This window comes from Desmodus rotundus, chromosome 3, assembly GCF_022682495.2.
Source record: "Desmodus rotundus isolate HL8 chromosome 3, HLdesRot8A.1, whole genome shotgun sequence".
In the NCBI taxonomy this organism is placed as follows: Eukaryota; Metazoa; Chordata; class Mammalia; order Chiroptera; family Phyllostomidae; genus Desmodus; species Desmodus rotundus.
This window is the reverse complement of record NC_071389.1, coordinates 96137702-96426059: the sequence shown is the minus strand read 5'-3', so window position 1 is coordinate 96426059 and position 288358 is coordinate 96137702. Positions and strand designations below refer to the sequence as shown.

The window sequence follows — 288358 nt, the reverse complement described above, 5'->3', positions numbered from 1 at the left end:
GAATATACAATGGAGTAAAGGCTGTCTCTTTAATAAATGGTGTTGGGAAAATTGGATAGGTACATGCAAAAAAAAAATGAAACTAGACCTACTTATACTGTACACAGGAATAAACTCAAAATAGGAAAAAAGAGTTAAACATAAGTTGAAAAACCATTAAAATTCTAGAATAAAACCTAGGCAGAAAAATCCCAGACATCTTTTGTAGTAATATTTTGCCAATATATTTCCTTGGGAAAGGGAAATAAAGGGAAAAATAAACAAATAGGACTACATCAAACTAAAAGTTTCTCCATAGCAAAAGAAACCATCAACAAAATGAAAAGGAAATCCACTGAATGGAAGAACAAATTTGCCAATGATACAACTGATAAAGGGCTAATTTCCAAAAAAATATTTTAAAAAAATATACAATTCAACACCAGGAAGACAAACAATCTAATTAAATAATGGGCAAAGACCTGAATAGACAAGTCTCCAAAGAGTATATACAGATGACCGATAAACATATCAAAAAATGCTCAATGTCACTAATCGTGAGAGAGAGATACAAATTAAAACCACAGTAGGATATCACCTCACACCTGACAGAATGGCCATCATAAATAAATCAAGAAATAAAAAGTGCTGGTGAGGATGTAGAGAAAGGGGAACCTTTTTGCACTGTGTATAGGAATGCAGACTGGTGCAGCCACTGTAGAAAACAGTATGGAGTTTCCTCAAAAAATTAAAAATGGGACTGCCTTTGACCCAGTGATCCCACTTCTGGGAATGTATTTTAAGAATTCCAAAACAGCAACTCGAGAAAGTATATGCACCCCTATGTTTATAGCAGCATTATTTACAAAAGCCAAGATCTGGAAATAGCCCAAGTGCCCATCAGTAGATGAATGGATAAAAAAGACATGGTACATTTACACAATGGAGTACTACATGGCCATAAAAAGAAGGAAATCCTACCTTTTGCAACAGCATGGATATACCTGGAGATTGTTATGCTAAGTGAAATGCCAGTCAGTGAAAGACAAATCCATATAATCTCACTTATATGTGGAATCTAATGAGCCAAATAAACTGATGAACAAAATAAAAACAGAGGCATGAACACGAGGAACACACTGACAGCTGTCAGGGATGTGGGGGGCTGGATAAAGGAAGGTGAAGGGATTAGCCAAAGAACATATATGCATAACTCATAGACACAGACAACAATGTGGTGATGGCCAGTGGGCAGAAGTGGGGGGTGGGGGCTGGGTAGAAGCAGTCAAAGGGGGAGAAAATTGGGACATCTCTAATAGTATCACAATAAAAATAAGTTAAAAAATGTTGTGAGACATCTACACAATGGACTATTATTCAATACTTGGTCATATAAAAAGAATGAAATATTACCATTTTCAACAATATAAATGGAACTAGAGGGTATTATGCTCAGTGAAATAAGTCTGGTGGAGAAGACAAATACCATATTATTTCACTTATTTGTGGATTCTAAAAAAAAATAAATGAACAAACAAAATGGAAGCAAGTCCATAGATACAGAGAACTAATTAATGGTTGCCAGAAGGGAGGGGGTGAGTGGCTAGGTGAAAAAGGCAAAGGGATTAAGAAGTACAGGTTAGCAGTTACAAAATAGTTATGGGGATGTAAAGTACAGAACAGAGGGTATTATAGTCAACAATACTGTAATATTATGTATGGTATCAGCTGGGTACTAGAATTATCAGTGGGATCACTTTGTTGTACAAATGTCTAACCACTATGCTATACAACGGAAACTAATATAATATTGAATGTCCACTGTAATTAAAAGAAATTTTTAAGGATATTTGCTGAACCATTACTTGTAATAATGATAAATGAAAAGGATCTTAAATGCCCAACATCGGGAAATTATTTATCTCATCTCTGGTATGTGAGACAGACTATTAGGCAGCTGCCAAACACTGTGTCTGTGGGGCTAGGTTTAAGATCTAATACTAAGTGAACAGCAGGTAAACTCTGATATGCTGGTAGGAAAAAACCATGCTTAGAGAATAAATGGAAGACATATGTCAAAATTTTCGCTCTGGACTTGGGGAGTGCTTGTGGTTTTCATCTTCTTGATTGTTTTTACTTATTTTCTATAAAGATTTCTTCCCTGAATTTGAAACCCTTCCTAATTATAAAAGTAAGAGGTATCTTTACCAAGTGTGGTAGTGATACATGTGGCCGACAGAAGTGCCTATTCATAACACCAGCCTCCTTGCCCCTACTGGTAGCATAGGAGTCAAGTACAGTGGCAAGAGGGACCATATTTCTTGTTATCATCAGGGACTGAGTTGCTGATCTGTAGATAGTGAGGGAACTTTCACTTAGATAATCTCAGGTAACCACAAACAATGCAACAATGTTATTTGATTTCTTGCTGTAAGGCAGTGTGGAGTAGGAGTGTGGTCTATCATGACAGTAACAGGCAGTCCCAGGACATATACTGTGTGGTCCCCTCCCATCCCAGTTTGTGGCTTTCCCATGAGGACATCAGCAAAGGTCATGCAAGCAGAGGCTGAAGTGTTTGCACCTTACTGTTTGCCTACTATTGCTGTTGGCACCTAGTCTGCTGCTGGATGAATACGTGTGTTGGGGGCACTCAGCTTCCTGACAACTATGTGACTGTACCTGCATGAAGGACTTTAAGAGCCAGCAGCAGAACTGCCAACTGAGCCCAAAGTGCAGACTCATGAGCAGATAAATGGTGGATGCTTTTAAACATTGAATTTAGAGTGGTTTGTTATGGAGTAGTAGACAACTGAGTAGGAAATCTTAGCTTGAGCCCAAGTGCTGCCATTTATTAGTATGTGTGAGGTTTCACTTGCTGAACCTATGCATAATGAGAGATCCAGATCCCAGAGGCTCAGGAAGCCTGGCCAAACATGCATGGAACAGCCCAACGCTGTCTCACTTGAAAGGCAGGAGCCAGCCTCAGACTCTGGAGGGTGAGGACAGGCAGTGCCCCTCCTCCCACCAGTATGCAGTAGTGATGGAAGAGTACCACCAGTGAAAGGCTGGGAACTGCAGCTATTTACAGATGCTGGCTCAGTAGAAACCGCTGCAATTAAGGCCACGAGGTGCAAATAGAACATCTGAAAAGGGGGTCAATCTCAGCTGAATGGGAGCTCATGTCCCAGTCCCCAGGGCATTAGCCATGTGCGAGTGACATCTATGCTTGCCTTTTATAACTTTTGAATAAATAGTTCCTTACTTTTTTACCAAACTCTGGCATAGAAAGCCACAATTCTGAAGGGCAGAAGGCAAAGAACCAAGTACAGAAAGACCCAAGGGGAGGGGGTTTGTTTTGGTGACGGTAGCTTGCCCCCCCACCCCCCCGCAAAGGTCCATTCTGTAACACCCTGAGTTTCTTTCTCTACCTCTCTACTACTTATCTCACCCAGTCTTGCCCTCCTTCTCCCACCCCAGCCCCATGCTTCTAAAAGTAACAATCCTTAACACTCAGTTCTCTTATGGAAACAGGGCATTTGGGCCAGGTATTGAGTGACAAGTATATGTTGGTGGAAAAGTTCCTGAACTGATGATGTGGTCCCACTGACGTGCAAGGTTCCTAAAGAAGCACTGCATTTGTGGCATTTGGGGCACATTGTCTTCAGTGGTGGGAAGGAAGGAGCGTCCCTCGAGTAACTCCTTGGCCACCTGTCAGGGTAGCCCAGGAGTCATAAAATGTCAAGGAGAAAGGTCACATGACTTACTGGCTACTGTTCTTATCTTAGTATGAAAAATGGATTGCACTTCTAAAACTTAAATGCTTTTCCTCCTCATCTGTCTTGCCCACTTGATGTACTTCTTAAGTGCTCAGGACTAGTCACATGTCCCTGTTGTGTTGCTGGGTCTACTTTCCCCTTATGGTTCAGTCATCTGGGATCTTGCTGGTTCTCCCTCTGATGAAGCAGAGGGAGGGGGCTATATTCCTTGCTGTTACTGCTAATTCTATCAACTTACTCAGAAGCTTTAGCATTAACAATCTCTGCACCACACTGGAAAAAGAAGAGTTGTCTCGGGCCACACATTAAATACACAAACACTAACAAAAACAAAAAAACTCATTATATTTTAAGTAAATTTATGATTTTGTGTTGGGTTGCATTCATAATCATCCTGGGCTGTATGTAGGCCACAGGTTGGACACCCCTGAAAAGTCTCTGCGCAGTATGGCTGAGAGTGCAGAGAGGAGGCTGTGCCAGGTCCATGCCTCTCCCTGTATTAACACACTGCTCACAGGTTACAGGGCCATAAGTGTCCATCAGAAAAGAACTGCCTCCAACTCTAGGATTTGAGCCCCCTGCTAATTATGACCTGAGCCTCTGGTGGAAGTAAGTATAAAATTAAACTTGTTATGTCTCTTTACAGATTATATGTCCCTTCTTTCACTTCTCATGAAGGCTTCATCTGTAATCCTCTGAGACCTCAAATTCAAGCCACAGGTTTCCTTGTCTTGAGATTAGACCTCAAGGCTGCCTCCTGTGAGATTGTGGCCTTGAACCAGTCACCAGCCTTGGAGCTACTTTCAGCTCATCTTTAAAGAACAATAATGCCTACTTTCTGGGGCATAAAGGCTGGAAGGAATGTTCAATGTGTCTGGCATGGGACCTGGCACAGAGGGATATGATCCTTCTCCGAATGCACCCTCTCTCTTACATTTGCCTGGGATTCACACCTCAGTCTCTGTCACTCCTGGTGAATTCCCATTCAACCCTCCAGTCTCAACTAAAATGTCATCTCTTCTAGGAAGCCTTCCCTGACGGCCTCCATGCTCCCAGAGCTATGGTGTCTGTTCCAGCCAGCAGGTGTTTGCTCTATTAGAGACTGAGCCACCAGGACAGGGATAATACCTTACTGGTTCATTAGCCACTTCTCTAGTTCTTCCTTTAGTTTCATATCAGTACAGCACTTGCCACCAAATTCATACTCAACAAATTTCAGTTGAAAAGTTAAATGACTTAATTTGGCTTAAAGAAATAACAGATTTTTGCAACAGCTATATGTAGAGGACCCACCCCTCTGCACACACACACATTCCTACAACTGCTTGTATACATGTGCAGTACCTCACACAATCTCAACACATTCTGGGTTCACTTAAGTACCTGAATCCAGCTCAGGCAACCTTATCGATCAATGGCCATGTGCAGACACTGCACTGGTCCTAGAGATAAAAAGATGAAGAAGGCATGAAAGAGTAGGATGCCAGATGTCTACATCTATGGAAAACCAAGTGCACAGGGAGGCTGAAACTAAAATAACTTGGTACATTGGGCTAGGGTGGTGTTTACCATGGAGGAAAACATTTGGTAAGATAAAGAGACATATACGCATCTCCTCTTATTCAAGACAAGGTCCTAAGCAACAGATAAAAACTGAGAAGATGTCACAGGTTGGAGAAAATTACGAGGCATAATAAATGTAAAGTGAGGTTCTGGGCAAGAAAACAGACACTAGTGGGACAATGGGAAAAATTCAAATAAGTTTGATTAGGATCATATCAATGTTAATTTTCTGATTTAGACAATTGTACTCTTGTGAGATGTACAACATTAAGGGAGTGGATGAAAGTTATATGAAAATTCTGTATTATTTTGCAACTTTTTTGTTAAGTTTAAAATTATCTCAATCTAAAAGATTTTTGAAGGAAAAAAAAGACATGGCTGACAGGCTGTCCACCTTGTAGTAAGTTTGCTTTGCAATTGATATCGTTAGAAAGATATCATTAGAAAGACCTCAGGACCTCATCAGAAACATGTAGGAGGAAGGGCTGCACTGGGCCAGGGATGGTTTCTTGTTTTTTGTTGAATAGCTTCTGAGCTGTCTGCTGAGAGCAAGGAAGGGGAAAAGAGAGTTCCTAAAGTAGCATCCTCAAGACAGGGGTGGTCAGAAATGGCTTCTTGGGAAACATAATAGAAACTCTGGAAGAGGGAAAAGAAGTTCTGGGCCTCTGAGGCCAGGCACCTCCGAGTTCTTCCCACACCTCCTCACCATGCCACACCTGGGCCTTGTATGACCTCTTAGCCAGACAGGGAGTATGTGGACAGAGGAAGAGAGCAGGGGGAAGAGCCACCCTTCCATCTGGGATCTTTGTGAGTTTGGCGGAACTACCTCAATGCTGTTAGGGTCTTGGTCTCTCTCCTGCTCTTGCTCTCTTTCTCTCTCTCTCTGTCTTTCTCTCTCTCTCTTGCAGTCAAAGCTGCAATCATTACACTTGGTTTCTGATGTGGAGACATCACTCTGCACTCTGCAGACTGGCTTCATATCTAATGTCAGCCCTTTCCAGTGTTCAGGACATGCTCTTTGCAGTTGCAGACTCTGCAAGGTTCAGTCTTGGCTGCTTGATTCTTCTCACTTTTCAGCCAGTGAAGTGCTGAGCACTTATAAAAGAAGGCGGGCAGACCCTGCAACACTGAGTTATTAAAATCATGGCAAATCCAATACATTACCCTGAACTCAGTTCCTCTTAAATATGCATCGTAGCCCTAATAAATGTAAATCAGTCTGGAAATGACTTTTCAGCTGTTGGTGATTGATTTATACTTTTTTCAATGACTCATCAAAGGAACTAGAGTATAATAAAAGGATTTAGAATCTTCTATGGGGCCAAGTCAAATCACTGTCAATCTGAAGTTTTTGGTTATAGCGGCATACCGCAGGAACTTGCCTAGTAGAGAATTCTATGATTTAGATGAACCCATCAAGGCATAAATATCACATCTGTCAATGCCCTAAAGCTTAGTAGGACAGGTAGATAAAACTGATGCCAGAATAAAGGTCACAGTTACCTCAAAAGAAGAGATTAATGAACCCACTCAAATATTATAAAAAACTTAGAGAAACCAGCAACTTATTGCACTTAACCAAAGATCTTTTGCAGAGTGAGTGGGGTTCCTTCAAAAGGATGACATGACATTAATGAATGCAAAACTTCCTACATGGGAATATGCAGAGGGTCCCACTGTACTTTACACTGGTCACATGCCCCATGGACAGTCCTGCTGAGGTGGCTGGCATGGTGCAGGGGTGTGTGGGAAACCACCAAAGGACATGCAGCTGTGGAGCTTGGAGTATGGTTAGTGATAACACAGCATGTCCTTGGGGCTCAGGAGTTGGAACTGCCTCTGGACCTTGGAAGGGACCCACAGGATAAAGGGACAGAGTGCACAAAGGAGGTGGGTGTCCCTGTAGGTTATTTTATAAGCTTTGGAGTTATCTGTTATTATAAACATTCAAGTTACATCAACCAAGTAAATTGTAAAAGAGCTGCTTTATACTTTTTATTTTTAAAACCCTAGAACCTTTTGTTCAAATGAAATCTTAGCTGGAAGCTTAACATATAAATTACATGAAAGAATCCTCCTTTAAACAGGGGTAAGGGCCCAGAAACCCATTTGCATGGGCATCTCCCATAACCTGTGATAAAGTCTTTGGTCAGGACAGTTCACAATCCCTATGATAAAAGAGGCCCTGGACCATGTGGACTTGGCTCTTTTTATATTGCCTAGGCAAATATAATATTTCTGTTTTCTAACATTTTTTGTAACAACTTATAAGCTGCCAGTTATATTTGGGTATAATGTTAAAATAAATTTCTGGAGGATCTTGTAAGGATGTTTAGACTGAAAATTATGATCCAGAATTGATATTACAACATTAAGTTCAATAGTTCAACTATTACACTCAGTGCCTGCATTTTATATTCACCATAGATTATGTTTTCATAATGTCTTTTTTTATTTTTTAAATTTTTATTGTTATTCAATTACAGTTGTAGGCCTTTTCTCCCCATCCCTTCACCCCACCCCAGCTGAACCCACCTCCCTCACCCACCTCCACCATCCCCCTTGATTTTGTCCATGTGTCCTTTATACAAGTTACTGTAATCCCCTCTTCCCACTGTCCCCACCCCACTCCCCCCTGGCTATGGTTAAATTGTTCTTAACTTCAATGTCTCTGGTTATATTTTGTTTGCTTTTTGCTTCTATTAATTATGTTCCAGTTAAAGGTGAGATCATATGGTATTTGTCCCTCACCGCCTGGCTTATTTCACTTAGCATAATGCTCTCCAGTTCCATCCATGCTGTTGCAAAGGGTATAAGCTCCTTCTTTCTCTCTGCTGCATAGAATTCCATTGTGTATACCATAGTTTTTGGATCCACTAGTTTGCTGATGGGCACTTCGGTTGCTTCCAGTACTTGGCTATTGTAAATTGTGCTGCTATGAACACTGGGGTGCACAGTTTCTTTTGGATTGGTGTTTCAGGGGTCTTAGGGTATAATCCCAGCAGCGGAATTGCTGGGTCAAAGGGTAGTTCCATTTTTAGTTTTCTGAGGAAATTCCATATTGTTTTCCACAGTGGCCTCACCAGTCTGCATTCCGACCAACAGTGCACTAGGGTTCCCTTTTTTCCGCATCCTCTCCAACATTTGTTTGTGGATTTGTTTATGTTGGCCACTCTGACTGGTGTGAGATGGTACCTCATTGTGGTTTTAATTTGCATCTCTCTGATGGCTAGTGATGTTGAGCATCTTTTCATATGTCTCTGGGCCCTCTGTATGTCTTCCTTGGAGAAGTGTCTGTTCAAGTCCTTTGCCCATTTTTTAATTGGGTTGTTTGTCTTCCTGGAGTGGAGTCATGTGAGTTCTTGATATATTTTGGAGATCAGGCCCTTGTCTGAGGTATCATTAGCGAATATGTTTTCCCATACTGTTGGTTCTGTCTGTAATTTGGTGTAGTTTTCTTTAGCCATGCAGAAAATTTTATTTTGATGAGGTCCCATTTGTTTATTCTTTCCTTTATGTCCCTTGCTTTAGGGGACATGTCTGTGAGGATGTTGCTGCGTAGAATGTCTGAGATTTTCCTGCCAATGTTTCCTCAAGGACTTTTATGGTGTTACAGCTTATATTTAAGTCTTTTATCCACCTTGAGTTTATTTTAGTGTATGGGGTAAGTCGGTAATCGGGTTTCATTTTCTTGCATGTAGCTGTCCAGATCTCCTAACACCATCTGTTGAAGAGGCTGTTTTTGCTCCATTTTATGCTCCTGCCTCCTTTGTCAAATATTAATTGACCATAAAGACTTGAGTTTATTTCTGGGCTCTCTGCTCTGTTCCATTGGTCTATGTGCCTATTTTTATGCCAGTACCAGGCTGTTTTGATTACAGTGGCCTTGTAATACAGTGTGATATCAGGTATTGTGATCCCTCCTGCTTTGTTCTTCTTTCTCAAAATTGCTGCAGCTATTCGGGGTCGTTTATGGTTCCATATGAATTTCTGAAATGTTCGTTCTATATCTGTGAAATATGTCATGGGTGCTCTAATAGGGATTGCATTGAATCTATAAGTTGCTTTGGGTAGTATGGCCATTTTGATGATGTTAATTCTTTCAATCCATGAGCATGGTACATGCTTCCATTTGTTTGTGTCTTCCTGAATTTCTTTCTTCAGTGTTGTGTAGTTTTCTGAGTACAGGTCTTTTACCTCCTTGCTTAGGTTGATTCCTAGGTACTTGATTTTTCTTGTTGCTATGTCGAATGGGATTTTTTTCCTGATTTCTGTTTCTGCAGTTTCGTTGTTTGGGTACAGGCATGCCTTTCATTTCTGAGTATTGACTTTGTATCCAGCTGTTTTGCCAAATTCATTTATTAGGTTGAATAGTTTTTTGGTGGTGTCTATAGGATTTTCCATGTACACTATCATGTCATCTGCAAACAGTGACAGTTTCATTTCTTCCTTTCCAATTTGGATGCCTTTTCTTTCTTTTTCTTGTCTGATTTCTGTGGCTAGGACTTCCAATACTATGTTGAATAGGAGTGGTGAGAGAGGGCATCCTTGTCTTGTTCCTGATCTTAGTGGGAAAGTTCTAAGTTTTTGTCCATTGAGTATGATGTTGGCTGTAGGCCTGTCATATATGGCCTTTATTATGTTGAGGAATGCTCCCTCTCTTCCCACTTTGCTGAGTGTTTTTATCAGAAATGTGTGCTGTATCTTATCAAACTTTTTCCGCGTCTATTGATATGATTATGTGATTTTTGTTTTTGCAGTTATTGATGTGGTGCATTATGTTTATTGATTTACGAATATTGTACCATCCTTGCATCCCTGGGATGAATACCACTTGGTCATGGTGTATGATCGTTTTAATGAATTGCTGGATGCGGTTTGCCAATATTTTGTTCAGGATTTTAGCATCTATGTTCATCAGTGATATTGGCCTGAAGTTTTCTTTCTTTGTTGTGTCTTCATCTGGTTTTGGGATTAGGATGATGCTGGCTTCATAAAAAGAGTGTGGGAGTCTTCCATCAGTTTGGATTTTTTTGAATAGTCTGTGAAGGATAGGGGTTAGTTCTTCCTTAAATGCTTTGTAGAATTCTCCTGTGAAACCATCTGGTCCAGGGCTTTTGTGTGTTGGGAGTTTTTTGATGACTGCTTCAATTTCGTCTGCTGTTATTGGTTTTTCACATTTTCTGCTTCTTCTTCATTCAGTTTTGGGAGATTATATTTTTCTAGAAATGTGTCCACTTCAACTAGGTTTTCAAATTTCTTAGCATACAGTTCTTCGTAGTAATTTCTTACAATCCTTTGTATTTCTGTGGTATCAGTTGTAATCTCTCCTCTTTCATTTTTAATTGTGTTTATTTGGATCCTCTATCTTTTTTTCTCGATGAGCCTACATAAAGGCTTGTCAGTTTTGTTTAAGGATCATTTGATTCTAAGGACCATTGATCCTTAGAATTGTATGGACTTCCCTCTCAGGACTGCCTTTCCTGTGTCCCATAGGTTTTAGGTTGTTTTGAGTTCATTTTCATTTGTTTCCAGAAAGTTTTTGATTTCTTCCCTAATCTCGTTCTTGACCCATTCATTGTTTAATAGCATGCTATTCAGTCTCCACGATTTTGAGTGTTTTGGGGTTTTTCCTTTGGGGTTGGTTTCTAGTTTCAGTCCCTTGTCGTCAGAGAAAATGCTTGATATGATTTCAATTTTCTTGAATTTGTTGAGGCTTGCTTTGTGTCCTATCATGTGGTCTATCTTTGAAAAAGTTCCATGTACACTTGAAAAGAATGTGTATTTTGCTTCTTTGGGATGAAAAGCTCTATATAGATCAGTTAAGTCCATTTCCTCTAGGGTATTGTTAAGTGACACAATATCCTTGTTGATATTTTGTTTGGAAGACCTGTCCATCTTTGACAGTGGTGTGTAAATTCCCCTACTATAATTGTGTTACTGTCAATATCTTTCTTGAAATCCTCCAAGATTTTCTTTATGTATTTGGGTGCTCCTATGTTGGGTGCATATATATTTACAATGTTTATGTCTTCTTGGTGGATCCTTCCTTTGAGTATTATGAAGTGACCTTCTGGGATTCTCTTAATGGCCCTTCTTTGGAAGTCTATTTTGTCTGATATGAGTATTGCTACCCCTGCTTTTTTTTCCTGTCCGTTTGCTTGGAAAATTTGTTTCCAGCCCTTCACTTTCAGTCTGTGTAAGTCTTTTGTCCTGAGATGGGTCTCTTGTAGGCAGCATATGTGTGGGTCATGTTTTCTTATCCATTCAGCTATTCTATGTCTTTTGATTGGAGCATTTAATCCATTTACATTTAAGGTTATTATTGAAAGGTAGTTATTCATTGCCTTTTTTTTTCCTACCTGTGTTCCTCTCTCTTTCTCTTTTCCTTCCTTTCCTTAAAGCAGTCCCTTTAGCATCTCTTGCAGAGCTCGTTTGGTGGAAGTGTATTCTTTTAGACGTCTTTTGTCTGGGAAACTCTTTATTTGGTCTTCTATCTTGATTGAGAGCCTTGCTGGGTAAAGTAGTCTTGGTTGCAGGCACCTGGTTCTCATTACTTGGAATATTTTTTGCCATTCTCTTCTGGCTTGGAGCGTTTCCATTGAGAAGTCAGTTGCTAACCTTATTGGGACTCCCATGTATGTCACTTCCTGTTTCTCCCTTGCTGCCTTTAAGATCCTCTCTTTGTCTTGGAATTTTGCCATTTTAATTATGATGTGTCTTGCAGTGGGCCTCTTTGGGTTCCTCTTGCTTGGGACTCTCTGTGTTTCCTGGATTTGGGTGACTTTTTCTCTCCTCAGATTAGGGAAATTTTCCATCATTACTTTTTCAAACAGGTTTTCTATCCCTTGCTCTTCTTCTTCTCCTCTGGTATTCCTATTATACGGGTATTGTTACGTTTCATGTTGTCCTGCATTTCCCTTATTACCTCTTCATTCTTTCTGAGCCTCTTTTCCTTTTCTTGCTCTTTCTGGGTGTTTTTTTCTACTTTGTCCTCCAGCTCGCTGATCCAATCCTCTGCTTCATCAAGTCTGCTTTTCATTCCTTCTACTGTGTTCTTCAATTCAGAAATTGTATTCTTCATTTCCTCTTGGCCCTTGTTGATAGTGTCTATTTCCTTTTTCATGTTGATATAGTTTGCAGTGAGTTCATTGTAGCTTCCCTGTAGTTTCTGGTAGTTCTCTGTGAGCTCAGAGAGCTCAGTTAGCTTCCTAATGACCATTGCTTTGAACTCAGTATCTGATAGTTGACTTGCTTTGTTTTCAGTTAGCATTCTTTCTGAGGCTTCCTCCTTTCCTTTCATTTGGGAATTGTTTCTTTGTCTTCCCATTGTTTGTGAGACTCTTCTTGTTAGCCTCTGCTTCTTGACTTGATCTATTCTGTCTCCCTGGGTTTATGGTATGAACTTCTATGGTAGAATGCCAAGGGGATTGAGTGGTGCCGTCTCCTTAATCTCCTGTGCTCACTGGTCTTGAGCTGATGTTTATGGGTGTAACACGGTCTAACTCTGGTCTTTTCAGCACTCCAGGTTTTCTTGTCTCACCTGTGGGAAAAAGAGGAATAGGGGCAAAAAAAAAAAGAAGAAGAAGAAGGGAAGGAGGGAAAAAGGGAATAGAAAAGGAAGGAAGGAAGGAAGAAGGAATAAAGATAGATTGGAGGCAAGATAAGAAGGAATTTTAACAAAAATTGAAACAACAGAATAAATCAAAGAAGGCAGGAAGAAGAAATGAAAAAGGTAAAGGATGGAAGGAAGAAGGAATAAAAATAAGAAAGAAGGACAGAAAGGAAGAAGGAATTCAGGGGGAAATGAGGAAAGAAAAAAAAAGTCTTCTGATGGCTTTAAACCAGTCAGGTTAGTTCTGCTGGTCTTCCTGTCTGTTAAATGGGAGGGGGTGGTTGGAAGGATTGGTTTCACTTTTCTCCCTTCCTGAGCCACACTCTTCGCTATTGTTCAGCCTTCAGTCTAGTTCCTCTAGGTCCTTCTGCTCCTCACTAGGCCTTTAGTTCACCAGCTGTGCTGTCCTTGAGTTGCACCAATTAGGGGCAACTCACATTCCACCTTCTTGCTCTTTGCTGTCTTATATGCTAGGGTCTCTCGGTGCTGCTGTGGGGTAGTTCAGCCCCCTATTGGGTCGAGTCTTTCCGGGGAATGCAGTCTCCCCTAACCCTGCAGCTTCCCTCTGCTGAGCGTTCTGCCTTCCTCCTAGAGAGCCAGTAGGCCCTGCAGAGTTCTGTGCACAGGGGCTAGGCAGGAGTTTTTCAGAACTGGTGCTTTTGGGTGTGGTTGCCTGCAGGGAGCCAGGCCTTTGATTGGGTTGTGTGGCGGATCTCCGCTTGGGACTTGGGTTGGCTGCCGATCCCCAGCTTTGGGTCTGTGCGCCAGGACAGCCAGCCACTGATCCAGTTGCACGCCCTCCCAGGAGCTTTTTGTCTGTGCGCCCAGGCAGCCCGGCGGCTTATCAGGGTGCGCACTCACCTGGGGTTTCAGGTGTGGGCCCCTAGTCCGCTAATTTGAGTGCATGCCAGCCGGGCTCACGGGAGCGCCGGGGCTGCTTTTCTGCGTTCACAGTCCAGGGGCGGAGGCGGGAGGGGCGCCAGAGGCTGCGGCTGCTGCAGAGAGTTCTCTAATTAGCCGCTGAGTGCCTCTATTTTCTTTTTCTTTTTGAGAAATTCTTCCTATTCAAGCCCCCCTGGTCCAAACAAGCACCTGGCTGCTCACACAGCCCAGCCTGGCTCTCTCCCAATAATCCTGTAGCAGACCCTGCACCCCGGCCAGGGCTTCAGCCCGCCCTGTTCCCCGCGCAGGTACTGGGAACCTTATTGTCCTTAAGCACTCTTTTTACTGTCAGATCTTTCAATGTCCTCTATCTTTGGTCTCCGATCTTCATATATGCTGGAATACTGTTGGCTGTTCGCTCTGGTCCTCAGATCAGCTAGGTATTTCACTGGCGTTGAGGGGAAGTGGACTCCGCTCCCACCTATCTCGGATTGGGCATGAGACCATCATTGAGGGATATCTCTGTATAGCCATTTCTCAGCCATGAGACAAGTAGAAATGCACCATGCCAAAACATCTGTCACTGTCTGCATCCTGGAAAACTCAGCTACTGTTGATACTGTCTGGTGAACAGGATTTTGTGCAGGTAAGTTCACTCTTGCATCCCAAGTAAAAAGTGTCTTTTCTCTCACCAGATAGAAAAGTCTTGTATGTGTACCATGGACTGCTATCATTGTCCCCTTCTTCCATGGAAATAGAAATTTTATTTGAGTAAATATGGTCCCCTAAATGCATTTCCAAGACTGCGTGGTGCAGACCTGGCCATAGCAGAAACTCTGAGTCGAAAGCTGCATGCACTTTCTCTCTTCCTCAAGCTGGAATATGCACATGGAGAAAGCCACCTCTGGCTATGAACACAGGAGTCAATTCTTCAGATAGCAGAAAGGTAAGAAGGAGGAACCTCTGACCCATTCAAGCTGCCATGAATGGGCTGCCCATAGTATTACATGAGAGAGAAATAAACTTTTATATTCAAATCACTTTAACTTTGAGTCTTCTCTTATAGTGGTCTGTGTTTTTACAACTTCTACTAGACGTTCTTCTAATCTGACATTCTGTGAATAGCCATCTCCTCTTGAATCATCGATAGAGACTGAGCAGATATTTCTGAGTGATTAAAGGTCAGTTCTGACTTCTGCCTAAGGGGATAATGGAAAAACAGAAATTGGATTTACCCTTCTACCTTACATAACTAGATAGCCATATAAAATCTAACACATTAGAACACAGACATCAGAACAGTGATTCCAGAGAGAAGGAAATCAAATGAGGTGTATTAGTTTGCTAGGGCTTCCATAACAAAGTACCATGGACTAGATGGCTTAAGCAACAGGCATTTATTGTCTCATAGTTCTGAAAGCTAGAAGTCCAAGAACAAGACATTGACAGGGTTAGTTTCTTCTGAGGCCTCTCCTCCTGGCTTGCAGATGGCTGCCCTCGCTTAGTGCCTTCACATGGCTCCCCTTTGTGTCTGCATCCCAAACTCCTCATCTTATGAAGACACCAGTCATATTAGATTAGAGCCCACCTTAGTTACTTCATTTAATCTTAATTACATTTTTAAAGGCCCTACATCAAATACAGTCGCATTCTGAGGTACTGGGTTTTCAGAATTCAACATGTGAAAGGGGGAAATAACATAAGTGAACTCAGCAAGTGCCTAGGTCACTGCCTAGAGAGTTTCCAGTCTTCACTACAAGCAAGAGGAACCCAAACAGAAGCTTAGGACCTACTGAGTTATGGAGACAGAGGACAAGACAAGCAGAATTTGTGAGACAGAAAACCAGAAAGGAAGGAGATGCAGGGAGTAAGAAAGCCCTGAAGATCTTCAGAGAGGCCCCTTAAACTCCAATGCCAACTGCACAAGAATGTGAAGAAATGACAGAAACTGGGGAAAGAGCCATCATCAGGAAGCAGACAAAACAATCCCCAGAATGGGCACAGAACCAGGAGTTGTTTGTGCTCCCACAAGCAAGCAAGAGTGATCTCATAATAGAAGTGGCTGTTAGATCCTGCAGAAGGATGTGGTCTCACTAAGGGGACCAAATTAACTCCAGAACAAATCTGTCTGACAAAGTGCAAACACAAGTTTCAAAAAGATTAAACTGATTCCGAGGATTTTAACTGCATCTAGAAAAAAGGCAAAGATATTTGAAGAGATGCAACAAACTCTAGTACTCCATTTATAACAATGTAAATTTCTGGAATCCAATAAACAGTCACCAATCATACAAAAAGAAGTAGAAATATAGTATTGAATCAATAGAAGCAGACCAGCAAAGATATAGTTGATAGAATTAGTAGACAAAACATTAAAACTACTCTTATAAATAATCTATAACTTTAAAAAGGTAGAGAAGAGCATGTACATAATGGAAAAAATCACTGAAAGATTTGTAAAAGACACAAATTATAAAGATGAAAAATACAGTATATGAAATGAAAAATATCCTCATGTTCCTAACAGCAGATCAGATGATTTGTGAGAAAGAAATCAATGAACTTGAAGATAGAGAAGTAGAAACTATCCAAAATGAAACAGAGGGAAAAAAACTGAGAATATTAAGAGAACAGCAGTGAGCTATGGGATAATATCAAAGGACATGTAATTGAAATAAGAAAAGTGGACAGAAAAAGATTTTGAAGAAATAATGACCAAAATTTTTCAAGTTTGATGAAAGCTATAAATGCAGATACAAGAGGTTCAATGAGCCCCAAGAAGAACAAAAAATTATACACATACATCATACATACATACTATGTATGATGTATATATATGTGTATATATGTATACACACATATATACATATATATGTGGTATATGTGTGTATATGTGTATATATACACACAAAAATTATACTCAAACTCCTGAAAATCAATGTGAAAACAAAGTTAAAAGCAGTCAGTGAAAAAAATCACATTACATAGAGAGGAACTAAATTAAGAATGAGAGAAAATATCTCATCGAGAACAATGCAAGCCATAAGATAATAACACCTTTTAAAGTACTGAATGAAAAAAATAAATGTCAACCTAGACTTTCAAGGCAGTGAATATATCTTTTAAAACCAAAGGCCAAATAAAGACATTGAGACAAATGAAAGCTGAAAAAAAAATATTGCTAATACAATTTAACAAAAATGTTAAAGGAAGTTCTTCAGGCTTAAGGAAAAACATACCTAAAGGACATTCAAATCTACACAATGTAATAAAAAGCACTGAAAATTAAAAATATACAAATAACATAAAAGTTTGTTTTTCTCTACTTTAAAAATCACCATGAGATAGTAAATCATTTAAGGCAAGATCAAATATATTGTAGACTTGTGAGTAGGTGATTACTGGGCTCACCTCCTCCCATGACCATATTAAAATTATAACTAAATTATAGAATAACCACACTTGAGAATCACCTGAAGATTGAAATCCTATAACTAAGTTACAAAGAAGAAACCAAGTCAAGACTGGTAGGAGGGACAGAGATGCAGAATGGGCTGGTCCCACACCCATGTGTGGCAGTTAAGAATAGGGAGGGATAGCTCAGCTGCAGAGGTCCCCCTGAGAAGCAAGGGGTCCCAACCCCACACAGGGATCCCCAGCCCAGAGCACCAGGGCCAGGAAGAGGAGTCCCCAAAACAGCAGGTTCTAAAAATCAAACAGGGACTCAGTTTGGGAGAGATGGAGGGCTGCTATTGAAACAGGCATCCTCTTAACGGGCCTAAACATAGACTCTTCTGCTCACAAACACTTGCTCTAAGCTCCAGAGAAGAGATAGCAGCTCAGAAAGTGCTAGGGACATATGGTGGGGGAACTGAATTATCTAGCTTAAGGGCAAAGGCTAGAGGGGCAGCTTTCTCTGGACTAAAGTGCTGCCAGGTCCCATTATTTCTTTGTTGAGCCCTCCCTCAACCAGCCTACAATAGCAGGCCAGCACTGTATCTGATTCTCCATCAACATGGATAACACTGCTATAGCCCAACACTGGTAATTTTTCTGAAACTCAGTCCCACCTGACTTGTGTACCACCTTAACCTCTTTCAGGGGCTGTTTCTCACAAGTATCCAGCCTTGGTCTGCACTGTGAAATTTCCTGAAATCTCCTGGAGGTCCACAAACCCCAAACAAGGAGTGGCTGCCTAGGTGTGCCCTATATCTCTTAAGTGGCCCTAAGCCCAGCACTAGAGGCAGCCAGCCTCAGTTCACAGCATAACCACTCCCGGGCACATCCAAACCCAGGATAGGGAGTATAGGGAGCAGATCACTCGGTAGGTAGCTAACCAGGTGGCCCTGAGCCAGACACAGTCAACAGCTGACTTTGGCCTGTACTGGAGCCTCTCCTGAGGCACAAGAACAAATGTACCTGGTGGGTGGCTTCAGATCACACCAGAGCATGTCTTAGCACCACACATGACAAAGAGTGGACTTGGCAGATACCAGATGCCCACTAGAGTAAAACCACTCCATGGCGTCAGCCCCAACATAACATCTCTTCCACTGTGGTCACAGCCAGTCTTCACAATCAGTCAGCATGAGGGTTAATTCCACTCCCTGACATGACAGCAACAATCAAGGTTCAAATACAACAGGTATTTGAGCACGAACACAAAGGGATACCCCTGAAGCGCCCAGCACAGGTAATCAGGGAGACTGCACCTTTGGGACCCACAGGACACCTACTACATAAGGCTACTTTGCCAAGATTAGAATTAACAGTAGATCTACCTAACACATAGAAACAAACAGGGAGGCAGACAAAATAAGGAGACAAAAACAAAACAAAAACAAAAACATTTCCCTAATGAAAGAATAGGACAAAACTCTAGAAAAAGTACTAAACCAAAAGAAGACAAGCAATCTACTGGATATAGACTTCAAAACACTGGTTATAAGGGTGCTCAATGAATTTAGGAAAAGAATAGATGAACTCAGTGAGAACTTTAATAAAGAGATAGGAATGCATTTAAAAAAGAATAGAAATCATAAAGAACCAGCAAGAAATTTAAAAAATAGAATATCTGAAGTTAATAATTCATTAGGTGGGATCAACAAGAGATTAGAAGAAGCAGAGAATCGAATCAGTAACTTAGAAGACAAGGAAGTGAAAAACACCCAATCAGAACAGCAAAAAGAAAAAAGAATCCTAAAATAATTAGGATAGTTTATGGGGCCTCTGGGACAACATCAAGCATAACAACATTCCAATTACAGGGGTACCAGAAGGAAAAGAGAGAAAGTTGTTGAGAACCTATTTGAAAAAATGACTGAAAACTTCCTTAATCTAGTGAAGGAAATAGACATCACATTTCAGCAAGTGCAGAGAGTCCCAAACAAGATGGACACAAATAATCCCACACAAAGACATATCATAATTAAAATGGCAAAGGTTAAAGACAAAGAGAGAACTTTAAAAGTAGCAACAGAAAGGCAGTTAGTTACCTATAAGAGAGCTCCCATATGACTGTCAGCTGATTTCTCAACAGAAACATTTCAGTCCAGAGGGACTGGCAGAAAATACTCTAAGTGATGAAAAGCAAGGACCTACAACCAAGACTACTTAACCCAGCAAGGCTATTATATAAAATTGAAGGAGAGATAGAGAGCTTTCCAGACCAAAAAGAAAACCAGTAAAGGAGTTCATCACCACCAAGTCAGTATTATAAGAAATGTTAAAGGAATTTCTTTAAGAAGAAGAACAAAATTTGATTAAGAAAATATCACAGAGGAAAGATGGCGGCGAGATAGGTGGGAGCGGAGTCCAATTCCCCTCGGCACCAGTGGAACACCTAGCTGATCTGAGGAGCAGAGCAAACAGCCAACGGTATTCCAGCATATATGAAGATCGGAGACCAAAGATAGAGGACATTGAAAGATCAGATGGTAAGAAGAATGCTTAAGGACAATAAGGTCCCTGGGACCAGCGTGGGGACCAGGGTGGCTGAAGCCCCAAGCCCGGGCACAGGGTCTGCTGCAGGATTCTTGGGAGAGAGCTAGGCTGGGCTATGGGAGAGGCCAGGTGCTTGTTTGGACCAGGGGGGCTTGAATAGGAAGAATTTCTCGAAAAGAAAGAGAGAAAATAGAGGCATTCAGCAGCTAGTTAGAGAACTCTCTGCAGCAGCTGTGGCCTCTTGCGCCCCTACCCCCTCAGCCCCTGGACTGTGAACGAGGTATAAGCAGCCCCAGCACACATCTGAAGCCCAGCTGGCACGCACACAGATCAGAGGACTGGGCGCCCGCAACTGAAACCCCAGGTGGGCATGCACTCTCATTAGTGGCCCGGCTGCCTGGGTGCACAGACACAAAGCGCCCTAGTGGGCGCGCACCCCAATCAGTGGCCTGGCGCCCACACCTGAAACCCCGGGTGGGCGCACAAACTGATCACCTGCTGGCTGCCCGGGGCACACAGGCCCAAAGCCAGGGATCAGTATGCATCCAGATCAGCAGCTCAGCTGCTGGGGCACACAGGCCCAAAGCGCCTGGGTGGGCACGCACCTCGATCAGCGGTCTGGGCGCCCACACCTGAAACCTCAGGTGGGTGCGCACCTGGATCAGCAGCTGGCTGCCCCAGAGCACAGGCCCAAAGCCGGGGATCAGCCACGCAAATGGATCAACGGCCTGGCTGCCCACCCGCGACCACACCTAAAAGCCCCGGTTCTGAACAACTCCCACCTAGCCCCTGCTCACAGAGCCCTGCAGGGCCTACTGGCTCTCTACAAGGACGGCAGAATGCCCAGCAGAGGGGAGCTGCAGGGCTAAAGGAGGACTGCATTCCCCAGAAAGACTTGACCTAGTAGGGGGCTGAACTACTCTGAAGGAGCATCAAGAGCCCCTAGCATCTAAGACAGCAAAGAGCAAGAAGGGGGAGTGTGAGTCGCCCCTAATTGGTACAACTCAAGGACAGCATAACTGGTGAACTAAAGGCTTAGGGGGGAGCAGAAGGACCCTAAGAAACTGGACTGGAGGCTGAACAACAGTGAAGAGTGTGACTCAGGAAGGGAGAAAAGTGAAACCAATCCCTCCAACCAACCCCTCCCATTTAACAGACAGGAAGACCAGCAGAACTAACCTGACCAGTTTAAACCCAGCAGAAGACTTTTTTTTTCTTTTCTCTTCTTTTCCCCTTCACCCCAAATTCCGTCTTCCTTACTGTCTTTCTTTCTTTTTTTATTCCTTCATCCTTCCATCCTTTACTTTTTTATTCCTTCTTCCTGCCTTATATTTTTATTTTAATTTTTGTTAAAATTCCTTCTTATCTTTCTTCCAATCTTCTTTTATCCTTCCTTCCTTCATTCCTTCCTTCCTTATATTCCTTTTCTATTCCCTTTTTCCTTCCTTCCTTTCTCCCTTTTTTTTCTTCTTTCTCCTGTTCCCAAAGGTGAGACAATAAAACCTGGAGCGCTGAAAACACCAGAGTTAGACCGTGTTAGACCCATAAAAGTCAGCTCAAGACCAGTGAATGAGGAGATTAAGGAGATGGCACCACTGGATCTCACGGCATTCTACCATAGAAGTTCATACCATAAACCCAGGGAGTCAGAACAGATCAATTTAAGAAGCAGAGGCTAACAAGAAGAGTCTCACAAACAATGGGAAGACAAAGAAACAATTCCCAAATGAAAGGAAAGGAGGAAGCCTCAGAAAGACTGCTAACTGAAAAAGAGGCAAGTCAACAATCACATACTGAGTTCAAAGCAATGGTTATCAGGAAGGTCACTGAGCTCTCTGAGCTCACAGAGGACTACCAGAAACTACAGCGAAACTACAATGAACTCACTGCAAACTATATCAACATGAAAAAGGAAATAGACACTATCAACAAGGGCCAAGAGAAAATGAAGAATACAATTTCTGAATTGAAGAACACAGTAGAAGGAATGAAAAGCAGACTTGATGAAGCAGAGGATTGGATCAGCGAGCTGGAGGACAAAGTAGAAAAAAACACCCAGAAAGAGCAAGAAAAGGAAAAGAGGCTCAGAAAGAATGAAGAGGGACTAAGGAAAATGCAGGACCACATGAAACGTAATAATATCCTTATAATAGGGATACCAGAAGGAGAAGAAGAAGAGCAAGGGATAGAAAACCTGTTTGAAAAAGTAATGATGGAAAATTTCCCTAATCTGAGGAGAGAAAAAGTCACTCAAATCCAGGAAACACAGAGAGTCCCAAGCAAGAGGAACCCAAAGAGGCTGCAAGACACATCATAATTAAAATGGCAAAATTCCAAGACAAAGAGAGGATCTTAAAGGCAGCAAGGGAGAAAAAGGAAGTAACATACAAGGGAGCCCCAATAAGTTTAGCAACTGACTTCTCAATGGAAACGCTCCAAGCCAGAAGAGAATGGCAGAAAATATTCCAAGTAATGAGAACCAGAGGCCTGCAACCAAGGCTACTTTACCCAGCAAGGCTCTCAATCAAGATAAAAGGCCAAATAAAGAGTTTCCCAGACAAGAAGTCTAAAAGAATACACTTCCACCAAACCAGTTCTGCAAGAGATGCTAAAGGGACCGCTTTAAGGAAAGGAAGGAAAAGAGAAAGAGAGAGGAACACAGGTAGGGAAAAAAAAAAGGCAATGAAAAACTACCTTTCAATAATAACCTTAAATGTAAATGTTTAAACGCTCCAATAAAAAGATATAGAGTAGCTGAATGGATGAGAAAACATGACCTACACACATGCTGCCTACAAGAGACCCATCTCAGGACAAAAGACTTACACAGACTGAAAGTGAAGGGCTGGAAACAAATTTTCCAAGCAAACGGACAGGAAAAAAAAGCAGGGGTAGCAATACTCATATCAGACAAAATAGACTTCCAAAGAAGGGCCATTAAGAGAGACCCAGAAGGTCACTTCATAATACTCAAAGGAAGGATCCACCAAGAAGACATAAACATTGTAAATATATATGCACCCAACATAGGAGCACCCAAATACATAAAGAAAATCTTGGAGGACTTCAAGAAAGATATTGACAACAACACAATTATAGTAGGGAACTTTAACACCCCACTGTCAAAAATGGACAGGTCTTCCAAACAAAATATCAACAAGGATAATGCATCACTTAACAATACCCTAGATGAAATCGACTTAACTGGTATATATAGAGCTTTTCATCCCAAAGAAGAAAATACACATGGAACTTTTTCAAAGATAGACCACATGATAGGACACAAAGCAACCCTCAACAAATTCAAGAAAATTGAAATCATATCAAGCATTTTCTCTGACGACAAGGGACTGAAACTAGAAACTAACCCCAATGGAAAAAAAACCCCAAACACTCAAAATCGTGGAGACCGAATAGCATGCTATTAAACAGCGAATGGGTCAAGAATGAGATTAGGGAAGAAATCAAAAACTTTCTGGAAACAAATGAAAATGAACTCAAAACAACCCAAAACCTATGGGACACAGCAAAGGCAGTCCTGAGAGGGAAGTTCATAGCTATACTGGCCTACCTTAAAAAGATAGAAACATTTCAAACAAACAACCTAACCCTACACCTACAAGAACTCCAGGAACAGCAACAAAGATAGCCCAGAGCAAGTAGAAGGAAGGAAATAACCAAGATCAGAGCAGAGTTAAATGACATAGAGACTAAAAGCACAATTCTAAGGATCAATGAATCCAGGAGCTGGTTCTTTGAAAAGATAAACAAAATCGACAAGCCTTTAAGTAGGCTCATCAAGAAAAAAAGAGAGAGGATACAAATAAACACAATTAGAAATGAAAGAGGAGAGATTACAACTGATACCACAGAAATACAAAGGACTGTAAGAAATTAGTATAAAGAACTGTATGCCAAGAAATTTGAAAACCTAGGTGAAATGGACACATTTCTACAAAAATATAATCTTCCAAAACTGCATGAAGAAGCAGAAAATGTGAAAAACCAATAACAGCAGACAAAATTGAAGCAGTCATCAAAAAACTCCCAACACACAAAAGCCCTGGACCAGATGGTTTCATAGGAGAATTCTACAAAGCATTTAAGGAAGAGCTAACCCCTATCCTTCACAGACTATTCAAAAAAATCCAAACTGATGGAAGACTCCCAAACTCTTTTTATGAAGCCAGCATCATCCTAATCGCAAAACCAGGTAAAGACACAATGAAGAAAGAAAACTATAGCGTCTATGTTCATCATGGGCAATGTCGCTGATGAACATAGACGCTAAAATTCTCAACAAAAATAGCAAACCACATCTAGCAATGCATCAAAAAGATCGTACACCATGACCAAGTGGGATTCATCCCAGGGATGCAAGGATGTTATAATATTTGCAAGTCAATAAACATAATACATCACATCAACAACAGCAAAGACAAAAATCACATGATCATATGAATAGATGCGGGAAAAGCATTTGATAAGGTACAGCACCCATTTATGATAAAAACACTCAGCAAAGTTAGAATAGAAGGAGCATTCCTCAACATAATAAAGGCCATATATGAGACACCTACAGCTAATATCATACTCAATGGACAAAAACTTAGAACTTTCCCACTAAGATCAGGAAGAAGACAAGGATCCTCTCTCTTACCACTCCTATTCAACATAGTATTGGAAGTCCTAGCCACAGAAATCAGACAAGAAAAAGAAAGAAAAGGCATCCAAATTGGAAAGGAGGAAACAAAACGACCATTGTTTGCAGATGACATGATAGTGTACATGGAAAATCCTATAGACTCTACTAAAAAACTACTTGACCTACTAAATGAATTTGGAAAAACACGGGATACAAAGTCAATACTCAGAAATCAAAGGCATTCTTGTATACCAACAATGAAACATCAGAAACAGAAATCAGGAAAAAATCCCATTTGATATAGCAACAAGAAAAATAAAGTACCTAGGAATAAACCTAACCAAGGAGGTAAAAGACCTGTACTCGGAAAACAATACAACACTGAAGAAAGAAATTCAGGAAGACACAAACAAATGGAAGCATGTACCATGCTCATGGATTGAAAGAATTAACATCATCAAAATGGCCATACTACCCAAAGCAATTTATAGATTCAATGCAATCCCTATTATAGTACCCATGACATATTTCACAGATATAGAACAAACATTTCAGAAATTCATATGGAACCATCAATGACCCTGAAGAGCTGCAGCAATTTTGAGAAAGAAGAACAAAGCAGGAGGGATCATAATACCTGATATCAAACTGTATTACAAGGCCACTGTAATCAAAACAGCCTGGTACTGGCATAAAAACAGGCACATAGACCAATGGAACAGAAGAGAGAGCCAGAAATAAACTCAAGTCTTTATGGTCAATTAATATTTAACAAAGGAGGCAGGAGCATAAAATGGAGCAAAAACAGCCTCTTCAACAGATGGTGTTGGGAGATCTGGACAGCTACGTGCAAAAAAATGAAACTCGATCACCAACTTATGCAATACAGAAAAACAAATTCAAGATGCATAAAAGACTTAAATATAAGCTGTAACACCATAAAAGTCCTAGAGGAAAACATTGGCAGGAAAATCTCAGACATTCCACGCAGCAACATCTTCACAGACACATCCCCTAAAGCAAGGGACATAAAGGAAAGAATAAACAAATGGGACCTCATAAAAATAAAAAGCTTCTGCATGGCTAAAGAAAATAGCATTAAAATGAAAAGAGAATCAACAGTGTGGGAAAACATATTTGCCAATGATACCTCAGACAAGGGCCTGATCTCCAAAATATATAAAGAACTCATACGACTGCACTCCAGGAAGACAAACAACCCAATTAAAAAATGGGCAAAGGACTTGAACAGACACTTCTCCAAGGATGACATACAGAGGGCCCAGAGACATGAAAAGATGGTCAGCATCACTAGCCGTCAGAGAGATGCAAATTAAAACCACAATGAGGTACCATCTCACACCAGTCAGAGTGGCCAACATACACAAATCAATAAACAAATGTTGGAGAGGATGTGGAGAAAAGGGAACCCTAGTACATTGTTGGTGGGAATGCAGACTGGTGAGGCCACTGTGGAAAACAGCATGGAATTTCCTCAGAAAACTAAAAATGGAACTGCCCTTTGACCCAGCAATTCCGCTGCTGGGATTATACCCTAAGACCCCTGACACACCAATCCAAAAGAACCTATGCACTCCAATATTCATAACAGCACAATTTATAATAGCCAAGTACTGGAAGCAACCTAAGTGCCCATCAGCAAACGAGTGGATCCAAAAACTATGGTATATTTACACAATGGAATTCTACGCAGCAGAGAGAAAGAAGGAGCTTATACCCTTTGCAACAGCATGGATGGAACTGGAGTGTATGATGGTAAGTGAAATAAGCCACGTGGGGAGGGACAAATACCATATGATCTCACCTTCAACTGGAACATAATCAACAGAAGAAAAAAGCAAACAAAATATAATCATAGATATTGAAGTTAAGAACAACCTAACAATAGCCGGGGGGTAATGGGGAGCGGACAGTGAGGAGAGGGGATTATAGGAAATACTATAAAAGACACATGGACAAAATTAAGGGGGAGGGTGGATGGGGGGGAGGAAAGGGGTTTCGGCTGGGGTGGGGTGGAGGGATGGGGAGAAAAGCCATACAACTGTAATTGCATAACAATAAAAATTAAAAAAAAAACTTAAAAGCTAAAAATAAAAAGAAAAAAGAAACAAAAAAGAAAATATCACTTTGAGGAGGACTTCCAGCTAAGATGGAAGCATAGGTAGATACACTTTGCCTCCTTGCACAATGAAAAGGAGTACAACAAATTTAAAAAACAAAAAATAACCAGAACTTCTAGAAAATTGAACTGTATGGAAGTCTGACAACCTAGGAGTTAAAGAAGAAACATTCATCCAGACTGGTAGGAGGGGCAGAGACAGGCAGCTGGGGTCAAAAGGACTCATGGCAATGCGGTCGCTGGCAGATTGGGCTTTCCCACATCGGTGTGTGGATAAACTGGGAGGAACAACAGGAGAGTGAGACAGCTCATGTAACCCAGGGTTCCAGCGTGGGGAAATAAAGCCTCAAAACCTCAGACTGAAAAAACCCGTGTGGGTTGAGGCAGCAGGAAAAATTCCCAGGAGAGAGTTCATAGGAGAGACCCACAGGGTCCTAGAATGTACACAAAACTACTCACCCGGGAATTAGAACCAGAAGGGGCCAATTTGCTTGTGGGTAGCAGAGGAAGTGATTGAAAGCTGACAGAGAGCTGAAAAAGCATTATTGTTTCCTCTTGGACCCCTCCCCCGCATACAGTGCCACAACAGAGCAACATGGGTTGCCCCACTCTGGTGGATACTTAAGGCTCTGCCCTTTACTATGTAACAGGTGCACCAAGAAAAAAAATGGCCAAATGAAAGAACAGATCAAAGCTCCAGAAAAAATACAACTAAGCAATGAAGAGATAGCCAAACTATCAGATACAGAGTTCAAAACATTGGTAATAAGGATGCTCACAGAATTGTTTGAGTATGGTCACAAAATAGAGGAAAAAGTGAAGGCTATGAAAAGTGAAATAAAGGAAAATGTACAGGGAACCAACAGTGATGGGAAGGAAACCGGGACTCAGATAAGAGATTTGCACCACAAGGAAGAAATAAACATTTGATCAGAACACAAGGAAGAAACAAGAATTCAAAAAGTGGGGAGAATCTGAGGAACCCCCAGGACAACTTTAAACGTTCCAACATCTGAATCATAGGGGTGCCAGGAAAAGAAGGGGAAGAGCAAGAAATTGAAAACTTATTTGGAAACATAATTAAGGAGAACTTCCCAAATCTGGCAAAGGAAATAGACTTCCAGGAAGTCCAGGAAGCTCAGAGAGTCTCAAAGAAGTTGGACCCAACGAAGCACACACCAAGGCACATCATAATTACATTACCCAAGGTTAAAGATAAGGAGAGAATCTTAAAAGCAGCAAGAGAAAAGGAGACAGTTACCTACAAAGGAGTTCCCATAAGACTATCAGCTGATTTCTCAAAAGAAACCTTACAGGCAAGAAGGGCCTGGAAAGAAGTATTCCAAGTCATGAAAGGCAAGTACCTACATCCAAGATTACTCTATCCAGCAAAGCTATCATTTAGAATGGAAAGGCAAATAAAGTGCTTCCCAGATAAGGTCAAGTTAAAGGAGTTCATCATCACCAAGCCCTTACTGTATGAAATGTTAAAGGGACTTATCTAAGAAAAAGAAGAAGATCAAAAATATGAACAGTAAAATGATGACAACTCACAATTATCAACAACTGAACCTAATAAAACAAAAAGAAAAATAGAAACAAACTAAGCAAACAACTAGGACAGGAACAGAATCACAGAAATGGAGATCACATGGAGAGTTATCAACGGGGAAGGGGAGAGGTGAATGGGGGAAAAGGTACAGGGAATAAGTAGCATAAATGGTAGGTAGAAAACAGATGGGGGGAGGTTAAGAATAGTATAGGAAATAGAGAAGCCAAAGACCTTATATTTCCTACCCATGGACGTGAACTAAGGCGGGGGATGCAGTTAGGAGAGGGTGTGCAGGGTGGAGGGGAATAAATTGGGGGAAATGGGACAAATGTATTAGCATAATCAAAAAATATATTTTAACCCCACCCCAAAATGCACAGCAACATACAGAATGGGGGGAAATATTTGTACACCATATATTAGATAAGAAGTTAATACTCAGAACATGTAAATAACACATACAACTCAATAACAAAAAAAATCTAATTACAATATAGGAAGCATAACTAAATAGACATTTTTAAATAAGTCATACAAATGGCCAACAAGTACATGGAAAGATGCTCAACATTACTAATCAAGGAAATGCAAATTAAAGCCATGAAAACAATGAGCTATTACCTCATATCTGTTAGAATGGCTATTATGAAGATGACAAGACATAAGTTTTTGTGCACTGTGAGTATGTAAATTGGCTTATTCACTGTGGAACACAGTATAGAGTTTCCTCAAATAATTAAAAGTAGAAATACCATATGATCCAGCAATTCTACTTCTGGGTATATAGTCAAAGGAAATGAAGAGGATATTGAAGAGATATCTGCATGCCAATGTTTATTGCAGCATTGTTCACAATAGCCAAAGCATGGAAACAACCTAAGTGTGTCAATGAATGAATGAATAAAGAGAATGTGATACACATACACACAAGGGAATATTATCCAGTCATAAGAAAGAAGGAAATTCTGCTATTGCAACAACATGACTAGACCTTTCGGGCATTAAGCTAACTGAGATAAGCCAGACATAGAAAGACAAATAGTGCATGATGCCATTTATAAGTGGAATCTAAAAAAGCTGAACTCATATAAACAGAAAGTAGAGTGGTGGTTATCAGGGGCTGGGGTTGGAGGAATTGGAAATATATTATTTTAGGGTACAAACTTGCAACTAATAGGCAAATAAATCCTGAAGCTCTGATGCACAACATAGAGATTATAGAGAATAATACTCTGTTTTAAACTTCACAGTTGCTAAGAGACCATGTCATAATTTTCCCACCACAAAGAAGAAATGATAATTGTGATGTGATAGAGGTTTTAGGTAACCTAAAATGATCATCGTATTGCAGTATCAAATCAACATGCTGTACACCTTAATCATATACAATGTTATATGTTAATTATACCTCAATAAAAATAAATTAAGAAATAAAGGGAAAAATACGACCATTTCAATAGATACAGAGAAAGCATTTGACAAAATTCAGCACCGATTCCTAGCTAAAAACAAAACTCAAAAACTAGGAATAGAAGGGAACTTCCTTAACCTGGGGGCATCTATGAAAATCCACAGCTGATAGACTTACTAATGAATTCTATTGCACACTCTTGTGGGGGTCCTAATAGGCCTTAAAGAGAAGTGAAAGGCAGGCAATAGAGGAAAACGTGCTCATGACACGCTGGTGACCTTGCACCTGCCCCGTGTGGGCAAGGCCCGCTGAAGCTGGTCTTCTCTCTCAGCACCTCCATGCATTCTCACCCCTTCTGCCCCAAATAATCCTGGTCTCTTGTTTCTTTTCTGCTGGTCCAGTGTCTGTTTATTCACTCTGCAAATGCTTGCTGACCAGGTATGTAACCATCTTGGGATACAGAGGTGAATGTGGCCAACAAAGCCCCTGCCATTATAGGGCTGTCTCTAGAAAGACAGTCACTGAAGAAATGTGTGGACACATGGGAAAGCCCCCTCTCAAGAGGGCCTGTGGAGAGGCCTCAGGAAGGAGAGCTGACCTCTCTGGAAGATTAGAATAGCCCAATACATCCCTGGGGGATCCCACAGCATATGGAAACAGATCCTACAGGCCGCTGAACTACATGAAGCCCCAACCAGGATGAAGAGGTTTGGAGCCTGGGAATGTTGCAGTCATAGCTGTGATTGGGCCAGCAGAGGGCAAAAGGGGAACAGAGAGGCTGTGTATCACCTATGGTGAACTGAGGACAAAGTAACCTCGATGCCACACTTGCCCTTGCCTCCATCTGCCTCCTCCTACTGCAGCTCTGCAGCTGCTTCCATTGAAGGTGGGATCTACCTCCTACTTCTTGGGTCAAGGCTGGCCACACAATGAGAGTGATGGTTTGCCATTGGATGCCTGGGCCTTCAGAAGCCTTACACGTTTCTATCTGCAACCTGTACCCCTGCCCACACCATAAGAACAAGCTTGGACTCTCCTGATGGGTGTGGGGAGAAAGGGAGTGAGCAACTGACTGCAGACCCAGGATGTATCCCAGCACAGCTCAGGGGATCCTGGTCTGGATCAGCAGAACTATCTAGCCAATTTGAAATCTTGTGAGAAATGACAAATGGTTGTTGTTGTACACATTTTGGGGGTGACTTATTACTTCATAAAGCTAGCTGATAACCACTGCCTCCCCATCTCTTCCCTGTCATAGCCAACCTTCTTAGTAAAGTCCACTGCCTATGTGTACCTCTCAATCCATCTTCCATCCACCATCTCAATCCAACTCTGCCCATTCCAGCCTCTGATGAAACTGCTGTCCCATTGCTAGCTCTGATGATGAGTGACATCACTGAGGAGAAATACCAGTTCTACATGTGTTTCTTGCACTCTTCGCATTGTGCATATGATGGCTTCATTCTCTTTTTCTTTTGATATATTTATTGATTATGCTATTACAGTTGTTCCATTTCCTCCCCCCTCACTCCACTCCATCCTGCCCCCCCGTCCCTCCCACATTCCCCCCCCTATAGCTCATGTCCATGGGTCATACTTGTAAGTTCTTTGGCTTCTACATTTCCTACACTATTCTTACCCTCCCCCTGTCTATTTTCCACCTATCATTTATGCTATTTATACTCTGTACCTATCTCCCCTCTCTCACCCTCCCGATCCCCTATTGATAACCCTCCATGTGATCTCCATTTCTGTGGTTCTGTTTCTGCTCTAGTTGTTTGCTTAGTTTTCTTTTGTTTTGGTTTTAGGTGTGGTTGTTAATAACTGTGAGTTTGCTGTCATTTTTACTGTTCATACTTTTTATCTTCTTTTTCTTAGGTAACTCCCTTTAACATTTCCTATAATAAGGGCTTGGTGATGATGAACTTCTTTAATTTGACCTTATCTGAGAAGCACTTTATCTTCCCTTCCATTCTAAATGACAGCTTTGCTGGATAGAGCAATCTTGGATGTAGGTCCTTGCCCTTCATGACTTGGAATACTCCTTTCCAGCCCCTTCTTGCCTGTAAGGTCTCTTTGGAGAAATCAGCTGACAGTCTTATGGGAACTCCTTTATAGGTAACTGTGTTCTTTTCTCTTGCTGCTTCTAAGATTCTCACGTTCTGTTTCATCTTGGGTAATGTAATGATGATGTGCCTTGGTGTGTTCCTCCTTGGGTCCAGCTTCTTTGGGACTCTCTGAGCTTCCTGGACTTCCTGGAAGTCTATTTCCTTTGCCAGACTGGGGAAGTTCTCCTTCATTATTTGTTCAAATAAGTTTTCAATTTTTTGTTCTTCCTCTTCTCCTTCTGGCACCCCTATAATTTGGATGTTGGAACGTTTCAAGATGTCCTGGAGGTTCCTAAGCCTCTCCTCATTTTTCTGAATTCTTGTTTCTTCATTCTTTTCTGGTTGGATGTTTCTTTCTTCCTTCTGGGCCACACTATTGATTTGAGTCCCAGTTTCCTTCGCATCACTATTGGTTCCCTGTACATTTTCCTTTGTTTCTCTTGGCATAGCCTTCATTTTTTCATCTACTTTTCAAACAAATTCAACCAATTCTCTGAGCGTCTTAATAACCAGTGTCTTGAACTGTGCATCCGATAGGTTGGCTATCTCTTCCTCGCTTAGTTGTATTTTTTCTGGAGCTTTGAAGTGTTCTGTCATTTGGGCCTTTTTTTTTTTTTTTTTTAATTTGTCTTGGAGCGTCTGTTACTTAAAGGGGCGGAGCCTTAGGTGTTCCTGGGGCAGGGTAATGCTGGTTGCTGCGCTGTGATGCTGTACATGGGGGAGGGGCCGAGACGGAGCAATGGCACCCACTCCACTCTGCTGGATCTCAGACACTCCCTCCGCTACCCACAATCAAATTGGGCCCCTCCGGTGCTGGTTCCTGAGTGGGTGAGCTTGTGCACACTCTAGGCCCCTGTGAGTCTCTCCAACGACCTCTCCTGTGAGGCTGGGAATCTCTCCTGCTGCCGCCCCAACCCCCGTGGGCATTTTCAATTAGAGGTTTGAGGCTTTATCCCCCCCCCCCCCCCCCCCCCCCCGCACTGGAGCCCTGGGTTACGCAGTCTGCTTTGCTCCCCATCGTTCCTCCTGGTTTATCTATGCGCGAGTGTGGGGCCACTGGGTGCTACCCGCTGCTCTGCCTGCCCCATTCTCTGCCACTCTGAGTCCGGCCCTCTCAGTTTATCTGTGCGCGAATGTGGGTCCGCAGGGTCTGCCAGTGGTCAGACTGCCTGCCCCTTTCGTCGCCAGACTGGGTCCCGCCACGGCCACGCGAGTCCTCTCCACCCTGGTGCCTGTCTCCGCCCCTCCTACCCGTCTGGATGAATGTTTATTTTTTTATCTACTTGGTGTTGGACTTCCCTTCCGTTCGATTTTCTGTCAGTTCTGGTTGTGCGAGGAGGCGCAGTGTGTCTACCTACGCTGCCATCTTGGTTCTGATGGCTTCATTCTTAAAAGCAGTTCATCTTCTTGTCTGCTCTTCCTTTTCTCTCCAGGATCCACATCTCCTGGCTTTCCTTCTCCCACCCTGGCTGTTCTCTCTGTCTCTGCTGCAGATTCCTTTTCCTGGTCTGTCCCTAAATGTTATTCCTCTGAATTTGGTGGGGGAATTTTCCTCTCTCCACATGTGCTTCCTGGGTGATCTCACATTCTCCTTAGTCTCCAGTCTCATCTGCACATGGTATCTATCTCTTCAGGACCTCCTGCTTTGCTCTCCAGTCATGTCCACTTCATTCCACAATCTGCTCCAGTCCCTGGCTTCCCTGCCCTGGGTTGTAACACAACCACATGCTCAAGTGAATAAGCCAGAGATCCAGGCAGTTGTCTTTGGTGCCCTTCCACCCTATGTCCTGCCACGACCATCCCACCATCCTATCTCCACAGGAGCCCTCTAATATCACCCCTGTCCTCTGGCCCAGCCCATGTCATTTCCACCACCTTGAGCCCTCCAGTAGCCCAGTTGCTTCCCCAACCTTCCCCACCCCTGCCAACTCCCACCTGTAGTTCAATCCAGTTTTACACAGTACCATGGGGACTTTTTACAAAAACACAGATATGATGGAGCCATACCCATTATTAAAACTCTTTAATGGCTTCCCATTACCCTTAGTGTAAAGTCCAGAATCTTTCACACCAGGTAGAAGATCTTTGCTGCCCTAACCCTTGCTTATTCCCCAACCTCTCGCAGGCCAGGGAATGGGGCCTGTGCTCCTTGGTGACTGTGTTCTGCCTGAAGTACAGCCCCTACTCCCTTCTGGCTGACCCAGCATCCTACAGGCCTTCACACAGATGCCAATTCCCTTGGAAGGACTGCTTGAGGCCCCACCAAGTCCAGGTTGGGTGCACCATCCTAAGTTTCCCCCACCCGAGCCCTTGACCAGAGGATTCTGGATTGTCCAGCTGCGCCACCATCATGCTCACCGAAGGGCCTGTACAGGCCACAACAGATATGAAGAAACTGGATGAATGGATAAATGGAGCAATAGGCTAAGCTTTAAAAAAACAAAATAAATAAATTCCTCTAAGCAGACATGGAAAAAAAAAAACAGAATTAGAAGACATATATTTCCTATGTGTGCTTGTTTAGAATGCCTGCTTTGCCAAATTCAAAGCCAAAAAGAGGCTCTGGCTGGTGTGGCTCAGTGGATTGAGTTCCAGCCTTTCAACTGTAGGGTTGCCGGTTTGATTCCCAGTCAGTGCACAAGCCTGGGTTGCAGGCCAGGTCCCCAGTACAGGGCACGTGAGAGGCAACTACACATTGATGTTTCTTTCCCTCTTTTTCTTCCTCCCTTCTCCTCTCTAAAATAAATAAATACAATCTTTAAAAATAGGTGGTAAGCTTTATATTAAAAATACATGCACATATGAACAGGGCAATTTATTTTTTAAGCTATCAGAAACCTTACAGAGGAGGCAGGGAGGTAAATGTACTATGAATTAAAGATGAGCTAACTACTGGTATTAGGCACTAAATTGAACTCTGAACTTCTTATAAGCCGAAACAAAAAAGGGAAAGTGTGGGAGGGGGCTGTAGAGTTCTTTGATGACAAAGGAAGGCAGAATCTGATTATAAGCACAAACTGTATTGAGATGAAAAAATGAAATGTTTACTCAAGAAAGAATATGATTGCCATGTAAACAATTAGGAACTTTTTAGAGAGTAATATTACCCATAAATCTGTTTGCTAAAATGGCCTATGTTTGCTATGTCTGTGAATTCGACTGGCTGCCCAGCAAGTAGGACAAGACGGTGTGGATCTTCAGAGCCACAGACACTCAGGACCTTGGGGTCATGGAGCTGATGCACTGTAATCAGAAGCACTCGATGTGGAAGCTTGTGGAAGAAGAGCCACAAACCACCTATGTCTGAATGAGTGGCTCCACAGTTCCACTCTGTATTTCTGGATAAAAAAAGTAAAAGATTTAACAGAGAAAATATCCTTTTTCATTAGGATACAGGCTGTGGCTAATCCATTTTAAAATGGGGTCTGGTGGATCCCTGGGAGAGAAGTGATGTGTGTCTCCTTACCAAAGTTACTTTGTCTATTCAGTCTCTGTTCGTGGTGGTGGATCCAGTGGCAAGGCAAGTGGGGCAGGGTCTGAGGTGTTGCCACCTTCCTTTCTGAAATGGCAGTTAGGGAGCCAGAGTGCAAGGGACCCATCTCATAGAGCAAGAAGGTCAAAGACTAGGTCAGTTCTTCTGAAGGTAAGTTAATAAGTAAAATAATTGAAACAAACTGCCTTGCCTAGTTGTCAGATCTTGTGCACTTATCACTTAAATACAGATATACTGTGCCTGCTGCCTATATATTGTCTCTCAGCTTCGAATTCCTCTTCCATCACCTGCTCTGTGAAAGTGAAGATGGGCCCTTTAAAGGTGTTTTCTCTGCATGCTGGCACATGTTAAGTTTGTCATTAGAGGGCAGAGGGAAGAGGTGTTTTTCTCCCCAGTTCCAGGATGCTCTTTCAGCAGGTTCTGAGAGCGAGGGCCTCACTTCGATGGTACTGGAGTAGACTGCTTTTGCTGAGGTCTCTCTTGTGAAAAGCTTTTCTGAATTTAGTTTGTTAATATTTTGTTTAGGATTTCTGCAACTCTCTTCATGCATAATTATCCTTTTTCAAAATGTTTTTATTAGGCTTAGAAATGAAAGTCATACTGACTTTATAAATGATTTTAGGGATGTTTCTTTTCCTATTCTTGGGGAATGTATTTTCTTTCTATTATTGCTATAACAATTTACCACAGACCTAGTAGTAAGAACAATACAAATTTATTTACCTTATATATTCTGTGGTCAGAAGTCTCACTTTGGTCTCATCAGGCTAAAATCCAGCAGAGAATCCATGTGCTCACCTTCCCCAGCTTCTGGAGGCTGCCTGCATAGCCTGCAAGGTGACATCTCTCTGGTGCTGCTCAGCCATTACATTTCCCTCTGACCACAGCTGCGAAAGGCTCTCAGCTTTTAAGGACCTACATCATTAGACTGGGCCTCCCTAGACAATCAGGTCATTTCCCCAACACAAGGCTGTAACTTGAACCACATCTATAAAGTCTCTTTTGCCAGGTAAGTTTCCAGGAACTGGGGCATGGCCATCTTTGGGATGGGGGCATTGATCTACCTACCACAGGGAAAGTCTATGAGAGAATGGCTTTCTTCTTTATACATCTGGTAGGATTCTTGGATCAGGTTATCGCAGCCTAAACTTTATATAGATTTCTATTGTGGCTTGTCCTTTTTATGAAAATTTCCATTAATTCTTGTATCAGTAAGTTAATTTTAAAAATGAATTGATCATTTCTTCTATATTTTCAAATGTTTGACATTTTAATGTCTACAGGACCTGTAGTGATAATTTCTTATTCCCATTGTTTTTGCCTTTTAACTTTTCCTTTTTAAGAAAAAAAGCCAGACTTTTTGAAGTACAATTTATATTTAATACAAAATCTTCTAGGTATGTAGTTGAATGAGATTTTACAAATATATGCAGCCATGTAACCACCACCACAGTAAAGATATGGAATATTTCTACCACTCCAAAAGTATTCCTTGTGTCCCTCCTCCTCCCACTTCCCCACAGGCCTGGCCACAATAGATGATTTCTGTCTCTATAGTTTTGCTTTGACAAAAATGTCACATAAATAGGAGTCATATAGTATATAGCCTTTTGTGTCTGGCTTGACTTAGCATACTACCTTTGGATTTATTCATGTTTCTGCATGTATCAGTAGCTTGTCCCTTTTCATTGTATGATGAACTACTATGTGTTCATAAGATAATGGACATTTGGTTGTTTCAAGTTTGGCAGGTTATGAAAAAAACTGTTATAAATATTTAAGTACTTCTATGAACAAGTAGTTTCATTTATCTTCAATGCACTTTTTAGGACCATATGGCATGATAGGCAGAACAACGTCTCCTTGAAGATTTTAAATTAAATTTATTGGGGTGATACTGGTTAACAGGATCATACAGATTTCAAGCGTACATTTCTATGATACTAGATCTGTGTATTGCACTGTGTGACCATGACCTACAGTCAAATCATCTTCCATCACCATATTAGGTCCCCTCCACCTTCCCCATCATCTTTCCTCTGGCAACCACCACATTGCTGTATCCATGAGTTTCAGTTTTATATCCCACATATGAGGGAAATATGGTTCTTAGTTTCTTCTGACTTATTCCACTTAGCATAATATTCACAAGATCTACCTATGTTGTCACAGATGGCAGTATTTAGTCTTTTCTTGTGGCTGGGTAGTATTCCATTGTATATATATATATATACACCGCATCTTCTTTATCTGATCTTTTATTGCAGAACACTTTGGTTGTCTCCATGTCCTGGTCACTGAATAATGCTACAATGAACATAGAGGTGCATATATATTTGAAAGTACGTGTTTTTAAGTTTTCAAGTAGATACCTGTTGGGAATCCTCCTGCTTGGTTTCAGAAGCTGTAACCCCCATGGCTGAGGTTGAGTAAAGAGACCTGGGGATCATAAGCCAATAAGGAGACAAAGCTTATCTTCCTGGTAGGGGAGCCACCTCTGCCCCCTTTACTTCACCCTGCTTGGCCCTGAGCAGATGACTGGTTAGCCAATGAAGGGTAAGATTCCTCAAGGGATGGATGACCTAAGACAGGCAGGGTCACGAGGGGCCCTCAGGGAAGGCCTTGGAGGACTATAGAAAAAGGGGGTGATGGACCCTCACCCCTCATCTTTGACATAGCCTGAGTCCTCATTCTGTCTGCAAAAAGTCTCCTAATCTCTTGGCTGCCTTGCTTCCCCTGCTTGACTTGAGCCTGAAACAAATGCCAGAGGGCAGTGCAGCCCTGGCCAGGAATGGGCAGTTCTCAGGGGCCATCAGGTCTAAGACAGAATGCATAAAATCCTGTGAAACCTACTTTGCTAAGAATGTCCTCAATTTTCTGATAAGGATCCAAGCATGAAATGAGTTAATTTCCCAAAGTTTTATGGCCCTTTAGCTAACTGACCCTGACTCAGAATAAGCCCTCATAGTTCTTTGAATGTTATCTACTGTTTGATCATCACTGCCTGACAATGAGGAATAAGGACCCTCCTTGAGGTAATGCTCCCAGAAAAGCAATAAAAGCCTGTCCAGGCAAGTGTTGGGGCGCTGTCTCACTCAGAGTGTGGCCGTGCCATCCCTTTTTCTCCGCAGAACTTCTGCAGTCTGTGTGAATTTGTTCATTGCATCCACAACACACGGACCTCTCTGGTCGGAGTCCATATCAGATACCCAGGGGAGGGGTGGCTGGGTCATATTGTAATTCTATTCTTAATTTTTTTAGGAACTGTCAGACTATTTTCCATAGTGGCTGTACCAGTCTACATTCCCACCAGCAGTGAATGAGGGTTCCCTTTTCACATCCTCTCCAACACTTGCCATTACTTGTCCTTTTGATAACAGCTATTCTAACAGGTATAAGGTGATATCTCATTATAGTTTTGATCTGTATCTCCCTAATAGCTAGTGAGGTTGAACATCTTATATATCTGTTTGCCATTTATACGTCTTCTTGGGAAAGGTGTCTGGTCAGGTTCTCTGCCCATTTTTTCAATTGGATTGTTTGGTGTGAAGTTTTATGAGTTCTTTATATATTTTGGATATTAAACATTTGTTGGAGCTGTTGTTTGTAAACATCATCTCCCCCCTTTTTTTGGGGGGGGTGGTGCTGTGCAGAAGAAGCCTTTTAGTTTGAGATAGTCCCATTCATTTATTTTTGCCTTTACTCCCCTTGCCTTTGGGGTCAAATTCATAAAATGTTCTCCACAACCAAGGTCTATAACTTTAGTATCTATGTTTCCTTCTATGTAATTTACTGTTTAAGATCTTACATTTAGGCCGTTGGTCCACTTTGAATTAATTTTTGTACACAAGGACAAACTGTAATCTAGTTTCATTCTTTTGTATATGGTTTTCCAATTTCCCTAGCACCATTTATTGAAGAGGCGTTTTTTTCCCCATTGTCTGTTTTTGGATTCTTTGTCATAAATTATTTGCTTGTATCATATACATGTGGTTTTATATCTGGGCTCTCAATTCTGTTCTATTGATCTATGTTCCTGTTTTCCTGTCAGAACCAAGCTGTTTTGATTATTGTAGCTCTATAGTATAATTTGAAGTCAGGTAGTGTGACACCTCCAGTTTTGTTATTTTTTTTTCCTGACAATTGCTTTGTCTATTTGGGGTCTTTTGTGGCTCCATATAAATCTAAGGGTATTTTGTTCTATTCTTTAAAAAATAACATTGGGATTTTGATGGGGATTGCATTAAATCTGTATATTGCTTTGGGTAACATGGCCATTTTAATTATGTTGATTTTTCCAATCCATGAACGCGGCCTGTCTTTCCATCTCATTGTATCTTTTTCACTCTCTTTTAATAATGCTTTGTAGTTTTCAGTATAAAGGTCTTTCACATCCTTTGTTAAGCTTATTCCTAGGTATTTTATTCTTGTGGTTGCAGTCACAAAAGGAATTTTTAAAATTTCTTTTTCAGAAATTTCATTGTTAGTATATAGGAAAGCAGTGGATTTTTGTACATTGATTTTGAATCCTGCAACTTTACTACATTTGTTTATTGTTTCTAAGTTTTCATTGGAGTGTTTAAGGTTTTCTTTTCTCTTTTGCTTTTTAAAAATTATTTTATTTACTTATTGTTCTAGTATAGTTGTCCCACTTTTCCCCCATTGCTCTCCCCTGACCTGCCCAACCCCCACTCCCACAGTCAATACCTACCCTGTTGTCCATGTCCATAGGTCATTTATACCTGTTTCTTGCCTAGACCTTTCTCCTTCTTTCCCCACTTATCCCCCTTCCCTCTAGTCATTTTCTATGTACAGAATCATGTCCTCCGCAAAAGTGACACTTTTTCTTCCTTCAAAACTGATATGCCTTTTATTTCGTTCTCTTGCCTTATTGCTCTGATTAGCAATAAGGCAACTATGCTGAACAAGAGTGGAGAGAATGGGCATCCTTGTCTGGTTCTGATTTTAAAAGAAAATGTTTTTTTTTTTGCCATGGAGAATGATATTGGCTGAGGTTTGTCATATATGGCCTTCATTATGTTGAGGTACTTTTCTTCTATTACTATTTCATTGTATTTTGATCATAAATGGAGATTGTTTCTCATTAAATGCTTTCTGCATCCGATACAATTTTATGACTTTTATCATTTGTTTTGTTAATGTGGTGCATTACATTGATTGGCTTGCATATGTTGAACTATCCTTGTGTCCCACTTGATGGTGATATATTATTTTTTAAATATATTGTTGTATTCAATTTGCTAGTATTTTGTTTAGGATTTCTGCATCTGTATTCACCAGATTGGTCTTTAATACTCTTTTTTTGAGTGTTATCTTTGCCAGGTTTTGGTATCAGGGTTATGTTGGCTTCAAAAATGTGATAAGAAGTATTGCCTCTTTTTCAATTCTTTGGAAGAGTTAGAATAGGTTTCAAATCTTTAAATGTTTAGTAGAATTCACTGGTAAAGCAGTCTGGTCCTGGACTTTTATTTTTGTGGAGGTTTTTAATGGTTGCTCCAATTTCCTCATTGCTGATCTATTTAGATTTTCCAGTTCTTCATGATTTAGGCTAGGAAGGTTATATACTTCTAGGAACTTTTCCATTTCTTCTAGGTTATTGAATTTGGGTCTTCCACAATATGATCCTTTGTGTCTCTGTGATGTCTGTGGTAGCTTCTCTTTCGTTTCCGATTTTGTTTATATGGGTCTTTTCTCTTTTTTTCCTTAGTGAGTCTAGCCAGGGAGTTGTTAATTTTTTTCAAAGAACCAGCTCTTTTTTGTATGTTTTTATAGTCTTTTTGTTCCCCATTTCATTCAATTCTAATTTTTATTTCCTTTCTCCTGCTGACTTCGGGTTGCATCTGTTCACTTTTTAGGTATTTAAGATGTAATGTTAGGTTGTTTACTTGTGATTTCTCATTTTTTTAAATAGGCCCGTAATGATATATAAACTTCCCTTTTATTACTGCTTTCACTGCATCCCAGAAGGTTTGGTATGTCATTCTCATTTGTCTCTATGTATGTTTTGATCTCACCTTTTATTTCTTCCTTGACCCAGACATTTTTTAGTACTAAGTTGTTTAACTACCACATATTTATGGGATTCTTTACTTACTTTTTGCAGTTGACTTCTAATTTCAAGGCATTGTGATCAGAGAATGTGCTTGGTAAAATGTCAATGTTGTTGAGGCTAGTTTTGACCCAACATATGGTCTATCCTTGAGAATGTTTCATGTGCACTGGAGAATGTATAATCTGATATTCTGAGATGAAAGGCTTTGTATTTGTCAATTATGTCCATTTGATCTAATGGGCCATTTAAGGCCCATATTTCTTTATTTTCTGTTTTAATGATCTATCTAGAGCTGTCAATTGAGTATAAAGATCCCCAAATATGATTTTTTTGTTTCCCCCTTTACTTCTGTTAGTAGTTGCTTTACATATTTCAGTACTCCATGATTGGGTGCATATATATTAAGAAGTATTAGGTCTTCTTGATGTAGTGTCCCCTTTATCATAAAATTTCCACCATCTTTGTCTCCTGTTACCCTTGCTATCTTTAAATATGTTCGGCAGATATAAGAATGGCTAGACCTGTTTTTCTGTGGATGTTATGTGTTTGAAGAATTACTTTCCATACTTTCACTTTAAATCTACCTTTTTATGAAGGAGCTTATACGCTTTGCAACAGCATGGATGGAACTGGAGAGCATTATGCTAAGTGAAATAAGCCAGGCGGTGAGGGACAAATACCATATGATCTTACCTTTAACTGGAACATAATCAACAAAAGAAAAAAGCAAACAAAATATAACCAGAGACATTGAAGTTAAGAACAATCTAACGTAGCCAGAGGGGAGTGAGAGGGGAGAGTGGGGAGAGGGGTTTTCAGGAACTACTATAAAGGACACATGGACAAAACGAAGGGGGAGGGTGGAGGCAGGGGAGGGACTGCAGACAACTGTAATTGAACAACAATAAAAAAAAAGTTAAAATAAATCATTTAAATTAAAAAAAATCTACCTTTTTGTCTTTTCAGCTTTGATGTCTCCTAAAGGCAGCATATTGTTGGGTTTGTTTTTGGACCCAATCTGTGCTCTGTGCCTCTTTATTGGTGAATTCAGTCCATTTACATTTAGGGTTATTATTGATGTATGAGGATTTCCTATAGCCATTTTATCCTTTGTTTTCTGGTATCTCCATGCCAGAAAATTGGTTATTTTCCTTTGTGTTTCTGTCTGTTGATTTTGTTTGGCAGTACTCCACACTTCTATCCTGTTTACTCTTGTTTTTTAAGTTATGTGTCTCAGATTTGGAGTTTTTGTGTGTGGTTACCTTTAGGTTTATGAAAAAGAAAGTTGAATATACACCATACTTTGTTAATTTTTTTAAACTAATTTATTTTTATTCAGTTACAATTGTCTGCATTTTCTCCCCATCCCTCCACCCCACCCCAGCCAGCATACTTTGTTAATTTTGAGTGCATCTATTTCCATCCTCCTTTGCCAGTTCAAGACTGTTCCACTCCCTTCTTATGTTTTTGTTGTCACAAATTGTGTTTATGCTGTTTCTTTGATCTCACTCATAATGTTGTGACCTTTTGCTGTTTGTTTCAAGTAGAATATCCTCCTTGAATATTTCCTGCAATGGAAGTTTTGCGGTGATAAATTCCCTCAGTTTTTATATGTCTGGAAAGGTCTTTATTCCTCCTTTATATTTAAAGCATAACTTGGCTGGGCATATTATTCTTGGCTGGCAATTTCTCTTTCAGTATTTTGAATATTTTGCCCCCCTCTCTTCTGGCTTGTAGACTTTCTACTGAGAAGTCCAATGATAACCGGATGGAATTTTCTTTGTAGGTCACTATCTTTTTTAATTTTTCCTGGCTGCTTTGAGAATTTGTCATTATTTTTGACAGTTTTAACAAAATGCGCCTTGAAAAGAGAGGGCCTCTTTTGATTAAGGTAACTAGGTATTGTTTTCTTCTTGGATTTGAGGATCTAGTTCTTACCCATAGGTTTGGGGAGTTCTCATCTACTATTTGTTTGAATAGGCTCTCTGTTTCCTTTTCCCTCTTCTTTTCCTGGTATGCCTATTCTTATATTGCTCTTTCTGATGGAGTCAGATAGTTCTTGTAGAGCTCTTTCATTTTTTTTTTCTGATGTTCACGTATCTCTCTTCTTCCCCCTGCATCATTTCTAGATTCCTCTCTTCAATATCACTAATTCTTTCCTTTATCTGGCTGGTTGTTTGCTATACTCAGTAGTCCATTCCTGATCTCCTTTATCGAATACTTCATTTCCAGAATTTCTGTTTAGTTCTACTTTAAAGTTTGAATCTATTTGGTATTTTGTTCATTAATTTTTCTCAGTGTGTCAAATTGCCTGTTTGCATTTTCTCATATCTCATTAAGTATTCTCGGAACTGAAAACTTGAATGCTCTGTCATATGCATCACTGATTTCCATGTGTTCCAGTTCACTTTCTGGAGATTTTTCATTTTCTTTCTGAGCTGCCTTGCTACCTTGGTTATTCATGGTATATGATGGGCTCCTTCTCTGTCTAGGTATCTATGTATTAATTGTACTTCACTACATTTCTATGGAGAGGTCTTTTTACTATTTTCCAGTAGGTGGTACTGAATCAAGAGTTTTTAAGTTCCGTGAAATCCCAAAGCTGACCTCTGTGGCTGTCATTAATATAGCTGTGATGCTTAGGGGTGGGATTTGTTTTACCCTCTAAGTAATGGCAACTTCAGGCCTCCACTGGTTCCACTGTCATGAACCCTAACAAGGGATCAGTCATAGAGGAATATAGCAATTCTGATATATTAGTTCTTGGGTTTGGAGATAATGTGCTCTGGAACCCGATACCAAGGACCACAGGAGGTGAGTTTTGGTAGTCTAAAAGGTGTCAAGGCTCTGTGGCTCCATTTCTTTGTTTGGAACAATGACCACCTGACAGACAACAGTCATTGCAGAACCCCTGCACTGTGTCCTTGCTCAGACCTCTCAGCTGCAGTTCATACAGCTCACTCCTGCAGAAAGGTCCACCAAGACTCTCTGCTCCTCCCCAGTGGCCCAAGGAGGCACTGGCTACAGTCCGTTTCCTCCCTTCTTCAAGCTGAGTCCACTGCAAACTCTGGGCTGTGGGGCTGTGTCAGTAACTCATCTAGACTCTCCTCCTTTCTTACCTCTAGTTTGTTCCCCTTAGCCTACCTTTAGATGCTTCAATGCATGGATCTCTTTGGCAAGCTTGTATGTTGAGCAGGAACTCCTTTGTTGAGCTATAGCTGGTATACTTGTTGAAGTTTCAGGGGGAGAGGCCAAGGGGATCTCTCACGCCACCATTCCTCTCATGTCACTCCCCTAAAGATCTTAATCTCTGGACCCTCTGAATGTTAGGTTACATGGCAAAGGGGAATTAAAGTTGCTATTCAGCAGATAAGGATATTATGAAGGTGGGCCCAGTTAAGTGGAAGAACAAGGAAGAGGAAAAGGTCAGACTGATCCAGTGTGAGAACTCAACTCACCGCTGGTGGTGGCCTTTTAAAAAAGGTTGGATCATGAGCCAAGGAGTATAGGTGGTTTCCAGAAGCTAGAAAAGGCCAAGAAAGGGATTCTTGCCCAGAACATAGCCCTAACCACATCTTGATTTTAGGCCTGAGACTCATGTCAACTTTCTGACCCCTAAAACTTAAGAATACTGTTACTTTACTAAGTTTGTGGTAACATGTTAGAGCAGCCATAGAAAACTAACACATATGGTAAAGGTATAAGAAACTGCCATAGTGCTTGAATCATGTTGCATTCCCTCTAGCAATGTAGAATGTTCTAGTCATTCCATGTCCCTTTCTTTTCTAGTGTCAGTTTTGTTGTTGTTTATTTGTTTTTTAATTGTTATTTAATTACAGTTGTATGCCTTTTCTCCCCATCCCTTCACCCCACCCCAGGTGAACCCACTTCCCTCCCCTCTCTCCACCCTCCCCCTTGGATTTGTTCATGTGTCCTTTATAGTAGTTCCTGTAATCCCCTCTACCCACTGTCCCCGCCCCCACCCCCCACCCCCGCCCTTGCTATTGTTACATTGTTCTTAACTTCAATGTCTCTGGTTATATTTTGTTTGCTTTTTCCTTCTATTGCTTATGTTCCAGTTAAAGGTGAGATCATATGGTATTTGTCCCTCACTTCCTGGCTTATTTCACTTAGCATAATGCTCTCCAGTTTCATCCATGCTGTTGCTCCTTCTTTCTCTCTGCTGCGTAGAATTCCATTGTGTAAATATACCATAGTTTTTGGATCCACTCGTTTGCTGATGGGCACTTAGGTTGCTTCCAATACTTGGCTATTGTAAATTGTGCTGCTATGAACATTGGGGTGCATAGGTTCTTTTGGATTGGTGTGTCAGGGTTCTTAGGGTATAATCCCAGCAGCGGAATTGCTGGATCAAAGGGCAGTTCCATTTTTAGTTTTCTGAGGAAATTCCATATTGTTTTCCACAGTGGCCTCACCAGTCTGCATTCCCACCAACAGTGCACGAGGGTTCCCTTTTCTCCGCATCCTCTCCAACATTTGTTTGTGGATTTGTTTATGTTGGCCATTCTGACTGGTGTGAGATGATACCTCATTGTGGTTTTAATTTGCATCTCTCTGATGGCTAGTGATGCTGAGCATCTTTTCATATGTCTCTGGGCCTTCTGTATGTCTTCCTTGGAGAAGTGTCTGTTCAAGTCCTTTGCCCATTTTTTAATTGGGTTGTTTGTCTTCCTGGAGTGGAGTCATGTGAGTTCTTGATATATTTTGGAGATCAGGCCCTTGTCTGAGGTATCATTGGCAAATATGTTTTCCCATATTGTTGGTTCTCTTTGTAATTTGGTGCTGTTTTCTTTAGCCATGCAGAAGCTTTTTATTTTGATGAGGTCCCATTTGTTTATTCTTTCCTTTATGTCCCTTGCTTTAGGGGATGTGTCTGTGAGGATGTTGCTGCGTGGAATGTCTGAGATTTTCCTGCCAATGTTTTCCTCAAGGACTTTTATGGTGTTACGGCTTATATTTAAGTCTTTTATCCATCTTGAGTTTATTTTCGTGTATGGCGTAAGTTGGTGATCGAGTTTCATTTTTTTGCATGTAGCTGTCCAGATCTCCCAACACCATCTGTTGAAGAGACTGTTTTTGCTCCATTTTATGCTCCTGCCTCCTTTGTCAAATATTAATTGATCGTATAGATTTGACTTTATTTCTGGGCTCTCTATTCTGTTCCATTGGTCTATGTGCCTGTTTTTATGCCAGTACCAGGCTGTTTTGATTACAGTGGCCTTGTAATACAGTTTGATATCAGGTATTGTGATACCTCCTGCTTTGTCCTTCTTTCTCAAAATTGCTGCTGCTATTCAAGGTCGTTTATGGTTCCATATGAATTTCTGCAATGTTTGTTCTATATCTGTGAAATATGTCATGGGTACTCTAATAGGGATTGCATTGAATCTATAAATTGCTTTGGGTAGTATGGCCATTTTGATGATGTTAATTCTTCCAATACATGAACATGGTACATGCTTCCATTTGTTTGTATCTTCCTTAATTTCTTTCTTCAGTGTTGTGTAGTTTTCTGAGTACAGGTCTTTTACCTCCTTGGTTAGGTTTATTCCTAGGTACTTTATTTTTCTTGTTGCTATATCGAATGGGATTTTTTTCCTGATTTGTGTTTCTGCAGTTTCGTTGTTGGTGTACAGGAATGCCTTTGATTTCTGGATATTGACTCTGTATCCAGCTATTTTGCCAAATTCATTTATTAGGTCGAGTAGTTTTTGAGTGGAGTCTATAGGGTTTTCCATGTACACTATCATGTCGTCTGCAAACAGTGACAGTTTCATTTCCTCCTTTCCAATTGGATGCCTTTTATTGCTTTTTCTTGTCTGATTGCTGTGGCTAGGACTTCCAATACTATGTTGAATAGGAGTGGTGAGAGAGGGCATCCTTGTCTTGTTCCTGATCTTAGTGGGAAAGCTGTAAGTTTTTGTCCATTGAATGTGATGTTGGCTGTAGGTCTCTCATATATGGCCTTAATTATGTTGAGGACTGCTCCCTTTATTCCCACTTTGCTGAGTGTTTTTATCAGAAATGGGTGCTGTATCTTATCGAACGCTTTTTCCGCATCTATTGATATGATCATGTGATTTTTGTCTTTGCTGTTGTTGATGTGATGTATTATGTTTATTGATTTGCGAATATTGTACCATCCTTGCATCCCTGGGATGAATCCCACTTGGTCATGGTGGATGATCTTTTTAATATACTGCTGGATGCGGTTTGCTAATATTTTGTTGAGAATTTTAGCGTCTATGTTCATCAGCGATATTGGCCTGAAGTTTTCTTTCTTCGTTGTGTCTTTATCTGGTTTTGGGATTAGGATGATGTTGGCTTCATAAAAAGAGTTTGGGAGTCTTCCATCAGTTTGGATTTTTTCGAATAGTCTGTGAAGGATAGGGGTTAGTTCTTCCTTAAATGCTTTGTAGAAATCTCCTGTGAAACCATCTGGTCCAGGGCTTTTGTGTGATGGGAGTTTCTTGATGACTGCTTCAATTTCCTTTGCTGATATTGGTCTGTTCAGGTTTTCTGCTTCTTCTTCAGTCAGTTTTGGAAGATTATATTTTTCTAGAAATGTGTCCATTTCATCTAGGTTTTCAAATTTCTTAGCATATAGGTCTTCATAGTAATTTCTTACGATCCTTTGTATTTCTGTGGTATCAGTTGTAATCTCTCCACTTTCATTTCTAATTCTGTTTATTTGGATCCTCTCTCTTTTCTTCTTGATAAGCCTACTTAAAGGCTTGTCGATTTTGTTTATCTTTTCAAAGAACCAGCTTCTGGATTCATTGATCCTTACAATTGTGCTTTTAGTCTCTATGTCATTTAGTTCTGCTCTGATCTTGGTTATTTCCTTCCTTCTGCTTGCTCTGGGCTGTCTTTGTTGTTGTTCCTCCAGTTCTTGTAGGCGTAGGGTTAGGTTGTTTGTGTGAACTGTTTCTAACTTCTTAAGTTAGGCCTGTATTGCTATGAACTTCCCTCTCAGGACTGCCTTTGCTGTGTCCCATAAGTTTTGGGTTGTTGTGAGTTCGTTTTCATTTGTTTCCAGAAAGTTTTTGATTTCTTCCCTAATCTCGTTCTTGACCCATTCATTGTTTAATAGCATGCTATTCAGTCTCCATGATTTTGAGTGTTTTGGGTTTTTACCCTTGGGGTTGGTTTCTAGTTTCAGACCCTTGTGGTCAGAGAAGATGCTTGATATGATTTTAATTTTCTTGAATTTGTTGAGGCTTGCTTTGTGTCCTATCATGTGGTCTATCTTTGAAAAAGTTCCATGGACACTTGAAAAGAATGTGTATTTTGCTTCTTTGGGATGAAAAGCTCTGTATATATCAGTTAAGTCCATTTCCTCTAGGGTATTGTTAAGTGACACAATATCTTTGTTAATCTTTTGTTTGGAAGATCTGTCCATTTTTGATAGTGGGGTGTTAAAATCCCCTACTATAATTGTGTTGCTGTCAATATCTTTCTTGAAATCCTCCAAGATTTTCTTTATGTATTTGGGTGCTCCTATGTTGGGTGCATATATATTTACAATGTTTATGTCTTCTTGGTGGATTCTTCCTTTGAGTATTATGAAGTGACCTTCTGGGTCTCTCTTTATGGCCCTTCTTTGGAAGTCTATTTTGTCTGATATGAGTATTGCTACCCCTGCTTTTTTTTCCTGTCCATTTGCTTGGAAAATTTGTTTCCAGCCCTTCACTTTCAGTCTGTGTAAGTCTTTTGTCCTGAGATGGGTTTCTTGTAGGCAGCATATGTGTGGGTCATGTTTTCTTATCCATTCAGCTGTTCTATGTCTTTTGATTGGAGCATTTAATCCATTTACATTTAAGGTTATTATCGATAGGTAGTTATTCATTGCCATTATTTCCTACCTGTGTTCCTCACTCTTTCTCTTTTCCTTCCTTTCCTTAAAGCAGTCCCTTTAGCATCTCTTGCAGAGCTGGTTTGGTGGAGCTGTATTCTTTTAGACTTCTTTTGTCTGGGAAGCTCTTTATTTGGTCTTCTATCTTGATTGAGAGCCTTGCTGTGTAAAGTAGTCTTGGTTGCAGGCACCTGGTTCTCATTACTTCGAATATTTTTTGCCATTCTCTTCTGGCTTGGAGTGTTTCCATTGAGAAGTCAGTTGCTAACCTTATTGGGGCTCCCTTGTATGTTACTTCCTTTTTCTCCCTTGCTGCCTTTAAGATCCTCTCTTTGTCTTGGAAATTTGCCATTTTAATTATGATGTGTCTTGCAGTGGTCTCTTTGGGTTCCTCTTGTTTGGGACTCTCTGTGATTCCTGGATTTGGGTGACTTTTTCTCTCCTCAGATTAGGGAAATTTTCCATCATTACTTTTTCAAACAGGTTTTCTATCCCTTGCTCTTCTTCTTCTCCTTCTGGTATTCCTATTATACGGATATTGTTACGTTTCATGTTGTCCTGCATTTCCCTTATTGCCTCTTCCTTCTTTCTGAGCCTCTTTTCCTTTTCTTGCTCCTTCTGGGTGTTTTTTTCTACTTTATCCTCCAGCTCGCTGATCCGATCCTCTGCTTCATCAAGTCTGCTTTTCATTCCTTCTACTGTGTTCTTCAATTCAGAAATTGTATTCTTCATTTCCGCTTGGCTCTTGTTGATATTTTCTATTTCCTTTTTCATGTTGATATAGTTTGCAGTGAGTTCATTGTAGTTTCCTTGTAGTTTCTGGTAGTTCTCTTTGAGCTCACAGAGCTCAGTGAGCTTCCTGATGACCATTGCTTTGAACTCAGTATCTGATAGTTGACTTGCCTCTTTTTCGGTTAGTATTCTTTCTGAGACTTCCTCCTTTCATTTGGGAATTGTTTCTTTGTCTTCCCATTGTTTGTGAGGCTCTTCTTGTTGGCCTCTGCTTCTTAAATTGCTTTGTTCTGAATCCCTGGGTTTATGATATGAACTTCTATGGTAGAATGCCAATGGGATTTGGTGGTGCTGTCTCCTTACTCTCCTGTGCTCACTGGTCTTGAGCTGACGTTTATGTGTTTAACACGGTCTAACTCTAGTCTTTTCAGCACTCCAGGTTTTGTTGTCGCACCTGTGGGAAAAATAGAAAGGGGGGGAGAAAGAAAAGGAAAAAAATAACAACAAAAAAACAACAACAAAAATAAAAACCAAAGATGGTAAGGAGGGAAAAAGGAAATAGGAAAGGAGGACAGGAAGGAAGGAGGGAAGAAGGATTAAAGAAAGATTGGAGGCAAGATAAGAAGGAATTTTAACAAAAATTAAAACATAGAAATAGATAAAAGAAGGCAGGAAGACGACATAAAAATGGTAAAGGATGGGAGGAAGAAGGAATGAAAGAGAAAAAAGAGAGAGAGAGGAAGAAGGAGTTCAGGGGGAAAGGAAAAGGAAAAAAAAAAAAAAGGGGAAAAAAAAATCTTCTCTTGGCTTTAAACCGTTCAGGTTATTTCTGCTGTTGTCCTGTCTGTGTAATGGGAGGGGGTGGTTGGAAGGATTTGTTTCACTTTTCTTCCTTCCTGGGTCACACTCTTCACTGTTTTGTAGGTGTGGTCCCTGGCAGGCAATCAGGCCGTTGATCAGCCAATCCAGCAGCTTTGTTCTTGGGACACGCGAGCGGCCGCTCCAGCCGCTTTGGCTCCGGACGTGCGTGCGCAGCAGGGGAATCCAGCCGCTTAGGGTTTGTGACTTTATTTGGGCTCTGAGTGCGCAGCCGGCCTACCGATCGAGCTGCCCAGGCTAGGGAGGCTGGCGGGCCGCAAGCTGCTGGTTCAGCCGCCTTGGTGTTACGACTCTCACCAGCCTCTTTGTGCTTGGGAAACGCGCATCCAGCCGGCCCTACGCTTGGTGAGCGCGCAGCCCGCCGCCGAGCCAGAGGCTCTAAGCTTGGGGGCCCGATCCAGCCGCCCGGGGCTTGAGACTCTCGGGTGGGCGGGGCCGCCCTGGGACCGAATCACGCGGTACTCGGTTCCTCCGAGGTTTTGGGTCTGTGGGTGGAGCAGCTAGCCTCAGCTCCAAATGATCTCGGAGGTTTCAGGTGTGGGCGCCCCTCCGGGGTTTCATGTATGGGCCCCGTTCGCTAATCTGCGCACGCGCAACCAGACCTCAGGTGAGCGCCGGTACTGCTTATCCCGCGTTCTGCGTTCGCAGTCCCGGGGCGGAGGGGGGAGGGGCGCCAGGGGCCTCGGCCACCACCGAGAGTTCTCTAACTAGCCCCTGAGTGTCTCTATTTTCTTTTTCTTTTTGAGAAATTCCTCCTTTTCAAGCCCCCCTGGTCCAATCAAGCACCTGGCTGCTCACAGCGCAGCCTGGCCCTCTCCCAAGACTCCTGCAGCAGCCCCTGCGCCAGGGCTGGTGCCTCTGCCGCCCTTGTACCGCGAGGTCCCGGGTCCCGGGGACCTTATTGTCCTTGAGCACTCTTCTTACCGTCAGATCTTTCAATGTCCTCTATCTTTGGTCTCTGATCTTCGTTTATGCTGGAATACTGTTGGCTGTTCCCTCTGCTCCTCAGATCAGCTAGGTATTTCCCTGGCGTTGCGGGGAAGTGGATTCCGCTCCCACCTATGTTGCCGCCATCTTCCCAAGAGCCCTGTTGTTTATTTTTAATTTTAGTCATACTATGTCTCTTCTCATTCTCCCAGGTCATCCTTGTCATGATTTATCATTCTTAATATTTTAAAATGTAAGAACTTCCAATATTTCCCTATTTCATTAATTCCTCCTCTCACTTATGTTATTTTTCTTTGGGTTTAGTTATTACTCTTTAATAACTTTTTGAGATGAATGTATACAGTATTGGTTTTTAGCCTTTTTTCCCTGCTAATACTAGCTCTAGGGACTATAAATTTTGGCTCTAAGTATGACTTTAGCTGCTTTGCATGAGTTATGGTATATCATATTTACATTGTTATTCGGTTCAAAATATTTTCTAATTTTCTTTTTTATTTCTTCTTTGACCCATGAGTTGCTGAAGCTACTATTATCACATACAAATTCGGACTTGTTATCTATTCTCTTACTTGAAGTATACATCTTCATCCCTAACAATGCTTTTTGTCTTAAAATTTTTAATATACAGAAAATACAGCTACTGATTATCTTTTGGTTAAAAGGAACATCAATTTGTATGATGTTCCTTTTCCTTTCCCTTTCTTCTGTCTATAAAGTTTTAGACATCTCTCTGGTGAGGTGCATATAGCTGTTTTTAAAAACTTTTATCTAAAAAAAAATTAGATCATGTAGTACATGTAATTACTTATTTATTTGGATCTAAGTCTACCATATTACTCAATGCTTTCTGGTGTTATGCCTATTTTATTCCCCTTATTTTCTTGTTTTATTTTGGATTATCATTTATTAGACTAGTTTTATTTCTACTGCTTGAAAATACTTACTTTACCATATTTACACACTTTACCATACTTACATGCACTCTTAAGTCTCATGTTCCCTGGAGAACTGGGACTTTTATCCTCATCCTAGTGAACACAAGAACCTTAGGCTATTTGATCTGCCCTACTCTCCCAACAGGCCATTGTTGTGTTGTATTAAAATAAATGTTCTTTATATATTTCTAACCATGAGAGACATAGTGTTTTACAGTCATTTGTCACTTAGATTTATCCTTTTAATGATAACTTCCATTACTATATATTCCTTTATGCATCAATATTTTTTTAGCCTCATCTGAGGACATGCTTATTGATTTTAGAGAACAGGGAAGTGGGGAAGGAGGGAGAGAAACATCAATCAGTTGCCTCTTGCACATGTCCTGACTGGAGACCAAACCTGCAACCCATGCATGTGCCCTGACCAAGAATCATACCCATCATCTTTCAGTTTGCAGGTCAATGCTCCAACCAACTGAGCCATACTGGCCAGAGCTGCATTAGTATTTTTTTAAAAACTCAACTTACATTATTTTATTGTATACTCAGGGTTAAGAACTATTAGCCTAGACTATAGCCTAATGAGTTGGACTGCCCCTGTCATAGTTCCTCCTCTAGTTTATCTTTCCCATGAACTCTGCAGAAATATTTGATCATGTGAGGTCAAATCTTTCCATGGCTCCTACTCCCTGCTGGATTGGGCTTACAAACTCTTTCTTGACCTGTTCCTGACCTGCCTCTAAAACCTCATTCCAACTCATGACCCACATCTCCCCTATACTCTCTATTCATATTTAGCTACTTTCCAGAGTATACAGATTTTATCAAAAACATGTTATTCCTTATACCTGGATTGCCTTTCTCCATTCCTGCATTTGAAAAATTACTTCTAATGTTTTAAGACCCAGTCACTTCCCTGGATGCTCTGTTGTGCTCTTGTGAATAGAGGCAGGAGCACCTTTGAGAGCACTCTATGAATAGATCTGCTCTGTCTTGTTACTATTGTGGTTGCTCCAAAAGGACATGGATAGCCTTCTAGCCCAAGAGGAACACAGAACCTAAATTAAGTTCATCTTCAAGATGGGGATAATAATAATACCTATAATGCTTTTTCCTTTGTGTTGTTTTGAAACTGAAATAATAGTCTATGTGAAAGAGCTTTAAAATTCAGGATAGTATGTATAAAGATTAATGGTTGGTAGCGAGAGGCAATTCTGTTTCACATGCCTTATCGGAAAAAATATAAAGAAAACATGTCTAGCTTTATTTTGTTCCCAGGAAGTTTATTAATTTAAGCATTAGTGTATAATAACTCACTTGTAAGGAGAATTTGAATATTACCAGGCAATTGTCTTTAAAATTGTTTTCTTTGCAGCACAACTCTTTTAAAATAAAATCATACCTGGAATTCCAAATAGATAAAATAAATGAAAGGTTCACATTGTGGATAAAGCACACATGGTGAGTCTTTCTTGTAGCAGAGTCATTAATAAAGTGATTACCCTTCTGTTAAGTGCAGAGTTTTAGGCAGCTTTCCAAAATCTTTTCAATTAGAAACTTGAATAACTTCATTTGAATATGCCAACAACCAATCTAACATTAAAAGTAACTCCATTAAAGTTTAGGACAGCTGTTTTGTACAGAGTTTGATGCCTACGAATAACCCCCACTGCCATCACGCCACTGAGCTTCCTGGATGACTCTCCTTGCTAATGTTCAATGCTGTGGCATTGGCTGGGCTCTGTACAAGCCCTCAGGGGCTCACTAGCTCTCTTGCCCCCACTTTCTAGAACCTGGACATTACTGATCCTGAGAAGAAAGTGCATAGCTTTCTCTGTGATGTAATTTATTTTATTACCGTTTAAAAAGGCTAAGAGGCATTTGTGTATTTCAAATGTAAAAATGGAAAGTAAAGTATTTGTCCAGATAAATTGTACCAGAAAATGAAGGGTTTTATTTGCAACTTACACAGCTTCATAAAAAACAAGACAAAATGCTGTTCAGAATCTAAAATAGGCTAAGTTAAACACTGAAAAATACTGGTAATGTACCTGTTCTGATGAACTAATTTTGATAAAATGTTCCCTAAGATGATAGTTTGTAAATAGAAAAGTTAATGTAATTTAACATTTTAGTAAACATGTAGGTATATTTTGTTTGTCAAGAGTAAATGTCAGCTTTACTTAGAATATTTAAGTACAAAAACAAAAAATTGTATACCTATGACTGTTAAAAATAAGTTAATTGTTCTGAGAATATTACTAAGGCACTGAATTCAATTATCCTTTTTGATACGAATTATCTAAATTTTTATATCTTTGGTATTCATATATTCATAGCTATTTTCTTAAGCAATATTTTTAGTCAGATAATTCAATCTTATTATTTTCCCCCTGGAAGACAGAGTTCTAAGCAACAATATGTAACACATCCCAAAGAAAACAATGTTATAAACCCAGGTTCAAAAGTACTTATCACTAGAAAAAGGGTTTATATACTTGGATGCTTTTACTTTTAAACATATTTTTTTCACCACAAAAATACATCAACCACAAGAAGGCATACTGAAGCACAGAAGACTATCATGGTATATGAAATTTGATACAAAATCTTAGGGTCATGTTACCAACTAGAAAATTATATCAAAAATTAAAAAAAGTTTTATAAAACTATTAAGAGGTTAGACTTTCAGGTACATAATATATTTTAAAACACATTCCCCAAATTTTACCTTTAGTATGTATAAGAAAAAGGTTCATCTTAGGACATGAATGCAATCAGACAGCCACAATAACATGGATGAGTTCAGTATTTTCAATGGTACTGACACTGGTAGTATGCTCTGCAAAGTGACCACAAATCAGTAGCAGGGGCCTAGATTCATCACAAACCAGCAATTTAAAAACTTCTAACAGTGAATATGTAAGTTCTATCATCCACTCTGGCTTATATATTGACCTTATGCTTAAAAGTATTTTTCCATAAATGGCAGTAACTCTGGTCACTTGCCAGATAGAGCAAATAAAATAAGCAAGAAAAGTCACAGCATACTTCTAACATTTTAATAACTTTGCTTGTGATGACCTTCTGTGATCTGGAACACTTACATAAAATTGGAGCTGGAAAGAGAAAAAAACATTTGATTGGCATAATATAAAACCATATAAGAAATAAAAATTACTAGAACCATTAGTTTTACAAAGCTTTTCCAAAAAGAACAAATATACATCTAATATTCTGTAGGATATCTAACTATAGAACTTTGGAAAGAGAGGGACCCCCCCCCCAAACTCTATTTTATTAAGGATGAATTCTGGGCTCTCAAAAAGCTATGGGCTTGGCCCTGATTTTGTCAGCAACAGCTCATACTAGTGGTTCTCAAGTGGAACAGGATGATAATTTCCACAAGGTAAGTGTAAATTGTCTTTCATATATAAAATAAATATGGGGGAATCCAATTTTATTAGCACTGGAGTAAGATAAAAAGAAGGTAATAGGTCCCATAGTTTTATAATTCAAAGCATAATAAAATGCAATAATAAATTACATTTATTGTTTTATCTTTGGAAATTCAATATTTGAATAAATGTCATTATTATTCTCTTGACAAACAATGGATGCCCACTATGTACCAGTCACTGTTCTAGGCTCTGGGGATGGATACATCCATGAACACAATTCAGAATCCATGCCCTTGTAGAACTTATATTAAAAGCTAATTCATGAGAATTCCTCTTTCTTCCACCAAAAGCTATAAAATCCACAGGTCAATGAAATACACCAAAACCCTGTGGATTTACTTCTCCATAGTTCAAAATGGTGAGCTATATACCAAATGTATGTTTTCCTAACTATTTTGAAACTGAGTTACAATATTCTGAAAATGCTGGGTTTGAAGTACCATACTTTGTCATGTATAATGTGTTCTCTCGTGTATAATGCACACCCATGTTTTTGGCCAAAACTTTCAGGAAAAAAAAAATCTTTCATTTAAATTTTTAAATTCAATTATTTATTTATTTAAGAAGGAGCTTTTACCCTTTGCAACAGCATGGATGGAACTGGAGAGCATTATGCTAAGTGAAATAAGCCAGGCGGTGAGGGACAAATACCATATGATCTCACTTTTAACTCGAACATAATCAACAGAAGAAAAAAGCAAACAAAATATAACCAGAGACATTGAAGTTAAGAACAATCTAACAATAGCCAGAGGGGAGGGGGAGGGGACAGTGGGGAGAGAGGTTTACAGGAACTACTATAAAGGACACATGGACAAAATCAAGGGAGAGGGTGGAGGTGGGGGAGGGAGGCGGGACTGGCTGGGGTGGGGTGGAGGGATGGGGAGAAAAGGCATACAACTGTAATTGAATAAAAATAAAATTTTAAAAAATTATTTATTTATTTATATTTAGAGACTGTTTTTTGTATTATAAAGGAATTTTAGCATTTACTTTTAAATATTGTATGGCACCAGAAATTCTATGTAACAAGTAATTACAAAGCTAGTTATATTTTTAAGGCATAAGCATAAATAAAATCATTAAAAACATTTATTTAGATATGGAATTAATACTACCCATGTAAAATGTACATCCTTATTTTTCCCTCAAAAATTTTGGCAAAAATGTGTGCATTATACATGGCAAAATATTGTAAGCTGGGTGATAAAATTAAACCAGAAGTGTTGCTCTGTGAGGAACATAAGGAGGACTTGATACTGCTAGAGTGAGGCAAAGTGAGGCAAAAACCCACAAAGAAGCATTCCCAACATAACAAGTCAATAATGAATTATGAGAATACTCAGATAGGCAAACTGATAAGGACATTTTAAGTGGGAGACATAAAATAGACACAAAGTACAAAAGAGGAAAAAAAACTTATTTTCTAAAACTTTGGTTAAGTTCGATTGTAACACATACCCCAAACCTATAAGCCTTGAGAATACCATCCAAATGCTACTCATGGCCGCCCCATTGTACTGGTACCCTCTCTACCTTCCTCTGCATCTTTACGTCCACCATTGGTTTCACAAGCTCTGACATCAAAGCACAGGAGTTCGAATCGATAGCCTGGTTCCCTTATTAAAATAAAAATTCTCACAGAATCATTATCAGTAGTATTTGTTAATTAAAAAAAAGTGAACCTAAGAATTAGCTTTTCTTAAATCAAGTATTATTACACCTATGATTCCACAAGAAAGTATACAGCTTCCAATTAGACATAAAATTCAATGTAACTAATGGTAGGTCAGTAGTTATTAGATGTGTATTAGAGCTATAGGCTTGGCTATGAAACAAGAGCAGCCGACTTTTTTCCAAGGTAACTGACCCTTTTTACATTGTGATGTATTTTTATATAGTTCATTAATTTATTCATTTTGCCAAATATTTAATGAGCACCTAATGTGTGCCAGGTGCTGTTCTACATGCTAGGGAAGCAGCAGTGAACAAGAAGGACAAGGTCTCAGCTGACATTTAGCCACAGAAGGCAGACAAGAAATAGGAAATAGACAGTGAGAAGCACTATAAAGATCAAACAGGGCAATGAGACAGCAAGTGATGGGGATAAGGCTACCAGATATGGGTGGTTGGAGATGACTTACTTCTTACGGTCTTTGTCCTTCTTCAAGTTGCTGCCCATTGCCATAAAGGACTGGTTCTGGTATATCTCAGAGGTAGCTTTCTTTTTAGAGAAAGAGATTATTTCTTCTTCCAAAAGTCTTCTCTTTTCTTCCAGCTTCATTCTCTCTTCTTGGTGGACTCTTGTGAGGTGATCAAATTTGGCCTGTAACTGTGAAGCAAAGGTGCAGTTCTCACTACTGACAGAGAATGGCAGCAGAAGCACAGGAATGCTCTCCCACTCTCCATATGAAGTGTGGAGTCCACACTTCAGTGGACTCCATATGAATTAGCTGTGTGCCATAAATAAGCTCAAGTGACACAGACAACAACCTATGGCACCTTCCTAAAGCTTCAGGGGAAAATTTAAATATGAGACAGACTTAGTAACTTTAAATTAGTTCCCATGCAAAAAATGCATGAACAAAATATAACAACAATAACAAAAGAACCACCCACAGCCTCATGAATACCTCAGTTTTTAAAACACTTGATCTTTTATTGAAGGTTTCATTTTCTTGTTCTACAGTTTCTCCACAAAGCCTCTTCAAATAAAGTTTCTAAAATCCACACTCAATAAAAGTGAGGGACCCAAATTATCAAAAAAAGAAACTCTTATTTTCCAAATAAAGTTATCATTTGTAGTAAAAGTTATTGAAAATTATACTGAAAAATATGTTTGGAAAGCAAAACTGTCCATTAAAATCAATAACGTTAAAAATCTATTCTATTTTTTTCAGTTATTGACCTTCTTGAAATTTAAGTTAAATCGAGAAACCCTAAATTCAGAGTAGAACTACTCACTGTAGAATTTTTACCCCATAATGGAAAAAATAGCCTGTGTCTAATAGAAATAAAGTTAAAAAACAATAAATTGATGGTGAATACACTTAATGCAGCCATTACAATGAGTTTTACAAAAGTTTATAACATTATAACACAAGATTTCCATGGTTTATTTGCTGCTCTGAAAAAATATATAGGGAATTCAGTGGACTCCATATGAATTAGCTGTGTGCCATAAATAAGCATTCTAAATAAAAATCAAAGAAGATATCTTTTTTTCTCTGATCTTCTAGCCTGGTTAAAGAAACTTTAAATTAGTATTTTTAGTTCTAGGCAGCAACCTAACATTCATACAAAAAGTAAAACTTGGTTTCTAGAAAAGATGGCATATAACAATTTAGGAAATACTTCACTAAAAATCAGAGGCTGACAGTAGGAACTGGAGAGGGCTGAACTTCATCTTAATAAAAACTAAATGTTGCAACTATAGAACATGTGTCTAGCAAGCCAGTAAACCCCCTGATAGAAGTATTTAAATAGAGACTGAATAAGGTTGAAGCAGATTAAGTGAGGCCCTTCTACCGCAAGACCCTTTTCATCCTGAGGATGTCTGAAGTATCAGTGCCTCAGTACTTGCTTATTTATGGTTCCTGCTTGGCCCTGGCTGGGTGACTCAGTTGGTTAGAGTGTCATCCTGATATGCCAGGGCACATACAAGAATCAACCCATGAGTGGAACCCATAAGTGGAACAATAAATTGATGTTGCTCTCCCTTTCACTCCTCTCTCACTAAAAATCAATTTTAAAAAATTAAAGAAAAAAAGGATTTAAATGGTCCCTGCCTCTATAAAAAAGATAGGTAAGTGTGTGTGTTATGTATATTTACAGAATGGAACTCATCTAGTTGTCGTTCAAATCAGTAGAATAAAGTCTACGACTCTCTGAGTGTATGTGCAGCCTCTATAAATTTGGGAGAGGAGCGGCGTGGAGAGTGAAACAGAAACTGAGAACACAGCGGCACATTTATACTTATGTAAACAGATATATATACCCCTGATGACTTAAGTGCATACTTTATATGCATACACAGATATTGTGAAAGGTTAGAGAGTACTTCGTATTTCATTCATCAGGTTGATAAAAATTCCAGAAAAACTGTAACAAGAAAAATGTTTTAAAAAGGGGGAGCAGCAAAGGTGTGAATGTGACTATTACTGATATTATGTGGAACTCAAAGCTTTTGATATCATATACATGAAGCACTCACTCATGGTTCCATTATTCACTGCAACAGGCATTTAATTCAAACATATTTTCGAATACTAACCAAAAAAGTTTTTAAAAAGTAGACGTTTTGTGTTATTGCACTCTTAAGACTATCATCAGTATGGTACATTGCTGTATCTTGTATAAATACTACTTGTAAGGATGTTACACATTCTGTTACTCAATGATCCTTTTAAATGCATCCATTAAAAAAAAAAAATGCTAGGGACAACGTTCCTCTCTTATTGAACTAGATTATCTTTAATCTGAGCTTTGTACCTCACTGTGGTCCCTTTTCACCTTGAATGCCTAGGAGGTTGTCTGTGTTCACTGAGAAGTTACCTTGTTCCTCGGCTCTCAGCTGTATGTATGGGCAAACCTCTCCTTCCTGTCCTGCAATATAAGGCTCCTGTACTCTCATGTTCCAGATGATAAGGCACTGTATTTTATACTGAAAATCATCTAGAATACTTTTGGAAATAGGAGAGACATCAATTAAATGAAAAATTAATGACTAAGTAAACTTATAAAATGGGAGAGTAGTAACAATTTAATGATGGTTACACGCTTTATTTGAGGAATAAATTGTTACTTTTTCTTGTAGTGGGGGAAGGGGAATGCCTCAGTACTTTTAGAATAATGTAACGAATGTAAAAAAGAATATTCAAACAGTATTTTGAGATAACATTTGTTCTATGTATCTCTCTACTCTATCTAATGTTCACATTTTTAACTATATAATAAAATCCAGTTTTATACAAAAGATAAATTTAAGAGTATTTGTTATATAACAATATTGGCAAGGATATTTTAAATATCAAGGTTCCCTAATACAGAAGTAAATAATGTTTGGGGTTACCAAAATTATCTTTTTATTAATGACTGAAAGTATCTTACTGACATAACTAGCTTTAAAATGTTAGCAGCCAAATATTGGGAGACCAAATGTCCTGGTTTACCCTAAAGAGACCTGGTTTACAACTACCTATTGTTCCAGTGTAATTATTAAGAAGCCCTCTTTCCCTTTAAAATCATCCTAATTAAGGCAATACATTATACTGTCTTCCTTAGTCCTTTAGTAGATGACTCTGGTCTCATGGAGTGATGATTATTGACTAGGTGCCCTTCTTTAGCTGACTGACCCTGACTGTAAAGTATCAACAATATTGGCTTTATAGTATGAACACTGGTCATTAGGTACTTTGTAACATTAATGAAACAAGCCAGTAATTTACCCCCTCTAAAGCTATATAATTAAAAGTTTAGAACTCCTTTGACAATGTTGGTTGTTGGTAACTTAGTTTTAAATTAACTTGTTAGTTTAATATATACTCAACGCAAAATAGCACTTGAATCACAAAAATAAAACTCTACAAAGGACCTACTAACAAACAATATTTCTCTTTTTTTTCAATCATTTGGTCACCCTGACTTTTTAACTTCCTTTTAAATAATACACATTTAAGCAAAGTATTCTTATGTGGGATTTTAAAATTAAAACTTATCTATGAATCACTTCTCTAACATTCTCTTTCATTAGAGAAACTAAGAATCATGATATATGAGAAACTCCTGAAAGAATTTTACTCTACTAACATTTTAAAGACAGAATATCAGCATCCTTATCCTACTCATCACAACTCCTTCCTTAATATTTGTATTTAAAAACAACTACAAACTAGGGACTAGTTTAAAAGAGACTAAAAAAACAGAATACCCAAATGCAATAAGAGACATGTGATTTAATTCTGGTTCAAAAACAAAAATAAAAAATTATCATACAAAAAGAAACAATAATAGACAATCTTGAGACAATTGGGGAAATTTTAATATGGACTGGAAATTAGGTGAGATTTTGGCATTCCTACTAATTTTCTAAGCATGATATTGTTACTATGGTCATGAAGAAAAATATACCTAAGCTTCAGAGATGCACAGTGATATGCCCAGAGATAAAGTGCCATGATGTCGGCAACCAGCTTTGGATGACCAAGGAAAATTACACATGTACATACCCACACAGATACACACATACACATTAAAATAAAGACAACAAAATGTTCACTGCTAAATCTAGGTGTGGGGAGGGACACAGGGTTACTCTGTACTTTCGCGTTCCTATTACTTCAACTTTTTCAAAAGGAAAAATCAAAATTCAAATTACAAATAGGATATATTAGTAGGGTATTAATTTTACAAAACCATTTACTATTTAAATATCAAGTAGCATAAGTGTACTTGAAATAATAAGTTTGTAAAGTTAAATTACAAATAACTCTTCAGGAACTCCTGCATTATAAAGCTATATTAACATTTCTGTCTTCTAGAAATCCTTTTTTTCAGCTCATCCTTTTTGAGCCTCATCTGAATGGCTTAAAAGTAGCCATTGCAGTTGGGTCGATGGATCTATAGAAAATAGCTTAACATAAATAAAACTAAAACTGTTGCTTGAAGAATGAGAAGCAAACAAAACTACAGGAATTCACTGCTGATGTTTACTTGTGCCAAGGCTATCCAAAGGTCTTCTACAGCATGAGACTTACCCAGAAAGCCTGAGTTCAAACTCAAAAAGCTTCTTAAACAGCTTTTATAGTTATCTATTTCACAGCAAAACACAATCCAAACAACTCTCAAAAACTCTTAAAAAAAAAAAAAAAGCTTTATCAAGCCAGAGCTAAAACATTTCTGGCTCATGGTTAAGATATTTAAAACACTTATCAGTAAACTGGTCTATTACAAGTCCTTGGTAACCCACTTGTAAAGGATGACCATTTGCTCATAAAGTCCAAAATTTTTATTTGATTTCAGTCTGTGATTTTTTAAAAGACTGTATGTTAAAATACCTAGTGTTTAAAGACAAACAACTAGTCTACAAATGCATCTCAACTAAGTTATTGAGATAAATCCCCCAAATTAATAGGATACCTAAAAATGCAAATCCCATCAAACTAGTGCACTTGCCTCTCTTTCAGCTTCTTTTAGTATGGCTTCTTTCTCCTTCACTCGCTGCACAAACATCTGCTTCATCTCTTCTTCCTTCCTCTGGAGTTCCCCATAAAACTCGTGTCTTTTGGCTTGGTAGGTCTCTTGAAGACTAAACAGTTTTTGTAGTATTCTCACGTTAAAAAGATGGTGTAACAAATTTGCAAAAATTAAAATCTCAGGTTAACCCTCATAACTCTACCATGTATCAACATCTTCTTACATAGAGCAACTGAAACATGAGATTTCCTATAGCAGGAGTCATACAAAGCCACCAGTGCTACAGCTATCAGAGCACTAGAATTTTGGAAATTCTGCTTTGTCAAGTCCTTCACTATAAGTACTCTCATTTTAGTCAAAGGAAGTGACTCTTTCAATCTTTGTTAATTTGGCATCATTGTGTCTGGAAACTAAGCTCAAAGTTACTAAGTTATCTGTGACACTTCCCTTATCCTTACCTCCGTACATGATCACCAACGTGTGTGAGTTCGGCCTGTGACCCTGACACATCATTCAAATCGAGCCTTAGGATGGCTACAGCAATCCTGTTACAGCCCAACCTGATGTTTGTGATTTTCTATCTTCACTATTGCAATAATCTCATAATTGATCTCTGGGCTTTTAGTTCTTTCTTTCACTTTGTTCCTCCTCTCACTCCTAAAATTTTTCACCAAGACCACAGAGCTCACTATCTTTTTTCTCTGCATTAGAATGATGTTATCTACAGAACAAGGCTCCACATCTTTTAAAGAGCACTTAAGAAACTTAGCAATAAGGCCTAATTCCACCTTTCCACATTCATTTCTTACCAAAAAAATCCAATCCAGCTCAGATTCCAGTCATACCAATCTACTTATTGTTCCTAAAATGCCACTCACTTCATGCTTTATTTTGTTGCATCTCCTCTGCTGCCAATGTCATTGCCTTCTTCTGAGCCCACCCCTCACTCTACCCAGCTCTTCCTAAGGCCAAATTCAAATGCAACTTCCACGACAGAGTCTTTTCCAGCCTCCCCATCCAGAGCTAACTGTTCTTCCAAGCACTTCCATGGCACTTTGTTTACAACTCTCTCCTGACACTTATATCCCACCTGCCTCTCTTCTAATAGATCATCATGTTTGTAACCCAATTCTGCAGCAGAGCTCTCTAGATGTCAGTTTCTTCATAAATATTCATTTAATGACAGAAATTGTCAGGATGTAGACCCAAATTTATTTAACCAAGCAGAATAAAGATGTCCAATTTGAAATATGATAAATTAAGAAATTTTACTAGTTTTAAATATTATAACAGGAGAAATAAATCTTTTAAGTATAGAATTCTATAAGTTCAAGGAAAAATAGAGTAAGAAATGTTGTACAATAGTCATCAAGGCTGCTAGTGAGTATGGTATACATAGCAGGTATTCAGAGGAGGAACAGATACTAAACACTGTCTTTAAGAGCATGGATGGACCTGGATAGAACATTATGCTAAGTGAAATAAGCCAATCAGAGAAAGACAAGTACCATATGATTGTACTCATATGTGGAATCTAATGAACAAAATGGATTAGCAAACAAAATAGAAACAGTCATAGATCCAGAGAACAGACTGACAGCTATCAGAGGGGGGAGGGCAGTTGGGAGGCTGGGTGAAAAAGGTGAATGGATTAAGCAAATGAAAATAAAACTCACAGACAATAATATAGTGATTACCAGAGGGAAAGGGAAGTCGGGGGAGGTAGAAGAGGGCAACGGGGATAAATGGTGATAGAAGGAGACTTGACTTGGGATGGTGAACACAAAACACAATATACAGATGATGTGTTATAGACTTGTACCCCTGAAACCTACATAATTTTATTAGCCAATGTCACCCCAATAAATTCAGTGAGAAGTTAAAAAAGTGTAAAGCTTATAAATATATAAAATGCTCTAGATAACCACATAAATGCTTTGAATCTCAAGGGGGCATTTTAGTTTCTACCAGGTTTCTTGTTTTTCTGTATTTGTTTTGGTCTTATTTTAAAGACATCTCTAAAGTCTAAATCTATCTGGCTACTTTTATCATTTTCAGAAACTTAACCACATTTTGCTGGTCCTACACAGGGCTACCAGTTTAATGACAAACTTGGTTTAAATAACGTCTTAAATTCATATCAAATGTAAGTTAAAAAAAGTTCTCATTAATGTATTAATATTAGCACTTGAGTTGCTTAGGAGCAAAATAAATCTACTCAGCAAAAAGACCTAACATTTACTGCATAGTTGCTATGAGCGTGGCACTTTTCTGGACTCCTGTCACTACCCAATTCATGGCAAGTAATGGCAACCACGAAGAACAAGTGTCACTAAACAAGTGTCTTTACAGTTAAGAAAACTAAAGCTCAGAGAGGTAATCTGTCCAAGTAACACTGCTGGCAAGTTAAAAGGTGAGGTGCGAACCAGATCAGACCAGCCCCAAAGCCATCTATCTTCCTAACTACCATAAACAGACTACAATGAAGGGAAGCCTCAGCAAAAGATCAAAAGAATGACTGCTCTGCACATTTCTCATCTCACCACAGTGCGTTCCAACTCGGACAATGTAAATTATAAACCTAACTGCAAGTACAGAAACTTATACTATATTTCAAAAAATGGTAAAGAAACCCTTAGATCTGAAAGGAAATGGTTTATATAGTGTTGTAAAACTAATGCAACTGTTGTTTACTATAATGGGTTTATTTATCAAACAAAATGAAAAATAGTTTTTTTGCTATACTACTTCCTTTTCTAGTATAAAAGTAGCTTGTTGTCACGAAAGTTTAATGTATATAACATAGTCATATAGTTGCAAATATCACCAATTAAAAGCAAAGTTTAAAACCAAAAAGGAAGAAAAATAATTCTCAGATGCTCATGTTGACCAAGAAAATCACTCCAGTCCTTTCACTTTGTTTCATGTTAGTTTTAATAAGCCTGATGGACTTTTGTCATTTCTACTGCAGACTAAATGCTTAGAAATTAACTAGGTATTTATTGAGAGTTCCAAAGACAAACTTTTATGACACAAAAAATTATGTTTCGGACCACAAGGGCTTGAAACTAGAAACCAACCTCAAAGAAAAAACTCAAAAACATTCAAACTCATGGAGACTGAATAGCATGCCATTAAACAATGCATGGGTTAATAATGAGATCAAGGAAGAAATCAAAAAGTTTCTGGAAACAAATGAAAATGAACTCACAACAACCCAAAACCTATGGGACACAGCAAAGGCTGTCTTGAGAGGGAAGCTCATAGTGATACAGGCCTACCTAAAAACACAGAAACATTTCAAATAAACAACCTACCCCTATGCCTACAAGAACTCAAGGAACAATAACAAAGACAGCCCAGAGCAAGTAGAGGGAAGGAAATAACCAAGATCAGAGCAAAATTAAATGACATAGAGACTAAAAGCACAATTCTAAGGATCAACAAATCCAGGAGCTGATCCTTTGAAAAGATAAACAAAATCGACAAGCCTTTAAGCAGATTCATCAAGAAAAAAAGAGAGGGGACCCAAATAAACACAATCAGAAATGAAAAAGGAGAGATTACAACTGATACTACAGAAATAAAAAGGACTGTAAGAAATTACTAGGAACAACTATATTCTAAAAAATTTGAAAACCTGGGTGAAATGGAAAAATTTCTAGAAAAATATAATCTTCCAAAACTGAATCAAGAAGCAGCAGAAAGCCTGAACAGACCAATAACAGCTGGTGACATCAAAGCAGTATTAAAAAAAACTCCCAGCACACAAAAGCCCTGGACTGGACTGTTTCACAGGAGAATTCTACAAAACATTTCAGGAAGAGGAGATGGAGAAGATGGCAGAGGAGTGAATGGAACTCACAGTAATGTCCTCCCAGGGCCAATCTGGAATTACAACTCAATTGTGGAAAAAACATCCAGAACAAACAACTGAGCCAGAGCAAGACAGAAGCCGTATAACATCAGACAGAAGAATCAGCTTTGGCACAACCTGTCTGTTAAGGAGTATGGCGGAGACTTGAGAGGGCTGGCTGGGCACTCACAGGTGGCAGCACTGGAGGGATAACTGAGAGGCCTATTGGATCCCCCTAAGAAGAATGGAGTCTAAACTCTATGCTAGGATTCCCAGCCTAGAGCACCAGAGCTCAAAAAGTATACCAATAACAAACCATAGCGAAAAGCAGCAGGGTTGATCTCTGTGAGAGACAGGCGACTAGATATCCAAAAGCCATTTAAAGGGCGAACAGACAAATTTTCATTTGTAGCCACTTATCCTGGGTTCTGGCAAAGGTGGGGGTGGAATGAACTGGTGATGCCTGAGGAGAGACTAAGGACTGAAGCTTTGGGGAGAGAACTGAGATCCCGATGCTGAGTCATGCCACAAATGGCAGCAGCTCTTGTCCTCAGGCAAACCACTACCCTCTTGAGCAGCATCAGCCTGAGGGGAAACAATAGCCTGGACCCCAGGAGGGTGTTTGCCCTGGCCCTGTGGTGCTTAAGCCTGACTGCTGAGTGCAGACTGACCAGATTGACAACTGAAGGAGACTCACAGGGACAGCAAATCCCTTTAAGTATCGAACAGGCTGACTATGGTCAGACTGGGACATCATCTGACATCACCAGAGGCAGATCCAGAAAGAAAAAAACGTGGTAAATACAAGAGGCTACCGAGACAAAAGCCACTATGGTCTTCTTCAAGATTTGCAGTATTTTCTTTCCTGCATAGCTTTTTAACATTCATTTCTTGTCCAGAAAGTTTGTACACATTAAATCACTAGATTTTATACTAGGGTATATTTCAATTCACATATTTTGCCTCAACCTCTTCTTAGCCCATTTAACCTTCCCCTTTCCTCACATTACATTTCAAATTTTGTTTTCTCTCTTGCTACAACTTGCTTCCATTCTGCACTGTTATTGTTTCTCCCCCCATCTAGACACACAAACCCAATTTTCTTGACAAGGGTCATTTCACATCCTTTTACCCTGCTCTTAAAATACCCACATTCTCTCTTCACCTTTAACAATCCTTGCTAGTCAGTTGTGGGCAGGTACTTGTTATGGCATTGTTTTTTCAATTTTATCTCCATACCTTTACTAATTTGTTATTTCAAATATCAAATTTTCTGGTCCCCTCTCCTACTCTTTTTTAGTCTCAAATTTTTGCTGCCTTAGCCTGTTTTTTCTTTTTGTCTTTCTTCTAGTTCTCTTTCAACCTGACCTTTTATTTTTCTTTATTCTCCTTTTTTTTCTTTTCCTTTACATCCCAATATTTAATTTTTCCCTCACTTAGTCTAGTTTTTGTTGCACATTCTTAGTTCCCTCTCCCCCATCACTAGAAAATTTGTCCTAATCCTCTAAACATCTCTTAGACTTTTCTTGGTTTCCTTTTTCCCTCTTATTCCCATACCACCTATATTAATTTCAGCTCATTTGTTGTTGATAGTACTCTGGTGGATCTTTCTCTCCAATTTGGTTCCTATTATTTTCATTAATTATTTAATATTTTCCTTCCTTTTTCTTTCTCTCTCCCACTTTATATCATTTTAATTTCTGTTTAAACCTAATACTATATGCTTCCCTTCTCATACTCCATTCCAGAATCTTCATTCCCTTTTTCATTCATGATGTCAATTTAACCTTCTCTCCTTCCATTGCTCCAACTCCCAACTCTTATTAGTGTTCCTCCCTCTACACTCTCAAAATCATTTTTCTTTCAGTAGGTCATCTCATATCCACTCTCCTTTCTTAAAATAGTGTTAATTTCTTTACACACTTGTTAATATCGGTTCATTTACTGTTGATAGTGGGATTGTTGGGGGGAGTAATTTTTGTGTGTGTGGGTTTGTTTGCTGGGCTTTGTAGTTTTCTTCTGGTAACACACAGCATACCTGACTACAGCATACAAGACTTGGTGGGTGGAGTGACCCTCAGTCAACCAGCTGGAGGGAAGGATCCACCAAAGAAAGACCCAACAACAAACAAAACCCAATTACATCCACAGAACCAGCACAAAAGGCATAAAGGGCATCCTAAGAGCATCAAGTTCAGGAGATCAAAGAGACTGCACCACTGAATCTCACGGGTCTCCTACCATAGAAGTTCACATCACAAAGTCAGAAAGTCAAAACAGAACAATTTAAGAAGCAGAGACAAACAAGAAGAGTCTCATAAATAATGGGAAGACAAAAAAGCAACCCCTAACAAAAAGGAAAGGAGGGATCCTCAGAAAGGATGCTAAATAAAATAGAGGCAAGTCAACTATCAGATACTGAGTTCAAAACAATGGTAACAAGGAAGCTCAAAGAGCTCAGTGCAAATTACCAGAAACTACAGGGAAACTATGAGGAACTCACTGCAAATGATATCAGTATAAAAAAGGATACAGAAACAATCAACAAGGGTCAAGAGGAAATGAAGAATACAATTCTGAATTGCAGAACACAGTAAAAGGAATCAAAAGCAGGCTGGATGAAGCAGAGGATTGAATCAGTGAGCTGAAGGACAGGTAGAAAAAAACTCCCAAAAAGAGCAAAAAAAGGAAAAAGACTGAAAAAGAACAAAGAGGGGTTATGGGAAATGCAGGATAACATGAAATGGAATAATAACCATATAATAGGGTTACCAGAAGGAGAAGAGGAGCAAAGGATAGAAAACCTGTTAGAAAAAGTAATCATGGACAACGTCCCTGATTTGATGAGAGAAAAAGCCAGGGTGATGAGAGGAAAGTCCAGGAAGTGGAGGGGGTCCCAATCAAGAGGAACCCCAAAAGGCCCATTTCAAGACACATCCTAAATAAAATGGCAAAATTCCAAGACAAAGAGAAAATCTTAAAGGTGGCAAGAGAGAAACAGGCAGTAACATACAAGGGAGCCCTGATAAGGCTAACAGCTGACTTCTCAACAGAAACATTATAAGCCTGAAGGCACTGGCAAGAAATATTCCAAGTAATGAGAAGCAAAGGCCTGAAACCAAGACTACTCTATCCAGCAAGGCTCTCAATTAAAATGGAAGGTGAAATAATGAGCTTCCCAGGCCAACGAAGGCTAAAAGAACACACCTCCACCAAACCAGCATTGCAACATATGCTAAAGGGACTGCTTTAAGAAGAGGAAGAAAAACAGTGAGAGAAGGAGGAACAAAGGTACAAAAGGAGAACAATGGCAATGAATAAGAACCTATCGATAATAACCTTAAATGTAAATGGATTAAATGCTCCAATCTAAAGACATAGTGTAGCTGAATGATTAAGAACACGACCCACACATATGCTGCCTACAAGAGACCCACCTCAGAACAAAAGACCCATATAGACTGAAAGTGAAGGTTTGGAAAAAAATATTCCAAGCTAATGGACACGAAAAAAAAGAGCTGGGGTAGCAATGCTTATACCTGACAAAATAGACTTCAAAACAAAGGCCATAAGAAGAGACCCAGAATGATACTTCAAAATACTCAAGTAAGGAATCCACCAAGAAGACATAAAAATTATAAACATATATGCACCCAACAAAGGAGTACCCAAATATATAAGGAAATTCTTGGAGGACTTCAAGAAAGATATAACAAGACAATTATAGTAGGGGATTTTGTTACCCTACTGTCAACAATGGACAGATCTTCCAAACAATATATCAACCAGGAGATTGTTGAACTGATTACACCAGAGACTCATTACATCAAATGGACTTAACTGATATATGTAGAGCCTTCCATCCTAAAGAAGCAAAATACACATTCTTTTCAAATGCACATTCTTTTCAAAGACACACTATATGATAGTACACGAAAAAATCCTCAACAAATTCAAGAAAATTGAAAACATATCAAGCATTTTCTCAGAACCAGGGCTAGAAACACAAGGGCTAGAAACTAGAAACCAACCTCAAGGAAAAAAAATTCAAAAACATTCAAACTCATGGACACTGAATAGCATGCTCTTAAACAATGAATGGGTTAATAATAAGATCAAGAAAGAAATAAAAAAGTTTCCGGAAACAAATGAAAAAGAACACACAACAGTACAAAACCTAGGGAACACAGTAAAAGCTGTCTTGAGACGGAAGTTCATAGCAAGATAGGCCTACCTAAAAAAAGATATAAACATTTGAAATAAACAACCTAACCCTACATCTAGAAGAACTGGAGGAACAACAACAAAGATAGCCCAATAAGGAAATAATCAAGATAACAGCAAAATTAAATGAAAAAGAAAGTAAAAGAACAATTCAAAGTACCAATAAATCCAGGAGCTGGTTCTTTGAAAAGATAAACAAAATCGACAAGCCTTTAAGCAGATTCATCAAGAAAAAATGAGAGGCCCCAACAAAATAAAATCAGAAATGAAAGAGTAGAAATTACAACTAATACCAGAGAAATAGAAAGGATTGTAAGAAACTATGAACAACTCTATGCCCCAAAATTTGAAAACCTGGGTGAAATGGAAAAATTTCAAGAAAAATACAATATTCCAAACTGAACCAAGAAGAAGCAGAAAGCCTAAACAGACTGATAGCAGCTGGTGAAATTGAAGCAGTAATGAAAAAACTCCCGACACACAAAAGCCCTAGACCAGATGGTTTCACAGGAAAATTTAAGAAAACATTTAAGTAAGAGCTAACACCTATACCTCTCAGATTATTCAAAAAAAATTCAAGAAGAGGGAAGACTACCAAACTCTTTTTATGAAGCCAGCATCATCCTAATCCCAAAACCAGATAAAGATACAACAAAGAAAGAAAACTACAGGTCAGTATCGCTGATGAACACAGATGCTAAAATCCTCAACAAAGTACTGGAAAACAGCATCCAGAAATACATCAAAAAGATCATATACCATAATCAAGTGGGATTCATTCCAGGGATGCAAGGATGGTATAATATTCACAAATCAATAAACATTATACATAAACAACAGCAAAGACAAAAATCACATGAGCATATCAATAGATGTGGAAAAAGCATTTGATAAGGTACAGCACCCATTTCTGATAAAAACACTCAGCAAAGTGGGAGTAGAGGGAACATACCTCAACGTAATAAAAGTCATATATGAAAAACCTACAGCTAACATCATACTCAACAGACAAAAACTAAAAGATTTCCCACTAAGGTCAGGAACAAGACAAGGATGTTCGCTTTGTCCACTTCTATTCAACATAGTATTGAAGTCTTAGCCACAGCAAGCAGACAGGAAGAAATAAAAGGCATCTAAACTGGAAAGGAGGAAGTAAAACTGTAATTGTTTGCAGATGACATGATAGTGTACATAGAAAACCTTATAGTCTCCACCAAAAAGCTACTCAACCTAATACGCGAATTTGGCAAAACAACGGGATACAAAGTAAATATGCAGAAATTGAAGGCATTTTTGTACACCAATAACGAAATGTCGGAAACAGAAATCAGTGAAAAAAAATCCCATTTGCTAGCAACAAGAAAAATAAAGTACCTAGGAATAAACCCAATCAAGAAGGTAAAAGACCTATACTCAGAAAAGTATACAACACTGCAGAAAGAAATTGAGGAAGACACAAATAAATGGAAGCATATACTATGTCCATGGATTGGAAGAATTATCATCAACATGTCCACACTACCCAAAGCAATTTATAGATTAAAAGCAATCTCTCTTAAAGTATAAACCACATATTTCACAGATGTAGAACAAACATTTCAAAAATTTATATGGAACCATACATGACTCCAAATAGCCACAGCAATTATGAGAAAGAAGAACAAAGTCAGAGGGATCACCATACCTCACATAAAACTATAGTACAAGGCCATGGTAAACAAAACAGACTGGTAATGGCATAAGAAGAGACACATAGGTCAGTGGAACAGAATAGAAAGCCCAGAAATAAACCCAAGTCTCTACGGTCAATTAATATTTGATAAAGGGGTAGAAGCATAAAATGAAGTAAAAATAGCCTCTTCAATAAATGTTGGGAGATCTGGACAGCTACATGTAAAAAAAAGAAACATGACTACCAACTTACACCACACACAAAAATAAATTGAAGATGGATAAAACACTTAAACATAAGTTGTGATACCGTAACAGTCCTACAGCAAAGCACAGGCAGGAAAATCTCAGACATTCCACAGCAATATTCCACAGCAATATTTTCAGTGATATGTCCCTGAGTGCATTGGACATAAAGGAAAGAATAAACAAATGGGACCTCATCAAAATTAAAAGCTTCTGCACGGCTAACAAAAATATTAACAAAATGAAAAAGGAACCAAATGTATGGGAAAATATATCTGTCAATGTATCTCGGACAGTAGTTTGATCTCCAAAATATATAAAGAACTCACACATCACCACTCCAAGAAGACAAACAACCCAATTAAAAAATGGGCAAAGGACTTGAAGAGGCACTTCTCCAAGGAGGACATACAGAGGGCTCAGAGACATATGAAAAGATGCTCAGCATCACTAGTCATCAGAGAGGTGCAAATTAAAACCACAATGAGATACCACTTCACACCAGTCAGAATGGCCATCATAAACAAATCAACAAAGAACAAGTGCTGGTGAGATTGCGGAGAAAAGGCAACTCTTGTACACTGTTGGTGGGAATGCAGACTGGTGTAGCTACTGTGGAAAGCAGTATGGAATTTCCTCAGAGAACTAAAAATGGAACTGCCTTCTGACCTGGCAATTCCAGTGCTGGGATTATACCCTAAGAATCCTGAAACACCAAACAACCTATGCACCCCAATGTGCATAGCATCGCAATTTACAACAGCCAAGTGTTGGAGGCAACCTAAGTGCCCATCAGTAAATAAGTGGATCAAAAAAGTGGCACATTTACACAACGGAATACTATGCAGCAAAAAGAAAAAAGGAGCTCCTACCCTTTGCAACGGCATGGATGGATCTGAAGAGCATTATGCTAAGTGAAATAAGTCAGGTGGTGAAAGAAAAATACCAAATGATCCCACCTATAAGTGGAACCTAATCAACATAACAAATAAGGAAGCAAAATATAACCAGAGACATCGAAATAAGGAACAATTTGACAGTGTCCAGAGGGGATGGAGGAAGGGGATAACAGGGGATAGAAGGGGAAGAGTTGTCAAGGAACATGTATGAAGGACCCATGGAGAAAGCCAAAGGGGGGTAGGATTGAGGGTGGGAGGTGGGGATGAGTTGGTCAGGTGAATGTTTAGGCTGGAAAATGTAGACAACTGTACTTGAAGAATAATAAAAAATAAATTTTAAAAAGAAAAATTCTTACAACTCTAAAAAAGAAAAAGTTATTAAACACTTAAGCTAACTTTAAAATACTACAAAACCCTTCCTTTTAAAACCAGGTCTCAGAACACTTCAAAGACAGTGATTTTGTACTCAAATGTTAAAGGTGATTGGGAACAAGACAGGTTAGGTTAATCTAAATTAACTTGGGGATTTAAGTAGTCTATAAAACTATGTTTTCTATAGCTTAAATAATTGAAGATCAGTTAGTTAAAATGATAAAAACATAAGGCCAATTACTTGGACTTCATAATAAGCCAATGATCAGTGCTGATAGATTAGGACACTAACCGTGACTCGGCAGAACCATTCAATAAAATGTAAATGGTCAAATAAGCTGAAGGACTGGGAATGAAGAGGGTTGGGTAGTAAAGAGAAATGAAAGCCATCCTAACAGGTTCATGTAACTACTTTTTTATTCATATATAGACTCATATTGAGAGACAGACTTTACATGCCAACCAAATTATAGTGAGTATTTTTATATACACCCCAAATTATGGGAAAGATTCCCCAGGAAATAGAATGTAACTTCTGGAAAATACGAAAGTAAAACCTTCCTAAGACATCAAGCTATAATGAATTATAAAAGCTTTATTAAATAATTTATCCGCAAATGAGAAAGTACCAAGAGAAGAAACATTTTGCTGCACCTGACCCAAGAATTGCAGTATGAAATGTCTTCTGTCTCAAGGAGAGTAGGCCTGAAAAGGGCACAGGACTTGGGACTCCTAGGTATACAGATGGGCTGCTTCACACGGCATCTATTTACCTCCCCATTGTTCTTGCTTGTCCTCTGCAAGCAACCTATAGTCACTGCTCCATACGCAACCCGTGTAACCTGGCCTAAACTGGTTACCCCTTTTCCAATTTTCCATTTTTTATCTGATCAGTAAGCAGATGCTTCCCAAAGTGATGAAATGCTCAATAAACGGATGATCTCAGCAGTCAATGACTCTGACTTGGTATCATTACTCTGATTACCTTTTAGAGCACTACCTCTCCACCACCGATACAGTCTGGTGGGACAATTAATCAGGTTCATCCCACCCCTTGCCAAAACATGGGTACATGTCCTAAGCTGGGCCTATTGAACACCTTGTAGCCCATTCCTGGGCTATGAATTGTTGAGCAGAGAACAAAAAGGCTGGAAATGGTTTCAGTTCATTCCTTCCACTCTCAGCACTGGAATAAAACTCACTTCTACTTGTTCTAAACATTCCCTTTGAATCTGTAAGTCTTGGCCGATGCAGTCTTCTAACTACTGCTCTTTTTGTTTTAGATGGAGTGATCTTCATTATTTTCTAAGAACTATAAAGAAAGAAACTGGACTGTATTGTACTGCTGCACTTCTACAGCGAAAACCTGATCCTCAACTTCACAGCTGACCTCTTCTTTTTTTCTTGAAACCTTCTTCACTTGGCTTCCAAGACATGACACTGTTAGTCTCCCTCCTTCCTCTACCCAAAGCTTCTCAATCTCTTCTATCTGCTTCTCCAGCTGACAAATATTAAAGAGACTCAAGGCTGTTTTAAAGGCACCTTTCTTTACAGATGTGCTTCTCTCTCCAAGCAATCTCATCCATACTCATATATTCAATGAACCATCTAAATGTGAAATAAGATGGTTGGTGAAAGACAAATGCCACATGACCTCCCTTATAACTAGAATCTAATGAACAAAATAAACTAGAAAAATAGAACCAGAAACATGGAAACATGGAACAGACTGATAGCTGAAGGAGGGGAGAATAGAAGGGAGAGTGGTGGAAGGAAGGGGGAGGAACTAGTCAAAGAATATGTAGGAATGACTCATGGACATGGACAACAGAGAGGGACTGACTGTGGGCTAGAGGGGTGGGCTGGGTGGAGGAGGGCAAAAGGAAAAAATGGGACAAATGTAATAGAATAAACAAAAAATAAATAAATTGTTTTGCCCTAGCCCTCTACTCTAGGTTCCATTTAAATATCCAAAGTGCCATTTTACATTGCTACTTGGATGTTTCAGAGGAAAACTCAGTCAGCAGGTCCCAAACTGAGCTTATGATCTCCATCATGCCAATCACTGCTGCCCCCATCCTGCTCAAAGAAGCTACTTCCTCCAGAGACACCCATCTTGATGAATGGCACAACCTAGTCAAAAACCATAAATCCAGGACATTGAGCTGAGTTCCAGCCAAGATGGAGGCGTAGGCAGAAACCCTTCACTTCCCTGCACAACCAAAAAGAGGATAACAACCAATCTAAAATCAATAAACAAACGGAAGTGACAGAAAATCAAACTGCATAGAACTCTGACAGCCAAGGAATTAAAGAAATAGTCAACCAGACCAGTAAGACGGGTGGACAGAGAACAGGTGGCAAGGTGGCAGACCATGTGGGCGGGGCTGGCTGAATGGGAAACTGAGCCTCAGAGTTCACTGTGGACTACCACTGCGGGGGTGGCCTCGGTGGGAGAAACTCCCAGTCTCATATGAGAGTTCATTGAAAAGTGGGGCTAGAGCCAAGCAGGCGAGCTACCTTGTTCCCTCTCTGGCCCCTCCCGCACAGGCAGTGCAGCAAGGAGGGCTGCCCAGGCCTGGTGAATACCTAAAGCCATGCCCCCTGACAACATAAGAAGTACACCCCAAATGAAAGAACAGAGCAAAACTCCAGAAAAAGAGCTAAGTGATGAGGAGATAGCCAAACTATCTGATGCAGAGTTCAAAATCATGGTAATCAAAATGCTCACGGAACTAATTGAGCTCGGTTGCAAAATGAAAGAGCAAATGAAGGATACCCAAAGTAAAATAAAGAAAAATATTCAGGGAACCAACAGTGACAGGAAGGAAAGCAGGATTCAAATGAACGATTTGGAACAAAAGGAAGAAATAAACATCCAACAAGAAAAGAATGAAGAAATAGAAATTCAAAAAAATGAAGAGAGGTTTAGGAACCTCCAGGACAACTTTAAACATTCCAATATCCGAATTATGGGAGTGCCAGAAGGAGAACAACAACAAGAAGTTGAAAACTTATTTGAACAAATAATGAAGGAAATCTTCCCTAATCTGGCGAAGGAAATAAGACTTCTAGGAAATCCAGGAAGCTCAGAGAGTACCAAAGAAGCTGGACACAAGGAGGAACACACCAAGGCACATCATCATTAAGTTACCCAAGATTAAAGATAAAGAGAAAACCTTAAAAGCAGCAAGAGAAAAGGAGACAGTTACCTACGAAGGAGTTCCCATAAGACTGTCAGCTGATTTCTCAAAAGAAAACTTGCAGGCAAGAAGGGGCTGGAAGGAAGTATTCAAAGTCATGAAAGGCAAGGACCTACATCCAAGATTACTCTCTCCAGCAAAGCTATCATTTAGAATGAAAGGGCAGATAAAGTGCTTCCCAGATAAGGTCAAGTTAAAGGAGTTCATTATAACAAGCCTTTATTATATGTAATGTTAAAGGGACATATCTAAGAAACTGAAGAAGATCAAAAACTATGAACAGTAAAATGACAACAAACTCACAACTATCAACAAATGAACCTAAAAAAAGAAGAAAAACAACTAAAACAAAAACTAAGCAAATAACTAGAACAGGAACAGAATTAGAGAAATGGACATCACATGGAGGGTTTTCAGTGGGAAGTGGGAGGAGAGGAATAGGGGGGAAAAGGTACAGGGAATAAGAAACATAATTGGTAGGTATAAAATAGGCAGGGAGAGGTCAAAAATGGTATGGGAAACAGAGGACTCAAAGAACTTATATGTACAACCCATGGACATGAACTAAGGGGCTAGAATGCTGGAGGGTTGGGGGATGCAGGGCAGAGGGGGGACAAAGGGGCAAAAATTGGGAACACTGTAATAGCATAATCAATAAAACATACTAACCTCCCCCTCCATAAATTCAGGAGACTGTAAGTCTTCCTCTAGTATCTTCTGGAATATCCTACTTCTTCATCTTATCATATTTACAGAATCACTAAGTTTTTTTCAGTTTCATCTTCTAGAAGACTCTCAAACACGACCAATTCTATTTTCACTGCTATTACTTTAGTCCCAGCAACACTCTCCCAACTGGTTTCTCTTAAGCATCTTTGTACACTCCTTTAATACCTTCTTTACATTATAGCTAAGATGCCATTATGATATCATTCCTTCAATGACTCTGCCTTTCCCTTAGGACAAAGACCAAATCCTCACCAGGGCCTCCATAGTTTGACTCCTGCCTAATTGTTCTCTCAACCTCATGCCATTTCCACTGTCTCCTCTCCAGGTGCACTGAATTTCTTCCAGAGTCTTAAAGATGCTATTTGCTCTCTGCCTTCACATCTTTGCACATATCTTGCTCTGTTTTCCCCATGTTATTATAGCTCAAAACTGCTTAAAACTGTAACTGCCTCAAGGGAGTCTTCCCCAATTATCTGGATTAAACCAGGAAACCTCCCCCCATTATATACTATCTCTCGTTAGTGCACATTTCACAAATATAATTTATTGTGCGATTAGCTGTTTGATTTTGCCCTTCCCTACAAGAATTTAAGCTACATGACAGCCAAAACTGTAAAACTGTAGGGTAAGTGGAGGCAGTCTGGCTTGTCACCCAGGTGTCTGGGTTACTAAGGGAAGCAGTGTTCCCATAACCTTGAATGGGCCTGATTAGTGGTGTTCTCATAGCCTTGAGACTTGGTCCAATAAACTGTTCCCATAACATGAAGTGGGCTCACATGCGCAGAATTATGCTATAGTATAAAATTTTCTGTTTTTTTGCCGGCTTTGTTTGTTCTAGTATTTAAAAGGGGCTAGGGGGCTCTGGCAGGTGTGGTTCAGTGGATTGGGTGCTGGCCTGTGAATCAGAGGGGCGCCGGTTCAATTCCCAGTCAGGGCACATGACTAGGTTGCAGGCCAGGTCCCCAGTAGGGGGGCGCACAAGAGGCAACCACACATTAATGTTTCTCTTCCTCTCTTTCTCCTTCCCTTCCCCCCTCTCTAAAAACAAATAAAATCTTTAAAAAAAAAAGAAAAAGGGGCTAGGGGCTCCCCGCTGGGTACCACGACATGTGCCACACCACAGAGCAAGAGCTACAACATGTGCTATGTAGAGACATGCAGGGGGACATGCAGCTTGCAGCATGAATGGCTTGCCCACCCATGAATAAAGGCATATCAGACATCCCAACGGCTCCATGAATATTCTGCCCGAATACCGTGAACCTGTCAGGCCTTGAACGGTCACAACACAATGACCATATTCAGTATTATAGCTCCAGCACTTAGTCTAGAGCCTTGTAAATAGTAGACACTTTAAAAATACTAATAATTTTACTCAGTATTATTGACTGTTGAGTCTCAAATTAACTTCTTCTCCCCAAGCTCCTGATTTACTTATAAAATAACCTACTCAAATTCTTCATCCAAATATTTAATAAGCAATTTAAATTTAACATATCTCAAACCTCTCTACCAACCACAACACCCCAGACTTACCCTTTCCCAAACTTGTTCACATCAGTAAACATCACCACCATTCATCCAACTTTCTCAGATCAAAAATGGTGAATGGAGTCACCCTCAATTCATCTCTTTCCTTTATGTTGTTCGTCCAAACCATCAATGAGCCCTATTAACTTTACCTTCAAATTACACATCCTAAGTATGCTTCTGACAACTGCTACCACTACTACCCTAATCAAAGCCTCTATCTTCTCTTGCTTAGACTACTATAGTGGCCTCCCAATTTGGTCCCCTAACTTCCACTTCTGACCATATCCCCATACTCTATTCTCCACACAGGGCCAGAGTGTCTTCTTCCTGCTCCCACCTCAGAAGCTCGACCAGGGCAGGGTCTCTGTTTAATCCTACAGTGCATATATACCTAGTGACTAGCATCATGCTGGGCAGACAGACAGCAGACAAACAGTAAATATCTGCTAAATGACTGAACTGGGAATACTCCTTTAAATGAAGATTCTTAGGCTCCATCCCTAGAAATTCTGAACCTGCATTTCTTAATCATCCACATGTGACTGATGAGTGATCTGCCAGACAACCTGAATCCCCACTCTCGGAGTACGGCAAGGCTGTCCCACTTGCTCTCACATTAATGCACACAGAGACTTCTGAATTGACCCAGAGACTCGAGAGAAAGAGAAGTGAAGCCTCCTCTGGGAAACATTACAGAAGTTAACTCTAGATGACTTATAGTCAATACAGAACATAATCATTTTACTAGAATTGGCCCATAACTAGACACATAACATTCCTGAACAGGTAAGGAGGGATTAAGTACATATAATTCTTAATTTATTATGCTTCCGGAGCTAAAATATTAATTAAATTCATAGATTGAAAAAAAAATAAAAATTAAACCTCATTTATTAAATCAGGTCATATGCAATAGCAGCATCAATTTAATGTTCTCCTCCTCCTTCTGTTTGTGTTTACTATGGTGCAAACACCAAGAGACAGGAAAATTACTAAATTACAAATAATCAAATGTAAAAAATAATCCTTAGTTTCATAACAGAGTCTAAAATAGTTTAGAGATCTCATGCTTTCCTCCATGCAAAAACTGTTCTGTAATGCTATGTCAAATATGACTTAGTGTATTAGAATTTCATGTTTATATGTCTTAATTAAAAAAAAAAAAAGGAATGTAGCAGCATCAAAATTACCAGGCAAGTTTATAGCATTTAATGCTCATAAAAAGGTCATCAGGTCCCAAAATTCTTGTAACTATATTGTAATATTTAAGAAACAGTCTAATTTCTGACTCCCTATAAGTACTTTCATTTTTTCTTTATATTTTTCTAAATTTAAGTCATTCTAAAATATTCATCAGGATAAAAAACAACAGTTTTTAATTTACTTAATGTGATTCACATTCCAACTTTCTTTTATGTTAATAGATAAATATGCTTCTACCTTTTTCAGATAAATTAAAAAAAAAAAGTTAAAAGAGTTTACCTTTGGTTACCAGTATTCATTTTAGCATTTACTGAAATAGTAGCCTTTTGTCATATGGTCTTTCTTCATTCTACGTAACTCCTTGAGTCACATGAGGACTTAGAGACCCTTAAAAGCAAGAAGCCTTCAAGTGATCTGAGAAGCACAATAATCATAATCAAATGGTTCTATGTCATATTGGGAGATTTCTGAAAAACACATATTCCATCATTCTGGACATATAAAAAGGTACAATACCCTCTAACTTCCTCTTCAGTTTATTTGTCAGAGAAATCCCTTACCTGAGCGGCTTACTCTCTGGGCCCACATCAGTGAAGCCCATCTCCTCCAGTTTGCAACGCCTATACAGTTCGTAGTGCCTAGAGTGGGTCTGTTCTCGCAGGTCCTCCATGTTTGTGCAAATGAGCATTTCCCGGAGCTTTACAAAGTCACAGTGGTTTTCATTCTCCACTAGCCAAAAAAATAAGAAATAGTAACACAAGTTTTTAATTACTGACACACAATTAGTATTTGTTGAATGAATGAGTAAATGAAAATATTTGAAATAACAGTGAAATGATAAGTCTGCTTAAGAGCTATGATTATTCTATACACATAACCAAGGAAGAAACTCTTGTATAATACACACTGAATTAGAGGCAACATTAATTATCAGGCTGGGAGATTTGCTTTAAATTTAGTAGCAAATGGAAAAACAAAAAATGTGAAAGAAATACACTGTAAAATGTTACTATGTTCTCCAGTTATTTCACTAATACGGTGTTAGAAGTTTACAAAGCATATTCAGGATACTTAACATCATAGTGTTGAAAATATCTCCTACATTGTGTCACTTCAAAGTAGTAAATTCTGCATACTCAAGAACCCCATCTGTGTATACTGTAACTATCAAATTCCTTTTACACAATGCCACATTTACAATCCTGAGTTAGACAGTTAGTGAATAAACTTACATGGTCCTCTGACGTTTATGGTGACCAGACAATTACAAATAAATATGTTACTGTTTAAGCACACTTATTTTTTAAATATTTTTATACATTAAAATGTTAAACATTTTAATATTTGTCATGAATTATAAAATTTGTCAATTTAAAAAGCAGCATTGGGAAAACAGTACTACCAAGGGCAATCCATTCCCCATTAATTACCACCAGAAGTAAACAAACCAGAGAGTACTAATTACTTATTCACTATAATGCTAAATAAATCCTAACATTTTTTTAGTTGTTTGACTGGTTTATTTTGCAAATAGTTTGCAATATTTTATACTAAAAATATATAAATTTATAAGATGGTTTACTGTACCCTAGAATTACCTAGTAATTAGTTTATGTATCATGTTTAAACACTACTATTCACACTCAGATTTTATTCAAAGTGCCTGATCAGTTTGTCCCCCCTTCTGAATGACTTGGTACACTTGAGCAGGTAATGGGGAGGCTCTGCCTGGTCTCTACAGTTGATTAAATTGAACATGGCCAACTTTTCTGATAACGAATCATAATAAAAAATAAGCATCACCTCAAAGAATGCATTGACTGCAACTTTCAGACTATTGGGTGAAAAAAGTAGTTCTAGTCATTGTTTATCTCATTTACCTTGTATAAAACCCCACGGGTACTGGCGAGCTTTGACCATCTTATTTCCAACTTTTACCTCATCCATACTTCCTACAACAGCAAATGGCAAGTGTCCCTAGAAAGAAACCACAACATAACAGAGGAAATTAATTAAATAGCAAATTAATTAAAATCAAATGATCTGCTCTGCCTCAGATTTTCAAACTTGACAGTGAATATGTGCCAATTCTACTACGAGTCATTTTCAGACCCTATAAAGAAAATAACTTATTGAATATCCCCCACATGAAAAGTATTATGCTATAGAAATATAACAAAGAAAAAAAATTCCAGACTTCCAGCCAAGATGGAGGTGTAGGTAGATATGCTGTGCCTCCTTGCAAAACCGAAAGAAGGACAACAGATTTAAAAACAAAAAGCAACCAGAACTGCCAGAAAATCGAACTGTATGGAAGTCTGACAACCAAGGAGTTAAAGAAGAAACATTCATCTAGACTGGTAGGAAGGGCGGAGATGGGCAGCTGGGGCAGAGAGGACTCACGGCAAGGCAATGGCTATAGGACCTGGGTGGGCGAGTCGGCAGCTGATGGAGAGGGCAGTGCCACATTTGTGCGCAGATAAACTGGGAGGAAAAACTGGGGTACAAGACAGACCACCAAACCCAACCAACAGTTCCAGAGCAGGGAAAGAAAACCTCAAAATCTCTGACTGAAAAAACCTGTGTAGGTTGCAGTGGCAACAGAAACTCCCATCCTCACAAGAATTTGTTTGACAGACCCATAGGGTCCTAGATGTACACAAACCCACTCACCCAGGAATCAGCACCACAAGGGCCCAATTTGCTTGTGTGTAGTAGAGGAAGTGACTGAAAGCAGAACAGGAGCCCAGCAAGTGCATTGTTCCCTCTCAAACCCCTCCCCAACATACAGTGTCACAACTCACTGATGTGGGTTGCTTCACCCTGGTGAACACCTAAGGCTCCACCCCTTACTACATAAAAAGCATGCTGAGACAAAAAAATATGGCCCAAATGAAAGAACAGGTTAAAAGGTCCAGAAAAAATACAACTAGGTGATAAAGAGACAGCCAATCTATCAGATGCAGAGTTCAAAACACTGGTAATCAGGATGCTCACAGAATTGTTTGTGTATGGTCGCAAAATACAGGACAAAGTGAAGGCTACAAAAAGTGAAATAAAGGAAAATGTACAGGGAATCAACAGTGACAGGAAGGAAACTAGGACTCAAATCAACAGTTTGGACTAGAAGGAAAAAATAAACAGTCAACTGGAACAGAATGAAGAAATAAGAATTAAAAAAATTGAGGACAGCCTTAGGAACCTCTAGGACAACTTTAAATGTTCAAACATCCAAATCATAGAGGTGCCAGAAGGAGAAGAACAAGAACAAGGAATTGAAAACTTATTTGAAAACATAATGAAGGAGAACTTCCCCAATCTGGCAAAAGAAATAGATTTCCAGGAAGCCCAGGAAGCTCAGAGAGTCCCAAAGAAGTTGGACCCAAGGAAGCACACACCAAGGCACATCATAATTATTTTACCCAAGATTAAAGATAAGGAGAGAATCTTAAAAGCAGCAAGAGAAAAGGAGACAGTTACCTACAAAGGAGTTCCCATAAGACTGTCAGCTGATTTCTCAAAAGAGACCTTATAGGCAAGAAGGGGCTGGAAAGAAGTATTTGAAGTCATGAAAAGCAAGGACCTACATCCAAGATTACTGTATCCAGCAAAGCTATCATTTAGAGAATGGAAGGGCAAATAAAGTGCTTTCCAGATAAGGTCAAGTTAAAGGAGATCATCATCACCAAGCCATTATTATATGAAATGTTAAAGGGACTTATCTAAGGAAAAGAAAAGCAAATATATGAACAGTAAAATGGCAACAAACACACAACTATCAATAACAGAACCTAAAAAAAACCAAAAACAAACTAAGCAAACAACCAGAACAGGAACAGAATCAGAGATATGGAGATCACATGGAGGGATATCAGCAGACATGGGGTGGGGGGGATGGGAAAAAAGTTACAGGGGATAAGGAGCATAAATGGTAGGTAGAAAATAGACAGGGGGAGGTTAACAATAGTATAGGAAATGTAGAAGCCAAAGAACTTATATGTACGACCCATAGACATGAACTAAGGGGGGGTGCAATTTGTGTGGTAGGGGGTGTGCAGGGCAGAAGGCAACAAAGGGGGTAAATGGGACAACTGTAATAGCATAGTCAATAAAATATATTTTAAAAAATTCCAGTATAGGTAGTATAGGTATTATTTCCCTCAATATTATCTTTGCCATAAAAGACAAAGATAATGGTGAGGAAATACTGCCCCCCCCCCCCACACAGAGTCCAGAAAGTATGCAGTCACCTGATATGAAAAATGGAGATATTTATTGAAGACGACACAAGATACAAAAACATTGTACATAAGACAATGACACCTCAGTCCCCTTCAGAATAGGCACCTTGGGACCTCACACAGTTTTCCCAATTGCCATCAGCTGCCCCGTTGTATTTTCTGAATCGCACTGATGGTCTCAAATTTCTTCCCTTTTAAGGGTGACTTTAGTTTTGGGAAAAGGTAGAAGTCAGGCCACTAAATCTGGGCTGTGGGGGTGCTGAGTCACCTGGGTGATTTGATGTTTTACTAAAACTACACAAGATGTAATGAATGAGCGGGTGCATTGTTGTGATGAAGCTGCCAATCACCAGTTGCCAATAGCTGCAGCATTCTGAATCATCTGAATAGTTTTCGTGGAGGAATGTTCAAGTTTAACACAAAAGCTGATGTAGATTCGTTGCTCTACTGGCTCAGTCATTTTGAATGCAATAGCCACACAGTACATATGCTCACTCAACGAGTGTCTACTTCCCCCACTGACTAGTACAGTGAAATTGTCAGTGTTCATGCATGTGCATTCCAGTCCACTCTCCTGGGCTGCCAGGTTACACTAATGTCACAGAAACTGTTCTCATTATATTAACAATGGTTGGACTTTTTCCAAACAAACTCATATATATGTAATGCCTGCTCGAGTGTGGTTGCTACAGTAATAATACGGGTGTAATTAATTTATATTTTTAATTTAAACATTTTACCTAAAATGTCATAATGGTGTGCTTTAGTGTGATATTGTTATGTTACAGAATTACATGCTAAAGATTTTGTAATTAAAAAAGGGTCATAGCCCAGGTTGGTATGACTCAGTGAATTGAGTGCCAGCCTGTGAACCAATGTGTCACAGGCTCGATTCCCAGTCGAGGCACATGCATGAGTTGTGGGCCAGGTCCCCAGTAGTGCCCACACAAGAGGCAGATGTTTCCCTCCTTCTCTCCCTTCCCTCCTTCTCTCCCTTCCTTCTCCTCTCTTTATAAATAAAATCTTTAAAAGAACAAAAGGGAGGCGGGGTGTTACTTGTGCCTGACCACAGTATGTATGTGTGTGTGTATATATATCTATACATGTACACACATATATGAAACACATATATGTAACTAGACTACATATATATCTATATTTAGTTTGTACACAGACATGATACTAATATAAAATAACATTTAAGTCCCAAACTAATGCTAAATATAATAAATGTTACAGAAATTTAGAGAAGTGAAAGATCACTGTTAGCAGGAAGATACAACCCAGACTAAAGATGAATCAAGCAGAGAGGAAGAACTAGCTTAGGTAGGGAGAAAATTCTGAAAGAACACACAAAAGGTAGATTCAGAGTCAATGAGAAAACTGTCTGAAGTCGAGATTAATATAAGGGAAAAGTCTAATGGAAAAAATATTAAGTATTGTGTTTAGTATTTAACAATTGACATTATTAGTTTCTTAAATGTGCCTTTCTGAAACATATTCCAGATGGACACAGAAACAAAATTAGATGTAAAAACAATCTGACACATAAGAATTAAGATCACGTACATTTATAATTACATTAATCAGCTTTTTATATATCCAGTCTAAGTATACTAAAATAAACGGGAGTATGAAAAGTCAAAAAAGGAGAAATGGAATGAATAGTTACTAAATGTCACCATGTTAAGCAGTGTCAGGGCACAAGCCTGGGTTGCAGGGCTGGTCCCTGGTTGGGGACATGAGAAAGGGAACATATTGATGTTTCTCTCACACTTCTCTCCTTCTCCCTCCCTTCTCCCTCTCTTTAAAAACTGAATAAAATTTTACAAATATTTATAAAATTTATATCGTCCCAACAACCGTTAAGATAAGTATTAGTAACCCAATTTTGTGGATAACTTAACAGGCTTAGGGGATGGTAATAACTTTCACAAGAACATGGTTAAATCTGTTTCTAAAACCCATGATCCTTCAAAATATAACAAGATATTTAACAAATTTGGTAGCCTGAAGAAATTAACACAAAGAACTTAGTCATCTTCAGTAGCAGTAAACTAAAAGTTTTACGAAAGTTTAGTATGTACATGTGACACTGCAAGGGAGAATGAATTTAAATAACAGATTAGAAAGATCTCCTTAAAGATTTTAAGATTCTACAGCATCCAAAGAAGGCCATAAAGTCTTCTCCTGTTTATAAAGAATAGAAAGGTATCTTTAAGGCAATGAAGTATGATTCCACAAAAGGAGTACCACAGTATAACAATGTACCACTATGTATTTATTTATTTATTCATTCATTTATTTATTTAATTTATTTAGAGAGGGAAGGAAGGGAGAAAGAGACAGAGAGAAACACTAATGTGAGAGAGAAACATCAATTGGTTGCCTTCTGTACATGCCCCGACCAGGAAGGAACCACAACCTAGACAACTGCCCTGACTAGGAATTGAACCAGTGACCTTTCAGTTTGCTGGACAATGCCCAACCAACTGAGCCACACCTACATGAAAGTAGGTAGGGAAGGAAATATATTCTCATCTTACTTTTTTTAGCTCAAGAAAACAGAACATAGGCTCTTTCTAATAGATCAAATAGTTTACCTTTAATAAAAAGAAGAGGACAAGCATGATAAAAATAGCACTAAATATACAAAGAAATTCATTGAAAAGCTATTATATGATAGAAAAAAAGTCCCTATCAGTCCATTTGTCCATTAAGAATAGCATGCTTTCACTAACATTAGCAAAAATGTTTGTAGAGTTTGAAGCTTTAATTTAAAAACCCAACTGTTGCAATTTCCAGATCCTTCTCTCTTAGGGTCTCTAATCATTCTATGCAGTTGGCGATGAAATATGTTTGGGTGATACTGGTCATTAACAGGTGTTCTCAGCAGTTGCGGAAGTAAAATAATACATCAAGGCTTTGTGGAGAGGTGCACGCTCACACATGTCCTCTCTCATCATGACTCAGGCAAATGGAGCAGATGCACTCAAATCTGACAGAGTTTATTTGGACCCAGGTCTGCTATTACTGCCAGAATGCCTGCCCTTTCCCCATCCATTCCCATATCACTGCTTCCCCAGCCCCATCCTGGCAGATCTGACACTATCTCACAGACGCCCCAGGGTGGCACATGCAAGCACACACTCATGCACAAAACAGGTCTAAGCACTAAATTTAAAACTTACTGGGTTCATATTCCAAAATTCTATTTAGTATTCTAATTGTAAACAAGGAAGTATGTATGTATAGGCAGGGGTAGGCAAAAGTAGGTTTACAGCTGTAATACAAATAAATAATACCATATAATAATACAAGATTAAACAATGTTTCACATACTCACCACCGTAAATCTTTTTTGAAGATATGTAATATGTACACATGTACATCTATCTGTCTATCTCGTCAGTGATATTTAACCTCTCAGATAAAGATCACTTAGTTTTGGGGGGTGGGGGAGGTAGAAGAGGATGTAGGGAGAATAAATGGTGATGGAAGGAGGCTTGACTTGGGGTGGTGAACACACAGTACAGTACACAGATGATGTATTACAGAATTGCACATCTGAAGCTATATAATTTTATTCACCAATGTCACCCCAATAAATTCAATAAAAATGTAAAAAAAAAAGAGAAAAAAAAAAAGAAAACAGAACATTTTCCTATACTGGAATTTTTGAAAGTTCACCTTATTTAGTTTTTTTGGAAGGCCTAAGTGAAAATATATTAGGAGCAATGTTATCTACAAATTACTTATTTTCTATATGTAAAACAATTAATATTCAGTTAGGAGCTCACATTCATTGAAGCATTGATTTTAGCAACAGTTTCATCATCTGTTGGGAACTGGTATATCTGGACACCATTGCTGACCAGTTCACTCATGAGCTTGATCTTAAACTTCTGTAATTCAGTTTTAGAAACTGCATCTGCTTTGGCAATCACTGGTATAATGTTCACCTATTAAGAATAAAGAAAAACAAAATCACATAATTGAAGATGGATTTTTTCCATCCTATAGTTTCTGCATTAAAAACCACTAAATCTGACAAATTTCCTTAACCTGTATCAGGGGATGGGCAAACTACAGTCTAGCTGATGAAAGTAAATATTTATATAAATAAAGATTAATATAAATAAATAAAGATTTATTTATACAAATAGAGATTATTTGGAACACAGCTAGGCCCATTCATCTACATGTTGTCTGTGGACACTTTCACGATACAATAGCAGAGATGAGCAGTTACATCAGAGATCATGTGGCCTGAGAAGCCTAAAGTTGTTTACTATTTGGCTCTTTGAAGAAAAACCTTGCCAACTCTTGCCCCAGATAATCATTAGCTGTCATTCTTACCATATACCCTACACAATCACTCCTATAGACGCTGGCCCTGCACAATCATTCCTACAGATGCCAGCCTCACAATTGTTCCTACATATGCTGGCCTTACAAATAACTGCTTTTAAAAAGTACAGCTTTTTAAATTCTGGCCAAGATGGAGGTATAGATAGATATGCTTCACCTTCTCAAACAACCGAAAGAAGGAAAAGCCAATTTAAAAACAAAAAACAACCAGAACTGACAAAAAAATCAAACTGTATGGAAGTCCAACAACCAAACAGTTAAAGAAGAAACATTCATTCAGACTGGTAGGAGGGGCAGAGATGGGAAGTCCGGGTAGAGAGGACATGTGGCAAGGCAGTGACTGGCAGATTGGGTGCTCCCACATTTGCGTGTGGATAATGGAGGAACAACAGGGGCACAAGACAGATAGTGCAACCCAGGGTTCCAGTGCAGGGAAAATAAAGCCACAGAACCTCTGGCTGTAAAAAGCTGTGGAGGTTGTTGTAGTAGAAGAAACTCAGTCTCTTGAAAGCAGTGTGAGAGCTGAGCAAGAGGCATTGTTCCCTCTCGGATTCCTCCCCCAAATACAGCACCACAATGCAGCACAGTGGACTGCCCTGTCCTGATGAATTCTTAAGGCTCCACCCCTTAACACTTAACCAGTGCACTGAGACAAAAAAAAAAAAAAAAAGGCCCAAATGAAAGAACAGATCAGAGCTCCAGAAAAAGAACTAAGCAATGAGATAGCCAACCTATCAGATGCAGAGTTCAAAACACTGGTAATCAGGATGCTCACAGAAATGGTTGGGTATGGCAGCAAAATAAAGGAAGAAGTGAAGGCTATGTAAAGTAAAATAAAGAAAAAAATATAGGGAACCAACAGTAAAGGGAAGGAAACCCAGACTCAAATCAATGATTTGGAGCAGAAGGAAGGAATAAACATTCAACCAAAACAGAATGAAGAAACACCAATTCAAAAAAATGAGGAGAAGCTTAGGAACCTCTGGGACTAACTTTAAATGTTACAGCATCCGAATCATAGGGGTCCCAGAAGGAGAAGAGGAAGCACAACAAAATGAAAACTTATCTGGAAAAACAATGAAAGAAAACTTCCCTAATTTGGCGAAGGAAATAGACATATAAGTCCAAGAAGCTCAGAGTCCCAAAGAAGTGGGACCCAAGGAAGCACACACCAAGACGCATCATAATTAAACTGCCCAAGATTAAAGATAAGGAGAGAATCTTAAAAGCAGCAAGAGAAAAGAGTTACCTACAAAGGAGTTCCCATAAGACTATCAGCTGATTTCACAAAAAAGCCTTGTAGGCAATAAGGGACTAGAAAGAAACATTCAAAGTCATGAAAGGCAAGGACCTACATCCAAGATGACTCTATCCAGTAAAGCTATCATTTAGAATGGAAGGGAAGATAAAGTGCTTTCCAGATAAGGTCAAGTTAAAGGAGTTCATCATCACCAAGCCCTTATTCTATGAAATGTTAAAGGGATTTATCTAAGAAATAGAAGATTGAAACTATGAACAATAAAATGACAATAAACTCAACTATCAACAATGGAACCTAAAAAAAAAAAAAATCAAAAACTAAGCAAACAACTAGAACAGGAACAGAATCACAGAAATGGAGATCATATGGAGGGTTATCAGTAGGGTGTGGGTAGGGAGCAGAATGGGGGTAAAGGTACAGGGAATAAGAAGCACAAATGGCAGGTACAAAATAGACAGAGGGAGGTTAAGAACAGTATAGAAAACATAGAAGCCAAAGAACTTACATGTATGACCTATGGACATGAAGTAAGGTGGGGGGAATGCTGAAGGGAATGGGGTAACAGGTGGAGGTGGATAAAGGAGAGAAAAAAGAATGGGACAACTGTAATAGCATAATCAATAAAACATACTTAAAAATAAGTAAAAAGTACACCTTTTAAATATTAATCTTTCATCTGAATTTTGGTTTAGAAATCTCACATTTTCTTCTTTCAAGGTCTTGTAAAATCCTGTCATAGACAAATAAGTAAAATGTAGTTGAAACTGCTTGCTTAATTCACTAACTTAATTTCTTAATAATTTAAGCACTAAGTAATTAAGATGATTGATCCCTCACAAAACTATGAAACAGGTTAAGTTTCTCCTTCTGCTTCATTTTAGCAGGTCCCCTTTCACCAAAGAATCTACACAATCTGTGCCCCACTGTCAGTGATTCCTACTTAGGTGTCAAAGGAAGGAAATTTTACAACCAACTGAAAATGTTGTAACTCAAAGGAATAACATTCTCAATATTATTTAAAATCCCATCACCAGCCAGAGAGAAGAATTGAGGTCATGAAAGCCAACTAACTTGAAAAGCTAATTCTCTAAGATTAATGTCCCTATGAAAGATTGATGCCTACACAAATTTAGGGGTTTGTAGGTTTTTGTTTTTGGTTACTTATTTATTTATTTTGTTTTTAGTGAATATATCAGGCTAACTAGTTATATGTGTCAACAGAGTAAGATATTAATGTAATTTTCAGGGTGAAAGTGAGAAGTAAAAATCGTAATTCCTATTCTCAAATTTCTCTTCTCCAACTTCACACTGATTCACTGGTATATTTGGATTTATTAGTCTTAATATGCTCCAGAGAAAGTAAAGATTTTTCTAACTACCCATGAAAAAATGACAGAAAACTTTCCAAAAATTATGGGTATACAGCTTTCATGTTAAATGTGTCAGAGTACGGTACATAAAAAGCTGATGTGAAGTTCAATATCATGCACTCGAATATTCAGTAAATCATGCCAAGTTAATAACTTATAATTTTGTCCACAATAAACAGCAGAAAGCAGGCTGTAGTGTAAACGCCTAACATTAAGCTTTTTGATTGTAATAAAAGTGCCTGACATTAAGCTTTTGATTGCTAAGATATCCATTTTAAATACATCAAGCTTGAACAAATATATTGCCAGGTATATGACACCGTTACTAGCAAAACAACCAGATAAGGAACCAGGCTGCCCGACCCATGAAGTTCCCCTTTTAGAAAGCCTGAGCAATCTAAAAAAAATACATCTCCCTTCCTGTGTTCTAATTCCCACTCTTCTGCTTTAAATTTGCCAACAAAGAGTAAATTAAGAACAAACTGACAGTAACCAGAGGGAAGGAGGGAAGGATTAATAGGGGGAGTGGGGGGGGAAGGGTTTTTAGGAACATGTATAAAGGACACATGGACAAAGCCAAAGAGTGGTAGGGGGAAATGGAGACAACTGTACTTCAACAATTAAAAAAAAAATAAGATTGGAAAAAAAAAAGAGTCAATCCATAAAATCCTAGGCACCCCATCCTTGATTACTAATGAACACAGAACCCCAGATTCATACTCCCTCCCTTTCTCCTCCTGTCCTCCCTGTATGTCCTTGGGCGTGCTATGTACCCTCCAGGATCTGCGAGTAACAAATCTTGTTTTTCAAAGTTTTCTGATGGTTTCTTGTTGAAGTGTATCCTCAGATCATAATTAAGAACCACAAGGGTTGGTCCAGCCATGACATCGACCCTGGTGGTGGTAGCAGCAGTGGGGAGCGATGTCTGTGGGTTCACAATATGAGTAAATACATTCAGAGGAGTACCTCAGGTGTTCCTGGCCAAGAGGATCACTACCTATAGGCTGGAGAACACAACATAACTCCCTAGTTTTATTTTGGAGATGAGGAAACTGAGGCTCAGAGGGCTAAAGAACTTGTTCAAGAATATATAGCTATTAAGTGACACAGTTAATATTTAAAACTAGCCTTTACTGACACCAAATGCTATGATATTTATACAAACTACATCATGTTGCTTCTGTCTTGCTAAGACAAAGTTACACATTCTTACTTTTATTATCCATTAATAAATATAAACTTCCATATAACCAGACCAAACAACGAAAGTAAGTGGCTAAATGGTTAGAAAATCTATCAAATGAACAGGCTATCATATAAGCTTCATCAAGTTACTGCTAAAGCCAGGGACTGCAACTAGTAAAAAGCAAATAAATATATTTACCAAGACTTCACTAGCAGGCCTTCATGCTTTCCACAGTGATGTCTATATAGAAAGTAGTAATGGTCAGAATGCCCTTGCTTTTTGAATACTATCTCATAAAATTATTAGCCACGATAATGAAAGCTGAATTTCTCATACTCTCAGAGGTTACAGAAAACCTCTGTATTTTTTTATTATAAGACAGTAGCCTTTAACCACCTTTTAGACAAAAATCCAAAGAGAGTTCATTTGTGGATAATATTTTTATAGCTCCCTAAATTTATATATATCTCTTTGGCTTAGAAATTTAAAAATAAGTTTTCTTGGTATGGTTCACATTAAAATATAATTTGCAATAATGTGATAAAAACATTAGATATTAATCTTTGTCAATGAACTTCTCACTTAAGAGTGTCATAAAGTAAAATTAGTGTCAAATAAATTCCACATTCAAAAATGTAAATGGCCCTTTCACCATGTGAGGACACAGTGAGAAGTCTGCAACCGGGAACATGGCCCTCACACAACCACGCTGGCCCCCTGATCTTGAACTTCCAGTCTCCAAAACTAAATTCCACCAGGACTCTGGACCCTAGCAGTTTTACCATACAGAGAGGAACAGACAGTCCTAGTTGTACCCTGTCCATCTACATGCTGGCTATTATAAAAGATTATAATAGGTATGAAGATTCTAAAAGGAAGTTTTCAAATGTTATTAACCAAATGTGAAGAAAGGGATTTTCTGTCCTGCATGTGTACACACCTGTTTTTCCGCTCTCCCAATTTTTTTAACATGATAAGGGCCTAGAAGTCATGTAATCAACAGTAAACAATTTTAGCAAGAGCAGAATTAGTGTTTGTGGATGCATTTGCAAACCAAGGAGAGGGGCCTCAGAAGAAACCAAACCTACTGACACCTTGATTTTAGACTTCTAGCTTCCAGAATTAATTTGTTATTTAAGCCTCTCAGTGTGTGGTATTTTCTTATAGCAGCTCTAGCAAACAAACTAATACACTATGTGCCCCAGCCATTTTGCTCCTAGGTATATAACCAAGAGAACGGAAAACATGTGACCATGAAGCATTATTTATGATAGCCAAAACCCCAAATGCCCATCAACTCTTGAATAGATAAAAGATGAAATATCCACAAAATGGAGTATTATTCAGTAATTAATTAAAAGGAATGGAGTACTGATAGATTTTTTTTTAAAGAATATATAAATGAATTCCCATATTCTGACATGCAATGTAATCATTAAAAAAGAACTAAAATTTTTTGTTGTTTTTTCTTTGTATCTCATCTTCCAAACTGAATTTCTCGGAAAATAACCTAAGACTGAAACTTATCAAATGTTTTAAAAATGCACAAAATAAAAGTTATACATATATTATCATAAAGATATTTTAATAATTCAAAGTAAATATTAAAGCAGGATAAGTTGATTCCTTTTCCAAACCCACCTTGCTGTCAAGGCTCTTCATGGTTAAGAGATCAAGTGTCTTTAGAGAGTGGCCTGTTGGTGAGATGAAGTAGAGGCACACATGGATACGAGAATCGTGGTAGTTAAAGAGAGAACGCTTAATCTTCAGTTCTTCTTGGAGATAGGCCTCAAACTGAGCATCTATGTAGTCAACTATTGGTTGGTAGCTAAAAAGAATAATTATTTAAATACTGAATACAACATATTCATGCTATCTTAGTAAGATATTTATGTGACTCTGAAGTTTGAGATCTGTATTTTCATCAATTAATAAACACAGTATCTATGCTGAACAGATAACTTTAGTAATAAAACAAATTGTGCAAAATATGCACATACAGAGGTAGTACTTTAAAACTATCAGGACAACCCATGTTTTAAACTGTTTTATAGAAATGATATTGAATTTACACTGCTTCATTCTCACATTCATTCACACAACAGATCCCTTTGTAGCAAGGCTCCCACACTTAACTACATTTCTGATTTGATACTTTCATTTGATGTGTGCCTTTCCTCCTTGATATGTTAATGCTTTTTATGCCATACAAATCTAATGCAAGAAGCAAGAAGTCATGGAATTTGACTTAAATATCTTTTAAGTTATTGATACTCATGCCTTTTCTCAGTTAAATAGTATGCCATGTCCATAGTAATTTGCCCTAGGTTTCAGTTTCCAGGGCATAGCATCAAAGAGAGAATAGATCCTTGCCAGTTCTGTGAGTTGAGGAGATATATATAGCAGTTCAGGGAGGCCAAAGCAACTAGAATTTATAGACAAGAACACTGGAAAAAAAGGAGCTGCACCAACAGAAAGCACTGGAGATCTAGAAAGAGGTTCCCTTCTGGCTTTGGGGAAATCCAGATATGCACATGCACATGCATGTGAGGAGAGTACCCAAGACTCTGGACTTTTCCTATATTGTAACCATGGTGTTAGTTACAAAGCTATACATTTGTCAAAGTTAATTGAATTATACACTTTAAGAAATTGGTGCATTTTTATGTAAATTAGACATCAATAAAACATTTAAAAAGAAAAGCAAAAGAATTGGGAAGGAAGACATAAATGTCATTATTTATAGATTATACTAGTATATACATAGAAAATCTAAACAATATTAAAGATGAATTGTTGGGATTAATCAGAGAATTTACAGAAGTTGCTATATGTTAAATCAATATTTCTAAAGAAAAATGAAATACTTTTAAAAGATCCCATGTATGACAGCATCAAAAGTGCCAGATATCAAAGTATAAATTTATAAAGCCATATAAGGTTGCCATATAGAAAATTATTTAAAAAATTAATATGACTTAAAGCAACATGTCACAGGCCTTTGCCTCTGCTGCTAATCTGCTTCTTCAAAATGCGCACACAAATCATTTCTTGAAATTTAAAGCAGAACACACAAATACGCTGAAAAGGCTGACATAAGTTACATACTCTTTATGTAAAAACTCTTTATCTATTATGCAAAATATTTCCTCTCTGAAACAAACTTTAGAAAAGCAGGAAATTACCTCTAATAATGAAAATACATACTTTCTAAAAAAGGAATAACAACAAAAGTTATTGCTTTATCCCAATCTGTTTCTCCTTTTCTTAGTTTAAATTTCACAGAATAATGACATGATATAAAAAAGAAACTTCACTATTAAAACTTTCCTGTAATGCATTATAATGTACCTGGCTAATTTGGTTAGAATTTCAAAAAAAATTCATGGATTTGGCCATTAGATATTTGCCATTGTGTGTCTTGTTTGTTTTTTCCCTCACTGAATTTAGTCTTGCCTGAAAATTGGTACAAATCACTTAAAATACAATGAATTGGCGTATCAGGAAATAACTAAAACTATTTTTGCTGAAATAGACATTTTAATGACGCATTTCAAATTACTCTAGAGAAATTAGGTAACTGAATATAAAAATGTCAATTTGTTAGAACAAAATATTGCTTAATGAGTAAAAAAATTAAAAGTCTGGGAGGAAAGGTATGGATTTCCATAGTAGAAAATCAAATCATAGCACATGGCGAGAGAATACAAATGTCCTGAAATAAAAAAAATTGTCTTACTACAAGAAGAAAACATGTACCTTTCTTTTTTGTTTATTTGGTCACCAAATCCCACTGTATTCACAATGGTCAATTTCAATCGAACATTACTTTCTTGGAGTTCATATGTCTGAGCTTTAAGTCTAACATGCGGGTAAAAATGTGAGGATTCATGGTCTTCAAAATTAGTATTAAACAATGTATCAATCAGCGTTGATTTTCCAATTCCAGTCTCCCCTGAAAGAAACAAAGGTACATCTTCACAGGTGCACGGGATGGATGAGAAAAAATAGAACTGTAAACTCTTAGAGTGGTTTCAAGGATTCCAAATATTTCTAATATTTTAAAGGCTGAGTTGTCCATGGAAGAAATACACGCTAAGGTCAGTCCACTAAGTCATTAACAGAACATAAAAATGAGTAAGTATGCTAAGTTACTCAGAACTCTGAAGTATTGAAATGCTTAAAAAACAAACAAAAAGTTAAAGCAGTACAGCTGACAAAACAAAACTTATAAAATTTAAGTAACTGAACAAAATCTGTGATCATGATCTCAAATTGATAACATGAGCACCACAGAGTTTACAAGAATGAAGTGAGTACAAGGAACATGAAGGAACAACTTAAAGGAAGAGTCTGGCACTGACCGACACAGAGAATATTGAAGCAGAAGCCTTGCTGAATGGATCTGTTGACAAGCTGATCAGGCAAATTCTCAAAACCAACATGGCCACACATAGTCAAAGAACGAATATTTTCTCTTTTCTGCTGAAGAAAAACAAAACAGCAACAACAGAAACAAAACCTTTACTAAGATAGGATATAAGGAAGTTTGAAAGAATAAATATATCAAAGAAACTTAAAACTTTATGTTATGATCATTTTACCTCCCAAGATACAACTAAGTAAATTTGTGAGAAAGGTGTCCAGACCCTCAAAACATGTATTTCTTCTCTTCATATAATGAGAGTTCAGCACTACTTATAATCAAAAAATATTTGATTTTCAAAATAGGGAAATACCCAAGTAAACTGTGGCATTCATTTGTAAAACAAAATGTTTAAAGTCATTTTGTGATACATTTTTAATAACATTTTAATTGGGGTTTTTTGCCTTTGGTAATTTTTATTCAAAACTAGCTGCCCCCAGTGATTTGACCTTTATGGAATAAACAAATTTAAGTTTATGCTGCAGGTTTGTTTTCTTCTGTGGTAGTGCCACACAGATCATCTAACTTGCAGAAAGTACTTTTAATCCAAATGCAGTAACAGCCCACAAGCCCAGCAGGAGCAAGTTTCAAAGTGTTCAGTTTGTTTACATTATGCAGAGAAATTCCAAGGAGGTTTCTGAAGGCTTTGATGATACTGTTGCCCTCATTATATGAGGGGAGACCCCCCAAAACCCCAAAACTATCCTCTGGTGGGTGAGCCCCTTGCAGCACAGGCTTCCCGTTAGGTGAGTATTCTAGTACCCATCTGGATCAGTGTACCAGCCGGCATTGTTGTGAGAGGCTACATGAGACTCCGGTGAATTTTTTTTGAAGACTCTCTCAACACATTTGCCTATTTCATAATGGGTGATTTATGAGTGTACCTGTCCACACTGCAAGCCGAGTGTTCAGAAGCTTTTGACCAAAAACAGTACGACCCTCATGCCCTACCCTCCCTATTTACTCTATCTGCACCCTGAGAGGTTTTTTTGTGTTTCCCCAGATGAAAAGAGTTCCCAAAGGGAAATGGTTTGCCGATGTGGAACACGGGAAACAAAAATGGCAGAAACACTAAAAGGCATCAAAATCGACTAATTCAAAAACTGTTTTGAGTAGTGGAAAAAAACATCTCAATAGGTTTATTGCATCAAATGGAGAGTACTTTGAAGGTGACTGAAGTTTAAATAGGTAAGAATAAATATACAATTTTGTATTTAAAAATTCTGTTTTGGATAATGCAAGGTCCTTTGTGCTAGATACTACAATGGTTTCTCATTTTGCTCTTACCATCTCTCATTCACTGAGAAGCATGGACTTTTTAAATAACATTCCGGGCCTTAAGTTTCTTAAGAAGCAAATCAGCTCCCTTGATCTTCTTGTAGCCTTCAACTTTATCTTCAACCACAAAAGGAAGTTCAGGAACTTCCTCAATATGATGACCTTCAGACATGACCAGTGCTGGTAAGGCCAAGGCAGCCAAGGCAGAGCTTGATGGCACATCATGTTCACTCTGTGGTGCCAATGGCGCCAGGTTTTGGTTGGTGAAAACAGGTGGATGACACATATTTCCAAAAGCACCCTGATCAGACTGATGAGTTCCATTACCTCAAACTCTGGGAATTTTACTCATAGCTCTGCTAGTGCCCCAAGACTGGTTTGATGGCCTGCCAATTCACTGACAGCGTAGGGCTATTTTTGCACAAGTTGGTATGAACTATCTTCACAATATCTGGTTGAATGGGAACCTTAAACACGGCAGACAAAATGACATTTTTGCCAGATGATTCCATCTTTTTTGGAATACTCTCATGTGACAACGGATGAGCACTGATATTATGTGAAAAAAGTACAATACAAAATTATAGGTACAGTCCTAGCACCCAGTAATAGCAGAATAACTATGTCACACTAACCTCCCTGTTAATAATAACTATAGTCATTTTTTTCAAGGTACTGCAGTATAACCAAAGGCTGGTGGACATTGAAGGGGTGACTCTTGAGAAAAGAAAAATATATAAGGTGAGATATTTTCTAGCTTTTCCCCTGAGGGCACTCCCCAGTCATTGTTTAACAAGGAATTTAGAGCTCAAAATGCAAGTGGCAGTCTTACTGGGTTGGTCAGTCAGTTGCAGAAAAGGCCATGTAAATCAGCTGAAAATTGAAGGAGAAAATTACAGGAAGGAGGGAGTCCAAAACCTGTAAATACACTGCCCTCAAATCCTTGGCTGACTGCTGAATTGCACATGTATAGGAGGCAGACAAAGACCCTAGCAGGGGAAAAATAGGAACAAGAAGAAGTTACACAGAGTGTTCAAGAGAGCCATCCTGGGAAGCTTGAATTTTAAGTCTGTAAATTAAAGGGATTTGGCAAACACTTTAAGGCTTCCCGCTGAAAACCTATATGGGCTGTATGTTAGGAATAAGAATCACATCCCAGGAGTCAGAAAAGCTCCCTAATATAGAAGGCACAACTGAAGTAGACATGCTCTAACAATGACTATAACAAAGGCTCAACACAATCAATGTGACCAGCTAATAACTTGCCTGTTAGAACAAAGGGCAACACTCTTCAAAAGAAGAAAACAGAATCCAGCACCTCCTCGATATATATTATTCACAATATCTCCTATACAATCAAAATCTACCATATAGGAAGAAGCAGAAAAAGTAGATTCATACTCAAGGAAAAAAAAAGTCAACAGAAGGAGATCCACAAATGAACCAAAAGTTGAATGATCTCCGAAGAACTTTAAAATACCTATAATAATCATACTAAGGAAGAAAAATATATACTTTTCCACAGGAAAGAGAGATGGATATAATAAGTGACATCAGAGGGAATCATGAGATATGAAAGAAAGCTCTCAACAACGAGAGGCAACAAACAGAATGGAATATCAAACCATGGAACAGAGATTTGTTCTAACAGTTATTATCCAAGCTAAAATTCTCTCACAGAAAAAAATAAAACTATAACAGAGACTCAAAAAACTATGGGACAATATCAAATAATCTAACATACCTATAATTGAAATACCAGGCGAAGAAGGAGGCAGGCAAGGGGAGGGAAGAAGAAAATACCTGACTAAGAGTGACCGAAAATTTTCTAATTTTCTAAGCATGAACTCAGAGATCAAAGAATTTCAGCAACTACAGAAGAAAAATCCAAAGGTACCCACAAGTAGGCATGTCAGAGCAAACTGTTTATGAGTAAGGATAAAGGAAAACTTTATGAGCAACCAGGTATGGGAGACAGATTATATACAAGTGAAACATAAAATGACCGCAGGCTTCTCGTAAGAAACAATGCTGACCAAGAAACAATAGAACAACATCAAAATGCCAAAAGGAAAAAATGGCAACCAAGAATTCTATTATCAAGTGAAAGTATTCTTTACAAGTGTAGGCAAAATGAAGACATGTTTACACAAAACCTGAGAAAAGTCATTGTAAGTACACCTACACTATATGAGATGTTAAAAGTTCTTTAAGAGAAAGGAAACAACAATAGATGGAAACTCAGATTGGCTGTAGACCCAGCAATACCACTGCTGGGATTATACCCTAAGAACCCTGAAACACGAATTCGAAAGAACCTATGCACCCCAATGTTCACAGCAGCACAATTTACAATAGCCAAGTATTGGAAGCAACCTAAGTGCCCATCAGTAAAGGAGTAGATCAAAAAACTGTGGTACATTTACACAATGGAATGCTACGCAGCAGAAAGAAAAGAGCTCCTACCCTTCTCAACAGCATGGATGGAACTGGAGAGCATTATGCTAAGTGAAATAAGCCAGATGGTGAGGGACAAATACCATATGATCTCACCTCTAAGTGCAACTTAATGAACAAAACAAACAAGCTAGCAAAATACAACCAGAGACACTGAAATAAAGAACAAACTGACAGAAACAAGAGAGGAGGGGGGAGGGAGATAATAGGCAGAGGGCCATTAAGGAACATGTATAAAGGACATATGGACAAAGCCAAATGGGGTAGGTTCGAGGGTAGCAAGCAAGGATGGGTGAGGTGGGGGGGCATGGTGTGGTGGAAATGGAGATAACTCTACTTGAACAACCAATTAAAAAAAAAAGAAACCTATAATATTATTAGCCAATGTCACCCCCCAAAAACTTAGTAAAATTTTAGAAATAATAAAATGAGAATATGTGAGACAGCTCTTTCCTTGTTTAAATTTCTTGAAAATATAATTGAATGTTTAAAGCAACAACAACTATTACAGGATTTATAATACACAGAGAAGTAGAATGTATGATAATAGCACAAAGGATAGCAAGGGGAATGGAGATATACTATTGTAATGTTTCTGTATTATTCATGAACTACTATAATATTGTTTGAAGATGGTGTGACAGTTGTAGCCTCCATCAATTACTATTTAAACAAATTTTTAAAAAACCCCAGAAATATAGCTCATAAGCCAATAGGGAAGATAAAATGCAATCATAAAAACTATTAATCTAAAAGAAGGTAGAAAAGGAAAGAAAAGAAAAAACAACAGGACAAAGAGCAAATTAGACTTAAATTCAACAATATCTATAATTAAATTAAAGATAAATGATGTAAACCAGTGCTGTCCAATAGGACTTTGTACAACGATGGAAATTTTCTGTATCTGCGCTATGCAGCAGATACTCACTAGTCACATGCAGATATTAAGCACTTGAAATGTAACCAATGTAACTGAAGAATTTAATTTAATAAAATTGTACTTAATTTTAACTAATTTAAATTTAAATGGCCACATGTGGCTAATGGCTGCAGGTCAAAACATTTCAGTTGAAAGAAGGAAACTGTCAAATTGGATAAAAGAACAAAATCCAACTATATACTGTCAAAATAGTATCTGACGAGCTGATCCTAAAATTTATATGGAAATGTAGATTTAGAATAGTAAAACAATTCTGTAAAAGAACAAAATTGAAAGACTTACAGTTTCAGCTACAAAGCTACAACCATGAAGTTTGGTATAGAAAGAGCTGAGAACTTCCATGTAATTGGGTTAGAGGCAAGAAGCGGATTCAAGTTCTCCCTTGCTGTATGGATAAAAGGGAGCCACATGACAAGGACCTAAGAATGATGAGGATCTGCTAGTAACTGGCCAGGAAGGAACTGAATTCTGCCAATAACCTGAATATGGAAGGGGAGCCACCAGGTAAGAATCCAGCCACCCAACATCCTGAGTATGAAGCCTTGAGCAAAGAAGCCAGCTGTGCTGTGCCTGGCTTCCTGATCTACAGAAGTGTGAGCTAATAAACAGGTGCTGTTTTAAGCAGCTAAATTTGTGGCAATTTGTTAGGGAGCAACAGAAAACCAGTACACTGTATTTCTATTGTGGACTTTAAATACTTTTTTAGTCACATAAGTATATTATTTTATAATTTAAAAAAAAGAGTGAGGAAACATTATTTTCCCCAGTCATGAAAGTATTCAAGAAGATTAAAATAATACTTGTTGTCTAATAAGCAAGTGCAAAAGTTGAACTAAATGGCTATAGAAATCCTTCTGGTTATAAAGCTATATAATTTTTTTAAAGTATATTTTATTGATTTTGCTATTATAGTTTTCCTAATTTTCCCCCCTTTATCCTCCCTCCTATACCCCCCCAACCATCCAGCACCCCCCCCAACCCACATTAGTTCATGTCCATGGGTTGTAAATATAATTTCTTTGGCTTCTCTGTTTCCTATACTATTCTTAATCCCCCTCGCATCAATTTTATGCCCACCAATTATGCTTCTTATTCCCTATACCTTCCCCCTGCATTCTTCCCCTCCCTTCACTCACTGAAAAACTTCCATGTAATGTCCATTTCTCTGATTCTGTTCCTGTTCTGGTTGTCCGCTTAGATTTTGTTTTCATTTTTTTAGGTTCAGTTGTTGATAGTTGTGAGTTTGTTGTCATTTCACTGTTCATAGTTTTTGATCTTCTTCTATTCCTTAGATAAGTCCCTTTAACATTTCACATAATAAGGGCTTGGGGATGATGAACTCCTTTAACTTGACCTTGTCTAGGAAACACTTTATCTGCCCTTGCATTCTAAATGACAGCTTTGCTGGAGAGAGTAATCTTGGATGTAGGTCCTTGCCTTTCATGACTTCAAGTATTTCTTTCCAGCCCCTTGTTGCCTGCAAGTTTTCTTTCGAGAAATCAGCTGACAGTCTTATGGGATCTCCTTTGTAGATAACTGTGTCCTTTCGTCTTGCTGCTTTTAAGTTTCTCTCTTTATCTTTAATCTTGGGTACCTTAATGATGATGTGCCTTGGTGTGTTCCTCTTTGGGTCCAATTTCTTTGGGACTCTCTGGGCTTCCTGGACTTCCTGGAAGTCTGTTTCCTTCGCCAGATTGGGGAAGTTCTACTTCATTATTTGTTCAAATAAGTTTTCAACTTCTTGCTCTTGTTCTTCTCCTTCTGGCACCCCTATGATTCGCATGTTGGAACGTTTAAAGATGTCCCAGAGGTTCCTAAGCCTCTCCTCATTTTCTTGAATTCTTGTTTCTTCATTCTGCTCTGGTTGAATGTTTTATTTCTTCCTTCCTTCTGGTCCAAACCATTGATTTGAATCCCAGTCTTCTTCCCTTTACTGTTGGTTCCCTGTGCATTTTCCTTTATTTCACTTTGGGTAGCCTTCATTTGTTCCTTCATTTTGTGACTGAGCTCAATCAGTTCTGTGAGCATGCTGAATACCAGCGTTTTGAACTCTGAATCAGATAGGTTGGCTAGCTCCTTGTCACTTAGCTCATTTCCTGGAACTGTGATCTGTTCTTTCATTTGGGCCATATTTCTTTTTCTCGGTGTACCTGTTATGTTGTAAGGGGGCAGGACCTTAGGTATTGGCCAGGGTGCAGCAACCCTCTTTGCTACATTGTAGCAGTCTGCGGGGGAGGGGTCAGAGAGGGAACAATACAGCTCGCTTGCTCTGATCTAGCCCGCTCTGCTCTAGCCCGACTTTTCAAAGAATTGTGTCATGTGAGACTGGGAGTTTCTCTTGCTGTGGCAACCCCCACAGTAGTTTACAGCTAGTTTTGAGTCTTTAGTTTCCTGTTCAGCCAGCCCTGCCTTACCCACACAGTCTGAAGCCTTGCTGTGTGACCTTTCTGCCTGGCTCTGCCCCTCCTACCAGTCTGGGCAAATGTTTCTTTAACTGCTTGGTTGTTGCAGTACCATGCAGTATGATTTTCTGACACTTCTGGTTTTTTATTGTTTTTAGATTGGTTGTTATCCTTCTTTCGGCTGTGCGAGGAAAAGAAGCGTTTCTTCCTCCGCCTCCATCTTGGCTGGAACTCTAAAGCTATATAATTTTAATGTCATGAAAACAAAAGAAGCTTTTCAAAAATATGAGATTGGTCACCATAATTTATTTGAAGAGGAACCAGAAAAAATAAGGAGTAAGCACTAAAAGATTACTAATAATTGTGATAGTAGTTTCACAAAAGTAACATGTTAGAAGCCAGATTAAGAGTAATTAAGAAAGGCCCTGGCTGGTGAGGCACCATGGACTGAGTGCCAGCCTGAGAACCAAAGGGTCGCTGGTTCAATTCCCAGTCAGGGCACATGCCTGGGTTGTGGGTCAACTCCCCAGTAGGGGGCGCACGAGAGGCAACCACACACTGATGTTTTTCTCTCTCTCTATCCCCCTCCTTCTCCTCTCTAAAAATAAATAAATAAAATGTTTTTAAAAAGAGTAATTCAAAAAGTCTTCAAGGGGATAAAATAAAGATGAAGCATACCATTATTACCAAAGAGAGAAAATGAAAAGGATGGCAGTTTGGTGGTCTAATTATGATTTATCAAAAGCGTGGGAACCTAAGCATGTGTGAAGGAAGAGAGAAAAATAAAGAGAGACTTAACTGAAGGACAGACCATAAGGAAATTTTCAATCTTATTGAATTACCCACGGTTACATTTATAATTTTCCTTTTTAAAAGAAACTGACAGCTCTCTTTCACCAAGTTAAATTTACTCTCTCTATTTAAATATAAATTTTAATACAAATTACTAAAACACATCCTTCCTATCCAGGCGCATTTAGGACCCTGGAAACATTGGGGTCTCATCTTATACTCAGGAAGGCATCTAATAGGGCCCTTTGAGCAACTTCCTACACTCTAGAGAATTAAAGGAGTTATCTACATCAAGCAAGTTCTGCGCATATGCCCCTCAAAGCAGTGCTAGTCTTCAGTTTGAATTTTAATCTCCTTAATGTCAAGTGGGATAAGAACATTGGACACATGAAAATTATTCAATCTATCATTAATTTTTAAATTGAATCAACATATGAGTTAATTCACATTCAAGGTAAGTATAAACAAAAGTCTTTCCTGTCTCTGAATAGTTATCTTGAAATCATAGGGGCATTTGGAGTACAACATACATCTATTTAAAAGATATACTCACTCTCTTTTCATCATCAGATACCTGGGAGGACATACAAGATTTTGTTGCCATTTGAGACTGAAAGAGCTGAAAAATTAAAAGAAAATACAGATATTGCTAAAAAAAAAAAAACTGTATCTAATTAGTATATTTACATTGAAAAGGAATTCTAATATTGTCATTATTACCAAATTTTGACTTGTAATCTACACAAGTGACTCATGTTTAAAACTTTTCTTACTAGACAGATATCTGCATAAGTAATCCTCATATATAATATTCAACATATAATATACATTAATACATTTAACCATATATACAAAAATTATTTAAAAGATAGTAAATGCCCATTTACATACAGGAAGACAAAGAACTTTACTTTTATTTGAAAGACTTTTATAAGGTTAAAAAAAGAAAATAAGCTATTTCACTTAAAAAATACTCTAGGAGCTAAGAGGCACTCAAAATTCAGGGTATTGCACTGTAGCATACCAGGGGAAATATTCAGCAGAGTTGAAAAAGTTAAGGATTTTAAAATGTGAATACGTTCCTTAGTTATCCAATTAAAATAGAAATAATTTTCATTTATAAAACTCCTATTATATTCCCATCACTATGCTAGCTCATTCCATTTTCTTATGTAAACCTTACAACAAATCCACCTACACATTTCCATAGCATGCATGAGAAAACTATGATTCAGAAAGGTTAAATAACTTATCCCAATAAGTTGTCCGATCTGACTGCAAAGCTCTTCCTTCTGCTGTCCCAAGTTGTAAACGAAATACATATTCACAGTGTTTGCAACAATCAGGAATGGGGGAAGAGAGGTGTGAGAGAAACTGTGTGAATCTCTAATGTGCCTCAGAAGGCACTACTACTTCTGACTCCAGCACAAGACACTGAGGAAATGTGTACACTTTTAAAAAGTAGTATTAATGTGGATGTGGTCAGGAAACATGCAAACAGGGCCAATGAGAATATAGTGCAAAATAAGTTCCCTTCGACCTTTGATTCCCTATTACCTCAGCAGTTCTGCTCCTGAGAGGCCACCAGACTCATGTCCCCTTATAGGGACAGACCATACATGCAGAAACAAACAGATATGCAGGTCTCCTTTGTTTATGGGAATAGCCTATTAATCTGTATAGTTTTTTTGTTTGTTTGCTGTTGGGTTTTGTTTTGCTTTGTTTTTTCTTAATCTATCTTGGAGACTGTTTCACCAGTACCCAGATATACTTCACTGTGTCTATAGTATAGCATTCTGTTCCATATACTAAAGTATATATGGCTGTTCCATCTTTATTTAAGCAGTTCCCGGGTCTTTGATTACAATGACCTATGTTACAATGATAAAAGGAAGTACCTTACCACCTCAGTAAGGGAGTGGTGTTTCTGCACCTCACTCCCCCAGATTCCATCCCCTGCCCCTGCAGTATGAATGCAATCCCAAGCAGACACACAGGTACCTCATGACTGGATTTTACAGAATGCTAACAACAACCTTCCTCTGGTACATCTGGGTAATCTAGCCTTGTTAAGTAACCACTACACATACAGTGTTTCCAAATCCTGAGTAGCTGACTGAACACACTGTTGCAACATGAGATGCTTATCATTTGGAAGATGCCCCTATATAAAAGTACACAATTAAAAAGTAAGAAGTACATAACGATAGAAAGCACACCAGATTGGCCTAAGGTTTTGTTTTTCACTATACATATGCTTCACCTTACTCCCTCTAGCCAGTGCCCTGACTTTGTAATAGGCCCCTTCACTCTAGTCACTGTGTGGTGCATAAGCAGATCATATCCCTCTCCTGTGCCAGAACAGAAAGGTGAGAGTGACTAGAACAGAGCAGTGGTTGTTATGGAGATTAGGAGAAAAAGGAGATAATTAAAGGCCAGAGCAGTTTCTAAGAAGAGAATGATACTGAATGAGTGAGAAAGGTGATAAAGCATCAGATGAGGTCGTTCCTAAGGTAGAAAACACCCATGAGCACCAGAAGGGAGGCAGAAGTTCATTTGTAGAGAAAGTAAATACTGGTTATAAGAATTTGGTAAGAAAAAGAAGTGTTCATTGGTCTCCTGCTGCCAAGTTAAGAAGGAAGTTGAGAAACAGATCAGGGACACCACAGATCAGGAGCTTACTGAGGAACTTTGAAATGTCTACCTGAAGAGTCTGGCTTGTGGTTAAAGCAAAGTGCCCTGGAAAGTATCTGTGTAGGGGCCCTGTGCAGAGCCTTACCATTAGAAAAGGTTCCATGCTCAGTTTTACTTTCTCATGTAACATGTTATTTACTCACATCAGTGGTGGAAGTAGGTGCCACACATCTAATTCACTGAAGGCTGTATTATTTCCATGTATGAACTGTAGAACTTCAACTAAACTTAAACTTTTAAAAATTATAGTAAGAAAGTAGTTGGCAGTTTTTAATATAGTAGATAGCATAAGTTGTTAATATAGTAGATAGCATATGACTAGATTTTTGTGAAATGCTGCTCAGTAAAGAGCAGCAATATAAGTAAAATTTACTCAGAAAAAATAAAGATAGGTTTTGTAATCATTTGTCATTAAACTTGGACTAATAAAACCTGGGTTACATTTCTGTCATTATGTAAGTTCTTAGCAAATATCTGCTTTTGTTTATTAATTTCCTGTGTTTTTAAATACATGCCAAAAAGCCTACTTAAAATCTCTGTGGATAAATGTTTTGATCAGGAAGTAAGAATCAGTCACATAGAAGTATTATAAATAGTTGTTTTTAATATTTTCCACTGGTACTAACTGACTAATTAAATTTCCAAAACAAGTTTTAGAATGAAAACAATTTTTAATAAATTAACAGGACATTATTTAACATGAAGTAGTAAGAGACAAGAGGTGACCTAGTCCCTCTAGTGGTGAACCCTGAATTAAAAAAAAAACAAACTTGGAAGTGGAATTGCAGTCTGATCTACCACTGACCACCTACTCACTGTGTGCAAATCACTATGCTGGATACTAGGGTCTCAGGAGGAGTAAGATATGACACTTGACCTTAAAAACTTATCTCATAGAAACACAAGCTCCTAACAAGCAATCATAATCTAATTCCAAGGCACAAAGAACACTAACAAAAATCACTACCTACACTTGACTACACAGTCACATAGCTTGCCTTTTCTGTATTTTTATCTTAAATACATATGTATACCATACATATAGAAACATACATATATTTAAATCTATATATACTTACTACCTAAAAGGAAAAAAATATTAAACAGTGCTTTAACTCCTGGCAAAGTCTAATACAAATGTATTTATTTCCTAAAGTTGTAGTATTATTGTATCATAGAAAAAAGTGCCATAACATTCCAGGGTAGCTGGAGAAAAATCAGGTTTTCTACCTTCTTCAAAATTTCAGTTTGGAGAGTATGGTAATACAACAGAGGTGGCACAGAATTTGTCCTGAGGTCCTTTGGGAGACATGTATTAGACGACCTTTTTCCTACCAGCCAATTAATAGGAAAACAGTTGGTGATCCTTTCACAACAGAACCTTAGATAACTTTCCTTACGCTACTTGGAAACCTTCCCCAGAAACTGCCTTATAGGCTCAAGGTACGACAATGAACCTTAGAGGAACATAATTCTAAGAATTCTAACTTGACTTTAAAAATATCTTCATTTTAACTTCACTTTCACACAATTTTTATTTTTATGAAGTTAATCCAAGAAATAGAAGCAAATATGGGCCTATTTAATGGTTTTTGAGAGGGCAGGGTTTTTTTGGCTTAAAACAATAATTTGAAAGATTCCACAGGCTCATTCTTTAAAAACCATTTGATTAAATCTTCAGGTTAAGGAAACTTTAAAATTAAGTTAACAGTGCTGATCTAAAATTTTCCTAAAAATAAGTAGTAATATTACCTTCTTTAAATTATGCTGAGGATGATTCTAGAAGTGGACGCTAATTGCAACCCAGGAAAAAAGAATCAATTAAAATCAGAAGACTTGGAAATACAAGGCAAAGTGACACAGTGGCCTCTTGTGTGCATGCCCTGACTGGATTTTCCACAGGGCAGTCTCAGCCTAGGGCAATGTAGGGTAGTCCAAGTCCCATTAATACATCAATTTTACCATCATCTCCAATAAATACAAAAGCTGAATGATAAATAAAAAGTCCAATATTCAGCCTCAAAATATCAAGACAAGAAAATTCTTGATGGTTGTTCACATAAAAGAGTTTGTAGTTTCAAGCTTAACAAAAGCTTACAGTGTTACACTGCTGCTTAAAATACAAATGCAATCTTATTTTGAAATTACACTCCCCCCAGAATTAGGAGTATTTCATGTTTATTATAGGAAAAAAATGTTTCTAATTGTGTTGTTTTAATAACACCACACTAAATGTCCCTGTTGTCACAAAGAGGTCCTCCACTCAGATCTACCTTCTAGCAAGACCCTTGACCTTTGGCTAGGAGGAATGCAGTTAGCTGACAGCCTTCAGCTGCAGAGCCTTCTGGGTCTGCACAGTACTCACACAAGACCACCTTCTTCCCAGGCAGCTCCTATCCAAGGACCCAGCACAATAAGGGTGTCAGGGCCTGGCCCCTTCTGCCCTTAGGAGGCAAAACTAACAGGCAGTCAAAGCTCTCCACCGTGTTGGCTCAGGCTTTAGGTAAGCAAGAACTCAGGAGGCTTTCTCTGTCCAATTCTGCTTCCTAACATTTCCTTTCACAGCAGGTCAAAATCTGCATGAAGCCTGGAGGCTTTTCCTCTTCAGTTCTGCTTCCTCCCCCTTTCTCTTTCAGAAGCATCACCTCTCCTCCCATCTTCCAACCTGAATCAATCTCTATCTTACACTTCCAACTATTTAGCATCTACTTCTCAGAGGATCCAAAGGAACACACCTGTATAAAGCATCAGTTATTTTGTGCATGTTAATTTCCTCATGATAAATTCTGAGAATGTGATACTGATGAAAGATATAAACATATTGCCAAACCGCCCCTCACAAAGGGTGTATGTACCTGCTTACTTTTCCAAAATTAGTATATAAAAAAAGTGTCCATTTCATTATATAGTCATTAATACAGGGTATTAACAATTTTTAAGTGTTTGTCAATTCAATAGGTAAAAACTGACAAGTTAATTTGCCTTCTGGTATTTTGAAAATTTTATTCAGGTTACTGGCCTAAAAAGTATCTAGTATGTTTTCATAAATAACCAGTTCATGTTTTCCCCCACTTGCCTATCAGGGTATTTTTAGTTTCTCTAAGAACTGTTGGATATACCTCTAAGTTTGTCATGGGTATTGCAAATCTTTTCTGTTTTGTCACTGATCTTTTCAATTTTCAGAGTCCAATCCATCAATCTTTTCCTTTATGGTTTCTTTCTTAATGTACAGAAAATCTTTCCACACACAGAGGTTTAAAAATGCATCTACATCAGGGGTGTCAAACTCATTTTCACCGGGGGCCACATCAGCCTCGTGGTTGCCTTCAAAGGGCTGAATGTAATTTCAACTCCTTAACAGTTAACTAGTTCCGGCCTTTAAACAGTCCTAAAAATATTTTGGCCCTTTGAAGGCAACTGCAAGGCTGATGTGGCCCCCTGGTGAAAGTGCGTTTGACACCCCTGATCTAAATGTTTTCCATGTTGTTTTATGATTTTACATCTTACACGTTAAATTTTGAAGCCTTCTAAAAATTACATTCTATTAATGTATGAGTTAAGGGATTCTACCTTCCCGACATTGCTAGTCTATTGCACCATCAAGGGACAGCAAAGTGTACTCAAACATCCAGAGTCAGTCTTATGGAAATGAATCTCTCAAGGGAAAAACTAGGACCCCCAAATAGCCCAGATTTGACACAATGAAGAGAAATTAAAGGCTAGAACTAACAAGAGCGGAATAGGTTGCCCTCTGAATGATTCAGCTGCTGGTCAGGGGTAAGGGGTGTTCAAACAGTTGACACAGTAATTGTCAACTGGGCACACTGTAGAGTTGATTCCTGCACTGAGTGGGAAACAAAAAATCATGTTTCTAAGGTGTCTTTCAACACAGATTTTATGACTGTACACCAATGAGGAAAAAGCAGTGAGGAAAAAGCATGTGATAGGATAGAGAATGAAGAATGAGTCATGAAAACTACATGTACAGACAAGGCAGATTAAGGAAGACAACAAAATTGCACCTGCCTGATGTGGAAAGACTTCTTGGAACTAAATCTCAAGGCTTATTTAAATGAAAAGTAGATGGCTAGAATTCCCGGGAGAAAGAGCATGTTCCATGCAGACTAGGTGATAAGAAAACGCCAATCGTGCCCTGGCTGGTGTGGCTCAGCGGTTGGAGCGTCCACCCAGAACTAAAAGGTAACGGGTTTGATTCCCAGTCAGGGCACATACCTAGATTACAGGTTCATCCCCAGCTTGGATGTCGGTGTGTACGGCCCCCTCAGTCCAGATGCCTATGATTCCAGTCCCAGTGTGGATCCCCAGTCTGGGTGCATGTAGAGGCAACAGACTGATGCTTCTCTCCCATCGATGTTTCTCTCTCCCCACTCTTTCTCTCTCTCTCAATCTAAAACAGCAAATGAAAATGTCCTTGCATGAGGATTTTTTTTTAAAAGCCAATCATATTTGAGAAGTGATTTATTTAACCCAGGAAAAGCAAATGGGACAGGAGCTGAAAAAGGAGAAGGCAGAAGAAACTCATTAAAAGGTCCTAACATTGACAAGGAACAGTTGAGAAAAAAATACTGAGAAATTAGTGTGAAGTCTATCAATACACACTGCTATTCATTTATTCTACAAATATACGCAATATTTACTAAAAGGCCTTATATTTTTAGGACAGAATGACAGATGCCAGCCATTGAGGATCAAAGGTAAATAAGTTAAAATTCTTGCAATTGAAATTTTAGTACAGAAGTAAATACATAAATACATAAAACATAAATACAACTTATGGGCAGGATGCAGCAGTAGCTTGGGGTGTAATGAAACCTTCATGGTCAGAGAAAGCACTACCAACAAAAGACTTGAGCTGAGACTTAAAGGAGAAATAAAAGTTTTTCTAGCAAATGAGAAAAGAAAGTAGGGAAATCAATGTATGCAAAAAAAGTATACTTGGTATGGTTGGAAAACTGCAGTGAGCTCATTATCCCTTAAGCCTAAGAAGACTTTAGGGATCAAGCACAAGGAGAACAGCACATGACATGAAGCCAAAGTAGGCAACAGGGGGCTGGGCATGCACTCTACCTTATAGTGAGGCCATAGGTGCCTTTGAGTGTCTTAAAGTAACTTGAAAGATGTTACTATGCAGCAGAAAAAAAAGAGAGAGAGAGATAAATCAGCACAGGTTTGATGCAATTTTGGAAATACTGAGTTTAAGGTTTCTATGAGGACCTTAGATCCCTCAAGGATTTTCTACCTAATCACCTGAACCTTTAGTCAAGTGTATAATTAATCTGGGTAATTTTTACATGATTATTAAACACAAATACAGTGGTAATTCCCATTACTGTTGGAGTTTCCACCGATTCCATAGACTTGAATTCTTCCACAGTGATAAGAGCACTAAAAACTTTTTTTAGAAACTTTTTAAAAAACTTAAAAAAAAATTTTTTTAGACAGAATATAGTTAATATTATAATACCGGCAACATGCTATAGTATAAAAGGTATCATTCTACTTTCAAAAGTGAGAATATACAACATGTCAGATAAATTTCCATTTTCATTTTATGTGAGGTAAGTTTTCAAAGGAAGAAAAAAGTTGCATATACTAAGAGTCTATATGAAATAATGACTATGGAGAATATGACTACTAAAACTGTAAGTAATAATTATGAAAATAAAGAGAACTGATGGGCTGTGATATTAAGTGGCAAAAGAAGCATATAAGACTTTTGACACCATGGTTATAGTAAAAATGATTTATGTATATGAGGGAGCATATACAAAGTCTGATACTGGGGGGAGTAGAATAAATGTTTCCTTTTCTTCTTGACATACATTAATATTATCACTTAAGTGAATTTAACAAAGACTAAATTAGAAAAATATATCTCTTTCAAATATCTATACAAATGCATTTATTCAAAAGATATGTATTGAATACTTACTATGTTCCAGGAAACTTTTCTGGGCACTGGGAACAAATAACAAAATAGAAAAGCATCATGCCATTATGGAGCTTCCCCTCCAGTTAGGGAAAGAGAGGCAAAAAATCAAAGAGAAGCATATGCTATGATATGATAATAGAGAATAATAAGTGCAATTAAAAAAAGAAGGAAGGAAAGGATAGAAAATATGGAGACGGCATGAGTGAGGGGTGCCATTTTGAACAGGGTGATTAGGGAAGTCTAACTGAAAAGACCCGAGGGGTTAAAGGTACAAAGCTGGTGAAAAGGATGTCTGGAGGAAAAGCATTCCAGGCAGAGAGAAGTAAGAATGGCACAGATCCTGAAGCAGGTGAGTGCTGTTGTATGTGAGGAATAGCAAGAAGACCTAGCAGATGGAGAAGAGAGAGGGAGAGGCAGAGTGGCCAAAGAGAAATGCAATGCCAGAGAAATTTATCAGGGGTTTCGGCCAAGATGGAGATGTGCGTAAAACTCTTCGCTTTCTCGCACAACCAAAAGGTTTAACAACCAATGTAAAAACAATAAACAACCAGAAGTGGCAGAAAATCAAACTGCACGGAACTCCGATAACCAAGGAGTTAAAGAAACATCCATCCAGACTGGTAAGAGGGACAGAGACTGGAGACAGGCAGCCGAACGAAGACGATGCAGGCAATACGGAGGAACATGCCGGCAAGGCCAGGCTGGCTGAATGAGAAACTAAACACTCAAAACCTCTAGCTGTAAAATACTGCAGGGGTTGCCACAGCTGGAGTAACTCCCAGTCTCACAGGAGAGTTCCTTGGAAAGTGGTGCTAGAGCACAGCAAGCCAGAGGCATTGTTCCCTGTCTGACCCCTCCCCTACAGACAGCACCACAACACAGCAATGTGGGCTGCCCTGCCCTCCTGAATACCTAAGGCTCCACCCCTTACTACATCAGAGGCCCACTGAGACAAAAAAAAAATATGGTCCAAATGAAAGAACAGATCACAGCTCCAGGAAAAATACAACTAAGCAATGAAGAGTAAGCCAACGTGTCAGATGCACAGTTCAAAACAATGGTAATCAGAATGCTCACAGAATTGGTTGAATATGGTCGCAAAATAGAGGAAAAAATGAAGGCTATAAAAAGTGAAATAAAGGAAAACATGCAGGGAACCAACAGTGAAGGGAAGAAGACTGGGACTCAAGTCAGTGGTTTGGACCAGAAGGAAGGAAGAAATAAAACATTCAACCAGAACAGAATGAAGAAACAAGAATTCAAGAAAATGAGGAGAGGCTTAGGAACCTCTGGGACATCTTTAAACGTTCCAACATGCGAATCATAGGGGTGCCAGAAGGAGAAGAACAAGAGCAAGAAGTTGAAAACTTATTTGAACAAATAATGAAGTAGAACTTCCCCAATCTGGCGAAGGAAACAGACTTCCAGGAAGTCCAGGAAGCCCAGAGAGTCCCAAAGAAATTGGACCCAAAGAGGAACACACCAAGGCACATCATCATTAAGGTACCCAAGATTAAAGATAAAGAGAGAAACTTAAAAGCAGCAAGACGAAAGGACACAGTTATCTACAAAGGAGATCCCATAAGACTGTCAGCTGATTTCTCGAAAGAAAACTTGCAGGCAACAAGGGGCTGGAAAGAAATACTTGAAGTCATGAAAGGCAAGGACCTACATCCAAGATTACTCTCTCCAGCAAAGCTGTCATTTAGAATGCAAGGGCAGATAAAGTGTTTCCTAGACAAGGTCAAGTTAAAGGAGTTCATCATCCCCAAGCCCTTATTATGTGAAATGTTAAAGGGACTTATCTAAGGAATAGAAGACGATCAAAAACTATGAACTGTGAAATGACAACAAACTCACAACTATCAACAACCGAACCTAAATAAAATAAAACAAAACACAAAATAAGCAAACGACTGGAACAGAACAGAATCACAGAAATGGAGATCACATAGGGGGTATCAGCAACATGGGGGAGGGGGTGAGTGTGGGGGAAAGGTATAGAGAATAAGAAGCATAAATGGTAAGTACAAAATAGACAGGGGGAGGTTAAGAATAGTATAAGAAATGTAGAAACCAAAGAACTGGTATGTATGACCCATATGCATGAACTAAGGGGGACGCAGGGTAGAGAGGGAGAAAGGGAAAAAAAATGGGACAACTGTAATAGCATAATCAATGAAATACATTTAAAATTAAGTAAATAAGAGAATGTCCTTTTCTGTTAAATTGCATTTGCACCATGTTGAACCGCACCCCACCCTCCACCACCACCACCACTTAACTGCTCTGGATCACATTACTTTTTTTCCTGGAGGCACAGTAGTTGATGACTTTACTTCTTATTGCTACTTCCAGGTCATTCTTCTCTCCCATATTCCCAATTTTGACTCTCACGTAGCTATTACACTATACACTTACCACCTTTCTTTGTTCCGAGTCATCTCTGAAACCCTACCTCCCCCTATGCTTGATGCTGTTGCCACCCGCCATCTGTGATTATTTAACATTAGACCTGTTGTAATTCTGGGTAATTTTTAGTATCTCCATAGATTATCCTTTCAGTACCCTGCCTTTCAGTTGGTTTTTTTTTTTTTTCTAAAAATATCTTTAAGACCTTTTATTCAAAAATATCTTGTGTTCTCTATTGTACTTTAGCCTCTCCTTGTAATGCGTACCTTGACCTTGTCTTTACCCAACAAGTACAATGCCTCCTAATCTTAGTTTCAGGCATTTCACTCTGACCACACCTCCTTACCTGCCTGTTTACTCCCTCAGGTACTCCAAGTCTCACAATTCTTTGACCTAATCTGTAGATCCTATTAGCTTTTCCATTCCCTCTTATAAATCATGCCCTCTTTTCCTGTATTGCACATATTTAAATCCATATTGTAACATATATAATTATTTTCTTACATGTCTCAGTTTTTTCTCTTGCTCCATTATTCCGCCCTGGCACAACCCCACACCCTTAAACTGTCCCTGGACTCTATTTGTAGACCCTCACTAAATATGAGGGAGGAAAATGATGCTGAGTGGTTTCACTTTAACGTCACAATCACTAAAGTCAAGAGGCTGCCTAAAAATTGTACTGCATTTTCCTCATGCATTCACCCTCTCATTCTTCTAGATCAATGGCTAGCAAACATTTAAAGGGTCAGATAGTAAATATTTTCAGCTTTGTGAGCAGTAAGGTCTTGTCACAACTACATAATGCTGTTGTGTTCTGATAGCAGCCACACATGATATTTAAAGGTATGGAACTGGCATATTCTTTCCTCCCTAAAAGACTTTTTTTTAAACCTTTCTTCCAGAACTCCACAATTTCCTGGATTTCCTTCACCCTCCTTTTCAGTCATTAGGACTGATTGCTCCTCAGTTCTCCAACCTTTAAATGTTAGAGTCCCCTAGGGCTCAGTTCTGTGATCCCTTCTCTTTTCTGAATACCATCAGCCCCAGGTTGGTTTCATCTCATCCCACAGTATTAAGTACTAGCCATATATCTATGGCTTCAGAATTACTTTCTTCAATCCAGATATCTCTGCACTCTCAACTTGTTTGTCTAACTGTCCAGTGCATTCACTTAAGTATCTAATAGGTATCTGCAGTTTAACTAATGTGTTCCAAAGAGAGTATCTGATCTTCCCCAATCCTATTCCTTCTACAGTCTTCCCAGGTCCAGTAAATGGAAGCTCCCTCCTCCTTATAGCTCAAACCAAAAACTTTGAAACAACTCTCCATTTCTCCTCACATCCCACATTGAGCCTTCAGCAAATTCTACTGGTTCTACCTTCAAGGTAGATCCAGAATTTGACCACATTTTACCTCTTCTACCACTAACATTCTGCCATGATCTTTTTCCTGAATTAATGTAGTAGTTTCTTAACTAGTCTTGTTTCTGCCTTGCCAATCTTTAGTCTGCTTTTAATATTTAGCAAATCTTTTAGTACAAAGAGAAATCATGTCCCTCTTATACAAAAACCCTTCAAAGAATGTCCTTACAGTAAGCCACAAGAACCCTAAATTATCTGGCACCACATTTCTCTTTTTTTCTTTAAGTATATTTTTTGACTATGCTATTACAGTTTTCCCAATTGTTTCTCCCCTTTCTCCCTCCTCTGCCCTACACCCTTCCCCACTCCTGCATTCTCCCACCCCCTTAGTTCACGTCCATGGGTTGTAAATATAATTTCTTTGGCTTCTCTGTTTCCTATACTATTATTAACCCCCCCCATCTATTTTATGCCCACCAATTATGCTTCTTATCCTTGTACCTGACCCCGCATTCTTCTCCTCTACCTTCCCACTGAAAAACCTCCATGTAATGTCCATTTCTGTGCTTCTGTTCATGTTCTAGTTGTTTGCTTAGTTTTCGTTTCTGTTTTTTAGGTTTGGTTGTTGATAGTTGTGTTTGTTGTCATTTCACAGTTCATAGTTTTTGATCGTCTTCTATTCCTTAGATAAGTCCCTTTAACATTTCACATAATAAGGGCTTGGGGATGATGAACTCCTTTAACTTGACCTTGTCTAGGAAACACTTTATCTGCCCTTGCATTCTAAATGACAGCTTTGCTGGAGAGAGTAATCTTGGATGTAGGTCCTTGCCTTTCATGACTTCAAGTATTTCTTTCCAGCCCCTTGTTGCCTGCAAGTTTTCTTTCGAGAAATCAGCTGACAGTCTTATGGGATCTCCTTTGTAGATAACTGTGTCCTTTCGTCTTGCTGCTTTTAAGTTTCTCTCTTTATCTTTAATCTTGGGTACCTTAATGATGATGTGCCTTGGTGTGTTCCTCTTTGGGTCCAATTTCTTTGGGACTCTCTGGGCTTCCTGGACTTCCTGGAAGTCTGTTTCCTTCGCCAGATTGGGGAAGTTCTACTTCATTATTTGTTCAAATAAGTTTTCAACTTCTTGCTCTTGTTCTTCTCCTTCTGGCACCCCTATGATTCGCATGTTGGAACGTTTAAAGATGTCCCAGAGGTTCCTAAGCCTCTCCTCATTTTCTTGAATTCTTGTTTCTTCATTCTGTTCTGGTTGAATGTTTTATTTCTTCCTTCCTTCTGGTCCAAACCACTGACTTGAGTCCCAGTCTTCTTCCCTTCACTGTTGGTTCCCTGCATGTTTTCCTTTATTTCACTTTTTGTAGCCTTCATTTTTTTCCTTTATTTTGCGACCATATTCAACCAATTCTGTGAGCATTCTGATTACCATTGTTTTGAACTGTGCATCTGACACGTTGGCTTACTCTTCATTGCTTAGTTGTATTTTTCCTGGAGCTGTGATCTGTTCTTTCATTTGGACCATATTTTTTTTTTTGTCTCAGTGGGCCTCTGATGTAGTAAGGGGCGGAGCCTTAGGTATTCAGGAGGGCAGGGCAGCCCACATTGCTGTGTTGTGGTGCTGTCTGTAGGGGAGGGGTCAGACAGGGAACAATGCCGCTTGTTCGGCTCTTGGCTGGCTTTCAGTCACTTCCTCTGCTACTCACAAGTAAATTGGGCCCTTCTGGTGCTGATTCCCAGGTGTACATTCTGGGACCCTGTGGGTCTCTCCAATGACTTCTCCTGTAGGGCTGGGAGTTTTTCCCACCACTGTAACCCTCAGAGATTTTTACAGTCAGTGGTTCTGAGGCTTTATTTCCCTGAGCTAGAATCTTGGGTTGCACAGTCTATATTGCTGGCCAGTTGTTCCTCTTGGTTCACCCGCATGCAAATGTGGGATTGCCCGTAGCGCCAGTCCCCACTTTGACCACCTGTTCCTCCAGCCTGCACCATGCCCCACTTCTTCTCCGACCCAGCTGCTGATGTCTTCCCCTCTTACCAGTTTGAAAGAATGTTTCTTAACTCCTTGGTTGTTGGACTTCCATACAGTTTGGTTTTCTGCTAGTTCTAGTTATTTTTTGTTTTTAAATTTATTGTTGTCCTTCTTTTGGTATGTGAGGAGGCAAAGTATATCTACCTACACCTCCATCTTTGCTGGAAGCTAAGACATTCTCTTTTTTAAAAAATGGTGCCAGAACAACTGGACTCCCATGTGCAAAAAAAAAAAAAAAAAACCCAACCTGGGTTTATACCTTCATACCTTGCACCATATACAAAAATTAGCTAAAATGAATAATAGCCCTAAAAGTTCTAGAAGAAAAGTTGTAAAAAAATCTTTGTGGCCTTACATTAGGCAAAGATTTCTTAGCTGTAATACCAAAAGCATGATTCATAAAGAAAAAATGATAAATGGAACTAACAAACTAAAAAAACTTCTACCCTTCAAAGTACACTGTTAAGAGAAAAAAAAACCATGACACATTCTTGGACAAAACACGTGTAAATCATTTACCTAATAAAGGACTTAAACGAGTATGATATATATATTTTTAAATATTTGTATAACTCAATAGTAATTAGACAATAACTCAATTTTAAGAATGGGAGATAATTTGAACTGAAACTTCACAAGGAAACAAGGAGGGCAAATAGGCACATGAAAATATGCTCAATAATATTAATCATTAGAGAAATGAAAATTAAATTATGATATATCACTAAACATATATCAGAATTACTTTTTTAAAAAACTGACAATAGTGGCAAGTATGCAGACAATAGGAAGTCTCAGTCATTATTGCTGGGAATGCAAATTGGTACAAACATGCACAAAAGAGTTTGGCATTTTCTTAAGTTAAACATATTAAGCAATTCTACTCCTAGATATCAAATCAAGTGAAATGAAAACTTATATTCACATAAAAACCTGTATGTGAATCTATATAGTAACTTCACCCAAAACTCTTAAAAACTGCAGACAGCCCAAATGTTGTTCAACTGGAAAAAGAAAGTACAAAATAAATTGTGTCACATTCACACAATGGAATATTAGTCAACAACAAAAAGAAACATGCAGCAACATGGATGAATCTCAAAAGCATCACACTTAGCTAAGGAAGCCAGCTCAAAAGCTGTAATAATTCCATACACATGAAATTCTTATAAAGGCAAAACAATAGGAACACAGAACTGATCAGTAATTGTCATAGATTAGGAGGAGGACTACAAAGAAGTTTGGGGAGGAGGGGTGATGGAACTGTTCTATATGTTTGCAGTTGTGGCCATACAACCATATACACTCACCAAACTCATGAAACTTTATACCAAAAAAGAGTACATTTCACCCTGGCTGACGTGGCTCAGTGGATTGAGTACCAGCCTGTGAACTAAAAGGTCGCTGGTTCGATTTCCAGTCTGGGCACATGCTTGGGTTGTGGGCCAGGTCCCCAGTTGGGAGCACAAGGGAGGCATCAGATGGATGTACCTTTTGCACATCGATGTTTCTCTCCCTCTCTTTCACCCTCCCTTCCCGTCTCCCTAAAAATAAATAAAATCTTTTTTAAAAAAGAGTAAATTTCACTGTATATAAATTATATCTCAATGAAAAACTTAATTCATAAAGACATAACAAAATTTTCAAACTAAAATAATTAATACATAATAAACTAGTAGCTAACAAAAAACTTGGACTGAGCATAAACAAAATGATTAAGACATTTTTTATAAACAATAAAAAAGGAAATATACAGCAAAATATGCAATGAAAAATAAGATTAAAATATTTTCTCCAACTGTTCAAATTACAATTCAGCATTAGGTTCTTTTGGCCTTCAGTGTTATATGGAAACTGTAAATTATTCTTTTCTACACAACAGATTCCCTGTTACTATATGACAAGCAGCCTATCATCTCGTAAAAGGGCCCCTACAATTATGTCAATGATCAATGTCACAATAGAAAAGAGAACATGACACTTACTGGTAGACAGTCTGTCCATGGTGCCAGGACATTTCCCCAAGGAGTCTCCCTTATAGGCTGGATAGCAGCAAGGGGAGGTTCTTGGACTGAGCATGCAAAAGCAAGATAACTGGGGAGAGGAAAAAGGCCTCCCTGCCATTCCTATGCCAGACTAGGGGTGGAACCAGGGGAAGGCAGGCACAGGCTCCTTAAAAGTAAAAACGGTACAGGAGGCGCTATATTAAAGAAGCCTGCCAGACTAGGTTGGAGAAAGAAGTTACTAGTTGAGAGGAAGACCACCCAAAGCATGTGAAAAAGTTTGGGAAGTTGATTGGTCATTTTGAGAAACCTCTGGGTCCGTCCCACATTCAAGTTAATATAATCCCAAGGGAACAAAGAACTGTGCTCTTGCTCTATCTTGCCCGTGGGCTCGCCACCTCAAGACCTGCACTCTCAGGGTAAACTTACCTGTTCTCTCCATGGGCCACATGGCCCACCACCTCCAGGAGGGAGCCCCTCTCTGTCTTTCTCTCTTTCTCTACCCAACCTGGTGACGCATTTGCTGGTGAGCTCGCTCATTCTCTTGCTTGGGAGCATGAGACCTTGCAGCCCTAGCAGCTGCATGGCCCATGGCTTTGTGGGCTCCACTGCAAGCTCCAGGAGGGAGTCTGAAACTGACAGCAGTGGGAACAAGTTACACTACCTGGATGGAGACTGTGACCACTTGGCAACTGCCTGTAGGCTTCAAAGAACTGTGCTTTGGAATGGAGCAGGAACTCTGGACACTGGCTTTTGTCTTGGTCTTGCTAAGGAGATGATCTTTGAAATGAGTTCCACCATTCTCCCAGGTTGGGCAGCACCTGAATAAACCTCTTTCCCTTTGCACCAGCACCTGCTTCACAAGTTTGGCTTTTGAGGTGGTAGGTAGCCAAACCTCTATTTTCACCAATATAAATGTAGAGCTTAAGAAGGCTGTTAGAATTAACTGTTTATGGGTGGCAATAGATGAAAACTGTTGATGCACTAAGTAACTGCCAAAGCCATGGATGAGGGTCCGGGGGAAAGAGGTATAATGGTAACATAAACAAAAGACAGTTTTTTCAACAAAGTTTGGAAAAGATAATCCTCATTCCCCCCAAAATGGAAATAGTATTCAGCTCATGGGTTTGGGAGGATATATGTAGTAATGCAACCATTACAATCCTTGCCATAGTAAATACACTTTTACATTTGGTAGTATTCAATTACAAATCCACGTAAAACATATCTTCAATACTTAAGTATTTGCAAAGATCTTTAGAGATTACTAGACCACTAAAAAAGTAAAAATATGTCCAAAAAAGATAAAAATGCCTGAAGTTCTCTTTAGTTTTAAAAATATATACATTAAAGAAAATTTTAAAGCTCTTTTTTTCACGATTGGTAAATACAATTGAAAGGCATTCCATGTTATTTTAAGGTTGAGTGTGTAGACAGAGTTTACAATTGCTAAAAAGAAATGAAATAGGTGTACAGTAGTAGTCCCTCCTTGTTCATGGTTTTGCTCCATAGTTTCAGGTCTCATGATCAACCGGTTTGAAGGTATTAAATGGAAAATTCCAGAAAAAATTCTTAAGTTTTATATTGCATACTGTTTTGAGTAACATTATGAAATCTCACACCTGTTCAGAATGCAAATCATCCCCCTTGTCCAGTGTATCCACACTATGTATAAACTACCCATCTGTTACTCACTTAGTAATGTCTCAATTGTAAGATCAACAGTACTGCAGTGCTTGTGTTCAGTAACCCTTATTTTACACTGTAATAGTCTCAAAACTTGAGTAGTGATGCTGGAAATTCGGATATGCCAAAGAGAAGCCGTTAAATGCTTCCTTTTTAAGTGGAAACGGTGTGAGTATAAGAAAAACACATAACACATATAGGGTTTGGTAACTATCCATAGTTTCAGAAATCTAATTGGTATCTTGGAATGTATGTACTGGCAAAATGGGGGAACTATTGTGAATGTAACAAAACATATGTAGGACTTGCATGGTGAATAATGCTGATAAAAGAAATCAAAGAAAACATGAAGATATTGAGAAATAATGTGCCCATAAGTTGGAAGACATCAATTCTCCTTAAATTGACATACAGATTTAAAATAAATCCTATAAAAGTCCCAGCAAAATTCTTTGTGATATAGGTAAGACTAATCTAAAATTTATAACTAAAGGCGAAGGAACTAGAATAGCAAAAACAAATTTTGAAAATAAAAAGAGAGGAATAAGTCTACTGTATTTCAAGACTTGTTATTTAGTGACAGGAATAAAGGCTGTGCTAATAGAAAACCCAGAAACAGAGCCACAAAAATATGCTCGACTGATTTTTGACAAAAGTACAAAAGCAATTCACAAGAGGACAGATAGCCCTTCTGACAAATGGTGCTGGAGCATCGCTAGGCAAAAAAAAAAAAAAAAAAAAAAAAAGACCCTTGACCTAATTTCATAGCTTATATAAAAATTAACTCAAAATGGATCAAAACATAGACTGGAGCCCTGGCTGGTGTGTCTCAATGGATTGAGTGCTGGCCTGTGAACCAAAATGTCACCGGTTGGATTCCCAGTAGGGCACATGCCTGGGTTGCGGGCCAGGTCTTTAGTTGGGGATTGTGCAAGAGGCAACTGGTTAGAGATGTATCTCTCACACACTGATGTTCCTCTCACTCTCTTTCCCCGCCTTTCCCCTGTTTCTAAAAGTAAATAAATAAATAAAATCTTAAAAAAAAAAAACATAGACTGGAAAACTTTTAGAAGAAAAACATAAAAGAATACTTCTGGGATCTATGGTTAGAAAAAGAATTCTTACACTTAATAACAAAAGCACAATCTATAGGAGGCAAAATTGAAAAAAAAAGATTTTATAAAATTACAAACTTTTGCTCTGCAAAAGGTTCTATTAAGAAGATGAAAAAACCACAAAGAAACATTTGCAAATCGCCTATCAAAGAAGGACTAGTATTTAGACTATATCTTTAAAAATAAAACCAACAATTTAAAAAAATCCATTTGGAAAATGGGCAAAGACATTTCACTGAAGAGCATATGCAGATGACAAATAAACTCATGAAAAGATGTTTAACATCATTAGCTATTACGGAAACACAACCTAAACCACAATAAATCACTACATACCTATCAAAATGTCTAAATAAAAAATAGGAACTCCAAATGCTGGTGAGGATGTAGAGAACCTGATCTCTCAAACATTGCTGGTGGGAATGGAAAATGTGCAAAAACACTGGGAAACAGTTTAGCAGTTTCTTAAAAATCTTTATCCAGCTACTATGTGACTGAGTAACTGTACTGGCTGGGAATTTATCCCAGAGAACTAAAGACTCATATTTTCATTATGTTATTGATTATGTTACATTATGTTATAGACACTGTGCATGTATCTATACCAGTTTCATTCATAATAGCCCAACAATGGAAACAACCTACATGCCTTTCAAACAAAGTGTGGTATATCCATACCGTGGACTACTACTCAGCAATTAAAAGGAACAAACTAATGATTTCATGTAACAACCTGGATGAAGCTCCAGAAAATATTGCTGAGAGAAAAAAATCCAATCCCAAAATGTTAAGTACTGTGTGATTCTGTTATGTAACAGTCATGAAATGACAAAAGTACACAAGTGAAGAACAAGTTAGTGGTTGTTGGAGGTTAAGGAGGAGGTGGGATGGAAATGAAGTGGGAATGGGTATAAAAGGGATCCTTATGGTGATGGAAAGTTCTCTATCTTCACAATATCAATGTCAATGTACTAGTTGTGGTACTATATTGTACTATGGTTTTGCAAATGTTATTATTGAAGAAAATTGAATAAAGGGTGCAGGGATCTCTACTGCATGTGAATCTACCATGATCTCAACATGAAAAGTTTAATCAAAAAATAGGTAAATTAAAAATTAAAGGTAGCCTTATTACTGTATTGCAAAATAAGTGCAACAATTGACAAGAAATTCGACACCAATTAAATGAAGTGCTCTCTTCAGCCCAAGTTTAATTCTGAAGATTACTATTGTTATAGTAGGTAGTTAGCTAGTTATTAATAAAGGAAGGAAGCAAAGACATTAATAATCATAATCAACCAGGGAGTATAAGCCTGTTTGCTTCACCAGGAAGCTGTAGCATTTACAGACTCATTCACATACTCCAGAAAACTACCACCAAGATAGAGCTGACAGGAAATCTCCCCAGGAGGAGCACTGCTATAACTGATTGGGGGTGGGAGTGCATCAGGGGGAGGTAAGCACATTGACAATAGGGAAGGTACTTGACCTTAGAGGCCTGCCAATCTAACCTGGGAAAGGGATCAATTAGCTAGAGGATGGGACCATCAGAAGCCCAGGAAAGCTTAGGGAGTTGATCAGTTAGTTTTAAAAAGTGCCTGGTCAGTCCTAAGCCTGAGATAATATAACCCAGGTTAATAAGGACACATTTTGTCTCTCTCTCACCTGGGAACATGCACCAACCCCAAGAGTTTGCACGTGTGAGTCTAGCAGCTGCTCGGGCCAGCAGCCTTGAGAACTCCAAATGCAAACTCCATGAAAGAGCCTAGGTACAGCAGTGCAGCCCCAAATAGAACTAAAGTACCCAGATGGGGACTGAGATCGCTTAGCAGCTGCCTGTGGTCTCCAAAGGACTAAGCTGTAATATGAAACAAACTCTGGGCACTGGCCTTTGTTTTGGTCTGGTGAAGACAGTTGGACTTTTTCCATGGCAGGACTGATGGAGATGGCACATAGGGGACATATTTTATTTTATTCTTTAAATTCTCACCAGAGGTTTCACTGCTTTTTACAGAAAGAGGAAGGAAGGGAGAGAGGGAAACATCCATGCGAGAGAGAAACATCAATCGGTTGCCTTCCAAACGCACTCGGATGGGGATTGTACGAGCCCAGACCAGGGATTAACTCACAACCGCGACACGGGCCCCGAATGGAAAGGAATCTTCAATCTTTTGGTTATGGGGAGATGCTCCAATCAACTGAGCCAAAAGGGTCAGGGCCAGGGGCAGTCTTCTATTTCCATCCAAATAAATATTGCCACACCACAATCTCCAATGTGTGGGTCCATGAAATGCTTTCCTCCCAGCCCTGTCAAGCTACAATCTGAAATCTGTTCCTACAGTAGAAACTCAAGAAATTGCTTAGACCAGTTCTCAAACTTTTTGGTCTCAGGTCCCCAAAGAGGTTTTGTTTGCACGGATTACAATCACTGATATTTATAAGAAATTAAAACAAAAAAATTAAAAGACAAGTATTCACAGAGACACATTCCATCGGCCCCACATCCTGTAAACTCTGAAAAATTCAACGTATACTCAAAAGAAAATGAATGTGAAAAAGGCAAATAACAGAACTGTGACCACATTTTCAGAAATGCTGGTTTACTACCAAACGATATATAAAACTGACTTGAAAGGTATAAACCACCAAACAAATCAGTCACACATGTTATTTTAAGGCACGAGGGTGCCAAGACAAAAAAGGGGGGGTGGACCTAGGAGAAAAGGAGGAGGCTCAAATCTTAACTGAAATACGTCTTGGTCTAGCGAACAGTTGGGTTAAACCAAAGAGTGAACCGGCAGGACCTCAGCGAGTAGAGTCAGGGAAAGGTATACAACTGTAAAAGATCACTACAGTTGTATTAATGGCCTCTGTGCGTCCAAAGCCGTTATAAAAACGATGGATCCACGATCACGGCTTCAGATTTAACTTTCGGCTAAGATGGGAAGCCGCGCAAGCCGCTCCCGCCTGGCGCTAAGAGCTGCCGGGCACCTTGCGCGCCAGGTGCGGGCCGCCCGCCAATGCCCCGCGGACAGCAGGAGGGAGTCCCTGCATCCCTTTGTCTGACCCGCCGGCCGCGAAGCCCGAGAAGACCGTGGAAGGCACGTCCCCACTAACGCCGCCACCTGGCTGGACGCAGCTGGGACCAGCTGCCTGCCGGAGCTCCAGACGGAGGAAGTTACGTTGGGACCCCGAGGACCGCAAGGCGGAGATCCTGGGAGTCAGACCCTGGGACAGGGTCTCCCGAACTCACCAAGTGCCGCGCCTCCTCAGATGTCATGATTCCGCGCGGTAGCCGAGGGAAGCAAGCTGAGGGCCAGCAGAACAGCAGGCTCCGACCAGCCAAGCCCCGACCAGCGCGTCCTAACCCAAGGAGCTAGGGGGTTAGGGAGGGCCTAACACGCCTGGCGCTCAGGGCGCGGGCCCTGGGCGGTGCAAAGAGAAGGGCCGGCCTCCACCGTCCGGTGAAGGGGCGTGGCCAAGCTGGCGGCCTCAGCGACGCAGTCGCGAGAAAGGCTCTTTAGAGGAGCATCCTTTTTGTTTCATGGGACCTTCAGGGGAAAGGGGACTGGAGGACAGCGGGAACTTGAGGTAGACGACGTGTGGAAATACAGCCGAAACCCTTCAACCAGCTTACGGAGACGGAGAAAGTAGCTAGTTCGGCGGGCTAGAGGGCCGGAAGTGGGCGGTGCCTGGGGGCAAGTCTTGGCGGGAGGCTGGCTGGAGCAGAGATTGCTGTCTGAGCGGGGACCGGAAAGGAGCGGGGCGGGGCCGGGCCGGCGGAGGCGTGTTTGCGCTGGGCGCGGCGGAGTGAGTAGCTGGCGGCGTCCCCCACCGCGGACTAGAGATTTGGAGACTGCGGAACCCGCACCTGGGAACCGGCAGCGATGGGGCCGGGTTGAACCGCCCGCGTGCCAGCCTCGAGCCGCGAGACCAGGGATGGAGGGCCCGGCAGAGCTCCGCCCCGATGCAGTGTTGCACTTCCTCGCGGAGCGCGGGGGTCGGGTCCGGCGCTCCGAGCTGGTGCAGCACTTCTCGGGCGCCCTGGGCAACGAGCCGGAGCAGCGCGCCCGCTTCAAGGAGCTGGTCAACGCGGTGGCCACGGTGCGCACCGACCCCGCCGACGGCTCTAAGTACGTGCACCTCAAGCGGAGGTTCTACGAAGGCCCACCGTCGCCCAAGGCCGCGCCCCCCCGGGACCTGCCCCGCATCTCGGTGACCGCAGAGGCCGAGCCCCCCGGCGGCGCCCCAGAGAGGCCCGACGGCCGGGCAAAGGGCCAGGAGAGTGGCCTGTGCCCCGAGGTGGCGACGCCGGTGGCGCCTCCGAGTCCGGTCTGCCAGCCCGGCGAAAGGGAGCCTTCCGCTGCCACTCTTGGGCCGACCAGCTTGGCGGACGACAGCCTACTTGTGCCGCCCCTGAGCGGTGGGACCGGTTGGAGGAACTCACGGCGCGAAGCGCAGCTTCTGGCCGGGGGACCGGCCCCCGCGACCAGCGAGGACCTGGAGCCGCAGTCCCACGGCTGCGAGGAGGCGGAAGGGGAAAGCTCTCCCGGAGGGACCACCACCCAGAGGTCTACTCGCCAAAACCTCCGGGATCTTGTGATGGGCAGCTCCCCGCAGCTGAAAAGGAGCGTTTGTACTGGAGGCAGCAGCCCCGGGGGCTTCTCTGGCGGAGGACGCGGCAAAGGCGGGGCTGACTCGGACAGCGCATCTGTTGCTTCGTCGTCGGTGGAGGAGGAGAGCAGCAGCGGAGGCTCGGTGACGCTGGACCCTTTGGAACACGCCTGGATGCTCTCAGCCTCGGACAGCAAGTGGGACAGCCTAGAAACGTTGCTCACCTGCGAGCCCGGCCTGCTGGCCAAGCGGGACTTCATCACCGGTTTCACCTGCTTGCACTGGGCCGCCAAGCACGGCCGGCAGGAGCTCCTGGCCATGCTGGTCAACTTCGCCAACAAACACCAGCTGCCAGTAAACATCAACGCCAGGACAAGTGGAGGCTACACTCCCCTTCATTTGGCAGCCATGCATGGGCACGTGGAGGTGGTGAAGTTGCTGGTGGGGGCCTATGACGCAGATGTGGACGTCAGGGACTACAGTGGGAAAAAGGCCTCGCAGTACCTGAGTCAGAGCATCGCCGAAGAAATAAAGAACCTGGTAGGAGCCCTGGACGGGGATGACGGGGAGAGCGCAGCGGGCAGCGGGGGAGGGCGCTGGAGGTTTTCAAAGGTACTCCCTTCGCACCTGATCACCTACAAATTCTCGCATGTCCTGGAGGATGGAGGGGATCACCACCACCACCACCACCATCACCTGGCTGAGGGATGGACTGGAGGCAAAGCAAAGGACCCAGCAGGTCGCAAAGCTTCAGGCAGCTCTAGTGGGCGAATAAAACCCAGACTCAACAAAATCCACTTCCGAACCCAGATCATACACACCACACCCTCTTTCAGAGACCCGGAGCAGCCCCTGGAGGAAGGGGGGCAGGAAGAAGAGGATCGGTCTCTTAAAGTCCACTTATCCTCATTCAAATTGAGACCGAAGTCCAATGTATTCGGGTAAAAATATTATTTTTAGAAAATTCTAAGTTTTATTTGTCTTGCGAAATAGAATACTGGGTATAAGCAAGTAAGTGACACTAGAGAAGACCTAGGTCAAATTATGCAATCTTACTTGGTGGGTTGGAATGGGTCAGGGACGTTTCCCCCTAGTGTTCTGAGTGAAGTGATTTTCCCAAGTGATTCATCAAACCTTGACCTACACGTCTTTTTTCTTGTGCCAGCCCTCTAACCTGGAGTCCCTGTTCGTGAGGACTAGAAATGTATCTAAAATTGGGGGTACAGAATTGATGACGGACGCTTTCTTTGATTTAACGATTATCGGATGCCATGCAAAGAAAGGAATATTGCATTTCAATGTATATGTTTTTTAAAGTCGTTACTGTTCCAAAAACAACAAGAAATGCAAATTGTAGTGAAACTTAGTATTTGTTAAGTGTGAACAAAACTACATACTGCCTGTAGTTTTTACTAATTGCATTTGGTTTTTAAGATACTAGGGAGGGTCAGGTAAGAGTTGAAATGCAAAAATGCTAATTAGAGAATGTGAATAAAAATGGGAACTCTGTTGGTATCCTATTTGTATTATAAGCAGTGTCCAACTATTTTTTAAAAAGCAATTTCAAGTTTAATCACTGAACTGAAAAAATAGACAACATTCACTTTCGAGTTAAGCTATAGTATGCTTTCCTCTTAAATATCTAATACCACTGCACTCAGTATTAAGGTACATTATTAATAACTATACAAATTTTCATTTAAAGAAAACATCTTTAATAATCTATGGTACTTTGAAGTAAAATACTGCCTTTGGTTCTGATTCTTACTATCTTGTTTTGGTATTCTAAAAATCGAAATTTGCTGAAGTTTTTATTTCTGGAATTATGTAACCATTGGTTCTGTTTGACATGATCCTACTTGTTGGTGCTTAGAGTTGAATTGCATACAGAAACTGTTCCGGTTTAGATGATTAACAAAAATTGGCATAAATGTTAGTGAACCTGTGCTTCTGTGAAGTAACCATTAAATCAATGTAATGACTCACTTGAGGTACACTTTGTTTTACTAATAAAACATGCTCATAGTCTCTATGCTTTGTAGCAATATTTTGCAAATACTTAAAATACTAAATTCTTTCAATTTTTCATTGTTTCCTGGAATCTTACAGATTGGGGGTGAGAAACTCATTTTCATTGGGGGCCACATCAGCCTCGTGGTTGCCTTCGAAGGGCCTAATGTAATTTCAACTCCTTAACAGTTAAGGAGTAGTTACATTAATACAGTCCTAAAATGAATTCTGCCTTTTGAAGGCAACCGTGAGACTGATGTGACCCCCAGTGAAAATGAGTTTGACATCCCGGTTATAGATGTACAGTGAAGTTATTGAAAAGCTGGATAGTAAATCTAACCAGTTAAAAATAGCACTTTATAAAAGAGAAAAGAGATGGTACTATTTCTGTATTTAAATGCTGCTGTTGAATTAAATGACAAATACTGTTCATTAAAATTAAAGATTTGCCTGTGGTTCTTAATTACATTCCATTCAAATATATTAGTGTGAATGTTTTATAATTATTGTAAAATTTAACTCACCAGCATATTAAATCTATTTGTAACAACAAGATTCAAAACAACTTTTGTGGGAGACTAATTTCAACAAGTCCTTCTCCCTTAGTCTTTTGGGTTTTAAATTAATGAAACAAGTACCTGCAGCCTGTAGAAATTAAGGGGTAAGTTAGTTTCAGGAGTGAATGAACTAATATATGACTTGCACACAACTGCAGTCTTTATAGAGGTCTTAGATTTTTAATTTCCTAAGTTGCAGAAATTTGTAACCAGTTTGTCACACCTCTCTAGATTGAATTTGTTTAAAAATTAATGAAAAAATTTTACATAAAATATATAAACTATTAGCCATTTATGTGCCTTTATTTTTGTTTTAGGATTATGGAAATGGGCCATGTACATTTGAGAAGCACGTTTTCCATGCATGTGGGTGAAAAGCAATCTAATTTTGCGTGAATTAAAAATAGGTTCCTCAAAGGTGAAAGCAAACTTTTGTTCTGAATTGTACCTGATATTACCTGTATCTTTTGTTCTGATATTACCTGTATCTAGTGCAGAATAAGCTATAACTTTGCACTGAGGAATCTTACCTTTCACTGACACGTAAAGCTAAAGTGAACTATAAAGAGTAGACACTTCTCGAACCATCTAAACATTCTATTAAACAGTCAGTATTAATCTCTTAAATGTGTATTTACTACTTAATTGTACAAAACCTCTGATTTGCTAGATCTTTAGAGATTCAGCCAATATTTCATTTAACTTGCTGCTCACACTAAAGACTTTAATTTCTCTGATAAAATTTAAATTTTCAAAAATCATTCTTAAGGGAAACTACTTGTAGCATTCCTTGCCATGATGCTCTTATGTAGCATTTTCAGCTACTTATCTCTATTCCTCTTATTTTTCAATTTCCAAATTGAGATTATAAAGAGCAAATGATTTGTGTAATTTGATATTTGTAGAGTTGTATTTACCATTAATGGAAATTGTGTCAGTTACTTAGATGCTTATTGATATGAAACTGTGGTTAGAAACTCAAAGAATGTCCACGTGTTTCTATAGGTACATTTGAAACTGACGAATGTGTGTCACAATTTTCTTCATGTTTATGGTATATAAAAATGCAGCTGTCTTATATAACTTGAAAATACAGTACTATTTTATTCATGCCTGAAATCTTGGGAGTCCAGGATGCCTTGTCTCTTATTTTTTAAATAAGTAAAAGTTTGAGAGTTTACAATGTAAGCTTTGTAGTTTGTTTTGTCAGAATAAATTGTTCACAGGAGATTTTTTTTTCTCTGAATTGTCTAAATCTCTCTAGTCCTTTATCATGTTTTATGGGTCACATAATACTTCTTGAAGTTTCAGTTTATTTGATCTCTCTTCTATCCCTTAAAGTTATTTGCTATATATTCCTAATTTACAGATAAGGGAATGAAGGTTGTTGGTTGTTCAGGGTCATGAAGTAAATAGCAGTTAGTAATATCTTAAGATTGAGTGTATTTTCACATTATCTTTTCTATACTTCCAATGGCCAAATTTTGACAGAACTACTGTAGTTTGGCACTAGTGATGGACGAATCAACTTATCAAGAAGTTAGTGCCTCTACCGCTACCTTAAAAAAAATATATGTGGCTCCTCCATACCATCTACCTACCATGAATCCTCCCTACCCAGGCTGAATCTTCAGAAGGGTTTGGGGAATGCCTTTTTCTATCTTATTTAGTATCCATCAAGTAGTGGACATTAATGAATTCATTTCCTCATCACAGCTGCCTTTAATCTTTATTTATCAAAATTGTACCTCTATCAAATGGCTTGAGAGAGGTGGGATTTGATGTAATTTTCCTCCATTGTTTTCTCTTGGGAAAATCCTATTGTCACTGCTGGGTTATTTTGTTATCCCTATTGATTTATGGCAATTTATAAAACATTGTTCACTATAAGAAATACTAGATAAGTCTAGTTTCTGTTTCTAAAATGGCTTTTTCCTTAGAAGTGCATATCTTGAAAGGATTCATTGAGCAGTGCATTTGAAGATATCTTTGTAATTTTTCCTAGTAAAAAAGTATTTTTTATTTTGCTAAATAAATGGCATTATTTAGAGCTTCTTATAAGTTAATCTTAAAGTGAATACTTTGCAAACCATTGTTCCTTCAATGGTGAGTCAAATTTTTATGAAATACTTAGTATTAGAGAACTGGAACATGACACTTGTGAACTTATTTTTTAAGAGAGCAGTAGAGTTGTTTCTGTCACTATCCACTATTTTTCTTTTGAAGAATATCACTTTCATGTTAACATACTCTTTTCCCCTTAATCTTCTCTTTTATATGACAGTTTTATCTCAGGAAGTGGTTTCCTCCTTCAGCTAATAAATTGTCTTATCTTTCCACATTTATGGATGAATATGTGACAAGTGCTGCTACTCTTGCATAATGCCTGGCTTGTTGAAGGTATTCAATAAGTGTTTTTTTTTCTTCAAATGGAAAACAGTAAAGAAACATTCTGTAATGTTTTGCATCATATGGATAATTTCAACAATGCATTCATGCTAAGTGAATACAGTTACTCTTCATTGTGGTTCCTAACTGCCAAATAACCACTTTATTTTTTATTTTTTCCCATGGTCTAAATGTCCTTATGGGAAAGGGACAAGGAATTTTACAGATAGGTTTCAAATTCATCAGTTTCACATTGAAATTGGCTAGTGTCATGGTGATAGAAAATACACCCTAAGTGAATGCATTGTATCTATGTATTCTTTTTTTAGAAAATTATTTTATTGTTGTTCAATTACAGTTGTCTGCATTTTCCCCCCACCAGACTCCCCCACCCCAGCCAAACGTATCAATGTATTCTGATGGTCACAAATTCACAATATTTTGATAAGTAAAAATGACAGTTTACAAAAAATACGTAAATAATGTAACAATCATCTATATCTACTTTTCTTACCAAATGTTAAACAGAATGGTGAGATGAGATCTTTTTCCATTCGTTGACATTTTTGTAATTTAGATTTTGACTTCATTTAAATATTTATTTTGAGATAATTTTAGATTTACAAAAGGGTTACAAAAAATACTGAGAATCCCTATATACCACTCACCTGTATTACCCTAATATTAACATCTTACATTAACAATACCATTAAGTTTTCTAATATTTTTAAATTTTTAAAATTTTTATTGTTGTTCAAGTATAGTTGTCTCCATTTTCCCACCACCACCCAGCCCTACCTCCTACTCTCAATCCTACCCCCCTTTGGCTTTGTCCATTGGTCCTTTATACATGTTCCTTGACAACCCTTCACCTTCTTTCCCCCATTATCCCCCTTCACCCTTCCCTCTGGTTATTGTCAGTTTGTTCTTTATTACAATGCCTCCAGTTATATTTTGCTTGCTTACTTGTTTTGTTCATTAGGTTCCACTTATAGGTGAGATCATGGGATACTTGTCTTTCACTGCCTGGCTTATTTCACTTAGCATAATGCTCTCCAGATCCATTTACGCTGTCATGAAGAGTAGGAGCTCTTTTCTTTTCTGCTGCATAGTATTCCATTGTATAAATGTACCACAGTTTCTTTTTTATCCACTCATTTGCTGATGGGTACATAGATTGTTTCCAACACTTGGCTATTGTAAATTGTGCTGCTATGAACATTGGGGTGCTTAGATTCCTTTGAATTGGTGTTTCAGGATTCTTAGGGTATAATCCCAGAGGTAGAATTGCCGGGTCAAAAGGCAGTTTCATTTTTAGTTTTCTAAGGAAATTGCATACTGTTTCCCACAGTGGCTGCACCAGTCTGCATTCCCACCAACAGTGCACTAGGGTTCCCTTTTCTCTGCATCCTTGCCAGCACTTGTTTATTGATTTGTTTATGATGGCCATTCTGATTGGTGTGAGGTGGTATCTCATTATGGTTTTAATTTGCATCTCTATGATAGTGATGCTGAGCGTCCTTTCATATGTCTCTGGATCCTCTGTATGTCCTCCTTGTTCAGGTCCTTTGCCCATTTTTTAACTGGATTGTTTGTCTTCGTGGAGTGCAGTTGTGTGAAAGTTCTTTATATATTTTGGAGATCAAACTTTTGCAGTCCAGCCAAAAGAACAATCTATTGAATCCTGGAGGTAAAATCAGCTGTATTGGTGTTTACTTTGTGAGCAATTTAAGAGATTTTCAAGAGTAAACTTCACATAAAGAACTTTTACCTTACCAGTTGACTCAAGTACATAAACCCTGGGAGAATCTTTTAACTCTACATTCTTAGTTTTCAATTTCCAAATTAAGAGCAAATAACTTCAGTTATTTGTGGAGTTGTATTTATCATTAATTGAAATTATGTGAGTTATTTAGCTGACTGTTGATTTGAAACTCTTGTTAGAAAACTGAAGTTTTCTGGCTTTAAATATTCTAATACAATATCATCAGTATACAAATGACTACTTAATTTTTGTGAAACTCCAAAAGGCAAAGGGAGATGAAGTTTAGTTTAGAGAAGTTTCTAATTGTCGTTTTAAACATGCTATGGATTGTCTCATGAGGTGGAACACTCAATCTTTGGAAATAATTGGTTAGAGATAACCATAACGTAACCATGAGTACTTGAAAAGTTAAACTAGATCATTGAGAAGAGGCAAAAATGTCTTGGTAAGGTGTCATCATCTGTTACCTGGCCAACACCCCAAAAAGGGTCCAGTTCACCAAATGTTCAGTGGTATTGCTTAGACAGAGGACTTTCAAAATTTACTTTCACTTGACTGCAGCCTTCTTTCTTAAAGACTCAAACTTATTTCTTTGAGGACTTCCTTGATAACTGGCTTAGCTATTCCTACCATAGATCAGTCTGAACAATAAATTAATTTAAACAAATATTTCTGTTTGAAATCTTTCCCTGGTGAACAAATGTCATTTCTAATGTCATCAAACAGGGAACTGGTATGCAATACAGAATTTTGTTTAACTAAATCAATTTTGACATTAGTATGGAGAAAGCTAATGTTTGGCACACTAACTCCTAAAGCAGGGGTGCGTCCACATGCAGCTAGGATGGCTGTGAATGTGGCCCAACACAAAGTTGTAAACTTACTTAAAACATGAGTTTCCTTTTTTTCCTGATTATATGTCGCAATGTAGTTAATGTGTGGCCCAAGACAACTCTCCTTCCAGTGTGGCCCAGAGACACTGAAAGTTTGGATACCCCTGTAAGGACTTGCTAAAGCCAGTCCCTTTGAAAATTCCATACCATATGATTTTCCCCCCCATAATTTCATTTAAATACATGTTTCCTATGATACAAGAACTGGAGATGATTTTTTTTAATGTGAACTAACAACCAAGAGAAGAACAAGAAGAAAAAAGCTGAGCACAAAATTATATTCTTGTTGGTATCCGAACAGATGTGTGATTAAAAATGCCAAGCAACGGAATAAGAACTTCATCTCCTGTATCTTTTTATGTGCCTACCATATTGCTGGGAAGAAGTAAAAACCCGCTAACAATTACCCATACTTCCCAGACATTCTTTACATTTGACAGTATTTACAAAAAGCATTTTGTATTCCTGATAATACAAATGTTACTAAACCTAGCTGTTCAGCACTATGTATTTTCTCTCTTAGAATAAGCTTAAGTGATCAAATGAGCTTCCAGGGAAGCTCCAAATGAAGCAAAATCCAGGGAAGAAGTACTCTAGGAAGCCACATTTAATGGAGAAAGTCTAATCAAAACCCCCAGTGGTTTTTCTGTTAAAATAAAAACAGAAATTGACATGCAGGTTAAGACTGAGATGCCACTGTACAGCCAATGATGATAATACCAAGTTTTGCAAATGGTATAGATCCACAAAAATCTCTTAACTAATCACAGGTGGAAGTATAATAGGTACAAGTACTTTGGAAAACAGTTTGACAAATGTAAGACGAACATTCGTATTGTCTACACCCTAGCAGTTTCACCCAAGAGAAATTCCTTCACGTGTCGAAGAAATTTCAAGTCACTCACCAAGAGGAAGATGCATTTAAAAAAAGTGGTACACTCACCTTCTGAACTGTTATAAAGCAATCAGAATAAACCTCCAGAAATCATATGCTGTAAAATACCCTTCTTAATGAGTTAAAGATGGTTGAAATGAAAAATATGTTAATTTTTAAATTGCCTGTAAGAGGAGATAAAAATAAAAAGGAAAGGAGATGGTGACTAGGATTAAGGATGGTGGTTATCCTGGAGGGGGTGGGGCAGGTTGGAGGATGGGAGGAGAGAGGGAGTACAAGAAATATATGCCCACATTTTCTCCAAACACCAGGCCTCACTTAGTTAAAAAAATGAAATTAGAGAGTGGTCTTTCCAAAAGGGAAGCCTGTAAGAGAAATGGCTGATTCCCTCTCTACCAGCCACATCACCCTAGAAGATAAACCTTACTCTACCTGGCCCCTAAGGAAAGATCATAAATAAAAATTTTTTCACTCTGTTTCAGCTCACAAGCACTGAATCTTGCCTCCATTCCAGCCACACACACTTGATCTATTGCAAGCTGGAGGTCTGGGGAGGGTGGGACGAGATAACATACATGGATGGTGCCCGGCAAAGATAGAGCCCTGGATAACCCACCCTGCTGCTGTCAATTATGAGTACAGGCCTGGAGGGCACTCAGTCCTTAACCCCAGCAAGCAAGATGGCCATCCCTCATCTAGAAGCCAGGATTCAGACCAGAAGCAGGGACAAAATGGTGTCAAAGTGCTGAGAGGTATGAGGAGGGGTAGACCAGTATTTTCCAGAAGGCAGAACTGGATCCATTGTTAACAAATGTTTAGCCAAAATTGTCCTGACTTAAAATGAAGTTAACCAGAGAAGTAGGATCGTTTTAAGTTTTTTTTTTATACACAACTTCATGGATCGGAGAACCAAGAAATGCCCTCTTGGATACTCTTCTGGGTATCTAAGAAACTTTGAGTTTAATAGTCTACAGTTATATAATTGAGCACTGTGGGGAACTGTTCCAAGCGTGGGAAATGTAGCTCAGCCCCCACTCGGAAAAGCCAGTGGGGAGCGAGGTTGGCAGGCAGGACCCACGTCCATGGATAGGTTCTCCAGTGGGAAATCAGGCCTGCATTGTACCTTGACTGCTATGAGACTTGCTCTTGCTAAAACTCCCTCACCCTGAGGCAAGCAAATGTTTACTGAGTATCTTTATCTTCCTAAAATCTGGGCTAGACCTTCCAGGTATGGAGCATAGCCCTTTGGACCACTTGTCCCTTTACCTTGCAAATATCCTCCTTTGATGTATTCAGGGACACCCTCTCCTTTGTCTGCAAAAGATAATCACCCAAAACAAACCTTCGCATAGTAAAGGAGGACCATCTTTGATGTAAGGGGCCTAGAAAAACAATAAAAGCCTGTCAAGGCAAGGGTCGGGGCACTCTCCTCTTGAGGGAGTGGCCGCGCTGTCCCTTTTCCTCCACAGGATTTCTGTAGTCCGTGTGTATGTGTATGTTGTGGCCACAACAGCAGATCCTGCTGGCCAGGATCTGTGTCATCTGGCACATCCATTTTTAAAGCTGATTAAAGGGAAAGTCTTTGCTCTTTCTCCCAAGCCTAGACCTAGTTGGGGGCTGTTCCACGGGGGATGGACTTGTGAGTATTTTTACAGCGTGCCTATCATTGCGTGGACTTTTGCTTGCGGCTAGCAGGGAAACCTAGTATTCTGTCCCGGTCCACGTCCAGCTTATCCTCTCATGGGTGTCTTCTAGTGGCAAGAGCCCTTGTGGCTTTTAACTGCTCGACCTGTGCTCGCGAGATTGCCGCAGATGCTTGGGAGAGAGAGCAAGGCTCCTGCTTACTAAACAAAGTACAGTTGCAAAGCGGTCGCGAAAGAGGGCATCCTAGGAAGGAAACTCTTTTCCTCTGAAATCCAACACACCCTACGACCTTCCCGAAAAGCACTTGGTGTCGTTGGCCCTTACCTGGGCTAATGCGCGTACTCTGACCAAGTTGGTATGTTGACCACAACTGTGGCTCGTAGCCCTGGGTCCCTGTTCCTGGGTGCCAGATGACACAGATCCTGGCCAGCAGGATCTGTTGTGGTTGCAATATTCAAGTACTAGCAAACTACAGAAATCCTGTGGAGGAAAAGGGACAGCGCGGCCACTCCCTCAAGAGGAGAGTGCCCCGACCCTTGCCTTGACAGGCTTTTATTGTTTTTCTAGGCCCCTTACATCAAAGATGGTCCTCCTTTACTATGCGAAGGTTTGTTTTGGGTGATTATCTTTTGCAGACAAAGGAGAGGATGTCGCTGAATACATCAAAGGAGGATATTTGCAAGGTAAAGGGACAAGTGGTCCAAAGGGCTATGCTCCATACCTGGAAGGTCTAGCCCAGATTTTAGGAAGATAAAGATACTCAGTAAACATTTGCTTGCCTCAGGGTGAGGGAGTTTTAGCAAGAGCAAGTCTCATAGCAGTCAAGGTACAATGCAGGCCTGATTTCCCACTGGAGAACCTATCCATGGATGTGGGTCCTGCCCGCCAACCTTGCTCCCCACTGGCTTTTCCGAGTGGGGGCTGAGCTACATTTCCCACGCTTGGAACAGTTCCCCACAAAGCACCCTTGAAATTTGTCCAGAATTTTCTGATATGATAAATGTGATCAAGTTTTATTTAGCCTGTTTGGGCGGTGACCAGTTTGACTCAGTTGGTTGGGCATTGTCCCACAAAGCAAAAGGCTACTGTTTCAATTCCTGGTCAGGGCACGTGCCTGGGTACTGAGTTTGGTCCCTGGTCGGGGAGTGTGTGAGAGGCAACCAATCCATGTTTCTCTCTCACATCATTGTTTCTCTCCTTCTCTCCTTCCCTTCTCCTCTCTCTAAAAATAGATAAAATCCTTTAAAAATTTACAGTCCATTTGGGCTGCTATAACAGAATGCCATAAACTAGGTGACTTATACAGTTAATAGAGGCTGGGAAGTCCAAGATCAAAAACCTGGCAGAATCGATGTAAAAATGATGAAAGCCTGCTTCCTGGTTCATAGACATTTGTCCATTTGCTGTGTCCTCACCTGGCAGAAGGAGCAAGGGAGCTCTCTGGGGTCTCTTTTATTAGTATAAAAATATTAATCCCATTCCTGAGGGCTCCTCCACCCTTATAACCTACACATCCAAAGGCCCTACCTCCTAACACCATCACATTAGGGATTAGGTTTCAACATATGAATTTGGGGGTGACATATTCAGTCTATAACAAGTTTGCATTCAAGAGGCAATTATTTGGTTGTCAGCAGTTCAGTGCTAAGGCCGCATGATGAGTCTGCTCTAAGGAGATTCTAAACCTGGCTGATGGTTTTCTTTGGCTGTTTGAAAACAGTTATTACTTCCAAGAAGCTTACTATGTATACCAGTCAAGGTTTAAAGCACTTTGTAAAAGGTAAACTGTTTAATTCTCCCTACTCCCCTCCCTGTTCAATTCTGGTATCTCCATTTTATTGGTGGGGAAATGAAATGTAGAAACTGGTTATTTGACCAAATTCACAAAGCTCATTGACAGGGCCTGACCTTGAACAATGGCAGCTTGGCTCTAAGGTCTGTGGTAAACACTAGCCTATACCACTTCTCCGGGACCATTAGGTAGGGTCAATTGACAGTAATCTTACAAGGCTACCACCTAGTTTTGTAGAAATGATGTAGAAAATTCATAATCTCTGTATAAGAAACCAAACAAATATGGCAAACAAGCACTAATGGTTGAGACAGATGTGTAAGAGGGTGCAGCTAGGGGGCCCCCCAGAGATGGATTTGTAATGAGGTCCTGAACTCAGGGTGTCCAGGAAATATTAAAAGTAATGGGATGTTCTCATGCCCACAAGTCTGAACTGGGGGATGGGACACAAGGAGCAGGGCCATTGAGAGTTGTTCTGCATAGCAACAATTTTGCAGATAACCTCTAGAACAGTCATTTAACATATCTAACTTTTGACTGGTTTCATGGATATGCTAAATAGCTATGGCCATGCTTTGAGCGAGGGAGATGGGAGTGAATTCCATCCAGGATGTAACTGGGAGGCAACTCCCCCTGGTTACAGAGCCTGCCTAAGAGCTTGGAGATGATTAGCTCCATGCCACAGGGCCACACCTGCCTGGACTTACTACGGCAGCCCAGAAAAGCTGGAAGAAAATGGAAATGCTGGCAGGTGTAACTGATTGTGGGAGGAGTCGGAAATGGGACAGCAGAGGAAGACTGGCGCTGGGATTTAAACTCAGGTGCGGCAGCCATGACAAGAAGAACCACGCAGCTTTGGGTCTCCCTTTGCCATGCAGCTTAGGAAGCCGACAACAAGATGTAGCAACAATGCAGAGCTCTGTCTTAGCAGTTTGGAAGAATGCAGAAGACGCTGCAGGAAGGAAAGGGGTGGAAGGACCCTTGCTGGTGGGCCATGAGAAGGTGCCATGTGGTTTTGGATTAAGAACTGGGGATCCTGACAACACAGCCGATGGTGCTGGGAACCAAGGGAGGCCTGCCAGCTGAGCATGGATTACTGGGAGGAATGGGGGGCTACCTGAGCCTCGGACCTCTATTTCTTGTCCTGAGATATTGTACCCCGGACTGGGCAAAGAGGGGAAGGAAGGACTGTGTGTGTTTGTGGGTGTTTTAAGGTACTTTAGGATTTTAATGAAGACATTAAGTCATTACTCTAAGTCTGTATAACCTTTGAATAAATAATTCCTTTCCTTTTCACCAATCTCTGACATTGAGAACTATAATTCCCTGGTGGCAGCAAGGTGAACCTAGTCCAGGGGGACCCCAGGAGAAGGTGGGGTCCATTCAGTAACATTGTGCAACCTCTTCTGCAGTGGCCAATCAAGGGAAATCATGGGAGACCACATGCGCAGTAGCTTTAAAGTAATACAACTACTTGTACATGCACAATAAAAGCCCACCAAAACTAGCCAGAAGGGATCTGCCCTATAAGAATAGAATCCCTGCAGCCCATGAGGTCAATCTCTGCTTGGAGTTGGCCTGCTCCCATGTTCTCTGCTATAAACTCTGTGTGCTCGGTTCAATTCTTTGTCCCAATCACCAAGAACCTGGTTACCTGTGCCCACCTGTGACAGTTGCATAGTCAAAATATGTTCAAAGGAGGCCATGGGAACATGGATGGTGGTCTGAAAATAAGACAAAAATAAATGCCACAGACCAGCCCATCATACAAAACTGTTTTGAGGTAACCTCCACTCTGGGGATGCTCCAGAGACAGTTAGTGGTAGACAAGCCTATGAGAGCACGTAGGGACCATCTCGTAGAATGTTTTGAATGCCAGGCTATGAAGTTTATCCATACTCTGGTGGGTTTTTGGAGCAGGATGGCAACATGATGCATATTATATTTTAAGAAAAATTGATCTCTCACAATCAATTGCTTTTATTATTCTGAGCAACTTTGTGGAACATGGTATATACTTTCAAACAGTCTTGCTCATTTCATAAACATTATTTCAGCCTCAGACTGCCTCTTAAGGTTTCCATTTGAAGTAATCTGTGAGCTGTGTGGGGAGTTTCTGGAGGTCTGCTCTTCTTTTCCTTCCTTGTGGGGAGGTAATAAGTATTGACTAGATGTGTGTGATTATTATAATGATTGCTGCAGATTCTCCCTGTGTCCTCCACATCTCTCACTGCCCCTTGGTTACACAAAGAAAATCTACTTACTCAGATTTGGGTTACATTAATATTAAGCTCTTAACTAATTATGAAGAGAGATTTGGGTAAGCAAATGAACAAAATAAAGGAGTATTTAAGGGAAACATTGCTAGGTGAGGACTTTAAACCACCATGACCTGCCTTTCATTCCAGGCTAGTACTACCATTATTGTGGAATAGTGAAGAGAGAATTTCTGAACGGAGTGTAAAGTTGGACAGGATAAACTTGGAGGTCATTTTAAATAAACTATTCTGTGGTATAGATGCTTATTCTCATGTTCCAGAAACCTAGCTGCAGGTCAGTCAGCATTCATTAACTGTGGAACCTATAATGAAGCAAAAATTTGTCAACCTAGTTTGTATTTACTAAACAAAAATTAATTACACTTGTACCGTCTTATAATTCAGATGTTTCATCAATTCATGTTGATCTGACCCCCAATGTACTGATTATAGTATTAAAAAGAGTTATTTAGATATAACTGACTCTTCTTTTCTCCTTGAAAGTGACCACTTTCTGTTGATCACTGGAAAATTCATCTGACATTTACATGACATTTAAACTTAGGCACACTGTTTTTTTGAGTTTCAATAGTTCATGTATAAAATAAAGATAATAGGTATATCTGCACAGCCCATCACACATAGTTGTTTTGACATTCAAAAGTTATATCACGTGGATGTTTTAAAATACTATAAACATGTAACATGTTTAATTAAAGAAGTCCAGTGTTGACCTGACCAGTGTGGCTCAGTTGCTTGGGTGTAGTCCTGTGAAGCAACAGGTTGCCAGTTCGATTCCCTGTCAGGGTACATGCCTGGGTTGCAGGTTCAGACCTCAGTTGGGGGTGTGTTTGAGAGGCAACTGATCAATTTTTCTCTCTCAAATGAATGTTTCTCTCTCACATGGATGTTTCTTTCCCTTTATTTCTCCCTCCCTACCCCTTTCTCCAAAAATAAATAAAATCTTTAAAAATTTTTTTTTGCAAAAAAAAAGAAATAGAAGTCCAGTGTAGGGGACTGGTCCACATGGCAATGGCGAATGTAGCTCAGCCCTGGTTTGGAAAACCAATAGGCGTGAGGCAGCACACAGGAGCCAGGCCCACAGATCGGCTTTCCCATGAGGAACCAGGCCTGCATTGTACCTAGGCTGCTTTGAGGTTTGCTTTTGCTAAAACTCCCTTGCCCTGGGTTAAAGCAGCAAATGTTTAATGCATATCCTTGAAGTAACTTCCTAAAGTCTGTGCTAAACCTCCCCAGGACAGAGTGTAACCAGTTCAACCACTTTTTCCCTTGCATTTGCAACATCCTTTTCTTTGTTATCCGTAAAATGTAATCACCTAAAGCAAACCTGAGCATAATGAATGAGAACCTTCTTTGATGTAATGCTCCCAGAAAGCAATAAAAGCCTGTCCAGGCAGGGGTCGGGGTGTCCTCTCATTCAGAGAGTGGCCATGCCGTCCTTTTTCTCTCCTTTTTCTCCACAGGACTTCTGCAATCCGTGTGAATTTGTTCATCGCATCCACAGCACCATGGACACTGCTGGTTGGAGTCTGCATCAGTCCAGTGTCAAAATTTTGTCTTCTTTTTCTCTCAGCATATCAGGCTGTTTCTCTTCTGAAATCAGTAGTATCCACACAGAGCTTCCATGGGGTAAAATTAAATGCTTTCAGATTTTAATAAAAAATTAATAAATAAGAACAGAATATTATAACACCTTTCAGAAACTGGTAGATCATGCATTCCAAACACTGGAAAAGATGCAGACTATCTGGATAACTGAGTAAGCTATTTAATCAATATATTTATAAATGAACCTTGTACCTAACAAACTGTGAATGTGTATCTTTTCCAGTATACACAGAAAATTTTATAAACATTAACTATTTATATGTTACAGTGGAAGTGTCAACCAACTTTTAAAAATCAAGATTATACAAATGAATTCACTTACCTCAGGTAATTAAATTAGATCAATGATAATTGCATTTTCTAAAATACACTCTTTATGGAACTCTAAAATTGTGTTTCTAAAATGCTAATGAGTTTTTTAATCATGTTTTCTTAATTTTTAATTTTATTTTTTTCCCATTACCATTTAGTCCCCTTATACACCCTCCTCCACTCAATCACCTCACTGCTGTCCATGTCCGAGTCCTCCTTCTTTTTGCTCAGTCATTCCCCCTAACCAACCCCTTAGCTGTCATCCTGTTCTCCATCTATGAGTCTGTCTCTATTTTGCTTGTTAGTTCAGATTGTTCTTAGATTTCACATTGAGTGAAATCATATGGTATTTGTCTTTCCTGACTGGCTTATTTCACTTAGCATAATGTTCTCCAGGTCCATCCATGCTGTCACAAAGGGTAAACTTTCTTCTTTTTTACTGTGAGTAGTATTCCCTTGTGTAAATGTCCCAAAGATGTCTTATCTACTCATCTACTGATTGACACCTAGGCTGTGGAAGAGAAAACATGCTGGATGTAGAAGTGAATTATATTGAAAGTAATATCTACACTGTATCAAGTTGTGTGATGCATCCAATATGATATTTGAGCCAAATTAATCACCTTAAATTCATTTTTAAAAGATTGAAAATAAGTAGGTTGGTCACTCAAATCAAGCCAAAAATAAAAAATACAGTAGACTTAAAAATTGAGGTAAAAAATACAAAAGCAATACAGCAACTTATGCTAATAATTTAAAACTAATATTAAATAGATAATGGTTTAGGAAAAAAGACTTGAAATAGAAAAATCTTTAAAAACCAAATAACCATTAAAGAAATTCCATTCTTAATTAATAGTCATCTATTCTCAACACTACACTCTTTCAAACAAAACACACCACAGATACTTCTTGTCATATACTACTTCAGAGAATATAAGATGGAATTTTCACTTTATAAGTTGAATGTAACCTTGACACCAAAATCAGACTGGTAAAGTGCAAGAAAAGAAAATTATAGACAGATCTCATTTATTAACCTCAATAATGCATATCAAAATCAGCAAATTCAAGTAAGGTTCTTTTCCCATCAATGGAAGGGTGATTCAAAATCAGAAACTGTTTAACTTAATATAGTACATTCAAGTGTGGAAAAAACTGTATAATCATCTAAAAAACTTTAATAACACCAAATTCGGTGAAAATGGAAACAAAGGGAACTCTCATATGCAAAAGAGGTGTAAGTTGGAATAATTTAAAAAATGTAATGAAGTTGAAAGTATCCTTTTACCCAACTTAACTTCATGATACACACCCTACTCAGAAGGTGGCCTTTGGACCAACATCTGCATCACTTTGGAGCTTTTTTTTTTTCAACCACAGTTTACATTCAATGCCATTCTGCCCCAGTTTCAGAAGCAAAGTGATCAGAAAACCATGTACTCTACAAAATAGTCCCCTTTGCTGCCCCAGCCACCACCTGGCCCCATCCCTGTAATCTTGGCATTACTGACTGCAACCTGCACCTCTGTGTCTATTCTGAAACTACCAACCAATATATACTGCTTAATCCCTTCATCTTTTTCACTCAGCACCCCAAAACCCTTCTCCCCTAACAACTGTCAATCTCTTCTCTGCATCTATGAGTCTGTTTCTATTTTGTTAGTTTATTTTGTTCATTAGATTTCACATATAAGTAAAGTCACATGCTATTAGTCTTTTTCGCTAACTGGCTTATAAATCTTAGCATAATACCCTCTGAAAGGGTCAGGCTATCCCCAATCCACCAGACTATTAATGACCCAATCAGACCAGTTTCCAACCCTCTGGACTGCCTATGATTCAGTTGTCCCAACTCACTTGACAGCACATGGTTTAATTGAAACTCTCTCCTACCATGCACAATGGATACCTCTGCCAGCCACAATAGCTGGTGGCCAGACTGACCCTCCTGTACCTGGGAACAGCCCAGCCCTTTACCTAACCTATTGTCCCCACTCACATCCTGGAACCCTGAGGCACCGCCTGGGAGAACAAGAGGCTAGCCTCTCCCCTATCCCCTCACAAACCCTGAGCTTTTTATTTTAAAAACCCCACTCCTGCCTTCCCCCAGGGCTGAAGTCAGCCCGACTCAGCCTGCCTCTCTGAGCAACATCAAATAAAGGCATGTGGATCAGATCACTCGGGTCTTCCTGCCTCTATTTCTCACACAATTCTAATCCCCCTAGGTCCATCCATGCTGTTACAAAAGGTAAGATTTCCTGTTTTTATGACTGAGTAGTATTCCATTGTGTAAATGTACCACAGCTTTTTTATCCACTCATCTGCTTATAGGCATTTGAGTTGCTTCCAAATCTTGGCCATTGTAAATAACACTACCATATGCATAGGAGTACATATATTCTTTCATATTAGGGTTTTGGGTTTCTTCAGATATATTCCCAGAAGTGGAATTACTAGGCTTATGACAATTCCATTTTTAATTTTTAAAAATATTCACACCGTTTTCCACAGTGGCTGCACCAATCTACATTCCCACAAACAGTGCATGAGGGTTCCCTTTTCTCCATATCCTCACCAATACTTGTTTGTTGATTTATTGATGATAGCAATTCTGACAGGTTTGAGGTAATATGTCATTATGGTTTTTATTTGCATTTTTCTGATAATTAGTGATGTAGAGCTTCTTTTCATATGTCTATTGGCTACTTGTATGTCTTCCTTGAACAAGTGTCTATTTAGGTATTCTTCCCACCCTTTTTGTTTGTTTAATCCATGTCTGAGGATATGTTTACTGATTTTAGTGAGAGGCAGAGAGAGAGAGAGAGAGAGAGAGAGAGAGAGAGAGGAAATGCCAATCAGTTGCCTCCCATATGAGCCCCAGCCAGGGATCAAACTTGCAACCTAGGTATGTGCCCTGACCAGAAATTGAACCTGAAAACTTTTGGTGTACAGGACAATACTCTAACAAACTGAACCACCTGGCTAGGGCCTTCTGTCCACTTTTTAATTGGGTTGTTTGTTTTTCTGATGTTGAGTTGTCTCAGTTCTTATAAATCTTGGATATTAACCCCTTATCAGATGTATCATTTGTGAATATGTTCTCCCATTCAGTGGGTTATCTTTTCATTTTGTTGATGGTTTCTTTTGCTGTACAAAAACTTTTTAGTTTGACTTAGTCCCATTTGTTTATTTTTTCTTTTGTTTCCTTTGCCCAAGAAGAACCTATAGAAATCTCTTCTGTTCTTGTAATTCCTTTTCCTTTCTTTCCTTTTCTCATAAATACTCTTTATCTTCTCCCTCCTAATCATAACACTATTTGGATTTCTGCCTGAATCAGTGCTTCTAGAATAGCTTTTTTTTCTTCTTCTTTCTCCTCCTCCTCCTCCTTCTTCTTCTTCTTCATTTCACATAAACAGTGTTGACTCTCACGTTTTGGCTATTTATTTTTAGGTTAACAGGATCCTCTCAGATGTTACCTGTGTGTATCCTTAACAATAAAACCATATGCATAAGTATAGCCATTTCCTTCTGAGGTCAGTGTATAGAGCACTCTGCCCTCAACCTTTGGGCCTGTGCTAACTCCAGGTGGATTGAATTACAGTGCACTCAGCTGGAGTCAGACCAGTTTGGGTGGAAACAGAATATATTATCTGTTCAATACTTGATATCCAGGATAAAATACACAATTATTATTTTAGATTTATTTCTCTTCAAATTCCTTTTGGCTCCAAAATGTTATACACTACCATAAATGTTATTTTTATTTACTCACTTTTTATTTTGCACATGCTCTATGGAAAATGGTTTTGCAGAACTGTGTTAGGCAGGGGCTTGACTGGAAATAGAAGGCACATTTGGCTCTCATTTTTTAAAAAAGAATTTTGGATAAAGAAACAATTATAGAAAGACTAGATAGGACTAAGGGAACCATCAGGGTAGACTGAGGCCTCCAGGAAACTGTTACTGCCCTGAAGTCTAAGGTGTTCCCTGGACATATCGATAGAAAGCTCTGCAGTAGCATCTGTGATAAGACATGGCATCCCAGAATGATACATCCACTGTAGAACCACAGCCAAATGTGAAGACCAATGCCACACTCTCTCTCCTCCATAACCTCTCAACAGTCAGATGGAACTGAAAGCAAGATTAAAAAGGAAACCCAGATGATTTGTCTCCCAGGTAAAGAATGAATCTTGCAGCAAATGTATGATAATACCAATGTAAGAAACTTCCAAACATGTAAGAATTTTTATGAGTCTATATGAGCCGGACTAATTACAGTTTCTGGGAAGTAAAAACTCAATAAGTTGAGACAAGGCTATGGAGAATGGCAGTTTTGCACCTTATTTAATACATTACAATCAAAAGAGGAGGCATAAGTGGGTTACATGAAATCCATTGGTGATAGATTAGGGAGGCAGGAGAAAGAAAAACTGGGTGGGAGGACTGCTGGTATTGGATAAAAAGTAAAATGATAGACACTTTTACACAGGTAGGTACAGGTGATGCGAACACTGACCCACAGTGTCCGTGGCGTTATGGATGAGATGATACAAATTAACACAGACTACAGAAATCCTGTGGCGGAAAAGGGATGACATGGATGCTCTCTCAGTGAAAGAGAGGGCTGGCCCTGTCCCTTGCCTGGACAGGCTTTTATTGCTTTTCTGGGCACATTACATTGAGGATGGTCCTCATTTACTATGCACAGGTTCACTTTAGATGGTTACCTTTAACAGAAAACAAAGGAGAGGATGTTGCTAATTACATCAAAAAAGAAGGATATGGGCAAATGCAAGGGGAAAAGTGGTTGAACTGGTTACACTCATCCTTGGGAGGTTTAGCATAGATTTTAGGAAATTACTTTAAAGATATGCAGTAAACATTTGCTGCCTCAATTCAGGGTGAGGGAGTTTTCGCAAAAGCAAGCCTCATAGCTGCCCAGGTACAATGCAGGCCTGATTCCCCACGGGAAAACCTATCCGTGAGCATGGGTCCTGTGTGCCAGACCTTGCTCCCCACTGGCCTTTCTGAGTGGGAACTGGGCTACATTTCCCATACCATGTGGATAGGTTCCCTATATACAGGACAGACAACAATCGACAATTAACATGATGACAATAACAGTGAGGGGATTTGTGGTCTCCCCTTGGTCCAGTGCCTGTGCTTTGAGGGGTGCATGGAAAAGGAAATTTGACATTCCAAAGGTGTGCTATCAGAGATGCAAAAAGTCAACAGACAGGTTTAGTTAAGGTAAAGATTGACCTTTATTAGGGAAAAATACCAGCTTAGGACATGACTACCCAGCATGAACTGCTTTTAGTTAGAAAGTTTTAATTTCAGAACATCTTATGTGGTTACTTTAGGTCTCTGAGTTTGTAAGGCTGCCACATTGGCCTCCCTTGAGCTTGTCAGGTTTCGCATGTGGCCCCTTTTCTTCCACAATATCTAGCACAGAAAATGAATGAAGGACTCAAAATAAGGATTGCTAGATTCAAAGATTGTCACAGACTGGTTGATTTTCAAAAAGTCAATGGATATTAGTTTTATCATGTAGCATATTTCTCTTAAAAATCTATTTTGTGCAAAATGCTATTGTACAAGAGAAATATGGATTAACTGGTGATTTCACTTGCAATAAATAGCTAGTCATTTTCTCTAGGAAGCCTTTGCTGAGTTGGCTACATTTCTTGTTGTGTGTTCTCCATTGCATCTCCCCTATGCTATTGTACTTTAATTTTCTCCCTGCCTATTTTCTGTGTCACCTGGTTAACTTTTCTAGGGCATAGATTTTGTCATATTTCCTTCTGAACACTCAGCACGAAAATGTGAACAAGTAACAAGATACTATAAGTTGAATAAGCTGATTTGAAAAAAAAAAAACAAGACTCTCATAAACAAATGCATAATAATTAAAATTTAAAACAACAATCAAACAAACTTAATGGTCAGCCTTATGCCAGATTAGACATCTCAGATGAGGAGAAAACACTGACTGTAAGATTCATTTGAATAAATTATCTAGAATATAGCTCAGATAGAAAGATTTTTTTTAATGTAAAAAGGCAGTTAAGACACATAGAAGATAGGATGGGATTCTATCTTCCCATGTGTAGAAACACACATGGGATTCTAGTAGGAGAATATAGGAAGAAGGAGGAAGAAACAATATTTGAAGAAATAATGGCCAGAAATTTTCCCCAAATGATGAAAAATGCCAATCATTGATCAGGAAGTCCAACAAATCACAGAATAATTGAATAGAAACAGACACCTAGATATATCATACTTGAACTGAAGAACATCAGATACAAATAGAAGATGTTAAAATAAGCCAAAGAGAAAAGACAGATTACGTCCAGAATATGAATGCTTAGGCTGAGAGCTAATCTCTTAATAGCAGCAATAACAGCTAAGGGTGGGGGAGACATCAAGGATGTTTTGTGGACAAAAAGGGGCCACATACCAAACCTGCAAGCTCAGGTGTGGCCTGCATGGAAGCTTTACAAACTCAGAGACCTCAAGTAACCACATGGAATGGTCTGAAGTTAAAACTTCCTAACTAAAAGCAAGACATGCTGGGTAGTCAGGCCCTAGGACAGTATCTTCCTTGACAAAGGTCAATCTTTACCTTAACTGAGCTTGTTTATTGTCTTTTTCCATGTACGATAACATACCTTTGGAATGTCAGAGTAGTCCCCTTTTGCCAGACTCCTCATGGCATAATCTCCCACTGGAACACGAGACCACAGCACCCCTCATTGTTATCTTGTTTCCTGCATACCATCTCTATGTGCTGTAAACATTAATTGCTAACTATCCTATTCCCATTTCTCACTAATGTAAGAGAAGTGTCTATCCATTTTAGTTTTTAGCTAATCTCAGAAATTTCCCTGCTTTGCTTTCTCCTGTCTCCCTAAACTACCACAAATGGATTTCATGTAATCCTCCCTCTTTGATTGAAAAGTATAAAATAAACTACAAAACTGCCCTTCTCCAGAGCATTTTCTCAATCTGTTGAGATTTTGTTCCATGGCAACTGTCATCAGTTTGGCTCAAAAAAAGTCACAAAACTTCTCTACAGGTTAGGATGTTTCTTATGTGGACATTAAGTTTTAGTCTCTTAGCAGATTATTATAAACAATATTGTTGCCTTTTAGATTTTTTAAATGGCTCATTCATGAAAGCTTGATCTTAGCTGCTAGGACTAGTTCTCCTAAAAAACCACTAAACTGCTCAAAACTGTTAAAAACCATTAAAACTAGGGATTTACAGCCAAGGTGGAGGTGTAGATAGATACACTTTGCCTCCTCACATGAGTAGAAGAAGGACAACAACAAATTTAAAAACAAAAAATAACCGGAACTGCCAGAATAGTGAACTGTATGGAAGTCCAACAACCAAGGAGTTCAAGAAGAAGGATTCATCCAGACCAGTAGGAGAGGCAGAGATGGGCAGCTAGGGTGGAGAGGATGGGCAAGGCAGGAGTTGGAGGACCAGAACTGGCAAGGCAGTGGCCCCACGTTTGCCTGCGAATAACTTGGAATAACAATTGGGGAGCAAGACAGACCATGGAACTCAGGGATCCACAGCTGGGAAATAAAGCCTTAAAACCTTTGGTGGTAAAAACCTGTGGGGGTTGCCTTGGCAGGAAAAACTCCCAGCCTCACAGTAGAGTTCCTTGAAGAGACCCACAGGGTCCTAGAACATATACAAAACCATTCACCCGGGAATCACCACCAGAAGGGCCCAATTTGCTTATGGGTAGCAGGGAAAGTGACTGAAAGCCAGCAGAGACCTTGGCAAGGGGCGTTGTTCCCTCTCTGACACCTCCCCCACATACAGCACCACAATGCAGCAATGTGGGTGCCCTCCTTGGTGAATACCTAAGGCTCTGACTCTTACTACATAACAGGCCCATTGAGACAAAAAAAATATGTTCCAAATGAAAGAACAGATCAAAGCTCCAGAAAAAATACAACTAAGTGATGAAGAGATATCCAACTTATCACATGCAGAGTTCAAAATACTGGTAATAAGGATGCTCACAGAAATGGTTGAGAATGGTTGCAAAATGAAGGAAAAAGTGAAGGCTATGCAAAGTGAGATAAAGGAAAATGCACGGGGAACCAACAGTGACGGGAAGGAAACCGGGACTCAAATCAACAATTTGGACCAGAAGGAAAAAAATAAACATTCAACCAGAACAGAATGAAGAAACAAGAATTAAAAAAATGAGGAGAGGCTCAGGAACCTTCGGGACAACTTTAAATGTTCCAACATCCGAATCATAGGGGTGCCAGAAGGAGAAGAGGAAGAGCAAGAAATGGAAAACTTATTTGAATAATGAAGGAGAACTTCCCTAATCTGGCAAAGGAAATAGACTTCCAGGAAATCCAGGAAGCTCAGATAGTCTCAAAGAAGTTGACTCAAGGAAGCACACACCAAGGCACATCATAATTACATTACCCAAGATTAAAGATTAGGAGAGAATCTTAAAAGCAGCAAGAGAAGAGGAAAGAGTTACCTACAAAGGAGTTCCCATAATACTATCAACTGATTTCTCAAAAGAGACCTTACAGGCAAGAAGGGGCTGGCAAGTAGTATTCAAAGCCAGGAAAGGCAAGGACCTGCATCCAAGATTACTGTATTCAGTAAATCTATCATTTAGAATGGAAGGGCAGATAAAGTGCTTCCCAGATAAGGTCAAGTTAAAGGAGTTCCTCATCACCAAGCCCTTACTGTATGAAATGCTAAAGGGACTTATCTAAGAAAAAGAAGAAGATCAAAAATATGAACAGTAAAATGACAACAACTCACAATTATCAACAACTGAACCTAAAAAAGCAAAACCAAAACCAAACTAAGCTAACAACTAGAACATGAGCAGAATCACAGAAATGACAATCATATGGAGGGTTATCAGTAAGGGGGAGAATGGAGGAAAGGTACAGGGAATAAGAAGCATAAATGATAGGTACAAAATAGACAGGGGGGAGGTTAAGAACAGTATAGGAAATGGAGAACCCAAAGAACTCATATGTACGACCCATGGACAGGAGCTAATAGTGGGTAATGTGGGTGGGAGGGGTGGTGCGGGGCAGAGGAGAATAAAGGGGGGGGGAATGGGACAACTGTAATAGCATAATCAATGAAATATAGTAAAAAAAATTAAAACTGTTTTAAAAATTTCAAATTCCCAGAGAACTGCATTGTTGAAACAATACTCTTGTAAGCTCCCTAGTTCTTCTTCCAATCCCACATGATGATGTTTCTTGAAAAATAAAGGTTGGAGACTTTCTCCTATCTCCAGTAGAGTTCTGACCATGCTCCAAAACAAAGCCTGTATTAGCAGATGTTCCACTGTCCAGGCTCCTTTTATGGCAGACTTGGGAGCAATCTAAGATGTTACCTGGTTTCTCTATTCAGTATTCTTCAAAGAAGGAGCTAGTTGCCTGATGCTTGGAATGCATTTTGTTGCCATGTAGACCTTTCATGCATGAAAGTAGTTTCACCTGCAGCACTCTCAGAGTTGCAGAGATTCACTCAGTTTCTTTCAAGTGCTTTCTTTCTCCCCCTTCTGAACTGAGAACTTTACAGTAGTCAGTGATAGATTTAAGCATTAGGTCAAAGCTATGTAAGCAAACAAGATATTTCTCCGTCATATTTTCTACCACTGCTAGATTAACACTAAAGAGAACCCAAGGAACTTCCTGCTCAGTATAGACTGGTAATTTTATTTTATTTTTTATTGTTGTTCAAGTACAATTGTTCCCATTTCCCCCCACCACTCTCCACTGCTCCACTGATACCCACCACCCACCCTGAATCCTAACCCCTTTGGTTTGTCCATAGTTCCTTTATACATGTTCCTTGATGACCCTTCCCCTTTTTTTCCTCCGTATACCCCATCCCCCTTCCCTCTGGTTACTGTCAGTTTGTTCTTTATTTCAATGTCTCTGATTATATTTTGCCTACTTATTTGTTTTGTTGATTAGGTTCCATTTATAGGTGACATCATATGGTATTCATCTTTCAACAACTGGCTTATTTCATTTAGCATAATGCTCTCCAGTTCCATACATGCTTTTGCAAAGGATAGGAGCTCTTTCTTTCTTTATGCTACATAGAACTCCATTGTGTAAATGTACCATAGTTTTTGACCTACTCATTTCTACATGGGCACTTAGGTTGCTTCCAACACTTGGATATTGTAAATTGTGCTGCTATGAACATTGGGGTGCATAGGTTCTTTTGAATTGATGTTTCAGGGTTCTTAGAGTATAATCCCAGAGGTGGAATTGCAGGGTCAAAGACAGTTCTATTTTTAGTTTTCTGAGGAAATTCCATACTGTTTTTCACAGTGGCTGCACCAGACTGCACTCCCACCAACAGGGCACTAGGGTTCCCTTTCTCCACAGTCTCGCCAGCACTTGTTGTTTGATGATGACCATGCTGAGAAGTGTGAAGTGGTACCTCATTGTGGTTTTAACCTGTATCTCTCTGATAAGTAGTGATAATAGGCATCCTTTCATATGTCTCTGGGCCCTCTCTATGTCCTCCTTGGAGAAGCGTCTGTTCAAGTCCTTTGCCCATTTTTTAAATTGTTTGTGTTCCTGGAATGGAGTTGTGTGAGTTCTTTCTATATTTTTGAGATCAGACCGTTGTCTGAGGTATCATTGGCAAATATGTTTTCCCATAATGTTGGGTCTCTTTTTATTTTAATGATGTTTTCTTTAGCCATGCAGAAGCTTTTTATTTTGATGAACTCCCATTGTTTATTCTTTCCTTTATTTCCCTTGCGGTGGGGGACATATCAGTGACAATATCGCTGTGTGGAATATCTGAGATTTTCCTTCCTCTGTACTCCTCTAGGACTTTTATGGTGTCATGACTTATATTTAAGTCTTTTATCCACCTTGAGTTTATTTTTGCATATGGTGTAATTTAGCGTCTGAGTTTCATTTTTTTTTGCATGTAGCTGTCCAGATCTCCTAACATCATTTTTTTGAAGAGGCTCAGTTTGCTCCATTTTATGCTTCTTCCCACTTTGTTAAATATTCATTGACCATAGAGGCATGGGTTGATTTCTGGGCTCTCTGTTCTGTTCCATTGATCTATGTATCTGTTCTCATGCAAGTATCAGACTGTTTTGATTACTGTGGCCTTGTAATATAGTTTAATATCAGGTATTGTGATCCCTCCTAATATGTTCTTCTTTCTCAAAGTTGCTGCAGCTATTTGGGGTCTTTATGGTTCCATATAAATTTTTCAAATGTTTCTTCTATATCTGTGAAATGTCTTTCGTATTTTAACAGGGATTGCATTGAATCTATGAAATACTTTCAGTGGAATAGACATTTTGATGATGTGAATTCTTCCAATCCATGAACATGGTATATTTTTCCATTTGTTTGCGTCTTCCTTAATTTCTTTCTTCAATGTTGTGTCGTTTTCTGAGTACAGGTTTTTGTCTCCAAGGATAGGTTTATTCCTAAGTATTTTATTTTTCTTGTTGTTATACCAAATGGGATTTTTTTTTCCTGATTTCTGTTTCTGATATTTCATTGTTGGTGTACAAAAATGCCTTTGATTTCTGAATATTGACTTTGTATCCTGTTGTTTTGCCAAATTCACTTATTAGGTCAAGTAGTTTTTTGGTGGAGTCTACAGGGTTTTCTATGTATACTATCACGGCATCTGCAAATAATGACAGTTTGTCTTCCAGTCTGGATGCCTTTTCTTTCTTTTTCTTGTCTGATTGCTGTGGCTAGGACTTCCAATACTATGTTGAATTGGAGTGGAGGGAGAGAGCATCCTTGTCTTGTTCCTAATCTCAGTAAAAAGCTCTAAATTTTTTTACCACTGAGTATGATGTTGACTGCAGGTCTCTTGTATATGACCTTTATTATGTTGAGGAATGTTCCTTCTATTCCCATTTTGCTGAAGGTTTTTTATAAATGGGAGCTACACCTTATCAAATGCTTTTTCCACATCTATTGATATGATCATGTGGTTTTTGTCTTTGCTTTTGTTTATGTGGTTTATTATGTTTATTGATTTATGAGTATTGTACCATCCTTACATCCCTGCGATAAATCCCACTTAATCATGGTGTATGATCTGTTTAAATAATTGCTAGATGAGGTTTGCCAATATTTTGTTGAGGATTTTAGCATCTGTGTTCATCAGCCATGTTAGCCTGAAGTTTTCTTTCTTTGTTATGTCTTGATATGATTTTGGGATTAGGATGATATTTGCTTCATAAAAAGAGTTTAGGAGTCTTCCATCTTTCTGATTTTTTTTGAAATAATCTATGGAGTATGGTGTCGGGGGGCTTTAACACAGCCCCCCGGGTCCACCACGGATGAAGCCATGGCGATTGTGGCTCGAAGCCTCTGGTCTATGCAGGTCCTGAAAATCCTCAGGTCCCTGTTCCGGGCGCCAGATGTCGGGGGGCTTTAACGCAGCCCCCCCGGTCTGCCACAGATGAAGAAAAAGACTACCAAGACATGATCTGCTTGGGGAGGAGAGGTGGCTGCTTCTCTCAAAGGGGAAGGGCCCAGAGCCATTCTCTCCAGGGGTTTTTATTAGGTTCATTCGCATAGGAATACAGATAAAGCTCATCAATCATTGTCAGGCAGTAAGGGTCAAACAGTACAAGATTTACAGAGAACTCTGAGGGCTTATTCTGAGTTACAGCCAATTAGTTAGAGGGACATAAAACTTTAGGCGCCAGACTCATCTCAGGTCTGGACCCTTATTTCTTAAACTGAGGGTACAAATTAAGTAGGTTTCACAGGAATGTATGTATTTTTGTTAGGCCAGGGAATCCGCCCCTCCCAGCACAGGACTGCACTGCCCTCTGTTATTGCTTCAGGCTTAAGTCAGGCAAGGGAAGTAAGGCAGCCAAGAGATTAGGAGACTTCTTGCAGACAGAATGAGGACTCAGGCTATTTCAAAGACGAGGGGCGGGGGTCCATCACCCCTTTTTTCCACAGCCCCCCGACTCCTTCCCTGCGGGCCTCTTTAGTGACCATGCCTGTCTTAGGTTGATCCTCCCTTGAGGATTCTTACCCCTCATTGGCTAACTGGCCAAGCTCAGGGCCAAGCAGGGTGAAGTGGGCAGAGGTGGCACACCTGCCAGGGAGATAAGCTTTGTCTCCTTAGTGGCTTATTGTCCCAACTCTGACTCAGCCTTAACCATGAGGGGTTACAGCCTCTGAAACCAGGCAGGGCCGTTCCCAACCGTATGGGGGTTAGCTCTCCCTTAAATGCTCTGTGGAATTCGCCTGTGAAACTGTCTGGTCCAGGGCTTTTGTGTGTTGGAGGCTTTTTGATTACTGTTTCAGTTTCATCAGGTGTTATTGGTCTGTTCAGGCTTTCTGCTTCTTCATTCACTTTTCTAGAAATTGGTCCATTTCATCTAGGTTTTCAAATTTCTTGGCATACAGTTCTTCGTACTAATTTCTTACAATCCTTTGTATTTCTGTGGTATCAGTTGTAGTCTCTCTTCTTTCATTTCTGATTGTGTTTATTTGGATCCTCTCCCTTTTTTTCTTGATGAGCCTGCTTAAAGGCTTGTCGATTTTGTTTACCTTTTCAAAGAAACAGCTCCTGGCTTCATTGATCCTTACAATTGTGCTTTTAGTCTCTATGTCATTTAATTCTGCTCTGATCTTGGTTATTTCCTTCCTTGTACTTGCTCTGGGTTGCCTTTGTTGTTGTTCCTCGAGTTCTTGTAGGTGTAGGGGTAGGTTGTTTATTTGAAAATGTTTCTATTCTTTTTAGGTAGGCCTGTATTGCTATGAACTTCCCTCTCAGGACGGCCTTTGCTGTGTCCCATAGGTTTTGGATTGCTGTGAGTTCATTTTCATTTCTTTCCAGAAACTTTTTGATTTCTTCTCTAATCTCATTCTTGACCCATTCATTGTTTAATAGCATGCTACTCACTCTGCATGTTTTTCAGTGTTTTTTTTTTTTTTGGCGGGGGGGGGAGTTCCTTGGGGTTTGTTTCTAGTTTCAGTCCCTTGTGGTCAGAGAAAATTCTTGATATGATTTCAATTTTCTTGAACTTGTTGAGGCCTGTTTGGTGTCTTATCATGTGGTCTACCTTTGAAAATGTTCCATGTGCATTTGAAAAGAATGTGTATTTTGCTTCTTTGGGATGAAAGGATCTATATCTATCAGGTAAGTCCATTTCATCTAGGGCATTGTTCAATGCCACAATATCTTTGTTGATATTTTGTTTGGAAGACTTGTCCATCCTTGACAGTGTGCTGTTAAAATCCCCTACTATAATTATGTTGCTGTCAATATCTTTCTTGAAATCCTCCAAGATTTTCTTTATGTATTTGGGTGCTCCTATGTTGGGTGCATATATATTTACAATGTTTATGTCTTCTTGGTGCATTATTCCTTTGAGTATTATGAAGTGACCTTCTGGGTCTGTCTTTATGGCCCGTTTTTAAAGTCTATTTTGTCTGACATGAGTATTGCTACCCCTGCTTTTTTTCCTGTCTATTTGCTTGGAAAATTTTTTTCCAGCCCTTCACTTTCAGTCTGTGTAGGTCTTTTGTCCTGGGGTGGGTCTCTTGTAGGCAGCATGTGTATGGGTCATACTTTCTTATCCATTCAGCTATTCTATTCTATGTCTTTTGATTGGAGCATTTAGTCCATTTACATTAAAGGTTATTATTGATAGGTACTTATTCACTGCCATTTTTTCGTACCTGTGTTCCTCTCTCTCTCTCTCTCTTTTCCTTCTTTTCCTTAAACAGTCCATTTGGCATCTCTTGGAGAGCTGGTTTGGTGGAAGAGTATTCTTTTAGACTTCTTTTGTCTGGGAACCTCCTTATTTGGCCTTCTATCTTGTTTGAGAGCCTTGCTGGGTGAAGTAGCCTTGGTTGCAGGCCTCTGGTTCCCATTACTTGGAATATTTTTTGCCATTCTCTTCTGGCTTGGAACGTTTCCATTGAGAAGTCAGCTGCTAACCTTATTGGGGCTTCCTTGTATGTTACTTCCTGTTTCTCCCTTGCTGCCTTTAAGATTCTCTCTTTTCCTTCGAATTTTGCCGTTTTAATTATGCTGTGTCTTGCAGCGGGCCTCATTGGGTTCCTCTTGCTTGGGACTCTCTGTGTTTCCTGGATTTGTGTGACTTTTTCTCTCCTCAGATTTGGGAAGTTTTCCATCATTACTTTTTCAAGCAGGCTTTCTGTCCCTTGCTCTTCTTCTTCTCCTTCTGGTATCCCTATTATACGGATATTATTATGTTTCATGTTGTCCTGCATTTCCCTTAACCCGTCTTCATTCTTTCAGAGCCTATTTTCCTTTTCTTGCTCATTCTGGGTGTTTTTTGCTACCTCGTCCTCCAGTTCACTGATCCGATCCTCTGCTTCATCAAGCCTGCTTTTGATTCCTTCTACTGTGTTCTTCAGTTCAGAAATTGTATTCTTCATTTCCTCTTGGCCCTTGTTGATAGTTTCTATATCCTTTTTCATGTTGATATAGTTTGCAGTGAGTTCATTGTATTTTCCCTGTAGTTTCTGACAATTCTCTGTGAGCTCATTAAGCTTCCTTATAACCAATGCTTTGAACTCAATATCTGATAGTTGACTTGCCTCTTTTTCATTTAGCATTCTTTCTGAGACTTCCTCCTTTCCTTTCATTTGGAGATTGTTTCTTTGTCTTCCCATTGTTGGTGAGACTCTTCCTGTTAGCCTCTGCTTCTTAAGTTTCTCTGTCTGGCCCCCTGCATTGACGGTGTAAACTTCTGTGGTAGAATACCTGTGCGATTCAGTGGTATAGTCTCCGTGATCTCCCCAGCTTGCTGATCTTGGGCTGTGATTTATGCTGGCTCTGTGTATGTCTTTAGTTTTTGGTTGTTGTTGGGTCTCTCTTTGGTGTGTCCTTCCCACCAGCTGGTTATGTGAGGGTCAGTCCATCCCCACATCTTGTTTTCTGTTGTGCAGGTGTGGGAAGGTTGTGTTGAAGCTGGTTCTTCTGTGTTTCCAAGGTTTTGAGACTTTTGGTCTTGCTCTTGTTCAGTTGTTTGTTCTGAGTAATTTCTCCACTATTTAGTTGTATTTCCAGATAGGTCCTGGGTTGAGTTAGTGTGGCTTCCACTCCCTCCTTCACTTTCTTCTGTTCTTAGCTGTTGGTGGTTCCTTTGTTGATGGGTTCCCTCTTCCAGGAGGTATCCTAGTGTTCACAGTTTCTACCTACTCTTTTCTGTGATAGGTTGGAGGGGTAAAGCTAAATGGTTTAAGACAGCAGGAGTGTGTTCTATGATTTTTAAATTACCAGCCCTTAGAGAAGAGACGGGAGATCCTTTGGATATGTATACTGTTAACCATGATAATTCACCCACCTAGCCACTTTTTAGAAAGGGTGGAAAGAAGATAAGACTCTTGTTGTGGGGGGGAAGACTTCTGAGTTGGATCTAGAAAGCTGTGAGCTTGTGGGAGGTCAGATTATGTGGTAAAGTGAGAGTAAGGGTAGAAGATAGGTGTAATGTGTGAGAGAATAGAGTTAACCACACCAGTAATAAAATTCAGGAAACAGTGAAGTGGGCTGAGATCTGGGAGGGGTTCTGTGTAGTATTTACAAATGTATGGAACAGCTATTATTTACAATAGTAATGGAGCAACAATCATATGACAGAATCTATGTGATCTGGATAACTAGAATAGGGAGTAAAGTTCCTAGAGTAGTGTGCTAATGGAACCCAAGTGAAGTGAAAGACAGTTAATTAACAACACACTATGAAAGAGAGAACAAGGGGAAACAGTCAAACAATGCAAATTAACCAGTCAAGCGAAGAGGACTGAACAGAAAGAAGAGAAATAAAAGAATACTAATAAAAAGAGTGATGTAAGAACAATGAAAAGAATAATAATACAAATATACAATAACTTGGAAGTTCTCTGGCATAGCAAAGTGAAATTTGTTTCACTGTCTCAGCTGTTGGAATGTCCCCTCTTTGGGTCCAACTCTGGTGTTTTCAGAGTTTCAGGTTTTATTGTGGGAATTAAAAAAAAAAAGAAGGAAGGAAGAAGAGATATAAAGGGAGAGAAAGAAGGAGTAGATCAAGAAAGAAGGAAAGAGAGGAAGAAGGTGTTAAATGAAAAAAATAATATTAATAAAGAATTAGTTAAAAAAAAAAAAAAAAAAGAACAAAAAATAAAAACCAGCCTGCTGGCTTCAAACTGGCCAAGCCAGTTTTGCTGGTCTTTTTGGCTACAGCAACTCAGGTAGCCTAGCCCAGTTCCCAGCCAGCACTGGGCACCTCAGGCTGAGCTGTCAAGCAGCCCCCTGAGGAGGGTGAGTGTCTGAATCCACAGGTTCCCACAGGTTCAGGCACTCACCCTCCTCCGGGCTATGGGTGCATGCAGGTGTTGGACCTTCTGTGGTGCGCACTCACCGGTGCTTCAAATTTGGGCTTGATGCCCCCCACACCCCCGCGGGAGCGCCTGGTGGCTGGGTGGAAAGGAGACTGGAGCTGCTGCTGCAGGAGAATTCCCCAAACTGTCCCCAAGTGTCTCTTTTTCTTCACTTTTTCTTTTTGAGAGAATCCTCCTGCTCAATCCTGCTGCTCCATACAAGGAAGGGCGTGTCCTCTCACAATGCCCACCTCTCCAGCTAGATTGGGGGACTGTCTGGGTCAGCGCCCAACATGGCCCGCCTCTCAACTCTCCTCAGATGGAGCCCACAGTCTCTGTGGGTTTACCACTTCGTTCTTATTCCCCTCCCTGGGACTTCAAGCAACCAGGTCTCTCTTGGTGCTGCTCAAACCTTGTTTGGCAGGGCAGGCAACTGTTAACCCAGCTCTCTCCCAGGAGTTTTGCGGCAGGCCTGGTGGGCATGGGCCTGGGGCTATAGTCACCCTGGTCCCTGTGCTGGTCCCAGGGATCTTATTGTCCTGAAGCAATCACCTTAACGTCTGTTTTTTCAGTGTCCTCTATACTTTTTGATCTCCTATCTTCATAAACGCTGGGGTACTGTTGGCTGTTTGCTTTGTTCCTCAGTAGATCGGCCAGGTGTTTCACCCATTGCCGGGGGAAGTGGACTCCACTCCCACCTATCTCGCTGCCATCTTGGGAATCTCTGACGTGTGAATATTGTACCATCCTTTCATCCCTGGGATGAATCCTACTTGGTCATGTTGTATGATCTTTTTAACATATTGCTGGCTGCAGTTTGCCAATATTTTGTTGAGGATTTTAGCATCTATGTTCATTAGCGATATTGGCCTGTAGTTTTCTTTCTTTCTTGTACCTTTTTCTGGTTTTTGGATTAGGATGATGCTGGCGTCATCCATCAAACTCGTCTTAAGTATTTGGGAGTCTTCCCTCTTCTTGGATTTTTCGGAATAGTCTGAGGAGGATAGCCCTTCCTGAAATGTTTTGTGAAATTCTCCTGTGAAATTGTCTTGTTCAGAGCTTTTGTGTGTTCAGAGATTTTTGATTACTGCTTTGATTTCACCAGCTGTTATTGGTCTGTTCAGGCTTTCTGCTTCCTCTTGATTCATTTTGGAAGATATATTTTTCTAGAAACTTTTCCATTTCATCCAGGTTTTCACATTTTTTGGCATATAGTTGTTCCTAGTAATTCCTTACAATCCTTTGTATATCTGTGGTATCAGTTGTAATCTCTCCTCCTTCATTTCTGATTTTATTTATTTGGTTCCTCTCTCTATTTTTCTTGATGAGTCACACTTAAAGGCTTGTCAATTTTGTTTATCTTTTCAAAGAAACAGCTCCTGGGTTTATTGATTCTTTGAATTGATCTTTTAGTCTCTATGTCATTTTATTATGTTCTTATTTTGGTTATTTCCTTCTTTCTTCTTGTTCTGGGCTTTGTTTGTTGTTGTTCATCCAGTTCTTGTAGATGTAGGGTTAGGTTGTTTATTTTAGAGTGGGAATTTTCATTCTTCTGCCTTCTATTTTTTTTCCAAGTGAGTGTATTAAGTGTCATGGAGGATTCACACAAATGCTTATGAATTATATGATTCCTTTTGTTTTCAAGGCCTGAATTTCCTTTAATATTTAATCATTCCTGATGATAGCTCTGAACAGTAAACATGTATTACAGGTTCTCTTTTCTTTTAAGAAAAAAACATAAGCCAGTGCAGAGGTGATTATTCACTGATGGCCACAGCAATTCTTCATCACCAGAGTATGTCACCACAGCTTTCAACTCCAGGCTGCTGTCTTCCTGGTGCTGTTATGAATCATAGTCACATTCAGCTCTTTTGGATGGGAGCTCAGATTTCTGAGTTCTGCTTTCATTGTGTCTGACTTCTGTTTACTAAACACTCATTCCAAATACTCATACCTGTAGAATGAAGCATCTGTTAATCTACACCAGGCCCAGGTGTAGCAGGAATGACTGGGTCAAATGGCTTACTGCCTACCCACACCCACTGGGCTCCTACTTCCAAATCAACTCTGACAATCTTCTGACACTTAGAGGCTATTACTTTTATTTTGGGATTACCAAAGTCTAGAAATTGAGGGAAATCTTCTAGAATTACTTGGAAAGATAAGTCAGGGGAGAGGGGGAATATCCAGGATACCTAAGAAGTATACCTGCAAATAATGGCTTCCAATAATGGGTTGCCTGGGTATATACCCAAGAGAATTGAAAGTAGGAACTTGAACAGATATTTGTACACCAATGTTTATAGCAGTATTCTTCACAATCATTAAAAGGTTGTAAGAACCCAAATGACACTGATGGTTGAATGGATAAAGAAGATGAGATATATTCGTGCAATGGAATATTATTCATCCTAAAAAGGAATGAAATTCTGATTTATACCACAACATGGCTTAATCTTCAAGACATTATGCTAAGTGAAATAAGCCAGACACAAAAGGATAAATACTATATGGTTCTACTAATATGAGATATTTAGAGCAGTCAAATTCAGAGACAGAAAGTAGATGATAGATATCAGGGGGTTGTTGGGTAGAGAATAGGGAGTTAGTTTTTAATGAATATTAAAAGAGTTTCAGTTTTGCAAGATGAAAACATTCTGGAGATGGATGGTAGTGATGGTCACCTGATAATGGACTATAGTTAATGTCACTGAACTCTTCACCTAAAAATGATTAAAACAGTAAATTTTATGTTATGTGTATTGACCACATTTTTTAAAAAGCATATTGATTGGGGGAAAAGAAGGACAATAACCTAGCCAATCATGTAAGGCAGAGATAGGCTTTCCATTTCTCAAATAATCTTTATTTTCCTTTGACTATTTAACATGTATTTAAAAGAGGAATTAGAATTTCTAAAGGAACAGAGTAATGGCTACTTTAGTGAGTGGTTCTGGGTATTTCAGCCAGAGGGTGTGTTCTGGAAGCTGAACATTTGAGGCAGACAGACATGTTAATGCTGTAAGCACAAAGCCAAAGTCCTTTAGATGTACACAAAATGACAGTTTACTTAGAATCCAGGGAGAAATTTATTAATAGCTACTAAGGTCATGATACAAAAATCTTTCCACACTAAGTACAAAGTATTCAGAAGATTGTCACCCAGAAACTTTTCTCTCTTCTAGGCAAATTACCTCAGTGCAGGTTTTCTTTTTCTTAACTTTGCTTTCAGATCATCATCTTTTTCCTTTCAAAGCTCTACTTCTAATATCTAAGTGATTACTGCCACTTAACTAAATTACATTTATTAACCACTTACTGTGGACCATAGTGGTAAGTCTTCTGTGTGTACCAAAAAGTACAAGGCAAGGTTTTTGGTTAGGGATTTATAACTTAGATAGGGAGGAAAGTCACATGCACACTGAAAGGTAACTAACAATGTCAGTATGGAAGGTAGGATACACATACTAATATGTCATTGATGTTCAGAGAAGAGAGGGAGTGGTATCATAGAAAGGGAAGCATTAAAGGAGCCAAATTTAGGAATCATACCTTGGCAGTGATAACAGAAGGATTGCTTATAGCAACAGAACAATGTAATGCATGTACTCAAAGTCTGGAATTTGCATCTCATATTGGGAGACAAAGAATAATCCACTTGGGCTAGAACAAATAGTGTTTACTGCTTAGAAGTAAGTAGAAGGTAAGGTAGGAAATAGGAATTTTTTTCAAAGGACAAAATAAATTCTCCTGTAGGAAATGGTTAGTTTTTAGCTGTTTTTGATGTTGTTAACTTTTCATTTTGGAAAATGTCAAAACTATGGAAAAATGTATATGAACACCCATGTGCTTACAAAGCAGGTTTCACAGTTATCAACATTTATCGAATCTTTCACAGTTATCAAATCTTTAATCTATTTTCTTACCCACTTTCCTCTATGTCATGTTATTTTGAAGCAAATCCCAGACATTATGAAAAGTGGAGTTCACAAGTATTGTTGAAATGCTTAAAACTGATGCTAGTGATTTTGTAATGCAAATTTTGAAATCTAAATGCCAGCTTTCTACAAGTAGTAAAAATAAAGAGCACTCACTGTGTGCTGCCAAGTTCCATGTCATCAAGGTGTGTGTGCAATGAGATATATGGTCATATTTAAGTTGGAAATGCAGGAAGAGGTCATTACTAGGTAGGGTTTCTAGTCCTCTATAAAACATATAAATTTTTTAATTCTTAATGAAACTCAAGATTAAAAGATTTTTGTGTCTCTAAAAAGTGTGTGCACATGTGCACACACATATGAACAAACAATCACAATATCATGATCACACCAAAAATATTGGCAATAAATCCTTATTATTATCAATTATTCAGAGCATTCAAATTTCCTCAATTTTCTCATATTTCTTAATAGTTTGTTTTTCAAAATTAGAATTCATATTAGGTTTATGTATTTCAATTGGTTAATATGTCTCTTAAATCGCTTTTAAGAGTAATAGGTGCCCTCTACCACCACTGCTTACACCATGTAATAAAAAACTGAGTTCAGTCTCTTTTTGTATAGGCAAGGCTTCCAGTTATAAAATAAGTAAATCATAGGGATGTAATGTACAGCATGGTGATTAAATAAAACAATATTATATCATATATTTGAAAATTACTAAGAGAGTAAATCTTAAAAGTCCTTATCATAAGAATAAAATTTTTGTTACTATCTGTGGTGATGGATGCACATGCTAACTAGACTAATTGTGGTGAAAATTTCACAATGTATACAAACATTGAATTATTATGTTATATGCCTGAAAGTAAATGTTATGTGTCAGTTATACCTTAATAAAACATTATTAAACTTTAATAAATTTTATTAAATCCTAGTCTAATTTAACAATATCTTTGTATACATCATCGTACAGTGAACATGTTTAGTGTTTATTTAAGATTTTATTTATTTATTTTTAGATAGAAGGAAGGGGAAGGAGGAAGAGAGGTAGAGAAACATTGATGTGTACCAGAAATATGGATTTGTTGCTTCTCGCATGCCCCCAAATGGGGACCTGGCCCACAACTCAGGCATGTGCCCTGATGGGAATTGAACCAGTGACCTTTGCCTTGCAAGATGGCACCCAACCCACTGTGCCACACCAGCCAGGGCTATGGTGAACGTGTTTAAAAAAAGTGAAAGCAAATCAGACATCTAAGTCATTATTCTCTGCAGACTAAGCAATAACTACTACACAGAACACTGCAGGTAATGAACTTACTTGTTCAGAGTTTTCATGTAAGCAATGCTTATCAAACTATATCTTCTAATATTTGATATAGTAGAATTAGTTATATTTTTCATGTAATATTTTATACAAGTACCTTACTGAGATAACTAACATTGTGACAGTTTCACTGACTTTCCAGATTATCATAATATATTCAAGAAAAAAACCAAAAAGTGAACTAAAAAAGAATGACAATTTATTATAAGAAAATTAAGTAAAGATAAAAAGGGTTAAGTGAAATATCACTGGGATGGAAAATTAAAGTCTAGACATTGTTTACAAGAAATCGATCAACTATGAATTTCACAAATCAAAAGTTTATAGATTCAGTACAAAACAAATCCTTTTGAATGTAAAAGCCGATTTGAAATGAAAAAGTCTATAAACTGTTAACTTTTGGTTGTAAAAAGTACCAACTTTTCTGATTAAAGAAGGTCATAACAGTTAAGATAGTATTACTTGATTTTATTTTACAGTAGGTGGTGGGCACAAAGTAATCCTTCTTAAAAAGTTGAGAATCAGCTTCACTCAGAAATTTTTAATAATGCATACTAAAAATGTATTCTTACAAATTGTCCTGCAATCCAAATATACAATAGCTTGGAAAACAACATTTAGAAAACAAAAGCCAATAAAAAAAACATTAAAATAGCTAGAGTAGTACAAGTTTTATATGGCTCTGATTTTACAGTTTTCTTACTGCTTCATCAAAGTCAGAAATCTGTTCCTTCAGCTGGCTCCATTGCTCGAGATTTAATGAAATACCTTTTCTCCTGGTTTCATTTCACCCTCCAGATTCATCCAATATTCCCTGATACCAATGAGGAATTTTCCTTTAGAGAACTGAACGCTGACGTACCTCATTTTCCCAGTCTGAAACACGTTATCATCTGTGCTGCTGCTGCTCTGCTTAGAAGGTAATAGGGCTCTTGAAGTTTCCAAGTATTTTGCTTCTCTACAGGTTTTTCTGGAGTAACTTCCTTTTTCCTGCTCTCCCCCTGCTCTCTGACAGCTCTGTGCTTGCTTGCTCACTGCTGCCCAATGAAACATTTATTTTAAATAGTTTTCTAAAAAAAATCAAACTAGTCCCTGGCTGGTGTGGCTCAGTTGGTTGGGGCGTTGTCTGGTAGGTGGAGAGGCCACGGGGTTCTATTCCCTTTCAGGGCGCATACCCAGGTCGTGGGTTTGATCCCCAATTGGAGGGTAAGTGTGAACGAGAAGGTAAGAGATAGATGTCTCTCTCTCACATCAATGTTTCTTTCTCTCTCTCTGCCCCTTCCTCTGTCTCTGAAAAGTAAAGGAAAAAAATGTATTTGGGTGATGATAAAAACAAAAAAATCAAACTAGAGCCTACAAATGCATTCCAACCTATTGTGTTGGATTCCTATAACAAGCCTATGAGACGTTAGGTATTGTATCTTTTGACCCCTTTACTTATTTTCCCAAATCCCACCCCTCAAATCTAGCAACCACCATTCTATGTTCTGTATGTATGAGCTTGATTTTTCTTTGTTTTTTAAAAAATATTTATATTTAACTGAATTTATGGGGGTGACATTGGTTAATAAAATTATACAGGTTTCAAGTATACAGTTCTATTACACGTCATCTGTATATTGTTTTGTGTGTTCACCACCCAAACTATCTTTCTGTAACCATTTATACCCTTTTACTCTCTTCCTCCCCTCCATACCCCCTTTTCCCTCTTGTAGTCACCATGCTGTTGTCTGTGACAATGGTTTTTTATTCTCCCCCACGCCTTAATTCCTTTACTGTTTTTACCAAGTCCCCAAACCCATCCCATCTTTGTAGGAGCATCCTGGACTTCCTGGAAATGTCAGTCTGTTTCTATTTGTTTCTTAGTTTATTTTGTTTATTAGATTCCACATGTAGGTAAAATAATATGGTACTGGTCTTTCTCTAACTGGCTTATTTCACTTAGCATAACGCTCTCCAGGTCTATCCTTGCTATGGCACAAGGTAACATTTCCTTCTTTCTTATGCCTAGGTAGTATTCCATTGTGTAAATGTACCACAGTGTTTTTATCCACTCTTCATTTACTGATGGACACTGGGGCTGCTTCCAAATCTTGTCTATTGTAAATAAGGCTGCAGTGAACATAGAGGTGCATACATTCTTTCAAATTAGGGTTTTGTGTTTCTTCAGTTATATTCCCAGAAGTGGAATCAAAGGGTCATAAGGCAGTTTCATTTTTAATCCTTAAAAAATATTTCTTTCTTTATTTTTAGACAGAGGGGAGGGGAGGGGAAGAAAAGAAAAGAAACATTGATGTGAGAAACTCTCCTATGTGTCCTGACTGTGGCCCAAAACTACAGCCCAGGTATGTGCCCTGACTGGGAATCAAGCTTATGACCTTTTGCTTCATGAGGACAATGCACAACCCAGTGAGCCACACCAATCAGAGCTCATTTTTAATTTTTTGAGGAAACTCAGTGCTGTTTTCCACAGAGACTGCACCAATCTGCACTCCCATCAACAGAGCACGAGACTCCCCTTTTCTTCACATCCTTGTAAACACTTGTTTGTTAATTTATTGATGATAGACATTCCGAAAGCTGTGAGGTGATATCTCACTGCACTTTTAATTTGCATCTCTCTGATGATTAGTGATGTTCAGCATTTTTTCTTATGTCCACTGACAATCCTTATGTCATCTTTGGAGAGGTGATTATTTAAGTCCTTTACCCATTTTTTAAATTTGGATTGTTTGTTTGTTTGGTGTTGAGTTATTTATAAATTTTGGATGTTAACCTCATATCAGATGTATCATTGACAAATATGGTCTTCTATTCACTGGGTTGTCTTTTCATTTCGTTGAAAATTTCCTTTTGCTGTGGAAAAACTTTATTTTGGTGTTGTCCCATTTGTTTATTTTTGTTATTGTTTTTGTTGTTCCCTTGCCTTAGGAGATGTATCAGAAAAAAATATGGCTATGAGAAATGTTTGCAATTATACTGCCTATGTTTTCTTCTGGATATTTTATTGTCTTTGACTGTTACTTTTAAGTTTTTAATTCATTTTTAACTTATTCTTGTGTATGGTGTAAAAAGGTAGTCTAGTTTCTTTTTCTTTTTTTTTTGCATCTATCTATCCAATTTTCTCAGCACCTTTTATTGAATAGACTATTTTTACCTTATTGTATGTTCTTGCTTCCTTTGTCAAATATTATATGACCATAAAGTGTGGGTTTGATCATGGTCTATTACCTTTTTAATGTATTGCTGAATCTAGTTTGCTAATATTTTGTTGAAAATTTTAGCATCTCTGTTGATCAGGGATATTGGCCTATAATTTTCTTTCTTTGTCATGTTTTTTATCTGGTTTTAGAATTAGGAAAATGTAGACCATGTAAAATAAGATTAGGAGTCTTCCCTTCTTTTGAGTTTTTTAGAATAATTTGAGAAGGATATGTGTTACCTTTTCTTTAAATGTTTGATAAAATCCATCTGTGATTGTCCAGTGTAGGAATTTTGTATGTTGGGAGTTTTTCTTTTTAAGATTTTATTTATTTCTTTTTTAAAAATTAAATATATTTTATTGATTATGCTATTACAGTTGTCCCATTTCCTCCCCTTTACTCCCCTCCACCCTGCACATTCCCTCCCACCTTCATTGTCCCCCTTTAGTTCATGTCCATGGGTCATACATATAAGTTCTTTGTTCTACATTTCCTATACTATTCTTACCCTCCCCCTGCCTATTTTCTACCTACCACTTATGCCACTTATGCTCTGTACCTTTTCCCACTCACTCCTCCTCCCACTCCCCCACTGATAACCCTCCATGTGATCTCCATTTCTGTTATTCTGTTCCTGTTCTAGTTGTTTGCTTAGTTTGTTTTTCTTTTTGTTTTATGTTCAGTTGTTAATAACTGTGAGTTTGTTGTCATTTTACTGTTCGTATTTTTGATCTTCTTTTTCTTAGATAAGTCCTTTTAACATTTCCTATAATAAGGGCTTGGTGATGATGAACTCCTTTAACTTGACCTTATCTGAGAAGCACTTTATCTTCCCTTCCATTCTAATGATAGTTTTGCTGGATAGAGTAAACTTCGATGTAGGTCCTTGACTTTCATGACTTCAAGTATTTCTTTCCAGCCCCTTCTTGCCTGCAAGGTTTCTGTTGAGAAATCAGCTGCTAATCTAATGGGAGCTCCTTTGTAGGTAACTGTCTCCTTTTCTCTTGCTTCTTTTAAGATTCTCTTCTTATCTTTGATCTTGGCTAATGTAATTATGATGTGCCTTGGTATGTTCCTACTTGGGTCCAACTTCTTTGGGACTCTTATGAGCATCCTGGACTTCCTGGAAATCTATTTCCTTTACCAGATTGGGGAAGTTCTCCTTCATTATTTTTTCAAATAAGTGTTCAATTTCCTACTCTTCTTCTCTTTCTGGCATCCCTATAATTAGAATGTTGGAACATTTAAAGTTGTCTCAGAGGTTCCTAAGCCTCTCCTCATGTTTTTGCATTCTTGTTTCTTCATTCTGTTCTGGTTGAATGTTTATTTCTTCCTTCTGGTCCAAATTGTTGATTTGCGTCCCAGTTTCCTTCCTGTCACTGTTGGTTCCCTGTACATTTTCCTTTATTTCACGTACAGTAGTCTTCATTTTTTCCTCTATTTTGTGACCATATGCAACCAATTCTGTTAGCATCCTGATTTCCAGTGGTTTGAACTGTGCATCTGATAGGTTGGCCATCTCTTTGTTCCTTAGTTGTTTTTTTCTGGAGCTTTGATCTGTTCTTTTATTTGGGCTGCTTTTTTTTTTTTTTTTTTGTCTTGGAATGCCGATTAGTAGTAAGGGGTGGAGCCTTAGGTGTTCACCAGAGTGAGGCAACCCACGTGACTGCCTTGTAGCTGCTGTATGTTGGGTAGGGGTCTGAGAGGGAACAATGCTTCCCGCTCCGCTCTCTGCCAGTTTTCAGTCACTTTCCCACTACCCACAAGCAAATTGGGCCCTTCTGGTACTGTGTTCTGGGTGGGTGGGTTTGTGTACGTTCTAGGACCCTGTGGGTCTCTCCCAGGAACTTTACTGTGAGAGTGGGAGTTCTCCCGCTGCTGCCTTAATCCCCACAGGTATTTTCAGTCAGAGACTTTGAAGCTTTATTTCTCCAAGCTGGAGCCCTGGGTTGTGCAGTCTATCTCGCTCCACAGTTGTTCCTCCCGGTTTATCTGCACTCAAGTGTGGGACCGCCCGGTCCGCCATCCATTGCCTTGCCGGCCCGGTCCTTCAGCTGCCGCCTTGCCACAACTCCTCTAGGTCTGGCTGCCCATCTCTACCCCTCCTACTGGTCTGAATGAATGTTTCTTTTTAACTCCTTGGTTGTCGGACTTCCATACAGTTCGATTTTCTGTCAGTTCTGGTTGTTTTTTGTTATTAAATTTGTTGTTGTCCTTCTTTTGGTTGTGCAAAGAGGCACAGTATGTCTACCTATTCCTCCATCTTGGCCAGAAGTCTGTATGTTGGGAGTTTTTTGATTACTGCTTTAATTTTATTAGTTGTAATCAGTCTATTTAGATTTTCTGATTCCTCCCTATTCAGTTTTGGAAGATCATACACCATGATCAAGTGGGATTTATTCTGGGGATGCAAGGTTGATATGATGATTGCAAATCAATAAACATGATGCACCACATAAACAAAATGAAAGGTAAAAACCACATGATCATATCAATAGTTGCAGAAAAAGCATTTGATAAAACCCTGCACCCATTTATAAAAAGAAAAAAACAGAAAACCTCTCAGCAAAGTGGGAATAGAGAGAACATACCTCAATGAAATAAAGGGCATATATGAAAAAACCACATCCAACATAATACTCAACAGAAAAAACTAAGTGTTTCTCTTAACATCAGGAATAAGACAGGGATGTCCATTTTCACTACTTTTATTTAATATAGTACTGGAAGTCCTAGCCATAGTGGTTAGAAAAGAAGAAATAAAATGTAAGTCACAAAACCATAAAAATCCTTGAAGAAAACATAGGCAGTAAAATCTCAGACATGTCTCATAACAATATTTTTTTCTGATATTTCTCCTAGGGCAAGGGAAACAAATGGACTAAAGGAACACAAAGGAAAAAATAAACAAATTGGATTATATCAAACAAAATAGCTCTTGCACAGCAAAGAAAATTATCAATTAAATGGAAAGACAACCCACTGAATGGAATGACGTATTTGCCATGATACATCTGATATGAAGTCAATATCCAAAATTTATAAAGAACTCAGACAACTCAACACCAAACAAACAAACATGGGCAAAGTCCTTGAATAGACACTTATCTGAAGGTGATATACAGATAGATGACCAATAGACATATGAAAAGATGCTTAACATCACTAATCAGAGAAATGCAAATTAAAAACATAATGTATATCAACTCACACCTGTCAGAATGGCTATCATCAATAAATGAACAAGCAAGTGTTTGCAAGAACACAAGGGAACCCTCATGCAGTGTAGGTGGGAATACAGATTGGTGTAGTCACTGTAGAAAACATTTTGGAGTTTCCTCAAAAAATTAAAAATGGAACTGCACTATGACCTAACCATTCCACTCTGATAACATATCTAAAGAATCAAAAAACCCTAATTTCAAATAATATATGCACTCCTATGTTCATTGTGGTGTTATTTACTATAACCAAAATTTGGAAGCAGCCCAAGTGCCCATCAGTAGATGATGAGTGGAAAAAAAAGCTGTGGTACATTTGCACAATGGAATACTACTCAGCTGTAATAAAAAAGGGCATCTTACCTTTTATGACAGCATGGATGGACCTAGAGGGTATTTTGCTATGTGAAATAAAAACCAGTCAGAGAAAGACAAATATCATAAGATTGCACATGTATGTGGAATCTATTGAACACAATGAACTAAGAAACAAAATAGAAACAGATTAATAGATACAGAGACTCATAACCATCAGAGGGGAAGGGGTTTAGGAGGCTTGTTGTAAAAGGTGAGGAGGTTAAGAAAAAATGAAGACACAGACAACAGTATGGTGTTTGCCAGAGGAAAAGGGAGATGTGGGAGGTGGAAGAGAGTGAAGGGGGGAGAAATTGTGGCAGAAAGAGACCTGTCGCAGGAGGTCAACCCACGATGCAGTATGCAGATGATATGTTATGGAGCTGTGTACTCAAAACCTGTATGGTTTATTAACCAATGTCACCTCAATTAAAAACAAAAAAAGAGGAAGGCTTATAAACACTGTTTGGAGATGTGATTGTATCATCCCTGGAGCCATGGATCTGTTTCTGGGGAAGTCTAAGTAGTTATGTTTTCTTCTCCTCCTCTTTTTCTTTATTTCATTAACTAGTTCTGAGTGTTGTAGGCCTCACTTTTAAAGTTTTTCTCTTTAAAATCTTGGAGCTTAAACAAGAAGAATGGGAGGCAAATTATAGTGTAATCTCATTTATATCTGAGCATGATGGCTAAGAACAAGGTCTCCGAAGGCACAATGTTGGGTCTGAGGGTTGGCTCTTACCATCACAGAGATGAAACCCTTGGAAAGATGAGCTAAGCCTTATAGTACCACAGGGTTCTTATCTTCAACAAACATGGTAATATTCAACATATATCAGGGTCCTTATATAACCTAAATAATTAATAATGCACAGTAAAGCACTGATAACCATGCTAGTCACATAATAAAGCTCTAAGAATGCTGAAAATAAAGATTTGCTATATATACATGTATTTAGGTGGTTCTATGTAAGGTGCATAAATGTTCACAAAGCTTAGAGCCTTTTGTTAGATTGATCCCTTTTTCCCCATTATTTAGGGTCCTTATTTACCTTGTATTATATAGCCTTTGTTTTAGTCTATTTCATGAGGATCCAAGGTGGTGGAAGAGTATGTAGAAACTACACTAATCCCTTCAGAGGACCAATCTGGAATAACAATTAAACTGTAGAGAATTCATCCTGAATAAGCAACTGAACACTAGCTGGAGAGAAGCCTTATAACCAATAACTGACAGAAGAAACCACCACACCACAATGAGACTTGTAGGGAGTGCACAGGAGGTGCAAAAAGGCTGGCTGGGCTCCCATGGTGGCAGCTAAAATTCCAGAGGGATATTTGTGGCCAGGGAGTGCTACCTGAGAACTGTGGTGTCTAAACCCAAAGCTGGGATCCCCAGCCTGCAGCACTGGAGCCAGAAATGAACCCAGATAACATCCAACTGTGAAAAGCAGCAGGGTTTCTGCCCGCCAGGGACAGATGGCTAGACTCAGAGAGCCTCTTAAAGGGCCAAGACACAAAATTTCATTTGGAGCCACTTACCCTGAGCTCCAGCAGAGGGAGGGCAGAGTGGGCTAGAGATGCTTGAGGTGAGTCTGGGGTTGGTGGCTCTGGGAAAAGAACTGAAGGAACAGCTGCCAGGATCCCTGTGCTGAGTCATTCCCCACATGGCAGAAGCCATTTTTCTCAGGCAGAGCACTTATCTCTAAGTGGCATCAGCCTGAGGAGAACCAATAGCACTGCCCACAGGAAGTACTCTGTCCCACACTGTGGTGCTTAATCCAGGATACTGATTACAGTAGAGGCTGCCTCACCGATTAGTTTAACAATTAAGGCTGAAAATACAAAGAATCTGCTAAAATGGGAAGACAAAGTCAACAGCATGAAAAAAGAACTAGTCCAGAAATAGGACTAATCCAGAATAAAGAATGCAATATATAAAATAAATAATACACTGGAAAGATTAATCAGTAGATTAGATGAAGCAGAGGACTGAACCACTGACTTGGAAGACAAGGTAGAAAAAACACCCAAGCAGAAGAGCAAAAAGAAAAAAGAATTTAAAAAAACAAGAATTGCTTAAGAAACATCTTGGACAACATGAAGTGTAACAACATCCTGATCATGGAAATATCTAACGAGAAGAGAGCAAGCAAGGGATTGAGAACGTATGTGAAGAAATAATGACCAAAACCATCCTTAATCTGATGAAAGGAAAAGACACAGAAGTCCAGAAAGCCCAGAGAGTCTCATATAAGTTAGACCTAAAGAGCTCCACACTGGGATGCATAATTAAAATGATGAGTCTTAAAGACAAAGAAAGAATCCTAAAAGCTGCAAGAGAAAGGCAGGTAGTTACATACAAGGGAGTACCAATTAGACTATTATCTGATTTCCCAACAGAAACTAGTCAGACAAGAAGGGAGTGGCATGAAATACTCAAGGTGATGAAAAGCAAGGGCCTACAACCAAGGCTACTTTACCTACCAAGGCTATCATTTAAAATCAACAGAGAAATAGGAACTTTCCCAACAAGAAAAAGCTAAAGGAGTTTGTTAACACCAAACCATTACTACAACAAATGTTAAAGGGCTTGGAAGAAGAAGAAGAGGGAGGAGAAGAAGAAGGAGAAGAAGAAGGAGAAGGAAAAGGAGGAGGAGAAGGAGGAGGAGGAGGAGAAAAGGAGGAAAATTTGGGCTGGCTTTAGCTCAGCAGGTACTTCAATTCAAGCTTCGCTTAATAATCACTCTTGCTTGTGAGGGTGGTTCGAGACCCATGGGCACTCACCAGCCCTTTAAAAAAAAAGAGGAAAATAGTCTAACAATAAAATGGCACTAAATACATATCTATCAATAATCACTTTAAATGTAAATGGCTTAAACACTCCAACCAAATGACATAAGGTAGCTGAATGGATAAGAAAACAAGACCCATATATATAGTGCCTCTGAGAGACCCATCTAATATTGAAATATACACATAGACTAAAAGTAAAAGGATGGAAAAATATATTTCATGTGAATGAAAAGAAAAAAAAAGCTGGGGTAGCAGTACTTACATCCAAACAAAATAGACTTTAAAACCAAGGCTATAGTAAGAGAAAGACGACCCTTACATAATGATAAAAGGGACAAACCAACAAGAGGATATAACCCTGGTAAATATTTATGCACCCAACATAGGAACACCTAAATATGTGCCAATCTTGATGGACATAAAGGGAGAGATTGACATAAATACAGTCTTAGTTGTGGACTTTAACACTCCATTGACATCAATGGACAGATCTTCCAGGCAGAAAATCAAGAAGGAGAGAGTGGCTTTAAATGACACACTAGATCAAACAGATTTAATTGATATTTTCAGAGCATTTCACCTCAAAGCAACAGAATATACATACTTTTCAAGTGTACATGGGACATTTTCTAGGACAGACCACATATTAGGACACAAAACAAGTCTCGAAAATTTTAAGAAGATTGAAATATCAACCATCTTCTCTGACCACAATGCTATGAAACTAGAAATCAATCACAAGAAGAACACTGAAAAACACACAAAGACATTGAAGCTAAATAACATATTATTCAACAATGAATGGGTCAAAAATGAGATCAAAGATGAAAAAGAAAGATAGCTTGAAACAAATGAAACGGAGGACAACAACCCAAAATCCGTGTGACACTGGAAAAGCAGTGGGAATTCAGAGGGATATTCATAGATTATAGGCCTACCTCAAAAAACAAGAAAATGCACAAATAAACAATATAACTTCGCACTTAAATGAACTTGAAAAAGAACAGAAAAAAACAAAGACCAAAGTAAGTAGAAGAAAGGAAATAATAAAGATCAGATCAGAAATAAACAAAATAGAGTCTAAAAAATGATACAACAGGTCAATGGATCCAAGAACTGGTTCTTTGAAAAGATAAGACTGAGAAATCTTTAAGCAGACTCATCAAGAAAAAAAAGAGAGACGATGCAAATAATCGGAAATTAAAGAGGAGAAATAACAACTGACACCAAAGAAATACAAAGGATTGTAAAAATATTATGAACAATAATTTGCCAATAAACTGGACAACCTGGATGAAATGGATAAATTCCTAGACACATACAATCTTCCAAAACTAAAGCAGAAAGAATCAGAGAATCTGAATAGAGAGATTACACCTAGTGAAATTGAGGCAGTAGTAAAAAAAAAAAACTCCCAAAAACAAAAGCCCTGGACCAGGTGGCTTCTCAGGTGAATTTTACCAGACATTCTGAGAAGAACTAACACCTCTTCTACTCTAACTATTTCATAAAATTCAAGAGGAAAGACCACTCCCAAACTCATTTTATGAGGAGAACATTTTCCTAACTCCAAAACCAGATAAATAAGCTACAAAGAAAGAAGTTATAGGACAATCAATACCCTTGATGAACATAGACACTAAAATTCTCAACAAAATACTAGCAAACTGAATACAGCAATGCATCAAAGATCATACACCATGGTCAAGTGGGATTTATTCCAGGGTACAAGGTTGGTACAACACTCACAAATCAATAAAGGTGATTTACCACGTAACCAAAATGAAGGATAAAAACCACATGATCATATCAATAGATACAGAGAAAGCATTGATAAAGTCTAGCACTCATTTATGATAAAAACTCTCTTAGAGTGGGATTATAGGAAACATACCTAACCACAATAAAGGCCATATATGACAAACCTAGGGCCAGAATCATACTCAACAGGTAGAAACTATAAGCGTTCCCCTTAAGATTGGGGAAAAGCCAGGGATGTCCACTTTCACCTCTCTTTTTCAACAAGTTGGAAGTCCTAGCCACAGCAATCAGAAAAGAAGAAGAAATGAAAGACATCCAAATCGGAAAGGAAGAAGTAAAACTGTCTTTATTTGCAGATGACAAGGTATTGTATATAAAAAACCCCAACTATTCCACCAAGAAACTACTGGAACTGATACATGAATTAAGCAAAGTAGCAGGATATAATATTAATATCCACAAATAAGTTGAACTTCTATATGACAATAATGAACTTACAGAAAGAGAAATAAAAAAATCTTATTCATAATTGCCACAAAAAGAATTCAATACCTAGGAATAAACCCTAACCAAGGAGGTAAAAGTCCTGTATTCAGAAAATTATGACACTGAAGAAAGAAACAGAAGAAGGCACAAATAAGTGGAAGCACATACCATGTTCATGGATAGGAAGAATTAACACCACTAAAATGTCCATACTGCCCAAAGCAATCTATAGATTCAATGCTATTCTTATCAAAATTTCAATGATGTACCTCACAGAACTAGAACAAATATTTCAAAAATTTATATCAAACCACAAAAGGCCATGCATAGCAACAGTGATCCTGAGAAAGAAGAACAAAGTTGGAGGATTCACTCTACCTGATATCAAACCATACTATAAGGCCATAGTAATCAAAACATCATGATACTTGCATAAAAATAGACACATAGACCAATGGAACAGAATAGAGAGCCCAAAAATAAACCCACATCTTTATAGTCAATATTTGACAAAGGAAGCATATACAATGGGCTAAAGATAGTCTATTCAATAAATGGTGTTGGAAAAACTGGATAGATATGTGCAGCAAAGTGAAACTAGACCACCTTCTTACACCACACAGAAGAATAAATTCAAAATGGATCAAAGACTTAAATGTTAGACCCATAACTATAAAAATCCTAGAAGAAAACATAGGCAGCAAAATCCTATTGCCCATAGAAATATTTTATCAGATATATCTCCCCAGGCAATGGAAACAAAGAAAAAATAAGCAACTTGGACGTCAACAAACTTTGCACAGCAAAGGAAATCATCAATAAAATAAAAAGACAACCCACAGAATGGCAGAACATATTTGCTGATACATCTGGTAAGGGGATAATATCCAAAGTTTTTAATAAAGAATTTACAAAACTCAACACCAAAAAAAAAAAAACCCAATTAAAAATAGGCAAAGAACCTGAATAGACACTTCTCCAAAGAGGACATACAAGTGGCCAATAGATATATAAAATGATGCTCAATATCACTAATCATCAGAAAAATGCAAAATGAAACCACAATGAGATACCATTCCACACTTGTTGGAATGGCTATCATCAATGAATCAACAACAATAAGTGCTGGTGAGGATGTTGAGAGAGAGGAACAGTTTTGCACTGTTGGTGGAAATGCAGATTGGTACAACCACTGTGGAAAACAATATGGAGATACCTCAAAAAATTAAAAATGGATCTGCCTTTTGATCCAGTGATCCCACTTCTGGTAATATATCCAAAAGAACCCAAAACATTAATTCAAAAGAACATAAGCACCCCTCTGTTCATTGTAGCATTATTTACAGTTGCCAAGATATGGAAGCAGCCCAAGTGTCCATAAGTAGATGAGTGGATAAAACAGCCATGGGACATTTACATATGGAATACTCGGCCATAAAAAGAAGACAATTTTACCCTTTGCAATAGTATGGATGGACCTGGAGAACATTATGCTAAGTGAAATAAATCAGTCAGAGAAAGAAAAGTACCATATGGTCTCATACATATGTGGCATCTATAACAAGGAAAATGGGGACAGTCTCATAGATGGAGAGCAGGATGACAGCTAATGGGGTGGGGGAAGGGAGGGAGTGGAAGGATTGAGCTAAAAGGTAAAATAACTCATGGACCTGGACAATGTGGTCATTGCTGGAGGGAGGGAGTGTATAAGGGGACTAAATGGTAATGGAAAAATACAATATAGATTAAAATTTTTTAAAAAACCCAAATTAAATGAAATATCTGGCATGGGCCAATCCACAGAGACAGAAAGCAAGTTAATATTTGCTAGGAATGGGGGAAGGGAAGATAGGGAAGTGACTGTTTAATGAGTACACCATTCTTTTTAGGATGATGATAATATTGTGGACTAGATAGTGGTGATGGGTGCTCAAGATGGTCAATACACTAAAAGCCACTGAGTTGTATACTTTAAAATGTTTACTCTGATGTTATGTGATTTTTTAACTCAGTAATAAAAATTAGTAATTAGGATTAAAAACAAATTCTGTTTTTGAAGATGTAAGTATTACTACCTCAGCTATTTTTCAGTTCAATTTGCAAGAAGTCTTTTTTCATCCTGTTACTTTCAGTCTATGTGTATCTTTTGTTCGGAGGTGGGTCTTTTGTAGACAGCACATATATGAGTCTTGCTTTCATATCTGTTCAGCTACTCTATGTATTTTGATTGGCACATTTAAGCCATTTATATTTAAAGTGATTGTTGATAGGCCAGTCCATGGGGCTTAGCTGGTTGGAGCATCATACATACACCAAAAGGTTGTGGGTTCAATTCCTGGTCAGGGCACATACTTAGGTTGTGGGTTCAGTCCCTGGTTGGAGTGTGTACAGGAGGCAACTGATTGATGTTTCTCTCTCACATTGATGTTTCTCTCTCTCTCTCTCTCTCTTTCTCTCCCTCCCTCCCTCTTTGAAAAAAATCAGTAAACAATCTCAAATGATGAGTGAAAAATAACAGTAAAGTGATTATGGATGTGCAAATTTATTGTCATTTTATTCTTTATAATTATGTTTCTCTGTTTTTGGGGTTTTTTTCTTCCACTTCTTAAAGAACACCTTTTAATGTCCCTTGTAATACTGGTTTGGTACTTATGAACTCCTTTAGCTTTTCCTTGTTTGGGAAGCTCTTTATTTCTCCTTGAATTTTAAACAATAGCCTTGCTGGGTAAAGTAAGTTTTGTTTGTAGGTCCTAGCTTTTCACCCTTTTGAATATTTTATGCCAATCCTTCCTGGCCTGAAATGATTCTGTTGAGAAATCTTCTGACAGTCTTATGGGAGCCCTTTTGCAGGTAATTGTCTTTCTCTTGCTACTTTTAGGATCGTCTCTTTGTCTTTACTCTTTTCCATTTCAATTATGATATGTCTTTGCATGAGTTTCTTTGGGTTGATCTTGTTTGGCACCCTCTGCACTTCCTGGACTTGTATGTCTTTTTTCTTCACAAGGTTAGGGAAGTTTTCCTTCAGCTATTATTTCTTTAAACATTTTCTTGATCACTTGTTTTGCCTCTTTTCCTTCTGGTACCTTTATGAGGTGGATGTTGTTGTGCTTCATGTTGTCCCAATAGTACTTTAAGCTATCCCCCTCTTTTTTAATTATTTTTTTTTCTGCTCTGATTTGGTGTTTTCTGCTACCTTTTCTTCCAAACCACTGATTTGATCCTCTGCTTCATCCAATCTACTGTTTATTATTTCTAGTGTATTTTTTATTTCATATATTGTATTATTCATTTGTGATTGGTTCTTTTTCATGATTTCTACTTTTTAAATTCTTACCATGTCTTTATTGGATTCTCACTATTACTTGAGCATCCTTATAACCATTTTAAAAAATGGTTATATATCTATATCTGGTAAATTGTTTGCCTCTATATTATTTAGATATTTTTCTGGAAATTTTTCCTGTTTTTTTACTTTAGTCTTGTTTGTCTCCACATTTTGGTTTCCTCTTTGTTTTTGTTTCTATGTACTAAGTAGCTCTGCTATGATTTCATAGTTCTGGTAGGGTGGTCTTATGTAGTAAGTGTTCTGTGGGACCAAGTGGCACAGTCTACTTGATTATTTGAGCTGAGTACACCAGATATGTCCCTCCTGTGGGTTATGTGAGCCCTCCTGTTGTAATTGAGTCTTGATTGATATTGGCCCATTCATGCATGGGATTGAACCTAATGTTGGCTGACAGTGAGGATTGACCCTAACCACAGTGTATGGTGCTGCTGTGCAGGTGCTGACCACACTAAGAGGAATTTGCCTCAGCAGGGCCTTGTACCTGCCAAGATCTCCCTTTGGATATGCCACTTGTGAGGTTAATTAAGTCCTTTTCTGATGTCGTCTAAAGCTGGCCACTGAATGTGTTGGTTCTGGGGATTCTTGGGAGGGATTCTGGTGCAATGTCAGACACTGCCCTTTACTGACCCTGGTCAATCTTTTGGGAGCTATGAAGCAATACACATTTTATATCTGCCTCTGATGGCTCCTGGCTGTTTATTGGAAGGACCTAGCTGCTCACTAAGGCTGGCTTTTGCCAGCACTGAGCCTGGGGGCAGGTCAGCAAAAGTCCCAAGGCACCCTGAGATCTTCTGCCTGCCTCCATCTGCCAGCTGCCTGTTAGTCTCAGTCACTGAAAGAGACTTTGATGGTACTTGAGTTGCAGGAGGAAAGTTCTCAGTGAGTCACCAGGTAGAAGTGAGTGGCATTTACCAGTTTGATACAGGTTCACACTTGGTGTCAGTGCTGGGTCTGAGGCAACTGATGAAAGTACTAGAGTATATCAAGTGTAGTTGCCACCCACCAGATGCCTGCAGACTCTTGTGGTGGGGTAGGGTCTCGGTGAGTTGTCATGGTGGGGCCAGCAGCATTTATCAGGCCCAAACAGACCAAGATTTGGTGATGTGGATAAAGGGCTTTGCATCATTCTGACACACAAAGGATAAAAGGGCCCTGTCTTAGAGCCACACGACTCAGTCTTTCCTATATTCTGTCATGATCCTAATTCCAGCAGGATGGGTCCCTGGGAGTCAGGATGATGAGGCTAGTGGATCTCACGTGAGGAGGAGGTACCGGTCAAACAAGGGTGAAGGTTAGAGGGATGCCCCTTGTTCCATGGCCACACAACTGTGTCTTGGAATCTGCCCATACCTCCTTCCCAAGGAGGGCCCACAAGGAGTCCAGATGGTGGAGTCACTGGGAGCTACCACTGGAGGGTGGGGTAGCAGATCTCAGGTTCACAGGAAAATGAGGGAAATGGCCCCTGCCCCACAGCTGCACAACTCAGCATTGACACCCCCTGAGTCTGCCCAAACTTCTACTCTCTGACCCCAGCAATGGACTCTTCTGCAGGGCGAGAGCTTCACAGGGTAGGATGATAAGGAGACCAGAAGGTAGGGCTATTGCTTTCCCTGAAGCTGATGCTGTAAGGAGGGCAGTGCTCCACCCTAGAGAGATGGTGTCTGCAATGTGGGAGAAGAACTCAACCCAGGGATCCTGGTGGCTGACCCTTCAGCTCTCTTCCTAGAGCCACAAACCTGACTCCTCACATGACCCTAGTCTGCTCTGCCCTCCATCTGCCCAGAGCCCAGGGTGAGTTGCCGTGAAAGAGATCCTGTGCATTGGCCTTTGAATAGGGTGCCTATACCTCCAGAAGACCTTTGTCTATCCCTGGGGGACAGAATCTCTGCTGATTTTCACAGCCAGATGTTATAAGAGTGCATCTTCCTAGCTCTGGAGGTCTGGGCTGAGGATCCAGGCATGAGGTTGAGACCCCACACTCCTCAGGGCAAACCTTTGCAGCTGAGATAAACCTCTGGAATCTCAGCCACCTGTAGGAGCAGGGCCAGCCCACTTTGTGTCTCTGCCCTTCCTACCAGTCTTGATGTGGCTTCTTCTGTAAAATCCTTGGTTACAAGATTTCTGTTCAGTTTGTCTTGTGTTGGTTATTCAGGTTGATTGTTCTCTGTTTTAGTTGTAATTCCATTTTTTTTTTCCCCTGGGTGAAGCTGACTACAGCTGCCATGTACTCCACTGCCATCTTGGATCCTTTTTTGTTGTTGTTATTTAGATTACACATATTAGTAGGATCATATGGTCTTTCTCTGTCTAACTTATTTTACTTAGCATAATGTCCTTAAAGCCCATCAATGTTGTTGCAAATGGCAAGGTTTCATTCTTTCCAATGGCTGAATAGTATTTAATTTTGCATATACTTTTTTCATGTTTTTATTAAAATGTAGTTGGCACAAGTTTTGGTGTAATTTATCAATGTGATCACTACACTAAATCTAGTAACCTTCTGTTACTGTGCCAATTTTCACACTATTATTGACTATATTTCCCTTTATCTTTTTCACCCATTCCCCACCCCATCCTTTCTTGGAACCATTAATTTGTTCTTTTTTTTTCTATGAGTCTTTTATTTTTTTATTTAGACAGAGGGGAAGGGAGGGAGAGAAACGTCAATGTGTGGTTGCCTCTGGCAAGACCCCTCTTGGGACCTGACCTGGCCCGCAACCCAGGCATGTGACCTGACAGGGAATCAAACTGGCGACTCTTCAGTTTGTAGGCCAGCACTCAATCCACTAAGCCACACCTGCCTGTGCAGCTGTTGGGCAGGGGCCATTTCCCTCATTTTCCTGTTTTTGTTTTGTTTTGTTCAGTTTTGATTTTTAAAATTTCATGTATAAGTGACATCATGTGTATTTGTCTCTCTGTGTCTGACTTATTTTACTTACCAAAATACCCTCTATGTCCATCTATGTTGTCACAAATGGTAAGATTTTATTCTTCTTATTGCTGAGTAAATTCTATTATGCATGTGTGTATGTGTGTATTTGTATCACATCTTCTTTACCCATTCATCTATTGATGGACACCACATTTGCTTACATATTTTGGCTATTGTAAATACTGCAATGAACAAAGCGATGCATCCCCTTTTTCTTGAATTAGTGTTTTGAATTTCTTTGACAAATACCCAGAAGTAGAATTGCTGGTTAATCTTGTAGTTCTTTTTTTTAATTTTTTTGAGGAAACTCCATACTGTTTTCCATAGTAGCTGCACCAATTTACATCATGACCAACAGTGCATAAGCATTCCCTTTTTTCCACATCCTCACCAACACATTATATTTCCTGTCTTTTTGATTATAACCATTCTAACAGGTATGTGGTGATATTTCAGTGTGGTTTTGATATGCAGTATCCTGATTAGTGATGCTGGATATTTTTTCATGCACCTGTTGGCCGTCTGTATTTCTATGTCTACTCAGATTCTCTGCTCATTTTCAAATCATATTGTTTGTTTTTCTGCTATTGAATTACATGAGTTATTTATATATTTTACATATTAATTCCTTATAAGATATATATTTGCACATTTTTCTTTATTTAATACATTGCCTTTTCATTTTGTTGATGACCTTTGCTATGCAGAAGTTTCTTAACTTGATATAGCCCCATTAATTTACTTTTGCCTTTGTTGCCTTTGCTTTTGGAGTCAGATTCTAAAAATCATAGCCACAACTGATATCAGGGAGCTTACTTCCTATGATTTCTTCTAGAAGATTTTGGTTTCAGGTTTTATATTCAAGTTTTAATCTATTTTGAGTTAATTTTTGTGTATGATGTGAAATAGTAATCTAGTTTCATTCTTCTGCATGTTGTTCAGTTTTTCAACTGTCATTTATTAAACAGGCTGTCCTTTCACCATTCTATATTTTTGACTCTTTTGTTGTAAATTAATTGACCTTATATGTATGAGTTTATTCATGGACTCTCTATTCTGTTTCATCGATCAATGTGTCTGTTTTTATGCCAATACTGTGTTGTTTTGATTACTATAGCTTTGTAATATAGTTTAAAAGCAGGAAGTGTGTTGGCTACAGCATTGTGCTCCTAAAGATTGCTTTGTTGAAAGAGCTGGGAAGATGATGGAGATATAGGTGGGAGTGGAGTCCACTTTCCCCTGCAATGGGTGAAACACCTAGCTGATCTACTGAGGAACAAAGCAAACAGCCAACAGTACCCCAGCGTTTATGAAGATAGGAGACCAAAAAGTATAGAGGACACTGAAAAAAACAGACAGTTAAGGTGATTGCTTCAGGACAATAATATCCCTGGGACCAGCATGGGGACCAGGGCAACTGTAACCCCAGGGCTGGCACGTACCAGGCCTGCTGCAGGACTCCTGGGAGAGAGCTGAGTTAATGGCTCCCTCCCCTGCCAAAAAAGATTTGAGCAGCACCAAGAGAGACCTGGTTGCTTGAGTTGCAAGGAGGCCAATAAGGACGAAGTGGTAAACCCACAGAAACCATGTGCACCAGCTGGGGAGAGTGAGAGTTGGGTTGTGTTGGGCCCTGACCCGGACAGTCCCCCAGTCTAGCTGGAGAGGTGGTCATTGTGAGAGGACGGGCCCTTCCTTGTATGGAGCAGCAGGATTGAGCAGGAGGAATTTCTCAGAAAGAAAAAGTGAAAATAAAGAGACACTTGGGGACAGTTTGGGGAATTCTCCTGCAGCAGCAGCTCCAGTCTCCTCTCCAACCCGCCTCCTGGTGCTCCCACTGTGGGGAGGAGGTCACCGAGCCCACATCCGAGGCACCAAGGAGTGGGAACAAGAAGGAAGGCCCCATGCACACACCCATAGCTCTCAGGATGTTGCGCGCCTGAAGCTGCAGGACTGGGGGCTCTTGGGCTGCAGGATGGCGAGGAGCTGGTTGGAAATGGAGAAGAGCTAAACTAAGCCCCCTGTGTGGGCTGAAGCCAAAAAGAACAGCAAAACTGGCTTGGCCAGTTTGAAGCCAGCAGGCTGGTTTTTATTTTTTGTTCTTTTTTTTTTTTTTTTTAACTAATTCTTTATTAATATTATTTTTTTCATTTAACACCTTCTTCCTCTCTTTCCTTCTTTCTTGATCTACTCCTTCTTTCTCTCCCTTTATATCTCTTCTTCCTTCCTTCTTTTTTTTTTTAATTCCCACAATAAAACCTGAAACTCTGAAAACACCAGAGTTGGACCCAAAGAGGGGACATTCCAACAGCTGAGACAGTGAAACAAATTTCACTTTGCTATGCCAGAGAACTTCCAAGTTATTGTATATTTGTATTATTATTCTTTTCATTGTTCTTACATCACTCTTTTTATTAGTATTCTTTTATTTCTCTTCTTTCTGTTCAGTCCTCTTCGCTTGACTGGTTAATTTGCATTGTTTGACTGTTTCCCCTTGTTCTCTCTTTCATAGTGTGTTGTTAATTAACTGTCTTTCACTTCACTTGGGTTCCATTAGCACACTACTCTAGGAACTTTACTCCCTATTCTAGTTATCCAGATCACATAGATTCTGTCATATGATTGTTGCTCCATTACTATTGTAAATAATAGCTGTTCCATACATTTGTAAATACTACACAGAACCCCTCCCAGATCTCAGCCCACTTCACTGTTTCCTGAATTTTATTACTGGTGTGGTTAACTCTATTCTCTCACACATTACACCTATCTTCTACCCTTACTCTCACTTTACCACATAATCTGACCTCCCACAAGCTCACAGCTTTCTAGATCCAACTCAGAAGTCTTCCCCCCCACAACAAGAGTCTTATCTTCTTTCCACCCTTTCTAAAAAGTGGCTAGGTGGGTGAATTATCATGGTTAACAGTATACATATCCAAAGGATCTCCCGTCTCTTCTCTAAGGGCTGGTAATTTAAAAATCATAGAACACACTCCTGCTGTCTTAAACCATTTAGCTTTACCCCTCCAACCTATCACAGAAAAGAGTAGGTAGAAACTGTGAACACTAGGATACCTCCTGGAAGAGGGAACCCATCAACAAAGGAACCACCAACAGCTAAGAACAGAAGAAAGTGAAGGAGGGAGTGGAAGCCACACTAACTCAACCCAGGACCTATCTGGAAATACAACTAAATAGTGGAGAAATTACTCAGAACAAACAACTGAACAAGAGCAAGACCAAAAGTCTCAAAACCTTGGAAACACAGAAGAACCAGCTTCAACACAACCTGCCCACACCTGCACAACAGAAAACAAGATGTGGGGATGGACTGACCCTCACATAACCAGCTGGTGGGAAGGACACACCAAAGAGAGACCCAACAACAACCAAAAACTAAAGACATACACAGAGCCAGCATAAATCACAGCCCAAGATCAGCAAGCTGGGGAGATCACGGAGACTATACCACTGAATCGCACAGGTATTCTACCACAGAAGTTTACACCGTCAATGCAGGGGGCCAGACAGAGAAACTTAAGAAGCAGAGGCTAACAGGAAGAGTCTCACCAACAATGGGAAGACAAAGAAACAATCTCCAAATGAAAGGAAAGGAGGAAGTCTCAGAAAGAATGCTAAATGAAAAAGAGGCAAGTCAACTATCAGATATTGAGTTCAAAGCATTGGTTATAAGGAAGCTTAATGAGCTCACAGAGAATTGTCAGAAACTACAGGGAAAATACAATGAACTCACTGCAAACTATATCAACATGAAAAAGGATATAGAAACTATCAACAAGGGCCAAGAGGAAATGAAGAATACAATTTCTGAACTGAAGAACACAGTAGAAGGAATCAAAAGCAGGCTTGATGAAGCAGAGGATCGGATCAGTGAACTGGAGGACGAGGTAGCAAAAAACACCCAGAATGAGCAAGAAAAGGAAAATAGGCTCTGAAAGAATGAAGACGGGTTAAGGGAAATGCAGGACAACATGAAACATAATAATATCCGTATAATAGGGATACCAGAAGGAGAAGAAGAAGAGCAAGGGACAGAAAGCCTGCTTGAAAAAGTAATGATGGAAAACTTCCCAAATCTGAGGAGAGAAAAAGTCACACAAATCCAGGAAACACAGAGAGTCCCAAGCAAGAGGAACCCAATGAGGCCCGCTGCAAGACACAGCATAATTAAAACGGCAAAATTCGAAGGAAAAGAGAGAATCTTAAAGGCAGCAAGGGAGAAACAGGAAGTAACATACAAGGAAGCCCCAATAAGGTTAGCAGCTGACTTCTCAATGGAAACGTTCCAAGCCAGAAGAGAATGGCAAAAAATATTCCAAGTAATGGGAACCAGAGGCCTGCAACCAAGGCTACTTCACCCAGCAAGGCTCTCAAACAAGATAGAAGGCCAAATAAGGAGGTTCCCAGACAAAAGAAGTCTAAAAGAATACTCTTCCACCAAACCAGCTCTCCAAGAGATGCCAAATGGACTGTTTAAGGAAAAGAAGGAAAAGAGAGAGAGAGAGAGAGGAACACAGGTACGAAAAAATGGCAGTGAATAAGTACCTATCAATAATAACCTTTAATGTAAATGGACTAAATGCTCCAATCAAAAGACATAGAATAGAATAGCTGAATGGATAAGAAAGTATGACCCATACACATGCTGCCTACAAGAGACCCACCCCAGGACAAAAGACCTACACAGACTGAAAGTGAAGGGCTGGAAAAAAATTTTCCAAGCAAATAGACAGGAAAAAAAGCAGGGGTAGCAATACTCATGTCAGACAAAATAGACTTTAAAAACGGGCCATAAAGACAGACCCAGAAGGTCACTTCATAATACTCAAAGGAATAATGCACCAAGAAGACATAAACATTGTAAATATATATGCACCCAACATAGGAGCACCCAAATACATAAAGAAAATCTTGGAGGATTTCAAGAAAGATATTGACAGCAACATAATTATAGTAGGGGATTTTAACAGCACACTGTCAAGGATGGACAAGTCTTCCAAACAAAATATCAACAAAGATATTGTGGCATTGAACAATGCCCTAGATGAAATGGACTTACCTGATAGATATAGATCCTTTCATCCCAAAGAAGCAAAATACACATTCTTTTCAAATGCACATGGAACATTTTCAAAGGTAGACCACATGATAAGACACCAAACAGGCCTCAACAAGTTCAAGAAAATTGAAATCATATCAAGAATTTTCTCTGACCACAAGGGACTGAAACTAGAAACAAACCCCAAGGAACTCCCCCCCCCGCCAAAAAAAAAAAAACACTGAAAAACATGCAGAGTGAGTAGCATGCTATTAAACAATGAATGGGTCAAGAATGAGATTAGAGAAGAAATCAAAAAGTTTCTGGAAAGAAATGAAAATGAACTCACAGCAATCCAAAACCTATGGGACACAGCAAAGGCCGTCCTGAGAGGGAAGTTCATAGCAATACAGGCCTACCTAAAAAGAATAGAAACATTTTCAAATAAACAACCTACCCCTACACCTACAAGAACTCGAGGAACAACAACAAAGGCAACCCAGAGCAAGTACAAGGAAGGAAATAACCAAGATCAGAGCAGAATTAAATGACATAGAGACTAAAAGCACAATTGTAAGGATCAATGAAGCCAGGAGCTGTTTCTTTGAAAAGGTAAACAAAATCGACAAGCCTTTAAGCAGGCTCATCAAGAAAAAAAGGGAGAGGATCCAAATAAACACAATCAGAAATGAAAGAAGAGAGACTACAACTGATACCACAGAAATACAAAGGATTGTAAGAAATTAGTATGAAGAACTGTATGCCAAGAAATTTGAAAACCTAGATGAAATGGACCAATTTCTAGAAAAGTGAATGAAGAAGCAGAAAGCCTGAACAGACCAATAACACCTGATGAAACTGAAACAGTAATCAAAAAGCCTCCAACACACAAAAGCCCTGGACCAGACAGTTTCACAGGAGAATTCCACAGAGCATTTAAGGGAGAGTTAACCCCCATCCTCCACAGAGTATTTCAAAAAATTCAAGAAGATGGAAGACTCCCAGACTCTTTTTATGAAGCCAACATCATCCTAATCCCAAAACCAGATAAAGACATAACAAACAAAGAAAACTTCAGTCCAATATCGCTGATGAACATAGGTGCTAAAATTCTCAACAAAATATTGGCAAACCGCATCCAGAAGTGCTTTAAACAGACCATGTACCATGATTAATTGGGATTCATCCCAGGGATGCAAAGATGGTACAATACTCGCAAATCAATAAACATAATACACCACATAAACAAAAGCAAAGACAAAAACCACATGATCATATCAACATATGTGGAAAAAACATTTGATAAGGTATAGCACCCATTTCTGATAAAAACACTCAGCAAAGTGGGGATACAGGGAACATTCCTCAACATAATAAAGGCCATATATGAGAGACGTACAGCGAACATCATACTCAATGAACAAAAACTTAGAGCTTTCCCACTAAAATCAGGAACAAGAGAAGGATTCCCTCTCTTACCACTCCTATTCAACATACTATTGGAAGTCCTAGCCACAGAAATCAGACAAGAAAAAGAAAGAAAAAGCATCCAAATTGGAAAGGAGGAAACAAAACTGCCATTGTTTGCAGATGAGATGATAGTGTACATGGAAAATCCTATAGACACTACTAAAAAACTACTTGACCTAATAAATGAATTTGGAAAAACACGGGATACAAAGTCAATACTCAGAAATCAAAGGCATTCTTGTATGCCAACAATGAAACATCAGAAACAGAAATCAAGAAAAAATCCCATTTGATATAGCAACAAGAAAAATAAAGTACCTAGGAATAAACCTAGCCAAGGAGGTAAAAGACCTGTACTCAGAAAACAATACAACACTGAAGAAAGAAATTCAGGAAGACACAAACAAATGGAAGCATGTACCATGCTCATGGATTGGAAGAATTAACATTATCAAAATGGCCATACTACCCAGAGCGATTTATAGACTCAATGCAATCCCTATTAAAGTACCCATGACATATTTCACAGATATAGAACAAACATTTCAGAATTTTATATGGAACCATAAACGACCCTGAATAGCTGCAGCAATTTTGAGGAAAAAGAACAAAGCAGGAGGGATCACAATACCTGATATCAAACTGTATTACAAGGCCACTGTAATCAAAACAGCCTGGTACTGGCATAAAAATAGGCACATAGACCAATGGAACAGAACAGAGAGTCCAGAAATAAACCCAAGTCTTTATGGCCAATTAATATTTGACAAAGGAGGCAGGAGCATAAAATGGAGCAAAAATAGTCTCTTCAACAAATGGTGTTGGGAGATCTAGACAGCTACGTGCAAAAAAATGAAACTTGATCACCAACTTACGCGATACACAAAAACAAATTCAAGATGGATAAAAGACTTAAATATAAGTCGTAACACCATAAAAGTCCTTGAGGAAAACATTGGCAGGAAGATTTCAGACATTCCATGCAGCAACATCCTCACAGATATGTCCCCTAAAGCAAGGGACATAAAGGAAAGAATAAACAAATGGGACCTCATCAAAATAAAAAGCTTTTGCATGGCTAAAGAAAACAGCACCAAATTACAAAGAGAACCAACAGTATGGGAAAGCATATTTGCCAACGATACCTCAGACAAGGGTCTGATCTGCATAATATATAAAAACTCACATGACTGCACTCCAGGAAGACAAACAACCCAATTTAAAAATGGGCTAAGGACTTGAACAGACACTTCTCCAAGGAAGGCATACAGAGGGCCCAGAGACATATGAAAAGATGCTCAGCATCACTAGCCATCACAGATATGCAAATGAAAAACCACAATGGTCAGAGTGGCCAACATAAACTAATCAACAACCAAATGTTGGACAGGATGCAGAGAAAAGGGAACCCTAGTGCACTGTTGGTGGGAATGCAGACTGGTGCATCCACTGTGGAAAACAGCATGGAATTTCCTCAGAAAACTAAAAATGGAACTGCCCTTTGACCCAGCAATTCCGCTGCTGGGATTATACCCTAAGAACCCTGAAACATCAATCCAAAAGAACCTATGCACCCCAACGTTCATGGCAGCACAATTTACAATAGCCAAGTACTGGAAGCAACCTAAGTGCCCATCAGCAAATGAGTGGATCAAAAACTAGGGTACATTTACACAATGTAATTCTACACAGCAGAGAGAAAGAACGACCTTATACCCTTTGCTACAGCATGTATTTAACTGAAAACCATTATGGTAAGTGAAATAAGCCATGTGGTGAGGGACAAATACCCTATGATCTCACCTTTAACTGGAACATAATCAACAAAAGAAAAAAACAAACAAAATATAACCAGAGACATTGAAGTTAAGAACAGTCTATCTATAGCCAAAGGGGAGGGGGGAAGGGAGAGTGGGAAGAAGGGTTTTCAGCAACTATTATAAAGGACACATAGACAAAACCAAGGAGGAGGTTGGAAGCAGGGGAGGGAGGTGGGTTTGGCTGGGGTGGGGTTGAGGGGTGGGGAGAAAATGCAGACAACTGTAATTGAACAACAATAAAATAATTTTAAAAAATAAATACATGAAGTTTTGATATTAAAAGAAAGATTGCTTTGTCTTTAGGGTCTTTTGTAGTTCCATACATATTTTAAAATTATTTATTCTATTTTTGTGAAAAATGCTATTGGAGTTTTGATAGATATTGCTTTGATTCTGTAAATTGCTATGGGTAGTATGGACATTTTAACAACATTCATTCTTCTAATCCATTAGTAGTAAATATCTGTTTATTTATATCTTCTTCAATTCATTTCATTAATGTCTTATAGTTTTCAGTGTACTGGTATTTTAGCTTCTTGGTTAAATTTATTCATAGGTATTTTATTCTTTTTAATGCAATTATAAATGAGATTGTTTTCTTAATTTCTCTTTCTGATAGCTTATTATCAGTGTATTGAAATGCAATAGATTTTTATATTAATTTTGTATTCTACAACTTTATTGAATTCATTTATTTGTTCTAACGTTTTTTTTTCATAGAGTCATGTCATTTACAAAGCGACAGTTTTCCTTCCTCCTTTCCAATCTGAATGCTTTTTGTTTATTTATTTTATTTATTTTTTTCTGCTAATTGCTTTAGCTGGGACTTCCAATACTATGTTGAATAAAATTGGTGAGAGTAGTCATTCTTGTCTTGTTCCTGATCTTAGAAGAAAAACCTTTAGCTTTTCACTGTTGAGTATGAGGTCATCATGGGCTTGTCATACATATTCTTTATTATGATAAGCATATTTTCTCTCTACCCACTTTGTTGAGAGTTTTGAATCATAAATCAATGTTGAATTTTGTCAAATACATTTTTCTACATCTATTGTATAATAACATAATTTTAAATCTTCAATTTTGTTAATGCAGTGTATCACATTTATTGATTTTTAAATGTTAAACCATTCTTGTATCCCTGGAATAAGTACCACTTTGTCATAATGTATGGTTGTTTTAATGTATTATTAAATCTACTTTGCTCTAATTTTGTTGAGGATTTTTACATATATTTTCATTAGAAATATTGGCCTGTAATTTTTTTCTTGGTGTGTTCTTGTCTGGTTTTGCTATTAGAAATATACTGGCCTCATAAAATGAGTAAGTGTTCCTTCCTCTTAAATATTTTGGAAGAGTTTGAGAAGATTGGTATTAATTATTTTTTAAATGTTTGGTAGAATTCACCAGTGAGGCTACCTGGCTCTGCATTTTTGTTTGTTAGGAGATTTTTAATACTAATTCAATCTCCTTAGTAGTGATTGGCCTATTCAGATATTTAAAAAAAATTCTATTTATTTACTATTAAAGAAAGGGAAAAGGAAGGATAAAAAGAGGGAGAAAAACATCAATGTGTGAGAGATCAATTGCCTCTCACACACCCCCAACTGGGGACCTGGCCCACAACCCAGGCATGTGCTCTCACTGGGAATTGATCTAGTGACCTTTTGGTTCGAAGGCTGGTGCTCAATCCACTGAGCCACACCAGCCAGGGACAGATTTTTTATTTCTTAACAATTCAGTCTTATAAAATTGTATGTTTCTAGGAACCTATTCATTTCTTTTTGGTTGTCCAATTTGTTGTTGTGTAATTGTTCATAGTAGTTCTTGTGATCCTTTGTATTCCTGTAGTATCAATTGTAATGTCTCTTTCATTTCTAATTTTACTTATTTGAACCCTTTCTCTTTTTCTCTTGCTAAAGCTTTGTCAATTTTGTTCACATCTTAAAAGAACCATCTCTTAGTTTTATTGATCTTTTCCATTGTGTTTTTAGTCTATATTTTATTTATTTCTCCTCTGTTTTTGTATTTTCTTTCTTCTATCAACTTTGGTGCTTTATTTGTTCTTCTTTCTAGTGTCATGAGGAGTAGAGTTAAGTGGTTTATTTGGGATAGTTTTTTTTCTCTTGAGGTAGGCATTTATTGCTATGAACTCTCCTAGAACTGCTTTTGTTTTTGCATACCATAGATTTTGGTATGTTGTATTTTCAATTTTATTTCTTTCAATGTATTTTTAAAGTATATTTTATTGATTATGCTGTTATAGTTGTCCATATTTTCTCCCCTTTATCCTCCTCTGCCCTGCACCCCCCTTCCAGCATTCCCCTCCCCACCTTAGTTCATGTCCATGGGTCGTACATATAAGTTCTTTCGCTTCTCCAGTTTCTATACTATTCATAACCTCCCCCTGTCTATTTTGTACCTATCATTTATGCTTCTAATTCCCTATGCCTTTTCCCCTATTATCTCCTTTCCCTGTCTCTGCTGATATCCCTCCATGTGATCTAATTTCTGTGATTCTGTTCCTGTTCTAATTGTTTGCATAGTTTGTTTTTGGTTTTGTTTTTTTAGGTTCAATGATTGAGAATTGTGAGTTCGTTGTCATTTTACTGTTAATAGTTTTAATTACTTTTCCCTAGTTGGCTTATTCCTGCTGGCCCCCTCCCCTAGGATAACAATACAGTGCTAACTCTAAGGAGCTTTTGTTTACTTCTCTGACTGTGTGGCCCTAAATGACAAGCCAGCAGAATTCTAAATGTCAGTAGAAAGCCAGGAGCAGGTCACTCTTCCATCTGCTGGGAAAATCCTTCCACTAACTTATTTCTAATGTGCACCCTCAGGGACCCATTAGAGGCCCCTGCTTGTCTAATGTTTTTGAGCCTTGATTGCCAACAGAGTGCAAGGCTAATATGACAATGTAAAAGGCAGATTGGAGGAAAGAGGTGGGGTGGGACTCACATTGCAAATCCTCACCAATTTAGTTAGCAATTTCGGTTAGTTCTTCTAGAGCAACAAGTAGTCTGTGAGTTGGCAGAATGGGCACCCAGCCATTTCTGACCTGAAATTCACACTTCCAACCTGAAATTTTATTTCAGTGTAAACTCAATTGTCTTATTTAAATAACTCCAGGTTCTCCCAAATTTATATCTGATAGTTGAGGTTGGCATGCTAAGGTTCTGAGGGATGGAGTGCCAAGAGATAGGAGAGCAAGTGGCTCTGTGCCTGGAGTCTGATGTCAGACTATTTGGGTTGGTGTACCTGATGTATCACTTAACTGTGGGGACCAACATTGAGCAAATGAACTTCCCTCTGCGTCAGTTCTATAACCTCATCAGTCCAAGAAGGATGCTAATAGTGTGTAGCTTACAAAGCTGTTTAGAAGTTTGACTTTGTTAACACAAGCAAGACCTCTAGAGTTGTGTGTGCACATGGTAAGCCCAATGGGAGTGTTAGTACACCTAATTGATCATGGCTCTCACACCCACCCTGATTCCCAGAGGCATACTATTTCCATGTTAAGCATACTACTTCCGGTATGGACTAAACTTATTTCCTCTTAGCACTAAGTCCCTTCAGGACTGCAAAATTAGGGCCCCCATCAGCCAGACACTGAAACAGCCTGTGGAAGAAGATCCAGTTTCTCTCTAGAGCTTCCTTCTAAGAGTGAGGGAATCTTTCCCAAAGAGCCTGGCCCACCCCATGCTCCCTATATGTCTCAGCCATAACTGGGTCAGTGGGTCCTGGTGAGGGAAGGGGTCTATATAGGGGCTAACATGTCTTTAACAGTCATTGTTTGTGAATTGTGAAAGAAGTACAGAGAGTGATAGCTTCTGATCTCAACTACTGAGTAAACCAGGCATGGACATCCTCAGGTGTAAATTGAAGGGCCCAATGTTCTGCCATCTCAGGAAGCCCATTCGGGTTCAGTCCATTTTTCTGCCCACTGTTCTTCCTCCAAAGGCCATGAAAGATCACCACACAGAGGAAAAAGCACTTCTCCAGGGTGCTGAGGAAGTCTGGACATTCTGGACCTGCATGTCTGGAATTGCCTCAAAACCAGAGAAGAGGAACCAGAAGTATTTTTGATATCCTTCCTCACCCCCATCCCTTGTGGGTTCCAGAAAAGATAATTGGCTGATTTCTGGTCCCATAGGTTTGGAGAATACCATCATTCATCCAGAATGATGAAAACTGCTTCCTCTACTCATGGATCCAGCAGGAAATGTTCCATCTCTGAGGCAGCAGCTTCCTCAAGTGTAGGCTTTTACTTCACCAAAGCACAGCAGGTAGGGAGGCAGTGGGCCCTAGTGGGTGCATGGTTGGGGGAACGTGGGGCCCTGACCTTCCCTCATACTCCCTTGCTTCTCCTCTGCACCCCTTTGTCTGGCCCAGAAGGATACCCTGTGCACTCAGAATATCTGAGGGCCTCTCTCTGCATCAGGTGTGGATGCCTTCCCATGCACACAGCCTCTTTTTCCCAGCTATGCTCAAGAATCCACCACTTGGAAGGTGACCTATGCCCAGTATAGAAATATTGATCAGTCTTAGCCCATCACTGGGACTCATTGTCTTGCCAGACATTGTTTAGGCAAGGGCCGGCCACTGATCCTAGCCAGTGAGATGTTTGAGGAAGTCTGCTGGAGGGCTCTGGGAAAGGGCCCTTCACTCTTGAAGGAAGGAGATGACCTCAGGCTGACCAGGGTATTCCCAAAGCTGGGAATAGGGCCACCTGCCAAAGGCCTTTTTGAGAAGAAAACAGGAGGGAATGGGTATCTTCTGCAGGTGGTCTTTTTGTGCTTGAAAGGTTGGGGAAGAAGAGGAGATGCTCTGACTCAAAATAGGCCACGTGTGTGTGGAGAGATCTCCAAGATGATGGCATAAGTAAACAGCTGGCCTCCTTGCACAACCACATCAAAATTACAATGAAACTATAGAAAACCATCACTCAGAATGGGCAGAAATCGAGTTGCATGGAAGTCTTGCAACCATGGAATTAAAAAAGACACCACATCAAGACTGGTAGAAGGGGCAGAGATACAGAACAGGCTGGTACCACATCCATGTGTGGCAGATAAAAATTGAGAGGGATATATCAGGAGCAAGAGGTCCTAGCTCCATACTAGGCCCCCCATGCCAAGGTTCCAGTGATGGGAAGATAAGTCCCCATGGCTTCTGGCTGTAAAAAACAGTGGAGTTTGAGTTGGTGGAAGAAATGTCTTGATTCCCAGGCAGTTCCTCCTAAAGGGCCTATATAAGGACTTATTCAGATATACTCCTGCTAAACTTCAGTATCAGGGCAGCAGCTTGAAAGACAGTACTGGCATATGCGGAGGAACTAAAGTGTCTGGCATCAGGGCAAGAACTGGAGGACAGCTTTCTCCAAGACAGAACTGCTGGCAGAGGCCATTGCTTCTCTTCTGAGCTCTCCCCACACAGAGCCACAGAGTGCAGCGGGCACCATATATGAGAGTCTATCAACCTTGGTCACACTATTTGCCCCACCCTGGTGACTCCCTGAGACTTCACCCCACCCAAATTATGGGTCCATCCAAGCAGTTAGTTAACAGTGGCTTTTCCATACAAATGACTTATCTTGGCTCATGCTTCTTATCTTCCTAAATCCTCTCAAACAAGCAGAAGTTGACCTAGCTAGCCCCTGTATCTTGCTTGCTAAGTGGCCCTAGACCTAGCACTAGCAGCAGCTGTCCTTGTTTCACAGGCTGGCCTTGCTAGGGCATCTTCAAACAGCCAGCTGCAGATTGCTTTATAGTTTATGCCAAGTGGCCCCAGACAGAATACAAGCAGACACCAGAGCCCTGAAGAAGGAAGCCCTGCTCTATAAAGGGGTCCCCTGCACAGCTGATCCTCCATGGAAGTTAGAGGATGGTGGTCAGTGGTCACAGCCAGTCCTCACAGCAACTGGCCTGGGCAAATCCCTACCATTGACCTGACAAAAGCAATCAAGTTTAAACTACAAGAGGAGGGTGTACTCAGCCAACACAGAGGGTACACCTTGAGTACTTAGTTTGGGTGATAGGGGAGGTTGTGTCACTGGACCCTACAGGACACCTACTACATTATGCCATGCTACCAAGATAGGGAGTCATAGCAGCTCTACCTAATACATTGAAACAAACACAAGGAGACAGCCAAAATGAGAAGACAAAGAAACATGACCACAATGAAAGAACAGAACAAAACTTCAGAAAAAGAACTAAACGAAATGAAGATAAACTATCTATTGGATGCAGAGTTCAAAACGCTGGTTATAAGGATACTCAAGGAACTTAGCAAGTACCTCAACAGTATAAAAAAAGATCAAGTCAGAAAGGAAGGATACACTAATTGAAATAAAGAACAATTTATAGGGAATCAACAGTTGAGTGGATAAAGCCAAGAATCAAATCAATGATTTGGAACATAAGGAAGCAAAAATAATCAACGAGAACAACAGAAAGTAAACAGAATCCAAAATGTGAAAATAGTATAAGGAGCCTCTGGGAGAACTTCAAGCACACCAACATTCACATCATAGGGTGCCAGAAGGAGAAGAGAAAAAGCAAGAAAATGGGAATCTATTTGAAAAAATAATGAAAGAAAACTTCCCTAATTTGTTGAAAGAAATAGACATATAAGTCCAGGAAGCACAGAGTGTCCCAGACAAGATGGACACAGAGTCTCACACCAAGATACATCATAATTAAAAAGCCAAAGGTTAAAGATAAAGAGAGATTCTTCAAGACAGCAAAAGAAAAGCAGATAGTTTCCTAGAAGGGAGTTTCCATAAGACCGTCAGCTGATTTCTCAAGAGAAACTTCACAGGCTAGAAAGAATTGGTAAGAAATATTCAAAGTGATGAAAAGCAGGGACCTACAACCAAGATTACTCTATCCAACAAAACTATCATATAGAATCGAAGGACAGATAAAGAGCTTTCCAGACAAGAAAAAGCTAAAGGTGTTGATCATCACCAAACCAGTATTTTATGAAATGTTAAAGGGACTATTTAACAAAAAGAAGACCAAAACTATGAACAATGAAATTGCAATTAATACCTATCTAAAAACAATTGAATCTAAAGACAAACTAAGCAAACAAGGAGAATATAAACAGAATCACAGATACAGAGAACAGTTTGATGGCTGCCAGATGGGAGAGGGGTATTGGGGAATAGGCGAAAAGGTAATTACTGAATAGTCATGGGCATACAAAGTACACTATAGGAAATAGAGAAGCCAAATAACATAGGCATGGCCCATGGACATGAACAAAGGTATGGGGATTGCCTGAGGGAGTGGGTGGTGCTGTGATGGGGGCAGGAAAGGGAGAAAATTTGGGACAACTGTAATAGCATAATAAAATATAATTTAAAAAAATAGGTGATTAGGACAGTGAAAAAATAGGTGACTATGACAGTGAAAAAATAGGTGTTTTCACTGTCCTAGTCACTACCCCAAGTGTGTGTGAGGCTCTCAGGGACCACAGCTGCCCTCTGCTCTTCCTTCAAATCCTTGACTTGCCCCAGAGAGTCAGTGCTAGAACCCAGATTCAAATCTTGACAGTCTGTGTGCTTACAACTATTTTAACTTTTCTATTGTTTTAGTAAAAACCTCTACACCAGAGAGCAGTGCTTCTGAAACTTAAACATGAATGTAAATTACCTGGGAATCTTGTTGAAGTTTGTATTTAGACTCAGTAGGTCTGGAGGGGAATTGGAGACTGTGTCCCTAACCAGTTCCCAGGCAGTGCTGGTTTACAAACCAAGTGTAGTTATCAGGCCAGGTAACCTTGGTCCTACAATCCATCTGTATTCTACTTAGAGCTAACAACTTTCACTGCTTTATCTTAGTGCTGACTACATAAGACATTAAAAAAAAGAATGAAGTCTACACTCCGCCAGTCTCGGTCCCACCACGGCCACGCGAGTCCTCTCCGCCCCGGTGCCCGTCTCCGCCCCTCCTACCGGTCTGAATGAATGTTTATTTTTCATTTCCTTAGTGTCGGACTTCCCCACCATTCGATTTTCTGTCAGCTCTGGCTGTGCGAGGAGGTGCAGTGTGTCTACCTACGCTGCCATCTTGGTGGAAGTCCAGGAAGCTCAAAGAGTCCCAAAGAAGCTGGACCCAAGGAAGAACACACCAAGGCACATCATAATTACATTACCCAAAATTAAACGCAAGGACCTACATCCAAGATTACTGTATCCAGCAAAGCTATCATTTAGAATGGAAGGGAAGATAAAGTGCTTCTCAGATAAGGTCAAGTTAAAGAAGTTCATCATCACCAAGCCCTTATTATATGAAATGTTAAAGGGAGTTACCTAAGAAAAAGAAGATAAAAATAGGAACAGTAAAAATGACAGCCAACTCACAGTTATTAACAACCACACCTAAAACAAAAACAAGAGCAAACTAGGCAAACAACTAGAACAGGAACAGAACCATAGAGATGGAGATCACATGGAGGGTTGTCAATAGGGGAGTGGGAGGGGGAGAGGGGGGAAAGGTACAGAGAATAAGTAGCATAGATGATAGGTGGAAAACAGACATGGGGAGGGTAAGAATAGTGTAGGAAATGTAGAAGCCAAAGAACTTATAAGTATGACCCAAGGACATGAACTATAGGGGGGGAATGTGGGAGGGAGGGGGTGGGCAGGATGGAGTGGAGTGAGGGGGGCGGGAAATGGGACAACTGTAATAGCATAATCAATAAATATATTTTAAAAAATTTAAAAAAAGAATGAAAGAAAGAGAAAAGAAAACAAAGAGCAAGCTTCTTCTAAGCTGGGAGCAGCAAAAGTTAGAAAGTGCTTAGAAAGCAAGGGTAATTTAAATGTTTTCATGCCTAATGTCCTCCATGCCAATGAAAGAAGCTGAAGCTGAAATGTTCTAATGTGAGATGTGTTCCTGAAAATAGTGTTTTAAATGTATTACAGGGATTTAATGCTTAAGGTATTTTGAATATTATGCTCTCTTAAAATAATAAATATTTTTGGTAAAGCATCTGATTAATTCCTCATTCATCTATTTTAAAATCCCAAGTTTTTATATTCCATTTCTTAATAGCTGATTTCCCAAACACAATTTTTCTTTAAGAAACTTTCCCCCCCCGTGTGTTGAAAACAATGATAACTTAGGCAGAAAACTTGGGAATGTGATCACAAAGACAGTCCATTGGAGGCCATGAACCCTTTCTCCTCAACATGTCATAGTAGCTGTGATGAAATGACAAATTTGGAATGGAACTATTTATTGCAAAACAGTTGGGACCTTTTCTTGGGCAAGGCCGCAATGATACTAAAGGTTGCCATAAAAATCTCGGTTTTGAATGTTTATTGCAGGGCACTGTGTGTTACTTTGGTTTTTCGACTGATTGACACACAGTTGTGCTCATTTAATTTTGTGAGAAAAAAAGTCAGGGACATTATGGAAATTCATAAGGTATTACAATACATTTTAGTGTTGTGACAGCACACATAGTGTTAGCATGTACTGGGATGGGACATGGATCTAAGCCCCCACCTATGCTGGAACAAAGAAAGTATACGTCACCTGGCTAAATACCTGTCCATGAGATTCCCCATATCACAAGCAACTGAGGCTTAGGTGCTGGCACCTTTCTGTAAACCTATTGAATCCTTACTGCCTCTCCTCTCTCCCTTGGGCTTTCTGCAGATTCAGCCCTACCTGATCAGATGCCCAGGATACCTGGAGCAGATCAGCAGGGTGACTCACCCTCCCCCGGGGGTCTGCTACATACCTTAAAAGTTTTTCTACCCTTTCTCTTTGGGCAGCCATAAATTTGGACCCAGCCCGCCTGATTGCAGTGTCCCACCTTCAATAAAAGCCCTTAATTGGACTTTTCTGGCTCCAGGTCCTTTCTTAGCCACCTTGGCTACCTAACACACAGTAGTAGCCAAGCTCAGAAAACACAGCCTGAACAATACAGATCAACAGCAGGAATTTAATCTGGAAAATTAGAAACAGTGTGTTAGGAAGCTGGCAGAGCACAGTAGAATGCATGGTGCCCAGGTATTAGTAAATGCAGAAAGGCACTATCTCCCTAGGGCAGAAAAGACAAAGAAGGGAGGTGAAACCAAGTGTCTGAAAACCAGGACCACCTGTGTGAGCTGGAGCCACAGAAGCTGCTTGGTTGGAGCTGGGGCTGTGGGGGTGGAGCTGCCAGGCCAGAGCTGAAGCATAGAGGCAACACAGCAATGGCGACACTGTTTCTCATTTCCAGGTGCACAGTAACACTGGAAATGACCTCAGGTCCCTTTGGATAGTGCTTGGAGGAAGACTTACAGATTATTATATATCTAACAGTGCTAAAATATCCTTCCTAAGGAGAACTGACTTTCTCTTCATCAAGGAGTTGGGATTCCTGTGAGCGGGCAAAGGTCTGGGAATTGAAAGAGAAACAACTTCCTTTTGTTTACTCAAGTCATGTTTCTGCTGACTGAGAATTTTTGATTACAGAAATTAATGCTTTGGTAGGATGCCCACTGATTTCATTTCAAGGGTGACTGTGATCCCTGTAGTTCAAACTGAAAACAATCTTTACCCTTTTTTGCACACTGCAGTGATTGTACTCACCTTGTCTGGTGATTAAGCACTATCAGCTGGACTGATTGCCCCAGGATCCATCATTCCCACTGAATCAGAAAGCCCATCTTAATGGAGAGTATCCCACCATCATTCTCACAGCACTTTTCAAGTCTGGTGGTTGTCTTCTCACCAAAACATTTTTCAAAGCCTTAATAAAGGGGAGTCTCTGGGTCCTCCAGGGAAAACGTCAGGTTGTGGGCAGGTGGATTGCACAAAATAATTTTCTTTCAACTTTTTCATATTCCTAAATCTTTACATTCCTTCCCTGACATCATCCTAGGGAAGTTCTGGCCTCTCTACTTTGTTAAATGTAGATCACTATTGGGCCCAAGTTTTAGTCAACCAACCATTCGAATTGTTAGAGCCATGCCTAGTTCTTCAAGCTAGCACATGAAGCCCCGAATCTTGGATAATAGTCCCCATACAAATAAACATAGTCCAATTTAATATTTTATTTTATCTAAGGTTCTTGTGGCTATAAATTTAGCACAATCTTGCCATTGTTTTGGTGTATAAGCTATCTCCTCCAGGAATAGTCTGCAGATGTGTGGATCTGGCTCTGACAATGGGTTTGGAAGTAGTGAACCCTGAGAAAGAACACACCTACTAAGAAGAGTTCCTGGTGGCTAACCATGCTAAATTAAAAACAAAACAAAACAAAAACAAACAAGAAAACAACCCACAGAGCCTGGTAGCCATTTCTATACTGGGTTTTCTCATGCAAACTGCACTTCAGGGAGAAGCCTGCACTGAACCTGCCTGCCTGCACTGTGCTTCTGCCATCTCAGCCAGCCCTTATAAAGGAGTTCCTGGAATTCTATTTCAACCAATAGGATGGAGGTTTTCTCAATCACAGCTTCCACCAACCAAAGCAGCTCTATTCAGACCAATCAGAACAGTGCTTTTTGGACCAAATTGCAAGGATTTAGAGTCCTCATTTGTATGATGATAGACAAATCAGGGACCAGGGACAGGGACTTCTGTTCATATAAGCCAGCTCCCCTCTGGCTCTGAGAGTGTACTTTCTCTTTCCATGGAAGACTGAAGACATCTTACAAGAGCAGAGTAGAGCAGGTGCAGAGCTGAGCTGCCTAGCTAAAGTGGGGCCTGACCCCAAGGGCACCTCACAGATGTGCTGTACCACAATTGAGCTGTTCCACATCCATGCTGTTCAGAGCTGTGCTATATCACCATTGAGCTGTTTGCACTAAATAAGTTTCTTTCCTCACTGCATCCCAAATTGGGGATTCCTGTTAAACTGAATTGGTGCCAAGAACCATTGGTTGACAAAATGATGAGCAGAAGTGATGTAAGTCTTCCAGAAACTAGGCATTTGATCTCAATTTAGTGGCCTCAGACGGTGTGGCAGTGGATGTTTCTGCTAGTAAGGAAGTCTCAGTGGGTTTGGGATGCAAGGGTCTCAGATTCTTACAAACCCATTTAAATGTTCTTATCTCAGTCTCAAGGTCCCACAAGCCATAGTGGTAATTTCCTAACCTTACCATAAGAGATATGACAAGGCTGAAGGTTGAACTTATCTTGCAATTTGGAAGAGACAACAAACTATATTTTGGGTCTAGTCCTCATCCTGCCATATAAAAATGAGACATTCTGTTAAGGCAATTAAGAAACATCTCAGTTTCTTTGACCATGCTTTGACTTGACCTAAGAGTTGAAAGCCCTGAGGTTAGCACTTTTTTTTTCCCTTGTGATCTCTCTATGGCAACATGAAAAAGTCAGTCCTTCTTCATTACTACTATAACCACCATTATCACCATAATTACTAGCATTACCATCATTACTACTGTATTAAGTGCAGTAGCTATTATACTTCATGTTCCAAAATCTCGCTTTCAAGAGGTTCTTCACCTCAAGTCAGCACAGATGATAATTTAAATCATTGTGATTTCATAAAATTGGCAGAGCTTATAACTGCTATCAAGCTCAAGTAGGTAAACAATCTCAGAATTCTTGAGTCTCAGAATTCCTGAGATCAGCCAGAAACCAATGAGGGCAGAAAATGCATCTGAAATCAAACAAATTTCTTGTTATAGTAATGGACTATAAAGCTTATACTTGATGACCTACAAGTTGTGTGATCTTTGGAATGTTGTGTAATCTCTCCAGAAGTGTTCTCATTTGTACGGTGGAGGTGATATTATTTTTCTGTCCTTCTACACTTTGTCAAGTGGCCATAAACTATATATCTCTACTCCCACTGCTTCCAACTACAGATTTTTGGAACTTGGAGGATATCAGACCAACAGCTCAAAATGACTGGCAACGAAATGTTCTACCCAGATAGAAGAACAGTTCCAAGTCTCTCATTTGAGAATTAAAATAGCCTGAAAGATCCTCAGTTTTTAAAAAGTTTGGGGGACATGGATAAGCCTATGAAGAAGCAGAAATGACTCAGTCATAGGAAGACAAAAATGGAGAGGAGAAGAGAAAACTGGAAGAGGCAGATACTATGAGGAGAGTAAAGGCTTTCATTGGGTGTCAGCACCTACCCCTGGTGTGTGTAGGGTTCTGCCCTGGTTCTTTGCTTGGGTTTACTCAGATGACTCTATATCTTTTTTTTAATATATTTATTGATTATGCTATTACAGTTGTCCCATTTCCCCCCCCCACTCCACTCCTTCCTGCCCACCCCCTCCCTCCCACATTCCCCCCCTATAGTTCATGTCCTTGGGTCATACTTATAAGTTCTTTGGCTTCTACATTTCCTACACTATTCTTACCCTCCCCATGTCTGTTTTCCACCTATCATCTATGCTACTTATTCTCTGTACCTTTCCCCCCTCTCCCCCTCCCACTCCCCTATTGACAACCCTCCATGTGATCTCCATCTCTATGGTTCTGTTCCTGTTCTAGTTGTTTGCCTAGTTTGCTCTTGTTTTTGTTTTAGGTGTGGTTGTTAATAACTGTGAGTTGGCTGTCATTTTTACTGTTCCTATTTTTATCTTCTTTTTCTTAGGTAACTCCCTTTAACATTTCATATAATAAGGGCTTGGTGATGATGAACTTCTTTAACTTGACCTTATCTGAGAAGCACTTTATCTTCCCTTCCATTCTAAATGATAGCTTTGCTGGATACAGTAATCTTGGATGTAGGTCCTTGCGTTTAATTTTGGGTAATGTAATGATGATGTGCCTTGGTGTGTTCTTCCTTGGGTCCAGCTTCTTTGGGACTCTCTGAGCTTCCTGGACTTCCCGGAAGTCTATTTCCTTTGCCAGACTGGGGAAGTTCTCCTTCATTATTTGTTCAAATAAGTTTTCAATTTTTTGTTCTTCCTCTTCTCCTTCTGGCACCCCTATAATTTGGATGATAGAACGTTTCAAGATGTCCTGGAGGTTCCTAAGCCTCTCCTCATTTTTCCGAATTCTTGTTTCTTCATTCTTTTCTGGTTGGATGTTTCTTTCTTCCTTCTGGTCCACACCATTGATTTGAGTCCCAGTTTCCTTCGCATCACTATTGGTTCCCTGTACATTTTCCTTTGTTTCTCTTAGCATAGGCTTCATTTTTTCATCTGGTTTTCAAACAGATTCAACCAATTCTGTGAGCATCTTGATAACCAGTGTTTTGAACTGTGCATCTGATATGTTGGCTATCTATTCATTGCTTAGTTGTGTTTTTTCTGGAGCTTTGAAGTGTTCTGTCATTTGGGCCATTTTTGTTGTTGTTGTCTTGGGGTGTCTGTTACTTTAAGGGGTGGAGCCTTAGGTGTTCCTGGGGCAGGGTAAGGCTGGTCGCTGCGCTGTGATGCTGTATGTGGGGGAGGGGCCGAGAGGGAGCAATGGCGCCTGCTTCACTCTCCTCTGGATTTCAATCCTTCACTCCACTACCCACAGTCAAACTGGGCCCCTCTGGTGCTGGTTCCTGAGTGGGTGGGCTCGTGCACGCTCTAGGCCCCTGTGGGTCTCTCCAATGACCTCTCCTGTGAGGCTGGGAGTCTCTCCTGCTGCCGCCCCAACCCCCAGGGGCGGTTTCAATCAGAGGTTTGAGGCTTTATTTCCCCGCTCTGGAGCCCTGGGTTGTGCGGTCTGCTTTGCTCCCTGCCGTTTGTGGGGTTTATCTGTGCGTGAATGTGGGGCCGCAGGGTCTGCTAGTGGTCGGACTGCCTGCCCCATTCATCCCACACTCCGCCAGTCTAGGTCCCGCCACGGTAACGTGAGTCCTCTCCGCCCTGGTGCCCGTCTCCGCCCCTCCTACTGGTCTAGATGAATGTTTATTTTTTATTTCCTTGGTGTTGGATTTCCTTGCCATTCGATTTTCTGTCAGTTCTGGTTGTGCTAGGAGGAGCAGTGTGTCTACCTATGCCGCCATCTTGGTTCTCTCTCCTATATCTTTATTTTAAAACAGAAACAAGCAAGAGCACCCCTCCCTTTCACTTGAACTGTTTACATGGTCTGTCTTCCTTAAAACAAAAGATTCTGGCCTGGGAAAAAAAGGAAAATCTTTAATACATTGTTGTGAGTATTAAATGAGGTGATCTGTGCAAAAGTCCAGCTGTGCTGGAAAAAAAAACCAAACCCAACCTGTTTTCAGAATCAGATAACTCAGGGTTAAAATTCTGGGCCTACAGCGTATTAGCATGGCCTTGGGTGGCTTACCCTCCCCAAACCTCAGTTTCACCAACTGTAAAAGGAAGATAATAATGCCATTTGGAATGTTCTTCTGGACCAATTAACTTCCATTCACAAACCCATTTTTCAAACTCTAGCTCCAGTGACATTTCTACAAGTACTTCCTAAGTGCCTCAGGGGATCACCTCCCTTCTCTGCCTCTGTAGATTGGTCTGATTCTGCCTGTGTACTACTAATTTATCTGCCTGCCTCATCTCTGCTACCTGTGCCATGAGCATCCTGTAGTTAGGGCCCATGTCCAGTCACCTTTTATCCCTAGCAGGAAATGGCAGTGAGCCTCTTGGAGAGGAGGTACAGAATAGATGTTTTTTGAATGAGTGAAGCATTTACTGTTCATTAGAATCATGTTCATTCTTTCTTTTAGTTTTCTTTTATTTTTATTGAATTTATTGGGGTGATATTGGTTAATAAAATTATATAGGTTTCAGGTGTACAATTCTATAATACATCAACTCTATTGTGTGTTCACCACCCCAAGTCAAGTCTCTCTCCATCACCATTTATCCCCCATACCTTCTTCTACTTCCCCCCACCTTATTCCCCTATCATAGTCACCATGTTGTTGTGACTATGATTTTTTGTTTTACTTAATCCCTTCACATTTTTCACTCAGCCCTGCAACCCCATCCCCTCTGACAGCCGTCAGTCTGTTCTCTATGTGTCTGTTTCCATTTTGTTAGTTTATTTTATTCATTAGATTCCACATATAAGTGAAATCATATGGCACTTGTCTTTTTCTGACTGGTCTTATCTTCCTTTTAATTTTCAACTCCTTTTCTTAAAAATAAAATTTCAAATACATCCTGGCTTCATTTGTTTGGGCACTTATCATATATAATCATTTCTGAAATATACCTCATATAATAAACAATTATTAAATTATTTTTCCTTTTGGCATTAATGCCATATGAATATTCTGACTATTTTTCAGCTAAAACTTTAGTGAATGCAGACTAGGCCTCAAGGGAATGGTAAGAGATAAAACATGATCTGCTGTGATTCTGTTAAGATGATGGAAACAATTTAGAAAAGTAGGAAGATTCATAGGAAAACTCAAGATTCTCAATGGAGAAAAACAGACAATTCGTAAAAATTAACTATAGAATGAGGATGATGTGATCAATTATATCAGGAATGGAACCAATGAAATCTATGGTATGGTTTGAAAGACAATGTCATTTCAGGTAAATTAATAACAACCTCTTGGTCCCCGGATTTTATGAATGGTCCGAACCTAAACTTTACTTAACTACTAAATGGTTGATGATCATGCTCTGTTGGGACACAGAGACATCCCAGCATTTCAACATGCCAGTTGTTTGTTAAGTAGAACGAGGACATTCCCCACCATGTTCTCTATGTTCCAAAGAAAGAAAAGTATACAAGTGTGCAGGGTAAAGTCCAACTTGAAATAAATATTTGTTAGTTACAGGTTCATGTTTGGTTGTATTTAACTATTAAGAATGGTATCTGTAGTAAAGGGGGGAAATCCATTCTTAGAAGGGCATCTGAGTTGAGTAAAAGTTTCAAAGGCATTAATCAGCTGAATTTGTCATTAATTGCTTGATGTGGAGGTCCTACTCCAAGTTCATAACTTTGAAATTATCTCAAAACAGAGTTATGGTATATAAGCTACCATATTTTTTGGGCTATAAGACATACTTCCCCCTGCAGATTTGGGAGGAAAATGGAGGTGCATCTTATAGTCTGAATGTAGCTTACCTGGCTCACTGGGGGGTGGGGGCAGTGGCGGTGGAATGGGTTTTTCCTCCTGTTTTCCTCCTCTAGGTGTGCCTTATAGTTCAGTGCATCTTATAGTCCAAAAATATGGTAATTATAATTTTTTACTCAATAAAATTATTTCCTTCCTAACAATCAAAATTATAACACTCTCTCCTTATTTAAACAGATCAGCATGATATCTAGTGATAAGATCCTTTTATAACAAACTTGAGTCCTAGTGAAAGACTCTTTTTAATGCTATTAGGAGGTTGACAAATTACATCAGTGACATCCCAAGAAGGAAACAAATAAAATAAAAAATGTTCAAATAACAGCACCCCAGTGATCTTAGCTCCATGGTAAAGTAAATGTTGGTGAGTATCAATCAGAGTGCTGTCTACTAATGGGAGCTGTTCTGTGATTTACTGAGGACTTGCAGTTAGAGAGACAATAAGACAGTGGGAGGGGTGAGACAAAGTCAGATTGACTGAAGGGGTGGGGCACAGCCTCTGTAGCCTGTACTGAGTGCAAAGAAAGCTTTGTCTGGCCCCAGTTTAGAAACTGAATCAGCAGGGGCTTCAAATAGGTGGGCTCTTAGGCAAGGGGAAGCAGAAGGACCAGGAAACCTGAAGGGCCATGTCTGCAGAGTCCCAATCCTCACTACCTTGAAGAACAAAGCAAAGCTCTAGTCTGAGTGGGAACTGATATTCTAGGTGGATTAGTTGGACAAGGCTCATGGGGACCAAGGGCCAGATAACAGCCTATTTATGAGATTTGGGGCATACACAAGGTAGGGACACAGAATGAGTAACAGGACCTTAGCTCTTGACTCTAGTCAGGATTTGTCCTGGGAAATCAAAATGCAGGAAGAGCTGATCCTACAGGGAAGGATCAAGCAGTCCCCATGGCCAGGAGGCATTGGGGGTAGGGAGCACTACAAATTTAGTTGTCAACTGAGGAGGCTAATGGAAGCTGTAGAGGGCTGGAAAAGCAGAGTGCTGGCTCTAATTCTGTGCCCAAATAAGATTAGACTCATCCCTCAACGTTGTTTTCCTCTCCTGAAAAAGAGTGGTAATAATACCACTTCCTCCTAACAGTCTGGTTTAAGATCTCATTTTCTTATCCTGGTTCCTTGTCATTTATCTGGTCCTTGGGTGTACAGAAGATGTTAGTCTAGCGTCAGTCTTTAGCTTTCTTATCTTATTCTATACTGTCTCCCTGGAATCCCTCATTTATTCCTACAGCTACATTTTCAGCCTTGGCTGGCTAATCTCCTTTAATAAATAGATATATGATAAATAAGAAATGCCCTAAATACAACAGAAATGCAGTTCTTGCTCAAGTAAGCAGCCCAAGGCCATGGTGGGAGGGCAGAATGACTGTTCCATGAAATCATTCAGGGACCCAGGTTGATGGAGGGGCTCTGCTACATTCAACAAATAGCTTCATTGTTGTTCTGTCAGAGCTGCTACTGGAGGGAAAGGGACATGAGGGAGTACACAAAGAGTGTTTTAACAGCTAGGAATGAAAGTGACAAATGCTTTTGCTTATGTTACACTGTCTAAAACTCAGTCACATGACTACACCTAACTGCAAGGAGGGCTGGGAAATACAGACACGTGGTGAGTTCAGAAAGGGGGGTCACAAGGTTTAGGGAGCAGCTATAAGTCTCTGCCACGTTCATCCTTGGTTCCCAACTATCTTCAGGATATATCCCTGCACCACAGGAACCTCAAACTAAACCTGGACAACATCACACTCCCTAGTGTCCCAATAAAACTTGGTCCTTCTACTGTATTCCTTCCATCCTTCCACTGTTAATGGTATTATTCATTCAGATGCTCACCTATAAACCTCTGAGTAACTTTTTTTAACTTCAAAATCTTTTAATTCTGTTTTCTAGTGTTGAGAATAAGAGGTGAGCTTAGAACATACAATATTTTGTAGACCAACAGTATTTATACTATATTATCAATTTTTTAAACATTTTTTTCTTGTTGTTCAAGTACAGTTTTCCACCTTTCCCGCCCTTCCCCTACCCCAACCCTCCCCACCTCCTTCCCCTGTTTCCACCCCTCCCTTGTCATTGTCCATGTGTCCTTTATAATAGTTCCTGCAAACCCTTCACCCTTTTTCCCTATAATCCCCTCCCCTCTCTCCTCTGGTCACTGTCAGCCTGTTCCCAATTTCAGTGTCTTTGGTTATATTTTGCTTGCTTGTTCATTTTGTTGATTAGGTTTCTGTTAAAGGAGAGATCATTTGGTATTTGTCTTTCACTGCCTCGCTTATTTCACTTAGCATAATGCTCTCCAGTCCCATCCATGTTGTCGCAAAGGGTAGAGCTCCTTTTTTCTGTTACATAGAATTGCATTGTGTAAATGTACCATAGTTTTCTGATCCGTTCATTTACTGATGATCACTTAGGTTGCTTCCAGCACTTGGCTATTGTAAATTGTCCAACTATGAACATTGGGGTGCATATGTTCTTTTGGATTGGTGTTTTAGGGTTCTTAGAATATAATCTTAGCTGTGGAATTGCTGGATCAAAAGGCAGTTCCATTTTTAGTTTTTGGAGGAAATTCCATACTGTTTACCATAATGATTGCACCAGTCTGCAATCCCACCAACAGTGTACTAGGGTTCCCTTTTCTCCACAACCTCTCCAACATTTGTTGTTCATTGCTTTGTTTATGTTGGCCATTCTCAATGGTGTGAAGTGGTATCTCATTGTGGTTTTAATTTGCATCTCTTTGATAGCTAGCGATACTGAGCAACTTTTCATATGTCTCTGGACCCTCTGTATGTCCTCCTTGGAGAAGTGTCTATTCAAGTCCTTTGCTCATTTTTTAATTGGGTTGCTTGTCTTCTTAGAGAGGGGTCGTATGAGTTCTTTATATATTTTGGAGATCAAACCCTTGTCTGATAAACCTCTGAGTAACTATACTTCTCCTGCTTTCAGTAAGGTAGTTTTGTTTTTGAGAGGGGAAGGGAGAAAGAAAGAGAGGGAGAAAAATATTGATCAGTTGTCTCCTGAATGCACCGCCACAATGAGAACTGAACCACAACCTAAGCATGTGCCCTGACTGGGAATTGAGCCAGTGACCTTTCACTTTGTGGGATGATGCCCCACAACTAAGCCACACTGGTCAGGACTCTTTCAATAAGTTTGGATGGTGGCCATAAAAATACACAGCTCATGTCTCCTTCTGTGGGGAGCATGATTGTTGAAGACCCCTCCTGGGTCCATCTCTGTGCTTGCACTGAGACCACACTTCTCATGGGCTACTTCCAGCCTGTGATTGAGCACACACAGCTCATTCCTGCAAGATATGGGACTCCATCAGAGGGAGACTTTGGCTTGAGTACTCCCCATCAGATTGACATGCTTTGTGGTCTCCAGGTTTTCCTCACCCTTATCTTTCACAAGTGCTCCCCCCAACAAATATCTCACAAAGAAGTTTAAAACATGTTGGCATCTGCCTTTCAGAGGAACTGAACTAAAGCAGTTTCAAAGTTTTCCTCTTTTTCATCCCCATGACTACTGCCCTAGTTCAGGTGACTTCTGATTCTCCCTTGTACTATTTCAGAAGCTCCTAATGGTTTTCCTGCCTCCGATCTAGTTGTTTTTAAATGGAGCATCTATATACCACAGAGTTCCATTTCTAAAATATAGATATTGATATATCACTCCTCTGATCAAACGCCTTTAATCATTTCCATCTACTACCTATGGAATCCACCTAAATTCTTTAGAATATGGTTCATGAGTCCTTCACAGTCTCTCCCCCACAGTCTCTCCCCTACCTTGCATTCTACCACTGTCCTTCCCATACGTGGAACACTTGCCTTTCCCTGAACTATATTGTCCTCCCTTTGTCCTCCACCTACCTGAAATGGTGTCCAGCCATTTCTCATTCCATCAAAATCGTATTCATTTATTAGAGCCCCGTCTAAACCCTTCCTAATCATTAAAGACCTATTGCTTTCCTCTTCTGAGTTCTCACAGAATTTTGCACATATCAGTTACCTTGCATATCTGAGTCTATGCCTATTTCCTCTAATACCTGGATTATTGAAGAAAAAGATGGTGTTTCATTTATTAATTCATTCATCAAATAGTTTTTGAGCAGCTAGTGTACCCTAGTTCCTGTCCTGGGTGTTGGGGATAAATCAAAAAAAAATTTTTTTTTAATTTCTATTCCTATGGAGTTTTATTCTAGCATATACCCAGTGTTGAGTCATATTCTTGCATATAGCAAGTGTCTCCTTGTTTGTTAATACTGAGAAGGAAATCATCATTTAAAATGCCCTCCTAACCAAACATATAGCTAATAGAAATGCTGAAACTCACATCTATCTTAGGAAGGAAATGGAATTATGGCTTAGAATATCTACAGAATTTGCAGAACTACAGAGCTACAAGTTAGGACAAAAACTTGAGGCAAAAGGTAGGAAAGTTGATAGCACATCAAATGAAAGGGAATAGCCTCTGTGTTGAAGCTAACAAGAATCCACATGTCGGCAAAGAGACCAGACCTATCTAGGAATTATTTCCAGAAATAACTTCTGCTCCAGACGACTTTGGGAAAAATATTCTTGTTCCATTGAGATGCCTCACAAATATCACTGGGCAGCAACTAACCTGAAGGACAGACATAGACTCAGATACAAATTCTAACTCTGAGAGATGAAAGGTACACAAGGTGAAGAATTTCTCAAAGAGAACCTTTCATCTTCTTCTTGGACGCTTCCAAAGTGAGGACATCCACTTTTGTAGAGCAGACTGTTCTGTTGCTGGGCAGTCCTTACCCTCATTACACTTATTTCTCATCTACTTCATTTTAGTTTTTGCCAGTACTTCCTGTTGAACAAGATCTCTGCTTGTTGCCTTGATTATATTCCTGTAGAAATGATGCATGCACTATAGAAATTAAAGCAAAGTATAAAGAACATTTAAAGTCACCCCAAATCCCACCACCCAGAACATTCATGAATATTTAGTGAACATCTTTATAGAAATCTCTCAATGATGTATTAATGCCTAAATAAGTAAATGAAAAATGAAAGTATTTATACCAAAATGAGACCACAATTCTACTTTTAATTTTTAATTTGTTTTGAAGTGCAGCATACACACAGAAAAGGAAACAAATGAAAACTGTAAGTGCAATGAATTATCACAAAATGAATACATCTATACAATCTCTATATAGGTCAAGAAATAGAATATTACCAGTATCCCAAAAGCTCCTCTCCTGACTCTCCCATAAGAGTTCTGCTAGAACAACTAATCCTAAAATTCATATGGAACCACAAAAGATCCAAAATAGCCAAAGCAATCTTGAAAAATAAAAAATAGGAGGTATTATGACCTCTGATTTCAAATTATACTACAAAGCTACAATGATCAAAACAATCTGATACAGGCACAAAAATAGACACAAAGATCAATGGAATATAATGAGAGTTCAGAAATAAATCCTCATTTACATGGTCAATTAATCTATGGCAAAGGAGACAAAAATGCACAATGAGGTAAAGACAGCTTCCTTAATAAGTAGTGTTGGAAAACTGAACAGATATATGCAAAAAAATTAAAGTGGATCACTCTAGTACATCATATACAACCTCCCCCAATGGATGAAAGACAGTTGTAAGACTTGAAACTATAAAACTCCCAGAAGAAAACATAGGCAGTAAACTCTTTGACATTGGTATTGGCAATATCTTTTCAGATATGTTTCCTTGGGCAAGGGAAACAAAAGCAAACATAAACAAGTAAAACTACATCAAACTAAAAAGGTTTTGCACTGCAAAGAAAATCATCAACAAGACGAAAAGACACCTACTGAATGGGAGAAGATAGTTGCTAATAATATATCCAATACAGGGTTAATCTACAAAATATATAAGGAACTCATACTAAATATAACAAAAATACAATTAAAAAATAGAAAGAGGCCCACCCTGGCTGGTATGGCTCAGTGGATTGAGCACTGGCCTGCAAACCAAAGAGTCGCTGGTTTGATTCCCAGGCAGGGCACATGCTTGAGTTGTGGGCCAGGTCTCTGTTTGGGGGTGAGTGAAAGGCAACCACACACAGATGCTTCTCTCCATGTCTTTCTCCCTGCCTTCCCCCACCTCTGAAAATAAATAAATAAATATAATCTTAAAAAAAATAGAAAGAGCGCCTGAATAGACATTTCTCCAAAAAAGGCATACATCTCTGGCCTGGCTGCTTAGCTGGTTGGAGCATCATTGCATACACCAAAATGCCAAAATGTTGCAGGTTTGATCCCCGGTCAAGGCACATACCTAGAGTGCAGGTTGGATCTCTCTGGTCAGGGCACATATAGGAAGCAACCAACCTATCGATGATGTTTCTCTCTCTTTCTCTCTCTCAAATCAATAAAAACATACACTTAGGCGAGGATTTTTAAAAACAGCATACACATGGCCAATGGATATGTGAAGAGATGTTAACCATCACTAATCATCAAAGAAATGCAAAATAAAACAATAAGATTATCACCCCACCCCTCTCAGAATGATTATCATCAATAAATTGACAAACAGCAAGTGTTGGCAAGGATGTGGAGAAAAGGGAACCTTCGTGCACTTTGGTGGGAATGTAGATTGGTGCAGCCACTGTGGAAAACAGTATGGTGGCTCCTTAAGAAATTAAAAATAGTATTATCATATGACCTAGCAATCCCGCTTTTAGGTATTTATCTGAAGAAAACAAAGGCACTAACTTGGAAAGACACATATACCCTTATGTTTATCGCAGCATTATTTATAGTAGCCAAGGTATGAAAGCAAGCTAGGTATTCATAGACAAATTGATAAAGAAGAGGGAGTACATATATACAATGAATGCTACTCAGCCATAAAAAATGAGATTTTTCCAGTTGAAAGGAAAAAAAGAGTCCTAATCACTACTCTCTCCTTCTTCCAAATAGTATTATTCTGACTTCTAACATCATAGATTAGTTTTGCCTTTTCTTTTAACCTTTTATAAAAGAAATCATATATTAGGCATTATTTTGTGTCTGGTTTCTTTGACACAGAATTGTGAGGCTCTTCAATATCATTGCATGTATTTATAGTTTGTTCATTTTTCATTGTTGTATAGTATTCCACTGTGTTCCACAATTTGTGTATGAATTCAACTGTCCATGGACATTTGATTTACTTCAGTTTGGTACTATTATAAATAATGCTGCTATAGAAATTCCTTTCAATTTTCTGACACACATATGTACATGCATCTGTTAGATTTTACCCAGAAGCAGAACTGTTGGGTCATGGACCATGAATACGCTCAACTTTAATCAGAAAAGTCCAAACAGTTTCCAAGGTAGTAGTATCAATTTACCATTCCAAACAGTGTATGAGAATTCCAGGGATCTCCAACCTTGTGTACCCCAGACATTGACAGTTTTTTCTTCTTCTTCATTATAGCTGTTCTGGGATTAGTTGTTTTAATGTTCATTTCTCTAAAAGCTAATGAGATTAGGCACCTTTCAGAGTATTTATTGTCCATTTGAGATATCTGTTTTGTGAAGTGCCAGTTCAAATCTTTTGCTCAATTTTTCTCCTCGGTTGTCTGCTCTTTTCTCATTACTTTGCTGTGACTATGTTGCAAATACCTTCTCAGACCCTCTGTACTCTGTTAATGCAGTCTCAATGACAACTTTTCATTGTGTCAATTTTTATTTTACAGTTAGTGCATACATACATTTATTTTAAATAATAAGTGAGATTTTACTTGAATTTAACAGAAACAAAATCTGAATGTAAGGAATTACTGGATTTCAGATAAATGTTTCCTTGCCATTTAAAAAATACTAGTTATTAAAGGGTTTCTGAATAACATTAATAGCAGTTGTTTTTAAGTATGTTCTAACTTTAGGTAGTATCTGTAACTCCTTGTTATGAATAATGAAATTAACATTCTTACATTTCCTCTTCCCTTCTCTATCCTAACCTCCTGAGTTTGCCAGCTCTATACTATGGAGATTTATATTTTTATCCTAAAACCACACCTACTACCATAGTACAAGCTTCCCTCTGTTTTTGCAGAGTCCTCCCTCTTTACCAGTATTTTTACCAGGGGTTCTCCCTCCCTTTGTTTTAAATTTTGGTTCATCTCTTGGTTGGTTAGACTCCAAGTGCAATTTTAAGGGCTCTTAGGTACTGATTTCCTCAGATACTGGATAATGTCTGTTACCTTCAAACTTGTAGTACAACTTGACAAAATATGAACTGATTGGGCAGGGAACATAAACAAGATAATTATCATGACTCCTGCAGCATTCTACAAGTCCAGTGATTATGAATTAATTTCCCATTGACAGTCCCTTCCTTGGTGCACTGATATCACTGAGTTCCCAAGTTCCTGGTATCAATAGTCAGAAGTCAGACCCTGAGCCAAGAAAGGAGCCATGGCAATTAGTGGCCCAGTGTTAACCCTAGCCCTCCTTGCTTGCTCTCCTGGCCTCTCTTTACCTAGGGTATAATCTATTTGAAAGCTGTGTAGTAAAGCGACACTAGGTGGATTGATAGTCCTAGATCAGACTCACTTTCAAACCCTGGGATCTGTGAGGATTCAAGAGAGTTGTTAATGTTTCATTGTGAAATGAACTGTTTGGTTCCTATGGGAACATAGACATGTGTGTGGATCAGTGAGATCACAAGGGCCAATGAGGAACATGGAATTTATTCATCCGAGACATCCATGCATGTATTTCTTCAATAAACATTTATATACAAGAAGTTTTTTCCTGTGTGAAATGCTTGAGAAGTCTTTTCCATCAAACTAGGAAGGCTGGAGCCAAATAACACCATACCACTCTTCCTGACTCTTGGCTCCCACTAGGAAGTATTGCCTTATACTCTGCTTTCTTATTTCCACCCATATAACCCTGGAAGGCATGTGTGAAAATGGGAGTCAGGCTTTTCCTTAGTATCCCCATCACCCTTGAAAGGGCAGCCTTTCCCAACATTATTCTCCACCACTCTACTGGACATGATCTCTTCTACCCTTCCTCTCCACTGACTAAATAAGTATCTTTGCTGATTTCAATTTAACTGTCCTTCTTAAAGAGAAGCAGCAAATCCCACAGACAGGCATGTGCAGACACATTGAACACACCCATTGCCCAGAGTCTGGGCTGTGCAATATTGTCAAGCCCATTTTCAACCTATTCAGCACTGCCAGGTAGGAAGTGCTAGTTATGTTCTAAGCACTGAGATTACCTGCACCCAAGCAGAAGCCATAAAGCTGACATGACATGACAGGCTCAGGAAATTCCAACTGAAGGAGGGGCCTGGAGCCTTTCCATGGAAAGAAAAGGAAGCATTTTTTCTCCCCAAATAAGGAGACAAGCGAGATATTAACAACACAGTTAAGTACTTTGCGAACTCTGACTTAGGAAGGCAAGATAGCACAGTGTGTTCGTTGTGCATGGTGACTGAATTCTGTGAGCACTGGGCACGCCCACATTGGAGGCTAATCTCCGTGGGGATCTGTGATGCACGCTTACAGAGACAGTAAAGGGTTTTTCTTTGATGTCTGTTTCTCTATCATCTATTTATCTCTGGACATAGTGACGTTTTTAAAGGAATACAGACCCATATTCATGAGATGTAAACTTGAGAAAAAATATAGTTGTCTTTCAGAAGTGAGGATATCATTCCTGAAGTTTTCCACTTTTGCTCTATTCCTTACTAAATGTGGTCTCATCACTTTATGACAAATTCTCCATTTTCTGAGGTTTTCTCCCTTTGTTTTTGCTCATGCCCCTTGTCAGCACCTACCCATGTTTTCCTCCTTCAGGAGTTCTCTTGGGAGTCACATCCTTTGGGCACCTTTCCCTGAATCTCCAGGCTGAATCAGAGTTCCTCCCTGCACCTATGTTGCAGGAAGGCCTGGGGTTGCCAGGGTCTCACCACCTCCTAAGATCTAGATGGGATTTACTCACATCCTGTCACCCATATTTTCAGACTGAAAGTCAGTGCCTATGCCAAGATTTCTCTGAATTTGTGTGTGGGGGTGGGATGGGAGTAGGGGGTGGTTGTGCACTCAAGTCCCAGTTGTGCCAATTTGGAGCCTTTGCCAAACTGTTTGATCATTTCTCTATATGTTGTGGCTTTTCTTCTATCTCTGACCTGACTTAGGAAGAGTTGAGGCCCTTTCTCTTTGATCACACACTTCATGGTAAAAGACAACTAATTTCTGCTCAGAGCAGCAGAATATTTATTGAAGGTTTAATGGATCATAAGGAATGTTTTTAAAAGCAAAGAATTTACAGTCCACATTGCACTTTAAACTTGTCCTCTAGTTAAGATTTCTCATAGGCCCTCCACTTCATCTCCTTTTCAGGAACTCCCACCCTGACTTCTTCTCTAACAGCATCAGTGCTCTCATGTGCCCAGTACGGATCCAGATGTTTACCGAGTTATTTTCCCAAATAAAGCCAGTTCCCTCTCAGTGACAAACTCTGGTGTTGACTATTCAGATATAACAGGTTTTTTTATTTCCTTATACTAGCAACCACCACATCAGTGTATAATCACTTGTTTCTGTCATCTCTCTCTAAAACCAGGCTGGACTCTCACTGAAGGCCTCATCTTTTGATCTATGTATCCCCATGACTTGGCGAGGGGACTTATAGGCACTCAATAAATCCATCTATTACAAGAATGAATGAATGAATAGAAAAGAAGAGGCAGACAGACCTGTCGGACAACATTCCTGTGGTGGTTCTACTTCACAAGAGCCTGAGGGTCATACCAGACAGCCTGTTGCTAGGTGATGACACAGTTTTGGGGGAAGGATATGCAGTATTGCTTAGCAACATTTCCTCATTCTTCTGTCACTCAGAATGTAGTGGACCAAACAATTCTCATGGCAAGACTAGGTATTTAACTTATGTCACTTACAAATAGGTAAGATCTTTCCTTTTGTCTCAGCTCAAAATATGTAAGTTTATAAAGGGTCACATGGGCTCTGACTGGTATGGCTCAGTTGGTTGAATGTTGTCCTGCAAAACAAAAGGTCACTGATTTGATTTCTGGCCAGGGCACATGCCTGAGTTGGTTGGTGTGCGTAGGAGAGGCAACCAATTAATGTTTCTTTCTCACATCAGTGTTTCTCTCCCTCTCCTTCTCCCTTCCTTCTCTTCTCTCTAAAAATAAATAAAATCTTTAAAATGGACCTCAAGGACAAGAAATTTGAAAATCTCAAATATGCATACCCACTACTTCATCAGATGGTTAGCTGAGTCAGAGAGACATTGAGAGGATTGCCAAGAGCCCATAAGCTGTCTCTTGTTCCCTGAAGGGACAAACTCAGTGACTTGTGGCCAGTAATGCTTCTGGTCTGGAGTCAAGCAAGTCTCTCCTGCCTACTCAGAGACAGAACTCGCTCACTTGGCATGACCTAAACTGAGTGGGCTGGTAGCCAAGGACAGAAAAGCCTTTTGAATATGGTTCACATTTCCCAATTGGTTAGTTTACTTAGCCCAGGAAGAAGAACCTTTCAATTTAGTGTCCACTTAAAACATAGAAAGCGTTTGTGTGAATATAAGTTTCTTGAAATATTTGCACTGAAAAAGTTTCACTTAAGTCAAATACTGTAGTTATCAATATGGAAGCAGGTTTTCCTCTGTGTCAGGGAATGCACATACACTCTGTGACTGTTTTCCTTCTTTTGCTTTCCTTTTAGCTTCCACAGAGGGAAGCTTGTAGGGTCCTGGAATCTGGATCCAGGCTGTGGAGCTTGGCTCCTGTTGACACCAAGGTCAACTGAGTCTGGGGCTAGTGTTGTCTGTCACTGCTCAGCCAAAAAGCAGAGACAGGGATTGGATTATAATTGCATGTTTATGAATATCAGAGGCCAGCAGTCTGAGAAAGTGGCAGGTTAAAATCCTAACATCCACCTTACCTTGAGCTTTCAGAAGCAAGTTTATATAGGGGAAACATGAGAATGTGGGAGGGGGAAATTCCTAGAGGGGAAGCACAGACCTGCTGTTTCTCTTGGGAGGGGGAACTGAAAGGGAAGTCTGCAGTTTCTTCCCAAGTTGGCTCCTTTGTTCCGGTGTTATCTCTATATTTGCATTAGAATTTCTCTTCCTCTCTTCCCAGGAGGCCTGTGGTTTATGGCCAGGGAGGTAATGTATTCCCTGATAAAATTTTGTGCTCAACTGTTTGGCTTTAATTTTCTTGTCTCAGTCTTTCCATTTCACTTGCACAGGAATTTTCCTAGCTTCTGACTGTTCCGACTCAGTGTCAAATCTCTGTGGGCTCAGGGAAGGCCCCATGCCCTGATAATATGGAGCCAACAACTCCCTCAGAGTGGTGATCTCCCAGTAAGACTCGGCATATTGTAGGGCCATAATTAGGGAATATGCCTAGAACCATTCAATCATAGGGTTCAACAACATGTGTGCTGGTACAGTTGCCTCAAAGGCAGAGCAGTGTTCCTCACACTCAGAATCCACTATAGCGGGGAACCAGGCAGCTGAGCTGCCTCTGGCCACACCGCACAGCTTTCCCCAGGAGTTACATTCTATAAAGTCCCAGTGAACTCTGAACTATCAAATACGGAGTCATTGCCCCTGAGGAAAGTACAAGGGTAGGTCCTGCGACCACAGCATTTTCATCAATCAATCGATACAGAACCTTGTTTATGTATGTTTCTCTTTATTTTATTTTTATTATTTTTTAAAATATATTTATTGATAATGCTATTACAGTTCTCCCATTCCCCCCCTCACTCCACTCCATCCCGCCCACCCCTCCCTCCCACACTCCCCCCTATAGTTCATGTCCTTGGGTCATACTTATAAGTTCTTTGGCTTCTACATTTCCTACACTATTCTTACCCTCCCCCTGTCTATTTTCCACCTATCATCTATGCTACTTATTCTCTGTACCTTTCCCCCCTCTCCCCCTCCCACTCCCCTATTGACAACCCTCCATGTGATCTCCATCTCTATGGTTCTGTTCCTGTTCTAGTTGTTTGCCTAGTTTGCTCTTGTTTTTGTTTTAGGTGTGGTTGTTAATAACTGTGAGTTGGCTGTCATTTTTACTGTTCCTATTTTTATCTTCTTTTTCTTAGGTAACTCCCTTTAACATTTCATATAATAAGGGCTTGGTGATGATGAACTTCTTTAACTTGACCTTATCTGAGAAGCACTTTATCTTCCCTTCCATTCTAAATGATAGCTTTGCTGGATACAGTAATCTTGGATGTAGGTCCTTGCGTTTAATTTTGGGTAATGTAATGATGATGTGCCTTGGTGTGTTCCTCCTTGGGTCCAGCTTCTTTGGGACTCTCTGAGCTTCCTGGACTTCCTGGAAGTCTATTTCCTTTGCCAGACTGGGGAAGTTCTCCTTCATTATTTGTTCAAATAAGTTTTCAATTTTTTGTTCTTCCTCTTCTCCTTCTGGCACCCCTATAATTTGGATGTTGGAACGTTTCAAGATGTCCTGGAGGTTCCTAAGCCTCTCCTCATTTTCCTGAATTCTTGTTTCTTCATTCTTTTCTGGTTGGATGTTTCTTTCTTCCTTCTGGTCCACACCATTGATTTGAGTCCCAGTTTCCTTTGCATTGGTTCCCTGTACATTTTCCTTTGTTTCTCTTAGCATAGCCTTCATTTTTTCATCTACTTTTCAAACAAATTCAACCAATTCTGTGAGCGTCTTGATAACCAGTGTTTTGAACTGTGCATCCAATAGGTTGGCTGTTTTTTCCTCGCTTAGTTGTATTTTTTCTGGAGCTTTGAAGTGTTCTGTCATATGGGCCATTTTTTTTTTTTTTTTTGTCTTGGCGCGTCTGTTACATAAAGGGGCAGAGCCTTAGGTGTTCCTGGGGTGGGGCGGGGTAACACTGGTCGCTGCGCTGTGACGCTGTACGTGGCGGGGGGCCAAGAGGGAGCAATGGCGCCCGCTCCACTCTCCTCGGGATTTCAATCTTTCACTCCTCAACCCACAATCAAACTGGGCCTCTCTGGTGCTGGTTCCCGAGTGGGTGGGCTTGTGCACACCCTAGGCCCCTGTGGGTCTCTCCAAGGACCTCTCCTGTGAGGCTGGGTGTCTCTCCTGCTGCTGCCCCAACCCCCACGGGCGTTTTCAATCAGAGGCCTGAGGCTTCACCTCCCCGCGCTGGAGCCCTGGGTCACGTGGTCCGCCTCACTCCCCGCCGTTTGTCTGGTTTATCTGTGCGCGAATGTGGGGCCATGGGGTGCTACCCGCCGCTCTGCCTGCCCTGTTCTCTGCCACTCTGAGTCCGGCCCTCTTGGTTTATCTGTGTGCGAATGTGGGGTCGCAGGGTCTGCCAGTGGCCAGACTGCCTGCCCCGTTCGTCCCACACTCCGCCAGTCTCGGTCCCGCCATGGCAACGTGATTCCTCTCCGCCCCGGCTACCCATCTCTGCCCCTCCTACTGGTCTGGATGAATGTTTATTTTTTATTTCCTTGGTGTCAGACTTCCTTGCCGTGTGATTTTCTGTCAGTTCTGGTTGTGCGAGGAGGCGCAGTGTGTCTACCTACGCTGCCATCTTGGTTCTCCGTATATTTCTCTTTAAAGATACCTTATTTAATGTTAGGGTTGTCGGGGACATGGGCTGTGAGAGAATTCATAAAGAGAAGAAAGTAGAGAGGGTAGAGTTTTTATTCACTCGCCAAGAAAGGAGAGGGCATGGTGTGGAGAGATACACCAGTATTGAGGGGTGGGGACTTGGAGCTTTTATTGAACTATAGTTGTATTATAAAAGGGGGGGGTGCTGGGCTGTTGTAGGGCATTGTAACCTAAGGTTGCAGTTTGTTCCAATGTTATCTTCTGCCTGTGGCTACAGGGAGTGGTTAGTCAGTCCTGTTCTTGCTTTCCTGTAATTTTTAGTCCTGGGGATAAGTTCAAAAGGGTACAATGGCAGTCACGTTTAACAGTGTCATAGGCCTGCTCAGCAAATGGTGCCACGATAGTAAATGGCACTGGCTTTGTCTTTTCGTTTAATATGAATTATTGATTCATTAACTTTAAACTCTGTTGTGAGTGTGTGTTTTGCAATATAGTCTTTCCCATAAGCCAGCCTTTGATTACTGCTCGGGTTCTCTGATCTGGGCCCATGTACATAGACAACGGGGAGGGGATTGCCTATGGGAGTGGGATGTGGACTGGAGGTGGGGGGGGCAAAGAGGGAAAAATTGGGACAACTCTAATAGCATAAACAATAAAATATCTTTTAAAACACCTGAAAGCACTGAGCTGCCTGTACTACCATCAGTCATACAGGTGACACCAGCACCAAGAAATAACAGGGAGTCAACACAGGTGACTATGCTATTCACTCAGTATAGCATTTTATTAATGTGGATTCAATCCAAATTCATACTAACCTAATAACAATAATAATCACTCAGAAACAATCAGTAATGATGTCACATGTGGGCATAGGTAACAAGGTTCTTAAAGATCATAAACAATTAATTGAAGTGAACACACTGAGAGTTTACAGCAGAAAGAGAGAGAGAGAGAACAGATTTATTAAGCAATAGTACACTCAAGAGAACATGGGAGCAGGCCCACCCTGAGCACAGACTGACCCTCACGGGCTGGTGGGATTCTATTCTTATAAGGCAGATATTTCTTGGCTAGTTTTGGCAGGCTTTTATTGTGTGTGTAAAAGTAGTTATATTACTTTTAAGTTACTGTGCATGTGGTCTCCCATGAATTTTCCTTGATTCACCACCAGGGGAAGGGGTTCCACAATGCTAATTTATTATAATGATGTTATACTGAAGCAGAGGTCAGGTAGAATCATCTGCAAAAAGTGCAGTCATGATTCACCATGATTCAGTGTTTTCCAGAAAGTTGGGACAACTGATCTTAGAACAGGGTTTCTGTCCTGTATCAATGTCCCTTGTCCTAGTTATGGGGTGCTTTGGAGTTTCTACCCTCCTGTCTCCTGCCTCAACCTCCCCTTGAGAAACATGGTTCTCAAAAATCTTTTTGGTGTTGTTGAAGGGCAAAGATCATTTTTTTGTAACTTCTTGCTTAGACGGGGCAGTAGTCCCTGCCTATCAAGAACTACAGAACTCTCTCCCTATCCTACCTAGAGGTTGAAGAGGAACTTCTTTTGGATCATATATGCTGTAAATTGGTCAACTTCAATATCATCCTTAGAGATTGGTTAGAAACCCTGGAGCATCATCATGTGGAACTGCCTAAGTCTAGAAGATATGAATTGAACAAGTAAATTAAACAAACAAGGTCCTAAAAGTAATAAGAGCAGCAATGTTATTAAGGAAACTAGGAGGGGTAGTAGCCATGTTAAGCTAGGGAGCCAGGAGGTCAGGGTATCCCTAATTCCTTGGCCTTGTTGATTGTATTTATGTAGCTACTCTGCTTGTTTATAAATTTTCCTTGTGTTAGTTTTGACCATTCTGGAATTATTTACATAGGTACAGCAGGTATTATTGATAACAGCGCACTCCCCACCTTGTTCTACTAGAAGATAGTCAAGGGCAAGGTGATTTTCCATGACTACATTTGCCAATTAGTCTACTGATCTTGATAGTCTAGCTAGGGCACCAGCAGTACCTTTGGAGTCTTCTTCTATAATCTTAGCTCACTTAGAGTGGCCTCATGGTAGGTAAAGGTTCCCCCACGAGGCTGCAGTGACTATAGTGGCAGCAGCTCCAGCTATTACTAGACTGAAAGCCATTTTTTTTCTGCTGAGAGACTGACTTCCAGGACTCTAGGTTAGGTTCATAATGGAAATGTCTTGAGGTGCCGAGGTCCCTAAGGTAGAGTCACCCCCATATTAAGAGTTGCTGAAATGTGTATAAGCAACAGCTTCTTGAAGTTCTGAATGATCTGTTAGCTAGTTATTGGGAATTCCACATGGCCAAACAAGACCTGGGGGTGCTGCAATGACTATGACATTCGTGAGGTTATATTGTTAAGGTGGGTGTATGGCAAGAAGTCCCCTTAAGGGGACCTAAACTAATTCCCTGATCTTCTCCTGTAGGAGGTGGTAGAAATTTTGCTAATACCCCTTGAAGGGGATGGCTCAATTTCCAACTAACACATTCCATAGTATTGATGGTATTTTCATTATGAGTTTTGTCAAGGCAGCAATGGGTACTACTAGGAATGCAGTTAGAATCATAATTCTGGTAGCATACTATATGTGACCAATTCAAAGGTTTGAAAATTTCTCCCTCAGAAAGATTGTCTAGAGAGCCAAAACTCGAAGGAGAGGACAGGGCTTCAAATGGGTTAATGGCCCTGGTATGAGTATTATTATAATATGGGGTGCATCCTATAGTACTAGCGTACTTAAGAGAGGTACTGGTGTAATTAAATGACTATAATTCCAGTGGGGTCATATGGAAGCACAAATTAGAATTTCACTCCCATCTGACTCTTAAAGAAAAAGAGGAAGGCTTGTAACTAGTGGAAGAATTTAAAGCATTGATTAAGGATTCATTAGTTATTGGGTAGGCTTTTATATTATATCTGGAAAGAGTTTCAGAGTTAGGATGACATACCCAACACTGGGCCAGATTTTCTCCTACTGCTAAGGTTCAAGAAGCAGTTACTAAAAATTTTTCATCTCATTCTTCTATACAGGGTGTAGGTGAGTAGAGAATGGTTAATGGAAACAACGAAGAGATTTTCATTTCAAGCACTCATACTTATGATTCTGCCCAGAAAGAAGTAAATAAGCTTTCATACAGAAGACAGTACTAATAGAAAGATTCTAAGAAGGGTAACTATCCAGAACAATGGTGATTTTAGTACATCATCATCGATCATTACTTATCTTCTAGGGCTTCCTCCTTTTGAACAGAAATCTGAGGTCTTCCTTTGGCTCACAGGAGGGCTTTGGGTCTCTAGTTGGTCCTAAGTTGGATCAGGATCAGTGGGAGCTGGCTTTACCTGGAAATATGAATTCAGTTACCGACCCCTAGAAGTTTACAGCTTTGGGGTACTCAGGACTACCTGGTAGGGTCCTTCCCATTTAGAGGTGATTTGGTCTGCTATTGATCCCTCCTTCAAAGTTTTAAGGAGTACCCAGTCCCCTGGAGATATAGTAGTTTGGAAGTTCCCTTTCAGGGCTGGTAAAACTTTGTTTCCATATTCCTGTAAAGCTTTCTTCACTTGCCCTAAGTTTATTATATACTTAATTGTTTGACGGATCTCTGATCAAATATTAGATCTAGAATTAAAAAGGGTTGGCTATAAAGCATTTCAAATGGGCTGAGCTTAGTATTGGCCTTAAGGGAGCCCCTAATTCTGATGAGGGCTATAGGTAGCAACTTATCTTAGTTCTCAGAAGTCTTCTGACAAAGTTTTACTAATATTATTTTTAAAGTTTGATTTGCTTATTCTACCTTTCTGGAGGACTTTGGTCTCCAAGTGGAGTGGAGATAATATTTTATGCTTCAGAGACTGCTTGAGTGATCCTAGAAGTAAAGGATGGCCGTTTATCACGTTGTAGGGATCATGGAAGACCAAAGCAGGGTACTATTTCCCTTAGGAGAGCTTTTGTTACTTCTGCGGCCTTCTCCATTCTTGTGGGAAAAGCCTCAATCCATCCAGTACAGGTATCTACCAGGACTAGCAAGTATATCTACCCTCTACAAGGAGGCATTTTGGTAGTCAATCTATCAGTCCTCTCCTGGATAGGTCCTTCTTCACTGAATAGGTTCTATCAGCAGGGGCAGGGGTGGCTTTTGCCCAAAGATCTTGTAAGCACAAAGAGTACAAGCCTTGCAAATATTTTTTATGGTAATAACTATTCCCCTGCCTATGAATAATTTATTAACCATTGTTATTGTAGCATCCTTTCTAATGTGGAAGGAGTCATGCAAAGTTCTTAAGAATTTCAACTGGGAGGCCTGGAGAAGGAAGAGTTCTGGCCAATATCTATCCAAGGTCCTTTATGGACACCTCCTTGCTCCAAAGCCCAAGATATTTCCTCAGATGTAGAGTTGGGCTTGATATCTGAGCTACTTAAAGGCTTGTTTAAGTTAGGGGGATCTAAGGCCAGGGCCTCGACTAGAGCCTGCTTGATTTTATTAAAAGCCTGATCACATTCCTTTTCCCATATAATGGGTTTGGTGTCTGTCGCCTTAGTAGTTTTGTACAAAGGTTTGTCAACTAGTCCAAAAGTGGGGATCCAAATCACACAGAATCCTGCCATTCTTAAAAAGAAGCAAAGCTGCTGTTTAGTAGCCGGTGGACTTAACTCAGTAATGGCTTTAATTCTCTCATGTGATATTTGCCTAGATCCAGAAGTCAAAATATACCCTAAGTAATTTACTCTTTGTTTGGTAATCTGAACCTTCTTCTTTGATACCCGATATCCTCTTTTAGCTAGGAAATTCAGAGTCTGCACGGTATTTTGATCCTTGATCCTCAGAGCCCCATCCTTGGAGGGGCTTGCAGATTAGTATGTCATCTACATATTGTAAAATGGCTCCTCCTTGTTACTGTAACTCTCTAAGATCCTTTTCTAATACCCTAGATAAGAGGTGGGGACTCTTCCTGAACCGTTACAGCAATACAGTCCAAGTGTATTGCTGATGTATCATCATCTTTGGATCAGACCACTCAAAAGCAAACAAATACTGAGAGTCAGGATGCAAAGAAATGCAGAAGAAGGCATCTTTCAAATCTAACACTGAATACCACTGAGCATTGTCTGGTACCTGCGAGAGCAAGGTATGGGTTAGCTACTATTGTATGTAAAGGGAGTACCGCTTAATTGACTACCCTTAGATCCTGGACTAACCTATACTCTCCAGTTGGTTTTATCACCAGTAAGATGGGAGTGTTGCAAGAAGATTGACAAGGAACTACAAGCCCATTCTGTATAAATTTAGTTATGATAGGCTGCAACCCTTCCAAAGCCTCTTGCTTAATAGGATACTGCTTCCTGTGAGGATATCTGACCTGGGCTTTAAATGGATTTTAATGGGTAATGCAGTTTTTGCTCTTCGTGGAATCCCTGACTCCCAAACTAGTAGGTTTACTGCATCCGGAACTGAACTTAGGATCTCCTCCTGGTTTTGGCTCCTACTGATTATCATGAACATGCTTGACTCAAGTGGCTCTTCAGAGAACAGCAAGATGGTACCATTTGGGCTAAAAGGTCCCAGCCTAACAGAAAGATAAGGCAATGAAGAACAATAAAAAAGGAGCATTTGAATATTTCACTCTCAAATTGACAAGTGATAGGGGAGGTTTCCTTCAACCCCCATTATCTTAGATGATTTGGAGGGAAGAGGTCCAGAAGAAGAATTAAGGACAGAGTAAGTGGCCCTTGTATCAAGAATAAAGTTGATTTTCCTACCTTCCACATTCAGAATCATCTGGGGCTTCTCAGTAGAGATGGGAATATGAGTATTCCCTGGGGCCAACCTGTTCCCTGGGCACCCTCAGTGCTATGATGATGTCACTGCTTCTAGAGCTTATCTGTAACAGAAATAGAAAATATATGTGTGTTTTATATATATTTACTATATATATATTTTTTAAACACCATGAGTTGATATTAATACCTTAATGTCAATTGTATACCCCAAGTTCATTCTAGCTTCATTTGAAACTTCTTTCTTCAAAAATGAGAAATCTGCCCCTCATTCTCTACATTTCCTAATTTGTTCAACCCCGCTATACACATAAGGTATTTCAAAATTACCAATCCCTACCTGTGGGGGGAACAAATTTACCACCACTCTACATTATAGAGTCTCTGTACAGTTCCTTTGCCTTTAGCTTGACAGTATTCAGTCACAACACTCTCTCCCCAGGTTGTGTAGGTCATGGGTACATTTGTTCTTCTCCAGGATACAAAGATTCAGGAAATGAGACAAAAGTTTTGGGAGCCACTGCCTGTGCCCCGAGGGGCAGATGCTCTGAATCCTTGGCTGTGCCACCATCTGGTCGCAGCTGAGGGCTTGTGTTTGGTGCTCAGTCCTGAGTTCACAGGGAGAGTTGTGTATTTGAGGCATCACAGGAAAGCTCTTCGTTTAGCCCATGGTGCCCCATGGGGCAGATGATTCAGGGGTAGCCCACACCTTTGCAGACCATTCTTGGGACAATCTGCCGTGTAGACTCTGCTCTTTCCTCGCAGGATGCCCCAGACCCTCATGTTGCTTCATATTCTGTTCTTTGCAGACACTTTTTTTCCAGAATGTTTTGCTATTTTACTTCTCTTGTGCAGACTCTTGAATGAACACTAGTTTCTCTTACAGCACCAAGAGGATCCTGGCAAACTCTGTACTTCTTCCAGAACTGTGACCCTTGCAGTTCCCTGGGTCAGCCTCCTTTGAGCTGAAAATCAATACTGGAAAAAATAAAATAAAATGGAGTAAGCTGTGCTAAGACAGTCACTTAAAATAGTCAGGAGGCTATTAAGGAAGTGGAGCCTCTGCATGTCTTGTGCCTTAATTTTCAGAGCTGCTGTTAAGTTGCTAACCTGCTGCTAAACTCAGCCCTAAAAATCCTGGAGCCAGCCCTGGCCAGGTGGTTCAGTTGGTTAGAGTGTTGTCCCAATACAGTAAGGTTGTGTGTTTGATTCTCAGTCAGGGTACATACAAGGAACAACCAATAACTGCATAAATAAGTGAAACATCAAGTTGATGTTTTCTCTGTCTCTGTCTCCCTCCCTTCTGAAACTGGAAAAGACACTGGCATTCAGGCTGCCTGTCACTACCAAACCCAGTAAGCAATGGCAGCAATTGAATCTTTATGGGCGCTTTACTCAGATGGCCGGCGATCTGAGAAGATGGTGGGTTCTTACCCTAACAGACCATCTTGTATTCTCTTTTCAGGCCATACTTTTTATAATGGGTAATCAACAAGGTGCAGTGAGGGCTTTGAGATTCAGGGATGATTAGGTGAAAGAAGCTGCAACATTCCTGTCCTGGGCAGTTAGCTGTTCTCAGGGAGGGGTGGTCATCTGTCTCTCCCTGGAACACAAAGGCCCAGATGCTGCCAGTTGTTCCCAGGCAGTAGTCTTTAGCAGTGCCCCAGGAGGTCAGCTGTTTTCTTAGGAACCAGGACAGGCCTTATCTGTAGTTTCTGAAACAAAAGCTTTAACATATACATTACTTGCTAGACTTAAAACTTTTTACGTTAAGCTAAAATTTTCCAACTCCTGAGTCCCCTATCACTTCCACTCTCTCTCTCTAAAAATCAATTAAAAAGAAAAAGAAGACATCTTGGAACCATAAACATTCTGGAACAACTGCTGCTTGGACACATATGGACTTCACTTCCTCTTTGCAGTTTTTGCTTCCCCATTAACCTAGCCAGCATTCTTCATTTGCATGAAAGAATTTCACTTTGGGGTTTTTTGCCTTTATAAACCCTGTCTCTCTTTGTTCTCTCTGGAGAATAGTTTGGGTTACTACCTGAATCTGAGTCTCCAAGATTCAAATCTTTAAGACCCCCCAAATAAGCTTTTAAATTGTTTTATAGCTTCAGATCTTTATTGGTTAATAAAATAGATCTAGTTGGATCTCCACTGTCTCATTAGAATGAAAATGAAATATTTTCCTCTCACTCCTCTTGTGCCTGTATCTTTATTTCCTGGCAGGTATTTTGTAGGAATTTGTTACCTCACTCTTCAAAATCTGGTATGCAGTTAGGAACAGCCTTGTGAGCTAGAGACAGACTATTGGAAAGGCCAGAACAGAATGCTTTGGAAACGGAGAGGGCAAGCTTACAAAATATGTGCAATTTGGTTGGGGAATATGAGGTCTTTCACAGGCCTCTGAGATGAACCTTTGCAGCTTAAGTGGCCCTATTATTTCTGTTCTTTTTTTTAAAAAATATATTTATTGATTATGCTATTACAGTTGTCCCATTGCCCCCCCTTCACTCCACTCCACCCGGCTCATCCCCTCCCTCCCACATCCCCCCTCTATAGTTCATGTCCATGGGTCATGCATATAAGTTCTTTGGCTTCTACATTTCCTACACTATTCTTACCCTCCCCCTGTCTATTTTCTACCTACCATTTTTGCTACTTATTCCCTGTACATTTCCCCCCTCTCTCCCCCTCCCACTCCCCTCTTGATAACCCTCCATGTCATCTGCATTTGTGTGGTTTTGTTCCTGTTCTAGTTGTTTGCTTAGTTTGCTTTTGTTTTTGTTTTACATGTGGTTGTTAACAACTGTGAGTTTGCTGTCATTTTTACTGTTCATGTTTTTATCTTCTTTTTCTTAGATAAATCCCTTTAACATTTCCTATAATAAGGGCTTGGTGATGATGAACTCCTTTAACTTGACATTGTCTGAGAAGCACTTTAGCTGCCCTTCCATTCTAAATGAAAGCTTTGCTGGATAGAGAAATCTTGGATGGAGGTCCCTGCCTTTCATGACTTGGAATACTTCTTGGCAACCCCTTCTTGCCTGTAAGGTCTCTTTTTGAAATCAGCTCTTATGGGAAGTCCTTTGTAGATAACTGTGTCCTTTTCTCTTGCTGCTTCTAAGATTCTCTCCTTCTGCTTAATCTTGGGTAATTATGATGTGCCTTGGTGTGTTCCTCCTTGGGTCCAGCTTCTTTGGGACTCTCTGAGCTTCCTGGACTTCCTGAGAGTCTATTTCCTTTGCCAGATGAGGGAAGTTCTCCTTCATTATTTGTTCAAATAAGATTTCAATAAGATTTCAATTTTTGTTCTTCCTCTTCTCCTTCTGACACCCCTATAATTCGGATGTTGGAACGTTTCAAGATGTTGGAGGTTCCTAAGCCTCTCCTCATTTTTCTGAATTCTTGTTTCTTCATTCTTTTTTGGTTGGATGTTTCTTTCTTCCTTCTACTCCAAATCGTTGGTTTGAGTCCCGGTTTCCTTCCCATCACTACTGGTTCCCTGTACATTTTCCTTTATTTCACTTAGCATAGCCTTCATTTTTTCATCTATTTTGTGACTGAATTCAACCAAATCTGTGAGCTTCCTGATTACCAGTGTTTTGAACTGTACATTTGAAAGGTTGCCTATCTCTTTGCTGCTTAGTTGTATTTTTTCTGGAACTTTGATCTGTTCTTTCATTTGGGCCATTTTTTTTTGCCTTGGCGTGCCTGTTATGTCAAGGGGTGGAGCCTTAGGTGTTCACTGGGGTGGGGTAACGCTGGTTGCTGCATTGTGATGCTGTATGTGGGGGAGGGGCTGAGAGGGAGTAATGGCGCTTGCTCTACTCTGCTGGATTCCAGTCACTCCCTCCACTACCCACAATCAAATTGGGCCCCTCTGGTGCTGATTCCTGAGTGGGTGGACTTGTGCACGCTATGGGCCTCTGTGGGTTTCTCCAACAAACTTTCCTATGAGGCTGGGAGTCTTTCCCGCTGCCACCTCAACCCCATGGGTATTTTCAATCATAGGTTTGAGACTTTATTTCCCTGAGCTGGAGCCCTGGGTTGTGGGGTCTGCTACGCTCCCCTGCCATTCCTCCTGGTTTATCTATGCACGAATGTGGGGCTGCAGGGTCTGCCAACCACCACTTTGTGGGGTCTGCTAGCTGCAGCCTGGCCTGCCCTGTTCCACAATCTGCCGCCTTGTTGGGTCCGCCAGCCACCGCCATGCATTGAGTCCTCTCCATCCCAGCTGCCCATCTCCGCCCCTCCTACCAGTTTGCATGAATCTTTATTTTTTTTTATCTTCTTGGTTGTCAGACTTCCATACAGTTTGATTTTCTGTCAGTTCTGGTTGTTTTTTGTTTTTAAATTGTTGTCCTTTCAGTTGTGCGAGGAGGCACAGTGTGTCTACCTACGCCTCCATCTTAACTGGAAGCTCCTTTTTCTCAAATCCATTTTGGATAAAGCAACAGGGTAGAACCTACATTTAAAATTATGTACACATTTTTATCTTTTGAATTTGGAGTCCTTAGGTGCGGAGGAGGGAAAGGGTCAGTAGGAAACAATTTGTGGAGATGATAGGGGACTCAAGTTGGAAAATTTTAGCTTAAGGTAAAAAGATGTAAGTCTAGCAAGCAATGTACATGTTAAAGCCTTTGTTTCAGAAACTACAGATAAGGCCTGTCCTGGCTCCTAGGAAAACAGCTGACCTCCTGGGGCACTGCTAAAGACTACTGCCTGGGAACAACTGGCAGCATCTGGGCCTTTGTGTTCCAGGGAGAGACAGATGACCACCTGCTCCTGGGAACAGCTAACTGCCCAGGAGAGGGATGTTGCAGCTTCTTTCACCCAGTCCTCCCTGAATCTCAAAGCCCTCATCGTACCTTGTTTATTGTGCATTATAAAAAGTCTGGCCTGGGAAGAGAAGACAAGACGGTCTGTTAGGGTAAGAACCCACCATCTTCTCAGATCGCCGGCCATCTGAATAAAGTGCCCATAAAGATTCAATTGCTCTCATTGCTTATTGGGTTTGGTAGTGACAGGCAGCCTGAATGCCGGTGTCTTTTCCAGTTTCAGAGAGATTTTCAACTGTCTCTCCATATTTTCAATACCTGTTTCTCATTGGCAATGACAAAGTCCAGCCACACCTTAGACTCCCCAAAATTGCCCTTTTCCTCTCCTGCACTCTGGCTCAGTACACTGTAGAGTTCTTCTGCTAAGCACTCTCTTCTCCCCTCCCCCTACCTCTGTGCTCTGTTTCTAAAAGCATGTTCAAGCACTTACCAGGAAATTTGATCCATATGGGTTGGATTATTTATATTTAACTCATAAAACCCACTATTTTGTAAGAGCTATTCCATTGCCAAATGTCTCAGTGTTACAGAACAGATGAGGATGTTTCACAATATACTATTATGGAAAGGATCCCCCCTTTGTCTCTCTGGGGAACTCCCCCCAACACACACACACCTACTAAGTTCGCAATGCCTGCTGCCAGAGGGAAGACATCTCTCAATGACAGAGACTGGTGAAAAGGAAAGAAATTATTTATTTAAAAGTTACACAGACTTAGAGTAATGACTTAATGTCTCTATTAAAATACTAAAGTCCTCTAGAATACCCACAGGTGCACAGTTTTTCCTTCTCCCTCTGCCCAGTTGGGGGTACCGCATCTCAGGAAAAGAAGTAGAAGTCCATGATTCAGGCTCCCGGCACCATCAGCTGTGTGGCTGATGAAATCTTCAGTTAATCCAAAGCCATGTGTCACCTTCTCATGGCCCACCAGTAAGAGTCCTTTCTCCCCTTTTCTTCCCGGCAAAGTCTCTTCTGCTGCCTAGGCCGAGTGGCAAAAAGGAGCACTCCAAAACCGAGGGGTCCTCTCTCTTCTCCTTCAAACTCATGGTCCTCTCCTATTCACTCTGCCAAAGCTGAATGATCCTCTCCCTTCTCCCCCCAAAATCACATGATCCTCCCTCGGGTATGGCTGCTGTGCCTGGGTTTAAATCCCACCGCTGGTCTTCCTCTGCAGCCCTATTTCTGACTCCTCCTACAATCAGTTACACCTGCCAGCATTCCCTATCCTTCAGCTTTACTGGGCTGCCATAGTAAGTCTGGGCAGGTGTGGCCCCATGGCATGGAGCCAATCTTCTCCAAGCTTTCACGCAGGTGCTGTAACCAGGGGCAGTTGCCTCCCAGTTACATCTTGTGTGGAAGTCACTCCCATCCCCCTGGCTCAAAGCAGGGCCACAGCTATTTAACATATCTATGAAAGCAGTTAAAGGTTATAGACATGTTAAATGACCATTATAGAGGTTAGATGCACAGCTGTTGCTGTACAAAACAGCTCTGAATGGCCCTGCTCCATGTGTCCCTTCTCCCAGCTCAGGCTTGTGGGGGTGAGGACATCCTATATATATTTTCCTAATATTTTCTGGACACCTTGAGTTCTGGACCCCGTTACAAATCCCTATTTGGGGCCCTCCTCTTGGCTGCACCCTGTTTCATCAGAACAGCAATAAAATATTTTTCTAAGAAATAGTGATAACTGAATTCCCAAAATTAGTTTGCCTGCATTCTCTCCCTTACCTAAAATTTCCTTCAATTTTACCAGCATTTATGAAATTTTAAAATATGTATCAGGTACATATTGGGGTAGGTACCTAGGTGTACAAAGATAAGGCTAACTGGTTCCTGTTCTAATGAGTCTAATGAGAGAGATAGAAGTGTACAATGCTGATAATATTATTAAGTTCTTAGCATGTTCTTGGCATATGTGACAAAAGAAGCCATCAGGTGCAGAGGAAGTTCAGAGTCAATTGAGAATGTGTGACATATTCAAGGTCTCATTGTGAGTCAGAGACTGGGCAACACTTTGAAGCCAGACCTGCCTTCACATCTACCTACTGCTCACCATCAGTGAGCCATGCAGCACACACCTGGGAGCCACCTTGGTAGCTCAAGAATGCCAGATCCACCCCTGACTGACTTTGTTTTTCCCTTCACCTCTCCTTCTTCCTTCTTGCACCAGAACAGAGAGTTCTGGACATTGACCTTGTGATTATGCCTTCCCAGCCATGGCTTTGCTGTCTGCTTCTCATACCACTGTGGGGTACCTCATCAGGTCAGGTGACATCCAGTTCAGCAGGTTTTAGATGTTCAATCATCAACATCAGAGCAATGAGCTCTATCCTGCTGCAAGGTAGGTTCTTTACAAATTACAGACTAAGACTTGAGTGTCTCCCAGCACTACAAAACTGGGGCTAAAAATATGAAGGAATGATGGGAGGTGTTTACAGTAATAGCCCTGCTACAAGACCAGCAAATGTATTTAAGGGAAATGCACTGACTTTCAAATAACAAAACCATCACAGTCAGCTGTTGATGACTGGGAGTGGAAGTTCCTTTAAATAATAGGTTTTTAGTGCATACCACATATTGATGGTGGTTGCTTCCTAAACCAGGGAATTTGATGGAGAGCCACCCAGAGACACAGATCAATGACTTCCACTGGCTGGACATTAAGCGCTGTTGAGCTGTTCCTGAGGGACCCAAGACCTGGAGAAGCTGGTCTTGGGATTCACCTGGGCATTTCCAGAGGTCTGCTCTGTGCCAGATCAAAGCATCGATGTCCAGAATGACCTGGCACTTGACTAGAGCTGTTTAGCCTCAGCGACCAGTCTGGGCTGAGAATAGATTTCAGAGAGCACTTTGCAAGCTCTGCAACCCCCCAGAAGTGGGTCTTGTAGCTGCTTCACATGATATCTGGGGTCCTAGGCTCTCACTCCTCTACCTTCCCCTGTCTGTTGGGAACTAAGTGTGGGTATAGGGACAGACAAGCAGCCAGAAAGAAAATCTATGCAGTAAAACTGGAATCTTTGTCAGTGTCCTGGACATACACACCCCTATTTCCAGTTATACACATCATAGAAACTTTGTGAACAGTTCCTAATTTCTGCCTATCAAACCCAAATCCATCTCTTGTAAGTGTCTTTCTTGGGCACACTGGCATTGGTGTTCTGGATCAGAGTGTGGTCAAATATGTCAGAAGGAAAACTGTCCAAAACAGGCAGAAAATAGAGACAAAAGTAGATTTGTGGTTGCCTATGGCTAGGAGGTGTGGGGAGTGTGACAATTGGGGGTTATGGCAAAGAGCACTGAATATCTTCTTGGGTAATAAAAATGTTCTAAAATTGATTATAGTGATGGTGAATGAAATACTCTGGGCATGGGCTAAAAGTATAGAATTGTAAACTTTAGGTGGCTGAGCTTTATGAAATGTAAGTTATAAGTCATTGAAAAATAAATGTGACAGCAGAATTGAGAGAAACAAAATTGAAGACAAGGGGCCTCATGTTTCTCTCCTCATTAGGAAAGTCCCTGTGTTTTTTGTTTGTTTTTGGTTCAGCCAGATGTTGAAGGCTATTTGGGAGGAAAATATAAAACATGCAAGAGATAGTCTCCTTCATCCTGCATTGGCCCTTTGCATTTTCTTCTTTCCTTCAGTCAGAATTTCGGGTTTTCTAGGAAGCTGCTAAATGGTTCCCTGAATTAATTTAGGTACCAAATTTCAAAGCAGTGGGGATTATGTATATGTGTGTGTGTGTACACACACACACATAATTTAACATCCTTTAGCTACTGTTATTCATTCAACACATGTTTATTGAGGGCTAGCTATGTGCCAGATACTGTTCTTGGCAGCTAGGATACATCAAGGTATCTTTGCATTATGACACTGCCATTTCAGTCAAAGAAGACAGAAAAGCAATAAATATTAAAAATTAAGTAAATCACATGACATATTAGAAGGTAATAAGTACTTAGAAAAAAAGAGCAGGGTAAGAGAGGTTTGTAGCATAAGGTGGGGATGGGAAAAAACTGCAAGTTTAAAAAAGGGTGGACAAAGCAGATATCATTGAGAAGGTGTCATTTGAGCAAAGACCATAAAGGAGGTGGAGGAGTGAGCCCTCTGGTAGCTGGAGGAAGAGATGCCCTAGCCGAGGTAATTCACCTAAGGCAGGAACATGCCAAGGCGGCTAAGATAGAGTCAGTGAAAGAATAGTTGGAAAGGAGTCCAAGGAGGGCAATGGGGAGGGCAGCAGTGAATGTAAGGCTTTGCTAGATGTACTAGTCCTGGCTTTTTCTGTATTTTTGATGATTTGATATCTTGGGAACTTGCTGATCCTGAAGGGACTGCTCCTCCCAGGATCAGCTAATTCCTAGAGATAGTAAATATGCAAACCAGCCAATCCAGAGCCCATGCTCCCAACTGCCTTCTCTATTGGGCTCTCACACACCACAATTTCCCAGCCTAATCACCCTAGGACCAGCTACCAGGAAATGAGGGACAGCCTCTACACTTCAGAGCTGGCAGAAATCATTCAAACCTGCCAATCCTAAACCTGCTTCCCAACTTTGCCTTCCTGCAGAAATGACAGTGAAAGCTCATGTCAATGTTTTCCCTCCTCCCTCTGCCTCCTGAATGATCCTAGTGTTTCCCATGTGGCCCTCTGTGGTGTGCCTCCTGTTTCTAGGGATCTGTAAGTATAAAATCTTCTTCCTCCATGACAGTCATTTCCATGTCTGCTTGTCTTACCATACCTGATTAAAACAATTCCAGGAACCCTTACAAGATTAGGTTTTGGCTTCTGCCCTGAGAAAGAATGTAGAACCACTGGATGGTTTGGAGCAGAGGATGAACATAATCTAAGTTGTTTCTAAAGGACAACTTGGGTTGCTTTATTGAGAAGAGAGACTAAGGGGCAAAGATGGAGTCAGGAGCCAGATGAAGGTTGCTGCATCATCCTGGTAAGAGATAATGGTGCCAAGACCAGTGTATTGGCTGTGGAGGTGTTCAGAAATATATTCCAGATATATCATGAATGCAGAGTCTGCCCAATGAGATGTGGAAGAAAAAAAGAATAGTCCAAGATAACTCCAAGTTTTGCTAGAAGAAAAGGACAAACAACCTTGGTTGGCATTGACTGAGATAGAGAATGCTGTGAGTGAAGCAAGTTTTTAGAGAAGAGCTTGAGTAGAAATTTAGCTTTGGGAATACTACCTTGGCAATGTCTAATAGTTCTCCAAGCAGAGATGTCAGATAAACTGTTATATACACAGATTTGAAGTGTAGAGGAAAAATTGAGCTGGAAGTACCTTGGAAGTGGCCAGTAGTTAGGTGGTATTTAAAGCCATGAAACCACAAAAGACTGCCCAAGGAGAAGGAGAAACGATGAAGCCAAGGCATTCAACATTCAATGTTCAGGAAAAGATGAGGCCAGTCTGGGAAGACGGTGACAGGGAGGAATCCTGTAGGGTGTGTTGTCCTCGAAGCCACAAGAAGAAGGTATATCAAGAAGTCACATTTGCCAGCTCTGACCAGCCCTGGCAAATGTGACCCAATTGGCTGGAGCATCATTCTATAGACCAAAAGGTCTTGGGTTTGATTGCTGGTCAGGGAGATTGTGGGTTAAAACCCCAGTCAGGGCATGTACAAGAAAGCAACCAATTGATGTTTCTCTCTGTAAAGAAAAAAAAAAAAAGAGAGAGAGAGAGTGTGATCCACCTGTGTCAAATACTACTAAAAGGTGATTACTGTGACCTCACTGACCATGAGATTTGGCAATGGACAGGTCCATGGAGACCTTGACAAGAGCTCTCATTTTGGCTAGATCATGGAGGGAGAAGAATGGAAGGAAATTCGAGAACCAAGTGTGGGAAGTTGTCTTCCTGTGTACTGAAAGGTTTACAGCAAGTGTGGCTTTGAAGAGACTCAGTGATCCAGGAGAGACTGGTGAGTCATGCTGGGTCTGAGTGATGGAAGCAGAAGGAAGTCATGGGTAATCAAATCTGAGCACGCACCCTTATGCCTCGGTGCTGTCCTCCAGAGAAGATATAACATTTATACTGAGACTTGAAAATTTCAAGAAGCAGTCCTGTCTTCAGAAAGCTTACATTTTAGTGATAAACAAGACTAGAACAAATGAAAGAACAGTGAAATACAAGATTTGGTTCAGACTAAGGGTTCTTGAGGAGAACCAAAAAGAGGGTCATCACCGAGGAGCTATGAAAGTGTCAGGAAACCCCTTAAATAATGCATCCCCAAGAATTGAGAACTAAGGGGATTAACAGATAATGATTGTTGTTCTTAAGTAAGGAGTTGTGAACACACTTATTTGTCTGCCAAGTATTCTGTGTGTCTTTCCTCTTTTTTTATTAGAAATTAGACTTTTCAGGACATGTGGCCCAAGGGAAGCTGACCCATGATTCCATGACCCGACTCCCGGGATGGGTCCTGATTTCTAAATATGCTCTTTATGTTTATCCCACCTCTCCACATCAGTGATTGGTTCAGGGATTCAGGCTTAGGCCAATTAGGACATTGCATTCTTCTGGCAACTACTTATTATTGGTCTAAGGATGGGCAAGTGACCACAGTGGCCTAATAAAACTGAGAGGAAGAACTGTTATTCCACTGTTGGAGGAGAGCCTCTCAACAAGGCAGCATGTTGTCTCTGTTGCTGTTGACACCTGTGTCCATGAAGGAAGGCAGTGTGGGGACAATGCCAGCATGTGAAGAAGGGCAGAACGAAGAACTTGTGCAGATGAGGAGGGGAAGTCCTGATCATGTCATATGCTAAGAGCTGCCCTATGTTGGGACTGGATATGTAAGCTAACCCACTTTCTTGAATTGGTGATACTAGCCAGGGCGATCAGAATCATTGAGATCATTCAACTTCCCCTTCAGTCAGAGGACACATGGAAGTAAAATACCCATAAAACCACCTGGCTCTGAGAGTTCTGAGGTATTGGTTTTACTGCAGTCCAGAGTTGTCTCTCATTTTGTCAGGCACTAGAATATACTGGCCACAATGGATAGGGAAATTAACAGGAAGCCAAATTTGAGGTGGTTATTAAACCCTTTTATTTGTTGTTGTTTTTATTGTTAATTTTTATTCTTTAAATTATATTTTATTGATTATGCTATTACAGTTGTTTTCACTTTTCCCCCTTGCTCCCCTCTTCCCAGTCCCTCAGGCAATTCCCTTACCATTGTTCCTGTCCATGAGTCATCTATATAAGTTCTTTGGCTACTTCATTTCCCATACTGTACTTTACATCCCCATAGCTATTCTGTAACTACCTATTTGTACTTCTTAATCTGCTCACCTCTTCATGCATTCTTCCTCTCCCCCTCTTCCACCTGGCAACCATCTGGTAACTAACTTTTTTTTCATTGCTGCTTTTAAGAGTCCTCTCTTTGTCTGTAACCTTTAGCTTTTTCATTATGATGTGTCTTGGAGTGGGCCTCTTTGCATCCATCATGATTGGAACTCTGTGCTTCCTCAACTTGCATGTCTATTTCCTTCACCAAATTAGGGAAGTTTTCTTTCACTGCTTTTCAAATAGATTTCCAATTTATTGCTCTATCTCTTTTCCTTCCAGCACCCCTATTATGTGAATGTGGGACCTCTTGAAGTTTTCCCAGAGGCTGTTTATATTATCTTCATTTTTTAAAAATTATTTTTCTTCTTGTTCTGCATGGTTGTTTTTTGCTCCCATATGCTCCAAATCATTGATTTGATTCTTGGCTTCATCAACTCTATTGTTGTTTCCCTGTAAATTGTTCTTTATTTCAATTAATGTATCCTTCATTTCTGACTGGGTCTTTTTTATGCTGCTCAGGTCCTCACTAAGTTCCTTGAGCATCCTTATAAACAGTGTTTTGAAACTCTGCATCTGATAGAGTGCTTGTCTACATTTCATTTACCTCTTTTTCTAGAGTTTTGATCTGTTCTTTCATTTGGGCCATGTTTCTTTGTCTTCTCATTTTTGCAGACTCACTGTGTTTGTTTGTATGTGTTAGGTAGAGCTGCTTTGGCTCTGTGTCTTGGTAGTGTAGCCTAATGTAGTAGGTGTCCTTGTAGGGTCTACTGGCATGGCCTCCCCTATCACCCAAGATGGTTTCTTGAGGGGTACTTGGGTACCCCTTTGTATGGGCTGAGTACACCCTCCTCTTGTAGTTGAGCCTTCATTGCTATTGCCAGATCAATAGGAGGGATTTACCCAGGCCAGTCAGCTGCAAGTACTGACTGTGACCACTAACAACTAACCTCTCCTGTCTGTGGAGGATCAGCTGTGCAGGGGCAGGGTGGTGATGCTCTGACCTGGTCTATAGCTGTCCACTGGGTGCATTGGCCCTGGGGTTTCTTGGGTGGTGCAAACCAAGGTCAGCCCCCACCTTTGTTTTGCCCGAGGCACACTGCCTGAGCTGTAAAGCAATCTGATATGGCTGCTACTTGTGCTGGGTTTAGAGATTACCAGATGACGCCAAACTGTGACTCTAATCTGGCTGCTGCTGAGGCTCACTGAAGCCAACTGTTGCTTGTTTGATGAGATTTAGGAGCCAAGAATAGCCATTCTTATGAAAAGCAGCTTGGCTTGGCCCATAAATTGGGTGGGGCAGAACCTCTGGGGGTCTCCAAGGCAAGTTAAACAGTGTTAGCCAGGTTGATGGAGTCTCATATATGGCACCAGCCTACCTACTTTGTAGGGGGATGGCTTAACAAAAGGACTATGGCCTCTGCTCACCTTGATGTCAGATATTTCAGTTTCTCCTTGTATAACACTGGCACCTTTCAAGTTGCTACCCTGGTGCTAGAGCTCAGGGTGAGTGAGTCCAAGTAGATGAGTCTGTGTGTGGGTTAAGAGGAACTGCTTGGGGCTCCAGAAGTTACTTCCACTGACTCAATCCCCACTGGTTTTTGCAGCCAGAAGTTGTGGGGACTTATATTCCTGGCACTGGAAGTCTGGGCTGGGTTGCCTGGTGTGGGGCTGGTACTCCTTACTTCTGAGATATCCCTACCAAATTTTTATCCACATGAGTGTTGGACCAACCAGTTCCACACCTGTGCCTCTCCTACCAGTCAGGATGGATGTGGTTTCTTCAGTTCCACAGTTGTCAGACTCCCATTCTGCTCGATTTTGTAATTGTCAGACTTCCATTTAGTTCAAATTATGACATTCCTGACTGATGTTAATCTATATTTTGGTTGTAATTTTGATGTGGTTGTGTGAAGAGGCAAGCCATATCTGCCAATGTTGCCATCTTGACCAGAAGTTGTCATTTTTAAATAGAAAGGCTGATTTTAAAAGCAAACCACTTAGCCATTCTTGTTAAAAAAAATAAAAGAATATCATCATGTTGTCATTGTGGGTTTTTTTATACTTGTGGATGAATGGCTGTTGACAGAAAATGGGCCTAATCCCAAATATATCAATAAAATCTGTGTCAATAATTAGTGTACATGACCTTGAAAGGAAACATCCAAACCCTTCTTTGCTTGGAAAATCTTTGATGGCTCCTCACTGCCTGCAGTCTGTGTCCCTAACATGGTCTATAAACTCTTCCAGACATGGCCTTCCTTTCCTCTTCCTCACACACACCACATGTCAATGACATGGATTTTTACCATTCTCTGTATATGCATCCATGCTTTCTTAGCTCCCTGCTTCCCTCCCCACCCTCTATTCAGCCCACTTCCTCCTTTCCTTTGGGACCCAACTCAAATGTCACTTCCACCAGGAAATGTTCCCTGACTCACTCCCCCACCTGTAGATGGGAGAAGGCATTACTCGTCTGGCCTCACATGGTCCTACCCTTTGCGCTCCACTGTAGCCTTTAGCACTTAACAATGTTTGCCTTTGGGTAAATCAGGATTTTTTTCCTGTTCAAGCACATCCTGTCCTACTCCTATCATCTTATATTAGGAGAGGTCTGGAAGCTGGAGAACTGGGGGTGGAGGGAGCCTTACGCTTCTGCTGGTTTGCAGTGAGGCTTTCCTGTGCAGACACTGTGCAGGTTAGACAGGTTACTGGTAATAGGCTGTCCAAGAGAGTGGAAATCACTTTCTCACCCTACTCAGGCCTTTCCAGCCAGAAAAGTCCTTTGACTTCACAGACTCACAAACTGCTAGGGAAGTTGATGAGGGCTGTTGCTGTAGTCATAGGTTTTCAGAAAAGGCAAAGTCATTGTTCTGCCTTTGATGTTCACTTTTTTTCAGAGTAAAATGAATGGGATGTAGTGGGATTGAAAAGAAATGGATAGAGGCCAGAGAGGAAATATTCTGATGGTGTCCTATGTAGGAAATTCCTCCATGACTTGTGATTGTCTAGTTAAGAAATGGGATAATTATTTACACTCAGCAAAGTCCGAGAGGGAGCATGATGACAAAATTCCAGAATACAGAACCAGAGAAAGTAATGGCAGCCTCTATTCTTGAGATATCCAGCCCATGCTGGTGAGTACTGAGACCTAGGAAGGAAGGCAAAAGAAACCCAAGCACTATACAGAGTACAGGAAGGGTCCGTACTACAAGAGATTGGCATGCAGTGTAACATGTGCTTACTTGAAGAAGCCCAATTCTATCTGAAGGAAAAATCTTCCTTTTCTGTAACTTCTGTCTCTGTTCTGTCCTTTCTCTGTCCCTCACCCTTCTGTCTCTTCTCTTTCCACTTTTCCTGCTCTTGCCTACTGTGTTCCCCCCTCCTCTTAAATCTACACTTGTAGTATGCTCACTGCCAAGAAACATGCATTTTCTCAGTGGGTGTTCTGATCATGATTCAAAACCAAAAATTGAATTGTTACTTTCCTTCAAGAAATTCAAAATGTTTTTCAGGTTTAAACTTTTAACACATCAGTCTATTTCCAAGAAGCAGAAATAAATGCAAATATTCTAATTGTCAACTGTATATTTTGGGAAACCCTTTATCCAGTACTGAGGTTTCAAGTAAGGAGTTATAATTGGATTCAGGGACAAAACTGGGGGAAGTGATGATTGAAGGATGAGGGAGAAGGGCCACTCTTTTCATGAGTGGCATGGTGGGAACTAATTGCCAATACTGCCCCTGAAATATTTCTAATGACAAAGCACTATGTTGAATATGTTAAGATAGCACCTTTTGGCATCTCCTCCCCGCGTGGCACTCTGCGTGGCTGCTCGTTGGCTACTTAGGATGGAAGCCCATTGTGAGTGTCTCCAGAAGTTTCCCCCGTGGGCGGTGGCAGGTCTTGTAACCTCGGTGGTAGCAGCTCCAGCAACAGCTGCAGTGATGGGATGGCGGCCGCTGCAGCAGGACCTGCAACAGCCCAGAGGTTTCTCCCGAGCTTCTCCGATGCTCTGGTGGACGAGGACCCCCAGGCGGCGTTAGAGGAGCTGACTGAGGCTTTGGAAGAGAAACCAGATGATGCACAAAATTATTGTCAAAGAGCTTATTGTCACATCCTTCTTGGGAATTATCGTGATGCTGTTGCTGATGCAAAGAAATCTCTTGAACTTAATCCAAATAATCCGACTGCTATGCTGAGAAAAGGGATATGTGAATACCATGAAAAAAACTATGCTGCTGCTCTAGAAACTTTTACTGAAGGACAGAAATTAGATAGTGCGGATGCTGATTTTATTGTCTGGATTAAAAGTTGTCATGAAGCTCAGAATGAGTCACAATCCAACATGTCTTTATCCCAGAGGACTCTATCAGTCAAAAATCAAGTATGACTGGTATCAAACTGAATCTCAAGTAATCCTAACACTTATGATCAAGAATGTTCAGAAGAATGATGTAAATGTGGAATTTTCAGAAAAAGAGTTGTCTGCTTTGGTGAAACTTCCTTCTGGAGAGGATTATAATTTGAAACTGAGACTTCTTCATCCTATAATACCAGAACAGAGTACTTTCTTTTTTTTAAATATATTTATTGATTATGCTATTACATTTGTCCCATTCCCCGCCCCCCACTCCACTCCATCCTGCCCACCCCCTCCCTCCCACATTCCTCCCCTATAGTTCATGTCCATGGGTCATACTTATTAGTTCTTTGGCTTCTACATTTCCTACACTATTCTTACCCTCCCCCTGTCTATTTTCCATCTATCATCTATGCTACTTATTCGCTGTACCTTTGCCCCCCTCTCCCCCTCCCACGCCCCTATTGACAACCCTCCATGTGACCTCCATCTCTATGGTTCTGTTCTTGTTCTAGTTGTTTGCCTAGTTTGCTCTTGTTTTTGTTTTAGGTGTGGTTGTTAATAACTGTGAGTTTGCTGTCATTTTTACTGTTCATATTTTTTATCTTCTTTTTCTTAGATAAGTCCCTTTAACATTTCATATAATAAGGGCTTGGTGATGATGAACTTCTTTAACTTGACCTTATCTGATAAGCACTTTATCTTCCCTTCCATTCTAAATGATAGCTTTGCTGGATACAGTAATCTTGGATGTAGGTCCTTGCGTTTAATCTTGGGTAATGTAATTATGATGTGCCTTGGTGTGTTCCTCCTTGGGTCCAGCTTCTTTGGGACTCTCTGAGCTTCCTGGACTTCCTGGAAGTCTATTTCCTTTGCCAGAGTGGGGAAGTTCTCCTTCATTATTTGTTCAAATAAGTTTTCAATTTTTTGTTCTTCCTCTTCTCCTTCTGGCACCCCTATAATTTGGATGATAGAACGTTTCAAGATGTCCTGGAGGTTCCTAAGCCTCTCCTCATTTTTCTGAATTCTTGTTTCTTCATTCTTTTCTGGTTGGATGTTTCTTTCTTCCTTCTGGTCCACACCATTGATTTGAGTCCCAGTTTCCTTCGCATCACTATTGGTTCCCTGTACATTTTCCTTTGTTTCTCTTAGCATAGGCTTCATTTTTTCATCTGGTTTTCAAACAGATTCAACCAATTCTGTGAGCATCTTGATAACCAGTGTTTTGAACTGTGCATCTGATATGTTGGCTATCTATTCATTGCTTAGTTGTGTTTTTTCTGGAGCTTTGAAGTGTTCTGTCATTTGGGCCATTTTTGTTGTTGTTGTCTTGGGGTGTCTGTTACTTTAAGGGGCGGAGCCTTAGGTGTTCCTGGGGCAGGGTAAGGCTGGTTGCTGCGCTGTGATGCTGTATGTGGGGGAGGGGCCGAGAGGGAGCAATGGCGCCTGCTTCACTCTCCTCTGGATTTCAATCCTTCACTCCACTACCCACAGTCAAACTGGGCCCCTCTGGTGCTGGTTCCTGAGTGGGTGGGCTCATGCACGCTCTAGGCCCCTGTGGGTCTCTCCAACGATCTCTCCTGTGAGGATGGGAGTCTCTCCTGCTGCTGCCCCAACCCCCACGGGCGTTTTCAATCAGAGGTTTGAGGCTTTATTTCCCCGCTCTGGAGCCCTGGGTTGTGCGGTCTGCTTTGCTCCCTGCCGTTTGTCGGGTTTATCTGTGCGCGAATGTGGGGCCGCAGGGTCTGCTAGTGGTCGGACTGCCTGCCCCGTCCATCCCACACTCCGCCAGTCTCAGTCCCGCCACAGCCACGTGAGTCGTCTCCGCCCTGGTGCCTATCTCCGCCCCTCCTACCGGTCTGGATGAATGTTTATTTTTTTTTTCCTTGGTGTCGGATTTCCTTGCCATTCGATTTTCTGTCAGTTCTGGTTGTGCGAAGACGCTCAGTGTGTCTACCTATGCCGCCATCTTGGTTGTCCCTCTAAAGTACTTTCAACAAAGATTGAAATTAAAATGAAAAAACCAGAGGCCGTGAGATGGGAAAAACTAGAGGGGCAAGGAGATGTGCCTAAGCCAAAACAGTTCATCGCAGATGTAAAGAACCTATATCCATCATCATCTCATTATACAAGAAATTGGGATAAATTGGTTGGAGAGATCAAAGAATAAGAAAAGAATGAGAAGTTGGAGGGAGATGCAGCTTTAAACAAACTATTTCAGCAGATCTATTCAGATGGTTCTGATGAAGGGAAGCATGCCATGAACAAATCATTTATGGAGTCTGGTGGTACAGTTTTGAGTACCAACTGGTCTGATGTAGGTAAAAGGAAAGTTGAAATCAATCCTCCTGATGATATGGAATGGAAAAAGTACTAAATAAATTAATTTACTATCACTGTATTGCATATATTCACCTAATGCTCATTGTGTATTAGTATTGCATTCTTGAATTTTGAACACTGAGTATCTTTTTCAAAGATTATACCTCTTTACCTCTTTGTGCTTTAGAAATTTTTTCCTTCAAATGTTCTAAGACTCTAATGAAGAATGAAGATCATATTTTGTCACTCTCTTTTTAAGGATTTCAGACACGCTGAAATGGAGTGAAGTATCATTTGTTACTAGAAAGATTAGTTCTACACAGTTGTGTGAGTGGAGGAATTGTTCATGGGGTATCTCGGTTTATTGCCTTATTTTTGATGCAGTATTCTGTTAATAATTTATCAGACTTGACAACTTTCAGTGAGCATAGATTTTTCAACTTCAGTGTTACTGTGTTTGCTTTTGAAAACAGCTTTTGAAATAAGTTGTAAATATAATTTTTTTCTGTGAGAATAAAAAGATAGCACCTTTTTCTCAAGTTGCTAAGATTCCTTCAACATCTTCATGAAGAAAAGAAGGGGAGGAATTATTACCATTATACTATAAATAAAGAATTATAATTCAAGCTCAGGGGTCTTACCCATGAACTCTTGATGTGTCAATGACAGAGATAGGGATAACCCAGGAGATCCCAACAGCCAGGCCCAAAGAGGCTTCCTCTTAATCTAAATGTTCCCCAAATAAAGACAACATTCTACCCTCCTTTCTGCTGCAGGAATAGTGTAAAGATGTGTTTATTAGAGCAATGAGGGTATTTAAAATCCTGGTATAAATGTGTGTGTTGCAGCTGGTCAAGACTGGCAGGTCCACTCTAGATTTGGGAATGGAAGAAAATGCGTGGAACCGTGGGGATGCTTGACATGCCTTTATTCATGGGTGGGAGAGCCACGCATGCTGCAAGCTGCACATCTCTCTAGTGAGAAGCCCCTACCTGCTTAAGTACTAGAGACAAACAAAGCTGGCAAAGAGCCAAAAAATTATATACCAGAGCATGATTCTGCACATGTGAGCTCACTTCATGTTATGGGAACCATTTACAGGACCCAGTCTCAATGCTATGAGAACACTACTTATCAGACCCATTCAAGGTTATGGGAAAACTGTTTCCTTTAGTTACCAGACATGTGGGTGAGGAAGCCAGACTGCCTCCATTTACCATACAAGGTGATATTGAAAAAAAGATCAAGTATAGTTAGAACTTCTATTCAATATAGCCTCAGTAGGTTTACTTTAATTTTATCAGGCATTTCACTGAATACAGCTGGCCCCAATATCCTAATTGTTGTGTCTGTTGATTATCTCTTAATTCAATAAGTAAGACTAAAGTTAATCAAAGTAACTTCCATGCCCCAAATCATGGTAATTATTGTTATTATCTAACATTTAAATGTTAGTTGTGAAGCTCTGGGGAAACATCTATTTTCCCCATATCTTTTAGAAATTGAGATGCAATTGATATATAACATTATATTAGTTAAACTGTATAACATTGCAAAATAATCACCACGATAAGTCCAATGTTATCATACATAATTACAATTTTTTTCGCATTAAAGTTTGTTTTAATAGGTTTCAAATTCTGTGACAGATTTTTGGTCAAGTTGTTTCTATTAAGAAGTACTGATTTTAAAAACTAATAACTTGATAGGTGGTAAGATGGCGGCGAGATAGGTGGGAGCAGAGTCCCCTTCCTCTCCGCTCCAGTGAAACACCTAGCTGATCTGAGGAACAGAGCAAACAGCCAATGGTATTCCAGCATATATGAAGATCGGAGACCAAAGATAGAGGACATTGAAAGATCTGACGGTAAGAGGAGTGCTTAAGGACAATAAGGTCCCTGGGACCAGTGCCGGAACCAGGGCTGCTGAAGCCACCGGCCTGGGCGCAGGGTCTGCTGCAGGATTCTTGGGAGAGAGCCAGGCAGGGCTGTGAGAGAGGCCAGGTGCTTGTTTGGACCAGGGGGGCTTGAATAGGAAGAATTTCTCGAAAAGAAAAAGAGAAAATAGAGGCACTCAGAGGCTAGTTAGAGAACTCTCCGCAGCAGCTGTGGCCTCCTGCGCCCCTACCCGCTCAGCCCCTTGACTGTGAATGCGGGATAAGCAGCCCCAGCACACACCTGAAACCTGGTTGGTGCACAACCAGATTAGTGGACTGGGCGCCCACAACTGAAACCTGGGGTGGGCGCATACCCTGATAAGTGGCTCGGCTGCCTGGGCGCACACACCCAAAGTACCTGGGTGGGCGGGCACCTCAATCAGCACCCTGGGTGCCCACACCTGAAACCCCGACTGGGTGCCCACACCTGAAACCTCTGGTGGGTGTGCACCCAGATCAGTGGCTGGCTGACCCGCACACAGGCCCAAAGCTGGGGATCAGCCACGCAACCTGATCAACAGCCTGACTGCCTGCCGGTGACCACACCTAAAACCACGGGTTCTGAACAACTCCCACCTAGCCCCTGCACACAGAGCTCTGCAGGGCCTGCTGGCTCTCTAGGAGGAAGGCAGAATGCCCAGCAGAGGAGAGCTGCAGGGCTAGGGGAGACTGCAGTCCCCAAAAAGACTTGACCAAGTAGGGGGCTAAACTACCCTGAAGGAACACCGAGAGCCCCTAGCATCTAAGACAGCAAAGAGAAAGAAGGGGGAGTGTGAGTTCCCGTAATTGGTGCACCTTAAGGACAGCTCAACTGGTGAACTAAAGGCCTAGTGGGGAGCAGAAGGACCGTGAGGAACTGGACTGCAGGCTGAAAAACAGAGAACAGTGTGGCTCAGGAAGGGAGAAAAGTGAAACCAATCCCTTCAACCACCTCCTCCCGTTTCACAGACAGGAAGACCAGCAGAACTACCCTGACTGGTTTAAAGCCAGCAGAAGACTTTTTTTTTTCCTTTTCTCTCTCTCTCTTTCTTTTTCTTTTCTTTTTTTCTTTCATGCTCCTTTCCCCCTAAATCCCTTCTTCCTTTCTGTCCTTCTTTCTTTTTTTATTCCTTCTTCCTTCCATCCTTTACCTTTTTTATTCCTTCTTCCTGCCTTCTTTTATTTATTTTTTAATTTTTGTTAAAATTCCTTCTTTTTATCTTTCCTCTGATCTTTTTTTATTCCTTCTTCCTTCTTTCATTCCTTCCATTCCTTTCCTATTCCCTTTCCCTTTTTCCTTCCTTCCCTTCTCCTTTTTCTCCCCTTCTTTCTCATTTTCCCACAGGTGAGACAATAAAACCTGGAGTGCTAAAAAGACAAGAGTTACCCCATGTTAGACCCATAAAGGTCAGCTCAAGAGCAGTGAGCATAGGAGATTAAGGACATTGAACCAATGAATACCATTGGCATTCTGCCACAGAAGTTCATACCATAAATCCAGGAAGTCAGAATAGATCAATTTAAGAAGCAGAGGCTAACAAGAAGAGTTGCACAAACAATGGGAAGACAAAAAAACAATCCCCAAATGAAAGGAAAGGAGGAAGCCTCAGAAAGAATGCTAAATGAAAAAGGGGCAAGTCAACTATCAGATACTGAGTTCAAAGCAATGGTTATCAGGAAGCTCACAGAGAACTAGCAGAAACTACAGCGAAACTACAATGAACGCACTGCAAACTATATCAACATGAAAAAGGAAATACACACTATCAACAAGGGCCAAGAGGAAATGAAGAATACAATTTCTGAATTGAAGAACACAGTAGAAGGAATGAAAAGCAGACTTGATGAAGCAGAGGATCGGATCAGCGAGCTGGAAGACAAAGTAGAAAAAAACACCCAGAAAGTGCAAGAAAAGGAAAAGAGGCAAAGAAAGAATGAAGAGGGATTAAGGAAATAGCAGGACCACATGAAACGTAATAATATCCGTATAATAGGGATACCAGAAGGAGAAGAAGAAGAGCAAGGGATAGAAAACCTGTTTGAAAAAGTAATGATGGAAAACTTCCCAAATCTGAGGAGAGAAAAAGTCACCAAAATCCAGGAAACACAGAGAGTCCCAAGCAAGAGGAACCTAAAGAGGCCCACTCCAAGACACATCATAATTAAAATGGCAAAATTCCAAGACAAAGAGAGGATCTTAAAGGCAGCAAGGGAGAAACCGGAAGTAACATACAAGGGAGCTGCAATAAGTTTAGCAACTGACTTCTCAATGGAAACACTCCAAGCCAGAAGAGAATGGTAAAAAATATTCCACGTAATGAGGACCAGAGGCCAGCAACCAAGGCTACATCACCCAGCAAGGCTCTCAATCAAGATAGAAGGCCAAATAAAGAGCTTCCCAGAGAAAAGAAGTATAAAAGAATATACCTCCACCAAACGAGCTCTGCAAGAGATGCTAAAGGGACTGCTTTAAGGAAAGGAAGGAAAAGAGAAAGAGTGAGGAACACAGGTATGAAAAAATGGCAATGAATAACTACCTATCAGTAATAACCTTAAATGTAAATGGATTAAATGCTCCAATCAAAAGACATAGAATAGCTGAATGCATAAGAAAACATGACCCACACACATGCTGCCTACAAGAGACTCACCCCAGGACAAAATACCTACAAAAACAAAGTGAAGGGCTGGAAAAAAAATTTTCCAAGCAAACGGACAAGAAAAAAAAGCAGGGGTAGCAATACTCATATCTCACAAAATAGACTTCCAAAGAAAGGCCATAAAGAAAGACCCAGAGGTCACTTCATAATACTCAAAGGAAGAGTCCACAAGAAGACATAAACATTGTAAACATATATGTTCCCAACATAGGAGCACCCGAATACATAAAGTAAATCTTGGAGGACTTCAAGAAAGATATTGACAGCAACACAATTATAGTAGGGGACTTTAACACCCCACTGCAAAGATGGACATATCTTCCAAACAAAATATCAAAAAGGATATTGTGTCACATAACAATACCCTAGATGAAATGGAATTAACTGATATATATAGAGCTTTTCACCCCAAAGAAACAAAAAACACATTCTTTTCAAGTGTACATGGAACATTTTCAAAGATTGACCACATGATAGGACACAAAGCAAGCCTCAGCAAATTCAAGAAAATTGAAATCATATGAAGCATTTTCTCTGACCACAAGGGACTGAAACTACAAACAAACCCCAAAGGAAAAAACCCAAAACACTCAAAATCATGGTGATTGTTTACCATGCTATTAAACAATGAACGGGTCAAGAATTAGATTAGGGAAGAAATCAAAAACTTTCTGGAAACAAATGAAAATGAACTCACAACAACCCAAAACCAATGGGACACAGCAAAGGCAGTCCTGAGAGGGAAGTTCATAGCAATACAGGCCTACCTTAAAAAGATAGAAACATTTCAAACAAACAACCTAACCCTACTCCTACAGGAACTCAAGGAACAACAACAAAGACCAGAGCAAGTAGAAGGAAGGAAATAACCAAGATCAGAGCAGAGTTAAATGACATAGAGAGTAAAAGCACAATTCTAAGGATCAATGAATCCAGGAGCTGGTTCTTTGAAAAGATAAAAAAAATTGACAAGCCTTTAAGTAGGCTCATCAAGAAAAAAAGAGAGAGGATCCAAATAAACAGAATTAGAAATGAAAGAGGAGAGATGACAACTGATACCACTGAATTACAAAGGATTGTAAGACATTACTATGAAGAACTGTATGCCAAGAAATTTGAAAACCTACATGAAATGGACACATTTCTAGAAAAACATCATCTTCCAAAACTAAATGAAGAAATTCTGAACAGACTAATAATAGCAGATGAAACTGAAGCAGTCATCAAAAAACTCCCAACACACAAAAGCCCTGGACCAGATGGTTTCACAGGAGAATTCTACAAAGCATTTAAGGAAGAGCTAACTCTATCCTTCACAGACTATTCAAAAAAATCCAAACTGATGGAAGACTCCCAAACTCTTTTTATGAAGCCAGCATCATCCTGATCCCCAAACCAGATAAAGACACAACGAAGAAAGAAAACTTCAGGCCGGTATTGCTGATGAACATGGACGCTAAAATCATCAATAAAACATTGGCAAACTGTGTCCAGCAATACATTAAAAAGATCATACACCATGAGTAAGTGGGATTCATCCCAGGGATGCAAGGGTGGTACAATATTCACAAATCAATAAACATAATGCATCACATAAACAACAGCAAAGACAAAAATCATATGATCATATCAATAGGTACAGAAAAAGCATTTGATAAGATACAACACCCATTTCTGATAAGAACACTCAGCAAAGCAGGAATAGAGGGAGCATTCCTCAACATAACAAAGGCCATATATGAGAGACCTACAGCCAACATCATACTCAATGGACAAAAACTTAGAGCTTTCCAACTAAGATCAGGAATAAGACAAGGATGCCCTCTCTCATCACTCCTATTCAACATAGTATTGGAAGTCCTAGCCACAGCAATCAGACAAGGTAAAGAAATAAAAGGAATCCAAATGGGAAAGGAGGAAATGAAACTGTCACTGTTTGCAGATGACATGATAGTGTACATGGAAAATCCTATAGACTTCACCAAGAAACTACTCCACCTAATAAATGAATTTGGTAAAACAACTGGATACAAAGTCAATACTCAGAAATCAAAGGCATTCCTGTATACCAGCAATGAAACTGCAGAAACAGAAATCAGGGAAAAATCCCATTTGATACAGAAGCAAGAAAAACAAACTACCTAGGAATAAATGTAACCAAGGAAGTAAAAGACCTGTACTCATCAAGCTGCACAACATTGAAGAAAGAAATTAAGGAACACAAATGGAAGCATGTACCATGTTCATGGATAGGAAGAATTAACATCATCAAAATGGCCATACTACCCAAAGCAATTTATAGATTCAATGCAATCCCTATTAGAGTACCCATGACATATTTCGCAGATATAGAACAAACATTTCAGAAATTCATATGGAACCATAAACGACCCCGAATAGCTGCAGCAATTTTGAGAAAGAAGAACAAAGCAGGAGCGATCACAATACCTGATATCAAACTGTACTACAAGGCCACTGTAATCAAAACAGCCTGGTACTGGCATAAAAACAGGCACATAGACCAATGGAACAGAACAGAGAACCCAGAAATAAACTCAAGTCTTTACAGTCAATTAATATTTGACAAAGGAGGCAGGAGCATAAAATGGAGCAAAAACAGCCTCTTCAACAGATGGTGTTGGGAGATCTGGACAGCTACGTGCTAAAAATGAATCTTGATCACCCACTTATGCAATACAGAAAAACAAATTCAAGATGGATAAAAGACTTAAATATAAGTCATAACACCATAAAAGTCCTGGAGGAAAATATTGGCAGGAAAATTTCAGACATTCCATGCAGCAACATCCTCACAGACACATCCCCTAAAGCCAGGGACATAAAGGAAAGAATAAACAAATGGGACCTCATCAAAATAAAAAGCTTCTGCATGGCTAAAGAAAACAGCATTAAAATCAAAAGAGAACCAACAGTATGGGAAACCATATTTGCCAATGATACCTGAGACAGGGGCCTGATCTTTAAAATATATAAAGAACTCACACAACTGCACTCCAGGAAGACAAACAACCCAATTAAAAAATGAGCAAAGGACTTGAACAGACACTTCTCCAAGGAATACATACAGAGGGCCCAGAGACATATGAAAAGATGCTCAGCATCACTAGCCATCAGAGAGATGCAAATTAAAACCACAATGAGGTACCATCTCACACCAGTCAGAGTGGCCAACATAAACAAATCAACAAACAAATGTTGGAGAGGATGCGGAGAAAAGGGAACCCTAGTGCATTGTTGGTGGGAATGCAGGCTGGTGAGGCCACTGTGGAAAACAGTATGGGATTTCCTCAGAAAACTAAAAATAGAACTTCCCTTTGACCCAGTAATTCCACTGTTAAGATTATACCCTAAGATCCCTGAAACACCAATCCAAAAGAACCTATGCACCCCAACGTTCATGGCAGCACAATTTACAATAGCCAAGTACTGGAAGCAACCTAAGTGCACATCAGCAAATGAGTGGTTCCAAAATCTATGGTACATTTACACAATGGAATTCTATGCAGCAGAGAGAAAGAAGGAGCTTATACCCTTTGTGACAGTATGAATGGAACTGGAGAGCATTATGCCAAGTGAAATAAGCCAGACGGTGAGGGACAAATACCATATGGTCTCACCTTTAAGTGGAACATAATCAACAGAAGAAAAAGGCAAACAAAATATAACCAGAGACACTGAAGTTAAGAACAATCTAACAATAGTCAGGGGGGATTGGGGAGGGGACAGTGAGGAGAGGGAATTACAGGAACTACTATAAAGGACACATGGACAAAATCAAGGGGGAGGGTGAAAGTGAGGGAGGGAGGTGGGTTCAGCTGGGGTGGGGTGGAGGGATGGGGAGAAAAGGCATACAACTGTATTTGAATAACAATAAAAATTTTTTAAAAACCTTAATAACTTAAAAACTGCCATACACATGCATGCACACACAAAACAAATGGTCCGCAATTCATCCTCCTTTCCTTCTAATGGCTTGAGGATGTATTGTAGTCATTAACTAATCTTTTACTATTAAACTTAAATAGCCAATTGAGACAGGTAGTTCTGAGGCTGTTCTTTCACCACTAAGACTGGGGTGACAGGTGTTGGGGATGTTTCTGGGTAGGGGTTTTCTGCCCAGAAAACCCATTTAGCCTTCTGAGCTGTCTGGGCAAACTTGATGACTTTGCCAGCTCCAGTTGCCTTCTTGTCCACTGCTTTGATAACACCCACAGCAACTGTCTTTCCCATGTCAGGAATGGAAAAGTGGCCCGAGGAGGATAATCAGAGAAGCTCTCAACATACATGGGCTTGCCAGGACCCATATCAATGATGGCAGCATCACCAGATTTCAAAAACTTTGGGCCATCTTCTGGCATTTTTCCCAAAATGATGATCAATCCCCTTCATCTCAGTAAATTTTCAAGCAGTATGAGCTGTGTGACAGTCCAAAACAGGTGCATATCCAGCACTGGCCTGGATGGTTCAGGATAATCACCCAAGCAATGAAGCCAGCTGCCTTCATAGGCAGGTCATTTTTGCTGCAAACAGCCACATTGCCATGACCAACATTTTTGACAGGCACGTCCTTGACATCGAAGCCCACATTGTCCATGGGAAGAGCTTCACTCAAAGCTTTATGGTACATTTCAACAGACTTCAGTTCAGTTTTAACATTGACTGGAGCAAAGATGATCAAGGTGTCGGGTTTTAGAACACCAGTCTCCACTTGACCCACAGGGGAAGTAAAGTACCAATACCACCAATTTTGTAGACATCCTGGGGGTGCTGACACAGGGGCCTGTCATTTAAATGAATTGATGGCAAGATTCACTCCAGAGCTTCAAGCAGAGTGGTTCCACTGGCATTGCCATCTTTATAAGTGACTTTCCATCCCTTGAACCAAGGCATGTTAGTACATGGCTCCAGCATGTTGTCACCATTCCAACCAGAAATTGGTATGAATACTACTGTGTCAGAGTGGTAGCCAGTTTTCTTAATGTAAGTGCTGACTTCTTTAACAATTTCTTTGTACCTCTTTTGGCTGTAGGGCAGCTCAGTGGAATCCATTTTGTTAACACCAATGATCAGCTCTTTCACACCCAGTGTGTCAGCCAGAGGGCATGGTCACAGGTCTAACCATTCTTGGAGATACCTGCTTCAAATTCACCAACACCAGCAGCAACTATCAGGACAACACAGTCAGTCTGAGATGTGCCTGTAATCATGTTTTTCATAAAGTCTCTGTGTCCTGGGGCATCAATGATGGTCACATAATACTTACTGGTCTTGAATTTCCACAGGAAGATATCGATGGTGATACCATGCTTGTGGGGGACAGGGTGCTGTGCCTGAAGAGCCCTCTGGCTGCCACGAATGAGAATAAATCTACCAAGACATGATCTGCTTGGGGAGGAAAGGTGGCCAATTTCTAAAAGGAGAAGGGCCTTGAGCCTGTTCCTCCATGGGCTTTTATTGGGTTCAATTTGCACAGGAATACAGGTAAAGCTCATTAATCATTGTCAGGCAGTAATGATCAAACAATAGATAACATTCAAAGAACTCTGAGGGCTTATTCTGAGTCATGGTCAGATAGCTAAAGGGCCATAAAACTTTGGGAAAGAAACTCATTTCATGCTTGGGCCCTTATCAGAAAATTGAGGACATTTTTAGCAAAGCAGTTTTCACAGGATTTTATGCATTCTTTCTTAGGCCTGATCACCCTGGAGAATTGCTGGCTTCTGCCCAGGGCTGCACCACCATCTGGCATTGTTTCAGGCTTAAGTCAGTCAGGGGAAGTAAGGCAGCCGAGAGATTAAGAGATATCTTACAGAGAGAAAGAGGACTCAGGCTATGTCAAAACTGAGGGATGAGGGTCCATCACCTCTTTTTTGTATAATTCCCCAAGTCTTTCCCTGATGGTCGCATTGTGACCATGCCTGTCTTAGGTCATCCCTCCCTTGAGGAATCTTACCTGTCATTGGCTAACCAGTCATCCACCTGGGGCCAAGCAGTGTGAAGTAAAGGGGGCAGAGGTGGTGACCCTGCCAGGAAGACAAGTTTTGTCTCTTTATTGGCTTATGGTCCCAAGGTCTTTTTACTCAGCCTTAGCCATGGTGGGGGGGGGGGGGGGGGGCGGTTACAGCTTCTGAAACCAGGCAGGGCGGTTCCCAATTTATGCTAACATTTGCCTTTCAATTTATCCCAAACCAGGCATACTTGAAGGAGTCCTTCTGCATCTCAGTAGGCTGCTTCTGAAAATTTTCAATGGTTCTTTTGTTGAACTCACCACATTTGTAGCTCCCATGGCCAAGAGTGGTAGACTTACCGAATCTACATGTCCAATGACCACAATGTTGATATGAGTCTTTTCCTTTCCCATTTTGGCTTTGATTTAGTGGTGGTTTTCAGGACACCTGTGTTCTGGCTTTTTTCTGATGAAAAAGTACAAGTTTTTCTTTTTGTGATGAGAACTTTTAAGATCTATTTAGTAACTAATACACAGCATGATGACTAAATTGCAGATAGAGACTGAGTCAAGGCTGTTGGTGGTCAGAAAAAATAATTGAATGGACCACACAAACCAAGGTAAGTGATGCAAGTGAGAGAAAGTTGCTGGCATCATGACTGATAAATCCTCTGAGAATAGGAGAAAGCCTAAGCCCAGGAACACCCACCAGAGCCAATATTGACCATGAAAATATCCAGGAAAATAAGTGGAAAACCTGACAATCAGTATCCTTAATTAGAGACCAAATCCTGAAATGGCCTCATACCTTCCTGTAGCTCAAGTGGTCAGGGAAAAGGACAAAATAAACCCAATCCAGTTAAAGAGAAATGCCATGATCCATTGTATTTACAGTTTTAACATAGCAAACCAAGGTAAAGAACCATTTGGCAGAAAGCAAATCACTACTGTTTGTTAGGGATCATCTCAAAAGTTCAAGTTAATTCTTTCTTTGCTCCTAGTAGATAATCCCCTCCCTAATCCCAGCCTTTGGCATAATCATTAAGAGATAAGAGAAAAAAGAAAAAAAAAATGATAGGGACACTAATCATACAGGAAATGTCAAAAATTTCATTTTACCAATTAAGAATTATGTGAACAAATGCAGTCATAATGAAAGTTACACTAAAATATTTAATTCCCAAAACACTTATCTTACAAATTCCAAAGTAATTCCGAAGAAAACACATATCTTACAAATTCCAGAGCCAAAATCATCCTGACTGACAAAATCCTGATTTCTTCCAGGAACTAAAGGGATAGTAGCTTCAGTCTTGGTTCCCTCAGCTTCATCACCCCAAGATACAGGAGCAGGACAACTCTGGTTGGGAATGGCTCTCTTCCATTGAATGGTCACAGGTCTTTGTAGCGTTTTTGCTTAAGCTTCTACACACGCATTTCCCACAGTTCTCCTTGATTGCCCACTCAGGGAGGAAACCACAATGTTAATTATTATCAGGATTCTGACTGATGACAGCTCAGTGTATCAGGATTTCCTATTCTATCTCTTGCTTCAACTATAGTTAATAATACTGTATTGCATATTTGCAAGTTGCTAATAGAATAGACCTCATATCTTTTAAAGAAAGTATTGTTAAAGTATTTTAATCAAATAATTATCATTTATTTCTTTGTTTTTATGGCTTTCTTTCAATAAAGATAATCCATGTTCATTGTACACATTTCAGAAAATACAGAAAGAATGTTCTATAAATGAGATCATATGATGTGTAACATTTTGAGGTCTGCTTTTTAAAAATTCAGTGTAATTCCCCTGATTTGCATCCAAGTTATGTGTATCAATAGTATGTTCATTTTTACTGCTCAGTAGTGTCTCATGGAATGAGTGTATCATGATTGATTTAAACATTTACTCATTGGAGAGCATTTGGGTTTTTTTTTTTTTTTGCAGTTTTTGGTTATTACAAATAAAGCTGCTATGAACATTTGTGTACAGGTTTTTGTGTGAATGTTTTCATTTCCCTCCTACGCCCAAGAGTATAATTGCTGGATTATATAAGAAACACATGCTTAGTGTTAGAAAAACAACTATGCTTTTTTACCAGAGTGACTATTGTTTTATATTACCACCAGGAAGGAGTGATACACTTCTTTCATATCCTTACCAATATTTGATGCTATCATTTACTTTAGCTGTTTTGATAGGTACATAGTAGAATCTCATTATGGTTTTAATTAGGGTTTCCCTAATAGTTAATTATGCTGAACATATTTTCATGTCAACTAACTATATATCCTTTTTGGTAAAGTGTCTTTTTATGTTTTTTGACTTTTATAAATTGGATTTGTTTATTACTGTTGAGATTTTGAGTATGTATGCTATAATTCTATATGTAGCTCCTTTGTTGGATATGTTCCTTGCATTATTTACTCTGACTAGCTTGTCTTTTTAGTATCTTAACAGGTTCTTTACAGAAATTTTTTTAATGAGATCCAATTAATCAGTTTTTCTTTTTATGGATCATGCTTTTGGTGTCAAGTCTAAGAATATTTCAACTAGACCTAGGTTCTGAAGATTTTTCTCCTGTTTTATTAATTCCCCTAAATGTTTTGTTTTACCCTTTTATATTTAAGTCTGTGGCCCATCTTGAGTTAATTTTAGTATAAAGTGCAAAGTTCTGATTATCATTTCTTTTGTCCAATTATTTTAGCAGCATTTGAAAAGGCCATGTTTTCTCCATTGAGTTGAACTTTCACCTTTGTAAAAGTCACTTGGGCATATTTGTATGAGTCTATTTCTGTTTCTCTATTCTCTTCCATCTATCTGTGTCTATCTATCTACCCACATTACAGTGTCTTCATTATCATAGTTACACATTAAACCTTAACATTGGACAGTAATTCTTCCTACTTTATTTTCATTTTCAAAATTGTTTAGCTATTCTAGATACTATGTGCTTCCTTGTAGATTTTAGAGCAAGTTTGTCTATATCTATAAAAATCTTGTTGAATTTCAGTAGGAATTAGATTATACTGAGACATCAATTTGGGGAGATTGACATCTTTACTATGTTGAGTGTTCTGATTCTTGAACACAGCATCTCTCCATTTCTTTAGGTCATTTTTTATTTCTTTCATCAGCATTTTATAATTTTCAAGATGCATATCATGTAATTGCTTTGTTAGATTTATACCTAAGCATTTCATTTTCATTGGAGAAATTGTGAATGATATTGTTTTTCATTTCAGTTTTCACATGTTCATTGTTAGCATATAGAAATATGATTGACTTTTGTATTGATTTTGCATTGTAAAACCTTGTTGAACTCACTTCTTAGTTCTAGGAGTTTTTTGTAGATTCCTTGGGATATTTCACACATACAATCTTGTTATCTGCAAATAAAAATTAATTGATTCTTTCTTTCTCTCTTCTTTCTTTCTTTCTAATTTTAGGTCTTTTATTTCTTTTCCTTGCTTTTTTTTTTTCTGACTAGAGCATCCATTACTATAATAAATAAGACTATTAAGAACAGATAGTCTTGGCTTGTTCCCAATCTAGGGGCAAAGTGGTCTGTCATTCACTATTAAATATGTTGTTAGGGGTAAGTATTTTGTTGATACTCTTTATGAAGTTTAGGGAATTTCCCTTTTTCTTTTTTTGTCATTTTCAGAATTTTATTTTATATATAAAATACATGTAACCTTCTTGCCTCAATAGATGGATGACTAAGTACTCTTTTCTTTAATCTACAAGAACAAAATGATACAAATCGCATAATTTTCAATGAGACTGAATATGTATAAATGTTACTTTTGACAAAAGATAGACTTCTTTCCTATCCTATGGAAAATAGAAACATTTGTCCACATGAAAAAAAAAAGCAAATTTTGTTGTGGAAAAAATCGTGAACTTCTCAGATCTTTAATGACAAATGTATTACTTCTTCCAAACCTAAAAGCACTATGCCTACAATATGGAGGAAAGGTATACAAGCAATTACTTCTTTTAAAAATTATTTTATTGTTATTCAAGTACAGTCATCTACATTTACCCCCAACACTCCCCCTACCCCAGCCATCCCCACCTCCTTCCCCTGTTTCCACCCACCCCCTTGGTTTTGTCCACCTGTCCTTTATAGTTGTTCCTGAAAATCCTTCCCTTCTTTCCCCCCATTATCCCCTCCCACCTCTCCTATGGCTTTATTCTTCATTTGCTCTGAGTTTTTATGAGTGGCTGTTGGATTTTGTCAAATGTTTTTTATGCATGGATTAATATAGTCATATGATACTTCTTTAATGCATTGGTATGTTGGATCACATTACTTGGTTTTTGAATGTTGATCCAGCCTTACAGACCTTGGATACATCCCACTTGCTTAGGGTGTGTAGTGCTTTTTATTCATTGCTGTATTCTATTTGCTGATATTTTCTTGAGGATTTTTGAACCTAAATTCATGGGAGATATATGCCTGTAGTTTTCTCTTTTTAAAAAAATATGTTTTTTGATTATGCCATTACAGTTGTCCCGTTTCCCCCTTTCACTCCCCTCCATCCTGCACACCCCCTCCCTCCCACATTTCCCCCCTTTAGTTCATGTCCATGGGTCATACTTATAAGTTCTTTGACTTCTACATTTCCTGTACTATTCTTACCTTCTCCCTGTCTATTTTCTACCTACCATTTATGCTACTTATTCTCTGTACCTTTTCACCCTCTCTCCCCCTCCCACTCTTCTGCCGATAACCCTTCATGTGACCTCCATTTCTGTGGTTCTGTTCCTGTTCTAGTTGTTTGCTTAGTTTGCTTTTGTTTTTGTTTTACATGTGGTTGTTAACAACTGTGAGTTTGCTGTCATTTTTACTGTTCATGTTTTTATCTTCTTTTTCTTAGATAAATCCCTTTAACATTTCCTATAATAAGGGCTTGGTGATGATGAACGTCTTTAACTTGACATTGTCTGAGAAGCACTTTATCTGCCCTTCCATTCTAAATGATAGCTTTCCTGGATACAGTAATCTTGGATGGAGGTCCTTGCCTTTCATGACTTGGAATACTTCTTTCCAGTCCCTTCTTGCCTTTAAGGTCTCTTTTGAGAAATCAGCTGACACTCTTATGGGAACCCCTTTGTAGGTAACTGTGTCCTTTTCTCTTGCTGCTTCTAAGATTCTCTCCTTCTGCTTAATCTTGGGTAATGTAATTATGATGTACCTTGGTGTGTGCTTCCTCGGGTCCAGCTTCTTTGGTACTCTCTGAGCTTCATGGACTTCCTGGGAGTCTATTTCCTTAGCCAGATGAGGGAAGTTCTCCTTCATTATTTGTTCAAATAAGATTTCAATAAGATTTCAATTTTTGTTCTTCCTCTTCTCCTTCTGGCACCCCTAGGATTGGGATGTTGGAATGTTTCAAGATGTCCTGGAGGTTCCTAAGCCTCTCCTCATTTTTCTGAATTCTTGTTTCTTCATTCTTTTTTGGTTGGATGTTTCTTTCTTCCTTCTGCTCCAAATCGTTGATTTGAGTCCTGGTTTCCTTCCCATCACTACTGGTTCCCTGTACATTTTCCTTTATTTCACTTAGCATAGCCTTCATTTTTACATCTATTTTGTGACTGAATTCAACCAAATCTGTGAGCTTCCTGATTACCAGTGTTTTGAACTGTACATTTGAAAGGTTGCCTATCTCTTTGTTGCTTAGTTGTATTTTTTCTGGAACTTTGACCTGTTCTTTCATTTGGGCAATTTTTTTTTTGTCTTTGCTCACCTGTTACGTAAAGGGGCACGGCCTTAGGTTTTCACAGGGGCAGGGGGACAACCCACATTGCCACGCTGTGATGTTGTATGTGGGGGAGGGGTCCAAGAGGGAACAAAGGCTCTTACTCCACTCTCTGCTGGCTTTCAGTCACTTACCCCACTACCCACAAGCAAAGTGGGCCCTTCTGGTGCTGATTCCTGTGTGGATGTGTTTGTGTATGTTCTGAGACCCTGTGGTTCTCTCCAATGAACTCTCCTGTGAGGCTGGGAGTTTCTCCCACTGCCGCCTGAACCCCCAAGGGGTTTTCAATCAGTGGTTTGTGGCTTTATTTTCCCATGCTGGAGCCCTGGGGTTGTGCAGTCTGTTTTGCTCCCCCTTTGTTCCTCCTGGTTTATCTGCACTCACGAATGTGGGACCTGTGGGTCCGCCAGCCACCACCTTGTGGGATCTGCCAGCTGTTCCTTGCCAGCCAGCTGTAGCCTTGCCTGCCCCATTCCTCCCGCCACCGCCTTGCTGAGTCCTCTCTGCCTGGCTGCATGTCTACACCCCTCCTACCGGTCTGGATGCATGTTTCTTCTTTAACTCCTTGGTTGTAGCACTTACATACCACTTGATTTTCTTTCAGTTCTGGTTGTTTTTGTTTTTAAATTGTTGTTGTCCTTCTTCTGGTTATGTGAGGAGGCACAGTGTGGCTACCTATGCCTCCATCTTGGCCGGAAGTCCCTGTTGTCTCACTTTTTGTACTGTTATTCTTTGGTTTAAGTATTGGGTTAATACTGTTCTCTTAAGTTTAGTTGGGAGGTGTTCCCTCCACTCCTACTTTCTGAAAAAGAGTGTACAAAATTGGTATTACTTAATTTTTAAATGTTCAGTAGAATTCTCCAACAAAACTCTCTGGGACTGAAGATTTCTTTACAGGAGGTTTTTATTTATTTATTCTTTTTAAGAGAGAAAAGAACATTTTATTTTATTTTATTTTTTATCAATTTTTAAAATTGGTGTTAAAGTACAGCTCTCTCCATTTTCCTACCACCAGTTTCCCCTGCTCATCTACCCCCAACTCCCACCCTCCATCCTACCTCCTTTGGCTTTGTCCATGGGTCCTTTATATGACCCTTGATGTATACAAAGAGAGAATCTTAAAAGCAGTGAAAGAAAAGCAGTGAGTTACTTACAAGGGAAATCCCATAAGGCTGTTAGCAGATTTCTCCAAAGAAACTTTGCAAACTAGAGGATTTTCATAAGAAATATTCAAATTGATGAAAACAAGGAGCTACAACCATGATCACTCTACACTGAAAAGCTATCATGTAGAATCAAAGGATAGATAAAGAGCTTCCCAGACAAGTAAAAGCTGAAGGAGTTCATCATCACCAAACCAATTTTATATGAAATGCTAAAGTGTCTTCTTTAAGAAAAAGAGGAAGAATAAGACGGAGAAAAAGAAAAATATGAAAAATAAAATGGCAATAAATATGCATCCATAAACAATTGAATCTAAAAAACAAAATAAACAAAGAAGCAGAGCCAAAACAGAATTATGGATACAGAGAACATTTTGCTGGTTGTCAGAGGGTAGGGAGGTTGGGATGGGTGAAAAATGTGAAGGACTTAGAAGTACAAGCATAGGGAATAGAGAAGCCAAATAACACATATACCTGGCCCATGGACATGGACAACCCTGCGGGAATTGCCTGAAGTAGTGGTGATTCTTTGTGGAGGGACCAAAGGTGGAAAATTTGGGACAACTCTAAGAGCATAAACAATAATATATAATTAAGAAAAAAAGAAAGCCCTCCAAAGCATGTCATTGGTTCAGAAAACACCAATTTCCTGCAAAGGGTATCTAAGCAACAGTTTTAAAGTTAAAAATGTGTTTATTGAACTTCCGGCCAAGATGGAGGCATAGGTAGACACACTGTGCCCCCTTGCACAACCAAAAGAAAGACAACAACAAATTTAAAAACAAAAAACAACCAGAATTGACAGAAAATTGAACTGAATGGCAATCTGACAACCAAGGAGTTAAAGAAGAAACATTCATCCAGACTAGTAGGAAGGGCAGAAACAGGCAGCCAGGTGGAGGGTACTCGAAGTAAGGTGGCACCTGGAGGACTGGGGTGGGCACAGTGGTAACTGGCGGAGTGGGCAAGGCAGCAGCTGTCTGACCTGGTGGTCCCACATTTGTGTCAGATAATGAGAAAGTATACTATAATAGCATAATGAATAAAACATATTTAAAAGAAAAAATGTGTTTATTAAATAAGTTGTAGATTATCCCAGCAAATATTCATGACTATAACTGTACTCTGCTGGGTAGGGGAGTCACACAGGCTTGTAAGGACACAAATACATACACAAAATTTAGGTCCCTACTCTTCTTTCCTAGTTTGTGTTTGAGGTGGCATGAAAAACAACAGAGCATTTCCTGCACCTCCCTGTCTTTTACTTTCCATGTCCAATCTGTGAACAACTCCATTTCTGTTTTGAAATTTATTCTTTTTTTGATATATTTAATGATTATGCTGTTACAGTTGTCCCATTTCCGCCCCTTCACTCAACTCCATCCTGCCACCCTCTCCCTCCCACATTCCCCCCCTATAGTTCATGTCCATGGGTCATACATATAAGTTCTTTGGCTTCTAAATTTCCTACACTATTCTTACCCTCCCCCTGTCTATTTTCCACCTATCATTTATGCTATTTATACTCTGTACCTTTCCCCCCTCCCTCGCCCTCCCAATCCCCTATTGATAACCCTCCATGTGATCTCCATTTCAGTGGTTCTGTTTCTGTTCTAGTTGTTTGTTTAGTTTGCTCTTGTTTTGGTTTTAGGTGTGGTTGTTAATAACTGTGAGTTTGCTGTCATTTTTACTGTTCCTATTTTTTATCTTCTTTTTCTTAGATAAGTCCCTTTAACATTTCATAAAATAATGGCTTGGTGATGATGAACTCCTTTAACTTGACCTTATCTGAGAAGCACTTTATCTGACCTTTCATTCTAAATGATAGCTTTCCTGGATACAGTAATCTTGGACGTAGGCCCTTGCTTTTCATGACTTGGAATACTTCTTGCCAGCCCCTTCTTGCCTGTAAGGTCTCTTTTGAGAAATCAGCAGACAGTCTTATGGGAACCCCTTTGTAGGTAACTGTGTCCTTTTCTCTTGCTGCTTCTAAGATTCTCTCCTTCTGCTTAATCTTGGGTAATGTAATGATGATGTGCCTTGATGTGTTCCTCCTTGGGTCCAGCTTCTTTGGGACTCTCTGAGCTTCCTGGACTTCCTGGGAGTCTATTTCCTTTGCCAGACTGGGGAAGTTCTCCTTCATTATTTGTTCAAATAAGTTTTCAATTTTTTGTTCTTCCTCTTCTCCTTCTGGCACCCCTATAATTCGGATGTTGGAATGTTTCAAGATGTCCTGGAGGTTCCTAAACCTCTCCTCATTTTTCTGAATTCTTGTTTCTTCATTCTTTTCTGGTTAGATGTTTCTTTCTTCCTTCTGGTCCACACCATTGATTTGAGTCCCGGTTTCCTTCACCTCACTATTGGTTCCCTGTACATTTTCCTTTGTTTCTCTTGGCATAGCCTTCATTTTTTCATCTGGTTTTCGAACAAATTCAACCAATTCTGTGAGCATCTTAATAACCAGTGTTTTGAACTGTGCATCCGATAGGTTGGCTATCTCTTCCTTGCTTAGCTGTATTTTTTCTGGAGCTTTGAAGTGTTCTGTCATTTGGGCCATTTTTTTTTTTTTTTTTGCCTTGGCGCATCTGTTACTTAAAGGGGCGGAGCCTTAGGTGTTCCCCAGGGTGGGGTAATGCTGGTCGGTGCCCTGTGACGCTGTACAGGGCGGAGGGGCAGAGAGGGAGCAATGGTGCCCGCTCCACTCTCCACCGGATTTCGTCACTCCCTCTGCTACCCACAATCAAATTGGGCCTCTCTGGTACTGGTTCCCGAGTGGGTGGGCTTGTGCACACTCTAGTCCCCTGTGGATCTCTCCAAGGATCTCTCCTGTGAGGCTGGGAGTCTCTCTTGCTGCCACCCCAACCCCCACGGGTGTTTTCAATCAGAGGTTTGAGGCTTTATTTCCCCGCTCTGGAGTCCTGGGTTACGCGGTCTGCTTTGCTCCCCGCCGCGTTCGTCCCAGTTTATCTGTGCAGGAATGTGGGGCCACGGGGTGCTACCCACCGCTCTGCCTGCCCAGTTCTCCACCACTCTGAGTCCGGCCCTCTCGGTTTATCTGTGTGCGAATGTGGGGTTGCAGGGTCTGCTAGTGCTCAGACTGCCTGCCCCGTTTGTCCAACACTCCGCCAGTCTCAGTCCTGCCAAGGCCACGCGAGTCCTCTCCACCCTGGTGCCCGTCTCCGCCCCTCCTACTGGTCTGGATGTATGTTTCTTTTTTTATCTACTTGGTGTTGGACTTCCTTGCCGTTCTATTTTCTGTCAGTTCTGGTTGTGGGAGGAGGCGCAGTGTGTCTACCTACGCTGCCATCTTGGTTCTCCGAAATTTATTCTTTAATATTCAAGTAAAAACCTCCTTCTTATAGCCTTCGCTGGTGAGGTGGCCTCACTCTGTGCTCTCAGGTCCTCCTGGGTTTTCTCCACTATAGAATGCATACCCAGTTGCATGTACTTGTGGACATGCATCCCGCCCCCGCCCTGCCCAAGCTGCAGACGTCTAGTGACAGGTCTTTACAAAGTAGCCCAGGCTGGGTGTGGGGATGAAGCACTAACAGTAAATTCTGACTTGAACCAAAGTGAGGTCCCAGAGCTGCTCATGGGAGTGAGTGACCACTTCAAGGAAGACAGTCTGGAAACTTGAGATGGCAAGATCAGCCGTAAGGTGGACTCTGAAGGAAAATAAGAAAGTTAAACCTGAGGACAGTGACATGGGTATAAGGCAATGATGTAAAACAAAACTGAGGGATGTTCCTGACTTGTCTGGAAGCAACCAGTAGGTGGGCCAGGTTGGCTGGCACAGAGGAGGCATGAGATATACCTGCAGGGTGCCAAGGGCCTTCACCTCCCATTAGGTAACTTGGAGAAGGCCAAGGATGTAAAAGAAGATCTGCCTGCGGGAACAACAAACTCCTTTTTGTCCTCATCTCCCACCCACATTCCATCTGTCTTCCCCCCACCTTCTGAGCTACTTTCCTATTTCTGTCATTTTTTGCCCTCCTTAAACAAAAGCCAGCCTGTCCATGCCCTGAAGCACCCCCTTCCATCAGCAGGATCAGCACTGCCTGCCTTAGGCCAAGCTCTCACAGAAGGCCTGCAGAGTCCAACCACCTGGGTCCACCTCCCAGAGAGCATGCAGGAAGGTCCTGTGGAGATGGCCTATTCTACTGGCAAGCTGCAAAACGAGGACTTCCGATCATAGCAGGACAATTTCCTTAAAGGCTCAGTTCCCAACAAATTACCCTTTAAAACACCCCAGAATTTGATTCTATCTCAGTCAGGAATTGTTGATTGAATCTGATAGAAATCTCATAATGGAAACATGTTTGTTACAGATTTCTGTGGGATTTTGGCTGTCTAGTTTCTGAACCCTTTTTTCTATTTTGGAAAATCCTCAACTGGGCGAGGCGAAAACAACCAGATACTTTCCCAGCTTCTCTTGATGCTGGAGAATGGATAACCAAGTGGGCCAATCAGATGTAGGTACCCCAGGTTTTGGATCAAGAGCCAGTGATGCAGGAAGGCCAAGCAGGGTGAGCGAATCCTCTTCAGGGATGGTGATAAGGGCAGCAACCCCCAGTGTCCAGTGGTGAAAGCAGCAACTGGGGAAGAACCCAGCACTCAGTGGCAGGGGCATTGGGTCAGGCACACAGCAGTACTGTGGTTTCATTTCTGCTGCAGCTCATCGAGTCAGCGAGTCAGCTCCTGGCTGTCCTGCCCTTTTTCCAAGCCTGAATCTGCGACTATCCTTTTGATAAATTCCTTTTCTGCTTATATCCGCAGTCATTTCTGTGGCTTGCACTTATTCATTGGAGCATTTCATTGGTCACAGGCAGGACATACAGCCCAACTGCAAAGGGTTTGGAACCAGGGACTTGGATCTTCCAGGAAAGGCCCTGCAAATGGCCTCCCACTCCATATTCCTCACCGTCTCTGACTCTGCTTCTCTCTGTCCGTCAACTTTACATTGCAAAAAAAGAAAAGTTATTTAACTAAAAAAGTAGTATTGCTTAAATATAAAAATTCCATCAATTCAGAACTATATAGAGTCAAAAGAAAAGTTCCTCCTTTGTTCCTCTAGCACATTCTCTCCACAGAGGTGCTGTCAGCAGGTTTGTGTTAGCACTTGGTGGATGTTTTTGGAAGCATTGCACACCTGTACGTGCATATGCCTATCATGGCAAAGTCCGTCCATCCTGCTTAGCTCCAGCCCTTCGGGAAAGATGACAAACACCCCTCTTATCTAAGGTAGCACCCATTTGTAAAGGATGACAGAGGTAACCTATCATTCATTCATTTAGCAAACATTTATTGGGCACCTACTATGTGCAAAGCATTGCTCCAATCCCTCAGTGAAGATCTTTGCCCTCATGAAGCTAAGAAGGGGAAGCCAACAATACACATAATAGATAACAGAATCGATAATAGATAACAGAATAGATAACTCTGCCCCCCTATATTAGAAGGGCAGAGTTGCCATGGGAGGAACGCAGACAAGGGCATAAGGGTCGGTAGTAGAGGTGTTGGGGAAAGTGGGTGGTCAGAGCCTCAGTGGTAGAAGAGATCTTCTTTAAGAGATCTTAAAGGCTTCTACCAAGCCTTCAAGGAGGGAAGGAATCAGACACTAGGGTTTCTGAAGAAGGGCATTCCAGGAGGAGGGAAGAGCCAGTGCAAAAACCCTGAGGCAAAGCTGTGCAGGGTGTCTCCAAGGACCAGCAGGGGCCAGTCTACTGGAGTAGGAGTGCATTGGAGAAGTCACATGGACCTTCCTTCCTGGTAAGACTTTGGTTCCTGATCTAAGAGAAATGGGCACCAATGCCAGGTCTGAGCAGAGGGTGACCTGGCCTAATTTATGTCTCGGGGTGAGTGGGAGCAGCCTGAAGGCCACAATATCACCCAGATGAGAAGTGAAAGCAGCTCATGCCAGTGTGTCAGTTTTGAGAAGTGATTGAATATTTGATACATTTTGAAGAATAATCTAATAATCTGAGTACGAATCTGAGAAGGAGGAACCCAGGACAACACCAAAGTTTTCTGTTGTTGATTTCTTTATAAGAGCATCTGGAGTTACCTTTATCTGAGAAGGGGCAGGTGAAGCAGTGCTATTTTTCACAGGGGATGGATATTAGGGTTTCCACTTGAGAAGTTTAATTTTGAGATAACTATTAAGTAATTACTTCCTAAAACCTCAGTCAGCAGAGCTGCAGAAGTGGTAGTTTTGTTTGTATTGTTGCCAAACTTCCTTGGGGACTGAAACTTTAACTCCTGCCCCCAAATTCAAATTTGGAAAAACCTGCTGGACCTAAGCAGTTCTGCCAGGTATGGAAATGGTGCCACACAATGCCGTGGGGTCTTCAGGGTGCCAGGCTCACATTCAGGACCCAGACACCCTGATCAACTCTGTGCTCTAGAGAATAATGGCTGAGCACAGATGGGAACACTGGGAGTCATTGCTTCAGAGTTTGAGCCTGGACCAGCAGAGAACCACACCCTAGCAGGCACGTGTAAACAGGACTGAGCAGAAATATGCTTTACAGCAACCCTGGAAAGCAGCAAGAAAGTCTCCAGCAGCGTATTCTTTGTGTCCGGCTAGTTACTTAATCCTCCTATCTGCCATCCTCACTGCATATACTCCATTTTATTTTCATCTGCTGATCTGATTAGTAGAAAATGATTGTTGCTTCATTATGCATTTTTATAATTCCTAGAGGGGTTTCAGCAGCCCATATAAGTACTGACTTATACTGAATTGTTGCTATTTCTATTGTTGACTTTTTGATGACTTTCCTTTTTGATGTCTACTTTATTCTTTTCTCTCTGCAGGACAGTTCTCTAGGCTATGTAATACATGGGGTCCCAACGTGGCTGCCTAGAAGCTCAGTTCAAGTGGCAACTTAGACTAACTGGGGTTTCTGAGCCTACTTCGAAATGTATGGGAGAGATCATCTAACTAATCTGATAGATACAGTTTCTATCTCTAGGACAATAAACTCTGGCTGGCAGTGTCAATTCATTTGACCCACAGCCCTCAGCCTGGGTAGATTCTCTGATAAGCAGGGACATGGGAGCAGTGAGAAAATTACAGTGGGAGAAATGAGTGGCAGCTCTAATATGTTTTATAGCAAGGATGTATCTTCCAGGTAATTCCAGATAATGCCAGTGATGAAAGTTTGCCTTCCTATTCACAGCGGTCACAAATCATATCCAAAAGTGGCCAAGTATGTGGCTTGCATTTAATCCATAGGTAATTATGAACCTATAGATGTTACTGAGCAGGGTGAAGACATTTGCAAGGTGGTGTTGTAGGAATTTTATTGTGACAGTGTAAGTTAGATGGGGAAAGAAAGGAAAGGAGTAAAGGAGGAAAATTCAGCTAGATGCTCTAACAACAAACCACAAAGCAAAAAACAACTAACATGCTGAAAAGAAAAACAAGCCACCACCATGTGTATTTAGGTGCTGTTTTGAGTGAACATGAACATATTAGGTAATAGGCAGCTCAAAGGACACAGAACTATTTTATTAGAGTTTAAATATTACAGCTCAGAATGCAATATAAAATGCTAACAACTTAAACTTTAGCATTTACCCACATTAATTGACAAATATCAATGCTTGGCAGCTCAGCAATTTCACATCTGGTCAACTATTATAAATATGTGGGTCTTAATTATTACTAATGTTTGATTAATATCTAGCTATTTTTACTACTAATTTTGCTTTTAAAACTGTTATTTTTTGTTAACCTTCACATTAACCATCCATGCTCCCCAAAGCCCTCTATTCAGAATAACAGATGTTTTGTACAATTTACCCCCAAATCTGGTCAATGTTGTTTGCTATTTTTGCAATATAATTATTATGTTAATTCTGTCTGAGGCTAGGGCATGGGTAAGAATGTGATGAGCATAGTCATATATGAGCAAAGGCCTAATGAAAGAAAAGTCATCCCTAATTAGCCACACCTCTGTTGTCTTACTACATAACACAGGGAAAGCCAATATATCTGTGACATAGCTATAACAAAAAACTGACTGATTTAGATCCCCAAAAATGTAGGAATAAAAGAAGGAACGATCTAGGAAATAAACTGGTCATGAACTTCAACCTAGAACTTTCTGAAACCACTTGAGCAACATAACCCTCCCACATTTTACTGATAGAAATTTTACAAGATCACATAAAGCTACGTGGTCAGGGAAAGTAAAGGTCAGAACAAGAGGGAAGGAATTGATCGGAAATGAATTCTCTCTTAGTGTAAGTTAAGGGCAAACTTTGCTGGGTGTTTAGAGATTTGTTATCTTTGTGTGAGATGTGCAAGAGAGACAGGATTGAACTCAGACAGGTAACATAATGCCTTTGGCCACAGGTGAATCAGTGGCAATTCAGCCCACAGAGATATTACATTAGATTGAAAATCTGTGAGTACAATTCACTGAGTAAGAATAAGACGCTGGACCAAGGTCTTCCCCAAGCAAACATGTAAGTGGAGTTTGTGTTTGCTCTGTCTTTGCTTCTTCTTTTCAATTGATTTCTTTACTACCCTGCAGCCCCAAATTTTTGAACACTCCATGCTTGTTCTGACTGGAGAACTTTTCATGTTCCCAGTTACACTCCTTTCTTAACCACCCACCTAAATGGTGACTCTCCATAGCCTGGTCTCAGTGAATTGTCATGAGGAAGGTAAGCTAGTATACTATATCACAATAGACTGTGACTGCTGGGAAGCCAGCTTCCAGTGTCTCCCTTCTTGGAAGCATCACATGGCAGGACTTTTGCAATGCTGCAGTGGAATCATCATTGCAAGCAGGTGACACTTCCTAATATCCCTCAGATCAAACCCAATATATGATTGCTTACTTCAACTCCACAGAAGCCTATTCAAAGTTGTGTTGTGAAATAGCACATAAGTGTAGCCATTAATAAAACAAAAGAATCACATAGATGCTCAGGGACTGGTCAGCCTCTGTGATTTCCTAACAGGAAAAAAGCTTTACATTTTCAGTTAACATAAGTAAAGGTTCAGATTTAAAACATTTGTTTTAGAAACCAAAGGCAAAGTCATTATGAGAGAAAATAATTTTTTTCTGATTTTCCTTGGAAAAAAAAGCAACATATATGAAAATAAGAGAATAGTAGATGTTTTTTTATACAAGGAAATCAGAAAAAAAATACTGTCCCTCATATGTGGAACCTAATCAACAAAACAAACAAGCAAGCAAAATATAACCAGAGACACTGAAATAAAGAATGAATTGACAGCAACCAGAGGGGAGGTGGGAGGGGATAAAGAGAGATGGTAAGGGGGAAAGGTTATTGTTGGAAACCACCATTCCTGGTTTCAAAAGCTGTAACCCCCCATGGCTAAGGCTTAGTAAAAAGACCTTGGGACCATAAGCCACTAAGGAGACAAAGCTTATCCTCCCTCCAGGGGTGTAACCTCTGCCCCGTTTACTTCACCCTTCTTGGCCCCTGGAGTATGGCTGGATAGTCAATGACAGATAAGATTCCTCAAGGGAGGAACAACCTAAGACAGGCACAGTCATGAAGGGACCATCAGGGAACTACAGAAAAGGCGTGATGGACCCTGACCCCTCTGTCTTGTCATAGGCTGAGTCCTCATTCTATTTGTAAAAAGTATCCTAATCTTTTGGCTGCCCAAGTCCCCCACCTGATTCAGGCCTGAAACAATGCTGGAGGGTGGTGCAGCCCTGACTGGAAAGGGCGGTTTCCATTGTGTGTGTATGTGGGGGTGGGGAGGGGGCAATCAGTCCTAAGAAAGAATGCATTAAATACTGTGAAACCTGCTTTGCTAAGAATACCCTCAATTTAAATGATAAGGGTCCAAGCATAAAATGAGTTTGTTGCCCATAGTTTTATGGCCCTTTGATGTCATTCTATCTATCTGACCATGACTCAAAATAAGCCCTTGTATTCTTTGAATGTTATCTATTCCTTGATCATTACTGCATGACAATGATTGATGAGCTTTATGCCTTCTATCCTATGCAAATTAAACCCAATAAAAACCTATTGAGAAACAGGCTCAAGGCCCTCCTCCTCTGAGAGATTGGCCACCTTTCCTTCCTAAGCAGATCATGTCTTGGTAGACTTATTCTCATCCATGGCGGCCAGGGGGAGCTCTATGGGTAGAGTTCAAGGAACTTATACTACCCACTCCACGTCTCTGACTCTCCTACCAATCTCAATGTGGTATCTTCTTTAATTCTATAGTTGTAAGACTTCTATACAGCTCAATTTCCAGAGGTTCTCTTTGATGGTGGTTCTGTAGTTTAGTTGTGATTTTGATGTGGTTGTGCAACTCCTTGAGTTGTGTTTACCTACACCACCATCTTGACTGGAAATCCCCATTTTTAATTTTTTTATCTTTTTCTCTGTTTTAAAAGATTATTGCTTTAAAATTTAATGTTGTTCAGTTACAGTTGTCCCATCTTTTCCCCATAGCTCTCCCTTACCCCATCCTCCCCCATTCCACAGTCAATCCCCTGCCATTGTCCATGCACATGAGTCCTCTATTCACATTTGTTTGAATGCTGCTTCCTCTTCTTTCCCTTGTTATGCCCCTCACCCCTCTCCTCTGGTCACTATCACTTTGTTCTTTACTTCTCTGGTTCTATTTTGCTCACTTGTTTGTTTTGTTGATTATGTTCCACTTATAGGTGAGACCAGACAGTATTTGTCTTTCACCAGCTGGCTTATTTCACTTAGCATAATGATCTCCAGTTCCATCATGCTCTTGTGAAGGGTAGGAGTTCCTTCTTTCTTTCTGCTGTATAGTATTCCATTGTGTAAATGTAATACAATTCTTTGATCCACTCATTTACTGATGGGCACTCAGTTTCCAGCACTTGGCTATTGTAAATAATGCTGCTATGAACATTGGGGTGCATAGGTTCTTTTGAATTGGTGATTCAGAATTCTTAGGGTATACTCCCAGATGTGGGGTTGCTGGATCAATAACCAGTTCCATTTTTAGCTTTTTGAGGAAATTCCATACTGTCTTCCACAGTGATTGCACAAGTCTGCATTCCCACCAGCAATGTACTAGGATTCCTGCTTCCCCACAACCTCACCAGCACTTGATGTTTCTTGATTTATTAATGATGGCCATTCTGACCGGTGTGAAGTGGTATCTCATTGTGGTTTTAAATTGCATCTCTCTAATGGCTAGGGATGCTGAGCATTTTCATCATGTGTCTACGGACCCTCTGTATGTCCTCCTTGGAGAACCATGTCTTCAGGTCCTTTGCCCATTTTTATTTTTTAAAAATTATTTTATTGTTCAATTACAGTTCTCTGAATTTACCCCCCCCAACACTCCCCTCCCCAACAAAGTTATCCCCAATTCCCTCCCCTGCTTCAACCACCCCCCTTGGTTTTGTCCATGTGTCATTTAGAGTTGTTCCTCAAAACCTTTCCCCCCATTACCCCCTCCCACCTTCCCTCTGGTTACTGTCAGATTGTTCTTAATTTCGGAGACTCTGGTTATATTTTACTTGATTGTTTGTGTTGTATATTAGGTTCCAGTTAAAGGTGAGATCATATAGATCATATCTGTCTTTCACCACCTGGCTTATTTCACTTAGCATAATGCTCTCCAGGTCCATCCATGCTGCTGCAAAGGGTAGGAGCTCCTTCTTTCTGCTGAATAGTATTCCATTGTGTAAATGTACCACAGCTTTTTGATCCATTCATTTACTGATGGGCACTTGGGTTGCTTCCAGCACTTGGCTATTATACATTGTGCCCAGTGAACATTGGGGTGCATAGGTTCTTCTGGATTGGTATTTCAGGGTTCTTAGGATATAATCCCAACAGTGGAACTGCAGGTCAAAAGGTAGTTCCATTTTTAGTTTCCTGAGGAAATTCCATACTGTTTTCCACAGTGGTTGCACGAATCTGCATTCCCACCAGCAGTGCACTGGGGTTCCCTTTTCTCCACACCTCACCAGCACTTATTGTTTGTTGCTTTGTTTATGATGGCCATTCTGACCAGTGTGAAGTGGTATCTCATTGTGTTTTTAATTTACATCTCTCTGATGGCTAGTGTTGTTGAGCATCTTTTCTTATGCCTATGGGCCTTCTGTATGTCCTCCCTGGAGAAGTGTCTGTTCTAGTCCTTTGCCCATTTTTTAATTGGGTTGTTTGTCTTCCTGGAGTGGAGTCCTGTGAGATTTTTAATATTTTTTGGAGATCAACCCTTGCCTGAGGTATTATTGGCAAATATGTTTTCCCATATAGTTGGCTCTCTTTTCATTTTAATGCTATTTTCTTTAGACATGCAGAAGCTTTTAAATTTGATGAGGCCCCATTTGTTTATTCTTTCCTTTATGTCCCTTGCTCTAGGGGACATGTCGGTACTGCATGGAATATCTGAGATTTTCCTGCCAATGTTGTCCTCTAGGACTTTTTTGGTGTCACAACTTATATTTAAGTCTTTTATCCACCTTGAATTTATTTTTCTGTGTGGTGTAAGTTGCTGATGGGGTTTCATTGTTTTGCATATAACTGTCCAGATCTCACAATACCGTTTGTTGAATAGGCTATTTTTATTCCATTTTATGCTTCTGCCTTCTTTGTCAAATATTAATTGACCACAGAGACTTAGGTTTATTTCTGGGCTCTCTATTCTGTTCCTTTGATCTATGTGTCTGTTCTTATGCCAGTACTGGGCTATTTTGATTACAGTGGACTTGTAATAAAGTTTGGTATATGGTATTGTGATCCCTCCTACTTTGTTCTTCTTTCTCAAAATTGCTGCAGACATTCAGGGTTGTTTATGGTTCCAATAAATTTTTCTAATGTTTGTTCTATATCTGTGAAATATGTCGTTGGTACCTATATAGGGATTGTGTTGAATCTATAAATCGCTTTGGGTAGTATAGCCATTTTGATGATGTTATTTCTTCCAATCCATGAGCAAGGTAAATGCTTCCATTTGTTTGTGTCTTCCTTACTTTCTTTCTTCAGTGTTGTGTAGTTTTCTGAGTACAGGTCTTTTACATCCTTGGTTAGGTTTATTTCTAGGTACTTTATGTTTCTTGTTGCTTTATCAAATGGGATTTCCCCCTCTGATTTCTGTTTCTGATATTTTAGTGTTAGTGTACAAAAATGTCTTTGATTTCTGAATATTGACTTTATATCCCACTGTTTTTCCAAATTCACTTATTAGGTCGAATATTTTTTTGGTGGAGTCTATAGGATTTTCCATGTACACTATCATGTCATCTGTAAACAATAGCAGTTTTGCTTTCTCCTGTGCAATTTGAATGCCTTTTCTTTCTTTTTCTTATCTGATTGCTCTGGCTAAGACTTCCAATACTATGTTGAATAGGAGTGTTGAAAACAGACATCCTTGTCTTGTTCTTGATCTTAGTGGGAAAGCTCTAAAGTTTTGTCCATTGAGTATGATGTTGGCTGTAGGTCTCTCGTATATGGCCTTTATTATGATGAGGAATGCTACCTCTACTCCCACTTTGCTGAGTGTTTTAATCATGAATGGGTGTTGTACCTTATCAAATGCTTTTTCTGCATCTATTGCTAGGACTTTTGTCTTTAGTTTTCTTTATGTCATCTATTGTGTTTATTGATTTGCAAATATTGTACCACCCATGCCTCCCTGGAATGAATCTCACTTGATCATGGTGTATGATATGTTTAATGTATTGTTGGATGGGGTTTGCCAATATTTTATTGAGGATTTTAGCATTATGTTCATCAACGATATTGGTCTGAAGTTTTCTTTCTTTGTTATGTCTTTATCTGGTTTTGGAATTAGGATGATGCTGGCTTCATAAAAGGAGTTTGGGAGTCTCCCATCCTCTTGGATTTTTTGGAATAGTCTGTGTAGGATAGGAGTTAGCTCTTCCTTAAATGCTTTGTAAATTCTCCTGTGAAACTGTCTGGTCAAGGGCTTTTGTGTGCTGGGGGTTTTTGATTACTGCTCTGATTTTTCAGCTGTTATTGGTCTATTCAGGTTTTCTGCATCTTTTTCATTCAGTTTTGAAAGATTATATTTTTCTAGAAATGTGTCCATTTCACGTAGGTTTTCAAATTTATTGGCATATAATTTTTTGTAGTAATTTCTTACAATCCTTTGTATTTCTGTGGTATTAGTTGTAATCTCTCCTCTTTCATTTCTAATTGTGTTTATTGGGATCCTCTCCCTTTTTTTCTTGATGTGCCTACTTAAAGGTTTGTCGATTTTGTTTATCTTTTCAAAGAACCAGCTCCTGGATTCATTGATCCTTAGCATTGTGCTTTTAGTCTCTATGCTATTTAACTCTGCTCTGATCTTGCTTATTTCCTTTTTTCTACTTGTTCTGGGCTGTCTTTGCTGTTGTTCCTGGAGTTCTTGTAGGCATAGGCTTAGGTTGTTTGTTTGAAATGTTTCTATCTTTTTAAGGTACTCCTGTATCAGTATGAACTTCTTTCTCATGACTGCCTTCAGTGCATCGCATAAGTCTTGGATTGTTGTGAGTTCATTTTCATTTGTTTCCAGAAACATTTGATTTCTTCCTTAATCTCATACTTGACCCATTCATTGCTTTTTTTGTTTTTTTAAATATATTTTATTGGTTATGCTATTACAGTTGTCCCATTTCACCCCCCTTATTACTGTCCACCCTGTACACTCCCTCCCACCTGCATTCGCCATCTTTAGTTCATGTCCATGGGTCATACATATAAGTTCTTTGGCTTTTACATTTCCTATACTATTCTTACCTCCCCCGTCTATTTTCTACCTACCATTTATGCTACTTATTCTCTGTACCTTTTCCCCTTCACTCCTTCTCCTACTCCCCCTCTGATAACCCTCCATGTGATCTCCATTTCTGTGATTCTGTTTTTGTTCCAGTTGTTTGCTTAGTTTTTTTATTTTTGTTTTATGTTCAGTTGTTAATAACTGTGAGTTTGTTGTCATTTTACTGTTCATACTTTTGGTTGTCTTCTTTTTTAAATGTTCCTTTAACATTTCATAAAATAATGGCTTGGTGATGATGAGCTCCTTTAACTTGACCTTATCTGAGAAGCACTTTATCTGCCCTTCCATTCTAAATGATAACTTTGCTGGATACAGTAATCTTGGATGTCAGTCTTTGTCTTTCATGAGTTCAAATACTTCTTTCCAGCACTTTCTTGCCTGTGAGGTTTCTTTTGAGAAATCAGGTGACAGTTTTATGGGAAATCGTTTGTAGGTAACTGTCTCTTTTCCTCTTGCTGCTTTTAAGATTCTCTCCTTATGTTTAATCTTGGGTAATGCAATTATGATATGCTTTGGTGTGTTCCTCCTTGGGTCCAACTTCCTTGGTACTCTCTGAGCTTCCTGGACTTCCTGGAAATCTATTTCCTTTGCCAGATTAGGGAAGTTCTCCTTCATTATTTGTTCAAATAAGTTTTCAATTTTTTGTTCTTCCTCTTCTCCTTCTGGCACCCCTATAATTCGGATGTTGGAACGTTTCAAGATGTCCTGGAGGTTCCTAAGCCTCTCCTCATGTTTTTGCATTCTTGTTTCTTCATTCTGTTCTGGTTGAATAATTATTTCTTCCTTCTGCTCCAAACGATTGATTTGAGTCCCAGTTTGCATGTCACTGTTGTTTCCCTGTACATTTTCCTTTATTTCACTTTTCATAGCCTTCACTTTTTCCCCTATTTTGCAACCATATTCAACCAATTCTGTGAACATCCTGATTACCAGTGTTTTGAACTGTGCATCTGATAGGTTGGCCATGTCTTTGTTGCTTAGTTGTATTTTTTTCTGGAGCTTGACATGTTCTTTCATTTGGGACTTTTTTTTATATATGTAAATGATTTATTTTGGATTTTATAGAGCTAGGTTATTTTCAAGTAACAGGATGATGTCTCTTACTACAGAGAATTAATTAAATCTCTCCCAAATGGCTTATTGCCCTAGCATGAATGCTTAAGATGGTCATTTATTCAGCAAATGATTGATGAACACCAAGTATATGCCTGAAGCTATGAACAACATAATGGGAATGTAAGGATTATTAATAAATAAATATATTTTATATATCCTCAAATCAGACCTGGGGTTTCAGACTTTTTTCCCTGCAGAAGACTTGACTTTTAGAAATTGCTTCTACTTAGTTCCATTGATGTGTTTATCTTTTCTTACACTACTATAAAATACTATACTTTTTTTACTGTCATTTTGTTATAAGTTTTACAATCTGCATAATTCCTTCAATATTATTCCTTTTCAAAATTGTTTTGGCTATTCTGAGTCCTTTGTTTTCTACCTAAATTTTAAAATCAGCTTATCAGTTTTGATTTAAAAAGCCCTCTGTTATTTTGATTGGGAAGGCAATTTGGGGAGAATCAACATCTTGATATATATCCATAACCATAGTATATTTTTACATTTATCTAGATCTTGCTTAATTTCTCTCAGTAATGTTACATAGTTTAAAGCATAGAGATACAGGACATTTCTTGTTAATTTTTTCTGAAATATTTTATGTTTCTTGATGCTATAGTAATTGGCATTTTAAATTTAATTTTCCATTGTTTGTTGCTGGTATGTAGAAATACAATTGATTTTCATATATTGATCATGAATCCTGTGACCTTCCTAAATTCACTGATTAGTTTCTAGTAGCTACTTAGTCGGTACCTTAGGATTCTCTATGTATACAGTGATGTCATTTGCAAATAAAAGTATTTTTGCTTCCTCTTTTTTTTTTTTTTTTTTGTCTGTCTCGGCGCACCTGTTACACATCAGGACCAGAGCCTTGGGTGTTCACCCAGGTGCGACAACCCATGTCACTTCGTTGTGATGCCTTATTTTGGGGAGGGGTCAGAGAGGGAACAATGGTGCTTGCTCTGCTCTCTGCCAGTTTTCAGTCACTTCCCCTGCAATCCACGAGCAAATTGGTACCTTCTGGTGCTGATTCTCAGGAGGGTGGGTGTGCATGTTCTAGGATCCTGTGGGTGTCTACAAAGAACTTTCCTGTGAGACTGAGAGTTTCTCCCCCTGCCACCTCAACCCTCACAGGTGTTTTCAGTCAGAGGTTTTGAGGTTTTGTTTCCCAGCACTAGAACCCTGGGTTGCACGGTCTATCTTGCTCCAGTTGTTCCTCCCAGTTTATCACAAATGTAGGACAGCTGAGTGCACAAGCCACCGCTTCACCAGGTCTGCCATCCACCACCTTGCCTGCCCCAGTCCACTAGCTGCTGCCTTACCATTAGTCCTCTCCAGCTTCCTGTCTCCACCCCTCCTACTGGTCTGGATGAACATTTCTTGTTTAACTTTTTGGTTGTCAGACTTCCATACAATTCAATTTTATGTTAGTTCTGGTTGTTTTTTGCTTTTAAATTTGATGTTGCCCTTCTTTTGGTTGTGTGAGGAGGCACAGTTTGTCTACCTATGCCTCCATGTCCTCATTCATTGTTTAATAGCATGTTATTCAATAGCCATGAGTTTGAGTATTTATGAGTATTTTCCTTGGGGTTGGTTTCTAGTTTCAGCCCCTTGTGGTCAGAGAAAATGCTTGGTATGATTTCAATTTTCTTGAATTTGTTGAGGCTGGTTTTGTGTCCTGTCATGTGGTCTATCTTTGAAAATGTTCCATGAGCATATGAAAAGTATGTGTGTTTTGCTTCTTTGGGATGAAAGGCTCTATATAGCAGTTAAATCCTTTTGATCTAGCACATTGTTCAATGCCGCAATATCTTTGTTGGTATTTTGTTGGGAAGATCTATTTTTGACAGTGTGATGTTGAAATCGTCTACTATAAGTGTATTGTTGTCTATATCTTTCTTGAAGTCCTCCAAGATATTCTTATGTATTTGGGTGCTCCTATGTTGGGTGCCTATATATTTACAATGTTTGTTCTCTTGATGGATTCTTCCCTTGAATATTATGAAGTGACCTTCTGGGTATCTTTTTATGGCCCTTTTTTTTGAAGGCTATTTTCTCTGATATGAGTATTGCTACCCCTGCTTTTTTTTTCTTGTCCATTTGCTTGGAATATTTGTTTCCAGCCCTTCACTTTCAGTCTGTGTAGGTTTTTTTGTTATCAGGTGGGTCTCTTGTAGGCAGCATATGTGTGGGTCATGATTTTTTTTTCCATTCAGTATTCTATGTCTTTTGATTGTGGCATATAATCCATTTATGTTTAAAGTTATTATTGATAGGTACTTATACATTGTTATTTTTTTGTACCTGTGTTCCTCTCTCTCTCACTGGTTTTCTTCCTGTTCTTAAAGCAGACCCTTTAGCATCTCTTACAGTCATGGTTTGGAGGATGTGTATTCTTTGTGGCTTCTATTTTCTGGGAAACTCCTTATTTGGCCTTCCATTTTAATTGAGAGCATTGCTGGATAGAGTAGTCTTGGTTGTAGGCCTTTGTTTTTCATTACTTGGAATACTCCTTCCAATTCCCTTCTGGCTACCAGTGTTTCCATTGTGAAGTCAGCTGCTAGTCTTATCAGCGCTCCCTTGTATTTTACCTCTTGTTTCTCCCTTGCTGCCTTTAAGAATCTCTCTTTGTCTTGGAATTTTGCAATTTTAATTATGATGTGTCTTGCAGTGGGCCTCTTTGGGTTCCTCTTGATTGGGACGCTCTGTGTTTCCTGGATTTGTATGACTTTTTCTCTCATCAAATTAGGGAGATTTTCCATCATTACTTTTTCAAACAGGTTTTCTATCCCTTGCTCTTCTCCTTCTGGTGTCTCTATTATACTGATATTATTATGTTTTATGTTGTCCAGCATTTCCCTTAACACCTTTTTGTTCTTTCTGAGTCTCCTTTCCCTTTCTTGCTCTTTCTTGGTGTTTTTTTTTTCTACCTTGTCCTCCAGCTCGCTGATTTGATCCTCTGCTTCATCTAGCCTTTTTTTGATTCCTCCTACTGTGTTCTTCAATTCAGAAATTGTATTCTTCATTTCCGCTTGGCCCTTGTTGATAGTTTCTATTTCCTTTTTCATGTTGATATAGTTTGCAGTGAGTTCATTGCAATTTCCTTGTAGTTTTTGGTAATTCTCCGTGAGCTCATGGAGTTTCCTTATAATCATTACTTTGAACTCCACATCTGATAGTTGACTTGCCTCTTTTTCAGTTAGCATTCTTTCTGAGGCTTCCTCCTTTCCTTTCATTTGGGGTGTGTTTTTTTGTCTTCCCATTGTATGTGAGACTCTTCTTGCTAGCCTCTGCTTTTTAAATTGACCTGTTCTGACCACCTGGGTTTATGGTATAAATTTCTATGGTAGGAGACCTGTCAGATTCAGTAATGCAGTCTCCTTGATCTTTTTAACTTGCTGTTCTTGGGCTCTTTTATGTTGGTTCTCTGGATATCTTTGGGTTTTGATTGTTGTTGGCTCTTTCTTTGGTGGGTCCTTCCCTCCAGCTGGTTAACTGAGGGTCACTCTACCCACCACATCTTGTATTCTATTGTGAAGGTGTGGACAGGTTGTGTCGAAGCTGGTTCTTCTGTCTGTCTGAAGTTTTGAGGCTTTTCTCTCACTATTGTTCAGTTGTTTGTTGTGAATAACTTCTCCGTCATTTACTTGTAATTCCAGATTGGTCCTGGGTGGAGGTTAGTGTGGGTTCCACTCACTCCTTCACCTTCTTCTGTTATTATCTGTTGCTGGTTCCTTTGTTGGTGGGTTCTCTTTTCCTGCAGGTATACTGGTGTTCACAGCTCACACATACTCTTTTG

General features: G+C 39.8%; 3 protein-coding genes and 2 pseudogenes across 19 annotated transcripts; 2 read left to right on the top strand and 3 right to left on the bottom strand.

Annotated features, from left to right (window-relative positions):
- Window positions 1-54488: 54488 nt before the first annotated feature.
- Window positions 54489-128546, bottom strand: SEPTIN10 (septin 10). 12 transcript variants are annotated; one of them, XM_045189139.2, is made up of 13 exons: window positions 128382-128518; window positions 113651-113706; window positions 112796-112970; window positions 106422-106517; window positions 97938-98058; window positions 97333-97528; window positions 95215-95401; window positions 89186-89347; window positions 83025-83121; window positions 81705-81873; window positions 63188-63320; window positions 58159-58346; window positions 54489-55672 (listed from the first exon to the last, which is right to left on the bottom strand). In XM_045189139.2, exons 4-13 carry the CDS (start codon window positions 106470-106472, stop codon window positions 55657-55659), a joined length of 1320 nt encoding a protein of 439 aa, XP_045045074.1. In that variant the 5' UTR covers window positions 106473-106517; window positions 112796-112970; window positions 113651-113706; window positions 128382-128518; the 3' UTR covers window positions 54489-55656. The 12 variants fall into 12 exon arrangements, with proteins under 12 accessions (XP_045045074.1, XP_045045077.1, XP_045045076.1 ...); XM_045189142.2 differs by having other exon boundaries at window positions 97938-98055; XM_045189141.2 differs by having other exon boundaries at window positions 106422-106487.
- On the bottom strand, window positions 98474-100647 carry LOC123478906 (large ribosomal subunit protein uL4 pseudogene; annotated as a pseudogene).
- A 90-nt stretch (window positions 128547-128636) lies between the features above and the next one.
- On the top strand, window positions 128637-203170 carry SOWAHC (sosondowah ankyrin repeat domain family member C). 6 transcript variants are annotated; one of them, XM_053920525.2, is made up of 3 exons: window positions 128637-130683; window positions 199136-199268; window positions 202981-203151. In XM_053920525.2, the coding sequence occupies exons 1-3, from the start codon at window positions 129068-129070 to the stop codon at window positions 203134-203136; spliced, it is 1905 nt and encodes a 634-aa protein (XP_053776500.1). In that variant the 5' UTR covers window positions 128637-129067; the 3' UTR covers window positions 203137-203151. The 6 variants fall into 6 exon arrangements, with proteins under 6 accessions (XP_053776500.1, XP_053776501.1, XP_053776502.1 ...); XM_053920526.2 differs by lacking the exons at window positions 199136-199268; window positions 202981-203151 and adding an exon at window positions 145429-145644 and having other exon boundaries at window positions 128642-130683; XM_053920527.2 differs by lacking the exon at window positions 199136-199268 and having other exon boundaries at window positions 128643-130683; window positions 202981-203170.
- A 44942-nt stretch (window positions 203171-248112) lies between these two features.
- On the top strand, window positions 248113-251274 carry LOC112297646 (protein SGT1 homolog). Its single transcript, XM_024552408.4, is given in 3 exon segments — window positions 248113-248864; window positions 248866-249074; window positions 250848-251274. Coding segments are annotated over 3 exon segments (1014 nt in total). The 5' UTR covers window positions 248113-248453; the 3' UTR covers window positions 251242-251274.
- An 8525-nt stretch (window positions 251275-259799) lies between these two features.
- Window positions 259800-262143, bottom strand: LOC128780376 (elongation factor 1-alpha 1 pseudogene; annotated as a pseudogene).
- Between the last annotated feature and the right edge of the window lie 26215 nt (window positions 262144-288358).

Excerpts from the sequence above, each read along its gene's own strand:
- SEPTIN10 (XM_045189135.2), bottom strand. The coding sequence starts at position 128,408 with ATGACATCTGAGGAGGCGCGGCACTTG. Across the intron at positions 98,059-106,421 it reads TATCTGATGATGAAAAGAGA|CAGAAAAGAGAAAATATTCG; the intron begins GTGAGTATATCT and ends GTTTTTCTTCAG. Across the intron at positions 58,347-63,187 it reads TAAAAGAAGCTGAAAGAGAG|TTACAGGCCAAATTTGATCA; the intron begins GCAAGTGCACTA and ends TTTGCTTCACAG.
- SOWAHC (XM_053920525.2), top strand. The coding sequence starts at position 129,068 with ATGGAGGGCCCGGCAGAGCTCCGCCCCGATGCAGTGTTGCACTTCCTC. Across the intron at positions 130,684-199,135 it reads CCGAAGTCCAATGTATTCGG|GTTTGGAGAATACCATCATT; the intron begins GTAAAAATATTA and ends CTGGTCCCATAG. Across the intron at positions 199,269-202,980 it reads ACTTCACCAAAGCACAGCAG|TGTCGGACTTCCCCACCATT; the intron begins GTAGGGAGGCAG and ends TCATTTCCTTAG.